General features: G+C 39.5%; 2 protein-coding genes across 3 annotated transcripts; one reads left to right on the plus strand and one right to left on the minus strand.

Moving 5' to 3' along the window:
* Positions 1-56,165: 56,165 nt before the first annotated feature.
* Positions 56,166-191,366, plus strand: Sphkap (SPHK1 interactor, AKAP domain containing). Of its 2 annotated transcripts, XM_052193266.1 has the most exons (12): positions 56,166-56,451; positions 93,498-93,597; positions 118,580-118,687; positions 154,648-154,707; positions 156,694-156,828; positions 165,087-165,342; positions 166,386-170,163; positions 178,241-178,426; positions 180,127-180,213; positions 182,241-182,293; positions 182,381-182,565; positions 189,535-191,366. In XM_052193266.1, the coding sequence occupies exons 1-12, from the start codon at positions 56,420-56,422 to the stop codon at positions 189,676-189,678; spliced, it is 5,124 nt and encodes a 1,707-aa protein (XP_052049226.1). In that variant the 5' UTR covers positions 56,166-56,419; the 3' UTR covers positions 189,679-191,366. The 2 variants fall into 2 exon arrangements, with proteins under 2 accessions (XP_052049226.1, XP_052049227.1); XM_052193267.1 differs by lacking the exon at positions 180,127-180,213.
* Positions 191,367-226,933: 35,567 nt separating this feature from the next.
* Positions 226,934-277,473, minus strand: Daw1 (dynein assembly factor with WD repeats 1). The gene is made up of 13 exons (XM_052192650.1): positions 277,386-277,473; positions 261,350-261,422; positions 260,245-260,389; positions 258,465-258,523; positions 257,339-257,461; positions 253,088-253,187; positions 249,919-250,026; positions 247,481-247,587; positions 244,974-245,076; positions 244,084-244,198; positions 237,820-237,896; positions 228,133-228,295; positions 226,934-227,313 (listed from the first exon to the last, which is right to left on the minus strand). The coding sequence occupies exons 1-13, from the start codon at positions 277,423-277,425 to the stop codon at positions 227,279-227,281; spliced, it is 1,248 nt and encodes a 415-aa protein (XP_052048610.1). The 5' UTR covers positions 277,426-277,473; the 3' UTR covers positions 226,934-227,278.
* Between the last annotated feature and the right edge of the window lie 10,885 nt (positions 277,474-288,358).

A 288,358-nucleotide genomic window follows, 5' to 3' on the forward strand; every position in this document is an offset into this window, starting at 1 on the left:
TTGTCATATAGTGGGGAGAGAGAACTTGTAGAGCCCACCTCCAGCAGAAACACAGGGCATTAAGTGAGGATATGGTGGCTATCTCACAATCAAAACTCTGAGCCATAATTGTTCCTGTTTGAAAGAACTGCAGGGAGGGAAATGGAGAGGAGCCTGAGAAAAAGTAGGTCCAACGGCAGGTCCAAAGTGAGATCCAGCTCAAGGGGAGGTCCCAAGGCCTGACACTATTACTGAGGCTATGGAGCGCACACGAAAAGGGACCTGTCATGATCACACTCCAGAAGACCCAACAAGCAGCTGAAAGAGTCAGATGTAGATATTTGCACCCAACCAATGGACAGAAGCTGCTGACCATTGTGGTTGAATTAGGGAAAGTCTAGAAGAAGCTGCGGAGGAAGAGAGACCCTGTAGCAGGACCAGCTGTTCCAATTAACCTGGACTCTCAAGATCTCTCAGACACTGGACCACCAACCAGGCAGCAGACACCACCTGATATGACACCCCAAACACATGTACAGCAGAGGACTGCTGGGTCTTGGTTCAGTCAGAGAAGATGTACCTAACCCTCAAGAGACAGGAGGCCCCAGGGAGTTTAGAGGTCTAGTTGGGTGAGGGTTAGGTTGCGGGAATGGGGACATCCTAGTGGAGACAGAGTGGTGGGGAGGAGGTATGGGATGTGGAACAGTCAGAGGGTAGACCGGGTTGGGGGGGAATAAAATCTGGAGTGTAAAATAAATAAATAAATAAATAAATAAATAAATAGTAAAAGGAAGGAAGGAAAGGAGGAAGGAAGGAAGGAAGGAAGGAAGGAAGGAAGGAAGGAAGGAAGGAAGGAAGGAAGGAAGGAAGAAAAGAACATAGCAGTCCAGAGAGTACACTTCAGTGGTCAGAGTTGAGAAGAATTGATAGGTTATGTCCAAGAGAATACTGATTACACTCTAAAAATGATTTAGATAACACACATTAAGTTTTTCATGGATAGGCATCTGTTGGTAATATTATTAAAAATGTCTATTTGTATTATATGTTATCAGTATTGTTTGTTGATCATACACTATGCATCTGAATAAAGTTACAAGCCTGTGTGTGTGGATAAAATATTATAGCAACAAAGTTGCATAGACACAACTGTCATTTCAAAGAAGATGAGAGATGGTTCACACTGGGGCAAAATATGACTGTCCATAGTCCATGAACACATACATAAGTCACCTCAAATTTCACGTGGGTAGAGCTTGATGAAGGTTTTTAGTAAAAGAACAAAGAAAGTCATAAATCAAGATACGTTTCATAGACGTTGGTGGAAACACTAAATAGGTAAGATGAAGCAAAGCAGGGAAATTTTGTTGGAAACCTCAGATATAACCTGGCAATATTCTTGGCTTTGTGACTATTTGTTTGTTTGGAAAATGGATGAATTGTTTGTGCATTCTAAATGATATACTCAATGGTCATAAAGGTGACCATAAACATCAGATTACAGAGAAGAGTAGAGAAGGCTAAAGATGGCCAGAGGTAGTTTGGCTCTACACTTGAAACATCCCAAACTCTCCAATCATGGAGGTTCTAATCAGCTTTGCTGAAGGTTCTGTACAAAGGTGCTGCTTCAATCTGGCCTCTTTCATTCAAAAAAATTTTAAACAAAACAAAAAAGCAAGTAGACATTGTAATGGTCTTCAGTAGAAACACTGCAATAAAGTGTTCTTTTATGCTGTGGGCTAGAGGAACTGGTTCATAATGAAAGCTAATCTGCCTCTTTAGTGTAAAGCTACTTAGAATAAAATAGAAGGAAAAAATCTCAAATGAGATAACCAAGAAAACATGCAAAAACATACAAGAAGTAAATTTTCTTGCTGTCATAAGTTTTACACCTCCCTCCAGGAAGGAATCGGTTTGTAGAAAAGAGCTACCTAACACCTCTTCCCTAGCATCTCTTTCTCTGGAGAATCCTATGATATTTGGCTTATTTGATTTGTTTCTTAGAGAAGCAAAATAATACTCTCCTTAAAGAGCTTTATTTAGCTCCAGTGGCGTGGCTGGGGATCTTGACTACACAGAGTGTTCAGCCTACATGATACCCTGGGTTCAATCCTCAGAATCTAAAAGCAAAACATTAAAACATATATCAAAGTTCTAACAGTAAATTAATCTGTTTAAAGTCATGACTTCTCCATCTATTAAAGAGGCTACCTTGGATAAAATATATAACCTTAGTGTATACCATTTTTCACATGTTATTAAGGTACAGATGAGCCCAGCTACATTTCTCTTTATAGATGTTTTGAAAACATTAGCTTTAATGTAATATAAATAGGATTGTCATTGACATACAGAAATCATATTGCAAATGTTAATTTTTACCTTATAATTTGTTATTATGCATTATTATACTGTAATATAATTTAAATAAATCTATACTTACCACATAACACTTTCAAATCTACTATTACAATTCTGAAAATTATTTAGAAATGATTGTAGACTTAAGATGAATAGCCTCAAATGATGCCCAAGAAGAAGGAATGAGAGGCCCCTGGTCCTAGAAAGGCTCAGTGCAACAGTGTAGGGGAATACCAGGACAGGGAAGTGGGAAGGGGTGGATTGGGGAACAGTGGAAGGGAAGAGGGCTTATGGGACTTCCGAGGAGGGGGGATCCTGGAAAGGGGAAATCATTTGAAATGTAACTAAAAAATATATCAAATATAAAAAAATAGAAAGAAAAAAGATGAATACCAAAATGTAATTTTCTAAAAGACAATGAAAATGTTTTTAAAGTCCACCTTTTCTGCTTCTTTTTCTTTCTTCTCCAATGATCCCTGAGCTTTAGGAAGAGAATTTGTGATGGAGATGTCTTATTTGTGGTTGAACATTTTTTAGTCTCAGTCTCTGAACCCTAATCAGTTGTGATTCTCTATATTAATCACAATTTAATAAGAAAAAAGCTTCCCTGAAAAAGCCTGAAAGTTGCACCAATTCATATGTATAAATATGTATAATGATAATTTAGGTATTAAGTGTCCTGTTACTACCATGTCTATTTAGCAGGAAAATAGCATATTCTTTCCTAGGGACAAAGCTTTAGGACCACAGATTTGGGGAACCAAAATGGTACAATATATGAATTTTTTTCTTGTGGAAGGAATGGGCTTTAAATCTAATAAGAGAGTATTTGGTTACTCCTATATTGTCAGTGCTATTTTTTCCCCAGTGGGAATGTCTTGCCAGGATAGTTATTATATATAGCTCACAGAATTTAAAAAAAAATATGAAAGGTAACCAGTAAGAATGAAGCTTCCAAGTGAATATCAGCTTGATTTCTCTATTGCTCAAGTCTGTGGGATATTATCAGATTCAGATGGTAACCAAGAGCATTGGCAATACCCTATAATGTAAATGTATGCTGGTCTATTGTGCATCGTTGTTCAACCCCCACACAGGTATCTTGCTTCTGAGATGGACTTCTATTTGCTACCCTGTGGTAAAAACTGGAGACATTACTGCTCATTGATATAAGGTAACTCCTTTCTAAAATGTTTCTCTCTCTCTCTCTCTCTCTCTCTCTCTCTCTGTGTGTGTGTGTGTGTGTGTGTGTGTATGTGTGTGTGTGTGTGTGTGTGTGTGTGTGTGTGTGTGTAGTTTGGGTATATCTGGTGGTTAAGGATGTAGAACTCTTTAAAAAATATTTCTCAAACTTTTGCTTTGTCTTTTGAGAGCTTCCTGTTCAGTTCTGTGTCCCATGTTTATAAACATGGAAAAATATGTTTTCTTTATGTTTAAGTTATTGAGTTGTTTGTATTTTGTAAATGCTAACCTTCTGTACATGTAAATCAGGTCTTTTTCCTATTCTGTAAGCAGAGTCTTCATTTGAATAATGTGTTATTTATCTAAGAAGATTTTCACATTTCTAGAATCCCATTTATTAAATCCTTGTCTTAATGCCTGAACTTTTACATTTTTTTAATATAACCAAGGATTAATCCTAAGTTTCATGTGGTAATTCCAGACCCTGGATAGCCAAAATCATTCTGAACAATAAAAATAAAAACTGAAAAAGAAAACTGCAGGAGGTATCACTATTCCATGTTTCAAATTATACTATAGAACTTAAGTATTAAAAATAACATATTGTTGGCATAAAAGCAGAAACATTTATTAGTGAAATATAATTGAAGACCTACAAATGAACATATATTCTAAGAGAAACCTGTCTTTTAAGGCCAAGAATACGAATAAAAAAAAAGAACAGTATTTTCAACAAATGATGCTGATCTAGCCAGATAACTATGTAGAAGGGTAAAACTTGGTCCTTATCTTTTACCCTGTATGAAACTCAACTCCAAATGGATCGTTGACCTCAGAATGATACTTGATAGCCTGAATCTGAAAGAAGGCAAATCAGGAAATATGCTTGAATTTCTTGGCATACCAAAGGATTTTCCTGAATAGAAACTGAGAGCATAAATTCTTATGTTTTGTTGCTTGTGGTTCCTAGGTATGGCTAAGAAAGGACTTTGTAAAAGTGAATGTTATATTAAAAAATAGTGGCATTTTATGAAAGTGAAAATCATGAAGACATTTTGCTGAAATCTAGATTGGTGGGATAGGGAAGTACAAGTTGCATAAAGAGAAATTTCAGGGTAGCTAGTATATTCTACATAATACTTTAGTGCAGTATGTCATTTTACGTTTTCCAAGAGCCACAGGGTACATAAAACATTTGTCTCAATTGTGGACTCCGATGATCCTGTTAAGTTCTGTGGGGTTATGCCTTTACCAGGTGAACTAATTGATTAATGCTGGATGGGGGAAATCATGTTATCGTGATGTGCTCACTGACAAACCCTCCTGGATCCACTGGATCGTTTCATGGTCATGCCAGTGGTCTTGGAAAACTCATTGTATCACAAAGTAAAACAAAATGAAACAAAACAAAACAAAAGGAGACAAAACAAAAGGGTATGAACTTGTAAAAAAGGACTTTAGGGAGGAGGTGTTTGCTGATGATGTACAAGGAATGCAAACGTGGCTGAGAGTGATTTGAATGCATCCTATATATGTACAGAGTTGTCAAAGAATAAGTTTAATTAACAAGAGAGATAATTGAAAAAATTATGTAAGAAAATAAAGTTTAAAAGACTTGAAAGACATACATATTTTAATGCATTAACTGATAACTTTAAATTTTCAGTAAACAAAAGTTATGACTAAAACATGAAAGTAAATAAATACCAACAGGTATTAAAGAATTCACATAATTCTTTAATATGCATCATCTGCATAAAGAAAATCATTTGATTTCTAAAACATTTAGAAGATCTTAAAACTTAGAGATTTAGTTTAGTGTAACAAATAAATGGAATATTTTACCCTCCCTGATTTGATGTAAGTATTTTGGATCATTTCAAAACATACTCATATTAATAAAATTATCTATAAAATTTCACAAAATTACTTGAGACTTTATTTCCAAAAGCAAGGAGAAAAGTATTTACAAAATATTCTGAAAGAAATAAAACTCAACATATGCATTCACCAGACATAAAAATCTAATGGCAGCCTTAAAATTTATGCTGTTTATTTTTGTGTAGTATAATAATTCACAAATCCATTACAAAGACCACAAGGAGGCTTTAAGAATAGCACTGAGTATGCTTATGAAAAGGAATAATTATTTAACATATGCAAAAAGGATAATTGATTACACAATATAAAAAGATATTTAATTGTTATTTGTTTGTGTATGTATGTAAAAGAGACTGAATCTATATGTATGAACATGCACATATACATACAAGTAAAATGTAAGTGTCTCTAGAAGAGGGCACCTGATTCCCAAGAGATGAAGTTACAGGCAATTATGAGTAGCCCCACATGAGAGCTGAGAACCCATCCCAGGTCCTCTGCAAGAGTCGCAATTGCTCTTAACCACCAACTCATGTCTCCAGACTCTGAAAATGTAATTTTTAAAAATATCCCCATACAAGAAGTAAAAATCAGCTGGAGAGATGGCTCAGTGATTAAGAGCACCGACTGCTCTTCCAGAGGTCCTGAGTTCAAATCCCAGCAACCACATGGTGGCTCACAATCATCTGTAATGAGATCTGACGCCCTCTTCTGGTGTGTCTGAAGATAGCTACAGTGTACTTAGATATAATAAATAAATAAATTTTTAAAAAAGGGGGGGCTGGTGAGATGGCTCAGTGGTTAAGAGAACTGATTGCCCACCTGAAAGTCCTGAGTTCAAATCCCAGCAACCACATGGTGGCTTACAACCATTCATAATGAGATCTGACACCCTCTTCTGGTGTGTCTAAAGAAGTAAAAATAATAATAATCTACTGATAAAGGAAAACAATATTTAACATTATTAGTAATTTGAGAAAAGCAAATTGAGACGACAATGAGATCCTATTTTATATTGATTAGCTTAGAAAATATACAGAAATGTGACAAGCATAAAATATGAATGTGGATACAAAGACCAAGAACATAGGTTCTGTGGACATTGTGATTGGTGCAACCACCTTGGAAAACAGTAAGCCTTCCATTCATAGGAAACATAAACTATCATTTCAGAGACCTTTGTGTGCTTTGACCATCTGTCACAACAGAAAACCAAGTTATCTTAATTCCAACTCCCATCAGTCACTGGGAAATTCAGCCAGATATTTAGATAAAGGAATGTATCAAATAATGTGGGTATGTCCATATGTGCACAATGGAGATTGTGCACGGCTCCCCCCAATACAGTGGACAATATAAAATCATCTATAAAGTTAGAAGGAGACTTGTCATAAATATTCCATAAAGCAATAATCAGTTCCTGAGTTTCTATTGTGTATCTAAGCAGAGGCTACACGGTTTCAAAGAGAGCAATTAGTCCTATAAGAGTATGCCAGCATAAAACCAGCGCCATGCCTGTTTATGTGAAGAAAAATTCATTGTGTTACTGACTTGGCTCAAAATGCCTGTCACTGAAATGTTGCAGAGTGGTAAGATGTCTGTCCTTCAAAGGTAAAGTCAAAAAAGCTGTATGGTCTTAAAAAGTGAACTGTTGAGAAAGCATTTGAAATGACAGTCTCCTCATAAAAACGTCCCTTGGAACAAATGCAAACACTAACTCAAGAGTAACACTAGTAAATGTAGCATTCAGGAAGAGGCAATGAATAAGGGCCTCAGTTATTACTTTTAGAGGTTGGTTACTGGCTAATACATTTGTTTTTAATCTGAGGTAAATGTGTGTCCTCTTGTCAATGAATATTAAACAATTAGGAAGTATTCTTTGTGAACTAGGCTGGTGCCGTCACTTCTTATCAATGTTTTTAAACAATTCAATTAAGACATAATTCCATTACTTTCCACTTCCTTTTCCTTCCTTCACCCTTGCCATATATAAAAATAATATATAAATAAAAGCCCATTTTTCTTCTGTGTATATAACTTCAGAGATGACCACTTTGTACTTGGTAATCAATTAAACAGCTTATCATTTGGATAAATTAGCTCTCCCTCTCTTGGCTGTCATTAACAGCCTGTAGTTATTTATCTCAGGGTGGGGACTGTGAGAGTTCTCCATGCCACATTAGCTTGTCTATTGTTGTCATTGTTCTTAACGCATTTATTTTCATAATGCTCAAAGAAAAGTAAGAAATGGAATTAACTATGTCATATAGAATAAAAGAGAAAATATTTATTTGTTTCTTAAAAAGCACAAATTTAATGACTAGCCCAACTTGAGACCCATCTCATGGGCAAGAACCAATCTGTGACACTATTAATTATACTCTGTTATGCTTTTAGATAGGAGTCTAACACAGCTGTCCTCTATGAGTTTCGACCCAACAACTGACTGAAGCAAACTGAAAGACCCAAAGCCAAACATTAGACCAAGTTCAGGAAGTCTTGTGGAAGAATTGGGGGAAGGATTGAGAGACCTGGAGGGAACAGTGACTCCATGTGAAAACCAACAGAATCAACTAACTTGGACCCTTGAGGGTCTCCAGAACTGAATCTCCAACCAAAGAGCAAGCATAGGCTGGATCTAGGTCACCTGCACATATGTAGCAGACGTACAGCTAGGTCTTCATGCAGGTCCTCCAACCATTGGAACAAGAGCTGCTCCTGAATCCGTTGCCTGCCTGTGAATCCTATTCCCCTACCTGGGATGCCTTGTCTGGCTTCAGGGGGAGAGGTTGTGCCCAGGCTTGCAGTGACTTGATGTCCCATGGAGCCTAGCATCACTGTCTCCTGTGTGACTTTATTCAGCTGATAGAAACAGATTCCAAGACCCACAACCAAACATCAGGTGGAACTTAGAGTCTTGTGGAAGAATAGGTGATAGAATTGAGTGAAGATCAAGGACACAGCAAGGAGACCTACACAGTCAATTAACATGGGTTCATGGAGCTTACAGAGACAGAACCACCAACCAAAGAGCCTGTAGTGGTTGAACCTACATTTTACATACATTTGTAGCAGATGTGCAACTTGGTCTTCATAGGAGTCTCCAAATAATTGAAGCTGAGGATGTCTCTGACTCAGTTGGACCTCAGTGGGAGAGGATGAACTTAGTCCTGATGTGACTTGATATCCCAGGGCAAGATGATACCCAAGGGGAACTTCTCATTCTAAGGAGAAGAGCAGGGGTATCGGAGAACAGGAATTTATAAGGGTAGTACTGGGAGGAAAGGAAGAAGGGGGCTGCAACCAGGATGCAAAGTGAATAAATAAATAAATTAATGATGAAATCAGACAAACAGACAAATACACACACACACACACACACACACACACACACACAAATAGCCTATTCTGAACAATAATTAAGAGTAATTTGGAGCAATAGTTATTTCGTTTATGACAGTTTTCTTAAATTAAAATCAAATATAGGATGCTGTACAAGATATAAATTTTAAATGTTTCATTAATGAAATGGTTTATTGAATTGAAGTATTATACTAAAATGTCATATTTTGCTAAAAATCTCTCTGGGTAGTACTTATCTTTTCTTGAAAATTTTCCAGTGAATATATAAAAGTGATTAGGATAGAAGACACAAAAACAAAAGTAGACCCACTTCCCAGAAGGCATTTGTGCTAAGCAGTCTAGAAATGCTAACATTTTTAATATTCTAGGTTATCTCTAGTAGTCTCACTTTATATATAACTCAAGTTCAGAAAGGTTAGCAATTTACACTGGTAAGAGTTTATTGGTATAAAATATAGATTTAAGCCAAGGTTGATGTATTTCAAAGTACTTGTTTTCACTCTCCTAGACTACATTCATTCTAACATGGCAAGGCTATCAACATTTTACATTCTCCAACACAAAGTCCCTTTATAAAGGATTGATTTCCGATTGTTATTCTGATCTGTTCCTTGTGTTTATTTGGCTAATAAGCTTACAGTAAGCGTTTTCTCTATGCAAGTTCCGATGTCATGATGTGAGGATGGAGGATGGGAGTTATGGACTAGAGAGTAGTTATTGGCAGGTACAAGAAAATAGGTACAGGAGGAAAGGAACCGTGAATAGAATTGCCCAAAGAGAACTAACTGTGGCTGCCAAAGTGACATCTTAAAACTGGCAGCAGGTACTCAACAGGCCAGGAGAGTAAACTGTGGATAATGGTTACAATTATAAATAAACAATAACCACCTGGAAGGAAAATGTTGAAGTTAGTGAGCTTGAAAAGTTGGAAGCAAAGAGTAACTCTCCTCCTTATGAGCCATGAAGACTTGAACAGCTGTAAACAAGCTTCCCTGTGCAAGAAAATGATAATGCCATTTATTTTTATAAAATCAGGAGATTGTATATTCCCATAAGTGGGGTGTTTGTGTATCTACCCAGAACCCACATGTTGAAAGTGATCATCAGTGTGATGGCTGAGAGCTGATGCTCTGCCCTCTCCCTAAATAGCTTCAAGATACACCTGCCACTCTGATTAAAATTCTATGTCTGACTTATTATAGAAGAGAGATTTAATGAACTGTGTAATAGAGCTGATGGTAGCTGAACATAACACAAAACCTGAGATGGGAAAAATGAATGCAAGATTGAGGGAGGATAAGAGGAGAGCTTCAATATGTCCATATTCAGAATAAGATGGATCTATTCACAGTGTAAGAAGTATGAATATGACCTGGAATAACCTTGGAGAGAGATAACAAATGACCAACAGGTAGAAGATGGCTGCCAGATTAGGAGAGAGACAAACATGTTTCATTCCACTGCCTCTTTCTTAATTCACATTGCCTGGGAGGTCTTATGCAGGCTTCTCCAGGAATACACAATCACCAGGATATATGGAGATTAAAAAAGAGATTTATTATGGGAACTGACTCATGTGGTTAAGAAGGCCAAGAAGTCCCTCTGTATGACGTGTGTACCCTGGAGACTCAGGAAATCTCATGGTCTAATTCATCCTGGGTCTGAGGTTCTGAAAGCCAACAGAGGCTGTGACGCAAGGGCTTCTGTCTAAGAGCATGAGGAGAAGGAAGTTTCAGCTGAATGAAGCAGATAATTCCTCCAAGGATTGTAGGACTTCAACCCACATTAGTAAGGGGACATTTTACTCAGTCTATCAATTCAAATCCAAAATGTTCTCACAGGTATACTTAGAAATTATGTTTTCTGGGCACCTTTTAGCCCAGGGAAATTGCCAAATTAATTATTATGCCAGAGAAGTGGTTTATCCAATTAGTAAATGTTGGAAAGGAGACTAGTAAGGTGAGGTGATTCATTTCTTTCTAGTGTCTCCCAACACTAGAGAGGCAAAGGCAGGTAGGGCTCTGTGAGTTTCAGGCTAGTGTGACCTTAAAGAAAGAAAAGAAAGAAAGAGAGGAAGGGAGGGAGGAGGAAGGAAGGGAGGGAAAGAGAGAGAGAGAGAGAGAGAGAGAGAGAGAGAGAGAGAGAGAGAGAGAGAGAGAGAGAGAGAGAGAGAGAGCTTGGCATAATCAATAATCACTCAAGTAGCCAATTATCTCTCTCATCTTCCAGATTGAAACACTAATCTGTTTACAAAGCTGACCTCTCTGTCCAGTGATGCTTAGAACAGAAAAGTGAGCTTGTCTAACCATGAAGTGAGAATTTGAATAAATGGGAATTCACATCACCTGGAGGGATGAGCAACCAGCACCACTGCATTGGAGAGCAACTCTGCCAATATTAATACGCTCTAGAGGGAATGATGTAAGCTGCTTATCTCTGCACCAGAAGATCTCCTCTAGAGCTAGATAAAATCTCACAGCAGTCTCTCACACATGAATAGAAATATTATAGTAAGAACACTGATCACAACACTTGGGAAAACTCCCACATGTTGGCCAATGGGCATAAGGTATAGCCATATAATAAAATATCATGTGATATTAATATTCATTACCTACAATGATTTTATCAATATTTATAAAATGTTAAAACAACATATTGGATGAAATATACCATTAGCCAAATTTTGGAAAGCTACTATCCATATTTGAAGTTATATTTAGTTTATGAACATGTATAAATGTGAAAAAGGTTAATTTGGACATAAAGAGTGACTAGGGTGATGATTGTTTCTGGAGATGGAGTACCAGTTAAATTGGAAACAGAATCATCTGTCTAAACATACTTCCTATTTCATCCTAAAGAGAAGGCCTTTCAGGTCCCACCCACTCCTATGCTCTACCTGGGATTATACACACTTCTGGAAGCATCCATCCTTGCTCCCATTCTCCTCTTCACCCTCTCATACACATCTCCCCAAGGAGAAGCTATTTAACTCACTCATAAACTAGGGAACGGATGCTTTCCTCCTTGGCCCCAGCCTTCTGCTTCTGAAGGTTCCACCTCTGTGTGACATGCTTCTGAGATGAATACTAGGACTGGTGGGATGAGTCTGTTCATGTGAGTAGAAAGGTCTAGGAAAATCCTTTGTCTTTGATCCAGTTTAGCTCTGTTCTCATGTCTTACAGTTTCATCCCCCACCTTCTTCTCTCTTGAATTGTTCAGTTGGTTTTTCAGGACTGGAAAACAGAAATTGCTAGCAATGAGTCTTCTAAAACACCAATATCCCCTATACTCCTAAATATATATATATATATATATATATATATATATATATATATATATATATATATATATATATATATATATATAAGAGGTGTTAAGAGGGGTTAATAACACTGAGCCACCAACTAGACAGCATATACCAGCTGATATGAGGCCCCCAATACATACACAGCAGAGGACTGCCTTGTCTGGCCTCAGTGAGAGAAGATGCACCTAACTCTTGAGAGACTTGAGGCCCCAGGGACTGGGGAGGCCTGGTGGGGTGGGGTGGGGTGGGGTGGGTAGGGACATCTTATTGGGGTCGGCGGGGGTGAGGAGGAATGGGAAGAGGAACTGTCAGAGGATGGACCATGAGGGGGATAATGACTGGGCTGTTAAAAAAAATAAAGATTTTTTTTAAAAAAAATTTAAAAATTATTAAAAATATGAAAAAAAGATATAGTTAATAAATTGAATAATTTTTATAGCTTAATCATTAATAAACAAGACATTACAAATTCTGTAATATAAATGACAATTGATAGGCCAACTACTACATTGGTTCTTAATATTTCTAGATCTAGAAAAAAATCAGTCGCAAAACATTGTTACCCTCGTTGGACTTCTGGGGTCACTAAGGCTAAACCACTTAAATGAAAGCCACAGGGGTTGAATCTTATGGACTAATCTGGTCCCAAATCTATTGAACTTCTGTAGCAACTATGCCTAAGATTGAATGCCTCTCTGATTCCCAACCTTTGGGAAAATCACTAGTTATGAAATAAAGGGCACTTGGGGTTTATCATGAAGTTGCCAACAGCTCTTTGGGAAGCCAGTGGCAAAGCAAACAGCTGCTCTTCTTTTCATGCATGTTAACCCCTCTTATGATGGCCTGAAAGCTCTTTTCTAGAAGAGCACACATCAGGCCAAATAATTTCACGTTAGAATAAGACTGACTTTCTTAATTTATCCCTCTTGTTTCAGGGAGCATTACATAACACCAGGAGATGTGTTATGGTGGGGGTCGCATTATAAGTCCTGGCAATTTCTCGAGGGTGTTAAAATGCAATACAGTGCTCTCATTTTTAAACATCAATACAAAGTGTGAAACAGAAAATGAAAATCAAAAGTATTCAAAATAATACTGGTTGCTTGGTCATTGGTTTGTGGAGATGTATATAAGAACTATTTTGTTAGTTTGCAGAACATACTGTCTTTCTAGACCCTTCCCATTCCCTAGGTTCTCAAAACTGTTTTGCATGTGATAACATTTTCACAAGTGCTAAAATAAAGTGTATGTGTTAGAATTTCCTGGCAGTTGCAATTGCTAATTATCTGTGCACCCAGAATGTGCTAACAGGTCAACCACAGAGACAATTATTATGGAATTCTTATTCCTTCAATATTCCCGCAGCTATAAAATCTCAACAGTAAATCTCTGCTTCACTTCTTGAGGCCACAATGGCCAGAGTTCTTCATCACTTATCACAGGGCTATTACATCACAAAGTTCACGAGAAGCCATTTACCATCAATGAAGCTCAAAGGAACCATTTGTATAAACAGTATACTGACAGCCCCTTCCTAGAATTGTGCCACCCAGTTATCCTTCCCTAGCCACCTATTTCCCTGCCTACCCTCATCTAGTCCTTTGAATAGTATACACATTGGGTTTTACTGGCTTCTCAAGCATTGCAACTTCAGCCTTTACAGGTTCTGTATTTCTTGCTCATTCATTCATTTATTCATTCATTCAACAAACATTCTAAAAGTGTCTTAGGCCCATTCTTTGCTATATCAGACACTAGTGCAGTTCTTAGCATCTACTTCATCTTGCCTGAATAGTACTATAAAAACAGTTGCAAGTGGGACTGGAAAGATGGTTCAGCAGTGAAGCAATAATCCCCAACTGCAGTTCCAGAGGATCCTGTACCTTCTTCTGGCCTCTGTAGCTACCAGTTATGCAAACAAAATATCAGAATACAAATTAAAGTAAGAATTAAGCATACAATGAAATGCAAGACTGTATTTTGTTGCATTTTTGGCAGTATTCACTAAGAAGAAAGACCAACTGAGGAAATTGTGTGCATGAAAACTAGAACTCAGTAATTTTAGAAGTTTTGTAGTTCTGAGGACAGTGAAAGAATCTTTCACAAAGCTCCTCCTTCTGATGGTCCCTCATCCACCCAGAAGAACCAACCAGGGGCTGACACATAACATATGATGGGCCTTTGGGCCTGGAGATGGAATACTTTGGGAAGAGATTGAAGAGTTCAAGACCTAACTTTTGTTGGATCTTTGTGCTCTCATCCTGATCCATTTCAGAAAGAAGGTTACTATCTTGCTTTTTCCAGGGTGAAGTTTCCCTCCTTGTATTGGTGTTTTCCTCCTATTATCCTTTGTAGGGCTGGGTTTATGGATAGATGTTGGGTAAACCTGGTTTTGTCATGGAATATCTTAGTTTCTCCATCTATGGTGATTGAGAGTTTTGCTGGGTAAAGTAGTTTTGGCTGGCATTTGTGTTCTCTTAGAGTCTGCATGAGATCTGCCCAGAATCTTCTAGCTTTCATAGTCTCAGGTGAGAAGTCTGGTGTGATTCTGATAGGTCTTCCTTTATATGTTACTTGGCCTTTTCCCCTTACTGCCTTTAATATTCTTTCTTTGTTTAGTACGTTTGGGGTTTTGATTATTATGTGATGGGAGGTATTTCTGTTCTGGTCCAGTCTGTTTGGAGTTCTGTAGACTTCTTGTATATTCATGGGCATCTCTCTCTTTAGGTTAGGGAAGTTTTCTTCCATAATTTTATTGAAGATATTTGCTGGCCCTTTAAGTTGTAAATCTTCACTCTCATCTATGCCTATAATCCTTAGGTTTGGCCTTATTGTGTCCTGGATTTCCTGGATGTTTTGGGTTACAAGCTTTTTGCATTTTGCATTTTCTTTTAACTGTTGAGTCCATGGTTTCTATGGTATCTTCAGCATCTGAGATTCGTTCTTCTATCTCTTGTATTCTGTTATTGATATTTGCATCTATGTCCCCTGATTTCTTCCCAAGGTTTTCTATCTCCAAAGTTGTCTCCCTTTGAGTTTTCTTAGTTGTTTCTACTTCTGATTTTAGATCCTGGATGGTTTTGCTTAGCTCCTTCACTTGCTTGTTTGTGCTTTCCTGTAATTCTTTAAGAGATTTTTGTGTTTCCTCTTTCATGACCTCAGCCTGGTGACCAAAGTTCTCCTGTATTTCTTTAAGTGATTTTTTGCATTTCCTCCTTATTGGCTTTTGTATTCTCCTGAATTTCTTTCAATGATTTTTGTATTTCCCTTGTAAGGGCTTCTAACTTTTGATCCATTTTCTCCTGAATTTCTTTAAGTATGTCCTTCATGTGTTCCTGTACCAGCATCATGACCAGTGATTTTAAATCCAAATCTTGTTTTTCTGGTGTGATGGGGTATCCAGGACATGCTGTTAAAGGAGAATTGGGTTCAGATGCTGCCATATTGCCTTGATTTCTGTTAGTGATGTTCCTGCATTTGCCTTTTGCCATCAAGTTCTCACTGGTTTTAGTTGGTCTTGTTGTCAATGCTGGACTCCCCAGTGCAAGCTGCCTCTTCCCAGCTGGCCTCTGGTGCACAGCTGACCTCCTGCACTGCCTGGAGACAGGGTTCTGTAGCCCAGGCTGTTCAGATCAGGAAGCAGAGACCTGAAGGCTCCTGCCCAGGGCCTGCTGAACTCACCAGAGCACACTGACTCCTCCCAGCCAGCCTCCCAGGTGCCCCTCTGGCCTCTTGTAGGGCCTGGAGATGTGGTGTTGTAGCCCAGGCTGTTCTGGATCCCGAATCAGAGATCTGAAGGCTCCCATCAGAGGCCTCAGGACTGAAACCTAAGCTCTGTGGGGCCGGACCCACTGGAGCAAGCTGTGTCCTCCCAGCCTGCCTCTGGGTGCACAGCAGGCCTCTTGCACTCCCTGGAGACTGAGTGCTATGGCCCAGGCTGTTCAGATCCTGAAGAAGGCACCTGAAGGCTCCAGCCCGGGGCCTGCTGGACTCACCAGAGCACACTGACTCCTCCCAGCCGGCCTCCCGGGTGCCCCTCTGGCCTCTTGCAGGGCCTGGAGATGTGGTGTTGTAGCCCAGGCTGTTCTGGATCCCGAAGCGGAGATCTGAAGGTTCCTGCCAGAGGCCTCAGGACTGGAACCTAAGCTCTGTGGGGCAGGACCCACCCACCGAGCAAGCTGTGTCCTCCCAGCTTGCCTCCAGGTGCACTTCCTGGAGACCTAGTGCCGTGGCCCAGGCTGTTCAGATCCCGAAGCAGACACCTACATGCTCTTTCTATGATGATCATACATCCCCATATGTACCAAATCAACATATCTGGCTGAATTTGAACTGGAATGTCCAGAGGAACTGGAAGACAAAGAAGGACTAGAAGAAAAGAACATTTCCCATCTCTGCTCCTCTCTTGATTTTTCAAGACAGGGTTTCTTTATGTGTGCCTGGTTGTCTTGGAACTAGTTCTTTAGACCAAGTCGACCTCAAACTCAGAGAACTGCTAAGAATAAAGATGTGTGCCCCTGGATAAGGAATGCTTTTAAACAAGTAAGTAGTGATGAACAGAAAGACATCAGTAAATTATATTTTGTTTTGGTTCACAAAAAAAAAAATGCCTCAAAGAAAATAAGCATATAAATTGCAAGTTATGTACACAGGTTAAAAATAATTATAAATTTAAAAATCATATAAATAATTATATATATGAACTCGATTTAGCTTAGTTTCTGAGTGATTATTTAACATATTCAAGGTTCTAGTTTGGTTCCCCACAGGAAGAAAACATGGAACACAGACTCTATAAAGTATTCTAAGTTCCAATTTTAAAGCATAGATAATCCAACAGAAAGGAAAGTAAAACACAAAACAAGCAATTCTGGAGGATGGGGTGACTGTGTATGGATCAATCCCACTTGGATAAGAAATGATTAAAACAATGTGCAGTAACATAAATGATGTGGCAGGGAGTCTTTGTTTTCTGAGGTATATCCCCACACCACAAAACTGACAAAATGCACTTTGAGAAGTATCATATTACATTCCCAAGTTGAATATTCTTACATCTGAGGCTCAGTGATTATATTTCAAGTCAGCCAATGAGAAATATGAGTAAAGATAATATAACAAGGAAAATGTAAGTAAAGACAACAAGAATATTCAATATCAGAATGTTAGTAACATTCATTTGTCACCATACCAAGCCTGGAGACAGATTCTATCTCCAGATATATCTAGGTTTGATTAAAGAACAGTGAATGAGCAAATAACTCACAAAGTGGAACATGACACAACTGTCACAATTAACAAATTATGATAACATGCAAAAATCTCAAAATGTTAGAAAATTAAAATAGGACTTAAAGATGAATCTCAAATGATCAAAGGATGATATATTTATTTATTAAATATATGTATATGTAATTATGGTAGACAAATAGAATCAAGGCGATGCATCCTTGCATCATGTAGCTGGAGGCAAACCGGTGAGATAATTAGTAGGGCACATCAACAACTGAAGGGCATGCTTAGGAATGCTTACTGTATTGTTTCAAATAATTAGGTTGATGAAAGTAGTTCAGAAATTTATCAAATGAAGAAACTGTGTCATATCTCTAGAATCTAGATTACACCCATTCTATGCCTCTCAGAAAGAAGAAGACACAAAAGCCATAAGACACTGTTTTCAATGTCAACACTAAGACACTGAAAACAAAGAAGTGGGGGATTCCAAACTGAAAGAGTTGTAGGTAAATTAAGAAGGTTATTGGTCACAGTTCTTGGTATCTGTTCTGGTACATTTGAACTTAGAGGAACATCAAGAAGAAGGGGGAGGAGGAGGAGAAAGGGGGGGAGGAGGAGGAGGAGGAAGAGGAGGAGGAGAAGGAGGAGGAGGAGGAAAAGGAGAACATTGTTTAAAGATTTCAAGGGTAAACCAGATAGCCTTTTATCAGTATGAGGTATATATAAGGATTTCTGATCTGTATATATACCGTGTGTGTGTGTGTGTGTGTGTGTGTGTGTGTGTGTGTGTGTTGTGTGTGTGTGTGAGATGTACATGTATATATGAATCTATATATGTATGTATTTAAGCTTGTGACTTTTTTTTGCCTCAGTCTCTCAAATAGCTGAGATTACAAGCTTGTGCCACAAAGCTTGCAACATTATGTCTTTTAATCCTTGCTACTTGGAATGCTTTCCCATTTAACAGATGAGAAAATTGCTGAGGGCTTACCTGCTGTACTTCTCCAGCACGGGTGAAAAATGGGTCATCTTAGCATCATTAATTCTGAAAAATAAGTGGATGAAATGTTAGAAGAAGCTAGCTGCCTGACAGATATTGTCACAGATAGATACAGCCCAAACACAAAGCAGGTGGTGATTTCTAGACTCCACTGAGTCTCTGATCTCCTGCCATGAGCTGTAAAAGAAGGCAACAGTAGCCAGGGCATCCTAGTCAGGTACTGAGCAGGAAGAGGTGTTGATCTTTAGGAGAAGAGGCAGGGAAAGTAAAGTGTAATTGTTTTTAAAACTTTCCCTGGCTTGACCATGGTTAGAAATATTTTATTTGAAAACCATTGTATATACATCAAAGGTCAACTGGGAAAATAGCTTCTTAAAAGCTCGAGCTGGACAAGCAATAGGAACTGAATTTGCATATTCAGAATCCAAATAAAATTCAGTCAAAGCTAGTCATAGCCTGTCAGTAATTCTCATGCCCCTACAATACAATGGATAGTGGAGACAGAAGAATTCAGACAATTTGTAGGTTACCTGGTTACCTGGGCATCAACAGATGACCCTACTTCAAACAGGTGGAAAGTGGGGACTGGCACTTAACATTGTCTTTTTTAATTGGTGAACATTACATATAAAACACACACACACACACACACACACACACACACACACACACACATTCACTGAAGATGGGGCAGGAGGAAAGACAAAAATTTAAAAATAAATTTGTGCCTACAAATACCATAGCGGATTATTTGTTAAGTACAACTGGATCAGTGACATGTGTGAACTATTACTCTCTCACTTTATTTTGACTCTTGACATTAATGAAATACAAACCTTTAAAATTCTCTACTTATCTTTTTACCAGAAAGCAATAGGATGATTTAGCAGCATGAAATCATGAAATTAAAAGGCTCAGCCTTTGAAGTGTTTTACAGCATTTGCTTTATGATTTGCAAAAGGAGAGCAGTTAATATAGCAGTCATGTCTTCAGCTATTACCTTGAATAGTGGTGAATTAGAGAAAGTCTTACATTATTCCATTCAGTGAGAGCAATCCTGATCTGTGTCTTTTCCACCTAATCCATGCTGACATGTCAGGCAGGTCTATAGCTTTCTCATTCCTTTAATAATCTAATTTTGTGTCAATACCTCTTTCAGGCATAAAAAGGTATATTTATCTACACTAAAGTTTTTTTTCCACTACTGTCTCTAAGCTGTCACCTACCCATAGCTGCAAACTGATCTCATTTGTAGAAAGTCACATTAGCAGAGCCATTGAGGTAGATTCATCAGAGGATAACAGCCGCCCAATCAGGAGCCATGTAATAATAAACTCTATTGGGAGAGAGAGAGAAAGAGAAAAAGAGAGAGAGAGAGAGAGAGAGAGAGAGAGAGAGAGAGAGAGAGAGACAGAGAGACAGAGAGACAGAGAGAGACAGAGAGACAGAGACAGAGACAGAGACAAAGAGGTAGATATAAACAAGTAATTAGTGAAAACTTCTGTTGTTGCCACACCTAAACAATTGTTTACTTTTAATAATGTTCATGTAAGTTTCAACTGAGCATAATTTTCATATCTTCCCTTCAATAAATACAGTTTTCTTTTTCTGAGAGGCCTTAATGGGGGAACTTTGAGTCATAGTGTAACCATTTCAAAAAAAAAAAAAAACTGACCAGAGGAAAAACAGATATGATGTCTTAGCATCCCCAGAGAAAACAAATTCAAAATCCCAATGTCTTGACCATTGTCACCAAGACCAGGACACTTATTCTAAATCAGTGAATCAGACAAAAATCAGTGTTATCTGTCATTTAGCCATGTCCTTTGAGGTGTCTGAGAACTGCAACACAAGCATATGATGGATTTCTTAGTGGGTTTCGTTTAGCAGAAAATGTCAGAGATATTTGATGACCTTCTGAATCAACTCTGGAGAAACAGAGGCCTGAATAATTGTGTACTGATTCTTGAGTTTGTTATGATATTGAACAGGTATGATTTTTTTCTGCGAAGCTCATTATTATATGTAAAACTCCTGTCATCTCTTTTTAGATTTGTCACTATGTGTGAAAGAGACATTTTATAATTAAAATTATTAAAGTATATTCTTCAGTCAGAGAGGAGCATGGGTAAGTGACATACAATTTAATGGCTACCGGCAAATACAGAAAAAGAATCCACAATATTCAAGGTAAGTTATTGTGTGCAATGTAAATCCATTGCTCTGAAAGGCTACCACTCTGGTGTGAAGATTTTTTCTTTAAGAATGCAATAATTTCTTTTTTGTGTGTGCATTATTATTTATTTTAAATTCCCCTAACTTTTTTTAACTAGGTCAATTACATAGAAAACTCAAGAAAAGGAAAATTTTATTTCTTCTCTGCCATAATATATCTAATTATCTTCACTTTTTGGAAATGCAGCAGATAGTATTAAAAGAATGCTCCTGTCCAGTTGTCCAGATATGAGACATATCAGAAGCAGAGTATACCTCCTATGGTGTGAATTATTGCTCCCACCTCTTTCTCCATTCTCTTGCTCCCCTGCTTCTAGATTCAAGTGAGAAAAGGAATTAAAGGAAAAGCTGAAATTGATTTTCCAACTACTTATGTAGCTCCTAGAGTCTACCCTCAGTATTCAGTGTCCTTTGAGTGACATATGCCAAAATATGTGCTTTTTGTGGAATCCATGGCTGAATGGATTTCCTTGTGTTCTTCTCTGCATCATTTTCTGTGCAGCACTATCTTCTCATTTATCCCTGTTCTGCCATCTTGGAATCCAACCCACTGTGTTCTAAGCTGGGTTATTCTCATTGAAGGCAAATTACCTTTTCTTAATCAAATCAGTTGTGTGTTACTGTGACCATTGGGCCTAGGAACATCACCAGGAAGTTCTAGCTACCCTCAACAGCAGCGCAAAGCCTTCCCATATCAAGAACATCTATCTTGGTTTTCATGGACAATGTGCCCATTAGGCTCTTAAAATTCTACATAGGGCACCTTGCCACAGTAGCCCCACTTGGGCACAGCTGACTTTCTTCAGCACACAGTTCTACCCAGAAGGAGAAGATGGGTGTTCTGTCCTCCTCATAGCCCAGTCTTCCACAGTTGTCTGATGAAGAGTTCTGGCCATCAATCAGCATTCCCCATAATGAACTTCCCTGGGGCCAGGGCAATAGGGCACTGAGAATCTGGGAGTTGGTTGGATTAGCTCTGAGTATTCTATCAGGTGAGCTCTCCTGCAGCCACTTTTGGCTGAAGATGCATTTCACAGTGTTTTTGATTTGTTTGTTTACATTCAGTAGACTAGAGGAGAGAAGCCATTCTCTCCCCTTCAAGTGGGAAAAACAGGTTAGGATGATTTATGACAGAATAGCATAATTTCATGATTTCTGTTTTCTTCATGATATGAAAAATGAGATTTCCATGAAGGCTATCAGAGAAGATGGGAAGGGTTACACTTAATAAGAACGGAGGTGATTTGAAAATGATTTTTGTAATATATATACATACATGCATGGAGAAATCACATAAAATGCCAGAACAAGTCAGTTTATTTAAGTTAATGAATGGATTGCCTAAATGCATTGGAATAGAATGTCAAAGACTGTTCACACATGTTATTCTGTGTCATGCCATGTTCAAATTGTAAATATAGAAAGGAACATGATAAGAACCTTATTCGTATTGTATGGCATTCTTATGGTATTTGTTTTCAGCACCATAAACAACTGCATTCTTTCAACAATGGCTTCTTGCCTCTATTCCTCTCTGTCTCACTCTATATAAGTGTGTTTGTATATGCACATATATCGTTTGATACATAATTTGCATATAGTTAAGAATATATATATTCTTAAAGATATGTGTTCATATGTTATTTTTATATACTGTATTAGAAAATTAAAACTATCACAAAAATATCTGAATATTTACCCGGGCATTTTTTTAAAAAGATATTTCCAAATAAACAACAACAAAAATCTTTTGTGAAGCAAATGAAACAATAAATGAAGAAACAACCTAAAGAATGGGAGAAAATATCTGTAAATTATTTGTCTGAGAATGAGTCAATATTCTAGGTGACAGCAAGATGGCTCAGGGGTAAATCTGCAGCATTCTTGCGATCACTCTGGAGCACAGGTACAAAAGGAAAAAGAGGATTGATCCCACAATGCTGTCCTCTGAGCTATGACATGTACACTACCATGAATGTACATATACACATTCATGCACATACACATGCACACTCACATCAATATTTTTAAACACCTAAAAATATTCAAAATATAGAAGAAATTCAACTTAATGGCAAAATAACTGAGTAATATGATTTTTTTAAACAGGCAAAGTGGGTCTGAAGAGATTGCCTAGTGTTTTTGAATACTTACTACCATGGTGGGTGGCCTAAATGCTGTGCCAGCATCCATATATATGAGCCCATAGCTACCTGTAACTCCAACTTCAGTACATCTGATGCTCTCCTCTAAATTCCTTAAGAACCTCTGTTCAATGGCACATACCCACCACAGGCATGTATCCAAGTGTGCCCAAGTTAAAAAAATAATTTAAATTAAATTTGAAAAATAGGCAGGAGATGGATTGGGATGTAGTTCCACAGTAGAGTATTTGCTTAACATGCATGAGTTGTGACACTTAATAGCAATGTTAGAAAAATAAAGTAAAATAAAAACTGAGCAAAGGACCCAAATAGACATTCTCCAAATAAGACAAACAAATGACCCACATATAAATAAAATGTCTACAGAACCACTAATCATTATTTTTGTGCACCTTTAAACTAAAATACAATATTATCTCATATCTGGTGGCATAGATATTATCAAAAAGGCAAAAGATAAGAAGTAATGAAAGTGAACCATACATATAGTACATGGTTTGTGGAAAGGTAAATTAGTACAGACATTATAGAACTAGCATGGAAATTCCTTTAGAAATTTAGCATAGAATTATGAAGTCCAGCAATCCAGCTGCTTGGAAGATATTGAAATAAATGGAAAAAATATTGAAGACACATCAGCCCTCCCAAGTTTATTGCAGGATTAGTAGCTTCAGTGGCCAGGATGGTAATGTTAATTTGAGAGATTGGTCAAAGGCTTCAAATTTTAAGTTAGATAGAAAGAATTAGATAAAGATACTTATTGTATCACATAGTGACTATAGTTAGCAATACGATTTTCTTCTTAAAAAATTTAAAAGTATATATAGTGAGTTCTCATAACAAAACTGCTAACTGGGGCAACTAATGTACTTATCAATTACCTGGATGAGCCAGACTATAATGGATCTATATTTCAAAATAACATTGCACATGACAATTATATATATATATATATATATATATATATATATATAGTACATATATGTATGTATATGATGTTGACCAGCTGAGAAGTAAGTATGTAATGGGCTCTGTATCCTACCATAGAATACTTGTATGCCCATGTTTCCTGCTGATATATATATATATGTGTGTGTGTGTGTGTTTGAAAGAGAGTATTAGTGTGCATATGAGTACGTGTGTGCATGTGTGTCTCTGTGTATATGTGATTATGTGTATATGAGTGTGAGTGTGAATGTGTGTGTGTGTGTCTGTGTTAGTGTATGTGTCAGTTTGTGTGAGTGTATATGTGAACATGTGTATATGTCTGTGTCTCTGTGAGTATGAATCTGTGAGTGTACATGTGAATGTGAGATTGTGTATGCGTGTAAGCATATATATATATATATATATTTCTCAATCACATGTTGGAAGGAGACAAACAGCTCATGCCAATTGACCTTTAACCATCACACATGTGTTGTGGTATTTTTACATGCATATATACACACAAATAAAAATATATAATTTTTAATTAAGGCTATCAATATAGCCTTTAAACATAGGGGACGGAAGAGGGCTTATGGGACTTGCGGGGAGTGGGGATCCAGAAAAGGGGAAATCATTTACAATGTAAATAAAAAAATAAAAAAATAAAAAAATAAAAAAAAGAGGCAGGTTGCCAAAAAAAAAAAAAAACATATTAAATGCATCCTTGGTAGATAATTGAAAGGACAAGTTACACTTTTCAATTGTCCATGAGCTGTTTCCCAATCTAGCCTCAAATACAGCACACTTGTGAAGTTATTTTTAGTATCCTAATTCCTTTTCCAGTTGCTCAGTCCACAGATTGACATATCTTTGTAAACAGTCTTTGGGTGTACTTAGAGGATTCATAAAAGAGAAAGGGGCATTGTATTTTCCTGGTTTGTGTGTGGATGTCTCACACCTACTTTACAGGTCACTGACTACTACTTTAGTGTTGTACTGCAGCTGCTCATGCCGGTCAATGTCTTCTCAAGTTGCATCTTATGAATATTTGGTGATGCATGTTTTCTAAAGCTGAGGCATCATACTAACACACACAGAGAAGCACAGGAGAACTTTCATGTTCTTTCCTTAAATGCTGCATACTGCTTTTGCAGGGATGTCATTTCTTCCCACTTGACTTCCTTTGGACTACAGGAAGACATTTCCTTCATGAGTCCTCTAATTTGGCTCATAAATGGCTTTTGTTTGAGTGCTCATATAAAACAGTGTAATTCCCATTTCCACAGAGGTTGCAACCCAGCACAGTGGTTTCTAATGGTAATCAGCAGTTATACTCAATGCTTGCTCTCTACAGGCACACTTTCTTTACATTTAGCACTCAGATATACTGAGTTTCTCTTCTGAAATTGTCTGTTATTTGTGTCTACAGAGAAAGGTATACAAAAGAGAACTTGCCTTCTTTTAGGCAAAGTGTGACAAGAAAGTCATTCAGGTAAATGAGCCACTTGGCAGGATTAAGAACATGTTGAAGAATTAGGCAGTTGAGGGCAGGGGACAAAGGAAACAAGGGAAAGACTATTCAGCTCAGCACTCTTGCATAAGACTTGACCTGCTCAACAGCATGGAAACAGCTTTGTGGATTACTACAGACATATATTTGTGTCTGTGTTTACTGCTGTCCTATTCACAATAGCAAGGGAATGGAATTGACTAAGCAGTCCATCAACAGAAAATGCACAGTGAGGAAAAAACGTACGTACGTGTGTGTGTGTGTGTGTGTGTGTGTGTTTGAAAGAGAGTATTAGTGTGCATATGAGTACGTGTGTGCATGTGTGTCTCTGTGTATATGTGATTATGTGTATATGAGTGTGAGTGTGAATGTGTGTGTGTGTGTCTGTGTTAGTGTATGTGTCAGTTTGTGTGAGTGTATATGTGAACATGTGTATATGTCTGTGTCTCTGTGAGTATGAATCTGTGAGTGTACATGTGAATGTGAGATTGTGTATGCGTGTAAGCATAGATGTGAGTTTGTATGAATGTGTGTGTGTATGAGTGTGTGTGTGTGTGTATGTGGGTGTGTATATGTGTACATGTGACAGGAATTTACTCAAACATGAATTATGAAACATAAGGAAAAGGAAAAGCACTGAAAACATTATCTTATGTGACAGAACTCAGACTCAGACATTATTTACTCTCCCTCTCATGTAGATAATCGCTTTTAAAATTTATATATGTGGGTTTATGTAGGAGTGAGTGTATGGAGCCAAGAAACTAGAGGATGGAGAGGCTTTCAGGGGAAAGATGTTTGGAGGGTAACAGAAATGAAAGTAGAGGGGAAATACTAGTAGGGAAGAGTCCAGTGCAGATGGGAAGTTCAAAAGAGAATTGAGGGGAAGGAACAAATCCAGCAATACACATGAGGATTTCATGAAGAAACTGGTTTTTATGTATGCAAACTAAAGCACAAAGAAAACTTAAAAATTAATTTTCAGAAGGCATAGTGACTAAACACTTTAAGACAAAATCATTGCTTTTACTATGTGTAGTTATGGGCCTTGAATTCCTGTTCTCTCCAAGACTTTAAGCATGAAAGGATGCTGAATTTTGTCAAATGCTTTTTCAGCATCCAATGAAATGACCATGTGGTTTTTTTCTTTGAGTTTGTTTATGTAGTGGATTGCATTGATGGATTTCCGTATATTGAACCAACCCTGCATTCCCGGGATAAAGCCTACTTGATCATGGTGGATGATCGTTTTGATGTGTTCTTGGATTCGGTTGGCAAGAATTTTATTGAGTATTTTTGCATCGATGTTCATAAGGGAAATTGGTCTGAAGTTCTCTTTCTTTGTTGGATCTTTGTGTGGTTTTGGTATCAGCGTAATTGTGGCTTCATAGAAGGAATTGGGTAGTGTTCCTTCTGTTTCTATTTTGTGGAATAGTTTGAAGAGTATTGGTGTTAACTCTTCTTTGAAGGTCTGGTAGAATTCTGCACTGAAGCCATCTGGTCCTGTGCTTTTTTTGGTTGGAAGACTTTCTATGACTCCTTCTATTTCTTTAGGCATTATGGGACTGTTTAGATGGTCTAGTTGGTCCTGATTTAATTTTGGTATTTGGTATCTGTCAAGGAAATTGTCCATTTCCTCCAGATTCTCCAGTTGTGTTGAGTACAGGCTCTTGTAGTAGGATCTGATGATTTTTTGGATTTCCTCAATTTCCGTTGTTATATCTCCCTTTTCATTTCTAAGTTTGTTAATTTGGATACTTTCTCTGTGCCCTTTGGTCAGTCTGGCTAAGGGTTTATCTATCTTGTAGATTTTCTCAAAGAACCAGCTCCTGGTTTTGTTGATTTTTTGTATGGTTCTCTTTGTTTCTACTTAATTGATTTCAGCCCTGAGTTTGATGATTTCCTGCCTTCTACTCCTCCTGGGTGAAATAGCTTCTTTTTGTTCCAGGGCTTTCAGGTGTGTCATTAAGCTGGTAATGTATGCTCTCTCCATTTTCTTTTTGGAGGCACTCAGGGATATGAGTTTTCCTCTTAGCACTGCTTTCATTGTGTCCCATAGATTTGGGTATGTTGTGTTTTCATTTTCATTATGTTCTAAAAAGTCTTTAATTTCTTTCTTTATTTCTTCCTTGACCAAGGTATCATTGAGTAGAATATTGTTCAGTTTCCACATGTATGTGGTTTTTCTGTTGTTTTTGTTGCTATTGAAGACCACTTTTACTCCATAGTGATCTGATAGGAGGCATGGGATTAGTTTGATCTACTTATATTTGTTGAGGTCTGTCTTGTGACCAATTATATATGGTTGATTTTGGAGAAGGTACCATGAGGTGCTGAGAAAAAGGTATATTCTTTTGTTTTAGGATAGAATGTTCTATATATATCTGTTAAATCTAATTGGTCCAAAGCTTGGGGGGCTAGAAAAGGGGAAATCATTTGAAATGTAAATAAATTATATCGAATAAAAAAATTTTAAAAAAGACAAAATCAAAACTTTAGGTCTAGTTCTAACATTACCACTGGAGCTCACCTTTGATCCTTTATCTATAAAAATGGTCATTGCACATCTTTTCCTGGGATCACAAGGTTGTTGTGAACATTACAAAAGACAATAAATAAGAAATCTTATAAAGCAGATGACAAATGTGCATTTATAACCCATTTAATTACCCACTTAGACTATAAGGCATGTCCTGTCATATGGTAGATTCTGGGCATTATCAAAACATAGTACTCCCTTATATTGTTCATTTACAGGAAAGTTTCTAAATTGTGTACCAGACACAATGGTAGTCTCTTTATCTACATACATATGACATCAAGAGTCTTCTTGAGAGGATAATGTATGTGAATAAACTTAATAAGGTCATTTACTCCTGAAAGAAATGTTACTTGAACAAGTAAAAGGATTAAAATGAAAAACCAATTGGACCTTCCCTTGGCTCATCGGCAAAAACCTGATCGTGGTTCTTAGAGCACTGCCAAGTGAGAGGGCCTGGTGAATAATCAGGCATCCAAATGAAACTGATGCTAAGATGAAAGGGGAATATTCACTCAACACTCAACACTAAAATATAATATTAGAAGTGTGAATGGATGGTGCCAGGCAGTGGTGGCACATGCCTTTAATCCCAGCACTTGGGAGGCAGAGGCAGACAGATTTGTAAGTTTGAGGCCAGCCTGGTCTACAGAGTGAGTTCCAGGACAGCCAGGGCTACGCAAAGAAACCCTGTCTCAAAAAAAAAAGTGTGAATGGCATTTCCTCCTCCCCTGATTTCCCCCTCACTCTCTTTGTACACATTCATGGAGTATGCATATCTATATTTTGACAAGAAAAGAAAAAAATTTTGGTAAAGTAAGTATTCATAATTTATAAATTTAATAACTTTACCCCAGAATGTCTTTGAATTTTAAATTATTATTGCCCCTTGGACCATTTTGAGTTATACCTCTAGAGAAGTTTATATTTCTTAGGAAACATATATAGCCCTCAACCAATCTTAGCAAAGAAGTAAAAAGGGCCTCTTGGAGCAGAACAATCTCTCATGAACATGGAGTCCTCCTGATGGAACACTGGGTACATAGTTCAGGACCACAAGCTGCTCATGTTCATTTATAATCCCAGCATGCAGGAGGCAGATGCAGGAAGATTGTCACTTGGATAAATAAGGGGATGTTCTCTCAAAACTTCAAAAAGAAAGGAAGAAGTATAGAAAGAAAGGAGGGAAGAGGAAGGGAATGGAAAAGAAGGAGGAAAGGAAGGAGAAAAAATTCAAATATCTAACAATAACCACAGACTTTCTTGATTCTTCAGAGAGGACGTGTAATTTGGAGAACTGATTATGGTTCAATAAGTAAAGTAAATGACCTTATTAAGGTCATTTACTCCTGACCTTAGGTTTTTGGCAAAGGGCTTGTACAGATACTGAAACCTCAAAAGATTGCTTCGTTCACAGTAACAGGAGCCCAGGGGTCTACAAGACCCTCTGCTCAGTCATTAGTTTTATCGAAGCTTTGCCCGGCTTTATAAGAGATGCATTATCATGGTATCTGCCTCATGCATTTTGACACTTGCTCTCCCTCAGTCATAGAAACTGACTCCTAGGCTTGGCCATTTATATCCCCTGGAGACTGCAGTGTTGCAATTGCTTTTAAGAACATTTTATGAAATCATTGAATATTTTCTACTTTTAAAAAAACACAGGTCTCTCTTCTTTCCACTGGATATAAATAACATGGTGTGTCATTACCACCAAAGACAATGCAAAAGAGTGTCTTAATTATGCCTGCTTTTATAAAATGTATAGAGTTATATAGAGAATTTGGACCATATCAATCGAAATCTGCTTCTGTTATAAACCAATGGGGGACATTTAGTTATTTCTTCTCCCTTCTATCTGTGTATACAAACAAATGTCCTTGTCATTAGCACAAGATTTTACAGGCATGCCCCTACCTGGATGCAGTGTCTGTGAGGGGCATAAATGAGCACATGTCTCTTAGTGATTGAGGGCAAAGTAAAAAATCTGTCTCTGTTATCCTCACCATCTGTGCTGAAAGTTAGTTCACTGGGATGCTCCTGACAAAACCTAATCATGTCATCAGATGTATTAGGAATATGTGAAGTCACTATTAAGATCTGAAACTACTCAAGACAAAGGCAAATCATTTTAGATACACCTGCCTTTTAGAGGTCAAACTCCTGTATCATCCTCTCGTTCTTTAGGAAAAAGATAACCCAATGCTCTGTGGATCATTTATTTGCCAGAAAACAATATAAAAATGGCCATTTACAGTTGCCCCTGAAGCTGAACTAGGCTGGGTTAGGGAAGGAAAGCAGCTCACAAATAAAATTAAAATGGCCTTTGGAATCCTAATCAGAACACTGGGTCCGTGCTGCCTACTTGACTGGATTTCAGTGGATAGCATATGCTTTCTTCTCTGGCTAGCTGAGAAAAATCCTCTCACAAGTATGTGTGCAATGGTCAGTCCACATTGGAAGAAATTCACCTACCCTAGGCAGACAAAAGCTGGAGAGGTTTGGAAAAAGGAGACAAAGATTCATGGTGACTCCTTGGCTCTTATAGTTCCAGCACCCAATTATGGGAAGAAATCTTCAAATGTTTTGATCTTCCTTTGCCACTTGATCTTTACAAGATGATGGACTCAAAGCATGAATTTCCCAAAGAAGCTGTCAACTCCTAGAACTACATGACTTAGTTAGTAGGGATCCACGCTCATAAGCAACTAAGCAAAAGGACAAGTTCCTGTGGCAAGAATGAGATCAACGATAATAAAAATCTGTCCTCCTAGATGATAACATTTAGTAATAAGAATTGGAGAGTGATCTGTATGACAAGAACTTCAAGACTCTGAAGAAGGAAATGGAAGAAGACCTCAAAAAATGGGAAAACCTCCCATGCTCATGGATTGGTAGAATCAATATAGTTAAAATGGCCATTTTGCCTAAAGCACTATACAGATTCAATGCAATACCCATCAAAATCCCAACTCAATTCTTCACAGAGTTAGAAAGAGCAATTATCAAATTCATCTGGAACAACAAAAAACCCAGGATAGCTAAAACTATTCTCAGCAACAAAAGAAAATCTGGGGGAATCAGTATCCCTGACCTCAAGCAATACTACAGAGCAATAGTGTTAAAAACTGCATGGTATTGGTACAGTGACAGGCAGGAGGATCAATGGAACAGGATTGAAGATCCAGAAATGAACCCACACACCTATGGCCACTTGATCCTCGACAAAGAGGCTGAAAACATCCAATGGAAAGAAGATAGCCTTTTCAACAAATGGTGCTGGTTCAACTGGAGGTCAGCATGCAGAAGAATGAGAATTGATCCATCCTTGTCTCCTTGTACTAAGCTCAAATCCAAATGGATCAGGGACCTCCACATAAAGCCAGACACTCTGAAGCTAATAGAAAAGAAACTGGGGAAGACCCTTGAGGACATCGGTACAGGGAGAAAGTTTCTGAACAGAACACCAATAGCGTATGCTCTAAGAGCAAGAATTGACAAATGGGACCTCATAAGGTTACAGAGTTTCTGTAAGGCAAAGGACACCATCAAGAGGACAGATCGGCAACCAACAAATTGGGAAAAGATCTTCACCAACCCTACATCAGATAGAGGGCTAATATCCAATATATATAAAGAACTCAAGAAGTTAGACTCCAGAAAACCGAACAACCCTATTAAAAAAATGGGGTACAGAGTTAAACAAAGAATTCTCACCTGAAGAACTTCGGATGGCAGAGAAGCATCTTAAAAAATGCTCAAATTCATTAGTCATTAGGGAAATGCAAATCAAAACAACCCTAAGATTTCATCTTACACCAGTCAGAATGGCTAAGGTTAAAAATTCAGAAGACAGCAGGTGTTGGAGAGGGTGTGGAGAAAGAGGAACACTCCTCCACTGCTGGTGGGGTTGCAAATTGGTACAACCACTCTGGAAATCAGTCTGGCGGTTCCTCCGAAAACTGGGCACCTCACTTCCAGAAGATCCTGCTATACCACTCCTGGGCATATATCCAGAGGATTCCCCACCATGTAATAAGGATACATGCTCTACTATGTTCATAGCAGCCCTATTTATAATTGCCAGAAGCTGGAAAGAACCCAGGTATCCCTCAACAGAAGAGTGGATGCAAAAAATGTGGTATATCTACACAATGGAGTACTATTCAGCCATTAGAAACAATGAATTCATGAAATTCTTAGGCAAATGGATGGAGCTAGAGAACATCATACTAAGTGAGGTAACCCAGACTCAAAAGGTGAATCATGGTATGCACTCACTAATAAGTGGTTATTAACCTAGAAAACTGGAATACCCAAAACATAATCCACACATCAAATGAGATACAAGAAGAAAGGAGGAGTGGCCCCTGGTTCTGGAAAGACTCAGTGAAACAGTATTCGGCAAAACCAGAACGGGGAAGTGGGAAGGGGTGGGAGGGAGGACAGGGGAAGAGAAGGGGGCTTACGGGACTATCGGGGAGTGGGGGGGCTAGAAAAGGGGAAATCATTTGAAATGTAAATAAATTATATCGAATTAAAAAAAAAAAGAATTGGAGAGTGGGGTTGTGAGAGTGAGGGTAACCCTACACAACAGTGAGCCTCCATGCAGGGAAATGTGTGGAGCCATGTACTGACGTCAGAGGTGCAGAACCAAATTTGTGGTTGAAAAATGATAATAAAAAAGTGATGTTGGGCTTCAAGTTAAATAACAGATACCATTCTTTTAAGGATGGGACAGGGATACTGGTTCTAATAAGGATAGTATTGCAAAGAAAAAAAAGCAAGACATTCACTAGGAACAGAGAAGGAAGGACTGTGATGCATTTAATGTCCAGGAAAATCATTGAAGAGAAAGAGTAATGAGTTTCAGACCACCCAGATGCCAGAGGAAGATGAGCCCACCTGGCCAGGTTTTGTACAGACTTGGGAAAATGTTTTCATGCAATGGCAAGCATCTGGATCATTTTAAGTTGGAAAGTTATAAAATAAACTTGGATACCCATCAAAGATGATGTAGATATTTGTTGAAGTGTTCTAAAATGTGGGAAAGCAATTCACAAAGCCAAAAGCATTGTTGAAATGTGATGTATAAGTAACTATTATTAAAAAATAGTTTTAGTTAGTCCACAAGGGAAGAGTGATTGAAATACAGTAGTAGAAAGTGCATTTTCAAAAAAAAAATACCCCAAATGATGGAAACCCCTTGCAATCATTTACAAAAGCAAGATATTTGTCTCATAATAGTGAAGATGGTTAAAGTGGGTTACAAGACCTGTCAAGGTAGAGGCAAACAGAAGCCTTGGCTAGCAAGCCTTGTCTGGATCAGTAGGGGAGATCTCTTGGGGGAACTGATGCCTGAAATCATCATTTGCTTTGCTCCTTCTGGTTCTGTTCTGTCAGTAATTTATCATGGGACCTTGAGTGCAGGTTTTAAACTCCAGGGAGCCATTTTAATTAGTAAATAAAAGATAATGCAGCTGGTTGATTCTCAGCTCTTCCACTCACAATGCATTCATTCATTGCCCATAAAATTGCTATATATAAGCATGTGAGGGAAAATCATGTATGTGTATTTGCCCTTTCCATATTTGGTTCTTACCAACTGAAGGTCACAATTACATATTCACGGCCATCTTTGAACTGTGACATTCATTGTGTCATTCATGTGGTGTTTTGTTGTCAAAGACAAACTGTTCTTGGCACAGTCACCAGGTCCTTTGTCCTGTAAGCTGCTCGTTAATTGATGACTTTGTCTTTTTCCAGAAAAAAATCTTTACATGTTCTAGAAAATACTGGCCAACTCCATTGAAACAAACTCATGGTCATTTTCTAGGTTTACCCTCAAAGGTGTCCTTAAAAAATAGTCTACTTAAACACAAGTTCTTCCCTACCTCTTAAGGGGAATTTTCCTGAAGACACATGGGTGTTGGTATCCAACTTCATTACCTTAAGACCTCATGTATTTGTAACATTCTTGGATCAGACTCAGTTAGATGCAACAATTACTGAAATGAGTAGATAGGAATAGAGATATGAATTCAAGTTCCATCTGTCATTTGAACGTCTTTCTAGTATAGCATGTAAATGACACACAGTCTCTGCTATGAGTAGTTATAGATCATATAAAAATAAAACATTTCTGTAAATAAATACATAGCAAATCTAAGACAATTGTCATCACAGGACATAAAGTTACCAGCAACAAAATACAGAGAGGCAGGAATCCTGTCTCCCTTGCTACATACTCTGAATAACACCGGTAGGATAAAACATGCAAGAAGAAATTAAAGATATCTGAGAGATATAGATGTTTATCCAAGTAGAAAACATGGAAGCTTTGGATTCAGGCATAACTGAGTTAGTTCAGTGCCTTGGTAGTTCTAATAATTATAGACAGTTATAGAACTTCTACATGTGTAAAATAAAGATCATAGATACTTTTCAATGAATTGTTATATTTTACCAAAGAGTGGCTATTATAAAGCCAATAGTATGGGGAGTCTTTAATAAATATCATATGCAAAAGATACATATGATCATGATGTCAGAATTTTTAAATGGTGATAAACCAATTTAAACCAGGCCAATTACAGCAGTATACATGAGTACAATACCATACAATACATGCATTTATTAAATATTAAGCAATGCATTCATTATTATAGAAAAACCATAACCTTTCTTGGTTTTATAGAAAAATATTATTTTTAAAGTATGTTTATTAATTAATTTATTTATATATTTTATTTTTTCTTTTATTTGATATATTTTTTATTTACATTTCAAATGGTTTCCCCTTTTCTGGTCCCCCACTCTCTGAAAGTCACATAAGCCCCCTTCCCTCCCTCTGTTCTCCCACCTATCCCTTCCCACTTCCCTGTTCTGGTTTTCTCTTATACTGCTACACCGAGTCTTTCCAGAACTAGGGGCCACTCCTCTGTTCTCCTTGTACCTCATTTGATGTGTGGATTATGTTATGAGTATTCCAGTTTTCCAGGCTAATATCTACTTATTAGTGAGTGCATACCATGATTGATCTTTTGAGACTGGGTTACCTCACTTAGTATGATGTTCTCCAGATCCATCCATTTACCTAAGAATTTCATGAATTCATTGTTTCTAATGGCTGAATAGTACTTCATTGTGTATATATACCACATTTTTGCATCCATTCTTCTGTTGAGGGATACCTGGGTTCTTTCCAGCTTCTGGCTATTATAAATAGGGCTGCTATGAACATAGTGGAGCATATATCCTTATTACATGCTGGAGAAGCCTCTGGGTATATGCCCAGGAGTGGTATAGCAGGATCTTTCAGAAGTGACATGCCCAGTTTTCTGAGGATCAGCCAGACTGATTTCCAGAGTGGTTGTACTAATTTGCAACCCCACCAGCAGTGGAGGAGTGTTCCTCTTTCTCCACATCCTTGCCAACACCTGCTATCTCCTGAGTTTTTAATCTTAGCCATTCTGACTGGTGTAAGGTGAAATCTCAGGGTTGTTTTAATTTGCAGTTCCCTGATGACTAGTGAAGTTGAGCATTTTTTAAGATGTTTCTCCGCCATCCAAAGTTCTTCAGGTGAGAATTCTTTGTTTAACTCTGTACCCCATTTTTTAATAGAGTTATGCTCATGGATCAGCAGTATTAATATAGTTAAAATGGCCATTTTGCCAAAAGCAATACACAGATTTAACGCAATACCCATCAAAATCCCAACTCAATTCTTCATAGATTTAGAAAGAGCAATTCTCAAATTCATCTGGAATAACAAAAAACCTAGGAGAGCTAAAACTATTCTCAACAACAAAAGAAATTCTGGGGGAATCAGTATCCCTGACCTCAAGCAATATTACTGAGCAATAGTGTTAAAAAACTGCATGGTATTGGTACAGTGACAGGCAGGCAGATCAATGGAACAGGATTGAAGATCCAGAAATGAACCCACACACCTATGGCCACTTGATCCTCGACAAAGGGGCTGAAAACATCCAATGGAAAAAAAGATAGCCTGTTCAACAAATGGTGCTGGTTCAACTGGAGGTCAGCATGCAGAAGAATGGGAATTGATTCATCCTTGTCTCCTTGTACTAAGCTCAACTCCAAATGGATCAAGGACCTCCCCATAAAGTCAGACACTCTGAAGCTAATAGAAAAGAAACTGGGGAAGACCCTTGAGGACATCGGTATAGGGGGAAAGTTTCTAAACATAACACCAATAGCTTATGCTCTAAGATCAAGAATTGACAAATGGGACCTCATAAAATTACAAAGTTTCTGTAAAGCAAAGGACACCATCAAAAGGACAAATCGGCAACCAACAAATTGGGAAAAGATTTTCACCAACCCTACAACAGATAGAGGGCTAATATCCAATATATACAAAGAACTCAAGAAGTTAGACCCCAGAAAAACAAATAACCCTATTAATTTATTTATTGTATTCATGTATGTCATATACATGTGGTCAGAAGGTAGTTTGAAGGAATCTCTACTCCATAGGCCCTGGGAACTGGACTCAGGCCATCTTACTCCAGTGAAAGTATCTTAACCCACAGAACCATCTCTCTGACCCAAAGATGGAAAACATCCTTTCAGTACTCCACCAGTAAGTTCTGAAATACTTAGTGTTACTAAGTTGGTAAATGTTTTCTTCTTCCAATTTGAGAAGTAGTCTACTCTTCTTTAATGCCTAGCATCTTTACATTTTCCCTAGTAAACACCTACTCAGATATGGAATGAAAGGGTGAATAAAGAATTGGGACCAGCAAGATAGCTCAGGATGAAACATGAAAATCTGGCTTTAATTCCTGGGACCCACATTGTTCAAGGAGAGAACCAACACAAATTGTCCTATGTACGCTGTGATGTGCACATACAAACACATATATACATATGCGCAATCACACACTCAGACACACAGTAAAAGAATAAATAATACATAATAATCTTTTAAAAGAATTATAACACACTGTAGTGAAATTTTAGTACAAAAAAATTCCATTTTAAAAGTCCTTGGTGCTAAAATACAAAATGTGAGTTATTTACCATAGTCACTAATTTTTGAGTATATGAAATAATTTACAATGTCAAGAGGTAAATAAGCCAGCTATAGTACTACTCAGAAATCAGGAAAAAAATCATAGTTTTGATGTCAGTCTGGAAAATATATACTTCCTACATACCTTTAAAATCACCTGTATTCATCTACAATTGAAGTCAAACTTACTTTGAGACATGTGTTGATAGCAGCAAATAAACTGTCTATATAGTAGAAAAATTAAAACGCACATAAGCTAGTTGATGCATAATCAACATCTAGCTAATAAATATGCATATGTGCATATTTATAACACTTCTGTCTTTGCAAGCTGAGTTCTTAGTTGAAGAAAAACAGTTTTTCAGGCAGTGCAGGTTTCCAAAGGCTGAAACTCAAGCACCATCTGGGACTTCTGGCTTATTGCTCATAGTTAACATAATTACATAGGTGAGACCAAAAAATCTGTACAATATGGTACTGAATTTCTCATAAATGTGTTTTTAAAAATCTTCCTGTTTGTAGAAATGAGAACTCTATCCTCAAATGTCATATAAGAGTATAATGTATGTTCATGCTGAGACTTATTTAAAGAAGGATAAGACTCTCAGTCCATCCATAAGGAGTGCAGAGAAATATTTGTGATTGTACACAAATGGTCCTTATCCTGATAGTTGCAGTAAAAGAAAAAAATAATATCTACCATCTACCATTTCCAAGTCACTGTATTCTCTGCTTTGGGAACAATCCAGATATCCTGATGTCATCTAAAAGGAAAATAATCTAAGGATAGGAAATGAAGCTAATAAGAGTCCCCTAAAGTACATAAGTTAGGGGGAGGGGTCTGATCAGTCTCCTGCATGAGGGCTCTTCCTTCCAGTCATCAAGTTTCCCTACTACAAACTACTTTGCTCATAATAAAATAATCATATATTTTAATTAAAATACATATTTCTCATATGTTCTAATACTGCTTTCTATTTTAATGAAAAAGTCTAAACTTGCTGTACATTTTCGGGAATGAAATGTGATTTCCTGTCAGCTTGAAACTTCCCGCAATGCTTTTCCTGAAAATCCCTGAGGCATTTAGATCATTTGAGGCAAGTGATCAGTCTGAAGACCATTGCACACCTGATGGGAAATAAGTAAAATCAGGCTTTGAACGTGAGGTAGCAGTGCAAGGTCATATGGGAGTCTTGAGGTGACACTGTATTTCATTGAGTCATAATCTTATTAAATAATCAGAAGTCAGATCAAGGGATCCAAATGTACACTGAATTGGCTACTGCTACTTTTGAGATAGGGATAAAAGTAAAGCTTAGTTTCTTAGTCTCTTGGAGATTCTGTAACAAAATGTCATAAACTGGTTGCTTAACGTGACAGAAGTTCAATTATTATACATCCGCGTGCTAGAAAAGGCCAAGGTAATGGCTCAATGAGGATATAATGAAGACTGTCATAATAGGTATGGTACGTGGGCCTATAAGAACACTAACTAGTTTATCATGAATGATTTCATCTTCATGACCTCACCATTACCAAAAGGCTATACCCACTCATTCTGGGTGTATTCTAATCTTAACTTCATAATAGAAGTTAAGATTATAATATATAAGGATATAAGGGCCACAAACATTCAGAACAGAGCAACCAGAACATATATGCTAATCTGAGAGTGGGTTAGCAATAATATCCCTGTGAAGATAGGTCCAAAGCATCATTGATTATAAAGATACTATCATTAAGATATACATGGCCCACAGGAAACTGTTTTCTGTGAATTCTGTCTCTTGCTTGCGTCGTCTCTATTTATGTTTGCTTCAAATGATTGCTCTGAAGTTTTCTTCCTTAGTCCACCATGCCTGTTTCTTGGGATCAAGGAACTCTGTTCTTTATGTTTCAATCCTAGCTGATAAAGTTTTAGGCCATTCACTCCTATTTTATGGCTTACACTTTTTTTTACACCTACATTGTTTCATATCCTTTACAGTTGCTTTCAGGAAAAACAAATACAGGAAGTCATTGCGAAGACACTGCTAACTGACAGCAATGGGAAAAAACTTGATTTTCAATCAAGAATCTATAAATAATTATATTTGTCTGGTATCAATTATTTAAGTTACCTGTTTGCATCATTGAGTCATTTGAATTTTTATCTTAGATTATATTAGTATTAGCTAAGTAACTCAATCATTTCAAGCCAAACAAATTTCTAGATTGGTCTGTTGAAAATTCCAAATATTCTAAATTCCTGATGTAGCAGATTATAGGAAAACAGTAAGAGGTAACTATTTGCCAAAAGAGATAGAAAGACTTAAGAGCAGCTTTGGCACATTGTGTTAATAACTCAAAATTGAATGTCTTGAATAGCACAGCCCAAGTCCACTTGTAGTGACTCATGTATTGAGCTGCACTTGCCAACCTCAGGCTTGCTACAACTACACTTTGGGGAACTCCTGGAAGACCTATGATCTGAGTTCATGCTCAAAGGCAACGGACAGATGGCAATCTGTTTCCTGTGCCTTGCAGTGAGTAATGATTGGTTTTGAATTTTATTTGTTCTTTTTCAAATCTGGATAAAGCATGAAAATGTCCATGAGTCCTAGTGGGATTCTCTGCCACGACATTTGGTACCTGTGGACAAATATGCCCTCTAGTAATATAGCACAAACAGAAACACAAAGGTATGTTTTCCGTGCCAAAGGAAAACTAAAATTGCTAAACCATCAATTTACATTCCCGCATTTCTTAGCAATGTTTGATAAAGTGAGGTCTTATTGGGGAGATTTCAGGAATAAATAAACGACAGCAGTCTTGTACCAAAACTGTGCATCATTGGCAGAAAGTCTCATTCTTTAACTTTGAGATTTAGAACCAGAAAAGCAATGTCTACCATTAGTTTTTATTACAAACCCAGCTTATCTTTTCCTGACATAATAGTTCTCTTTGTATCTATGCATAAAGCAGGGAAGATTTGTGAAACACAGGCTCCATTTGACTGCTCATTTGTTCAGGAGGCTGGCTTATCATTTAGATTCCTGTAAGAAAACTGTCATCTCGAGCTTCCTAAGGCAGCACCTCAGGATTCTCTGAAATCTTTCATTTATTTGTGGATTTCAGAAACAACTTCAGATGCCAATCTAAAGAAAATATTAATACATGGAGTCATCACATTTTCAAAGGCATACTCAGGATTGGGTCATTCAAAAACATTCTAATTCATGGTTAAAGGTACCATTCAAATATTGATGTTTTAGCTCCTAGTTAATGTATTTTGTTGCATGTTCTATGTTTGTATAATTCCTATAGGGAGTCGTATGTCTATGACAATTTTTCTTATCTTAAGGATTTTAAATGTAAAAGTAGAAATTTCCAAGCCTTACAAATTCTAGTTTTGGTAATAAACAGAAATTGCAAATGTTAATTTTTCAGGGCATCATGTGAGGATCCTACAGGTATGAATAGCACAATAAAGTTTGCTGCCATGGACATAAGCATTTAAGCCAGCACATATTGAACGTTGATAAATTTGTATTAAATAATAAAATGACATAGTCTTAGTTATAAAAAAAAACTGTAATGCTTGGGAGATGTTTATTTAAATAGATTGTGTTCTACATTGTTTGACATAATAATTATTATTTTGTTAGATTTAACTCATAAGCTTTAAAATTCTATTCTGCCCAAAAATGTTATTCATTTGTATAGCTCTCTTTATGTGTATGCTAACATATGTGTGCTTGCATACAGATGCAGAAGGAAGGTGCTAAGATGCCTGATTGTTACATGGTCCAATAGTTAGGCTTCATCCATAGGGCTGGAGAGTTCATATAACACAAAGAACAAAAGACAGTGAATGGCAAGTGTTCTGATGGTGGCAGAGTCTTGAGTCTCTCCTTTCCTTTGTATTAACCACCTCCAGCTGACTGAGGCTTTGGACGTTTATACCATCAACAACACAAGGTTCTGTGCCTCTGTGAAGCACCTGTATCAGAAAGCAATAGAATACATCTAATAAGTTGATGGCTTATCTTTGGGACTCTTGCAGACAATGTAGGATCTATTTACAGGGTATTTACAGGATCTATGTTACTCCTTACATAAATTCTAAAAATACCTGAACTATAGGGAAAAGGTGCCTTTAACGCAAATTTAATTACATTTTTAATTACAAGAAATTATATGAAAATACTCTCTTGTTTTAGACTGAAAAATGCTCTCTTAATTTCATCTCCTAATCCCAAGGACCTTTAAATATATGTGTGTATAAATAATACAACAAAGGAATTCCCTGAGTATGATTAACTGAAAGTAGTTGAGATGGAAAATTTATCCTAGATTACATTGCTGGGCTCTAAATATAACTATAGGGTCCATATCAAAGAGAACCTGAAAGGAGAAAAAAATTAATGTGAAAAAGAGACAGCAACTAGAATTACTTGGTCTCAGCTTAGGGATGATGGCAGACACTAATGTATATAGTAGAAATACATGCTCTCTTGAAGCCTCTAGAAAAATCAAGCCCTAGTCACCAATATTAACTTCAGGATGCTCATACCAGATTCTGACCTTCAAAACTGTAAAGAAGTAAATTTGTACCATTTTGACCACCAAGTTTGTAGTACTTTGTTATAGCAGCAGAAGATACCTCATACACTTCTGTGTGTATGTATGTATGTATGTATGTATGTATGTATGTATGTAAATAAGTATGTATACTTAAACTATAAATATTTTAAGAAGCAAGATAACTCATTTTGTACCTTTGCTCCACTAGACCACAGCCTGAAATACTGAACAATTACTTTTACCAAATGAAAACTCTGTAAACCATGAAGCTGCCCTGTACTGAATGGCAAGTGTAGTCAACCAACCGATTTACAACAGAGAAAATGTACTTGTGTCGATGTGATGCCTGTCTGTATGATAGTTACTCTTGTGTGACAAGGCTGGCAGACCTCATAAAAGGAATAATGGTAAAATAGCAGGCATATCTGTTGAGCTAACCCACAAGGTCCACAATGCTATGGGAACATACATAGCTGCACAGTTGGTATTTTTTATTAAATATTAAAAGAGTAGAAAACAAACTATACTTTTAAAACTGAAAAAGGATTATCTTAGAATTAATTCATAGTTATGGAGTAAGCATGAATATTTAATATTTAAACTCAGCTCTAAGAGTGAAAGAATTCTGCCAGAACATTTTTCAACTAATTATAGAAACTCTAATTCTCATTAAAGGAATGAATTATAAAAGTGTAACTGATTCCTTCAATTTCAGCCAATCCTTTTATGTCTGGAATAGTGATTTTAAAAATAAGATCCATGCCATACTTTTAACTCTGAATCTTTTCTGATGTTTTCCCCACTTGTTGTCTGTGCATCTTTGCAAACTGTGCATCTGTCACCATGCTTATTGTCACCATGTCAGTAGTGTCTTCCTGAGGCACCTGGGATGCCACCAGCTGAAAAGGCCCTCGGGCCCAGTCTCATACGAACAAAACTAACAAATCAAATCACAATGTTTCCAGTACATCTGAGTGCTGCCATCTAGTAGATGGGGCGCTCATCTCCTCTCTTGCTTTGGCAGACAGTATTTTCACATCACAAGAATGTTTGGCTGACTGGTATAGTTCTTGGGGACCATAACTTTGCATGGTAGGAATAAATAAAGGAGTACTATGAACATGAATATCTTGCTAGAAGTTGTAAGGACATATTGAAAAGTCTTTTAAAACATAATACATTTTCAGCACATGCATAGCCATTTGTCAAGGAGGACCTATACAGACTCTGCCTTGGGCAAGACTAGACACTCAGTCTAGATTGAGCTCTCCACTATATCTCTTACAAAAGTCCTCTTCTTCCTAGACCCATTTTTTTTTTACTTAAAGACTTTTAGTTTTTTTAAAATTTTTTTATTCAATATATTTTTTATTTACATTTCAAATGATTTCCCCTTTTCTAGCCCCCCACTCCCCGAAAGTCCCGTAAGCCCCCTTCTCTTCCCCTGACCTCCCACCCACCTCTTTCCACTTCTCCGTTCTGGTTATGCTGAATACTGCTTCACTGAGTCTTTCCAGAACAAGGGGCCACTCTTCCTTTCTTCTTGTACCTCATTTGATGTGTAGATTATGTTTTGGGTATTCCAGTTTTCTAGGTTAATATCCACTTATTAGTGAGTGCATACCATGATTCACCTTTTGAGTCTGGGTTACCTCACTTAGTATGATATTCTCTAGCTCCATGCATTTGCCTAAGAATTTCATGAATTCATTGTTTCTAATGGCTGAATAGTACTCCATTGTGTATACATACCACATTTTTTGCATCCACTCTTCTGTTGAGGGATACCTGGATTCTTTCCAGCATCTGGCAATTATAAATAGGGCTGCTATGAACATAGTAGAGCATGTATCCTTATTACATGGTGGGGAATCCTCTGGGTATATGCCCAGGAGTGGTATAGCAGGATCTTCTGAAAGAGAGGTGCCCATTTTTCGGAGGAACCACCAGACTGATTTCCAGAGTGGTTGTACCAATTTGCAACCCCACCAGCAGTGGAAGAGTGTTCCTCTTTCTACACACCCTCTCCAACACCTGCTGTCTCCTGAATTTTTAATCTTAGCCATTCTGACTGGTGTAAGGTGAAATCTCAGGGTTGTTTTGATTTGCATTTCCCTAATGACTAATGAAGTTGAGCATTTTTTAAGATGCTTCTCCGCCATCCGAAGTTCTTCAGGTGAGAATTCTTTATTTAACTCTGTAACCCATTTTTTAATAGGGTTGTTTGGTTTTCTGGAGTCTAACTTCTTGAGTTCTTTATATATATTGGATATTAGCCCTCTATCTGATGTAGGATTGGTGAAGATCTATTTCACCCAGGAGGAGTAGAAGGCAGGAAATCATCAAACTCAGGGCTGAAATCAATCAAGTAGAAACAACGAGAACCATACAAAGAATCAACAAAACCAGGAGCTGGTTCTTTGAGAAAATCAACAAGATAGATAAACCCTTAGCCAGACTGACCAAAGGGCACAGAGAAAGTATCCAAATTAACAAACTTAGAAATGAAAAGGGAGATATAACAACGGAAACTGAGGAAATCCAAAAATCCTCAGATCCTACTACAAGAGCCTGTACTCAACACAACTGGAGAATCTGGAGGAAATGGACAATTTCCTTGACAAATACCAAATACCAAAATTAAATCAGGACCAAATAGACCATCTAAACAGTCCCATAATGCCTAAAGAAATAGAAGAAGTCATAGAAAGTCTTCCAACCAAAAAAAGCACAGGACCAGATGGTTTCAGTGCAGAATTCTATCAGACCTTCAAAGAAGAGTTAACACCAATACTCTTCAAATTATTCCACAAAATAGAAACAGAAGGAACACTACCCAATTCCTTCTATGAAGCCACAATTACGCTGATACCAAAACCACACAAAGATCCAACAAAGAAAGAGAACTTCAGACCAATTTCCCTTATGAACATCGATGCAAAAATACTCAATAAAATTCTTGCCAACCGAATCCAAGAACACATCAAAACGATCATCCATCATGATCAAGTAGGCTTTATCCCGGGAATGCAGGGTTGGTTCAATATACGGAAATCCATCAATGCAATCCACTACATAAACAAACTCAAAGAAAAAAACCACATGGTCATTTCATTGGATGCTGAAAAAGCATTTGACAAAATTCAGCATCCTTGCATGCTTAAAGTCTTGGAAAGAACAGGAATTCAAGGCCCATACATAAACATAGTAAAAGCAATATACAGCAAACCGGTAGCCAGCATCCTAGACCCATTTTATGCTCCTAAAAATGTCCTGGAGAGAAAGACTTTTGAGATCTACTATGGACATTGCAGAAACCCATAGAAATTTTATGCATTAGATTTGCCTCAGAAATGTTTGGAAAAAGTATCCAAATATTATTTCATTCTTTGTGAGATGTAAGCACCTATAGAACTAAGGGGCATGATTTCCTGGGTTTGAGCTCACACTCAAAAGGATATGTGTTCCATTGAGCTGGATCTTTGGAACATATGTAATGAAGCTGATCAGGGGCAGGGTTCACAAAGAACAGTAAAGGCTATGCAGACAAGAGCAACTATACCTGGACTCCACGGTGGTGCTTTGCCAGGGACTCTGTTCATCTTCATACTTCTTAAGCTAGTCAATAAACATCACATCTCACCAGCTCCTCATCAATGCTAACATCCTTAGAGTTAAGGAAGACACTTCCGATGGCTTACGTATACAGAAGGACTTTTATCTCTCATGCATGCTCAGAAACAGTACCAATCCTGTCCAGCAATCCAAGCAATTTATTGGGTCTGTGGTTTTAGAATTCTCACACCATGGCTCCTCAGACGTGTTCCAGAACCTGAACCAAACCTTCTCCTTATGGTTTTAAGGAACAGCACCTGGTACCCAGTAAATCCCCGAGTAGCTGAGATCCTGACAGTTGCCATCTGGAACCAACTACCTAATTGCCCCTTCTCCTCTTGCTCTCATAATTGGTATACACCCACGTTTTGGAGAACAGTGTCACAAGAGGCACAATTGAGGATCATGACAAAGCTGAGAAAACGCAAATCAGACTAATGTTTATGTACATTTCACAATGTCAAATTGTCTGTAACTTGTTTCAAAAATATTTTATAATTGTTTAACAAGATGCACAAAATGTTAAAAAGAAATCTCTAATTATTAGTTTTCTAATGTCATTGTTCCTTTGCAGTAGCGTGCACTGTGATCATTAGGAAATCTCAGAAAGTTCTACTTTGTTCTGTAAATGAATGCCAAGTTGCAACAATCAGGCATTTTTAGGATCTTGAATGTACATAGACATTTTCCTTGTCTCTTAGCAAGTTTTATACCCTACTGGGTGACATGTAAATTACAGACTGGGCCACGTCTTGTGGCTCTGTTTCTTGCCTGATTCTTTAACAAATTTTTTTGTTCATTTCCTCCTTTCTTCACGAGGAAATATATACCACCATTGTCAGATAGTTTGGCAGAAAAGAAACTACTGTTAGTGATCAAAACTTGTTAAGCATTATCACGGTGAAACCAAGTTCCTCACCAAGGGTCCAAGGTGGGGGAGGGCAAGAGACTATTATAGTACTTCTTGTATGTGCATTTAATGAATCATATGAATTATAAAGTGCTAACAACCTGAATCTTCCTGAAAGGAAGAAAGAAATACCAGCATCATGAAGACATTGTCTCTATCTTTTGCACAGCACTCAGAAGTCATTATGACCATGATCACACTGGGGGCGGGGAATCAGTCTTCCACATTTCATCTGCCTGTTGGCCAACCTCTTCCCCTAGACCCTTGAAGTCCTTCTGGTTCATTATGAGTTAAATCTGTCATTGGCAATACTATTTTATGTATTCTTTGAAATGTCCTTACATATACAACATATCTTGATCACATCTGCCTTAACCCAACCCAAAGTCACCTTGTTGTATATACAACAGCCCAAGTCCTTGCTGCCTCTCCCACCATTCAATGTACACATCAGCAACAATGACCCCTGGATGCCATGACGCAATCAGCATGGGTTGAATGCATGTTGTCCTCCTGAAGTCAATGCTGAAATCTAATCACCATTATGATTGTATCAGAGGATAGAGCCGTTTAGACTTGATTGAAGTATTTCTCATGAAGCTTTCTAAAAGAGGACAGAGAGCAAAGCACCTGCAATTTCAATATGTAGGAGGCTGGAGCAGAAATGGTGTTCTAAGTTCAAAGTCACCTCACGTACCATATGGAATAAAAAGTACCAACTAAAAAGTACAAGATGGGCTGACACTAGACACAGAATCCAAGAGTGTCTTTCATATGGAGATAAATGTCTACAGCCATGAGAAATAAATAATATTTGTGGAACTGTGATATTCTGTGATAGCAATCCTCCCCCCAAAATAACTGAGGTAATAGTATTTTTGGAATGATGAAAGGAAAGAAGGCAATTTTAGTATTTTAGACTCTCCAAAATAGAGAGGTGTGGGCCCAGACACAGTCAGGGCATCATCTCCATAAGTGGATCATGTTTCTGAAAAAGATTCTGCCCTGTCACTATACTCATGGGAGATAAGGAGCTTCCCCTCCATATCACCAACTCCAGCTACTAAGATTGACTTGGGCACATACAATTGTAGTTACCTAAAGGGTGTTCATGTTGTGATCCACCTGAGCTGCAAATGTGTCACCTTCCATGGTCAGAGAGATTCTGCAGGTGTGATGAGGTAACAAATTCTGAGATGTGATCACCCTGGGTTTTCCAGGTCTCCTCATCAATCTCATGAGGAGAGGAGGACAGACAGATAGTATAAGAGAAGCATATGGCTCCCCATTGTAATTTATGACAGTGGGAGGAGAAGGCAGTAAGCCAAGAAATATACCAAATCCTAGAAGCAGGGAATGTCCCCAAATCTGAAACAAGGACCTCATCCCTAGAAACACAAGACCTGTATTCTGACAATAATCTGAGTGACCAGAAAATTGCTTCTGTAGAGACTTCACAGAGAAACGTAGCCTGCCAACACCTTGAACTTAATCTGGTAAGAGTCAGATTTGCCCAGCTTCTAGACTGTAATATCTTAAATTCTCTGCTTACTTTAGGCTAATAAGGTTCTGGTAGTGTATGGGTTTGGGAGAGGGCTGTGGTGCATGTATAGGAGACTCACTTTGGTTGTTCTTCTCTGTCATTCTTTACCTCATTTTTAGTTTTCAAACAGGATGTCTCACTAGGACCTCACAGATGCATCAAAACAATGCATCTAGGATGGTATTTTTAGGCTACCAGATAGATAGATAGATAGATAGATAGATAGATAGATAGATAGATAGATAGATAGATAGATAGACAGATGTTTTACATGGGTGTTGGGGATCATAATTCAGTACTAGTGTTTGCATCTGGCTACCTGTGCTATCTCTAATAATCTGTTAAAGGTGGCAATAAGAAACCAACATATGGATTCTCAAAAGTCTAGGTGAGAAAATGCAATAGCATAAAAAGCAAGTAGAAAAAGCAAGTTTAAAAAGCAATTGTCCTTGTGTCCTGGTGCAGTGTGCACACAAACTCACTCTACACTTTTAAAGCCTAGGCGCCTGTAGAAGGAACAAAAACATCATCATATGTGGATCTAGTTACAAGGAAGCTACTCTCTCTAAGAACACATTCTAAATTTGTTTTGTTCAAAATTGAGAATATTTCTTAGCAGCAAGATCATGCTAGCACATCTATTTATTCCATTCTGTCAACAAGGACTCTCTGTCTGTCTGTCTGTCTGTCTGTCTGTCTGTCTGTCTCTCTCTCTCTCTCTCTCTCTCTCTCCCTCTGTCTCTCTCTCTCTCTCTCACACACACACACACACACACATATATATATATGAGGGTATGTATATATGTGCATATACATGTATATACATATCCATATATTATAGACACACATATATATAAATGAAGGAAGCAAAAACAGAGAGAAGTATCTACAGCTCTCTGTAAGTTCTATGCTGTTTACTCCATGCAGTACACCAGTTGACAATATTTCACTTTTCTTTTTAGTGGCTAGAAAGATGGCTCAGTAGTTAAGAATATTTGCTTCTCTTTCAAGGAATCCAGTTTCAGTTCCCAGCACCAATGTTAAATGGTTCACAATTCCTTATCACTCCAGTTACAGCAATCTAATGCCATCTTCTGGCCTCAACAGGTACCTACCTGCATGCATGTGGTATACATAAAGTCATTATTTGCATATGCATATATATCATAAAATTGATAATTTAAGATTTTTATATTGCAATTATTCTGATATAACTCTCACATCTGTGAGAAAGAAAAAAAGATATAAGCCAGGAATCTTTTATCTGGTTTACCCTTATGGTAAAAAACTAAAATTATAGTACAATATGACAACACAACAATGTCATATTGACAGTGGTAAAATGAAAATTATACAGTATTTCCATGCAAATCCAATTCCTTTCTGCTTTATCTTAATGTAGTAATGTTCGTTTCTATGAGTTTGCTGTTAACATACTACATACTACAAGTTACCTAACATGCATAACAGACATGCTACATAAATATAACCATATAGAACATAATACATTGGATATCTTTTTTTCCTCAATTTGATTTCCTATAGGACCATCCAGATCTCTATATAAACTGGGATTTTGTTTTGCTTTGTTTTGTTTTTGCTGAATCATATTTCTGGTTTATCAGTTTGTTTAGTCAACTAGCCCATGAAGGATATCTGTGCTATTTCTAGCTTTGTAATAAAACTGTTACAATATTTACCTAATGAACTGGTGTGAATACAAAGGTTATTTTCTATGAGATACACACAGGAACACAACTGCATGCAGTCCCAGCATATCTAGTGTTTTAAGTTCTTCCAAACTGCTTCAGAGTGATTTACACATTTTACATTCCTAAGTAATGGATGACTGATGGTAGACTTGTTTTCCCGAGGCAGGGTTTCTCTGTGTATCCCTGGCTGTCCTGGAACTCACTCTGTAGACCAGGCTGGCTTGGAACTCAGAAATCTGCCTGCCTCTGCCTCCTGGGGTTAAAGGCTGGGATTAAAGGCATGTGCCACCACTGCCCGGCTGATGGTAGACTCTTAATTTTAACTAGTTATTGGTTTTATTACCCTTCTTCATTCCATCATTCTGACAGGCATACAGTGAAATATGATGACTTCCACTTGAATATTTCTGATAGACAATAATGCTTATCTTTTATCTTGAATTTATTTTCATATAAACCTTTTTTGCTGGAATGACTACTTCTGTCCCTGTTCATTGTCTAGTTAGAAAATAAATTTGTCTGCATTTGAATTTTAACAAGTTTTAAAAACCATATTCCACGTTTTACTCTTTCAACAAATACCTTGTTTGCAAACAGAGTCTCCCAGCTAACAACTCATCTTTAAATCTTTTCAACTGGGTGTTTCTCAAATCTAATGATACAGTGAACTTAACAAATTTCCCTTTTGTAGATTGTACTTTTAGTATGAAAATTAAGTGTTCTTGCTTTGTTTTAGATTTCAAAGATTATTTTCGTATATTGTATGATTATTGTGTTTGAGTTTTGCTTCTGATGTTTAATTAAAGTCTATGATCTACAATAAAACATGTTTTATATAGTGACAGACAATCATCATTTTTAAACACATGAGTATCCAGGTGTTAATGGTATTATCTGTAGAGAATGGGGTAGCGTATCTATTTTTCCATTGAGTTATTCAGCTTTGTAAAAGAAAAAGATCATTGGACATATTTGTGCAATATATGTGTTTTTTTTCTATTTCATTGAAATAGAATTTTTTTTTTGCATCCATCCCTCCTCCATCAAGTACATGCCTGGAATTACTCTAATATTATGTCTTGAAGTGTTATAGACTAATTTCTATTCCTCTTTGATTTTCTAGTCACTTTTTAGTTTTTCTGGTTCTCTTCCACTTTTATGTATGTTTTAGCCTAATCCTGTTGGTATCTATAAAATACTCTTGCAGCATAGGAAATATATCAAACCTAGTATGAGTCTGGAAAAGTCTGATCTCTTTACTGTGGTAAGTTTCCAATTCCTGGCACAGCAGGTGCCTGTAACTCTCCATAGTCTCTCATTTCTTCCATTAGAATCTCATCACTTTCAAACACCAATCCTGTGTATGTTTTATTAGATATTAGGCTGAGTACTCCTTTGTTTTCTTTTGAGTAAATTTCAAATGTAAAATTCAATATTTACATGTATACATATGAGTATAAAAATAGTATTTTACATTTTGATCTTTTATCCTGAGACTTTGAAGGAGATTTGAGTTCTGGGTTTGTTTTTCTTAAAAATCAATAATATATTTTTTAATGAACATGGTGTCACATGCGGGTAATCCTGGCAAGCAGGAGGTTGAGGCAGGTCATAAGCTTTCAGGCTATCAAGAATACCTAAATTGTGTGTGTGTGTGTGTGTGTCTGTCTGTCTGTCTGTCTGTCTGTGTCTGTGTGTGTGTGTGTCTGTCTGTCTGTCTGTCTGTGTGTGTCTGTCTGTCTGTCTGTGTCTGTGTGTCTGTGTGTGTGAGTCTGTCTGCCTGTCTGTCTGTGTCTGTGTCTCTGTGTGTCTGTGTCTGTGTGTCTGTGTGTCTGTGTGTCTGTGTGTCTGTGTGTGTGCAGCAGAGCAGTTTTACTTCTTCCTGGCTAAGCTGCTTGTTTTATCTCTTTCTCTCTTGCCTACTGCATGAGCCAGCACTTTCTGCACAGTATTGATTGAGCGTGGACATGTCTGCTTTCCAGTTCTAGGGATAGACAGGGTTCTGGTAGTTGGTTTTTATCAAATGAATTCCTTTAATATTCCTATTTTTCTGAGCACCTTTGTCAAAAGTGAGCATTGGATTTTGCCATATTTTTTTCTTGCTTTAACTGATAGGATCATAGGGGGTTTGGGGTTTTTTTTGTTCTTTTGTTTTCTTTTTAACCAGTAAATACAGTAAATTATAGCGATCAATATGATTTTCAAATTTAGGACTATCCTCACACCCTTAAAGTAACTCCTGCTTTAGGGCTAAAGAGCAGTAGTTAAGAGCATTCTTGGGGCTGGAGAGATGGCTCAGTGGTTAAGAGCACTGACTGCTCTTCCAGAGGTCCTGAGTTCAATCCCCAGCAAGCACGTGGTAGCTCACAACCATCTGTAATGGGACCAGATTCCCTCTTCTGGTGTGACTGAAGACAGTGACAGTGTACTCAAGTAAATAAATAAATAAATAAATAAATAAATAAATAAATAAATAAACAAGCAAATAAATAAGCATTCTGTTCTTGCAGTGGACCCAAGGGTGGCTCACAACCATCTGTAATGGGACCAGATTCCCTCTTACTCTTCTGTTCTTGCAGTGGACCCAAGTTCAGTTCCCAGCATTCATGCCAGGTGGCTCAAGACTCACAGCTGCCTATACTCTAGTTCCAGGGGACCCAATGCCCTCCTCTGGTCTCCATTAACTCTTACATTCCTGTGCACATGCCACAGATGCAGGCACAGACAAACACACACACACACACACACACACACACACACATAATTAAAAAATAAAAACTATATTTTTTTAAAATAATTCCTACTCAACGTGAATATTTATGTCTGGATTGTTAGCCTGCAGTTTTCTGTTTATCTTCTCTGATTTGGGTTTCTAGATACACTAGCCTCCTAAAATGAATTAGGATCACTCTTCCCGTGATTGTGTCAAGTCACTTTTAATTTATCTTTAAATATTTGAATGAATTATTTTTTATTTTCAATTTTATTTTTTATTTTTTACTTATTCACTTTACATCTCACTCACTGCCCCCCTCCTGGTCACTGCTCACCCCTCCCACGATCCTTTCTCCACTCCTCCTCCCCCTTTCCTCTGAGTGGGTGGGGGGTTCCTCCTTGGGATCCCCCCACCCTGGCACTTCAAGTCTCTGTGAGGCTAGGAGCTTCCTCTCCCACTGAGGCCACCAGACAAGGCAGCCCATCTAGAACACATTCCATATACAGGCAACAGCTTTTGGGACAGCCTCTATTCCAGCTGTTCTAGACCCACATGAAGAGCAAGCTGCACATCTACTACACATGAGCAGGGAGGCCTAGGTCCAGCCTGTGTGTGCTCTTTGGTTGGTGTGAACGAATTCATTAATGAAACCATCTGGGCCTGAAGATTTCTTTTTATGAGAGGACTTTCTCTAATTAAAAATTCTATTTCCTTGGTAGATTTGGAGCTTCCGGTATCAAATGTGTCTGTACTCTACCAGTTCAGTTACATAATATGTCCATTTCCTACAACAACTTTAACTATCACACTGAGGACAATTTAAGAGCAACATAAATGTATCATTCTGCACTTTTGAAGACTGGAAGTTCAGAAGAAAGACGTCATCAGGGCCTTGCTCCCTGTGACACCTCTGGAGACACGGAGAAGGCACCTTCCAGCTGATTACCCAACTCTTCATTTGGGTGACTGTGTGACTTCACCTCCACCTTCTTTGTTACAGGATATTTGTTCTCCTAAGATCACCGCCATTCTACACCTATGCATAAATTCCCCTGTCTGTGTAGACATCAGTCATACTGCATTCAGTATTATTTGAATACCTCAACTTACCTGCAAGGACTGAGACATATTCCTATTTTACTGCTAATTGGTAATTCATGCTTCTGAATGTTCTGTCAGTCTTGCTAAAAGGTTTATCAAATTTATCGAACCTTTCAAAATGGAATTCTTTATTTCACTCGTCATCGTCATCATCATCACCTTTGCTTTCTGATCTTGCTTATTTGTATACTGTCTTGTGCATTTGTGGGCTTGTTCAGGAGCAGAAGTGTGTCTGGTGATCAGACAATGATTTAAGGATTTATGTCTCTTGCTACTACTGAGATTAAAAGCATTCTCATAATTGCCAGATGCTGGAAAGAACCCAGGTATCCCTCAACAGAAGAGTGGATGCAAAAAATGTGGTATATATACACAATGGAGTACTATTCAGCCATTAGAAACAATGAATTCATGAAATTCTTAGGCAAATGGATGGAGCTGGAGAACATCATACTAAGTGAGGTAACTCAGACTCAAAGAGTGAATCATGGTATGCACTCACTAATAAGTGGATATTAACCTAGAAAACTGGAATACCAAAAACATAATCCACACATCAAATGAGGTACAAGAAGAATGGAGGAGTGGCCCCTGGTTCTGGAGAGACTCAGTGAAGCAGTATAGGGCAAAACCAGAACAGGGAAGTGGGAAGGGTTGGGTGGAAAAACAGCGGGTGGGAACGGAGCTGATGGGACTTTTGGGGAGTGGGGGTCTAGAAAAGGGGAAATCATTTGAAATGTAAATAAAAAGTATATCGAATAAAGAAAAAAGTTTTATATAAAAAATAAATAAAACACTTTTGCAATAATTTTCAAGTATTTCAAAAGGAATTAATTTTTTGTACGTTATGAAGTTCTATAACCCTACTAAAAGAGAATTAAAATTGGAAGGAGATGAAAACAAACAAACAAACAAACAAAAAAGCATTCTCACGGTGATTTTTACCTGGCTTCTCAGCATCAATGTCTGCTCAGTACTATTGCTATTACAAGCCAAGAACTTTCGTTCCAGAGCCGCTTCTCTCCAGACCCATGGCCTTCTTGGTTTGACATTATTTTGCACTTCTTTTCTCTTTACATCCTTGAGAAGGAAGCTTACATCACCGACTGGTACTTTTCTTATGTATTCATTTGGTACAAAGTCATTGCTTAATAATCTCTAGAAAATGGAATATACATCGAACTTAAAAAAGCTTTTTAAAGTTTCCTTTAGATGCCCTCCTCTTTGAGCCATATATTTAGAAGTGTATACGGGCTTTTGCTTGGTTTTTGCTGGTTTGCTGGTTTGCTCTGAGATCACTATGTCCTGCTTCTCACTATGAAGCCCACACTGGCCGGCCACTCACACCGGGACCTGAGTGAGCTTACAAATGGGCGCCTGTAGGATGACACGCTGGCTAATAAGTCTTCTGTTCTTGATTTTGCTTCTTTATTTTCTATTGTGTGATTTCAACTATTTTAAATTTGCTTACTGAGTTTGGCTTTGTGCCACAGGATAATTGCCCCAGATCTGAGGATAGTCAGGCAAACCTGACCTGTCTTTTCGAATCATTTTACCAAAAGTAAGTCGTCCCCACAGATATGGAAATCATTGAAATGAGAGACCAACTCTACTTTTATAATACCCATTTATAAAAAGGTGAAGGATTATTTTAACATCTCTATCATCTCAGTTCAGGGCTCCTGCTAATTGCTTTGTGTTACTTTCCCCCTTTGGTTTGAAACCTTCCTGGTTATTAGCCTGATGCATAATGTCCTCACAAGCCTGATGACTAAGAATAATTGAAGACTGAGTCTTACTTGTCTGCTTCAGTTGGCTTCTTGCGGGTCAAAGCAAGGTTTCTCTATTACCGCCAGTGCGTTAGCCTGATAGGCTCCCACATTGCTTCTGGTGATACCTAAAGGGAGAGCAGTCCTCACTTCAGCCTTGCTAGGGAGGAACCACAGGCTCCTTTCTGGCCTAACTGAGAACTCCGTGGCTATGCCTTCAGCAATTGGCACCAAGGCTGTCACATGACCTCATTACTTCTGAGCTATAGGCCCCCTCTAGATTACCATCAAGGTTTTCCTGACATCAAGGCAGGAAGCTGCACATGGGTTGCTATGGGCTATAGGAAGCTAAAAATCTCTCCACCCACTTCACTCTCATAACATCTGTGTGGCATTGTGACTGGTTGGGAGAACCCACCATTGGTGCTGGCTTGTGGAAAGGTGAATTTCACAGGTACTGTGCTGAGAGCAGACAAGAGGAAGGGTATGTTGCTTCTTCCTGGAGAGGATGAAAGTCCCGTTGCAAGCTTCGTCTTCTCTGCTCTGTGGGCCCTGAGAATGACGTGTGTCCTTCCAGCTCAGGACACTGGAACATGGAGTTCCCCCTTAGGTTTGGTGCTATGGTTTTCTCCACTAACATTTGACCATCCCAAAGTGTGTATCTGTACATTTTCTGCCTGCCTAGGCTGCCTCAGTCATTTGGCTAGAGACCCCCACCACATTCCTTGCATTGTCAGGCCCCTACTTGCCCTCCTTGCTTCTGCCAGATTTTTTTTTTCTATTTACAATTCATAATACAGACAGTCCTAGTTAGACTTGCAAGAGGCAAAAGGGGAAATTTTTATTTATTCCATCTTCCCTTTCCTGGTCGTCTCAGGGTATTCATTTTTAGTTTGCTTTTCAATTAGAAAAGAAAAGGCACAATGTTCCAGTGCCCTCTTCTAAACAGAGAGTGGCTACCAACGGTGTCTTGATTTCTTTCTTTGCAAAAAGAATAAATAAATACAGCCTGTTTCTGTTCAAAGAGATGCCGAGCAGACAATAGAAAGCAAAGGTGGTCTTCGGGTTCTGAAAACTGCCTCAGAAAGATGGCCACTGTCGCAAGTTTTGAAACCTTTTTCTGCTCATAGGGTCTAACAGGTGGGAGATGGTGGAGTCCCGTTTAAGGAAAATGAGTTACACAAGACAGGAGCTAGTTAACAAAGGACAGGACGCTTAGAAGAAAGCAAAAGAGCTGGATAGATAGATTGACACAAGTGACCATGCCTGCACCTCCTGTTTTGTTGTAGAGGACAAATAGAGGGTCTTCCAGGGGATGTGTGTGCCGCCAGTAGGGGCAGCGGAGAAGCCAGAACTGCCAGAAGTGAGCCTGTGAACGCAGCCAAGTGGATGAACAACTTCAGGGCTTAGACTTGGTGTTCACCAGAGGAAGCAAGGGGCGGGGCTGGGCTAAGGGGAGGGGAGTGAGCAGGGAGCAACTGTGAAAGGCACGGAAGGCAGTCCCCGGAGACCTGGGAGGGAGGCGGGAATTAGGCTGAAGGGTTAAGTCCAGCCAGCGGTCCTCAAGATCTGAGCAGACCACAGGAGGCGCCACCTGGACATCTCTGCAGCGCTTGGTGGCCAGGAAGGAGCGAGCATCAATCTCTGCCGCGGGTCTCAGCCACCGCTGCTCCAGCCTGCAGGTCTCTGTCCTCGCGCAGGGCGCTCCGGGCTTCTTAGCCTTAGCCAGCGCTTTTCTCTGCCTGCGATCAACCATGGATGTCAACTCCCTGCTTTCTGTGCAAAGGTAAGAATTAGCTTCTCCATATGCCTAATGTGATGTTCCTCAAACTCCGCTGGGCTCTAGAGATCGCAGGCAAAGCTGCTTTTCACCCTTTACTTTCCCTAGAGATTCCCATGGCGAATTCAAGTCCCTGTATGACTGAACCTTGGGATCAGCCCTTGGGAGGTGGGAGGGCTTGGTCTCTGTTAGCGACCCCACCGGGTGCCCGGCTGGGTGGGGCCTGTGTGCTGGAAAGGCACCCGGTGAAGGACAGCCAGGTGCCTGCCTCTGAGTCTGGGGAGTTGAGGTCTCCTCTGCCCAGCGAGATAACTGGTGAACCGGACTTTTAGTGTGTGTTACCTGGAGCAGTTTTGTGCCTTGGCTTGGAATGCTTTCCAAATGCTTTCCAAGACTGAGAACAGAGACCTGGGGGATCAAGCCCATACTGGTTTATCTCCAAGTCTGTTGACCTTAGTGTTTGTGGCTTTGGGGTGAGCTATGATGTGTTGTAGGCTTGGGGAAGGGGGAAATCTCTTAGATCTCTCACTGACACCTAACCTGAGCCCACCTGTAATCCTGGGCAGAGCAGACCTCCTTGGTCCTTTGGCATCTCTGAACCGCTAGTTCCACCTAGTGTCTGAGTCCCCTCCCCAGACAGGTAAGCGCAGCCACCTGAGAGATGTGGTTACATTATTTTGCTGTTTGGTCTTCTGTTTCCTCTCTCCTTGCACTTGTTCTTCTCCCCTCCAGACCTAGCTGGAGAATTCGATACTCTGTGATTTTTGTTCTTCTCCCTAAAAATCCCGGGGTTGAACTGAGGCTATCTCTCAGGTGCCGCCCAGCTGAGCAGGTAGCATTGAGCCCTTTGTGCGCTCTCTGCCCAGCATGGAGCTGAGTGTGCACAGTTCACACCTAGAGATCCTGGCACTGTTGGACGCTGCAGCCTGGGCTGTCATGCTGAGATTCCACACAGCCCACCCCGGCTCAGTGCTAATCTTGTAAACTCTTACTTCTTATCTCTCCACCCCACCTCACCCCTCCCCCAACCAACCCTAAAAAAAACAAAGGTAGTTATCAGCTGACACTGTCAGGCACTGAAATAAACAAGTTGAGCTAGAATTCTTGGATTGCATTAGAACACAGGAAGAACCAATACTCACCAGCTAAGGCTTGCACACAGTAGCCAAGATAGAGGGTGAACTGGGATAAGGCTGAGGGTCCCTGAGGTTACATACTGCCTTTCAAAGGATCAGAGCCTGTCATCTACAGATGCAAGTTTTTATGTTGTGTGATAGAACTAGCTTTCTCGTCTTCCCATCGGTGACCCACCTCTGTGAATCTAGCAAAGGGCTTTGAGGTTTCTGCACAGTGCCTGGATCCTCTCTTAAGTTAGTCTCTAACAGGAACAAATGAACACTGTCTCTCTAGTTCAGCCTCATGTCTGGAAAAGCAAGTGCTATGAGAGGGAGGATTTTAAAAGCTTAAAAAAAATAATCATTGCTGTCGATTTAGGTAAAAATGTAACAACATTTTAAAAATTGAGTACATAAGAGGTTTGCTATTTACTGCCTGGAGAAATAAATGGTCCTTAGAATTGAAGGCTAGGGATACAGCTCATTTAGAAAGCTCCAGTCTTACGTGCACAGGGGCCCTAAGTCCAGTCCTCAGTTTCTACCCCCATGCCTACAAACTGAAATGGCAAACTAAGTAGTCCCTCAATTAAAAAAAAAAAGGTGCTTACTTTAAATGCACATTTTTAGATTGTCATGAGTGTGGCTCAGTCATGATTCAATTTCCTTCTAATCCTGGAACATTTTCTAAAGTATTAGAAATAAACCATTCCGATAACTTATTAAGATCTTTTATGGGGTTCGTGCCAAAAGTGGCTTTGTAAAGAGCAAACAAACTAATTGAAGGCCCATATCTGAATCTCGATAGCATATCTCCAGAAATAAACCTTCTGAATATTACTACTTACTTCTTCCTGAAACATCACCTCTCCCCTAAGTCAGAATAATAGTCTCATCTATTGTAGCATCTTTGTCCATTTCTTTACTTTAGTGCAAGTAAGAATCATAATTTCTTCTCCCACCAGATCTCATGAAAGGCCACTGGAATTAACTTTCCATATGTATTCAAAGGGAAAACTAGAACTGGAACTGTTACCTGTATGCTCTGTGTCAATCCCTAGACCTATTTAGGAAAGATTGAGTTTTGAAGAACTGACAATTGGATATTCTACACAAGTGTTTTTAAGAAAATGGCAAAATTATCAAGTTATAACAAATCATTATTGATCAAGCATGTATTGTACAAATCAGAAACATTCTCAGTATTTAATAAAGTCGGTGATTAAAGTAACAGCATTTCTTTTAAGCAAGATAAAATAATTTAGACATCTATTCAATAATGCACAGAGAAAACAACAAGATTTTGTAAAACAGTTTAATTATAGGATACATTGTACTATTAGAATTTTTTTTTTTTACTTTCTTGGTGGTTTCAGTTAAAACAATGTAAGTGGAACGCTAATCAAGCAATACTCTGGTGCATGATTTCAAAGCAGAATTTGAACAATAATTTGGTAACTTTAAAACATGTTTTGACAGTTCTATGAGATTATAATCTATTAACCTTGTATTTACAAATGTTTTACCTTATTTTACTGTGATGATTTTAATTTTCAAATATGTAATAAGTTGTATGATGCAGATTAAAGACTTTTAAAAATCACTGCAAAGAGAAGCCAGCGAATGTCTCCAGTAAGGAGATCAAGCACTAGAGAAATCAATATCCTTGCAGCAGATGTATTATAAACCCAGAATTTCATGTTTTCTGGCTAGTAGTCTGGTAGAAATAAAATGCTTATAAAAGAAAATGAAGCCTTTTGATTTGGCTTGGCTACTTTTACAGCTAAAAGTTTTGTGAGTATTTCTTCACTCATATGTTTTATGAAGTTTATTTCACTAAATCACATAACTAGGTGTTTAGGAAAAAATAATCAAGGTTCTCTCCTAAACAATTTTTATAGCAGTTATTCCTGCATCACAGTTACCCTTTACAGACACAAGTCAGTGTCGTCTACATGAGCAACTGTGTGCAGAATCACATTTAGAATTTATTAGGTGTCATCTCATATATTAGATTATTTGATCATCACATCCCTGGGAGTTAATTATAACAGATATTACTTTTACTTCCTAGCAAAATCTTTGAAGCCAAAGGAAATTTAATAAAGTAAATATCGGATTTAGAAGTCTACATACATAATACCTAGGACACCTCAAAGTTCTTCTGGTTTCAAGTCTACCTTTTTTTTTTCTTATATTGACTATGAATTTACAGTTGTTTTTAATAGGAGAAAAGAAACGCTGGCTTGACCTTCATGGTAACATCATTCTCAGACACATAGGGGCAGCCTGAGTGCAAGATGGCCTTCAGAGCACAAGCCTTGAAATGCTCTTTAAAAAAGTTACAATAGAGTTTATTTAGGGTGTGGGGAGGGGGAGTTGAGGGGGTAGTAGAATCAATCAGAGAAAGAGAGAGAGGGGGCAGGGGGCGGAAGAGGAAAAGAGGAGGAGGAGGAGGGGCTCTCCATAAGCACAGAGGGAGAAGGGGAATGGGGAGAGTGGGGGAGAGGATAAGGGGCAAGAGAGCAGAAGAGCAGCAAACCATTTTTTTAATCTATTCCATATTTGAGCTAGAATTTGAAATTGAAGAGTTATTCTCTTTCCCAATGTTTGTTTATGTTTTTATACTACATAGGGTTGATCTTTTTGTTTAGTTGGACATCTTGGATTTTATTCTAATCACATACTTTATATATGGGCCTATGAAGAAGAAACCAAAAGTTCATTTTGAAATATGTGTTCATATATATATATATGTATATATATATACATATACATATATACACACACAAACATATATATATACACATACATATGTGTGTGTGCATGTGCGTGTATGTGTGTTTATGTATACATATATGTCTGTATGCTTATATGTGAGTGTGTGTATTCATATATGTTTATATGTTTGTGGGGGTATGTTTGTGTGGTGTGTTATTGATTTCATTGTCCTATAATTTTTATTTTACCCAGCCTGAAGTTTCATTTAGCAATAGACCACCCATATTGTTAGGAACTAGGAGAAAAATTATTTTTAATGTACCAAAATAACTCCAAACTGTACACTAACCTACAATATATCTTTAGTGAACGTTTATAGGTTTTCAAATTTATAGTGAGGCAGAAATTCAGGGTCATAGCTTCATTTCTGTGTCCTCTTTACAAATGAGCCTGAGGAAGTACTGGTCAACTCTTTGAATGTGTGTGTGTGTGTGTGTGTGTGTGTGTGTGTGTGTGTGTGTGTGTGTGTTGGGGATGGGGAATGGTAAGAATAAAAACAAATGAAATGCTTTTTCATTGAATGTAACATTCTTTCCAAAATCCAGCCCTGAGCTGCATTGGTATTTCTCCAGTTCATAAAAACCAGGGAATTACCACTCCAGAAGTAACTTCTTATAGAAAGAAAACCCAAGAATTCAGAGTCTATTCAAACGTACAAGATTTAAAGTATCAACAGTACTTCTGAGTAATGGACACATAGTGAAGAAACAGAAATTCTCAAAGCAGTTTCTAATCAAGACAACTTTATAAATACTCATGAAGTTTATCATTGTTTCACTGTACTGGCTTAAGGGCACATGGCCTCCATCTCAGTGGTTCCTGTAAGACAACTCTTAAAGAGCTTCTTGTCCATAAGGGACTCCCACAGCTAGCATTGTCTGTCTGTGAGAGAGTTCTCTACGTGGAATTTTTGGGAGGAAGGAAGAAATGGTGGTGAATTTGATAATAGAATATTTATGTCCTTTTCATGAAATAACAGTAGTTATTCTCTATCTCAGGTGCTCATTGGCTCCTCCTAGATTTTCTGACACATTCAGGAACTATACTGATCATCTGGGTCCTTTTTGTTTATAACCTTCTACAATGTCACCCCTCCTATTATGCCAATGATGGGTAATTAGTCCCTATAAGAATGAATATGTAACTCCCTTGACAGAAAAAAGATCAAGTCATATGAGACAAGTGAAATAGTTCTGTAAGAGAACTGAACTTGGAAGAAGGGCTGTTTCTCTTTAAGATTCCCCCCAAAGGTAAAGAAAAATGAGTTTACCGTAAGTGCTTCAAAGGATTCTCCTTAGTGAAGAAGGTGACCCAGCACCTAAGAGCACCTGCCACCTAGCAGTTATCTTGGAAAAAAGGATTTTTAGGAGCTCTGTGACTAGTTTTATCACCTGACTAAAGGAATAATAACCAGCACCTGAGAATACTGTGAGGTGAGTATCACAAGTATAGCCTTGTGTATGGGGACTGAGTAACAGTGGATCTCTGTTTATGAATTACCTGGTGATCCCATCTAAAACAAACAAACAACAACAACAAAACCGCTAGGTGCTGAATTTATAAGATACTTTGGATTTTTTTGCTTATCTTTTTCTAATCTATATCTTCATATTTAAAGTTACTGAAGACAGTCTATTAGCACCTTTTAAAACAGCACCTAATAATCTCTTTTAATGTAACTACCTCACCTGGGTATATTAACATTGTAGATGGGGCTAGATTAAAATCGCCATCTAGCTAGCTGTTTTTTTATTTGTACAGTCTGCCCTCTTTTTAAATTTATTCTTCCTCTTGTGTACTTTACTTGAGGTTAATTGGGAAGTGCTTATGACTCCATGCTGGCTCCTTCGCTGACTTACTATTTATAGTTTGCTAAAGCAGAAGTTGATACCACAGAGCTTAGACTACATGTCTTTAAATCATAAGGATGTACTTTCAAATGATAATGTATCCCTTCACATCCAGGTTAATTATACATTCAAATTCTCTCCTTCGGTTGGTGTATATTTTATCTTTACGAATGGCATAAGCAATGTGTGTCGTCATATTTCTATCAAGTCACTTTTAGAATACAAAGTATATTCTTATATACAAAGTATACAAGAAATAAAAAGTGTGATGTGTTTTCCTTCACTTCTGAAATTTTGGATAATTTGTTCTCAGAGAATTGGGCTCTTGTTTGTGTTAGTAGCTTCTGTTAAAAGCAAACAAATAATAATAACAAAAAAAGAAAAACTTTCTTCAGTATTTCCTGTGGAGAAGGCCTGTTAGCAATGAATGTTAAGATTACTTTTCCTGGACTTTGTGAAACATACTCTTTTTAAGTATGTAGTTCAAAATAGAAAGCTATTTTCGAGGAGTTTTTGGGTTAGTGTGCAAAGTAAAGGGTTTTCTGTGGCATTTTCTTACATACTTTGTTTTTCTTGGTCCTTCTCCTCCACTCCCCCAACCACCTCCACATCTCCAGCTGGCCCAGTTACTCCTTTTCCATGTCTAGGGTTTTGTATTGCCTTTTGTTCTGTTGCTCTCCTTTTAAAAACTTGGTCTTTCATGATCACCTTTCTAGTGATCCATCTTCCATACCTACACACACACACACACACACACACACACACACACACACACACGTAAATCTAAGAGCCACATGGGAAGAAAGCATGCACCCTATTGCCTTTCTGAATGTACATTTTAGGAAATGAATTCTAGTTCCACCTATTCCCCTAAAAATCTCATCATTTTACTTTTCTTTAGGATGAAAACTATGCAACTGTTGTTACATTGACCACATGGTCTTTATCCACTCTTCGGTTGGTAAACATTTACTTCTTAGTTATTATGTACAGCAATACATGAGCAAGTATCTCCCCAGAACGCGGTAGTTCTATTTTTTAGGTGTTTGGTTTGGCTTTTTGTTTTCTTGTTTGTTTGTTTGTTTGTTTGTTTGTTTGTTTGTTTTGAAATCCATAAGGCTTTCTAGGGTGGCTACATGTACTGGCTGGTTTTGTGTGTCAACTTGACACAAGCTGGAATTATCACAGAGAAAGGAGCCTCAGTTGAGGAAATGCCTCCATGAGACCCAGCTGTAAGGCATTTTCTCAATTAGTGATCAAGCAGGTAAGGCCCATTGTGGGTGGTGTCATGTCTGGGCTGGTAATCTTGGGTTCTACAAGAAATAGAGCTGAGCAAGTCAGGAGAAGCAAACCAGTAAGTAACATCCCTCCATGGCCTCTGCAACAGCTCCTGCTTCCTGACCTGCTTGAGTTCCAGTACTGACTTCCTTTAGTGATGAACAGCAATGTGGAAGTGTAAGCTCAATAAACCCTTCTCAGTCATGATGCTTTGTGCAGGAATAGAAACCCTGACTAAGACACAAAGAAGTTTAGATCATACCAGCAGTTCACAAGGGTTGATCATTTTCTACGTCATCACCAACATTTGTTATTATTTATTTTCTTGATGTTAGCCACTCTTGTCATGGTGAGATAAAATTTTGAAATAGTTTTCATGTCCATTTTTTGTGACTAGTGACGTTGAACATTTCCCAAATATTTATTAACCATTTGTGGGTTTTTGTTTTGTTTTGTTTTTTGAAAACCCTCTGTTGAGTTTATTAGCCCATTTGTGGGCTACAAGATTTTGTTTTCTGTATTTAAGTTTTGCAGTTTTATATATTCTAAACATTAAAAACATATCTGTTGTATGTGGAAAAAGATAGTTCCAATATTTTATAGGTGCTCTGTTCATTCTGGTGTTTGTTCCCTGGCCTTGGAGGTTTGAAATTTAATCTAATTTGTGCATTATTATAATAAATATTTGTGCTATTAGAGCCCTTTTCAAAGAGTTCTTGTCTATGAGTACATTGATGGCTTTTTGTATTTGGTTTTGGTTTTATATTTAGTTATGGTTTTGGCAGTTTCAACATTTCAGGTCTTATATACAAATACCTTTTTATTAAATTTTTTAATTTATATTATTAAATAATATAAAAAATAAGTAATAAAAATATTTTTTGGTATGATTACCCCTTCCTGGGTTGCCTTTTATAACACCCTCTTCATATGTCTCCATGGGGCTAGGGGCTGCCAGCCTTTTCATTAAATAGGGCTCTGAGGGGAGGCAGAAGACCTACCATGCCTCTTTACCTTTGTCATTGGGTGTTTCTTCACAGCCTTTTCCCCATGGGAGATTGTACCAAACTGAGTAGAGCACTTTTCTCGTGATAGAGACACCTCTCCCTACTGGTATCCAGGGTGCTGCCTTCTCAGACTCTTAACTCTAAATCAGCAACAGGAAGTATCATCTTTAGGTCCTCCTTGTCATGCTCTGTTCTCCTCCACAGCCTGTGGTACTGTGCTTGTCTCTGAACAGTGCATCTGCTCCTCTGTCTCCGTCTGGATCAACTCTCTCCATTTTGCTTTTCTCATCACACCATTATTAATTACCATGTCACCTATCTTTTGTCCTCTCCAGTTTCAAGAATTGTCTTATTTAGAGCAATTTGAATATAATGAGCCAAAGAGTCAGATACCATCTCTATCATATTACCCTGGTGATAGTCTCTAAACTTCTTGGGTCGAAGATTTGCTGACATTAATTTAGAAAAGGTTCAAAATGACTTCTTTAAATTTACTTCCTACTTTGGTCTATTTCTTGCTTTGCCCCCAACTTCAACCTTTCCTTAGCAGAGGTGGCTCAGTTGGTGATTGGCAAAAGCCAATACTTCACTGACTTAGAATTTTCATTAGCTTTCATCATACAGTTCTCTTGTGAGTTTGCACACTGTCCACTTGATTCACCACAGTCATTCAAATGATAATTACTCTTTAATTTTTAACAGTTCCAGCATGTCTATCCTACTTTGTTCTGCTTGTTGTTTTTTATCCCTTGTAAATATATTTTATATTGTTTTAAGAAGCTTGGACTGTTAGTTCTCCACCCAAGTCAGAGGTAGATAGTTGACAAGGAGGAAATAGTTTTAGGTGTCTAGTGCTACTATAATAAAGAGATATTATATATCATACTGAGCAAGGCATAGGAGAAGGAATATGGAAGGCTTGATCATGTTGAATCAACAGCGAGGAAGCAGAGAGTGGAGAGGGATTTTCTAGGCTCTTACATCTCGAGGCCCACCCTCAGCTAGCTCTAAAGCTAGCTAGCTTCTAAAGGTTCCACAGCCTTCCAGAATGGCTCCACCAGCTAAGTATTGACTGCTCAAATACATTTTTCTATGTGGGACATTTCTCATGCAAACTATAACACCTTACTTTTATCCCTTTCATTTTAAATACAACAAATAGCCAATTTATTGAACTATTTCATGCTTATTGTGGATAGGTATAATTATTTAAATTTCATAGAAGAATTATGGTTTCAGATACTCAAATTGGTTAAAAAAATATTAATTGTACTGCTTTTCAAAGCAGTTCGGTTTAAAATAATACTTATCTCTGTTGCCTCACAGTTCATAAGTCTGGTGTGCATCTTGGAATGACAGCAAGTGTCAACAGGACACATCCTTTCCTGGAGATTGTCCTAAAGGAACTGGATCCTTCTCATTTCTATAGGCTGCTATACATCAAGCCATATAGCTACCAGCTCCATCTGAAAATCTAGCAGTTCTTGTGTGTTGGGGTCATATAACATCCCTCTGACTCTTAACCTCTGGTATCTGACCTTCTCTTCTGACTCCCTCTTATACTATTAATAATACGCACCCTGGATAATCCAGTGTAATCCTTATATACTAAGGCCATCTAATTAATTCCATTTTAAACCTTACTCCTCCTTTGCCCCAGAAAATAACATGCTCACGGATTCCAAGGACTAGTCACCAAGTTTCTTAGGGGGTATCACTGCCTGTCATAGACAGTAATTGAACTAAAATTTGACATTTGAAATGCTATAAGGAATTATTTCTTCATTTTTCTCTTCTCTTTCTCCCTGTCTCTTCTTTCCATCATTATTAAGGTGAAGAGACAGCACCATTTGTTCTTCTAATATCAAAAATGAGTCATTAAGTGTAGAAGAGATTAAATCTTTATCCAGTTTTCAAAGACTGCTCGATTACATGAAGGCTGTACATGGAGAGCTGTTGAAGTCCTTCTTTGAAATATGTTCACTGAAATGGTATTGTTGGTATTTAGCTTTTTTTTAGGAAATAGAATTAGTTGTCTTCCTAAGTATAGGGTGAGACCATTCTTGAGTTTCTTTTTGATATATAGCCACATGGTATAATTTGTCCATTTCTGTATTTTAATAAAAATAATGAGATTAAACCCTAAACTTCCTATTTAGTGCATTTACTAGCCTGTGCTGCAGTTAAAAGAACACTGGCTTCAGAATCTTTTCAATAGCATAGTACTTGAGAGCAAAGCTAGGTAGGGCAGACTGCTAAAAATCAGAAGATCCCCAGGTCTATTCAAGAGTAGTGACATTAAGAGGGCATTTAAATTTGTTGCTGCTGTTGTTGTTGTTGTTCAAGATATAAGAAGATATCGGGAAACAATGGAAACAGACACCCAGGAATTTGTAACACTTCACACACACAAAAAAAAAAAAAAATGAGAAAGTAACCAGGAAGAAGCTTCTGCAAAATGCCAGTTGACATATTACTGCATTCTCAATGTGTGTAGCAAGGAAGGTGCTGAGTATGCCTACACCTGCCTGTGTGTTAACCTTTCATGCTTATTGTGGATAGGTACAGTTATTTGTCTTAGCAATAGCTTCATTTCTGTAATATAAGAGAATGACGCAAAAGAGAAAAGGTGGGAGAGATTGGGGAGGAGAGGAAGAAAGAGAGTAGAGAGATGATTTGAAGACTGGAGAATGATTTGAAAATGAACAAATGGAGCATTGTTGTGCATGTTCCACTGAATTGAAACATTTGTTCCTGGATGAAAGAGGAGACTCACAAACTTGAAGCAGTACCAGGAAGTAAACGAAGATCACCATGTCCTGGAGAACATTGCCTTGGAAGATTCTTGAGGTCCCTTCCCAACAACATAAAATGTAGTGAACAGTCCTGGGGGTGGAAACTTTAAGCAGCCAAACTGTGAGAACACATTTGTTTAGACTGTGGCGTTGCCTGTAAGTGGAGGAGGGAACCCTGGGTTTGTAAGGCATCATTTAAGTTATTCCCATTCCTTGTAAAGACACCATCACTCATACACCTTTTGGTAACCCAATGAAAAACTCTCTGGTTGACCAATTTCAACCAATATTGGTGTACCATTATTTTGTCTGTCATAGGCTCTCTCTCTCTCTCTCTCTCTCTCTCTCTCTCTCTCTCTCTCTCTCTGGGGTGATTAGGTAGGTGTGTATGTGTGTTTGTGTTTGTGTTTGTGTGTATGTGTGTGTGTGTGTGTGTGTATTACATCTCTCCAGGAAGACTGTCACAATACATGTGCCTGTAAGGTAGGGAATGGGTCAGTTGACTACCATAAATATATAAGGTACAGGTGCCATCAATCATACATGACAGTATTTCCCTTAATATTTACCAAATATTCAACAGTATTTTCTTTGTGTTCTTAGACCTCTCTGTCTCTTTTAATAACAAAAGGGCTATTGCCCTCTCGAGAGTCATGCGTGAGTCTGAAGCTTACTGTAAAACCTTTCTACTGTCTCTTCCGGTTGTGGCTGCTGATTCCCAGATGCTCACTGGCAGGCAACTGCCTCTCTGCTTACTTTGAAAGTGGGACACTAAGATCTGTTCCATTTGGAGTGCAATCCTTAGTGACTCAGCTTCTTCTGGAACAAAACATCTTTCTTTCCTGGGTTTTCACTACCCCCTCACGACACTTTCTCTAAGTAGGACTGGCTTCCCTACTTAGGAGCACTACCAAGGAGTGCTCTGGCTATCTCCTTGTCTTTTGAGGTCAAGTTACTATAGCAAGATATGTTACATGTGTGCTTTATACTCCTTGCGATTGATATTAACAGTAAAGAATTAACTTCATCAAATTCATTCCACTAAATATTGACTGCTTTGAGTGAATATGCAAATAAAATGTAATAAAAATAGCCAAACCAACAGTCTTGTTCAAGTTGAAATAGAGATAAAACTTTATGATTAAAGAGTCGTACATATGGATCTAATTGATTTAACTGAGTGTAATTCAAATGTAAAAGAGACCTGTCTACAAGTTAGCTCCTGTATCATGAAATCACCAGCATTCTCCAACTTGGTATTTTGAATTGTTAATGTATCTATAACAGAATGGCAAGCACTCAAGGCATTTCTGTTCTGGGTCTACTTGTTTAGAGTCCTTTGCTTAGAGACAGACAATGACAACCTGGTTTGGGGACTGACTCTAGACTATGCAAGGGTTGGCTGATAGAGAAGAGTATGAACAGACCACAAATACCATTGACCAAAGCTGAATGTTCTCAATATATCTAAATATTTTTGACTTCCGTTGGCTTCTTCTACAAGGCCATCATTGCTGTTCATGAAATATATTCTTGAAAGAATATGTGCTAAAACCTTATTGACATTTCTATATTTAGCACCATACCTGTAACCCAGTTAACAAGGCATTTTAACTATAAAATCCTTAACACAAAAGCATGGAACCCACTTTGAAAAACCACCCAGTCAAACATCATAATCAAGAGTACTTTGTAAACATGTTTTAATGCCTTGTGCATCTGCACTTCGTGGAAAATCTCTCAAAGTTTTCATGTTTCACTGATAGTGAAGTCTTCGGTGAAAATTCTTGTTCTAAGATTGAGACAACTCAGTGTCCTCCAATGCTGGTCATTAAAGTGGTTCATATGCATCATAGCTAGATAGGAATGCCTTTCCTCCTTTGGAATCTTGCATGATTCTCTCTGGTCTCATGAAGGCTCATCCTCAGGGAGGAATCAAGCTCACTTCCAACTTAGGGGTTCCTGGATATTGTTTTGGAAGTGCTTGGCATCTTCTGCAATCAGGACATGCTCACTATCTCTGGGAGACAACCAGAGGTAATAGTCTGTAACGCTTTGGAAGTCTCTTGCGCAAACCTTGCCAAAAACTCAAAAGATAAATCTTGTGCATGGTGTTGGGATTTTGGTTAGATGCTCTTTAGCTCATGGACGCTGGATTGTCACACTAGATGAGAAAATGTCATGGAAATTATATATGTCTATTTATTCAGAGACTATTTAAAACAGTGGTTCTCAATATTCCTAATGCTGTAACCCTTTAATATGGTTCTTCATGTTGTGATGATGCCCAAAGCATAACATTATTTTCTTTACTGCTTCATAACTGTAATTTTGCTACTGTTAATTGTTGTAATGTAAATATCTGTTGTTTTCTTATGATCTTAGGCAAAAGGGTTATGGCACACAGGTTGAGAACTACTGATTTAAAGTCTATCGTGTAAGGAAATAGTGGCACTGATGTAGCAAACATAGTACAAGAGCACAGTCTTTAGTTCTCTGTAATCTAAAATAAGAATGGAGATGAAGAGAGGAAGCCCCTGTAAGCTAACTATTGACTAAGAAAGTCTTAGACTCTCAGAACAAATAACTTTAGCATAGGCTTTTTGCTAATGTTAGATTGTCCAAGAACTCTAATTTCCTAGAGTAATGTCTTCAGAATTTTTTTTCTAATTTGTGATTCAGTCTCTGATCCTTTGAGCAAAGAATCATTTTCAAAGTCTCTTGGCAGTTTACAAAATAGAACTATCTTCCTGAAGGACCAAGGAGCCATCTCTTTGAAATGTGAACAAGAGAGAGAAAGGTGGAGAGAGGGGGGGGGGAGAGACAGGAAGAGAGAGAGAGAGAGAGAGAGAGAGAGAGAGAGAGAGAGAGAGAGAGATGCTAACTTACATCTCTGAGTTCTGTGAAAGAGCCAGAAGCTGTTATTTGTGAGTATCTCATACCAAAGTGTAAAACTATGTCAGCTCATGGAAGTATAAGGACATGTGCTCTCCCTTTCACTATGACTTCTGAGCAAGTCCTCTCCTTGGTACTCCTGCTGTTAAGAAACTCTCCTGGCTCTTTCCAGCTTCTGGCTATTATAAATATGGCTGCTATGAACATAGTGGAGCATGTATCCTTATTACATGCTGGGGAATCCTCTGGGTATATGCCCAGAAGTGGAATAGCAGGGTCCTCCGGAAGTGTCATGCTCAGTTTTCTAAGGAACCGCCAGACTGATTTCCAGAGTGGTTGTACCAGCTTGCAACCCCATCAGCAGTGGAGGAGTATTTCTCTTTCTCCACATCCTCCCCAACACCTCCTGTCTCCTGAGTTTTTAATCTTAACCATTCTGACTGGTATGAGGTGAAATCTCAGGGTTGTTTTCATTTGCATTTCCCTAATGACTAATGATGTTGAACATTTCTTAAGGTGCTTCTCAGCCATCTGAAGTTCTTCAGGTGAAAATTCTTTGTTTAGCTCTGTACCCCATTTTTAATAGGGTTATTTGGTTTTCTGGGATCTAACTTCTTGAGTTATTTGTATATATTGAATATTAGCCCTCTGTCAGATGGAGGGTTGGTGAAGATCTTTTCCCAATTTGTTGGTTGACATTTTGTCCTTTTGACAGTGTCCTTTACCTTACAGAAACTTTGTAATTTTATGAGGTCCCATTTGTCAATTCTTGATCTTAGAGCATAAGCTATTGGTGTTCTGTTCAGGAACTTTCCCTCTGTTCCGATGTCCTCAAGGGTCTTCCCCACTTTCTTTTCTATTAGTTTCAGTGTGTCTGGCTTTATGTGGAGGTCCTTTATCCACTTGGAGGAATGGATACAAAAAATGCGGTATATTTACACAATGGAGTACTATTCAGCCATTAGAAACAGTGAATTCATGAAATTCTTAGACAAATGGATGGAGCTGGAGAACATCATCCTAAGTGAGGTAACCCAGTCTCAAAACATCACTCATGGTATGCACTCACTGATAAGTGGATATTAGCCTAGAAACTTGGAATACCCAAGACATAATCCACATAGCAAATGATGTCCAAGAAGAAAGAAGGAGTGGCCCCTGGTCCTGGAAAGACTCAGTGCATCAGTATAGGGCAATACCAGAGCAGGGAAGTGGGAAGGGGTGGATGGGGGAATAGGGGGAGGGAAGAGGGCTTATGGGACTTTCCGGGAGTAGGGAGCCAGGAAAGGGGAAATCATTTGAAATGTAAATAAAGAATATATCGAATAAAAAAAAGAAAGAAACTATCCTGGCCTGTGCAAAGTTAAGTTTAGACTTCCGTTCTGCTCTCCCTCTCCATTTCAATGACCTTAAACAATGTGTGCTTTTTGTTTCATCTCTTCCCTCAGACTTTATTTCATGCTTCAGGCATGTTTTTATAATCTAGAATATAGGAGGATGGAGTGAATGCTAACAGAGATAATGACAGTGCAAAGAAGAGGTTGGAAAGCAAATCATACTTAGCTGAACTGGAAGATTTTCATATTGGAGTAAATATCCAGGATAAAGAGAAAAGGGTTGGAAGATCAATCCAACTTACCTTTGGTTTGGGACATCTGGGATTGCTTTTAATGACCAAAAAAATTGAACTACAATTCCTACATGGAGGAGGGGGAGAAAGCAGATCAGATGAATTTCAATAGATACAAAAAAAGTGCATACAGATGCCCAGCAGCTGTGGATGGATTCTAAAGCTTCATGTAGGAGTAGGGTGATGAGAGGAAATATAATTCTAGACTGAAAGTATCAGAGAGATGAGATCCTTTAGGATAAATAGATGAATAGAATAGTGCCAACACTTGACCACTTTAACCACTATACAATATCTAGTTGTGATTGAATTCTTGGCCTTCTTATATAGAATAAAATCACAGAGGTAGTGTTAAAAGAGGTAAATTCCAATTGCTGGTGTATATGTGTGTGTGTGTGTGTGTGTGTGTGTATCTGTGTGTGTGTATCTGTATGTGTGTGTCTATGTGTCTGTGTATATGTGTGTGTGTGTATATGATATGTATATGTGTATGTGGAGGAGACAGTATGTGTGTCTTTGTGAGTGTGTGTGTGTGTGTGTGTGTGTGTGTGTGTGTGTGTATGGTATGTGTATGTGGTATGTGTCTCTGTGTGTGTGCCTGTATTGTATCTGTCTGTTTGGCATGGTATGTGTGTTGTGGTGTGTGTGTGTATGTGTATGTGTATGTATGTGGTATGTGTACGATATGTGTGGTGTGTGTTTGATGTGTGAGATATAATGTGATGTGTGTGTGTGTGTGTGTATGTCTGTGTGTGTATGCTTTCCCATGTCCCTCTCAGTTCTGAGAAAGAGAAAAGCAGATGAAAACTATTAGCCAGTTTGAACAGTGGGTAGAAATTGTTTAGATATATGGTCAACACTGCTCAGCAATGCTGATTAAATTCTCTAGATAATTGTCTCATAATAAACAAGTCTGTATGCGTTGTTCACCCTGCTGCAGACTTCCTGGCCTTTTGTAAGCTTTTCCATCATAATTATCTACACCATGTCTGGCATGCTGCTGTCCCCTGGCATTTCTACATTGGTCTTAAGCACAGTGCAGCAGGCTATACAACTATGCTTAATGCAAAACCCAACTCTAATGAAAATTTGATCTCTAGTTTTATTGCTGGTGCTCTTTTCCTTTTAAATATCACAATTATTCAACTTAGACAAGATATCCACTGCCCTTCTCTGGTCATCTAAATTATCTATGAAAATAGGCAGTGCCACTTTTGTTGACATTTTTTCCCAATGCTCAGGAGTAATAGTTTTCATAGCAACTGTTAAACAATCAGACTACAGTAGTACCCTTCTGGCTTCAGTGCTTAGTCTAAAATATTATCACCTCTAACCCCAAAGCAACAAAAACACCTGCGTTGGACTGAATGGACTCATAATTCCTCTCAAGACAATCTCTGTTTAGACAACAAAAACAGCCTAGGTGAGCAGCAGATGTTCATTGCTAATGATCCAGGTGTTCCACTCTGCTCTCATCATCTAGACCCTGCCCTCTTCATTTCCATTTTACCAGTATTGCTCTGTCTTGCATTGTTTGAAGCTGTGAGTGAAAAACTTACTTATTCAGATTTACATGAGTTATGTTTCTATAATATTCAATATACAACAGTTTGCACCCATAAAGCTGGATAGTGCTATATAATGGGCTGGGGTGTATGGGGTGGGAGTGGAGAGAGGAAGATACAGGATTGAGTTCCCAAGTCTAAGATGGTATTCTATGGGGCCTTCTGAGATAGTTCAGCAGTTAAGAACACTGGTTGCTTTTCCAGAAGTCCTGAGTTCAATTCCAGCAACCAGATAGTGGCTCATGACCATCTATATAGAAATCTAATACCCTCTTCAGGCATGCAGGTATAGAAGCAGACAGAGCACTAGAAAGAAAGAAAGAAAGAAAGAAAGAAAGAAAGAAAGAAAGAAAGAAAGAAAGAAAGAAAGAAAGAAAGAAAGAAAGAAAGAAAGAAAGAAAGAAAGAAAGGAAGGAAGGAAGGAAGGAAGGAAGGAAGGAAGAAAGAAAGAAAGAAAGAAAGAAAGAAAGAAAGAAAGAGAGAAAGAAAGAGAGAAAGAAAGAGAGAGAGAGAGAAAAGAAAGAAAGAAAGAAAGAAAGAAAGAAAGAAAGAAAGAAAGAAAGAAAGAAAGAAAGAAAGAAAGAAAATGGTCACTTATGACCAGATTGGTTGAATCCACTCTTTGAAATTTTCCTTATATGGCAACAGAAAAACACATTGTTCCTCACAGCTAGGAAATGAAAGAGGAAAAGTGAAAAAGACACTACAGTCTACTTCAAGAAAATATGCCCACAATGCCAACTGCTAAATGTCACATGCCTTTTTCAGAGTATCATTCAAGGGACACAGTCTTTAAATGCTAAAGATCCAGACTATAGCAGCATCTGTGTCTAAATCTTGTCATTGGATCATAGGTACAGTTGGTTATCCCATACACATCAGGCATTTGGGAAATATGGGCCTGCAGATTATAAGCAAGCATGTCAAGAACTACTCTCATCTCAAAGTAGGTGAAGAAGAAAACATCCTGTTCTCTTAGGTGACACATCTTAGCTTAAATAATCCTTCCCAAGGGAAGACATTTCTCGCCATGATGCTCTTCTTTATAGGACACAATCCATTACACTCTGCCTAGAAACAGTAAATAAACCCACAACCTGCTGTTTCCTTCCTGAGCCACAATGAAAGAGGACTTCTACACTCTGAGACTTCACTCCTCCTACATAATCCCCATGGAAGCCCCATTTGTTTACAAATATAATTTGCAAGAAATATTAACTTCGCAGGATTTCTCTTGGAAATCCGTGATGGCTCTCTTGCCATATTTTATGCAAGAAAACAAGTGTGTCTGAAGTTACTTAGCAGCGAGACAGTCTTTACATAACGACTGTGGCTGAGTTTGCTCACTTTCTGCTGTCAGCTCACTCTTCCCAGCAGCATTTAATGAGGCAGCAACATAGACCTGCTGCGCCAATGGCTCTATTGTCCTAATAATTAGGAAACATGCTCATCTCTCAGCCTCAGTAAAATTCCATGCTCTGCTTTCTCTGGAGAAGGCAAAATGCAGTCTCCAAGAAAAGTTTCCCGAATCTTGGTTATTTGGGAGTTTATAAAGTTATAAAAATCTAACATGGGCATTTATATTCTGCACATTTTGAGATCTCCTTAGAGAGCACTTTTTTTGTTGATATGATTCATGTAGACCATTATACTAGTCTTCTATTAATAGATGTATGAAGTTATAGATGTGTAAGAGTCTGTATGTCAGTTACTTTTTTCTCATTATTTATGTTTAAAAAGCAAAGAAGACTAGCCTGATCCATTCTTATCTCAGAAACAAGACAGATATTCAGTTAGCCTTCGATGGAGGTGCTAGACTTGTTGCCTCCTGGCCTCCGACTCATCTTTTGTAAGAGAACATAGTAGTGCTAGACATAATAAGAAAACTATGCCAGGGAGCCCACAGTCATTGACAGTAAGTAGGATGGAAAACTGCAATTGAATACCAGGACAATGACTGGTAGTACTCAGGGAATGGCTTTGTTACTAGGAATAAATGTGCTTAAAAAGAAGGAAGGTCACTAGATACCATTTTAAAGGTCTTCACAGTTGGGCTAAATAGTAAATCTTATAAGAGAGCCTTAAAATGTCCTATCCATGTGTGTCAAAATGTAATTTAGTCAGTTATAACCCAACAAAAGGTTTTATTATTTTATTCAAGAAGATTTTTTCCCTTCAGATACACAATTAGAAAACTAATACGATATTAAAATCCAAACATTCTTTACAACTTGAAAATGCTTTAACTAGTAATTTTGCTCCCACACTTTTTATGAGGGGAGAAATGCAGCTATACTTTCCTCTGTGTCAGCCCTGGGCATTTAAACATTAGACTTTAGGACTCAAATGAAGATTTGTACCTCGTCCATTTATTGACAAATTGGTTTGTTTTGAGATAAGTGAAACTAATGTGAGAATGAAGAAAGGAAATATTTTATCCTTTCCCACATTTTTGTACCTCATGCTAAAGTCTGATGCTTTGAAGTTGTTTCTGAAACCAAGCTTGACAGCAGGGTTGTGGTAAGATCAACCACTCAGCTTCCCTCTACAGCACAGGGTTGTGCTAGTCAGGCTCTAATAGTGTACAACTTCTTTGTGGCGAAAGCTCTTTAGGTCCTACACAAAGTATTATCCACCCCATTCCATGTCTGAGACATATAACAGCACTCTAGTAAAATCAAACCTATGTACTCAATGACAGAGCAATGTTATATTAAATTTTTAACAAATGAATCATGATTTAATAACATTATCAATAAATTTGCATCCTATATTTCTTTATCTGGCTATTTTAAGGACCTGATTTATTTTATTTTATTTTATTTTTATTCTTCTTTCACATATTATATCTAGGCTATAGTTTCTCCTCCATCACCTCTCCTCAGTCTCTCTTCCCACCCTCCCTTCTCCCCTCCCCCCCCCATACATCTACCTTTGCCTCTCTCAGAACAAAGCAAGCCTCCCAAGGACATCAACCCAACAAAGCATAATAAACTATAATAAGACCAGCCACCATACCATCACATCAAGGCTGGACAAAAAACCCAGGAGGAGAAGGGTTTCACTATCGGGCAAAAGAGTCAGAGACAGCCCCTGATCCCACTGTAAAGAATCCTAGCTACTCCGCCACAGCATATACAGAAGACCTAGGTCAGACCCATATAGGCTCTCTGATCTCTTCCAGGTTCCCAGTCAGTTGGAATTACCTGCTTTATTTTAGAAGAAATATGCTATATGCTTATTTACTTAATATTTAAGCTATATAAAACTACTACTTATACTACATAATATCAGCCTTACTATTGATGTTATTGTTTTGGCTATAGCTTATTCTATAGTGTGAAGTTACTTTTTCTTTAGGCTGGATCATGACTACTGCCTTCTTTATTGCACCATTATTATATGCTTCCTATATATGCAAGATATACTTTAAAAGCTAAAACCATGATGTATATATACTCTAACATTTTAAAGGAACAATTCAGAATATTATTTGAAAAAGCTCACATTTAAAAATAAAAAGTAGGGTGGGGACAGTGACTAAGATGTAAAGTGAATGAATGAATGAATGAATGAATAAATAAATACAGAATAAATGGAAAAAATAAAAAATATATATATGAACTGTGGGGCTAGCTCTGCCAACAATCTTCATGTAAAATGGAAATGACCTGACTGACATCTCAAGATTGGCATGCAAGATGAGTGTGCCCAGATTATAAATGTAAATCTAAGATTTCAGTGCCTAAAATTTTCAAGTACTGACAAACTGCCACAAGGGGATAGTTGATGTCTGACCTCATACGGCAGTTGCAGCTGATATCAGGGACACTGAAAATATCGTATAATGCTCCCTTCAGGCTGCATGTACCAGTTCTACATAAAGCCAATAAACCCTGGATTAGGTTTGAGATCTATCTGCAAGAGAAGTAATTAGGTGTATGCAAATATTCCAATCTCCCTCCAAATGCCTAAATTCCAAAACATTTCTGATCCGAATCAATTCTGATAGAGAATCCGTAAGCTACATAAAACTACTACTTATACTACATAACAACCAACCTTACTGTTGATGTTATTGTTTTTGCTATAACTTATTCTATGGTGTGAAGTTACTGTATCTTTAGGCTAGATCATGACTACCGCCTTCTTTATTACACCATTATCATACCTGGAAAACTTTTCAGTCAACAAGCTGGGCCTTTCTTTTTGGTCTCTGTTCACAAATATTCCCCATTCCCTTTCATCATACAATTTTTCCAACCTTACAGCCCACTGGCACTATTATTCTTTCTAGTTATATCATTTCTGACATGATCATGTAACTGTTAAATGCCTGTGAATTTTAGTTCTAGTATTTTTCTTAAAAAAGTCATTAATGAATCATTTTCCCAGACACAACTAAAATTGCTAATACTTCTTTTTAGAATTGTTCATCTTATTTCACATGTATAAATGCTTTGCCTGCTTGTGTGTATGGGCAACATATATATTCTTGTTTCTTGTGCAGTTGATTAGAGGCCATTGATCATCTGGAAGTAGAGTTATAGATGGTTGTGAGGCACCATATGGGTGCTAGGATGCAAACCCAGGTCTTCTGCAAGAGAAACAAGAACTCTGACCTAATGAGCCATTGCTCTAGCATGTTGATAAATATTTGAAACTTACCAATAAATATTTGAAACTTATCAAAAGAACAGAAGAACAGACAGTATAAAAAGGAATTATGAATAAATACCACCAGACTAAAAACATATTTAAAAGATCTTTTTAAATAAAAGTCAGTAAAAAAAAATCTATGGCCTTAAAGCTTCAAAAATCAACAACTTCATCAAAGCAAACAAGTGATATTTTGGATGTGTCAGAAACACTAATTGCTAGTTTAAAATTTTGTGCTCCATGAAAATAGCCTGCAAGAGTAAATGGAGGTATTTTCATCTCACCAAAGATGATCAGTCATCCATACTCATCCCTCTCTGTCCCACATTAGGTCTTACTGCTGTGAGGTGTCTGATACGGCTCTGCTAGCTTCACTCACAAAATAAAATTGCTTTGTATTCTCATGAGTTACCAGTGGCTATGGGGCAATAAGGTAAATATTATTTTACTGACAGCTACATTTCACCTCCAACTAGGCTGGATAGATATTCCTAGCCATAATGTGTTATTCCTGCATAGTTATTGTCATGTCATGGTACTGAGATTTTAAAGTCTTATACTATTAATTTTCATTCCAAAAGTAACTTGAGCTTACACACATACATTACATACTAACCTTAGCTACAAATCTTTCAAAGAACAAATGTCTAAAATGATATATTGCCTTATTATTCTCATAAAATATAGTCAGAAAAAAGTGCATAAAATGAGTTGGGAAGGCTTAAGACTCTTACCTACAAAATGAAAGCTATTTCTGATGAATGAAGGTGTGATGAACAGTCACAAATACAAATCCATTTTGACCCGTCAACCCAAGTCGGACACCATACAAGCAAATGTCTAGAATCCCTAGACCCTTTACTGAGTTTTCAAGTATTTGCTAGAACATGACCATTTAGCCACTGGTATGCAAAAACTGGCATGCTGTGAATCTTTCTCTTCTTTTAAATGATACTAAAACTTCTTTCTTTTTTTCCCCATCCTCTCTTCTCTGGCTTCCTCTCCAAATCTGCTGGTGTTTCTAACCCCTTTATGGTGGGTGTGGTCCTCTCCATCAGCCATGTGGGTAGTTGAACCAAACTCTGCTACCTGCCTTTCTGCTGCCCTGCCGGTCAAGAGACACTGCCAAGAATCCAGGTTGGTTGTGGGGCTTGGGGTCCAGGGGATTATAATGCCAAGTCATGATCAAGGTCTTCTTCATGTAAGGCCCCATGAGATTCCAGGGTACGTGGCTGAATAGTTTGAACCTGACATTCTAGATTTACTGGTTGATGGAACAGTTGTAGAAGTACAAACCATGGTGTGCACCTGGCTTCTTGTTTGCTGTTGCATTTAACCTGTGTTCTATCCCTTCAGTGCCCAGTCCCTTTCCATCCTAAAAGACTCTAATGCATTAGGAAATATTTCAGTACCACAAACCATTATGTTCCTCAGTGCCTTCTTCCAGTTTAAAGCTCTCTAAGATATTAGGAGGCACTCCAATGCCATCATTAGACAGGTGAAGAACTTTACTTAGGCAGAACTCTGTGTCCCAAAACTTAAAATCAAGTTTGCTTTCTGCTGCATCTTCATGCAAGTCCACACCCACTGTTGTGTTTATTGATGACCAACCTCCGAACCTGATCAGAAACCTGAAGGTAGCTTCCCATGCCTATCCTTACTCCCAGTCTTCATTGCTTTTTCTCTATACCCAAAAATTTAATTAAATAAGAAAATCCTATCAGAAAGAGTTCTCCAAGACAGGGCACCATGTGAGGACAGCTGAGAGTCTAGTGAAAACTGCAGACTAGGAGGCAGGTTCTTCCAGACCAGGTTTTTCAGATCAATAACGATCTGAAAAAACACAGACTTTGTGACTCAGTGTCCTTATGAATATAAAAGCCTAGTAGTCCCTACCCTGCCATCACACCAAAACAAGGAAATGACAACTGTAAAAGTCCTGTCGCAATGAGTAGTGTGTCTGTTTTTCATTGAGGTTGCCTTTTTTAAGAATATTGTGAAGTGATTAACATCAACCTCATTTAGCAGAGATTAATTCTCTCGATAAGAATAAATATCATTCCCAGGGTCAGTGCAATGAAAACCAACTAGGAGCTCAACTCAATTATTTTTTTTAAGATATCTTCTTTATTTACATTTCAAATGTTATCCCCTTTCCTGGTTCCCCCTCACCCTGGACTCTCCCTATCCCATCCTCTCTCCCCCTGCTTCTATGAGGGTCTTCCCCCACTCACCCACCCATTCCCATCTCCCTACCCTGGCATTCCCCTGCATTGAGGCATCGAGCCTTCACAGGACCAAGGGCCTCTTCTCCCATTGATGCCTGACAAGGCCATCCTCTGCTACATATGCAGCTGGAGCCATGAGTCCCTCATTGTGTACTCTTTGGTTGGTGGTTTCATCTGTGGGAGTCTGGGTGTCTGGTTGGTTGATATTGTTACTCTTCCTATGGGGGTTGCAAACCCCTTTAGCTCCTTCAGTCCTTTTTCTAACTCCTTCATTGGCAATCCTGTGCTCAGTGCAATGTTTGGCTACAAGTATCTGCCTCTGTATCCACATTTTGGTCTTCCTTCTTCTTGAGCTTCATGTGGTTTGTGAATTGTATCTTGGGTATTCCAAGTTTTGGGGTTAATGTCCACTTATCAGTGAGTGCATACCAGGTGGGATCTTTAGTGATTGGGTTACCTCACTCAAGATTATATTTTCTAGTTCCATCCATTTGCCTAAGAATTTCATGAATTCATTGTTTTTTATAGCTGAGTAGTATTCCATTGTGTAAATGTACCATATTTTCTGTATCCATTCCTCTGTTGAAGGACATCTGGGTTCTTTCCAGCTCTGGCTATTATAAATAAGGCTGCTATGAACATAGTGGAGCATGTGTACTTGTTATATGTTGGAACATCTTTTGGATATATGACCAGGAGTGATAACAGGTCACAAAACAGGCCAATCCAAGTTTTTAAAAACACACTATGCCATAATGCTCTATACCCTCCACAGAGAAAAAAATGATGAAATCTGACTTATAAAAACAGACTGTGAATCTTTTCCTATAGAAGATTTTTAATGTGTGGATACTTTTACACTTTCTTCCCTCACTCCTAAAGGAATCAAATACTGAAATTAGGATATACAGACATTTTGTGTGCGCTAAAATAAATAAATAAGAATTTAAAATGTAAATGTTTCATTTGGACTCCATACAGTCACTGGCACTTGCATGTTGGGGGAATTGGTTTCACATACTTCTCCACCCACTGGAAGAAAAAAAAAAGAAATTGAGATTAAGACTTCGTTGTTGATATTCTACTTACTTGAACACTAATAGAAAAATCCTTGATGTGATGTCATAATTGAACCTATCATATTTATGGAAGGATGACTAGTTAGAGGCACTGTTGTCTTTCACGGGATCTTATGGTGAGTCAAGTGCTCTTTCCATGTTCAGAACTATCATATGTTATACAGATAAAATTTGACAATTCTCACTCATTCCCATTTAAGTTTTAAGTACAAATGGAATGCCCTAAATGGTGGTTGCCATGTGTGGATGTTGATAGGTAAAAATATATTACTGAATCATGATTACTGTTCAGATAGTTTTGCCATAGAGAAGGAAAAAAAAAGATCAATTCTTTTCTAACTATATAAGTAGCCATCCAGATAAGTTACAAAGCCCTCTGTTATGATAACAAAACAAAAACAAAAGAAAACAAAAATAGATACATCTAAACAGTGTTTCAAAATTCTTAATTCCAAAATGTAGTACATGTTAAGAAGCAATCTGAGAACACATCTCTCTATAAATTTAACATCTGTGGATAGATAGTATAGAGTTCAATAGAAATAACACAGGGGAATTTCAGAGTTTGAAAGTGCACCCATACAATAGTAGATGCATATTATTCCTCCAAATCCATAGAATTTACATAAAATGTGAACCTTAACATAGACCGTTGACTTGGGGTGATAATAATATGCCTTTGTAGGTAGATTTGCCAGTTGTAACAAGCAGAGAAGCCTGGAAGCCATGTTGGTGTCTGTGTGGAGGAGGCAAGGAGCCTATTGAAACTCTTTGTGCCTTACTCTCAAATATGCTGGAACTTGAAGCACTCTAGATAAATCAAATTATTTGGGAAAAAAGTAAAACAAAACCTTTTCCAGTTCAAAAAGCATAAACAAAGAAGAGAAGATCTGAGAGAATAAACTATAAGATGAAAGCTATGTCAGGGATCCTTGTTCTATGGAGAACTTTAATTATCAAATACTTTAGACCAATAACTTTTAATAAAATATGAACAGTGGGCTCACTGATTTATCAGGGTCAATCTCACATTCACCAATTACTGTCTGGTAGAGGCTGAATTACCTTCCTCCCCCTGGTATTGTTATTGGAATTTTCTTTCTATTGTCAAGTATTGGCAGGTAATTCAACTGTGGAGAACAATATGACTCCTTATACGTGCACTCTCCTTACACTTGTTTTGCTGCTTTTAATATATCCCTCCTCTATTTTAAGTGTATTTTCCTATTTGTACTCCTTTTGACATTTAACAGACTGCTTTTTAAAGTTTTTAAATGAAAGTACATTTGTAAGGAGGGAGCTGAGTTTCTTGAGCCTTGAGGAAGAAAACCATAACTGTAATAAGAGGTATATTTTATAACAAAAATCATTGATGCTAAAATGCATGCCAAAGTCTGAGACCAGAACAACCCACCCAAGGTTAGTCCCAAGCCTTTTCTTAAGGTCCCTTCTAAATCATTGCAAAGTGCCATTATAATACTTTCTGCTAATCAGTCTACCAATCTTGGCCATGTTAAATAAAACATTCTCCTGTACCCAACAAAGAGTTTAGCTAAAGTCCTGAGCTCATTAGGATAATGGAGGAAAAATGAAGCCATTAGAACTGGCAATTTTACACATTAGGATGCACTCCTTAAAAACTTTGTGACACAGTGTTATTTTACACAGTATCAGCAGTGCCACCAAGCAGTCTCTGAGAACTGCCACTCCTCTTGTCTCATTGTTCAGAGTCAATCAGTCCAGGTAACTCTCTGAGTTTAGCTTCATTCCATTACTCATGGACATAGACGACTGTGATATAATCCAGAAGTCTCAGGAGAGAGATGCAAGAGAGGCGAGATGCAGATTAAAAGGCACTTGCCTGGGATAATGGGATTCTCCCTAGCAACATGGATGCTTTCACTGTGCCAAGCGGCTTCTGGGCTAAGGCAGGAAAGTTTCCTGGCTTTGTTGGCTTTCCTGTTTCTTCCAGTCACATCACTCAGGCCCATCTTCACTGTGGTAAACCTATGAGATCCAATAATAATAATGTGTATGTATATATCAGAAATCTCATTACATTTGAAATGCAAAAGCTATTTACGAATCAGATAACTCATGAGAATTGTGAGCACCAATTGTGCCTTTCTTGTTCTTTCATCTTTAGATGATCTCTTTCCAAATATCCTCTTATCACCCATTTCAAACAGAGAACCTTCTCTAGCCATGAAATAATAGATGGGAAATGCCCAAGGAAATACAGGCAGGAAAAAGAAGGAAAACACACAAGTCTATTTCCATATATAACTACTATTAACTATTTCATGCTTCTGTATAAAACTGTACATATATTTATCCTTCAACTAACTGTTTGATTTGATGCATAGTTACTGAGACCTGCTAAACCTCAGATATCAGTCTTTGACTGGGAATCTCACATGACAAGAACCCAACAAAGATACACATATTTATATAGTTTATAATCTACAAGAGAGGCATATAATGAAAAATGACATGAGAAATAAATACATTGCATAGGGGGTTAGGGACACTAGGAGCAAGTTGAGTAGCCACAGTGGTCAGAGAAGCCTCCATGAGGATGTGGAAAGGACCTGAGGCAGGCAGTAACCTGAGGTGTGCCAACTCTCTACACAAAGCACATCTCCAGTGGCAAAACCTACAGAATGCTCTACCACAGCAGTGGTGTCTAGACTGCTCTAGTAAGATAAGAACTTTTGCATGGACAGAGTGCCAGAAGGGGAGACTCTGAAGGGAACAAAGTCACAGAAATGGCATGTAGTCCAAATGGGTAGAGTTTTGTAATCTTATGACAAGTACATTTACTTCTTCTAGAAGTACAATGTAGAGCTACAATGAGTTTCTAAGCACAGAAATGACCTGACCGGTCTTGTATTTAAAAAGTAATGTCCCTGTGTTAACAGTTACAGTGTTGTACTTTATCTTAAACATTGATTCTTTAAAATGGAGTATTTCCCCATGTCATTATGTAAGGAACAGCAAATCATCTAAATATGTGCATGAAAACACCATCAATAGATACCAAATGTATCTCTTTATGATCAAAGCATTATTTCTCAAGTTTTTCAATTAAAAATTAGTTAAATATCCCCACCATAAAATTTTATATATATATGTCATAATATATATTAGAAGATTGACAAAATTATATGTATATATATATACTTATACATGTATATGTATACACACACATATATATATACATATATATACATATACATGATATTTTGTTTTGTTTTATTTTTGAATCAGGGTCGAATTATGTAGTCTTGGATGGCCTGAAACTCATCTTTGTGGAGTAGGCTGGCCTTGAATACATAAAGATCTACTTGTCTCTGCTACCTGAGTGTTGGCATTAAGGGCATTGCCACCATGTCTGGCTTAAAATATATTTATTTAAACTACCATGCATAACTCACTCATTATCTTTCTAATGCTGTGATTAAAAACTATAACCAGGACAACTTATAGAGGAGAATTTATTTGGGTCTTATAGTTTTAAAGGGTTAAAGACCTTGGCTATCACATTAGGGAGTATGGTATCAAACAGACATGTTCCCAAAGCAAACAGCTGAGAGGTCACATCTCAATCCATAAGCAGGTAACAGAGAAAGAGAGCTAACTACAAATGTCCTTTGAAACTATAAAGGCAAACCCCAGTGACATAGTCCTTCCAGCTAGGCTAAGCCTCCAACCAGCTCAAATAACCACTAACTGGAGACCAAGTATTCAAATGCCCAAGAATTATGGCAGTCATCTTAATCAAATTGTCACACATAGGTCTGAGGCAAGAATATGTTAAATTGGGGGATATTCCAATATCTCCCAATACTTGGATGACTTTCCAGAAAATCCATGAATGTAAACAATATAAACTGTTTTTTATCAATGGCATAATGTAATAGTTTTCCTATTTTGAATTATCAAAAAAAGTGTCCTTTTTCCTAGTTACTAACAATTATTTGTTAAAGTTTATGCCTGATTTAACATCACTGGAAACACTGGAATGGTCCACAGCTGTCTTCTCCCCAAACACACCTATCACTCCTCTTCCACCCCTGCAAGGATCATGGGTAGGGGATTGGGGAGTCGCTAAGAAGTCTCAGATACCTGGGATGTGGGAGGCTCTTAGGACTCAATGGGGATAACCTTAGCCAAAATGTCCAACAATGGGCATATGAAGCCTGAAGAGACCACCTCTGGTAGCCAGACAGAACACCACACCGCACCACACACACCCATGGATGAGTGGAAACACCAACTGGTACAAAATTTTCAACCCAAAATTGCGCTTGTTTAAAAGAAATGCAGGGACAAAAATAGAGCAGAGACTAAAGGAAAGACCATCCGGTGACCAGCCCAACTTGGGATCATCCCATAGGTGGGTACCAATCTCTGGTGCTTTTACAGATGCTATGTCATACTTGCAGACAGGACTCTAGCATGACTGTCCACTGAGAGGCTCTACCAGCAGCTGACTGAAACAGATGCAGATACCCACAGCCAAGCATAAGATGGAGGTCAGGAACCCCTATGGAAGAGTTAAGGGAAGGATTGAAGGAACTGAAGGGGATAACAACCCCACAGGAAGACCAACAGTGTCAACTAACCTGGACTCCTGAAAGTTTCCAGAGACTAAGCCACCAACCAAAGAGCATACACTACACAGGCTGGTTCCAGGCCCCCAGCACATATGTAGGAGAGGGCTGCCTTGTCTGGCCTCACTGGGAAAGGATGCTTCTAATCCTATAGAAACTTGATGCCCCAGGGTGGGAGGACACTCAGGCGAACCACCCTCTCAGAGGTGAAGGGGAGAAGGAGGGGAAAGAACTGGAAGGGGTAATCGGGAGTGGGGGCAGTATTTGGGATGTAAATAAATAAAATTAAATTAAAACAGAAAACTTAGGTTTGAGTAACAGTTGCAGATAGATTTCTTGAACACTGGGACTCTGGGAACTGGCTGTGTTTGAACTGACTTAGATTTGTCATAGAAGCAAAGACTGAGGAGTATTGGTAGCAAGCAGAGAAGAAAAGGGTAGGTACCACACAGTGTCAGGAGCAGCAAAATAAATCTAAGGCCATCATTGACGGCATTATAACGTCAGGCTATATATTAATACTCAACTTCCTGTCTACAAAGTAGGTAAAACTAAGTAAATATACCATGGGCTATAAACACTGAGAATGTGGAAACTTTGGGAGAAGCAAGTGGTGTGACTGAGGTAGTTTGACAGAAGTACGGAGCAGGAGGGAACTAAGGTTGCGCCCATGAAGCACTTTCTAAGTTCATCTGGACTAAGATCTGATGCAGCTGAATGAAGTCACCGACACAATATACTTAATCTTTGAAGCTGAAACTCTATTTTTAAAAATGGTCAACATTTGGTAGTTTTCTAGTTACTATAGTATTCCTACTGTAAGCATCCAGAGTCATCCCTGTATAAATACCTATTCATGAAAATTAACTCGCAACAGTAATGTAAACTGACTTTATGTTACTAGTTCATGTTTCTGAACATATCATTGGTAGCACATATTTAGAAAGTGTTGGGAACAACAAAAAAAGACTTATTCTAAGTATTAGCATTTAACTTTCAGACTCTATTTAACCATAGGGAGAAACTAAATTTAAGGTCCCAGGCCCTAGAACTGAACAGCTTCTATTATAAAAAAACAGTTGTCTAAGTTCAGATATCTCAAGGACAATTTTCTCTATCTTGCTATCAGGGTCAAATTAAGTTAATGTTTCCAGGTCCAGAAACCTACTCCTATCCTGACTGACAGAAACTCCATGTTCTACTCCTTATGAGAAAATATGATTAGACAATGCTACAGTTCACCCTGTTCCTTTCACTTTATAGCCTTATCCTTTAAATATGTTGTGCAACACTCCTTTTGGGTCACAGTTCACCTCCTAACTATATTCTGTGACCCTGATTGATCAGTAGTGGTTTGATTACAATAGATTTTTGTCATCTGCATTGACCTGGTGGGTGTTTGAGTTATGTAGGATTTAAGCAGACCCTACAACAAAAGAATCCCCCACATACACAGCTCTAGTTAACACAAAAAAGTGCCAAGTCTTCAGGTTCTCTGGCTGGACTCCTTCTCTGAGCAAGGTGGTACAGTTTCCAAATTCTGTTTTAGAATCTTGGTGAAGCCAGAGATTCTGAAGCAACATTAAAAAAAAAGAACATAAAATCTAAAAATCTGCACAGTATTGATTAAAGCTGTGTGTGTATTGTCTGTCATCACCTGGTTGGTAGAAATAGCATAAATCTGCAAAGCCCAGGATCTGACACACAGAGCCTGCTCTGCAAATGCTCTTCATCATCATGCATTATCCATAACAGTATGAGAGAGCACAGCCATTTTCATATCTGAACAGTCATTGTTGGTTGTATTTCCTATTGTAACCCAGTCATTTTGCCTAGTACCTAATTAAGATGTATTTTCAGATTATGGATAGACATAGCTGATAGATTTTTGAGATCTCCAAATAAAAAGCTTTAATTATACAATATTCAACACAATTCTCAGTATGAAAGACTTAAGTACAAGGAGTACTGAAAACGGAGAAATTACTAGCTGTTGGCTTTACAAATTATATTTCAAAGGAAGTAGCAAGACTATAATCATGCTTTTGTTCTTTATCTGCTACTTAATCGCTGAGATTGAATTAGAGCATAGTTAATTTGTGGCCATTTTCTCTTCCAAGAAGAACCCACTTGTTTTATGATTATTAATGAACAACCTGTTGTCATCTCTTATTGTCATCACCAAGCACTTCAAAAACATGGTACCCAAGCTTGACTATGCAAGTATATTGTGTGTGATCCAAGGATAAAACAGATAGGAAAAGTCATCAATTTTTTTTTTGGACAAGGAAATACCTTTCATCCTTTAACAATGCATCACAATGTTATATTATTGCTGATAATTTCTAGTGACAAAAGATAGGAAGGTGTTCATTTTTACTTGTGACTATTAGAATTTTTATTATTATTTCACTGGTAAACTATATCAAAGGAGGTCTACACCTCATTCTTCAGTTATTTGAAAACCTTTCAATATTAAAACAGGATACATAAAAGATGATCTCCAAATATGTTAAAGGTTGACTAATTGGATCATCTGATAAATTTATGAAACTCTTAACAGCTCATGAGGATTCAATGGGCCTTTTAACTACAGCTGGATTGGTGAAGATCTCAATTTGCATGGATATCTTCAAAATGGGGTAGCAGAGGAAAGGGGGTATACATGGGCACAACATTAAAATAAAAAAATCACAAAGTCTTGCCTAGTTAATAAAACTAGAAAATACTATGTAAATAAATTTGTTTTTGCACCAGATATCTGTAATTGGCAAAGGCAGATTTTATGTAAGCCATTATAATAGGTACAATTGACATCAGTACAGATTTTGACTTAGCTCTAAATATACTAAGAGGAAATTTATAGACAGGAACTTGGATGAAAGAACCACTGAAAGTGTAAGTATTAGGAAGGGATATCAAGGATGGGGGAGTCTGTAAAACTTAATTGAGTATATTTGCTAAAACAGGCCAAGGACAGCATCAAGGGTGAAGGGATTTGAAAGCTGGTCAGAAACCCAATGTTATATGCTTTTTGGCAAACTCTGGTAGGGAAGTTGATTATTAATATAAAACTCCGTAGGCCAAGATCCAGGCATAGCTGAAAAGGGTGCTCACAGAAGTCAGGCTAAAGCTTAATCAAAACCAAAAACCAAGCTTCAGTTAAGAGATGGCTCAGTAAATAAAAGCAAGAGATACTACATCATGTGACTTGAGGTTCAGATTAGTTTCTGAAAGGTTGACCTAAGTACCTGATCTCACACATTTAGCATGCAAATCCTTTTGAATGAGGATCAAAATAAGAACATTCAGTGGAGCAATCTTTCATTTTTGAGCTGGGCAAATACATATTTTAAATTCCTCTAAATAATTCTGGATCTTAAATTGATATTAATGAGCATATCCCAATTGCTCACACAAGGCCTCTTCAGATGGGTCTGAATTGTTTTCTTCCAGTGTTGAGATGAGAGGATTTAGAGCACAAGGCTTGACAAGGCTGAGACAACCAAACAGCAAATGATAATCACTACATTTTACTGAGAAGTGTCCTTTAAGTGGTGAGAAATCAAGGGCAAATCTTATTTTTCCCAATCTGGCAAAAGCATTTGACTTTAAACTGTGTTTAGCAACAATAAAGGTGGGTCTTTTTTTTTCTCTTTTATTAGAACTATCCTGGGAAATACTTTAATTTGTCTTCTCAGATACGGCTTATCCTACCATCTGTCACTGCTGCCGAAAATTAAACAGTGAATGCAAACACATGTTTGTGTCTAATCCTTTGAGATTAACTGATTTCCCAGAAAGATGGGAGCAAACAACCCCAGCAATTGCTTGCTGCCTTGCTTTGTCTTGGGGTCTCTGCAGTTGCTGTATTTTTAAAGATCGTGTTGTAAAGGGAGAGACAGAGAAATATTATACATAAATTGGCCTTCTTGACAAGTGCTGGAGAAGATGTTACTCAGGATGCTTCTGAGACACAGAGGACAGTGAGTATCTCACTTCGTAGATAGAGGTGGGAATACCAAGGAATGTAAATGTGTCTGTGTGTTCCTAGGGTTTGGAAGGGTGTTGAAGAGGGTTGTGGTCTCCATTGTGGGGAGAAGGCAAGAAGGAGAAACCTGAGTAACTTATCAGCTGGGATACAACTGATAGAGGAGGGATTGTCATGAAAAGGGGAGGAGAATTAGTTAAGAATATTCCTGGGTGAAAACATCCTGATCAAAAAAGATCATGGCAAATTAGGATGCATATCACTTAATATGGTTAATATGGCAGACAAGTACTTTTCAGACTCAGTGGGCACGGAAGTCACTTAGCTTCAATGCAATTTTTTTATAGTCTAATTCCATAATTGTAAGGAAGAACCTGAATTCCCAGGTTTCTAAGGAGTCCAGGAATCATACAGCTAGTGCTGGTACCTGGACCAAGTTCTGAGTAGAAATACATAGAAAAGTCAACATATGAAATACTTGTCTCTGGAGAAATCATGGGACCCTTGATGTTGACCTTTTCTTCCACTGCACCTGAGTCCGTAATGGATGCAATGCAGTGGCCCCTGAACACCTCTTTTGTTCACAAATGCCATTTTATGTTTCTGGAAAGAAAGCTGCTTGATAGAGGGCCAGCTTAAAATCGCTACTTTACATATTTTGCTTTTATATCTTCTTTCTCACTTTATCTTCCTTCTCGTTGAAACTGATTCTGCAGCTTCCACACAAAAGCCAGCCTGAAAGGCTAACCTTAATAAATACTTCCAACACTCGTCAAAAATCAAAGGAAAACCTCCCAGGGAAGATGTACAGGCTTTCCCATTAGAGAAACGTATAAAACTGTAATACACACCTTTGTGCGATTCTTCTCATGTCAACTTAGGCTTGTATTAGTAAATGTGTGAGTTTCATGTCACCACCATCTTCCCTCATTGTGTAGCAGCCCGAGTTTAACCTCTGTGGAGACTAAACACAAAATATTTATAAAAACTTAAATATTCCATCTCTAACCCAAAGGCCATGGAAGAGATGGAGCCAGTGGTAAAGTCACATATTATTGGAAATCTACACCCATATAGCATAATTTTAAAAGGCAGATATTCCTGTATTTTTATGGAGATTAAATGTCCTCAGAGCTCTGTATTTGGTGGTTTGGGATATGAGGACATATATCTGTGTCCAGCGTTGGTGTGGTGAGGTTGCGCAATGCATGCCAAGAAGTAATGCACTCATCAAACTGACTTAAAACCTATGATGTCATTCTATTTCTTCATTTAATTCTCCAACTAGTAATCAAGTATATGTATATGTATATGTATAATGTATATGTATATGTATACATACATTTGCTTCTATAGTCTTTACTGAGCAAATGAGTGAGCCTTATAGACAAGTAACAAAACTCCTTTGTGAATCTTTACATCCAGTAACTGTGTCAAAAAGGAGAGAGATCACCTCTAAGAAATTGTTGGGCAGTTTCTATTTCTTCCTTTTAGTGGATGAGTGAACATTTCTAAAGCTTTTGAGCATCATACCAGGCTTTCTAAAGCTTGTCAGTATATGCCTGGTGGGCAGCTATGTAATTTCAAGGCTTATATTTCACTCCCCATTTTCATATCACCTGCTTGCTGACTTGGGGTCTAATTGACTCATTCAACCAGATGACTTTCCTTCTCAACAGTTACAGCTTGCTGACTTGCTGTCTTTACTGTTTCTTATCAGCAATGAGTAGCCTGGGACCTTTCTCAGTTTTACTTCTCAGGCCTTCTAGGGACTCTAAGCCTGTAAAAACAGATGCAGAATATGCCTAACTCTGCACCCAAGTCCTAGAATGAGTGGTATAAGTGATCTACTAGCTCACCAAAGCAAACTGGGCATACAACAGAAACAGGACACAGAGGTCTCTTCCTGAATTCCTGCCCATGGGGCTTGAGTGACTCCTAAAAGGAAAAATGCATTATTTTCTCTATCCACAGATCAGTAATTGTGGGCCAAAATTAGCTGGGCTGTGGTCTGGTCTATCACATGCTAACAATTTGTAACCTATATTAACTTCCTATTCCTTCTTTGCATTTGTCTTTACTCTGTTCCTCCATATCTCTCGTGTTTCATCCATGACTCTTTCATTTTTCTTTTTTTTCCCATTGCCTTCATTAAGCAAGAAAAATGTGGGTGCTGCACCTTTTCTTTCTACTGAAAGTGTTGTAGTAATCAGATATCAATTATTCAGAAAGTAGCCTATGACAATTTCACACTCTCTAGAAACTTTGCTAGATCTAATAATTTGTCACAGAACACAATCATTTACCATAATGAATGAAAAAATGCCAACAGAGTACACTCATACCCTGATCTATGAGATCTATTCATAACCTCACACTTAAGAGTGGGGTACTATTAGGAACTTGCTGCTGTTGAATTGATTTACTCTTTTTTTTAAAAAAAAAAATGATTTTAAGGGCTAGAGAGATTACTCAGCAGTTAAGAGTTCTGGCTGCTCTTCCAGAGATCCTGAGTTCAATTCCCAGCAGCCACATGGTGGCTCATAATCATCTGTAATGGGAACCAATGTCCTCTTCTGGTGTACCTGAAGACAGCTACAGTGTACTCATATAAATAAAATAAATCTTAAAAAAAAAACTGACTTTAATTCAGAAAATGTTCATATGAAGCCATTTGATAATATTTCAAAAGAAACTCTTTATTAAATTGTGCATATTCTACATGATGACCAACAATCATGGCCAAACACTTGACTTAAGACATGAGAATATCTTCAGATTCCAAACTGTCCTATTTTTCAGAAGTAAAATGATATTTAAAATGTTTATAAACTTTCACAGGACATTTTAGCATTTAAAGGGGGTTTTAATTTTCTACTGTCAATTTTGTAATGAAAAAAAAATTCAAACCTTCAGGTTTTACCCATGGCTTAAAAATATAGCAATAATTCTACATCTTTAAAAAATGTGCATGCCTTGCTGTTCATAGACCCAGCAAGGTTCGGTGCAGATGTAGAGAAACATTTCAAAACTTAGACGCAGACAATTTGAAGGACACTCTGCCACCAGAGAGATGCTGGGGGTAGCTGGCCTTTGCTTGGCTCACATTCTTTCTGGTGTCATGTCACACTACATCTCTGGCTAAAATGTTTTACCTCCATTTTGAAAAAAAAATGAGATGAGTGTTTTATGACATGTTGGCTTGGCAGAGCTGAATTAATGCGACAAGTGAGAAGGCTTTATTTGGTTTTAAAACCTGCTTAAGAAAGGCGGTTACCATTGTCAGGCGTCAGACAGATGGGACTCTGTCCATTTAAGCACTGTGGGAAACAATGGTTCCTGCTTGCAACTTTCTGTTCAAAATACAACTGCCCGTCCTATTTCCAATTCCCAAAGCGATCCCAACAAGAAAATGCCAGTTTGAGCAGGACTAGTTGACTTGAATGCAATCAAGAAAAAAAATGGATTTGATGGCATGCAATATGTGATTCATTCTGCATTTCTAAGGAGAGAGATGAGTCACTGGACTGACTGTATTCTCTTTCTTTTGTGTTTGGGGCACACAGCAACGTGGAGCCACTACTGATGCATGAAGGTTCGGAGCCACAGCAGATCCCCAGCAGTGCAGCAGGCAACCTGGCTGGCTCCATCACAGCCTGTAAAAAGGTAACCCTTCCTCATGACAGGTTCTTCCTGCTAGTGGATCAGTACCTAAGCTTAGCCTTTTAAACTGTTTCCTTATGTAGAAACAACAGAGACAACCAAATGACCTAAGTTCTGCTTTCCCAAGTGTGGCTTGATGATACTTTTTAAAATGCAATTCATAGAAATAATATAATTGAACAATGCCCAAAATCTTAACTTGGAAATTATAAGCCTCACTGCCTCATCAAGCCAATACTGCCTGTTCTTCAGGACCTGGGGGCAATGGTATCCATAGAGAACAAACACTTGCATATGGGCAGTCTTCCCAGGTTTTGAATGGCTTGACCTACTGTTCTGAACTGTATCATATTGAAGAAAACTTTGCTTACCAAGACTAGAGTACGGCTCTCCATGAGTTGGGTATGCCTGGCTTACCTTAGAAGCAGAACTGCATTTTCTAAAATCTTGGCTAGACAACTGCAATCTTCTTTCATACTACTTGCAGAAAATTGTTTGTTAAACAACTATTGTTTCACAACTATTTAACAAATTGTTAAACCCAGTTTAACAACCCTATTTTTTATTTTGTCAATTCAACTAAGGCCCCAAACTTAAAGCAAACTGTCTAAAACCTTGATTCCCCCAATTGATATTTTGTCACTATTTAATGCTAATTTATGGAAGACAGTATATCTTGCATGTGTGTGTGTGTGTATATCAAGTTGTTTAGTACTGTGTCCACTTAATCAGCTAATCAGCTTATTTATTCTTTTATCTATGCTACGTTTTTTACAAATTGATAGTTTTAAAGTATAAAACAATTAGCAAGTATATATACTTGTATATAATATATAATATATATATATAATATAATATACATTAATTATATAATATAATATATGATTATTATATATAATAATACATAATTAATTATATAATATAATATATATATATATATATATATATTAGGAAACAGAATTAATATGGAAAGGAAACAGTAAACACGATTTTCTCAATGTATGTGTAACAGTTTTCCTTAGCTGAGACAGAACAACCAAGATAAATAAGTTTACATAGGAAAGATTTACTTCAGGCCATAGTTTCAAAGGTTCAAGTCTATGGACTCTTGACCCTGTTGTTTTTGTGTTTGTACTGAGTTAAATAATGCTGTAGAAATGCATGAGAGTGAAGCCAAGTGTCCTGTATCCCCTTCGGGGGCATGCCTCTACGATCAAACTCCCCTCCACACTCTACCTAAGTGTTCTGCATCCTCTTTTGGTACTATAATCTTGGGATCAAGTGCCTAAACACAGCCTTTGTGAGCCACTTAAGATGAAATCGAACTCACCTATTCACTAAAAACCAAACAGTGAATAAACCTATCTAATTAAAACCTCTTAATAGGATATATTATGATTTTTTACTGCTATACATCATCTATAGAGGAATTAATACTTTAAGTCCCAATTATTAGTGTAGGATACTGAGATGAGATCCTACCACTCAAAATTATTTTGAGCTTTTTTTTAGAGGAGTAAGAAGCAACCTTCAAACATTAGGTATATTTCTAAGTCTTCAACTTCAAATCATGCAGTACTTGCCAGATACTATGAATTTCACAGAGCCAGTGGATTTTCAATGCATGCTAATTTCTAAGGCATATACATTCCTGTTGGTGGGACTCTGTGTGGTATTTAAAAGGAATGAAGCCACAATGCTTGGATCTGACAGCCAGCTCCTCGTTCATTGTGAATTGTCTGATTTGCAGCAAATGACTAGTTCTGGATGCCTCAATTTCCTCATCTGAAAAAAATGAAGATAATGATGTTACCCACTTCAAAGGATTGAGATAAGACCAGAAAGAGGCAACGGATGTCAGGTGCTGAGGACAATATCTGGCACATTACAAATACCCAAAAAGAAAGATTACCTCCTACTAATATTATTAAACAGGATAATTTTATCAAAGACTGTACAGTCCCAGATAAATAACTTAATAATGAAAGAGTAATTAATGATGTTAGCTTCATTACTATCATTTCTAGGGAGTGGGGAAGTGGCCATGTTCTTTTCTCTTTTAGAAACACATATCTAAAAACTACTGAACTGACACCTAGTAGAAGCTGGGTGTTTACTCAAAATAATTAATAGCAGGTGGGAATGATGAAAAGTGCCTTTGTAAGAGCAATGTTAGGCCAATTGGCTATATAGCCCAATAATGCCTCGATGAAAACAAATTAAACTCCATTCTAAAAGATTTTATCATATACATGTAATATTTCTGTATACCTATATGAATCTATGCATAAAGACATTTATATACATATGTATATTTATGTACAGATAAGATTTAAATGTTTTAAAAAATAACCCCATTTATTCTACAGTTGTTTCTGAACAATTGTTAATAGGTTTAATCCTATGAAACTACCTATTATTACAATCCCAAAGTGATCAAACCTAGGCAGATTTACAAGGTTCAACTTAAATATCTTCTAAATCCATCTAGATCTTGATGGTAGACACAAAGATGGTAGATACAAAGACAGCTCACAAACTGCCCTCAACAGGAAAATGTGTGATCTAGTTAACCGATAACTCTGTTTTCTCACGTGGGAAGTAAAGCAGGAATTCACAAGTTAATTATAGTCTTGTCTCAAGACAGTCTAGCATAGGCGAGAAAGAAGGCTTCTCTGCAATAATGAGAGACGACATGGAAGGAGATGAGAGGCAAGGTGGGCAGGAACCAGGAAGAGTCAGGGGAGGGGGAACCTGTAATCGGGATAAATTCATGTGAGAGAAAATCTATTTTCAATAAAAGGAATAGAAGAAACAAGAGGTAAGATAGAGCCCAGAGGGCAACATTTGCTATGGAGAAGTACATCTGATTCAAACCCAGTACATGATGGTAAAGATCTGAATGGCTACACAAAATATCCATCCAATGGTGTGCTGCTACTTAGCCAAGACCTTTGTGTACTTCTTTTATATATACATATTTTTTTCTATATTCTTTGTTTACAATCCAAAAGCTTTCCCCTTTCCCAGTTCCCCCCTCCCCTTATGTCCCATAAGTCCTCTTCTCTCCATCCATTCTCTTATCTTTCCCCTCCCTTTTCTATGTCCTGGTACTCCTCTACAATGCTGGATCAAGCCTTTCCAGAATTAGGGCCCGCTTCTTCCTTCTTCATGGGAATCATTTGATATGCTAATTGTATCTTCAGTATTCAGAGCTTCAGGGCTAATTAATATCCACTTATCAATGATTGCATTCCATGTGTATTCTTTTGTGATTGTGTTACCTCGCTTAGGATAATATTTTCCAGTTCCATCCATTTGCCTAAAAAATTCATTGTTTTTAATTGCTGAATAGTTCTCCATTGTGTATATATACCACATTTTCTGTATCCATTCCTCCATTGAGGGATATCTGGGTTCTTTCCAGCTTCTGGCTATTATAAATAAGGCTGCTACAAACATAATGGAGCATGTGTCCTTATTGCATGCTGGGGAATCCTCTGGGTATATGCCCAGGAGAGGTATAGCAGGGTCCTCCGGAAGTGTCATGTCCAGTTTTCTTAGGAACCATCAGACTGATTTCCAAAGTGGTTGTACCATCTTACAATCCCACCAGCAGTGAAGGAGTGTTCCTCTTTCTCCACATCCTTGCCAACACCTGCTGTCTCCTGAGTTTTTGACCTTAGCCATTCTGACTGGTGTGAGGTGAAATATCAGGGTTATTTTGATTTGCATTTCCCTAATGGCTAATGATGTTGAGCATTTCTTTAGGGGCTTCTCGGCCATCCGAATTTCTTCAGGTGAAAATTCTTTGTTTAGGTCTGTACCCCATTTTTAATAGGGTTATTTGGTTCCCTGGGGTCTAACTTCTTGAGTTCTTTGTATATATTGGATATTAGCCCTCTATCAGATGTAGGATTGGTGAAGATCTTTTCCCAATTGGTTGGTTGCCATTTTGTCCTTTTGCCGTGTCCTTTGCCTTACAGAAACTTTATAATTTTATGAGATCCCATTTGTCAATTCTTGATCTTAGAGCATAAGCTATTGGTGTTCTGTTCAGGAACTTTTCCCCTGTGCCTATGTCCTCAAGGCTTTTTCCCAGTTTCTTTTCTATTAGTTTCAGTGTGACTGGTTTTATGTGGAGGTTCTTGATCCACTTGGAGTTGAGCTTAATACAAGGAGATAAGAATAGATCAATTCGCATTCTCCTGCATGCTGACCTCCAGTTGAACCAGCACCATTTGTTGAAAAAGCTGTCTCTTTCCACTGGGTATTTTCAGCTCCTTTGTTGAAGATAAGTGACCATAGGTGTGTGGATTCATTTCTGGGTCTTCAATTCTATTCCATTGGACCACTTGCCTGTCCCTGTGCCAATACCATGCAGTTTTGAACACTATTGCTCTGTAGTATTGCTTGAAGTCTGGGATACTAATTCCCCCAGAAGTTCTTTTACTGTAGAGAATAGTTTTAGCTATCCTGGGTTTTTTGTTATTCCAGATAAATTTGAGAATTGCTTTTTCTAACTCTGTGAAGAACTGAGTTGGGATGTTGATGGGGATTGCATTGAATCTGTATATTGCTTTTGGCAAGATGGCCATTTTAACTATATTAATCCTGCCAATCCACGAACATGGAAGATTTTTCCATTTTTTGAGGTATTCTTCAATTTCCTTCTTCAGCGACCTGAAGTTCTTTTCGTATAGATCTTTCACTTGTTTGGTTAGAGTTACACCAAGATACTTCATATTGTTTGTGGCTATTGTGAAGGGTGTCATTTCCCTAACTTCTTTCTCAGCCTGCTTATCATTTGAGTATAGGAAGGCAACTGATTTGCTTCAGTTGATTTTATAACCTGCCACTTTGCTGAAGTTGTTTATCAGCTGTAGGAGTTCTCTGGTGGAGTTTTTTGGGTCACTTAAGTATACTATCATGTCATCTGCAAATAGTGATAATTTGACTTCTTCCTTTCCAATTTGTATCCCTTTGACCTCCTCATGTTGTCTAATTGCTCTAGCTAGAACTTCAAGTACTATATTGAAAAGATATGGAGAGAGAGAGGCCAGCCTTGTCTAGTCCCTGATTTTAGTGAGATTGTTTCAAGTTTCTCTCCATTTAGTTTGATATTGGCTACTGGTTTGTGTCCTTCTATGCTTAAGGATCTTCACAATGTATCTCATTTATTTCAAATATTTCTTATATGTGTATTTAAATAATTGCTTAGTGGTAATTGATTAGTCAGAGACACACACCATTTGGGGTGGAAATGTTTGAGGCTGGGGAAATGGCTCACTGGGTAGAGAGCTTACTGTGAACTCATGAGGACCTGAGTTTGGATCCCCAGAACCCATGTAAAACTCAGAATACAACAGCAAAAACACTTGTGATAGCACGTGCCCCTTCCAAATGGGAAGCAGAAAGAGTAGGATCACCAGAAACTCCAGATGCCAGAAGTTGTTGTGCAATATACACAGCAGTAAAGAACCAGAGAGAACTTGTTGCAAGCCAGACAGAAGGCAAGGACTAACACCTAAGGTTGTCCTACGCTATCCACATTTGTACTGTGCTCTGGCACACCTTCACCCACACCTTTAAACACACAACAAAGTAACTCACAATGCTTAACCCTTCTATAAACCCATTACTAAGCTGCTTAGAAATAAGACATTGAATAATTCCATACCTTTATTCTCTTTACTACCAGTTAATCTCAGTGATCGCTGATCATTTTCAAATCTTCTTAATCACAGACAAAGGGACTGAGGAAGTGAACATCTCATATTCATTATTGTACATTCACAGACTATTAGGTCTCATGCCTGGGGCACTTGAGTACAAATGTAGCTCTGGTACAGTGGAGATTGAAGCAAGTATTCAAGGCCAGCCTTGATTATATACCTGATCATCCTGGGACATATAAAGAGACATTGTCTTAAAGGTATACACACACACACACACACACACACACACACACACACACACTGCATTCCAAAGCAGATCAAAAGAACAGGCTGATTGCATCATTGCATCATAGAGGAAGCAAGGTTTACAATCCAGCTGGATCAACCTTCACAGTCAGAGTTTAGTAAAAGTCACAAGGGCAAGTGGAACTAACAGGACTCCCCAAACTCACTGAATGTTATAGCCTCAACCTTACTACTTATTGAGCCCTCTTATCAGAACTGACATATTGCTAAGGCAGCTAGTAGAAGAAATAAGGTAAGGATCAGAGGATAATGTATTAGATACATAATCACTCACTGAGAAGCACCAATGTGTTGATTTCTTTACTGTGTTTCACAAGGAATCTCTCAGGGCCTCAGAATCTCACCCAGCTCCTCTGATCACTGGAAGCTATGGCTGAAATAAAAAAGCCACAGTGTCAGCAAATACACCTGGATAGAATTATTCAAATGGGGAATTCTTCCATTTGTATATCTGACATTGAGAGACTGCTTTTCCAGAGATTTCATATGACCACATAGTAGTGGTTTCAGACAGTGTCTGGAACTTTGGTAATAGAACTTCCCTGCTCTTGACAGTGCTTTAATGTACAAAATAAGCTACATGATCATGCTAACTCTAGACACAGAAATGCCCCTTCTCATATTTTCATAGTCTGGGTATGTTTCATATATTTGAATGTGCAGGTGTGTTTGTGTGTGCAGACACATTTATGTGTGTGCAAGTGCATGTGGAGGAGGTGCAGTGTGTGGTGTGTGCATGCATGCATTCATGCATGCATGCATGTGTGTGTGTGTATGTGTGTGTGTGTGTGTGTGTGTGTGTGTGTGTGTGTGTGTGTGAGTGTGTGTGTGAGTGTGTGCGCGTAAGGTTTTAGTTGTCTAGCTAAACCCTAGATTCCACCCATCTCTCTCTCTGGGCTAGAACTCACCAAGGAAGCTAGGCTGTCCAGCCAGTGAGCCTCCAGAATTGGTGGCTTATCTTCCCCCTCCCTAGCCCTGGGATTACAAGATAATATTGGATTTCTGACTTGGTTGGTTTTTAATTTAATAAAATGCTTAGGAAACAGATTTTGATTATAATCTTCTGACTCCCTGAAGTCCTCCCAAAATATGATTTCAAATATAAGTTCTGGGCAATGAGTTCATACCTCCATGCTTATGTAGAAGGTCTTTTAATGAGTAAGCTATCACCCATCCCCTTACCTCTCCTTTTAAGAGCTAGGATTACCAGATAAATTTATGCTAAGATGTTCATTATTGAATGTCTTAATATAGTAGAGACAAAATACTGCTGCTGCTGTTCCAACTGCTGCAATCTCCCCTGTCTTAACTGACATTAATAATAAAGCTTGAGGTACCTGGACATGGCCTTAGACACTTGCTGAGCACAGGGCAGTAAGCACAGTTATTGGTCCATCCAAGTAGAAATGTGTGTTAGTCACTTGCCTGCCACAAAGTGAGCATGAAGGTCTAGGATGCATTTTAATGTTTAAAAGGTTATTGTCAAAGCTGTGTAGGTTAAATGTGGGATTCACACAATGCCACAGAAAACCAGGAAGAGTTGGGGTTGGGAAAAGACCTCATCATTCCCTCCCAGTGAAGCTTGATCAGCTTTTCTCATAGCACTAATACTCCACTTATCATAACTCCTTATGTAATAAACAGAGTCGGATAAGCTGATCCACAAGGATGTTCTACTATATAAGTCGTTATAATTCTATACTCATTGAACTTTAAGTGAAAAGTCCCTATTGTATTCTTATATGATCAAAAGTCTATTATCACAAAGCAGTGGACTCAGGCAACTATCTGAATATGAAATCCACCCAAGCACTGGAACTCCATCCCAGGTTCTGGATCTGTGTGTGTGATGTGAGGCTGAGGGGCACATCCCATGCGATTTCTCACAGATTGAATACTCTCATGTTCCCTTTTCCCTTGAATGCACTGTACTCCCACAAAAGTAGAGCATTCTTAGCTCTCACTTTATTTCATGAACCAAAGATTTACTCTTTTAGATAAGAGTGGAACCAAGTTTTTAACTAGGATTGATATGAAGAAAGATTTTGAGAGAAAAACTGACATCCCAAATATCTTTCTCTTTTAATTTTATTTTAATTAACCATCCTTAAGTGTGGAGTTATCCAAGGCAGCTGACAGAGAACCCATTGGGTGCCGAAAGACAGAACATGATTTGCTGATGATATCTGATTGTACTCTTCGAAGTTTTAAGCATTCTTTCCTGTGACTGACCGTTAAAGTGGCTTAATTGTGCTTCATGTATATCCAAGGAGGGACTGACCAGGTGCCTCCTGATGTTTCCTTTCATTCTGTAAAACACCCTTTCATCTAAACTCCAATCTTTTTGGCATGCAATTAACAACAGCAATTCAATTAATATATGAAGGAACACACATTCAAATGATCCAACTCATATCTCTAAGGACAGAACTGTTTGGAGCAAAAACCCAGCATTGCATCCAAGAAGCTAATGATTTTACCGAGCCAGACAGTCATATAGTCACACAGTGGAGAACAGTTATGGTGTTCTGTCTGTGTTAGTAATAGCTTTTCCCATTCAGATTGGAAATACTTAAAGAATGAGAGAATGAACAAAATCAAAAAAAATAATATGCTGCAGTCTAAAAAAGGGACTGTCTCCATCTATTCTGTAAAGTACATGGAAGTCCCTGCATGGTCTCTGTGATCCTGTGCTTTTCATATTCAGCATCTGATACAAAAGAATGGCCTCATCACTTTTTGTTAAAATCACTGGATAGATGCTCTATTTTATATCCATTCTAGAGCAGTAAAGAAATGGAAACTTGGTGAGGGGCAGTGATGGAGCTACAGCTCAGCAGCTAAAAGCACTAGCTGCTTTTCCAGAGGACCTAAGTTCAACTCCCAGCTCCTATATGGCAGCTCACGACCATCTGTAACACCAGTTCTAGGGGAACTGGTACCAACTTTTGGACACATCTGTCATTGAAAGTACATGGTGAACAGACATGCACATGCAAAAACACTTACACATATAAAAACAATAAAATAAAATAATAATGAATGGAAACTTTTTAAAGGATATAGAAAGTTATCATATAAAATGATATTTAAAGACAGCTAAGTTAGAAATTCTAAAGGCATATTTTTTTGAAGCCAAAGATTACTAAACTCTGGGATGTCAACAAGGGCCACTTAATAGGGTGTGGTAAGGGTGATATATAGAGATAGAACCTGTGTAGGAGCAGTAGAAAGGGAGAAAGGGAGACCATGGATGAGACATGTATTTGAAGTCAAAGTTAATAGAACTGCATGGCAATGAAGGTTACATATAAGATAACCTCTGAGTATTTAGGCCAAAACATCTGGAGTGGTGATACAGTCGGGAATATTCAGAGAGGCATGGAGGCCAATGAGGGAAAGGAAAAGATAGCCATGAGTCCAGGATCTCTCTGTAAGTGAAGAGGATACACCAAGATTCCCTCTGAGAGCAATTTCACTGACCGCCTAAAGAAATTTCTGCACGTCTACAGCAAAATCGCATATAGAAGGCTTCAGGGTTGCACTGAGGACAAAATGCAAATAGTGAAGGCTTCCAGCAGGGACTCATTTCCTCTGCTGTCAGTAAAAGCAGGTCACAATGCTAAATGTCTTCTCTTGTCATTGGAGCAGTTAAGTTCACCCCAAACCCAAGAGGAGAGGCTGCTTGTGCCCAGCCAGTAGTTTATTCTTGGGAAAATTTAACACTGTGACCATTTGCGGGATGATCTATCTAACTCTATCCATTGTGACTTAATTTTCAATATGAATATGGTTTACCTCTGTATTCCAAAAGTTAACGTAATGGAGGACTACTTTTGTGGACTCCTCCCATTTTCCTCCAATACTTTTGCTATCTAATGCCTGAGAGTTGACAGGTATATTCTTACGTCTATTGTGCTGTTTGAACAGCCAGCAAAGGATCTTGCCCAACTCTTTCTTTCTTTTAAGTGAAAAAAGTAGGACTCTGAAAATCCAAAATAGCTTAGAATATTTTGTGAAAATTGAACAATACTATGCTTTTCTAATTACATTTTTCCTTCTGAGTACTTGCAATTACCATAAACTTTCTTTAAACTGTAATCTAAATATATCTATCCTGGATTGGAAGGGGTCTTGAGTTTTGAAAACACAAGCTGGCATTTGCCGTTCTCTTTCCCTCTTTGGGTACTTAGGAAAAGACTTCCCACTCTGCTCGCTGTCAGCAGCATCAAAGTCTCTTTTCTCTCCATCCTATATCTAAAAACTCCTTCACTTTAGAAGACTATAGTGTGCTTTCTCTCCTCAGACAACCCTGATAGCATAAATCTTTTCTCATTTCCTAACAGGTTCATCCTTTTGCTACCGGGCCTAGTTTTCCATTCAGAGAGTTTCAAAGAAGAAAGAAGGATATTGTTGAAGTTTTGAGTGTACCTTTGGCTCAGACATCTCTGAGAGAGCCTCATCATTTGCTTGCCTACATTTCCTAGGTCATTGTTTCTCCACCCGTGGGTCATGACCCTTTGGGGGTTGACTAAACCTTTCACAGATGTTGACTGAGATCACTGGAAACCGCAGATACTTACAATTCACAATAGTAGCAAAATTACAGTTATGAAGTAGCAGTGAAAATAAGTTTATGTTTGGGGATCATCACAACATGAGGGACTTATTAAAGGGTCACAGCATTAGGGAGGTTGAAAACCACTGTACTAGGCTCATTTCTTTCTTTCATGAAGGTCACATACCCTGAAAGAACTACCCCAAGGCTCATGCTTTCCTAGACCATCCATGAGCAAATGTATCTCTTAAGTTACATACATGTCTACTGCAAAGTTTCTAATATGCTTTATGTTTCCAATGGCTTCTTCCAGAAAAGAAATGTGATTGAGAAAGAAAATTACCTCTTTCTTTTGGTTGTCAGGTGCCAAAATTTATGTATTTATATTGAAGTGACACATCATTATTAAAGTTATGTTCTTTTGTCCAGTGGTAAATTCTTTACTGCCTATAACTTTCATACCTATACAAAATAATCTAAAGTCAATAGCAGGCTTTGGTGCATCATGAGTGTGTGTGTGTGTGTGAATACATATATCCATCATAACTGATTTTCATATATTTTGCATAGTTTATCATTAAAATTATTTCCCTTCACCAATCTTACAAATGTACCATGATTCACTGATTCCACACAGCAATCAAATAGCAACTAATCAATTTTCTGCTTCTTATAAACCTAACTTATGTTCAGCCATTGATGGTCATTTATAAATTAGGCTATATCTTTCATTTCCTGAGTATGTCTGCATCTGCTATACCCTTGCTTCATACTCTTTCTTGCTTTATACCCAAACCTGGATATACTAATATGGGAAAAGCTCTGATCATATTCGTAAGTGATTTTTTTCCTGGGCAGGTGAGATCTGTAGGATATCAGAAGTAGACAAATCTTACCTGAAACTTCTCCACCAGTCACAAGAATTTCCCAGGTTCTAAACTGTCCATTGTCCTCTTAGCCAGATCTCACAACTACAGTGATATACAGTGTAGCTTTCAGGATATATGTACCTGAGAACTATAGGCATAGTAACAATCTGTCTGGGATATGCTGAAACTGCACTGGTCAGTGCTTGGCATGTGAGGGTGCGTGTTAGCCCAGGTTAGCATACAAAGAGGCTAAGCTATATACATGGAGTCATTAATTTCACCCCCTTTTCCCATGAAGCATTTCCATTTTATACTCCCTTATATATTTATGTGGTATTTGTCAGAGAAGAATGTTTTCAAGTCAGTATATCCATACTTATTCACCAACAACAAACTTAATTAGACCATGTACTGATACTAAAAGCATTTCATAAATAAGTTCTCTCCTGCTATAAAGAGTAACTTAGCTGAGGCCAGTCTTCAGTCAGCCATGTTGCATAATTATCTGGAGGTACTGAAGATCGTCCCATTTCCCCTCTACAGCAAGGGCAGAAGGCATTGGCTTCCCCAGCAATGGGACTTTTCACCTACTTGTTCTCTAGGCTCTGAGTCCTCCTTGATGGAGAACTGTTTTATTCTAAATACTGAAAGAATTCCTTTACCTTGACATACTTTTCTAATTATCAGTTAGAATATATTTGAGTCTTGTCAGGTGCTCATAGCATAATTCAAGAATCTTTTACATCCAATGAAAAAAGAATTAAAAAGTATATCCCGTGAATAATCATTCATACATGAGAATCCAGTTCTCTATTGTAAAAGGACACACAAGAACTCAGTCATCCAGTTAAATTATCATTGAAAGGAAACTGCTACCTTGACATTTGGTTAAACCCAGTGGGAAAGGTTTTTCAATGCCACCTTTCCTTCTACACAATAATTTTGTTTGTGCCATTGTTTCTGCTCAGTAGTTTGGTGTGCTTTAAATAGACTATGTGCAATTTCCCTTTGGAATAATGGATAGGTGTTTTATCCAAGAGTAGAAAACAGAAGGCTCCAAAAGGAAAGTCAGCAAAGGCATAGATTCAACCAACACAGACTTACATGTATGAAATTTAGCAAAATCCTCTGAATTCTAGGCCTGGGTATATGCATATGTGTGCTAGACTTCTAAGTTATTATAATGTAATTCAGTAATTAGGTAATCCGTTGACTAAACAGTCCAAAATTATAGTAAAAAGAAAATTTAAGAAAAAAATAATAGTAGTGTGTTTCCAGACATTGAAAATTCTCTGTCCCAACTTAGCTACAGATGCTTTCTTATCAAAAGATAAAAGGTTCTTTTTCTACTTCTGGGAAATTTTATTTCCATCACGCCTCTTCCTGAGCCATTTTGGGCTCTTTTCTGTCCTTCAAATGCCTGCTTCTGCTTTGAGCCTCTGTTTGTGCTCTTGACCTCTGCCTGGGCCACTGCTCTTTCTTTGGATGGGAATGTGACTGACACCTCAATTCATTCAGATCTCTGTTCAATGTTATCTTTACAGCCTTCAAAATTCTTTTAGCATAGTGTTAGAGAAACCTGCCAAGATACACTTTCCAAAATAGCATCTTTCTTCTTTGAAGTCTTCGTCTGGTATAGATCCTTCCTATAGTGTTTGTTATGTGACATTTATGTTTATCAATTATCCCTTTTTTCCTGCAACAATAGAATGAAGCAAGACTCTACATGTAGCCCTATTCTTATTTTGCCTATTGATTCCCCAGTTAAATAAACAAAGCCTGGTGGGAAGACAGCAAGGTTATGCAATTAGCTGAGTATATGAACGTTCATAAAAAATCTAGCATGCATTGCATATCCTTCTCTTATAATGGCATCAACAGTTAATAGCAAATATAGGGTCCAGTAAATTATTTTAAATGTTTTATTAATGATATACATTATTTCATAATTTCTTATATATTAATATTGCATTTAATTATTCTTCCATTTTTTATTACCTTTTTCCACCCCTATCAAACACCTCCTTCCTACAAGTCCTTTCCACAATTCATGTCCTTTAGTTTTGCCTTACTTGAACAAGGCTATCTGTATAACCATGGGACTAGGGCTTTCTATTGGAGCTCAGTGGTTTCACCAGTGTGTACACAGTGAAGTCAATTCCCCCCCCCCCTTCTTTAATAGTAGCCATCAACATACTGGTGAATGGTAGGGTCCTATGAGTCCCTCACTAACCCATGCCTGAGTGTGGATACACCCACTGTTGTGTAGACCCAGGACAGGCATTAGCAGCTGCTATGAGTTCACAACTGTAATAGGAGATGGCACTCAGCAGCCTATCTCTGTACATTCTGGCTCTTGCATTCTTCCCATCACCTCTTCTTGATGGTTCCCTGAACCTTGATGTAGCTGGGATAATTGCCTTGTATAGAGCTGAACATTCAACCTTCACTTATTCTCAGCCTCTTGAGCATCCTGAGTATCTGCATTCATCACCACTCACTAGAAAGAAGCTATTCTGATGGATGTTGGGAGTGGTATTTATCTATTGGTATAAACATAAATATTGTGAGACCAATGGGTAAAAACATTCCCTTCTAAGCACGATGACCTAAATTTTATCTCTGGAACCCTATGGTAGAAGAAGAAATCTAATTCCATCAAGTTGTCCTCTAGTCATAGGAAACACATACATTCACAGACACATATGCATGGGTGTACATGAATATCCACACATGCACATGCATAAACAAACAATTAATTAATGAATGAGATCAATGTTAAGAATAGCTGCTTAGAAGATAATTTGACATTATTTCAGGAAGGCTCGGCTCCCTCCTAGAGCCTGTGACCTCCTTCATCACAGGTCTTTGACCAGCTTTACATCATAGGTGTAGACAGTACCATGTGGTCTTGAGTTCAGTCATAGAGTAGTTGGTTACTCCTTCAACAGTTATGACACTATTGAACAAGTGTCACATGGCACATCTTACATGGCAGGTTGGTATTGTGCTTCGTAGGTTTCAGAGCTGGCTAAGTAAAAATATTGGTATTTTTTTCTCCCTCAGAAGCTTGCACAGTGATTTCTAACTCTGTAAAAGCCATGGAGAAAGTTTTCAGCTCAGATCTATCTTAACTTCTTTGTGACTTGTGATCATGGTATATGGTAGCTTTAACAATAAGGTCTTATCAGCTAGTTCTGGTGGGCATCCAAGAAGAATGGCAGAAGCCTGTACCATTTAGGAGACCCTCTAGAGCCCCCTAACTGACAACTCATAAAAGAAATTCATAACCCACATCTGGTCCTGAGATTTCTGTTTCATAATCCATAGCTGCTAAGTTAAGAATATAGTTTCACCTCCAATGCTAGATCAATCCTTTCCAGGAGCAGGACCCTCTCCATACTTCTTCATAGGAGTCATTTGTTATGCGATTTGTGCCTTTGGTATTCAGGGCTTCTGGGCTAATTAATATCCACTTATCAGAGATTGCATTCCATGTGTATTCTTTTGTGATTGGGTTACCTCACTTAGGATGATATTTTCCAGATCAAACCATTTGCCTAAAAATTTTGTGAATTCATTGTTTCTAATTGCTGAGTAGTATTCCATTGTGTAAATATACCACATTTTCTGTATCCATTCCTCCTTTGAGGAGCATCTGGGTTCTTTTCAGTTTCTGGCTATTATAAATAAGGCTGCTATGAACATAATGGAGCATGTGTCTTTATTGCATGCCGGGGAATCCTTTGGGTATATGCCCAGGAGAGATATAGCAGGGTCCTCCGGAACTGTCATGTCCAGTTTTCTGAGGAACCGCCAGACTGATTTCCAAAGCAGTTGTACCATCTTACAAGCCCACCAGCAGTGGAGGAGTGTTCCTCTTTCTCCACATCCTCGCCAACACCTGCTGTATCATGAGTTTTTGACCTTAGCTATTCTGACTGGTGTAAGCTGAAATCTCAGGGTTGTTTTGATTTGCATTTCCCTAATGACTAATGATGTTGAGTACTTCTTTAGGTGCTTCTCGGCCATCCGAATTTCTTCAGGTGAAAATTCTTTGTTTAGATCTGTACCCCATTTTTAATAGGGTTATTTGGTTCCCTGGGGTCTAACTTCTTGAGTTCTTTGTATATATTGGATATTAGCCCTCTATCAGATGTAGGGTTGGTGAATATCCTTTCCCAATTTGATGGTTGCTGTTTTGTCCTTTTAACAGTGTCCTTTGCCTTACAGAAACTTTGTAATTTTATGAGGTCCCATTTGTCAATTCTTGATCTTAGAGCATAAGCTATTGGTGATCTGTTCAGGAACTTTTTCCCTGTGCCCATGTCCTCAAGGGTCTTCCCCAGTTTCTTTTCTATTAGTTTCAGTGTGTCTGATTTTACATGGAGGTCCTTGATCTACTTGGAGTGAAGTTTAGTACATGGAGATAAGAATGGATCAACTCGCATTCTTCTGCATGCTGACCTCCAATTGAACCAGCACCATTTGTTGAAAAGGCTATCTTTTTTCCACTGGATGTTTTCAGCTCCTTTGTCGAAGATCAAGTGACCATAGGTGTGTGGATTCATTTCTGGATCTTCAATTCTATTCCATTGGTCCACTTGTCTGTCACTGTGCCAATACCATTCAGTTTTTAACACTATTGCTTGAGGTCAGGAATACTGATTCCTCCAGAATTTCTTTTGTTGTTAAGAATAGTTTTAGCTATCCTGGGGTTTTTGTTATTCCAGATGAACTTGAGAATTGTTTTTTCTAACTCTGTGAAGAACTGAGTTGGGATTTTGATGGGTATTGCATTGAATCTGTAGATACCCAGAAACAAATACTGCTGAACAATAAAAGAAACTGCTAAACACACCCAGCATCACAATGAACTTGAAACTCGTTGTATCAGGTCAGATGAACTTTTCACAGAAAAGTCTACTATGAGGTACACGTGACATTCTGGAAAATTCTAGATTCTAGAGATGAAAATAAGATGAAATCTCAAGGGCAGAGTCTGTGTAGTTATGTGTGATTTCAGCATTTGGAAAATAAGGACACAAATTGGGACTTAAAGCTAGGTATGCCTTCAAAACACATTCGTCCATCTTGGTTTTGGTAAGTTATAAAGAATGAGAGACAAGGAAGGATAAGAGGAGACAAATAATTACAGCATGACTGGTCAGAATTCTACGGGTTCCTGACTCTCCCTCCCACTTAACATTCCTGTCTTGGAATATTCAAGCATCTGTAGTAAAATGCCACGGGCACATTATTATTGTTGTTGTTATTGTTGCTGTTGTTATTTCATCATCATCATCATCATTATTATATGAAGAAGTGATGTTACTCACAGTCCCAGATGTGGGAAAGTCCATGGTATAGATTGGGGCCTATTTTTTAATCACAGACAAAGTGGTGTGTCTATATTCCACAGAGGATAAAAGGGATTATGGAGCCTCTTTAAGAAAGATGCTGATCCTCTTAATAAGGATTGAGTCCAGCTCAGCCATCACCCCAAACAGCACCACCTCTTAATGGAAACATATCAGGGGTTTGAATCCAACTCTAACTTTAGAGGGATGCAAACATTCAGATGATAGAAACACTTAACCCTTACATTCTTCATCACAGCATCATGTGGACTTCTCTATCATATGAACCATTGTAGTGACACATTCTAATGCTCCTTTGTTTCTTGTTTTGCCTCCATAAATATAAAGGTCAGTTCTATACTATGCACAGTATGCTCCCCAGAGAACAATCCAGAACATGCACATTAAAAGCTCTGCTAATGTTCAATGTGTAGAAGAAAAAATAAACTTTGTAGAGCAGACATCGGGAATAGAAATAGGCAAAGAGGTGTTCCAGCTGGCACAGAACTGGCAAACCAACAAAACTGGGAGAGTTAGCATCACTTCTGAGCTAGGAGTCAAATTTCCTTTAGAGTTCCAATTGGAGAAGGAGGGCGTTTGTATATAGACACAAAGACGTGAAGATGACAACAGCAGGCCCAAGTGTCATAACCACTCGTTAGAAATCTGAAAAGAAAAAAGAACTGAATCAGGAGAGAGGGCTGGCTGTGTCATTCTTCCAGGTGATGACTAAACCCCATGATCCCCTGAGCTCTGCACAGAGAATGATTGCAGGAAGTAGAAGGAACAGTATTCCTCTAAGAACTACTTATGAGAGCATGAGGGAAAGAGAGAGAGGCAGTCCTTCCCAACTTTTCAAATATCTCTAAACAACTCAAATCTGCCTTGCAACACACCCACCAAGTGCAAGGACTTTTTCTGCCTCTTGACCCCAAATAAAACAAGCCTCTTCATTCTTGGACTGTTTTGACTGGGTTTGACATTCCTCAAAACACTTTCTTTGCTTCATATTCTTAGGAGCACTTTCCAAAGTTGCATTTGGCTTTTTATGCATATTTTAGTATATTTTGCCATAGCGCCTCACCTTGACCAGGCTACCCTTGCTCTTCATATCCTCCTGCCTCCATCTCCCTCATGCTGAGAAGACAGTGTATGACTTTATGTCAGTCTTCATTTTTCCCAGTGTCTCACTGAGTTCATTTGTGAGCCCAGTGAACGTTCCTAACTGACTGTCGGCAGGAGACAGAAGAGAAGGAAGATTAAAATAAGGATGGCACATCACCAACCAAGGGAGGGAGAGAGCTTGTCAGATGCTGGCAAGATAAAAAAAAAAAAAAACTGCTAAGATGGAACACAGATCCTCTAAATTCCACTGCCTGCCTCTGCTAAGAGAAATCACACATCAATCAGCTGCCTATTCAGTTGGGTGATCTTGGTTTTGTAAACATCTTCCTATTCGGTCCCAGGACAACTTTCTCAAGTGGCATTGTTATCATCAAATGACGCAGGAACTGTCCCTCAGAAGTCCATCAAGTTGTCCAATTATATTCAGTAAGTGCTTGAGATGAGGAGAGACAATTTGTAGTCCTTCCTCCAGATCTTACAAGCTAAAGGTGAGCATCTTCTCCGATCTAAGTTACCAACCAAAGAAGCAGGCATTGCTCAGCCACAGCAGGACTGAGTCTAATTTCTATGAGACACTTCTTCCTTCTCTGTCTCATACCAAAACTGAGGACCTGCATCTTGGCACTGCTTGTTGTAATGAAGGCAGTTGACTATACCATGGAGTGGAAGGCTTTCTTTCTTTCTTTCTTATTCAGGACACTCTTGGAATATTCAGACAAACTGCATCATTATCGTTTTAAACTTGGGGATGCGCGGCACACAGCATGTTCCTTATTAGCCCTTCATCTGAAATAGGCAAGCCTGGAACTAAAAATAGCATAGAACTAAATGAGCCGTGGAGAACCTGGTGAGCGCCTCTCTTTTCCCACTCAAAAAAAAAAAAGACTCCCTCAGCAGGAAGCTATATTCATAAAGCTTCAAAAACATTAAATGTTCAAGCACATACTTTTTTTTCAAGCACTACTTCTAGTCCTTTGTTCAAACCATTAGGCAAAAAACAGGATACAATCGTGTAACCCACTAGGCTAAACGGTTTATTGAAGCTATCATGTCTAATTCTCTTTCCTTCTTCCCTTAGCAGTCTTTTTTTAAAGAAATAGTTCTCATATTGTGTGTATGTGTATGTGCCTGACTGTGTGTGTGTGTGTGTGTGTGTGTGTGTGTACATCATGTATGTGTATGTTCCTGTAAAGGTTGTAAGAAGATCTCCTGGAAATGTAGTCACAGACAGTTGTGAGCCACTCAATATGGGTGTGAGAAAATAAATCCAACTCATCTGCAAGAGCAACGAGTGTGCTTAGCTTCAAAGCCACCTCTCCAGCTCCCTCCTTCTTTCCCTCTCTTCCCCCAGTTTTTCCTTGTTAGTTGGGTTTTTTGTTTGTTTGTTTGGTTGGTTGGTTGGTTGGTTTATTTGTTTGGTGGTGACACGGTTTCTCTGTGAAGCCCCAAATGTCCTGGAACTCACTCTGCAGACCAGGCTGGCCTTAAACTCAGAGATTTCCCTCTGCCTCTGCCTCTGCCTCTGCCTCTGCCTCTGCCTCTGCCTCTGCCTCTGCCTCCTCTGCCTCTGCCTCCTCTGCCTCTGCCTCCTCTGCCTCTGCCTCCTGCCTCTGCCTCTGCCTCTGCCTCTGCCTCTGCCCCTGCCCCTGCCCCTGCCCCTGCCCCTGCCCCTGCCCCTGCCCCTGCCCCTGCCCCTGCCTATCTCTGCCTCTGCCTCCTAGTGGGCAGTGCTGCCTGGCTTTCCCCCACCCTTTTCAGCTCCTTCTTATTGACAGGAAGTGTGAAGTATGAAAGGGAAGATTACATTATGCTTCATACAAGGGTAGTATTTAACTCGGATAGTGTGATGTAATGATTTTACTCAGGGAAACTGAGGCCAGAAGCAAGAAGGGATCAAGAGTTAGGTGACAGAGAATCAGGACTGGCACACAACTTTCAACTAGGGTCCTTAAATTAGAATAGATGACCCCAATGTGAGATGCATGAGATAACACTATCTCACAAAGATTCTGGCTTGAGATGAGGCCCTGATACCTGAGAGGCTGGCTCTAAGACTACTTTTGTGCCAAACAAACCGTGGACCCCTGAGGTCAAGGGCAGAGAAAATAATAAGTTTTAGAGATGGCCACCATTGGTCAGGTACTTTAATATACAGGAACTGTCCCACTGCGTGTACATATGTTAGTTTCACATGGTAACCCACAAGTCTACAGAGTTAATTCAAATAATAAATTAGAGCGTTAGCTCAGAATTCCCAATGAGGTGCCATTTTGTTAATCATTAATGTTAATGTAAGTAATTCCAATTGAGATAGACAAATATTTCAGTGATAATATAGGTGTATATGTAAAAACTTGGCACACAAGCCTGAGGACTGAGGTTCAGATCCTCAGCACCTGTGTAAATGGTAGGCGCGTGGCAAACAAAACAGCAGCAATTCCAACTTCAGAAGCCAGAGGCAGAGCAACCCCCAGAGAAGCAGCCTCCTGAGAGTAGCAATTCTGGTGATCTCTGAAACCTGAGCCTAGTCAGGGTTTCTATTCCTGCACAAAACATCATGACCAAGAAGTTGGGAAGGAAAGGGTTCACTCAGCTTACACTTCCACACTGATGTCCATTGCCAAAGAAAGTCAGGACAAGAACTCACACAGGGCGGGAACCTGGAGGCAGGAGTTGATGCAGAGGCCGTGGAGGGATGTTACTTAGTGGCTTTTCCCCACTGGCTTGCTCAGCTTGCTTTCTTATAGAGCCCAGGGCCACCAGGCCAGGGATGGCACCACCCACAAGGGGCCCTCTCACTCTTGATCACTGATTGAGAAAATGCCTTACAGCTGGATCTCATGGAGGCATTTGCTCAAGGGAGGCTCCTTTCTCTGTGATAACCCCAGCTTGTGTCAAGTTGACACAAAAAGACTAGTCAATACACTGGGTTAGGTTGAGAAAACCTGCCCTGCCTCAAAGAAGAGTGGAAAAGCAACCAGGAATGACCAGTGACATCCATCTTAGGCCTCCATGTGCATCATTTTACACACAAGCATGCCAACACACATGGAAAATATATGCCCGTAAATACACAATCGAAATTGGAAGGAAAGAAGGAAGAAAGAAAGGAAGGTAGGAAGGAAGGAAGGAAGGAAGGAAGGAAGGAAGGAAGGAAGGAAGGAAGGAAGACAGGAAGGAAGACAGGAAGGAAGGAACAAAGGAAGGAAGAAACGATAATTACTAAGCACAAGGAACAGGCTGGATAGCTTCACATCAGACATCCCCTTCCTCGGCTGTAGGAATTTCTACATGGTAGGTGACAAATGGTAGGCTGACATGTGGCACTTCCCATCTACCACTTGGAAAGTGTGGCCACTTTATACACACTGAAGGGGCCAAGTGAACTGCAAACCAACTCCACTCCTCAGGCTGACATAGAAGAAAGATCAGTAAAATACTGATGTTGATTGTTGATACAATTTTGTGTTGTAACCACAATATTAGAAACCCTTTGTCAGTCAGAATGTAGACAAACATGATCTATAGCCAAATTTTTGAAGCATAATCTCTGAAATGATGAAGAGCTGATTCTGGTTCCACTGTTTATTGGGCTGCACTGTAAAGCAGGATTAGCCAGCGTGTTCATCTGGTGTCTGTGGTTTAAGCTCTGATGTTCCTAGGATGCAGAATTAATGAGTTTTTTTTTTGTTTCATTGATGAAGTTCCAAATCCTGAAGATCAAAGAAAGGCCAGGGACAAGCACAAAGTAGCAGTGGTCTAATGATAACATAAATAGGCTTCAAACTATATGCCTATTAGAAATTATAATCTCATATTATCACTGAGTGGATTAATTCAAGTATATCATTTATACCAGAAAAGTTTCTCTTTTTTAAAGGAAAGTGTTATTCAGGAAACTTAACAAGGAATATCTGACCTTAAATGAAAGAACATAAAATACATTTTTTTACTTTAAAAAATTAGACAACAAAAGATGTTTCAGGAACACTCAAGATAAGAATATTTAGGAGGAATTGATGGTAGCAATGTTCAGAGAACTAACAAACAGACCCTTGGTGCCCTCAAACTAAGTCCAAGGTCAAGGTCTGAACCATGTGGAGCAGAAACCCAAGACCCACAAACTGTCTGAGCATCAAGGTCTGCATCATCAAAATTGCAATGTCTGTGAAGACCTTTATCCATGAAATCATAGTATCGTAACAATTCTAACTGAATTTTAATAGCTCAATTCTCAGAACTTCCTAACCCTGCAGACAATACTTGCTGTAACTGTCAATATGACAAAATGCACAGTGAAAATTATACTTTAGACCAGAATACTTCAGAAAGTTTGCCTTCACATATCTGAAGTTATTCCACTTCACTGACTTTTCTGAAAAGTCTCCCAAATGTTTATCATTATTTATAGTTCCTTTCAAGTCATAACCAAACCATGTTCTGAGAAAACCATACCTGCTTTTTGGATGCTTCACACATAGCTCCTCAGTGGACTGCCCCCCACCCCCACTGCAGCTCCTCAGTGAACTTCCTTTATGTTTCCATCATATAATTTTTTGATCCGTTCTCATGGGTGCAGAAGCTGAAAATCATAGCTTACGTCATTTGGTCCAGCTTGTCCTGTGCTCACATTCCAAACAAGATTTGCAAACTCTATTCTATTTGGAAATAAACGTGAATGACAGTTTTATGCAAGGGTCTGGATTTAGAAACTTAGAAGCCTTTCTGCTTTAAGTGAAGTTAATTAAAGTTCTTGACTATTTTAAGTATATATATATATATAATTATATCATCAACTCAAAATTTTTTTAGCATCTACAATAATTTAGATTTCTTTTTATTTTATCTACTTATCTTAGAGGGGTTTTTTGTTGTCATGTGTGCTTGTGTGTGTGTATGTGTAAGAGAATGGGGTAAGCACACATGTGTGCAGGTCGCGGTGTACACTTACACATGAAGGTCAGAAGGTAACTCCAAGTGCTTTTCTAAGGTTCCACTTGCCATTCCTTGAGATAGCCTGGCTTTTATGTGGGTTCTGAGGAAGAAACTCAGGTCCTCCTGATTTTATTGTAAGCACTTTACCAACAGATCTTTTTTTTATCAACATCTGCTTCCTTATGTTTAGCACAACTTTTAAAATGTTAAACACTCGATAACATATTCATTAATGAAATACATATGGTTTTCAAACAATAAAATTTTGGGGTGAGAAGAATTTGAATTTATTTTGAATGTTTGCAAATCTCTTCAACTGCTTTTTTTTTTCATTTTTGTCTTTTTATGTCTTCTGCTTTCTCACAATGCATCCCAAGGAACAGCTTCCACTCTCCCCATGCCTCCTTAAGAGAGGACAGCTTTCCTACGCTCTCATGGGTGCTTCTGTATTCAGTCATCTGGGCTACCACAAGTCACACTGTTTCTAGGAATGTAACTGAATACTCAGAGAAAATGAACGTTAAAGTAGCAATGCTGCATTAGCCTTATTAAGAAGTGTCTCCCTCTAAGAGAAATAAGGAGGATCACTGCCTGGTTTCATCTTCAGAAACATCACTAAGTTCACCATTCAGCTACCTGCTCATGTCCACTCAAATTATTATCTCTTTATGTTATTCCAAAAGAAAGATGGAGAGAGGTTTGCCATCCTTGGGTAACAATAAATATTGACTAGGAAAATACACACAAGTGAAATCACACATCTGGCGGGGGGTGCTATAAAATAGAGTTTCTGACTTATATGTGTTAACTCTACTCTAAAACAAAACTAATATATTTCTGTTTTTATAGGGTAAAACAGACAGTATTTCGTTGTAATTGGGTTAGAATTCTATTTTAGAGGCCATTAGCTGATTGGTTATATCTATTACATTGCTTAAGGGAAGGCTGTAATCACAAATTAACAGACACTCACCTTAAAAGAGAACCATGATTAACATTGGGAATCTTAAATGAGAAGCATGTGTTTACACTGCTTAGATAAGTCATATTTAAAATTGAGTCATCTGGTTACTTAAGAAATTGTACCTTCAAAAAATTTGGCCCTGAAAAACATGTTCCTTATCTTTGCTTTGGAAACCCAAGACCAAAATCTGCATTTATAAACCATATCTAGTTTGGTTGATATGGGTGTTTAATTCTTTTTATTTTGGCATACTATTTCTTTTTTAATATTTTTATTTTCTATATTCTTTGTTCACATTCCAAATGATTTCCCCTTTCCCAGATCCCCCCTCCCCATATGTCCCGTAAACCTTCTTCTCTCCATCCCTTCTCTAATCACCTCCCTCCTTTTTCTCTGTCCTTATATTCCCTTCCAATTCTAGATCAATCCTTTCCAGGATCAGGACCCTCTCCATACTTCTTCATGGGAGACATTTGTTATGCGATTTGTGCCTTGGGTATTCAGGGCTTCTGAGCTAATTAATATCCACTTATCAGAGATTGCATTCCATGTGTATTCTTTTGTGATTGGGTTACCTCACTTAGGATGATATTTTCCAGATCAAACCATTTGCCTAAAAATTTTGTGAATTCATTGTTTCTAATTGTGGCATACTACTTCATCATAGGAAAAATGCCATTTACTAGTGGAACCACATTATTCCTAATATTTTTTAACAGCCTGGTACCTTAGCTGTTCTAGAAGAATTGTGCCCAATTTCATACCTATTTTAGGGCAATCAGAGGAACAAAGAGTAGGCAGTGCAGCAAAAATGAAAACATGAGTATTTTAAATAAAAAGTATTCATACTTGTGAAAGTAACTTCACTAAAAATGAAGCTTCTATGCTCACTGATGACTGGGCATTACATGAAAGCAATTACTAGGTTGAAAGTTATACAAGAGCCAAGCACACACGGGTGTTAGATTTGAAGAACTATAAGGAACATCGATAACATCAGCAAGCCAGGTCCTAACAGAGTGTTTTGTACAATCTAATCCAGCAGGTTTCTCGCTCCACTTTGCCTCACCCAGCTGCTCAGAGGAAAGCCAGGAAGAAAATCACCTGCAGGTTTCCAAGTGGAAAGTGGCTTGTTTCGATATAAACCCTTGCTGGGCAACCCTGAAAGGCTTTTTGTCTGTGTCCCCCAGGTTCTTCGAAGCAATAGCTTGCTGGAGTCCACAGACTACTGGTTGCAGAACCAGAGAACGCCTTGCCAGATTGGATTTGTGGAAGATGAGTCGGAAAACTGTGCTTCCGTAAGTGTGTGGAACTCTGGGGGCGGGGCGGGTACTGTCTGGTAATGCAGAAAACTGAAACATGTACCTAGGACAAAAACTTGACAACATATAATAACTTCTTAAACACAAGGTTAGGAAAGTATCCTTTTTGAAAATATGTTCTCATGCGGACAGATCACACAGTAACAGACAGCTAGTGCTTTTACATTGATGCTTCATTTAAATAGATGAAGTAATGTAACCATCCCCATGAAAAGTGAGAAAAAAATTTATTCTGCAAAAGATGACCCAGACATGTGTTCAGAAATAGAATTGTACTGGAAGAAAAGTCTAAAAACTTAACAGCTCTCTTGGATTCTTTCCAACATGTTTTGTAACTCTTATTAGAAGGTGTTTTCTGATCTGAAAATTGGGTAAGAATTTTCCAGCATTCTTATGACTTGAGCCCCACCCCCCAACCTAAGAAATAAAAAAGGCATGAATTTTAATGCACTGAGATGTAAAACCTCTGAAAGGCAAGAAGTATTTTTATAGATAAGCTATATAATTCTTAGAGCTTAGACTATAACTGTCCATTGTGTGCATTTGCAGTGATGCGCCCCCTATGGGCTGTACTCTGCATTGCGACTGAAATCACCTAGCTCTTATGGGGTCATGAGGACAGAGACTAGGCAGTATTTCCAAAGGGGGCAGAAATGTAATGTATTTTCCTGACTAAATTGAGAGCACCACCTCTGAGATATTCCTGGAGGTAAGTTCTATACCGGCTTATCTGTTTCAAAAGAAAAGGGAAAAAAAGGATGAATGGAAGGATGACTGTTGGTATGCACTGAGCGAAGCAGGCCTGGCAAGCTGGAAGGAGCATTTCACACAGTGGGATCTCACCGCACGAGGGGCAGATGCCACCCAACAGTCTTACACTGCTCTCTGTCTCAGAGAGGGGAGCAGACACAAAGTCCCAGCCCCTATCAAGTAGCTATTTGCAGATATACTCCTGCTAGAAAAGGGAAAACTAATTTTCTTCAATGGGGGGAAATCAACTGCACTCCTAGGTAGGCCCAGGAGTAGTTGGCCTACACAAAATGGACTCCAGTTTTGATTGATGAGAGGGGGTACTTTTTGGTTACTTTTGCCTTATTCATTTTGTGTTTGCTTTGATTTGCATTTTGACTGTGTGTGTAAGAGAGAGACAGAGACAGAGATGGCAGGGATGGGGAGAAGAATATGAAGTTGGGAGGTGGCAAGTTAGGATCTTGGAGGAATTAGGGGAGAAGAAATGATAAAAATGTATTTTATGAAAAAAATTAGTTTAAATGGTTTTAAAAGAGTTACTCTCTTGGGTCGACAACTTCAGCTTTCATCTTTTAGTATCTGTGTGGGGTGTGTGGGTGTGGGTGTAGTGTGTGTGTATGTCTTTGTGTTGTGTGTGTATGGTATCTGTGTTTGTTGTTATATTGTGTGGTATGAGTGTGGTATGTATTGTGCTGTCTCTCTCTCTCTCTCTCTCTCTCTCTCTCTCTCTCTCTGTGTGTGTGTGTGTGTGTGTGTGTGTGTGTGTTATGTGCATGGGATTGTGGTGCTTATCTTTCTCTGTATGTCTGTATGTGTGTTATGTATGTGTACCTACATGTGTATCAAAAGTGTGTGTGAAGAGTGTGTGTGTGTGTGTGTGTGTGTGTGTGTGTGTGTGTTTTACAGATCTATGCATGTGGGGTTAGAAACCAGAGATCAACATCACACGACCCACACCTTCCACTCTTCCTTCTTCCTCATTTATCGTTTTAGGAAGGGTCTCACTGAGCCCAGAGCTCACTGGTTGGCTGGTCTGTCTGGCCAGTGAGCTCCAGAGAGTGCACCTGTCTCATCCTGCTCTCACCTGCCCTTCATCCCCAGTGGTGGGGTACAGACATGCACAACCACCCCCACTTTTATGTTAGTGTCAGGGACCAAAGTTCAGGACTTTATGACTGCAGAGCAGGCACTTTACTGACTGAGCCATTTCCCTTGCCCTAAACATTCAGTATTTTTATCTCTTGTCCAGAATTTTAGTTGCTGGTCTAATTTTTCTTTTATTTTTCTTTTGTTGAAAGATAAGGATTAAGTGACAAGTAATTTATCATCATGTCTTTTTTGTTTTTTACAAATTTAATTCTGGGGGTAGAAAAATCCAGGCATTTGTGATGTGGACATCCAATCACACAACTTCAAATAACAAAGGATAACAGATCAGTAACCATGCTTTCGCCAAATCATCATCCCAGTAATTCCTGTCACTACTGGAATGTGCATGAACGTTGGACCACAAGAGGTATTCTGTACACTCTCTATTTGGGATGGAGTTACAGGTCTACAGTTTGGAACACTAACATTTATAGCCAGAGCATCTTCCTGTGTACAGACTAACACTTCTATCCACCATCAATTTGGACTGAGAAAACAGAACTTCCTTTCTCCTTTGTTCCTTTCTGGTGTTGGAAATTGCAAACACCAGTTGAGGTTTAACTGCGAGTTCCTGCTGTTGTTGCTCTTCCTGATCTTTCTAAATGGGGGCAGGGAGAACCAAACAAGTACAAGACTCATTAGAATATTTGTTCCTGAGACTTCTCAAGCACTTGTAATGTTTGAAGCTAATATAAAACATTAAAAATTATTCATGCCTATGAAACAAAAATAAATTTTAAGAACCCTATAAACAACTAGCCTCTTTGGCTAAATGTATCATTTAGTCACTTTCCAAATTCATTCTTTTAGCGTTTGAGGTTCCAGGGTAGGGAGAAGGTTGTGAGAGATTGTATGGTGATTTGAATAAAATTGGCCCTCATAGGCCCATAAGAAATGGCACTATTGGGAAGTGTGGCTTTATTGGAGAAGGAGTGGCTTTGTTGAAGGAGGTGTATCACTGAGGGTGAGCTTTGAGGTCTCAGAAACTCAAAGCCGAACCTAGTGGCTCACAGTCTTCCCTTTGTGCTGCCTGCCAGTCAGGATGGAGAACTCTCAGCTCCTTCTCCAGCACCATCTCAGTCTCTGTACCACCATGCCTACTGCCATGATGATAATGGACTGAACCTCTGAATCTGCAAGCCAGCACCAATTATATGTTGTCCTTTATGAGAGTTGCCATGATCATGGAATCTCTTCACAGCAATGGATATCCTAAGACACTAGGGTTCCATATTTCTAAGAGACTTCATAGCTACAGGTCAACTAGGGTAAACTATAGGCATATTGGACCAGGAGAAGGAAATCCTGACAAAACAACCATGTGACAGAACCAAGCAGTCAATAGAAAGTATTAAATCACCTTTCAAAGCTTTTTCCTCAGTGTGGCTGGGTGGACGCATCTATACTCTCAGCTACTGGGTGACCTGGGCTAGAAAATAAAAACCTTATCAAATAAACAAAGGGAAAAAATGAATTTTCCCATAACAACATGAAAATGTAATGTAAATGCAAGCGAGCATGGTGTTAGATATTTTTAATCACGGGACTCTCAGAAAGCTAAAACAGGAGGATTATCAGGTAGCCAATTTGAGCTACATAGTAAATTCCCAATGAGCCGGTTAGTAGTATTCTGTTTCAGATGCCTCCCTTTATAAAAAAAAAAAAAGTGTAATTTAAAGGAAGACAAAATAGTATGATTAAAAATAATCTTTTCATTAAAGTTTAATTTAAAAAAATCAGCATTATAAAACTATCTCAGCCTTAAAGTATTTACAGACAGTAACAATAGACCCTGAGGGGATGCTGTTTACTGCTCTGCTGCCTTTTTGTTGTTCTGGAAGACTTAACATTAAGTGAGCTGCTGTTTTGGCTATTGTCCTCACTTCAATGAGTAGCTAATTTTATATGATTGGTTTGGTGTCTTTTGATTTTTTGGTTTTTTTTTTGTTTTGTTTTGTTTTTTTTTTGAGAACCAGCCTCAGGCTTGGAAACTATTGGGGTATTGCTACTGTGTATCAGTACAGATTTTGTTTCCAAACAGCAGACCATGAGGTTCAGTCATTTCTTCAGGGTGGCAGACTCATCTGTCCCACAGCAAACATGAAGACCATTCCTGTTCCTCTCCTGTTGCAGTGACAAACACTGTGGATTGAAAGCAACTAAACAGAGAAGGCACTCATTTCAGCTTACACATCAAGGACGCACAGTCCAACCTTGAGGGAAGTCAGAGCAGGAACTCAGGGGAGGAAATCGGAGACAGGAGCCATGGAGGAATGCAGTCCACTAGCTAATACAGCTCAGGAGTTACCAAAGAATGATACCGTCTACCCTAGGCTGAACCATCCTGCATTAGTCAAGAACCAAAACATTCTCCCTATGGGCAGACATGCCCAGCGACCAGTCTGGTATAGGTAAGTCCTTACTTGAGGCTCCTCTCAGATAACTATAGGTTATGTCGAGTATATGGTTTTATATCTAGATGATTTCAGCTAACCAGAATAGATTCCAAGAACAGTGTGAAGCACTCAGAAACACAATAACTACTCCACTTCCAAGCAGGAGAAACGATGATACCAAATTGCCATGACCCAAATGGCCACTTCTGCTGAAACTCTAAGCCAAAACAATACTCTCTGACCCTTAAAGCTTTTTTTTCAGGTACTTAGACGAAGTGAGGAAAAGCTGCCTTATTTGGCCAAGTGCAGTCCCTCTTCAAAATAGCATTCCTTTGTCACTGAAAAATTTTAAAGAAAACCTAAATACCACCTACAGAAAAGCAAAAGCCATCAAATGCAGGTGAAGGTTGGCAGAACAGAACCAAACCTCTGTGTTGAGGTAGAGATGCTTACTTTAGCAAGAATCTCACTTGGGCTGAAGGGTTGCTTCAGCAGGCAGCCTCTTGGAAGGGAGAGATGTTAATGAAGGGTTTGTTATTTAGTCACATTCTTCTTCCTTCTGTCTGAAATACTTCCAGGGGTTTTAATAGTCACGACCTCCATTATGTCCAAAAGAAAGGAACCTCTTGGAAGGCTTGGTCCTCAACCCAGCTCCCAGAACCATGAGATGGTTCTGATTAACCTTGCCCCACCCTAAACATCTGCCCCCTCAGGAAATTCAAAATTCCCCAGGGAAAGCATTTTGACCCTTAGGAAAATAAAATTTCCACCAAATATGACTAAGCTGCCAGAAACCAATGAGTTGGGAAAACTGCTTTATTATGACACAATTAGGAAGGCTTATATATCTCTATAAATCAGGTCTTGAAAGACTATAGAAGCACTTTGGAATAAGGGCTTCCTGTGTAGTTATATATTAAAAGTAGGTTGTAAACTACATTAGACAAACAAACCAAAATATTCGGTGCACAATAGGAATTACATAGCAATAGTCTGTTTTAATTTAGATTTTCACTAGATGGATAGATTCTGCAGCCATGGAGAAGGTAGGTTGATAACTAGTTGAGGTGAGAGAAATGTTCATTTGTTCTATTATCCTAATGATTTTAACATTGGCATGTTTCCCAAAATATTTTGTATGCCTTAAATAATTGATATGAAAGCAAGAAATTAAACAAGTTAATATAATGCAAACACAAGAGTAAAAGGGAAAAAAAACCCTAAACCTATAAAGTTGTGTGTATGTATTAAATAATTTTATTGAGTAACAGTTAGTCAAGAATAATTGCACTGGTATTTTTTGGCTTGAGCCCCTGGGCTACTGAGAGTGTGTATCATTTACAAGTGAGGAGAAGGAAGAAATGAGGGAGGACTGAAGGAGGGAAGAAGGGGGACTAGACATTGAAAGGTGGGGGTGGTTGAATATAATTTATTCATTCAAGGTATGTATCTGGATATAGAAACTGGAACTCAGAAAAATCAGGGCTAGAGATTTAAATGTCATCAAAGGATCTTGGAGAGCAGAGATCCTTGTATTGAGGGGTTGGGGGAAAATAGAAAGAAAGCAGTTTGCAAGGAGTCTGAGACACTCAGAATATACGCATGGCTGATGCTCTGCACACACAGGGCCTCAGACATAGCAAGGGGTTATCACTTTTGTCTTCAAGCCTAGATTTTAAGTGCAGGAAAATAGTCTACAAATCTCAACATTTTACCATTTAAAAAAAAAAAACGTAGTTGGATGAGTAGATCTGGGTGTGCTTAAAAAGCCTGAGTGTTTACATCATTTATCAACTATTTTTAATTCATTTTGACAGAACACATTATTAAAATAGCTCAGAATAACGACATGTCTCAAATGTTCAACACCTCCTTTCATTATTGCAGTTTTTCTCTGAGGGAACAGCCTATCAATCAAGAATAGGCAGCAACAATAAATAATTATTCTTATTAAAATACCTCTAACACCTGAAGGGCATGACTACATAATTTTCTATTTCTTTTCAGAGTTGTTTGTTTATAGCTACCTGTCTTCCGTATTCAATTATTCTTGATATCCTAGTGGGAAAGGTGAGAATGAATAGTTGTTCTTTTTTTTAAGATCTTATATACTCAAGGCTGAAAAATACAAATATTAATAGGTGATCTGGCTAATGAGCACACTCAAAGGTATCTGTTTTATATTCCCAGAAATACTAGTTACCTCTTTTGTGACAATGACACAGGTTTACTCTAGAGGTTAAAGAGGAAAGGAGAACATTCTAAATATAGAAGCAAAACTTCTGTTCTTCAATATCAGTTGCTATATTTTCTAATAGAACAGGGACAGCTCTCTGCACATTTGTTCATAGTGTGTATAAAGCCACTGGTTTTAATTGGACATTCTAGAAATATTTTATATACTTTCCAGAAGCATCTGCAATAGCTGAACTAGGTGAGAGTTAACACTTGACAGAGGTGAGTGACATTTCACCTACACCCTCACTTCAGCCTTTGAAAAGTATTTGTTCTGTGACTTCAAAACCACCCTTCTCCCACTCAGACTCCTCTCCTGCCTTTATGATCACTATTTGTAAACTTCAAGCAGGACTTTTGCCCCTCCCCTGACCCACAACCCAGAACTTGACTTACTGTTTCCTCAAGATCTGTCTGGATGCTTGGTCCGTTCTCATTTGATGATTTCTTTGAGCCTATTTTATCCACACCTCTTGGCTTCAGCCCTGTCTCATGATGATGACCACCATCTGGTAGACTGCAGAATTATTTCCAAGTACCAATTATCTATACCCACATGAACACCCCGAATTTAATACAACTGGAGAGAAATATCCAGTCAAGCATGCACTGTGGCTTGCATGTGCCTCTTTCTCAGATTACTATCCAAAGTTTTTCCATTTTGGATAGCTTTGTAATCTACTCATTATCCCAAGTCATAATCCAGAGTGACATTAATCTTCTCTTTCTGTTTCTCCTCAACCTAAATTGGTTATGAAAGCCATTTTGACTTTTAAATTCTATTTATGACCTTTCAACCTAATTGTAATATGCAAAAATTAAAAGCAAAGAGACGGGAAAGCAGCAAGATACCAGGCCCAGATAACTTTTCCTCTTGAGATATGCTACAGAAGCTAATTTCTAGATTGAATTTTCCTTGTTACAAATACTGAAATCCTCAGTTCCCCTCTGCCAGCTCCACACCACTTAATTCCTCTGGAGGCTGATGAATTTGTTTAGCACCTAACTCAGGACCAAGGCTCTGGATTTTCACTGAATTGGTTATTAATTCCAAAGGAATTGATTCACCATCTTTATCCTAATCTCTGCCATGCAGAAAGTCAGGGTCATAACAAAACGCTTTGATAGTGGCACATGGGAAAACACACAATGTTCATTTCCCAGAGGCTGAAGCTATATAAGTTCCAACACAAGAATCAATGATAAGAAAGCAGAAAGACTGAAGAGGTAGCAAAGCAATTAAGAGTACCGGCTGCTAATGCTGAGGACCCCAATTCAGTTCCTAGCACCCTCAAGGTGGCTCTCAACCATCTATAATGCCAATACCAAGTATTTGTTGCCCTCTTCTGGCCCTTGTGGACACGAGGCATGCATAGGGTACACATACATGCATGCAAACAAACACTCATACACAAAAAAATAAAAATAAAAAGCACAGGAGTGTCTACCTGCATGCAAACACACATGCTGTGGTTTGCATGAGGAAGTCGGAGGATAACTCACATGAACCGGTTCTCTTCTTCCACTATATGTATTCCAGAGGTTGAGCATGGGTCATCAGCTTAGTGGTATGTACCTTTCCAGGCTGAGCCTTCTACCCAGCCTGATAGCAGATACTTGTAATCCTAGCACTGAGGATGCAGAGAGGTGGTTTGCTAGCCAGCCTAGCCCAGCCTAATGGAGAAACTCTGCACTGTTGAGAAAGCCTATCTTAAAATGGAGGTAAGTCAGCATTGTTAATTCTGAAGTTGTGCTCTTGCCTCTGCATTCATGCACACAAATAATCATATGCCGATGCACTAATACATATTCACACACAAAAGAACACAGCTATGTACAAACATACACACAGACACATACACACAGAGTGAGGAGGAAGGAAGAAGAGAGGAAGGGAGGGAGTGAGGGAGGGAAGGAAAGAAAGGAGGGGGGAAGGGAGAGAAGGAAATGAGAATCAGAAGTTTCTAGCTATTTAGCTTTTGGGTTGTTTTGTATAAATTTAAGAATGTCAACATTTGTACAGAAACTGTTCCCAGATATAGCAGTGACTGTGGCTTACTTGGTAGAATGGTTCCCTAGAGCCTTGGGTTTGGTCAGTAGCGCTACCTCAAGTGAATCAATACTGATGTTATAGAAAAATACATGGACCAAACAAAGACTGGAAAACTCTAGTTAAGAGTTGTGAGTAAAGAGAGATGCCACACCCCTGATGCCTCGACCACATGGCTGCCAAAACAAGACCCAAACCATAGCAACACCAACAGACAGGCTAACATGGATGGGACAAATTTCATGGGCTCCATCCTCAGAGAAAGAGCCACAGGCAACTAAGGAATGTGAAGAAAAGGAGTTTTCCCAGGGTTGAACACCCTAATGTGTCATTCAATTCTGATTGGTCAACCTAATTTATGTATATGCATATGTATGAATATATATATATATATATATATATATAGTGTGTGTGTGTGTGTGTGTGTGTGTGTGTGTGTGTGTGCATGTCTGTGTGTGCAACAATAATCAAAGAAAACAGACATGGATTTGAGGGAGAATAGGGAACACAGCAAGGATTGGGTTGGAGAAAGAAAATAATGTATTTACTTTTGTTTATATATTGTGCTTTCTAGCTTTATGTTTTTACAGTATTTCTCAGTGTGTGAATGTATATGTCTCTGGATATACATGTGTTTCTTGTGCTTTTTCTTTGGCTTGTGGTTTTCCTGTTTCTTTGTTTTGTCTTATTCTGGTTTGGTTTATTTTGTTTTATCTTGTTTTATTTTTCTAGATCCTTGTTTACTTTCTAATGAGACAGAGCAAGAAAGCATGTGGATGTGGGGTGGGGCAGGAGGTGAAAAGGATTTGGGAGGAACTGGGGGAGAGAAAACCATAATCAGAACATACTATATGAAAAAACTATTTGCAATAAAGTAAACTCTTCTAGACTAAGTAACGCTAAAGAAATGAAAAGCAAGTCACAATTTGCATCTAGCTTGATTAATTTTAAAGAATTTGAAGGAAAAAAAATCTTGAAGTGGACTTTAACTTGAGACACCCTTTGCAAAGTATATAGGATTTACAGAAAGAGACATGTAGTGCAGAGACAATACTGATCAGGAAGAATATTTTGAATGAAGTCTAAATCAGGAAATCCAGGAGTGTAGCCAGTATGGTGTGGATAGGAAGGACTGCTGGGAGACACTGCTGGAAGGGAAATCTGAGGTCATATGGTAATGGCATCCTTCTCCACATGACAATGGACACCAATGATTCCTTTTGCTGGTGACCCACCATGTTCTCCATCCTACACGCCTATGCAGCCACGTACAACCAGCTGTGCTGGCTGGATAAAATGAGGGTCTCTGTAGCTATGTCAAACACAACTTGGTCAGCCAATGGAGATATCATTCATTCACTGTCTGGTATACAAAGGTCCCGCCCCAAACAGTGTGCTTCCCCATGTATTCATCAGTATACAGGCAGCTCAGAGAGAAAATGAGCAGGATTACACAGTCTGGCTGCTGCTCTCCAGGAGCCCCAACTGGTCTAGTTTTCATATCTTTGACACTTTTCTTTATGAATCCTCAGAGAAACATGATAGCATTCTTTACTTTACATCAATATCCCCCACACAACATTTCTCAGCTGTCCTTAGTGTGGACTGACAGCTGGATGTCAAAGCTGATCCACTGAGAATGTCTCTGTGCAACATCCAAACCCTGTGCTCCACTGTGAACCCTCTCTGAGCCAGCTAGAGCCAGAAAGAGCCATTGTATCTCAGCTAAGAGTCCTCACTGTGAGGTTCACTTGCCCCTGGAAAAACGTAGAAATATGGAATGGTTGAGTGAGGGGTGGATATACAGGGTAGGAACATGTGCAGAGATGAGCCTTCCATTGACCTTTCCATCTATCCCATGACCTTGACTTTTATCAGTTTCTTTGATTTGTCTAGTAACTTCACCTAAGTATTAAAATTCACTTAACTGGAGAAATGGATAAAAGTTACAATTTATGGTTCTCCGAGTAACTTGTAAACATGGGCTGGTAGGAAACGAAGGTGCTGTCCATTGGTACTCGGCTGGCTTCTCAGGGTGTGGAAGGTCTTCCAGTGAGCTGGGAAAAAAAGACATCTGAGTCTTACTATTGCCCTATCTCACAGCCAGGGTAATACTTCAGCCTTACAGGCACACCAGACATAGAGAAAGGTCACTGTCAGTTCCTAGCCTTCATAAATAATAACTGTAGCATCTTTTATTTAATACTTTAGGGTATGAAGAACTCTGGTGACCTCTGGCTCCCAGTGACACCCAGAAACTGTCACTGGGAACCCTAGAATAAATGAAGCACCCTTTCCTAAACATAGATGGCCATGTGCACTCCCACAGAGTGAATAAGAGGCCGCAGAATCTGGGCTACAAGGGTACAGTCAGTTTTAGACTAGTTTTAGTAGAGTCTCTAAATAAATATTTACCTGTACTCTCTATGACCTTTAGATCACTCCTTAAGAATTAAAATGGTGTTTTCACTATGTTTGCTAACTTTTCTTACATTTCTAGAGATCTGGTTCTCAGAGATCCACATACTCCCCTAGCAGACCTGGAACTGGGTTCTTTCATGAATAAAACAGGTAGTGTGACTGAGAAATAGCATCTCATTGTTGTCTAAAACCAGCCATTGTGAAGAGAATTGCAATTTTTACAGGAAGAAAAAGCAAAAAAGAAAGAAAGAAAAAATAAAAACAAAAAAAAGTTAGGGGTTCTAAAATATGGAATTTAACTTCAGAATTCGCTTGTGTTAATAGTATTCTAAAAACATTTAACAGGTCGCATGCAGTGTACAAAGCATGTGCTAAATGTTACTGTATCCTACTGACTGCTTGATTATAACGGATCTCTTTTCAAAATAAGCCCACAAAATGAACCATAAAGTGTACATTCTTGTACTATGTGAACTGTCTTGTGATGTAGTGTTTAGCTGAAGATGCTTAGAAGTAAAGGCATGATAATTATGACAGGCACTAGGTACCTAAAGCTGGCTTATTCTTTGTCTCACTAATTACACAGGAGGCCATATTATCTATGTTTGCCATTCCTGTATTCCAACATAATCATGCCCTCTACCAACAGAAAAGAAAAAATGAGGCTTGCACTCTTTGAACAACCGGAACTTTTATGTATTTTGACCCAGAAAATAATAGATTGGTATATATTCACTAAGGAAATTTCACTACAGTTTTAATAACATTGATACATAATCAAAGGTAGAGCCCAGCATGCATGCACACATTCACACACACGTGCACTCATGCATACACACACACACACACACACACACACACACACACACACACGCGCGCGCGCGCGCGCGCGCACACACACACACACACACACATACACTACAATTAAGAATTATAATTCTTCTCAAAAATACCAAAGTGGCTGTAAATATATGAGCTCAAAATTTCTCTCAAAAGTTAAGACTCTTTACAAAAGCTTCTTCACTGTTCCTAGAATTGTAGTGTTGAAGGAAAGTGAGACTCTGCTTAAAAGGTGACAAGAGCCTATTTTTGCTGCATACACACACATACATTGGTTCACTCTGGCCCTCAGTGTGGGTTCTGTTAACTCAGCAGATCGCTACTGTCCTGAAACTCTATGAAAACACGTTCTGTTACATGACCTAAGAGGAAAATAGTGTGAGGATATATTTTTGGTTTACCTTGGCAATGTCAAAGAGAATTCATCAATCAATGTCACAGGCTCTTAGCTACTCAACTTTATGCACTGTTTTTCTCTGGCCGCCAGTTTGTCTGGGTAGATGCTCTTTTCCTGTCTAGCCCAAACTTCTTATTCTTTACATAGCAAAAATCACTTTGATTCAAAGCAATTATAAAGAAAAGAATTGAGCCCAATCAGATGCCAGGCCACCAAGGGGGGGGGGGTAGCTTCCTGAACATTCACGGTGTTCTTAGGTTAAAAAAGCACTTTACAAAATTAGTCAATGATGAGCAATTAAGAAATTGCTGAAAGAAAGATCTACAGGATACACAAGACGAGGCAGAAACAATGGATTCCTGCAGGGTAGGAAAACCCGCATCATATTGTTTGAGAACCACAAAGCAGTAAGTGATTTATTACAATAAAAAAATATTTGTATGCAATGCATTAAAAATGTGAAGTGAATTAATTGATCTGGCAGTTTCTGTCAGGTAACCCAAAATATATCTTGGTATATTTTCCTCTTAGGTCATCCTACAGAATTGGTTTTCATGGAATTTCCAGACAGTTTGATAATTATGGAAAATGTATATAGGCAAAAAGCTCACTTGAAAACAACTGTGGAATGATTTCTCCTTGGTTGCTTTTATAGTTGCCATGTTGTTTTAATGATATCAGGTCTCATAATGCCATCCAAGCCGACTTGAAAATCCTCCTGCCTCGACCTCTCTAGTTACAATCAACCCTTTCCACTTGTCTCTTGTGTTTAAGCATAGTGTGTCGTTAATGGCAAGACCACTAAGAGGTGTATTGATCTTCAGAGTTTTTCAATGCAATTAAGCAATTATTATGCACTGCCTACCACAGACATGGGGTTTAGAGGCAGATAGACAGATAGACAAAGGGATGGCTTCCTGGCTGCTGCTGCATCCTCTGTACCCTGTGAACATCATTTATTAGGGTTTCCAGACTGCCCATTGTTTCTTTAAGCCTTGATGATAAATGAGATGATTGACTGGATGCAACAACTGGTATGTTTCTTTTTCAATGAACAAAAAGCTTATCAGAAATAATGACAGGAGGTTCTCAACTGGTTTCCTGGACCAAGAAACTGTGCGGCTATAGGTTTCCCAGTGAACAAGTCGCTGGACTAGGGGTAAGAGGCAGGGCTGCATCACCCAGGGACATGCTCCTCCCTTAGCTAGGTAAGTGACTGTTGAGGGATTTCAGAACTGTATTATTATTTCTTTCAAGTGCTTTTCTGGGAATGTTTCTGTTGTTACTGTCTGCTATGAGCAACTATGACCTTTCGAGTAATGCCTTCCTCTCTGAAGTGTTTTTACTGCTACTTTGGCACCAAATTCTTATGGAAACATCATTGTAGAGGAATGTGCAGTGCTGAAAGCTAATAGTTTGTCTGAGATCACATAGTGATAGAATTGGTACCTTAACTCAGATTTTTCAGTTAACAAAGGACAAGAAATCCCTTCCTTGCTATGTCAGCTTCTATTTCAGTTACTTTTCTATTGATGTGACAAAATACCATTAAGGGAAAATATGTAATTCATCTAGGAGTTCTAGGTTAGAGGATGTCTGAGTCATGTTTCTATTTCTGCACAAACATCATGACCAAGAAACAAGTTGGGGAGGAAAGGGTTTATTGAGCTTACACTTCCACATTGCTTGCTGTTGATCACCAAAGGAAGTCAGGACTGGAACTCAAGCAGGTCAGGAAGCAAGAGCTGATGCAGAGGCCATGGAGGGATTTTCCTTACTGGCTTGCTTCCCCTGGCTTGCTCAGCCTGCTCACTTATAGAACCCAAGATTACCAGCCCAGGGATGGCACCACCCACAAGGGGCCCTCCGCCCGCCCTTGATCACTAATTGAGAAAATGCCCCACAACTGGATCTCATGGAGGCACTTTCCCAAATGAAACTTCTTTCTCTGTGATAGCTCCAGCCTGTGTCAAGTTGACACACAAAACCAGCCAGGACAGAGGCCATGATTGCAGAGCAAAGGCATGGCAGCAAGAAAGGCTGAAAACTCACATTTCAAATGCAAGCCAGAGGCAGGGTGCAGTGAGGATGTCATGAGGCTTTGGAGGCCTCAAAGCTCACACCTGTGACTTACCTCCTCCAACAAGACCACACATCCTAATGCTCCCCAAGCAATTCCACCAACAACAGACTAACTATTCAAATGTATGGGGGGGGGGGGCTGTTCTCATTCAAACCACCACACCTACTGAATAAAACATAGCTGGGCAATTGAAATGCTATGATCTTACATCCATAATTTCCTAGAGATCTTATTACTAAAATATACTACACTACATCTCTAAAAATGGTTCCACTATCTGCTTTTAAAATTAAGTTTTATTGAGACACAATCCCTTCTATCATCTTTCTACACACACACACACACACACACACTCAAAGAGAGAGATGGGGTCAGAGGCAGGTTCTGAGTAAATACAACAGAGAATCTATGGGTTGCAAACCCAAACACTTGGTTATTTTATATACACCATTTATCGTCTGTTCTAAAACAAAGGCAGCAATTAGGAAGTTAAACATCACTTCTCTGGACTGATGGTTTAGTTTGAAGAACACAGAGTTGAATTTGAAGAATCTCTCAGAGATTTTGCACTGTGTTGGGAAAACTTCACTCTCCAGAAAAGTCTTCAGATGGTCTATCTCTCATCTCCACGATGTGGCTACTTTTCAATTAAGGATTTACTTATTGCTTATATTGATACTTCTTTCAGAATGACCTTGTCATAATAAGATCCCACATATGCTGCTATTGTTTCAGGTAAATGTTTGGTTTTCTATTACTATCAGTCTCTAATTATAATGTAGCCAGGTGTCACACCAGGGCCCTATGAAATCACAGACTCCATGGCATCTTCCATTACTTAAGTTTGACAAAACTAGACAGGTGCCCTGCCGTCCCCCTCTCTCTCTTGGAAGAGTAAGGTGGCATCTTTTGCAAGAAAGATAGTGGTTTCTGTGTGCCTCTAGCTCCTTTTCTCAAGGCTGTAATTACTAATGGTATTTTTAGTCATGTAAACTCTAATTTTCCTGCCCACTTTACTACAGCCTGTGAATCATGAACTTTTGGAAATGACAAAGGCTGTGGTGGGAGAGATTTCATATGTGTCTTATGTTGCATGGAGGAACTCAAGCATGTGTTACACTATCAGAAGAGGAAATTGGGACCTCAGTAATTCAAACACTTGTGATAAGGATAAGTTTCTGGGATTTAGGCTTAAAGAAATTCTCCACTAGGGGAAATTACATACTCACTCTTAAGTTGTTGATAATTTTGTAAAAACAGACACACCTACATATAACAAAAGATTGAGTGTTAGAAACATTATCACACTTGTAGCAGAGGAGAAATAATATAAAAATCTCCTCATCTCTGAGATCTATTTTGTGATTCTGCAATAAAATATCTGTTTACTTCCATAGTGGACTTCTATCTACTTTGAGAGACACTGAATTATTGCCTAGGAGCTATGGTTGTGGTTATGATACTAATAGCTTCTACCTTCTGGGAATTAAAAAAAAAAGTCTTGGCTTTGGAATACAATGATCTCATTTTTCCCTGATAACATTGATTATCTAATGCTGAATATAAACTTGATTGGCAAGAATACATAGTCATTAATAGAAAAAGGAAGGGTACAAGAGGGAGGGAAGGAGAGGGGGTATGGAGGGAAAGGAGGATAGTCATGTACAATGACATCAGATTGTATTGAGGGCATTACTTCAAATAATTCTAACTTCTAATCAAATTTTACTACAGATGGTAATATAGAACAGAAACCATAGATCTGAAATCACACTAATTTATATCCATTGCAGGTGTTTTAAACCAACAGATAGTTTATTCATACAGATATTAAAGAAATTTTACTTTGTGCATTTATTTTTAACTCATCAAAAATGCACCTCACTTGAGAAGAATTGTGCTTGACTAACAGGTACAGGGGTTCACTAAAGACATGTTGAGAATAAACTTGCGGGACTTAATACTTGTCTTCTCCCTACCTGACTTTGAACCTTTGACCTTAATGTAGGAGAGCTGTCTCTTTCCTACATGTATGGGTCAATGAGGCTAAGGTTATTGGTTTTTTCATTGTTTGTTTGTTTGCTTGTTTGTCTGTTTTGGTACTGAAAACCTTAAATGATATAAGAGTATCTAGTGGCATGGCATTTACTGAAATCCCTTCCGGAGGCTCCGAAGCATGTAAACTTTCTCCCAATTCAAACTTAATGCTTACATACTCACACATATGCATTCAGTCATCACCTTTTAGGCTGGCCCTTCTCAGTGTATGTGATTTCATGCATGACCCCAAAGTTCTTCAGTCCTGACTGCATCCACCATCAGAATATAGAGTAGTGTGAATTGCCAACTTTGTTCTAGGACAGTAATTTATTCCAGAAAGACAGAAATCTCCCTCACATTACAAGGAGGAAAGGATTCCTTACTCTTCCATCAGTGGACTGTGAGATGGTAGGTCAGACACTTGGGGGAATTTTCTCTTCTTTAAGATACTTAATTTTGACTAGATTCTCTTACATTTCTTTTTCATGACTGAGAGCCTACAGTTCTCTGATCATCTGTTCTAGTCATTGCAAAAGCATATGGAGTTATTTGGTAGCATAAACCTTTCACCCTGTTTCCAAATTTTGTGTATAACACTTTCAGACACAGGACAAAATGAGTGGTTATCCCTGCTCAGACTCGCAGATGGAAAATTCCAAGACTGACTTTAGCAGGCATCAACTTAACTACAAGGAAATCTGATGGATAAGTCATCTGAATGCTCACTCACCCGTGTGTCTGATTTCTGAAACTTCCAACAACTGGGCCTCCTCTGTCTCTATGCGGCCTCTCCAAATGGACACTGGGACATGGGATCTTCAAGTGATCTAGACTTGCTACATGGTAGCATGGGGTTTCCAAAGAATGTGGACCAAGTCCCAAATAGAGGCTATGCTACATTAAGCCTGCCTTCATAAGTTATATAATCTGTAAACACAGCATGTCTAGATAAAGAATAAAATAACATTGACCCGACATCCTGATAAGCATCCCTAATACCCTGCAAATATATGTGTGAGATGGTATACATTGCCGTCTAGCTCTAAAGGAAAATGTAATGTAACTTTCAACAGCAGCTTCTCAATATGCTGTTTAGTTTAGTGTGGACGTAATTAATCTTCCATGGTTCCTACCTTCTTGAACATCTAGTATTAAGAACAATTCATAATGCTTTATAAAAAAAATATCATTAACAACAGTTATAGTAGATAGAAGTTCAGTTATCTTTAAGATGGGGAGGGGACACAAGGGAGCCATAGTATGGTGAGCAAAACTAAATGCCCCAATCTGGTTTCATGGATGGTGGGATTTTTGTATTGTTTGGAAATGGGGAGAAATTAATTAGACAAAAAGAATAGGCTGAAAATTCTAGGCAGATGCAGAAAGAGCCAAAGGCAGGTGCATATAATCCTAAAGTTCCTTTAACGTCTGCATTAAGGAGAAATTCGAAACTATTTTACAAAGAAATAACTGCGTGTTCCATGCTTTTACAGTCAGAATCCAACCAATTTTCCTTCATTTGAGACCCACAAAAATATTAAAATTTAAATGAATAAAACATAAAATATCTGAACTGAGAAATGAGTTGAAATTGAAAATACAAAAAATACTTTCCAAAGATAATTAAGAAAACACTGAATTTAAATTTTTCAAATGGCTACAATATTAATGTTTCTCAACTCTTCACCCACGTAGCTTGTTGGCTAGCATTTAGAGACATAGACTCCCAGCTGCTTGTGTGAGATTAACAGCTCAGTCTTCCAGTCTGGTGGCCGTGGGTGTGAATAATTTGTGAATTCATATATCATTCTAAATACACAGCAGAATCTATTTTCCAAGTGAACCCTGACACTGGCATGCGACTCAGGGAAAACAAACATATCTCTAAGGGCTTAAAAGTGATGGAGACTGATTGCTCACCGTTCTGGACCTGAGGCCCTAGCTTAGATAATATGTAACTAAATAGGGGATTGTCTGTCTGATCCTCGGTCTGATGACTGTCTAGCTCAGACCTCAGGAGACCCTGTCAATTTTCAAGCCAAGGTGACTTTAACAAAGCATATGATATAAAGTGCTGTCCTTTGAATTCCTTGCCTGGCTTATATGGTTTGTTTTATGTTCTGTAAGCATAACTTGTGATTCTTTTTTATTAAATCAGTGTTCTTTCATCTAAAAATATAAAACAAATTTACTTGCTCTGAAACTGAGAGCACCTGTGGATGTTTCTAATAGTGACCAATAATCAAATGGGACTCAGCTAACTGAGACCTCATTACTTGAGCACACAGAAGGTGAGAAGGTTCCCTGCCTTACTGATTAGCTAGGGCTTCTATTGCTATGATAAAATGCCATATTTATAAACAACTTGTGGACAAAAGGGTTTATATCAGCTTATAACTCTCAGGTCAGACTCCAGTGTGTAGGGAAGTCAGGGCAGGAACTCAAGGAAGGAATCTGGGAGCATGCTGAGGCCATGAGGAGTAACTAGCTTGCTCCTCCTAGTTTCTTATAGAGCCCAGGACCACCGGCCCAGAGGCAGCAGTGTCAACAATGAATAGGGCCTTCACACCCAATCATTAATCAGTAAAACCACCACAGGCCTGTCTGATGAGGGCATTTTCTCAATTAAGGTTTCCTCTTTCAAAATGATGCTATCTTGTGTTAAGTTGTCATAAAGTCACTAGCGGCCACAGTTGGTATTTTATTTTATTTTATTTTATTTTATTTTATTTTATTTTATTTTATTTTATTTTATTTTATTTTATTTTTTGGAGGGGCAGGATCTCACTTTGTAGCCCTGCCTTCACCTATGTGGATCAGAATGGCCTCCGAATAGCTGAGCTCCACCTGCCTTTGTCTCTGAGTACTAAGGTGAAAAGTGTGTACCACCACCCCAGGCAAGCCTTAACCTCCCAACAACTTTGATGAAACAGACAACTAGAATGCCTCTTAGGCTGCCTTGTACCAGAAGAGTAGTTGAGGAATCTTAGTACACATTCCTGTGGCTTACACACTCAATGTCATACCCATGGAACTGAGTGCCAGATTACATGAAGGCATGAGAGTGTTTAGCACTCCAGGAACAGGACATTGATAAGGATATCAGAAGTTATTTAGCCACAGAACAGAGCATAAGGAACACTTCCATACTCTCCTAATCATTGTCCACCATTTTAATGCTTAAACGGATGCTTTAAAAAAAAATGGGTAAGTTTTGAAGGGATTAGCTGCTCTGATAAATCTAGACTCTAATGAGAATTTATTATGGATGAATGAATGTTCCTCTTGCTCTAAACAGCCCCACTACCTGAGAAATAAGTCCCTCTTTGCATGGAGACAGAAACGAATGTATTTTGTCACTGTCAAAGCTATGTGTACAGAAGCAATGGCGCAGTAATTATAGCCCTGGTCTCAGGATCTAGTGCCCGGCACACCTGAGCCTGGGGGACTCTGGTCTCTGTTTTCTCTGAGGGGCTGGCAGGGCTTTGCATCTGAGCATCCAAACAGCTTGACAGAGGGTAATTGTGTCACCTATTTAAAAGAGCTAAACCTCAAAGAGGCACAAATTACTATTTTATACAAACTGAATTATTGTGTGCCAAGGTGAGACTCAGAAAGAAAGGTGGGGATAGAACAGAAGGTGCCATTTGTTGTAAAGGGTGTTCTCCGTGGCTGGCGATGGAACCAGATGTCCACAGGCACTGGGGTAGCAGTGCACTGAACATGTCTCAGCGCAGGAGGATTTCAATAGAGTCAGCTACATACTGTTGAAAACCCAGTTCTGGGAAAGAAATGAGGGAGACAGAACTAGAGCCAGAGAGAGAGAGAGAGAGAGAGGGAGGAAGGGAGGGAGGGAGGGAGGGAGGGAGGGAGAGAGAGAGAGAGAAACAGAGAGACAGAGAGACAGAGAGACAGACAGAGAGACAGACAGACAGAGAGACAGAACAGAGACAGAGACAGAGACAGAGAGAGGCTCTTCTTAATTGTCTAGTTACATGGAGTTACCTGTCCCCACAGCTTTCTGGTTACTCAGCAGGGTTCTCCTTTGTTGAGAGATGCTAAGGTGATCTTTCTTTGTCCTTCTCAATCATGCACTTCATGAGCCTCAGGAGCCTCCTGAATACAGGAAGCATTTAAAGCTTTGTCCCACTTTGCCCCCACTTCTGTATTTTGGTGATGAATTTCCTCCTCCTTCCCCATGTTCCAGCTTAGAGAACCATTGTCTTTCTCAGAAAAGCTTCTGGAACACAATGAGTGTGTCCTGGACACTCATTCAGCCTCACTTGATGCTGATCCTAGGGGAGAGCTCACTGTGCTAAGTTTGTGGAGTTCAGGGAAGGGACTGCTCTTCTCAATGGTAGACCCTCAGAGCTTGCTGTGGGAGCCTTGCTTTAAGCCCTTCCCAAAGACCTTCTAAATAGTGCACCCTTGTGTTTCTATGTGCACACATGTGCATGCGTGTACACACACACACACACACACACACACAAACACACACACCATTACCATTAAGATTCATCTCTAGCAATCCAAGGGAGCTGTTCATTGTCAAGTTTACCAAAGATCATCTGTCTTTTCTGACAGTGTCACACTTGACCTTAAGTCAATGCTGGTGTGCTCTCTTTAAATGAAACCTGTTGAGTGCCTGTGGGAGATAAGATCACATTATCCTAGGAAGAGGTGTTAAAAGATGTAAGACTGCTGGGTCAAAGAGAAAGGGATTCATTTCTGTCTTCTAGAGGAGTCCAGCCAGAGAATGGACATGATGGTTTTGGTTTCCTGTTCTTCCCAAGGTCCAGAGGGTACAGTTGGTCCCAATGGCTTTCATGTAGCAAAGTTAACAACATAGCCAAGGAATACTCTGCTTAAAAACATCATTTCACAGAAGACCTGTTCTTTGCAAAGGGGATTGGATGAGAATGAGCTTTATCCTTCAAGGCTATTGGCTAAAGAGAGTACCAGGAGCCGGGCCTGTAACGAGCAGCCAGGGGTTTTCCTCTTTTGTTCTAACGAAGAACACATGGGAAGGCTCACTTCTTTATACCTTATCTGTTTATGTCTACCCTTGTATGTGCCGGTGATTTAGAGTCCCATCCTCTCGTGGTCTTGTGTTTTAAATATTATCTATGCCAGGAAGTTCAAACTCAAATGCTTAACAAGGAAGGTTACAAGGATGCGACAGACACCAGCAGTGAAGAAAGCCAGCATCTGCCACTAATGTGATCCCCTGCCATTCACTGTGCTAAATGAAGAAAATGGTTCATGTAACAAACACAGATGATGCCGAAAATGTCATTTCGAGGCCAAGTATTTAAACTATCCAGAATAAGAAATCAAAGAATCATATATGAGGCTCTCAGTTACTAAAATCTGATTGTCAACTAAAATTGCTGGATTATCTCATCCGCCCCAAATCCTGATGGCAAGCTGAGTTACACTATTTACAGTGTACAGTGCCAGCCTTGGCCATGCTCCCACTGACAGGAAGAGATGTGAGCTTGTCTTTCCTTTCCTGGTGGGAACAACTGCTCCCCAGCCCGGCAGCTGCCAGGCTGGGTACACTCCTGCTGCTTCTGTTTGAGTTAGCAACACCCAAGGAAGTTCTAAAATTCGAATAGCCCAGAGTTCTATATTCCAATTGTCGTGATTCTGTTTTCCAGCAATCTCTTCCTTCCCAGTTAAAGAAGATAAGTAATGTCAATCAACTTCACTTGCACTTTGACATCAATTAAATTATATCCTTAAAACTGTTATGTACAAATGTTTTTGTTTGGAGATTTGTAACTTCTGTTATATTAATACAGTATATTTGTGTGTGGTACATCATGGCTGGTTTTAATGTCAACTTGCCACAAACTAGAATATCCTGAGAAGGGAGCCTCAGCTTCAGACATATCCTAAGTTCTTTGATTTATGTGGGAAGATACAACCAGATTGCAGGCAGCATCTTTTGGTAGGACACATCCAGATTGTGGGCAGTATCTTTTGGTTGGACATACCCAGATTATGGGCAACATTTTTGGTAGCAACCCAGATACAAATGGCATCAGAGAATGTAGATCAGATAAGATCAATCAGATTGGCCTTACCTCTTGCCCTATGTTAATTTATCCTGATGCTACTGATGATTCCTCTTCTGATCTCAGAACCACCATTTCTTTCTAAGCTTTAATCAGCTTTGATTTTAAATCAGAGGGCTGCAACTCCAGAAAACTTCGAGGATTCTGATGCAATATTGAGACTGCTGAGGTACCCAAAATCGAGGTGACTGACCAATTAGTGGTTCTTACCTCCATCCACCTCACCCTAGTAGGAGATAGTCATTTTGGGATTCCTCTGAGTGTGGCAGTATCCACCCTCACATACCAAAGACTACCAGGTTCTCAGCTCTCAGGTGTGATTCTGCTCTAATTTTAAACGTGACTTTGTGTGTGTGTGTGTGTGTGTGTGTGTTATATGTATTTATAAATATGTTATATATGTTGTATATATATATATTAAATATACATACCTAAAGCCAGCTTTATATATATGAATAAATATGTGAACACATAAATATATGAACATGTCATTGTGAATGGATTCTGACTACTACTCAGAAAGTCTCTTTTGGGACACACTGCTTTAATTTCCTGTACCTGCATTGTCTGTCTTCTGTGCATTTTGGAGATAGCAATAAATAGCTCGTCTCTTTTTTTTTCAAGAGATTTTTCAAAAGAACTGAGCATCTGTCCTAGAGAAAGTATTATAAAGAGTCTGTTACCACTAGTATTAGCCCTCAGTTTTCAGCTGGTCATCATTTTAATCAAATTTTCCATCAAATCACTGAGAATCTATCAGAAGGGAAAATAGACAACTGAGATGGAGCAGTTGATTTTATTGAAGCACAGTTATTACAGTGTAAGGGTGGGTCTCACACTGCACAACTGCAGTTATTGATCAGAAACATAACAAAAGCACAGTCTCCTCCATGAAGGAGACATGATAAAAACTCTCCCATTATGATGTCTCCAAAACCTCATTCCACATCCCAGAATTATCAAGAAGAGCATGAAATAAACCCCACAGTGTGCTTGCTGCTGAGAGCAATACTGAGCAACAAGAAGCTTTAGTTCATGACTTGACTATGAATCGACTTTTTGACTCCCAGAGCATTGGGAAATCTGATCTCACCACACCTCTCCCACTGCTCTCTTCTGCTTCAAGCAGTCTCCTTTCCAGTTTCATGACACATACTCTTACTCTCCTCATCCCCCCTTCCATGAGACCTCCTTCTTCCACAGCTATCTGACCCATTAAAATTCATGGTATCTACTGACACTCACCCCAGTATAAATACACGTGTCTAAAGGTTAGACCCTGGCAGAAGAGGTGACTCGTGGCTAAGAATGTTAGCTGCTCTTCTAGAGGATACAAGTTCAGTGACCAGATCATAGGGTAACTCAACACTGCCAAAATCCAGTTCTAGGGGATCTGATACTGTCTTCCAGCCTGTGGGTACCTGCATTTACATGTACATAGCCACACAGAGATATGGCTCATTTTTGTTCTGGTACTGACTCCCACCTGTCAGAATGGACAGGACTGCACATTGCACATTTCCTCAAACGTCCAAATAATGGTTCTTTTATGATTTAATGCAATCATATAGAACAAATCATCTCAGGTTATTTTAATTTATCCTGCAATTTCATTCACTTTTTTTAAAGATTTATTTATTTTATTATATGAGTACACTGTAGCTGTATAGATAGTTGTGAGCCATCATGTGGTTGCTGGGAATTGAACTCAGGACCTCTGCTTGCTCCGGTCCCACTTGTTCCAGCCCAAAGATTTATTTATTATTATATGTAAGTACACTGTACCCCATAAGACGGCATCAGATCTCATTACAGATGGTTGTGAGCTACCATGTGGTCTCAATCGCTGAGCCATCTCTCCAGCCCTCATTCACTTTTTAAAATGTATTTTACTTATTCCTTAAGAATGTCATACACATACATGATGTGCTTTGATTACATCCACACCCAATGTCCTTCCCTCCAAGTCTTCTTGGAACCCATTCCCCAGATGGGTTTTCACCTACTGAGGTCAAACAGTGCTGACAGTAAGTTGAAAATGTGTGTGGGTGCAGGGCCAGCCACTGGAGCAAGGACATTTTACATTAACCTAGAACTTTAGCAAACCAGGTATGAATTAGCTTCTTGTGTGAAGACTAAGGAATGTCAGTGCCTCAGTTTATTCCCAAGGCACGCACGGCCTCCACACTGGAGCCATGAGCTCTGTGTTGAGTAACATGCCAAAGAATTTCATTTAGTCCATTCATTCCAGATAAGAAATGTACTAACATACAATAAAAATTATTTGAACTTTACAGGGATCTAGACATCCTTTCAATCCTGTTTATTGAAATTACTTTTCAGATCCCATTTTTGTTTTTCAATTTCTTTCATCTGTGAGTGTGTAGTATCTGCATGGGTATATATGTATGTGTGCATGTGTGTGTTCAGGTCACACACACATCCCTGGAGAGGGACAAAGACTTAAGTCAGTATGGCTTTCTTCAGCTGCTTTTCCATATTATTAATGAATTAATTCGTTATTTTAAGACAAGGTCTCTCAGTGAAACTAAAACTTGATATTTCAGCTAGACTAGCTGGTCAGAAAGATGGTATCCTCCTATCTCCAACCATAAATTCCTGAGTTATAGGTCATTACCATGTATGCCTGGCTTTTACTTGGGCTCTAAGAATACAGACTCCAGTCTTCACATTTTTGTAGCAAAATTACCCACTGAGCCACTTCCCAGGAGCATCAGCATGGTCTTCGGACTTCTAGTTCAGTTTTTTCTGTCTGTGTGAGCCTGAAAGTTAAAAACTCTGGCCATCAATTTCTTCATCTGTGCATAAGTACAACACCCATGCTGCCCTGGTGTGCTTGTTATGAGGGTGGAGTGGGCTGAGGTGAGGGCCCTCGGTTCAGGCCTTGGAGAGCATCGAAGCTTATCACTATTGTTACTACCTGGTGTTATAGCACAGTGACAAGCCAGACCTATCAAAGAATCCCTTCATTCTGCATCTATGCATCCTGCTTCACACGTGGCAGAGAGATCTATATTTCTGCAAAATATTACTCTGCTAAATATCAATCAGACATAGTTGGCCATTGAGTAGGCCTCTAAATAAATGTCCCTCCTCTATTTTAAATTCCATGACACTGGGGAAAACGAATTGGGGAATGGAGAGATGAGTCAGTAATTAAGAACCTTGGCTGCTCTTCCAGAGAGCTCCTGTTCATCCCAGCACCACCTGGCAGCTTATAGCCATCGCTAACCCCAGTTCCAGGAGATCCAATGTCTCTCCTGAGCTTTTTGGGTACTGCTTGCATGAAGTGCACAAACAGATATACAGGAACCACACTCACACACAAAAATAAAATAAAATAAAATAAAATAATAAAATAAAATAAATCTTTAGCTCAGTGGTTAAGAGCACTGACTGCTCTTCCAGAGGTCCTGAGTTTAAATCCCAACAACCACATGTTGGCTCACAACCATTCGTAATGGGATACAATGCCCTCTTCTGTTGTGTCTAAAGACAGCTACAGTGTACTCATATACATAAAATGAATAAAATCTTTTTAAAAAAAAGAATTTTAAGGTAAGCAAGGAATAGTAAGCCCAATATATATTTAAAAATCTGTATTCAGATCCTATTTTTCATAGAAGAAAGAAACCTCTTTGCAGCTCTTCTCTCTCCCTGCTCCATTACGACAGCCTTTGCCTTCCCTGGCTGGATTAGTTTCAAACACATCCAATTTCCTCTAATTCCTGCTACTTTAGACCATAATTATAGCTCAGCTCTATCACTTGTAGAAATCAATTCAGAAAGTATCTATAAACACACAGTTCCTAATATGGGAGCAAGCAATGAGGCATGGTATGGACACTCTGGGAACAATTGGTGTGTTATTAGAGGTTAAATATGCATGTATCACACAACCTAGCAAGATAATAAACATCTGCAAAGTCAAACAAAAGGCCAAGCTCAAAGAAAAACCTTAAACTATGGCCACATCATCTTTGGATATCCTTTGCTAAGACCATACCTTTCAATAGAAAGAGGTACCAAGAGTCTCACAGCCAAGATGACAATGGCAGAGTACAGTCAAAGGTCATCTTATGTTTCCTGAAGTCTCACTCAGAACGATTTAAAAAATAAGCATTTCCTTGAAAAGAAACAAAATTTAAAAATCGGACATGTAAAATGTGTATTTCCATATAATAAAATATTATTCTCAGTAAAATCTAATGAACTACTAACAAATACGTGGTAGAGTTGAACTTAAAAACATTATGTTGGCCAATCATAATAAAACTACATATTATACATATTGTTACATTTACATTAAATGTCCAGGATAAACAACTTTATAAAAGATATAAAATAGCTGTGTAGTTGTTTGTGGCTGTGGAAGGAATATGTGAAAATGGCATTTGACTGCTATTTGACTATTTCCTCTGAGAATGAATCAAGAGGAAGATATCTTGTGACTTCCTATATTACTGTCTGCCTTAATGCTATAAGACTAGATTCTTCAATGAACTGACCTCACCATTTCAACTAAGTTGGCTGACCAGAAAACTCTTGGGATCTTCCCATCTCCTCTCTCTAATTTTGGGGTTATAGGGACTGGCAGTCTTGCCTGGCATTTTTCTAAGTGGATACAGGGGATTTGAACTTGGGTCTTCATGTTGACATAGCAAGTACTCTTACCCACTAAGCCATGCCCTGACTCTCTTACCCTCTGTTTGTATATGCACACAGAAAATTTTTTCAAGCAGATTGATCCCAAATAATCACCTAGAATCACTTTTAAAATTGTTTTTAAGATACCAGTAAAGTTCATTTTATGTACGGTTGGTTAAAATATCTATTTTTTTACAATTATCTATAGTTTCTACTGTGTGTCTCATCACAAACTGCTCAAAAAGCTCTTCCAAAAACATTTCAAATGTATTTTTAAAATATTGACAGTAAGAAGAAGCAGAGAAGTCTGACAGTTCCGAGTGTAAATAAAACTTGTATTTTGTATGATTGCTGCAATTATTTGGAAGCAGTAACTGCATACCAACGCAATATAGTCAGTCCCAACGAGTCATGATGTGTGCTCTACAAAGGCTGACAGCATGACACCATGCCAACACTGATGGAAGACTTTTCCATTTAGCCAACCCAAACTGCTAATCAGAGAAAATGTGACATTTTGAGAAGATAAATTAAGGCCAGGGTCCTGCATCTAGCAAAACTCTTTTGCCAGCAGGAAGGAGACAGACAGGTTTTTTTTTTGAAAGCACTGTAGGGCTCAGCATTTTGATGCTGTCAAATTAAGGGATCTTCTCATGGCTTCCATGGGCAGATGGCTGCATTGTTTTAAGCAGCTGAAAGGATCTGGTTTTCTTCAAAAATAAACCCTAAGTATATGCTTGGTCATAAGCAGCATCCAAATGTCCAAATTTTAAAGGCAATTTGACATCCTGCTTTTAAGGAATTGTTCACAGGAAACATCTCTATAAGAATAAAAGGTTTTAGCTGACTTCAAGAGACATGGAAGCATTAAAATCAAAGACATGCCCTGGCTAAAATATCTGGTGTCATCTATCCTTCTGCCAGTGACTGCTCATGGTGGGTACACAGCAGGGTGGTATCTCCATACTGTTGCGTTTGCCTCTCTGGATACTCTAAAATGTTGGCTGGAATTAATACGCAGCAACTAAAACCTGTCCACATGCAATACCGATTTAGCACTGACAGCGTTCACCAACTATACTTATGTGCTCTCGATTAAATTCAAAGTTCAAACTTGTTTTTTTTAAAAAAAAGATTTTTTATTCAATGTATTCTTTATTTACATTTCAAATGATTTCCCCCTTTTCTGGGTCCCCACTCCCCGCAAGTCCCATAAGCCCTTTTCCCTCCCCCTGTTCCTCCATCTACTCCTTCCCACTTCCCTGTTCTGGAATTCCCCTCTACTGTTGCACTGAGTCTTTCCAGAACCAGGGGCCACTCCTCCGTTCTTTTTGGACATCATTTAATATGTGGATTATTTCTTGGGCATTCCAGGTTTCTAGGTAAATATCCACTCATCAGTGAGTGGATACCATGATTGATCTTTTGAGACTGGGTTACCTCACTTAGTATGATGTTCTCCAGCTCCATCCATTTGTCTAAGAATTTCATGAATTCATTGTTTCTAATGGCTGAATAGTACTCCATTGTGTAAATATACAACATTTTTTTGTATCCATTCCTCTGCTGAGGGATACCTGGGTTCTTTGCAGCATCTGGCTACTACAAATAGGGCTGCTATGAACATAGTGGAGCTTGTGTCCTTATTGCATGCCAGGGAATCCTCTGGGTATATGCCCAGGAGTATTATAGAATGGTCCTCTGGAAGTGTCATGCCCAGATTTCTGAGGAACTGACAGACTGATTTCCAAAGTGGTTGCACCATCTTGCAATCCCACCAGCAGTGAAGGAGTGTTCTTCTTTCTCCACATCCTCGCCAACACCTGCTGTCTCCTGAGTTTTTGGCCTTAGCCATTCTGACTGGTATGAAGTGAAATCTCAGCGTTGTTTTGATTTGCATTTCCCTAATGATTAATGATGTTGAACATTTCTTAAGGTGTTTCTCAGCCCTCCAAAGTTCTTCATATAAAAATTCTTTGTTTAGTTGAGTACCCCACTTTTTAATGGGGTTATTTGGTTCTCTGGGTTCTACCTTCTTGAGTTCTTTGTATATATTAGATATTAGCCCTCTGTCAGATTTAGGGTTTGTGAAGATCCTTTTTCCAATCTGTTGGTTGACGTTTTGTCCTTTTGACAGTGTCCTTTGCCTTACAGAAACTTTGTAGTTTTATGAGGTCCCATTTGTCAATTCTTGATCTTAGAGCATAAGCTATTGGTGTTCTAATCAGGAACTTTTCCCCTGTGCCCATGTCCTCAAGGGTCTTCCCCAGTTTCTTTTCTATTAGTTTCAGTGTGTCAGGTTTTATGTGGAGGTCCTTGATCCATTTGGAGTTGAGCTTAGTACAAGGAGATAAGAATGGATCGATTCGCATTCTTCTGCATGCTGACCTCCAATTGAACCAGCACCATTTGTTGAAAAGACTATCTTTTTTCCCACTGGATGACAAGAACTTCAGATCTCTGAAGAAGGAAATCAAAGAAGATCTCAGAAAATGGAAAAATCTTCCATGCTTGTGGATTGGCAGCATTAATATAGTTAAAATGGCCATCTTGCCAAAGTCAATCTACAGATTCAATGCAATCCCCATCAAAATCCCAACCCAGTTCTTCATAGAACTAGAAAGAGCAATTCCCAAATTCATCTGGAATAACAAAAAACCCAGGATAGCTAAAACTATTCTCAACAGTAAAAGAACTTCAGGAGAATTCAGTATCCCAGACCTCAAACTTTACTACAGAGCAATAGTGATAAAAACTGCATGGTATTGGTACAATGTCAGGCACGTGGATCAGTGGAATAGGATTGAAGATCCAGAAATGAACCAACACACCTATGGTCACTTGATCTTCATCAAACTTGTTTTTAAATGAGTAAATTATTTCTGGTTTTATCTGACTTCATGTGTTATTTATCTCACACAAGTTGCTGTGATCTGTAGTCCAACTAAATTTATTTTATATTACATTGTTTGAGTGGATCTTAATGCCAAACTTTCATGTCAGATTTTCATTACACAGACAGACAGACAGACACACACACACAAACACACGTTCTAATTGAGATTACCTGACTAAATACTCCACACTATGAAACAGAGAAAACAGCATACTATTTATGAGCATTCATATAAATATGTTTGTGTGTGTATGTGTGTGTGTGTGTGTGTGTTTGAATTATTGAAGAGATCATTTTCTGGCTGACATTTATTCCCACACCAACATGTACATAAGGAGAAGCTAAGAGACGCAGAAGCATCCTGTGAATGCCACATCGAGAGTCCAACCACAGAGGCAGCATTGCTAGGTATGCAGGGTGGGGAGTGTCTGAGCTCCCTTGGGATGATGTGCTTCCATCTGCTTCAGTCAAGTGCTGGAAGCAGATGGAACAACGCGCCTGCACAGAGGCGAACAAATGCATTTTACATGAAGAGAAAGGAGCTTGAGTTCCCAGGCAAACATCACCACCTCTAGTCTCTCCTCATTCCCAATCATTGGTCTCAACATTTTGTTTTTGATTTTCTCATTTATTTTTCCTGTGTCTTGGGCAAATGTTCCTATGTAGAAAGGTGAAGTTCGTCTAAGTACTTTACATCGTTGTCCATTGCTGAGCTGATGCCCTTTGGCTAATTCTCCTGCAGGGTCTCTACAGTTGCCTTTGTCACAAAGCACTTCTGCTGAGGCCCCTTAAATAATCACTTAAACCAGGAGAGATGACCAAGATGCAGTATCTGTCTCCTGGGCATGTATACCATCTGAGACATGGGTTCTACTCCATTCATTCATTCATTCATTCATTCACGTTAGGCTGGAAGAAGACACCACAGTTAAGAACACTCGTTACTCTTTCAGAGTACTGGAGTTCAGTTTCCATTGCTATGCTCCATACAGCTCAGAATGGCCTGAAAAATCTAAGGGCAGGGAGTTCAACATCCTCCTCTGGCCTGTTTCCTATTCCTGTTTCCTTCAGAAACAGAAATTCTGTAAACACATTCCAGCTTCCCTCAGCTCCTTCCTGGGTTCATTTGGCACACTTGGACTTCCTCACACAGGCTGAGAACTCTGTGCCATCTGTTCAGGGACGGAGGCGAGCCAGCACAGAAGTTATGCTTTGATGTCCACTGGCTGCTAGCTCCCGCAGCCCCAGTCCCCCTCCCTATCACCCTATCTCCAGCCTGCAGAACCAGAGAGCAAAGTCCCTCAAGTTTTATGATTTACCCACACGGCACTAGTGTACCAATACCTTCCACAGAGGCTTATTTCACCTTCTCCTTACCAAAAGTTTCCATTGCAAACTTCTAGCCATCAAGTCGGGAAACAGCAAAGGCTAACCCGTAAGTCTTTCTCGACACTTGTGGTGCAACATGTATAGCACAAAATTTTGATTTCCTCTCTCATTCAATCCCTCTAAAGGGTTAAAAGATACTCAGAGTTTTCACTAGATCAGAGGAAAGGACTTCCTCTTGGGAGTCCTATTTCTTTGGGCTTCACAGCTGTGTCTTCTCCTCTTCACATGCAAATCCTCTTGCCAGATCATTGTTCATTGGATGTAGATCATGGAAAGATCACCCATTTATTATGTGAACTTTCCCCTGGGCTCATCTCAAATCTGTCTTCCCTGGGATGGCATTTGTGACTAGCCCAACCATCCCAACATCATTCTCCATGACACACAACTTGTCAACTCTGCCTCAACTCATGATGTTGTTTATCATTTTAGGGATGTGTTCTCCCTCCAGATACCTACCTCCACGAGAACAGGAAGTGTGCCTTGTGTGGTCTGTCTTTTGAGCACATAGCCCAAAGATCATATACCATGAAGAGAGTGAACACTTTGTCTCTTCTCAAAACTTCCTATTCCTCCCTACCATTTCCCAGCGCTTCTATACAGAGAGCTGTGTTGTCAGTTAGAGGTCTGCATGAATGGATAAATGAATCCCAAGAAAACAATCTGAAGTCACAGGGAGTTAGATTTCTAAACAGCAAACTAACCATATGGACTATTTCAACAAGAAACAGATAATTGTGAAACTGTCATAGGTGCACTTACAGAACTCTCCAGATACATGGGGCTTCTACTGTGAAGGCCCTGGACAAGAAACATTCTCAAATGATTATGTTGCAAATTTTTCAAAATGTAAATATTTTAGCTCTGATTTCTACTCAGACTCTCACTGTATCTCGTTTTCCCCCTAGAATCACCCCAGGCTTTTGTGCGCTCTGCCAAAAGAGAAAGTGAATGGGGTTGTGCTTATGAGATATACTCTGTGTGGCTTTGGGCCCTTTCCTATGCACATAAACTATTGCTGCATGAAGGAATGGCTCCCACAGAACGTGACAACTCAACCAATCACTGTGACATGAAGGGGTCAGTTCAGAGATTATAATCATATTAGTACATACTCCAGTTCTCTGTACTCAAAGCACAAAACTGGAGTGAGCAGAGCTAGCCTATGTAGAATTTCCAAGCCATCGGCCATGTAAAATGTAAATACAAAGCTGGCTTTTTAATAATGCTCATTCAACTGAAAGTGCTCTCTGGAAGGGATTTTTACCCACTATTACAGCATCAATATTTATAAAGAAAACATTCATTTTTATTTATTCAGCAGAATCTCACAAAAAATTACCATCCCAAATTTTTAATGTTTACAAAGCACAAAACATAAGAACTCTACAAGAAGTAAGACTGTAATACCTCAAACATAAAAGGAATTGGGTGGCAGCTTCCCACTAAGATGGTAATTAAAAAAAGAAACATTGCAAGGTTTCATAAATTGGAGTTTGAATAGCTGAAAGATATTCACTAGACTATATAAAACTAGGTTAGGTCTTCACTTTCCATGGAGAAGATAATATTCTAAATCTGCTACTGAATAAGAGCTGATTAATGAAAAGGTGTTATGGAGGCATATTGAGTCATTAAAATACCACTTTCTAGATATTTTTAAAGTTTTCAAATGAGGGGTTCTTTCTCTCCTCTTCTCTCCTCCTCCTCTTCCTTCTTCTTCCTCTCTGTATCTTTCTGTCTCTGTGTCTCTCTCTGTCTTGGTATGTAAGAGGATGTGAGGAGTGAGGGAACTGGGGAGGGGGTAGGTCAGAAGACCACCACAGGAATTGGTCCTCATCCTCCACTTTGAGACAAAGTCTGTTTTTATCAACTCTACATGTACCATGATTCTAGAGATTCTCCTGTCCTACTGGCAATTTTGCCCTAAGGGTGCTGGGATTACAGATGTGTACTATTACATCCAGCCATTACTTTGTTTCTGTGAATTTTAATTCAAGCTTGCACCCACTGAGCCATCTTCCCAGTACCTACATTTCAGATTTCAAAAAGGATGTGTGTTTCCATATATATAATAAAACTGTAATTCTTTTTCTTAAAACAAATTATCATGATTGTGAGTGTGTGTGTGTGTGTGTGTATACATCTGTGTATGTATAGGTGTATATTGTATGTATTAGGCTCTAAACATCCTGACTTGATATCCTACCACAACAATACAGAAAGAAAAACATTCTAGCCAAATATAAACAGGTAATTGGCATAAATTAGCAAACTTTTCCTGTCACAGCTCATAGCAAATGAACGAGTTTCTCTCTATATAATTGAACCCTGTATTGGAGGTCAGATAATCGCTATCCTAAATGGCTTTCATTTGTCTCTGTTGTGCTTTTTCCTACTGTGATACTCAATAATGAGAGTTTTGTGATGCACATAATGGCCTTTTTAAGGCGAGTGGAGGATCATTGCAGTGGTTCACTGTCTGCAGTGCTGACTGTGTGGTATAAAAACCCTGAGCACTAATGGAGATTGAGCCAATTTTTCCAAGGTCAAAATTCCAATTACTATGTGAATCCTCAAATCGTTCTAGATTGTGAGCCATTTCTGACTTCCATTTACTCTGCTTGCATTGCATTATCTGCAAAGGGACACAGGCCCCATGACTCCCAATTTTCCTATCAGAGTGTCCTGAGGAAACAGAGCTTAAATCAAAATGAAGGAGCATCTCACAGCCTTCTCTCTCCCTCATACCCATCAAGCTGTCTCAACAAGTACCTACTATGGTACTGTGGTACAAGTACCATAGGATGCAGTCATGTCACCCAGGAGGCTTAGGAAAGTCTAAGAGCAGAGTTCTTAGTCATCCTGTGTGCTCCAGCTTCTAAAGCTTTCACGTATAGACTACTCTTCTTGTCATTTTGCTGCTGTTGTTGCTGCTGCTGTTTTAATCTAAAAATAAAAGGGTTGATTCAGGGAAACCCTGGCCTTGTGCAAACCAATTGAAATCAGAAGACTCCACATATCTTCAGGCATCTAATAAAGTTACACATACTACTAACATCCTGATGATGTGTTGCAAAAATTATTTAATCCTGTCCCTGGGTTTCCACCCTATCTTAGATCACTTAGTTCCTGGATCAAATATATACACATCCTTTATATTTATAAGAAGCCTTAACCAGCACTAGAGCTGAGTAGACATCTACCCTCTATACTATTAGAATCCACTTTGCTGTTGATAACCCTGAACTATTACTCACTGTGTTTCCTCTGGGCTGTTCTTAACTCCAGCCAACCCTCAGGGCCGTGTTTTTATGGCTCACCTAACCCATGGTGGCTTCTTCTTCCTCCTCTGTCTTCTTCTTCTTCTCATATTTCCTTTTGAACCCAAAGCCTGGGAAGCTAATCTCCGCCTATGTCTCTTCTGCCCAGGTATTAGCTGTAGACATCTTTATTTACCAATCCAAAATAACTTAGGGGCAAGGTGATACAATGGCACTTCATTCTACGAGCAGATTCTGTGGTCTCTGGGACAACCAGGACTTGGGGGCCCAATACAAGTATTATAATACAAGCAGCATCATGCCAACCCACTACAATGCTGTTCTGTATTTTATATATTCAAATAAAGTTATTAAGAATAAAATTATTGAAGAATTTTAACAAACAGAGGACCTCATTCATGTCTTCTTATTTAATATAAGCATTCTATGATTTTGTTTCACACACTTCTTCTCCCAGCCTGGGCTACAGTCAGATCTTTCCTCTGTTACCAGATAATGTGTTTTATCTCCAAGCAATGCTCCTTCTGCCTGACTGTGGACATTCACCTCATGCCTGCTGAACAGATTCTTCCCAACTTTTATGAACCTGTTGTACCTCCTTGAAATTGTTTCTTAATCCTCCCTACAAACCCCATCCCATTGTTCATAGTATTCATATATCTGTATGATGTTTAAAGTTTGAAATTCTGGTTGGAACATGTTATTTCATTATTGCTTGAAAATAATAATTAACAATGTACCCATTATTTTAAACTAACTGATTTAGCAATCTAAGATGAACAATATAGGACTGACTTTTATACAACTAGAAAAATTAAAAATAAACTCAAGCACTCAGGCAAACATAAACCATTAAGACATATATTACTAGGTGAAATGGAGAAAAATACTCATGATTATAAGCAGGGTCCCAAGGCATTACAAGTCTCTTTAATTTCTTTCATGTTTCTTTTCTATTTCATGATGATTTGATAATAGTCTAAACCTGAAGATTTTGCTGTGACTTGAGCAAAATCAAGAAATGTTTGACTTTGTTGGCCTGTGAAAGCAGAGAGACATTTGCCATGACAGTTGGGACATGTGTGGAGGAGGTTGGAAATCCTTGCAGAGGCCCAAACTGAAATGATGGTCTCCGTGTCAAGCTATAGAAACTGGCTAAGACTTTCTGTGATTGCTTTTTTAATTTTGTTTTGCTTTTTGTTCCCTAACAGGATGGATAGATTCTTCACACAACTGAGTGTCTTGCTTTCTCTTTCAGGTCTGCTTTGTGAACCTGGATGTCAAGAAGGATGCCTGCATCACAGAGAACCTGCAGCAGGTAACAGCTGGACCTGGAGCTCTCCAGGAGACTGTGATGATGGGGAGACTCCGTCTATAATGGCCTTCTTAGAAGGATAGATTACATCATCACTCCCCCATTTCTCTGACCTTGCCCTGCAGCTTTTTATACTGTTACCCCATGATATGTTTGAAAGTCACATTTCCAGGCATGTAGAACTGTTCAGGGAAGCATCTGCCCTCACCCATCAGCATCCTAACATGACTCTTCCTTCATGTTCACATCATAATCTGGCATGCCTTTTCCAAGGTATCTTATAACCAAGTAAAGGGAGCCAGCCATTTCCTCTGGTCCTTGGGATTACTCTTTCCATTCGGTCTATCAGATCTCATCTCAGCTGTGTCCATTGTCTTACCCTTATCATGGGCTTGAGCTTTCTGCACCTCATAACAGCCAACTTCCACCCATCTCATCTGAGATTGACCCCTGGTGTAAATGCTTGACTACATTAAGCACCTGAATGTTCAGTTATTTAGAAGCTGAGAATGCCTCTGGTACAATGGAAAAGCTATGTCACAGTTTGTCATTGCATACCCAAAGCTGAGAAGTTTGACCCCATTGGCTATAACAACATAATATTTAAGGTTGAATCATCACAGAACAATACACAAAAGCTTCACTTAATTGACACTAGATACTCAGTTATTCAGGAACCACTCACAGCATATGCAGAATTTGAGATTTCTCAGTGATATATTTTTTCTTGGTATAGTTGAATCAAACCTCTCAACCTGATACTCACAGGGATTGCTCTCTATAATCTTTTACCAAGTTCCAAATATTATCCTCTGTGTGGCACTAGAGTTTTCTAAGCAAGTTGTGCATATAACTTTATTCAATGAATTACTATATGGAGTCCATCAGAAACAGGACAGAAAGGATAGAAACAAGTTCCCATTATAGTAACTGTTTAAATAGCTTATGGAGTGATTTAAGAGAGTTTCCAGTTATAGCTTAGCTCATATAGCCTGATATGATTTGTTTAAGTTATCACTGTTTATGCCATAGGTGATTTATATATACATGAAGTAATTATGACATCTCATCCACATACAGTTCTATTACAGATTAAATAGAATAGGATGTCACAAATACAGGTTTTACCAAAGTGCTTAGAACATAGTCAAAGTAGATTTTATTACTATTGAGTTTACTGAAACAGAAGGTTACTAGTAAGTAATTTTGCTAATAAAAATTTAAGAGGAAAAATATTTCCAAACTACTGTTAATTTCTATTGTGTAATAGTAACTGCCAAATATTCACTTTGGAAAATTTAAAACCAGAGTTTTTTTAATCTTAAATTTTCTATGCCAACCTTAACTCTAATTATCTGTTCTGATTTCAAGGTTTCTTAATATTATTGAGATTATAATATAATTACATCATTTCCTATATTTTCTATTATCCTTCCAACTCTGCCTATGCATATTCCTGTGGTCTCATTCAAATTCATGCCCGTCCTCTTTTTGTTTGTGTGTGGGTTGAATGGGGGGAATGTGCTTCAGGGCTGGCCATTTGGTATTGGATAGCTGTGCTTTTCCCTGGGGAAGACATTTCTTCTGCCTTCAGCCTTCCTTAGTTGCCTGTAGTCTTCTATCTAGGGTTGAGACCTCCTGAGCTTTTTTCATTCCATGTTATCATATTTATTGCTGTCATCCTCATTCAGGTCATGTTTAGGCAGCCTTGATGGTGAGACTTCATGGGTATAGTCACTCTAACATTTCTAGAAGATATAACCTCACAGTAAACTTCTTATTCCTCTGCCCCCAACAATCTTTTTGCCTGTCTCTTCTACAACTGTCCTTGAATCTTATGGGTGGGAGTTGTGTTGTAGTGAGATATAGACTAAGCAAATTATATATCTAGATTCTAAAAAGTATTATTTTTACAGATGGAATAGTTTGGGAGTGCTATTTTAGAAGTATAAGGAATCCTCTGAACTAACAAAGAGTCTTACCTCACAGAAACTGGTAAACGTTTCACCAGACCTTCCAAAACTCATCAACTCCATGAATGTCCAACAGCCAAAAGAAAATGAGATTGTCCTCCTAAGTGGGTTAGCCTCTGGAAACCTCCAGGCAGATTTTGATGTTTCACAGGTAAGGAACATGGTTCTTGGTCAACTAGTCATTTAGTGCAGGGTTTCTCAACCTATGGGTCAAAACCCCTTTGGCAAACTTCTATCTCCCAAGGCATTTACATGATGATTCAAAATAGTTTCAAAATAACAGTTATAAAGAAGCAACAAAAATAATTTTATGGGTGGAGGTTACCACAACATGAGGAATTGTATTGAAGGGTCATAGCATTAGGAATGTTGAGAACCAAGTTTTCTGTTGTCAGATAAATATAAGATGATGCACATGAACTTGATCAGAAGAGTATACTCTATGTAATATAAGGCCTATCTCTATTTCTTCCCAGTAGCACCACTCAGAGCTTGATAGACTTATCAGTTCTAAGATTCCTAATGTTGTTTACCTGGGGCTCGAACACATATACTAAGGCTGGGTTATTCCACTCTCTGTTCTACAAAGTCTGGTAAATATTCAAAATCAGGATCTTCTCCCCTTTTAGGAACAAGTTCAGAATTCTAGTATATATCATTTTATTCTCATATCACCTAATAATATAATTCTTCTGGGACTTATTTGCTTCTCAAGAAATAGCAAATTAGCCAAGATTATAATAAGCATGTCAGCTTCAGGATGGAAAGGCAGTAAAATCCCATAAGAAAGTCAGTCATTAAAGCTAAAGCAGAAATAAAAATATTGTAATACTCTGCTATATCCTTCTTCATTGCTATTGTAAAAAAATCACAACACCACTTTGGTAGATGCACTTAAAGCTTTTCCATCAATTCAAAAGTATGCACAAGATATTCTATAATAATATCTAGTACAGGAATTAAAATATGAGCATTTGTTACCCATTAAATTGGTCATTTTTTCAAAATACCAGAAGCCCAGAAAGTCAGTCTTTTTTCCATTTTGACTCCAGAGACTTAGTAATATATCTCTACCTAGTCTATTTTCTTTATTTTTTTCTTTTTCTTTTCTGGTTTTTTTTTTTCTGATGCAAAAGCAAGAGGTTTATTTTCCAGTGCGTTAGGGTCAACCCTCAATTAGTCCCTCAAGGCAAGTGATGAGAAGGTTACCCCAAATGACTATTACAATTTTTCTACTTTTTAGGGGCACAGGTTACATCAGCAAGGTTAAAGTTTAAACTTATTGGCTAAGCATATTTAACTTTAAACCTATTGGCTAGCAAGCAAGAAATGCATTTGAACTCTTCCTGGGACTTTCCAGAGGGTCAGGTGACTATTAGTCAGTATATTCTGCATTTTTACTCAAAAAATGTCCCTGTGGGTGAAGAATGGGACTTGACCTAGTCTTGACAGAAGGCAGGTGGCTGTAGGCTGGTGGAATCCTCTAGGGCCCCTTATTCCCTGCCCATTTTTTTGTACAAGCTCCAATTTTGGAGCTACACTCAGGAGTCTCTGGTAACTAACTCATATTCTTCAGGTCCTGTCCTCAGGGTCTCAAATTGTTGGCACAGGACCATCAGCTGTGCTGCTCCTATTCTCTCTTTTATGAAGGCTATAGGCTTGCTCAATATGCAGGATCCAAAGGTCAACAATAGCAGAATAATTAGGGGTCCTAACAAGGTCCTATCACTTCTCTAATTGATATATCAGTTATAATAATAATTTTCATTAATGATGAATCTAGATTTGGAGGTGGGTATTGAAAAATGTCTCTAAGTTCAAATTCCCTTTATATTCAGCAAAGTAAGAATGACCAGATAAAAACTTTATGCATAAAATTTCTAAGTATTTATATATTGAGCCTGTTTTTCTCTGTCTCTATACCCAGGAATGAGCTTCCATTCAATTAAAGGGCCTTTCTTTATCTATGGAGAAGCTCCTTAATATAGCAAAGGAAACCCCAACTAGTTTGAGAAGCCAAACCCTGAGTAGACAACAAGTACTGTCTACCAACCCTTGGTTTGACCATGTATCTTCATGCTGGTGTAATCCTTCTCATTAATGAAACAAGAATCCCATAGTACATGATAAGTTGTTTCTTGTCAGCCAGAGAAACAATATTCCTGAATAGTCATCAGTTGGGATTTGAAGCTAAATAATTTGGGTCTCCCTGAGCCTGGATTCACCCATCTATGAAACAGAATAAACTCGTTTCTACTTTGAAACACCAACTTGAGAAATGAGATTGGTAAAAAGCACATTATTCAAAATGAGTTTTAGTTTTGCTAGAAATAAAAGAGGACAAAATTATAAAAAAATCCATCATACTACAAAAAACCCAAACTATTTTTCTCTCCAATATCCTCTTTATATTAAAATTGTGATGTTTATAATGATAACTTTTTAAATAATGTGATTAATGAATAGAAAAGCTTTACTGTTTAGTAACCATATATTCTTATTCTTGATTCTGAAGCTAATAAAATGGCTTGTTCACTATAAATTTTACATAAATTCTGCATAAATTTATGCTATATTTTAAACACATAAATACTGAAAACTTTCTTCCTCTCTACTTTGTTATACTCGGTCACTTTTTACTGATGTGCTCAGCTGCAGATAACATTGACAGTTGCAAGTATTATTGCAGGATCCCAGTTTCCTTCTCTTGCCTCCATGATAATTGATACTGACATTAATTGGGCCTGGCCTTGAATTGAACTTTGTAGACTCTGATTGACCTTAGTTAAGATTCTTAATTAAACATGACTGAAGATAGACATAAACACATAGAGAATGTATTGTCTCATGTAACTAAGCAAACACAGGGAGTAGAATACATGAGAGGATTTGAACCATGGTGACAGGACATGGATTTTTCTTATAGTCTCTTCCCTGCTTCCTCTCTGTAGGTCCTATTATGAGACACAAGGACACATTAGCCTTTTGTATTCAGGTTGACTAAAACTAAAAATTCAGGTAGTTCTTAAATGTCTTGAGTTCTCTTGGTTCTCGTGTGTTATGTATTTGTTCTTTCATTAATTTATTTATTTATTCACTTTACATCCTGATCACAGACCCTCTCCTCCCTGTACAAAGCCATTGTCCCATCCCCTTATCCTCTGAGAAGGGGGAGGCCCCGCCCACATCAAGTCATTGAAGGACTAGGTGCATCCTCTTCCACTAAGGCCAGACAAGGAGGCCCAGTTAGGGGAATGGGACCACAGGCAGCCAACACAAGACACTGAACTGCCAACCAAGGAACAAACATGGGTGGGACCTAGGCCCCCTACACATATGTAGCAAATGTGCAGCTTGATCTTCCAGTGGGTTCCCCAGCAACTGGGGCAAGGGATGTCCTTGAATAAATTCAGTTTTTATGAATGGCTTGAGGAATGTACTGTTCTGATTGGCCAGGCAAGATTCTTCCCTGGACTCAGAGATGAAATCTATAGGCCTTTCTCAAACAGTAATGGAAGCAGAAAATTCTCCTTCACAGAGGATGAGGACAAAAGGGGTAAATTATAGTCAACATATGGTACAGTGGTGTTTTGCCTGCAAAAATGTCTGTCTATACACCACATGTATGCCTGATGACCTTGGTTGCCAGAAGAGGGCATTTCTCATCTCCTTATCCTCTGAGAAGGGGGAGGTCCAGCCTGGGTATCACTCCACCCTGGCTCCACCTAGTCGTTGATGGACTAGGTGAGTTCTGTGAGAGTAGAGTTACAAAGAATTTATTAAATATCACATAGTAAGGAATGTTCAAAGTCAATCATAGCCATGTGCCACTATAGTACCAACTATCTGGAGGTTGAGGTGGATCAGAGGACCACTGGAGGCTAACAGTTTGAGACCAGTCTCATGTGAGTTCTATGTCATATAACAAGTAAAATGTTCAGCTTGTGCACCCTTTTCCAAACAAGCTATCAGGGCTTGCGTGTAAGTTCTATCACTTACATATCTTTTAGTAGACTCTCCATCATTTATCCTGAATCACATTACCTGTCTGAATTCTCCCAAGGCTTCCAAAGCTGCTAAGTCATTTTGTAGACACCACAACACATGTTTTAATAGGTCAGCAAAGCTGTGTCAACACTGCACCCTATCTTGGCAATCGTAGCAAGTATCTACTTTTATATAGATACTCTCTAATTGGCTACTTTGTCCCCATTAAAATTGGTAGTCTATTAATTCATAAATAAGATGTAGAGACTGGCAGAAACTGTGTGCTAGATTAGCTAAGGAAGTCTAAATGAGTAATCCTTAGAGATAGCCTAACAATACATTGATGGCTGACTAAGTCCTAAGTACTTGACCATACTGGGGTATGCATCCTGGAGTAGTGAACAAACTCAGCATTTTACTCTTGTGGAACTAACTTACAACTGCTGGCTGGACCCTTACTGTCTGTGTGTATTATTAAATATATAAGTACAAATCCAACAGTCCACATGAACAAGTACAGTGATCATCTAAGAAAATAATAAGAAAAAAATTCAATGGCCAATAGTTAAATAAAATATTAAGTACAATTAGTTACTTTCTGTTCCTGTTTGATTTCTTTTGCTACAATAAACACCATGCCCAAAAGCAACTTATGGAGGATAGGGTTAAGGTTTGGGTATACACATGCAGGAAATCATTGAGGGACATTAGGACAGAAAGTAAAGCAGAAACCACAGAGGAATGCGACTCAGTGTCTCACACTTGGTACTTGGTTAGCTTTTTTTTATAGCCCATGTCCTCCTGACCAGGTGTCGTCAGCCATAATGGGCTAGATCTCCCTCATCAGTCATTAGCCAAGACAATCTCATAAATATGGGCACAGGTCAATCTCACAGGCAGTTCACCTGGGGTTCCCTATCCCCAGGTGACTTAAGTTTATATCAAGTTGAAAAGAAGAGATGGCTAGGTCTCTTGGCAACCAAAGCAGATGTTTTGAGAAGCTTATCCTATATAACAGTCAGGTCTACTCCTGCAGTTGTTCTTCTGTGAGGTGAGGATGTAGTTATCCATGCACACATGAGTTTGCAAAGGCCTGGGTGTGGCCTCTCTGCTTGTCAAACTTGTCATACAAGTCTTCTGTGGATACTGAGCATTTCTTGTTTGGACCAGGAGACCATGAAGAAAAGGAACACATCTAGAGTGCGATAAACCTAAACCACAATGCAGGCTCTTCCAGTATGCCTACCCTTGAAAGGAAGACTTAGTTTTTTATGCCAGTATTTTCTAGTCTCTATCAGCACCACAGAATCACTAGACCATGTACGCACGAACACACACACACAAACACACACAAACACAAATGTATATACATATATATGTGCATTCACACACACACACACACACATATATATATATATATATATATATATATATATATCACATATTATTAGAATTCATAGGATTTGAAAAGTACCCTAGGAAACAGTAGTTCTCAGCCTGTGGATCATGACCCATTTGGAAGTCACATATCTGATTTCCTGCATATCAGATGTTTATATTATGACTCATAACACTAGCAAAATTATAGTTCTGAAGTAGCAATGAAATTATTTTATGGTTGGGGGGTCACCACAACCTGAAGAACTATATTAAGGGGTCACAGCATTAGGAAAGTTGATCACCGCTGTGTAAAGTGTTATAAAATTATGCAATATGTCCTTGTATTTTAAAGACTATAATTTTTTCTTTACTTAGCTACAACTCTTCAATTTTTATTGACATTTTAAAAGACTGTTTTTTTAAAAAGTACACTTTCTTCCTAAAAATCCCAAAGCTCTGTAACTGTGCACAGTTAATAAAATCTTTAAATCTATCTCAAAGTATTACTGGTTCATATGGCTTTGTTAATATCTCTTGGGCTCTTGCTACCATTTATATTGCATACTTAATTTAATAATATTAAGTAGCACACAAGAAATGATCTTGACCCAGAACTATGACAACTCCTTGTGATACCAGTTAATCATTCTTTTTACCTTTGACAGATACGGTAGGCTGCCTTTCTATGGTAACTGGGTGACTGTCCTGTTCGCATCTCACAGTATACATTCTATCTAACAGTCAGAAAGTGGCTGGTAACTTTTAGAATAGCATGCTTTGTCTAAGTTCAGATGAAAGGAAATTAATTCAGAACAAAGAAAGATTTATTGTTTCTCACCTCTTGGGGGAGATCATAGGTTTTGGGGTTCAGTGAAAGCAATACTCCAGTGTATCTCCAAGTCTGGGTGGGACCCTCTGAGTGGTTTCTTCAGAAAGCATGTTGTGATTTACTGGGTCTGGGCTGAAGTCTGAAATTGTGAATTTCAAAGGAGCATCCACAAACCCTAAGACTTTCAGTCCACACCCCATGCTTTGAAATGAACAGCTATGCACCACCATTCTTGAAAAACAGTCCAGATCACAAATGTGCATAGTTCTATCCCCACCCTGCAGTAGTCCCTGATCCCCTATGGGAATCATTGACTTCTTCATAAAATCACTTTCCCCATGACGACTCTAGTTGCAATATCCAATCAAATGTCCATGCACGACATATAGATAAGAAAGTTAAACTACTTTGGGAATTGGTATGTAGGTGTCTATGTGCAAGTATCCTGTCACATGGCCTTGTGCTCCCTATTTATGAACACACGACAGAACTGAGGGTTCTAAATCACAAACTGACTATCATTAGAGATGATTGATGCCAGCCACCCATGAGTGTTTTGAACTGTCATCTTTAAAAGGTGACCACTCTGATAATAAAATATTTATTCCCAAACATTTCTAATTCCACTTACGGATTCAATTGCTCCCATGTCCATTAAGTCTTATATCCGTTTTGAGATATTTCCTATAAAATCTGCTGCAAATTCACACATTATTGCTATTATCTTTTTTAAATGAATCTATGAGGACTGGGGAATTGGCTTAATGGGGAAGAGTGCTTGTTGTGGGAATGTGCAGGCCCGAGTTCAGATGCCCAGAACCCAAGGAAAAGGCAAGTGTTTCCACAGTGCACCCATAACCCCTGCTGGGAAGTATGAGCACAGGAGAGGGCAAGTCCTGGGGTCTTGGCCTGTCCATCTAACCAAAAGGAGAGGGGCCGGGTTTGAGAGAGACCCTGACTCAAAAAAAGGAGGAGTGGTTAAAAAAAATGGAGACACCCAGCAACAATCTCTAGCTTTCACATGTATACACTCTTAACATGAGCACCAGGGCTTACATACATATACCTGTGCGTATACATATACATTTGCACCTTCCGACTCACACACAGGGAACTATGCACACTCTTTGGGGGGGTGGAGCTTACTAGTTATTGCCCTGTAGCAATGAAAGCTTTTGCTGCTCTTTTAATGGACACAATATGAATCATGAAGATGAGGCCTGGGAACAGGCAGGCGGCCCATAGCGCTAAGCCTGAACAGTCTCATCGGGTCCACCTGCTCTTTCATCTGAGTCCCTTTGTCACACTGTCCTTTCTGTATGTCATTGGCCTATCTTCATATTTCATGTTGGCTCCTTCCTCAGGAGGACAGCACCAGTGTGAAGCCCGAATATAGTTGAGAGCTACTTAACTGCTAATATCTGAAACACCGACAGAGGGTTTGCCAACAACTATCAAGATAGCAAAGGATAATGTTCTGAGAAAGGGTCTCCATTTAGCCAAGAGAGTCAGCCCTGAGCCTGAGTACCCCTACTGTAAGCCTTTGGTGAAGCCTTTTTCTGATGCCAGTCCCTAGCCTATCTCCTCCCCCTGAGTATTTAGCCTACAAAACATAATATTATGACTTCTTTCCATTTTGACCCAAAAATCTCCTTTTAAAAGCTTCTATCCAGTGCTGTAACCCACAAGTGTTTTATCCAAGGGCCCAAGAACCATGTCTTAAAAACCAGTTCCCCTCTCCCCAGCCTCTAGGAGAAAATGGCAAGCTAGTATCTGTAGGCCATGGGCCCCAAGATAAAAAACATCTCACTTTTCCCTTCTGTAAAGACAAGCAGCAACCATAAATGGCCTAAAATCCGTGTTGCTTTTTGATTCATTGCAGTGCAGGTCTAAGTTCTGTGTTCACTCCAGTTATTACAATAATCACCAATAAACTCGTCTTTGCCTGCTCAAATTTAAACAGTAGATATTTTTTTGCTTCCATGAGAGAAAACTCAAATATATGATATAGCCAGGTGTTTTCTTTTAAGTAAAGCTTCCTTCTAGATGTGCCATATAATTAAAAAAATAAACCCAGGTGCTCTAAAGATATTTCAAATATTTTTAGGAGCCCCTCTCTTTTTCACAGGAGAGGTTGGAATGACAAAATAGTCACCAACATTGTCTCTTCCTGTCATTTTTGAGAAAGTACCTCCTTTTCTATCTGTTTGTAGTACCCTTGGCTACCAGATATCTGTTTGGTCCAATGTGCAAGAGGGAACAGACCAAACAGTACCAACTGTATCATCTTTGAGATCAACAAGTTCTTAATTGGTCTGGAAGTGGTGCAGGAGCGACAGCTCCACCTGGAGACGAACGTGTTGAAGCTGGAGGATGATACAAACTGCTCCCTGTCTTCAATCGAAGAAGATTTCCTTACAGCCTCCGAGCATTTGGAGGAAGAAATTGAGACAGAGGACTACAGAAGTGGTAAGACACTGCAGATAAACCAAGTGTGTCCTCCGAGAATACTCACCCCACCCCTTGCTACGACACTCTTGAGAAAAGTTTCAAGTCCTGTCAGCTTGACTGACGCCTTAGTCTCTGCTTGCTGAAGTCTGATGAGGCAGTAACAATGAAAGGATACTGACGAGCGTGCTGACTAAGACAGCTTATCGGTTGGGTGGATGCTGGCTCCAAAGGATGCCTTAGGGATGCTGAGGGAAATCTGTGTGCTCTAAGGGGAAACCTTCCAACACGCCAAGGGGATGCCTCTTCCCAAGAGGAAGATTAGTTTCCCTGAAACTGCCAACAACAACAACAACAACAAAAAAAATGTCAGTATTCTCAACTGGAATTAAGTCAGACTGGCTGGAATTCAAATCCTAGCACTTCCTTTGAGGCTGAGAGACCTAAGACTTCTCCCCGTTCTCTTTTAAGCCCTGGTTTCAAAAAGCGCCTGTAGTTAGTGGTGGTTGTGAGATTAGAAGGCACTGACTGACCCTGGAAAGTGCTCAGGAGTCATTTACATCCATTGGCTCAGTAACAGAACTCACTGTTCCTCCTCCCACCTTAAGCACAGGGAAGGAGATTGCACAGTGACGTGCTGTTGCTGAGTCAGGTCCTTTGCAAAGTTCACTACAAGCAAGGCTCCTACTGAAGTTCTTCTAACTCCCAAACCCTCCCTTTCTCCCTCCTTTCCCTAGGATGCGATCTCCTGTATCACTTTCCCAGGAAAATGATTACAAGCCATCATTCTCAAACACTTTTTCCCCACACCGTCCCGCGCCGCCCCGCGCCGCCCCGCGCTGCCCCACGCCATCCCACACCCCATGACTCCAGCATTTGTGTACCACAATAAAGATGTTTTATAGTACAACATTCCATAACAAAATTCAACATCCTTATCAGATTCATTTTACCTGACCCAACAGCCCCACAGCTGGATGCAAATTTAGAAAGTAGTTGTGAGTTTGGCCCATTAGAGTCTGCTACCTGAGAAGTAACAGTGTTTCTCAATTTCCCTTCACTAGGTTTGGAAACTATAAATGTGTCAGCTAATGTTTTAGAAAGTAAAAAGCCAAAGGAAGCTACCCAGGAAGGATGGGATTTCCACAAGGAAAAGTTGCATTGTGCTTTAGGGGAAAAATACATTAGAAAACACCGTATGCCCTCAACAAAAACAGAAGGGTCCAAGGAAAATACAGCAGAGAACACGGCCTTAAAAAGTCTCAATCCTTCAGCCAGGCCATCACGCTTCAAAAGTGAAGTGGTGGGAAACAAGCAGCCGGCCACAAACTACTGCCACCCTGAAAATATCAAAGGAGAAATAGAAACATCTCAGATGCTGTTCATCCCCAGAGATGCTTATCTCTCCATGGTTAAGAAAGAAGTACTTTCTTCATGTGGTGCACTGGCTGAGCAGGGAAGCAACCACAGAGACCATGACGCTACTCCAAACTCTCTTCCTCCTGTTAAAAATGGAGAAGCCACCACGGGAGAGTATGCTACAAACTTAGCAGAATCTGTCATGCAAGATGCCTTCATCCGACTGTCTCAGTCGCAACCCACACTCCCCCAGGAACCTGCAGTCAGTTTCTCTATGGGCAGTGCTCCGCTTCCCAGTGGCTGTTGCACAAAAGATATGGTGGTCCCTCATTCATGGAATGAGCTCCCCAAAATTGTCGTCGTGCAGAGCCCAGAAGGCAGTGACACAGCCCTGGAGCCAAGTGTCTCCTCCTGGCCTGACATGGGAGTGTCTGTTGAAACCTCAGGCACCTTTTCTGCAGACAGTTCCAGCAGACCCGCTCAAAGTGCCCTAGAAGTCGCATTGGCTTGTGCAGCCACTGTCATTGGAACCATTTCCAGTCCACAGGCCACAGAAAGATTCACCACGGAGCAAGAATCCCTGGTATCTACCTACGCCCAGAGAGGCAATGGGGTACAGCAAACTCAAGTGCCCCAAGTATTCATGGGACCTTCTACAACCGAATACTCCTTCCCATCAGCTCTATGTGGCATGACACAAGTGGCAAGTGCTGTCGCTGTCTGTGGCCTGGGTGAAAGAGAAGAGGTGACATGTTCTGTAGCCCCAAGTGACCTCTTGCCTACATCTGGGGCTTCTGAAGAAACATCCTCTGTTGGAAGTCTAGTGACAGAGAGGAGCCCAGAACTGGGGAAGGAAGCCATCGCAGAGGCTCTGCTCAGGGAGGCTACTCTGGTTTTAGCAAAGCCAGATGCATACAGCAGCATTGGAGAGCTCTTGGGATCTGTGAATCAGAGAATCATAGAAACCACATCCAAAACCCAGACGCTGTGCACAGAAAGTGTGCGAAGGAATGAACTGGCACACACCTTGTCCAATGTCATCCTCAAGTATTCCATAGATGAACTTCAGCAGAAAGATATCCTGGCTCAACGCGCTGAGGAAAGACATCCCTGCGGAACTCTGAATGCCTTAATGGAAAGTGCAAACCAACTGCTTCACGATGTGATCTGCTTCACATTCAAAAAGATGAATCACATTGTAACACTCGGGGAGCATCCCGCTGCCCTTTCTAAGGAGACCGTCAGTTGGACGGACTCAGAGCCCTTAAGTTGCCAGCCATTTGATGAGGCTGCTGGTCAAGCCTGGGTAAAAGGCTCGGCATGCTCCAGCAGCCAGCCTCTTAGCAGTGCACACAGCACTGGCCTTGTTATCAGGGATCTTGTAGAGGATGCATCTCCTAAGTCAAACAAGCATGGAGCAAGGCCAGAACTGGCCGACAACCCCAGTCTGCAATCTGAATTCTCATGCAGTCATAGAATGCTCGATGCAACTGCTAAGACATTCCCCAAGGAAATAAATCTGAAAGGGATTGTGGGAGAGGATACCAGGAACCATTATCCTACACTAAGTTATGACATCAATGAACAAAGAGCCGCTACAGAAGTAGGAAAATTGACAACAGCAGGTGGGGGCTGTATTGGTTTCCAGGAAACTGAAGATGGCATTGTTCCAAACACCCGAGAGAAGTATACCTGTACCACACCCCTAAACAACGAAGCTCAAGTAAACCTATCCTTGTTAGGGGATGATCTGGCCATGCCTGCTCAATCTATACTAGAGGCAAAGCAATCCGAGGTCTATGGCATCACAGACTTTGCTGAAGAATTGGCAGAGACTGTTGTCTCCATGGCAACCGAAATTGCAGCAATCTGCCTTGACAACTCCAAAGGAAAACAGCCGTGGTTTTGTGCTTGGAAAAGAGGGAACGAGTTTTTGATGACTCCTAACGGATCCTGCCGATCCTTGAAGAGGAAGAAGGAAAACTCAGGCGCTGGAAGCACTGTGAGGAAACACAAGCCACCTCGCCTCAGTGAAATCAAGAGAAAAGCCGATGAGCACCCAGAGCTGAAAGAGAAGCTGATGAACAGAGTCGTGGATGAGTCCATGAACCTCGAAGACATTCCTGATTCCGTCAGTACTTTTGCAAATGAAGTGGCAGCCAAGATCATGAACCTTACTGAGTTCTCCATGGTGGATGGAGTGTGGCAAGGCCAGAGTTGTTCCCGGAATCGGCTGCTGGGTGGCGATAGGTGGAACCGGCTGAAGGCCTCGAGTTGCGAAAGCATTCCTGAGGAGGACTCTGAAGCCAGGGTCTTTGTAAACAGCCTGGGTTTGATGAGTACCTTAAGCCAACCAGTTAGCAGGGCCAGCTCAGTCTCCAAACAGTCCAGCTGTGAGAGCATCACCGATGAGTTTTCCAGGTTCATGGTGAAACAGATGGAAAACGAAGGGAGAGGGTTTGAGTTGCTGCTGGATTACTACGCCGGCAAAAATGCCAGCAGTATCCTGAGCTCAGCAATGCAGCTGGCATGCCAGAAAAACGACCACCTCAACGTGAGACCGAGCTGCCCCTCTAAGCAGTCCAGCACAGAGAGCATAACAGAGGAATTCTATAGGTACATGTTGAGGGACATTGCCAAAGAAAGCAAAGATGGCGCCTCCAGCAGACGAAGCAGCCATGATTGGACCACGGGCTTGCTGTCTCCTTCTGCACGATTCCCGCTGTGTTACAGACAGTCATCTATGCCTGACAGCAGGTCCCCATGCTCCAGATTAACAGTAAATGCACCTGTCAAAGCCAACTCCTTAGATGGCTTTGCGCAAAACTGCCCTCAAGATTCTGTAAATGTACAGCCAGTCAGTAGGGCTTCCTCATCCGGCCTCTGCAAATCAGATTCCTGCTTGTATCGCAGAAGCGGGACTGACCAGATAACAAACATGCTAATTCATGAGACATGGGCCAGCTCCATTGAGGCTCTCATGAGAAAGAACAAAATCATTGCTGATGATGGTGAGGCAGCTAATGCCAGTCCTGGTCCTATTTCTGGAGGCTCTCCTTTGCAAGCAGAGAAGTGTGGCAGCAGATTCGCCACCAGCACAGGACATAGGGGGCCAACTCTGCTTGTACAGGAGTCTGTTGATTACCAGAGAAAGGATGCTATTACTGAAAGCAATCGTTCCCCAGTGTCATCTCCAAGCAAAACAGCTCCTGTTAAAATCCTAGAAGGATTTGATCCTAGAAGAGAAACCTCTGCATGCCACAATGCTGTTGGTCTCAAAACCCCTAGACGGTCACTTTGCTCAAGGGATGTGCCTTTGATTCAGATAGAGACAGATCAGAAAGAAGAGTATGTTGGAGAACCTGAACCCTTCCTTTCCCAAAGTGGCTCCCTAGAAGAAGCAGAAGGGCACCAGCCTGAAGAAGCCATCCCAGATGTGGCTAGAAGTGAAGACACAGCCCTGGGCACCTGTCAAAGCTCTAGGTAAGTTCACTACCTCGTAAACCATACAGGGCTCATGCTCATCAGTGTTTATATGTCACTTATGGTTAGCCTAAGTCTTAGGGAGGAACACAAGGGGTGTCATCAAGGCACAGAGTGAATCCCCAAGACAGTAAATGACCTCTGTAGGCCCCTGCACATGTGCAAAATAGGAGATATTCCTCTCACCTTGTACACTGACATTTTAGTCCATCTCTCCTATGGTCCTTGTTCTCCTCAGCTGCTGTAATTGTAGACAGAGGCCGCGCCCCCTCATATGCCTGCTGTTTTATTTTATTTAGAATGCCTGATCCTTCCATCCACATCCAATATCAATAATCCCCTGGGTAATCTTGTGGAATTTTATTCATATGCCTATAATAACTCTTGGCTCAAAACCGCTATGTTTTTATTGCATGTCACTCAAATACCAAAAGGTAAAGTGAATTCATCCCCACATCCAAAGGGATCAAGTCACCTCCTGGCCCCTATTGTTGGTGCTTAACTATGTTTCATGACTGATTACTTTAAAACCAGTCAGAACCTGATAAAGTTCTGATATACCTTACTGTTAGCTGGGAAAAAAATCCTTTGGGGTTATTTTGTAATTAACTGAGAATATTCCTTTGAACATTTCCTCAGTATTTTAGATAACAGAGGCAGTACTGAAAATGGGACAGGTAACTATTCGGAATTCAAAACCGATTTTATTCTATAAACAACTTTTTTTCATTTGAAAATAGCTATGTTAAATAAACTTTAGTTTTAGATTTTGAGATTAAATTTTTTTTGGTTTGCTTAATGGAGAACTTTTTTCTTTTCTTTTTTTTTTCTTTTTTCTTTTTGTCCCATAAGTGTCAGCTCTTTCAATGCATAGCATAACTGTCACCTGATCTATAGTGTCTCTGAAATTTTGGCATTTGGACAGTGCTTTTCCAGGAGATTGTACTTCAAGCAGGAGTAAATTCTCAATCGTGGGTAAGGTAATTCTTTCCCTCAGGCTGCCTAAGAACATCAGCTTCTTTGATAACTTCCACTTTCTGCACACTACTCACAAGAGACCACCGTACCATTCATAATTAAAGTTCAGTGAAACAGAAGACAAAAAAACTTAAAACAAAATTAAAGCTTTAGACATATACAATTCAATAAATAACCTGTATAGTCTTTTCAGAGATATATGTCTACCATTCATTATTTACAAAAAGACCACAGATTTTATATATATAGTATCAATAAGGTGAACACAGCTATTACTAAATATACACAGCTCTCTAAAATCTGGGGTATATTTGCCCCTGAGCAGAAGAGATCTATATTGAGGTACTAAAGTGCCCCACTAGAGAGTATACTACATGGTGTCTTAAGTACAGGGTCCAGTCAGACAGGAGAACTTCCTCTTAGACAATGCTAACAACTTTCCTTTCCAATTGGCTAGAACCCCAGAAGCACAGATGGAGAAGAGAAAAAAACCCAAAAGCACAAATAACCTTTGGCTACTTACAGTATTCATCCATGGTTTTGCTAGAGGGACTGTGGAGAACTGTATCAGAGCTAACAACACAAAAAGGCCAATGTATAATTTTTCAGAATTGTTGTAGTTTGAAATGCATACAAAAAAATAGAGAGAGAGATTTCAGCTACCTGACTTAATGTCAGCAAAAGCTGGGTGATGGCTAGTCAGTGAAGGTCACGGAATTAGGAAGCACTATGAACTAATCCTACAAGCTTTATGATTGTTGACACAATCAAATCATGATTATTACCACACAATTTTAAATTAACTATCATTGATGTTATTCTATACAAAGACATATCCTGGAAAAGTTTTAAAAGCTTTAAATCTTGTTTGAAAAAAGCTACAGCTGATTCAGATTCTTGGACCATATAGTCATTCAAGCAGGTGACCTCTCAGGTCATGATATAGATAAATGATTCTGCTTTTCATGCAATAAAGAAGAAAGGAAGTAGACTATCCACCCCAGAAATTCAGGAGTTGGCTCTAATTACAAAGCACAGAGACTAAAAACTGACTATTGTTTTTGTTTTGCAGAGCAATATAAATAATCACCCTATAACAGGAACTACTACACCACTTTAACCAGTATTGGCTTGAACTGGTTTCCTAAACTGTTTCGTTTTGCTTTATGTACTCATGAGTAGAAATGATAATAATTATAATATAAAATAATTCTTAAAGTTTAAATGATTTGTGTACAAAATGATGCTTAATGCAATACTTTATTATAAACAATCAATAAATCCACTTGGCTGCCATTGCTATTTACAGCAATGTCATTTGGGTCAAGATTTGTGGTGGCTTTTATTTCAAGAGAGGCAGATTTCCCCAAGGGGAAACCTGTCATGAGAGATGTAAGAGTCTTATTGAAACAAGACAATACCCAGGATGGCCAAGCAGAAAAATTAGTCACAGTTCAGTTAAATTTTCTGGGGTCAGAGTTGCTGCCACAGGATTTGATTTGTCAAAATAGTTGAAACTAGAATTCCACTTTCCATGGAAAAGTGCAACCAACTTGCATGCAAGAGTAGAGCATGGGGCATGTGCAGTCTGAATGCTGCTTGGTGATGGAGAAAGATTATGTCCTGAAGATACTTTAGGGTCCTCTCTGAGGGACATCTTCTTGGTTCTTTAAAATGTGGTTAGAATTAAACACATTGAAATAGAAGTCACTTTCTTACTTTTTGATTACTTGATTTTAAAAAAAAGTCACTACTGAGGATCCATTGTGAAAATCATTCCTAAATGGAACTCTCTGTTGATTCAATAGTATCATATTTTGAAGATGTATAGACTCAAATCTTTAAAGAAGAAAAATGGTATCCTATTGGTGGCCATCACTTTCTCCTTAGCACAGCGTGACATACAGTGAGGACTAAAGAGCAATTGCTTAACTTTTGACACATCAGTTCTAAAGCAGAAGAGATACGCTGACTCCTGAGCATGTAGAGGAGGTCCCAAGCACTGGAGGAATCTGATGTTTCAGTAGCATGCAACAGACCTGTACAAATATAGTCAACTGGTCTGTGACAAATGAGCAAAGTGATATAATTTAAAAGACAAAGTCTCTGGGCTGGGGACATGGTTCAACAGTTACCAACATTGGTTTTGCAGAGAACCTGGGTATGGATCCCAGCATCTACAATATAGGACTCACAATCATCCATAATTCTACTTCCAAGGAATCTGATGCCTTCTTCTGGCCTCTTCAGCCAATAGGCATGTACATGGTGTCTTGACATACGCGAAGGCAAACATTCATGTACATTAAATAAAAATAATCAAACATGTAAAAGAAGAAATATAGATATATATACAAAAGAAAGAAAAGGAGGCTTCTTCAGGAGTTTCCATGACAGCTAGGCACTGTGATGCCACATCTTCACTGTCAAGTTAGTTGGATTTAAACTCATATAGTACCCTACTAGATATGAAGATGTCTCCTGTTGGTTTAGTTAAGGAGGGAAGAGCCACCTTGAATGTTGATGGTATTATCATTTGGGCTGAGGTACCAGACCAAATAAAAAGAAAGCTTAGAAGAAGCCAGAGGACCACCAGCATTGTCCTCTCTTTGCTTCCTGACTGTGGATGTCATGTGACCCACTGCTTCAAGTTCCTGTTGCTTTATCTTCCCTACTATGCTGAACAATAATAGCCTTGCATCATGACCACAAAGAAGTTCTTTTCGCTTAGTTACTGCCGACAGAATAAGACAAGACACAGACTAAAAACATATTTTTTAAAGATATACCTGATAAAAAGGTTATCTAAAATGTTAAAATTCAAAATGTTCTTATATGTTGACAAATCTGTTATAAACATGAGACTGTCCTAATAAAGCGGAATGATTTCAATGAAAAGAAAAATCTCTCAGAATTCAGCAGTAAGAAATTATCAGAAAATAGACAAAGGTTCAAGGTTCGAAGGCTAGGTTCCCAGCTAGTAGGTATAATCGTTAGGAAGAGATTCTACCATGAAGGTTTCATGTGATCTTTGTAACAATCTATGATTAGATCCATTGTTTGACTACATTATTGGGATGGAAACTTAGAGGTTGGAAGAAGTAAGTTGAGAAGTACCCCTGGGGCTCTATACTATGTTTGTCTGCCACTTTACCTCTTGGCTGTCATGAAGAGAGCTACTTTGCTTTATCATCTGATGCTACAGTGGTGTTCAGCATTGCCCTGTGTGGGCCTAGAAGCATCATATCCAAGTAGCCATGGACAGAAACATCTTAAGTCATGAGCTTAAATGAACCTTTCTTCCTTTAATTATTTCTCCCAGGTATGTGACACAGTGATAAGAAAAAAAAGCTGTACATGCAGTGATTTGGATTTTGTTCATATTAATAGACATTCAACATATTCTGTTGTTTTAATTTGAAATTTCCTAATGGCATATGATAACTGAGCGTTGTGCAACTTTAGTCTAAAATGGATGAACGCTCTGGAAGACAGTTGTCAGTTTCTTTCAAAACTAAGCAAATTGATGTTCATTAAAAAATAATATATTCATACATACTCATATGCACTTGGAGTCTATATAAATATTAATAGAATTTTGTGAATTTATGAAAATTAATATTAAAACTGAGGTCAAGATAGATAAAAAGGCAAAAAGAGTCACATATAGCAACAGGGTGGGCCAGTGTAAAACACAGTCTTTTATGTTGTTTTACATTTCTTTACATGTCACTTCTGGTACAAAGTATAGGGAGAGGAGAAGCAGAAGAATGCTGTGCACAGGTCATTACACAACACATATTTCATTACACGTCAGTTTTATAATGTAATGTGATAGTAATCTATGCAGTGAATATAAATATCAAAAGCCCTGCAACAACCACTAAAAATTGTAAGCCAATAGTAGAAATAAAATTTAAAAAAATCTAAAAATTGATCAGCTAATTAAGTAGAATCTGGAGTGAAACGAAATATGAAACTCAGAACAGATGGGACAAATAGAAAATGAGATTATATATTTAAACCCAGCCTTATTGATAGTCACATTAATCATCAATGATCTAAACACTTCAGTTAAAAGCAGAGATTATCCTATTGCATAAAAATGCATAATCCTAGCATAAGCTGTGTTCAGCCAAAATATAAAGATTCAAATGGGACAAGAGTAAAAGGATGGAAAACAAAAATATTTTAAAAGGTCAAATAGACCTCAGGATAAAGAGTATTTCCAGGGATAATGATGTTTTATAAGCTAAGAAGGTCAATCCATCCAACAGAAAAATCTTCTTATGTACAGAACCACCTAAATGATAAAACATCAAATGATAATGTTTTAAAACTACAAAGAGAAATAGACAGAGAATTGTGCCAGAAACTTAACATTCTTCTCTTAATAATTTATGAAATAATAAAAATATGTGAACAGGTTAGAAATGTGTGTATATATTTATAAGAGAAGCAGCATCAAGAAAATTTCCACCGCCGGGCGGTGATGACACACGCCTTTAATCCCAGCGCTTTGGAGGCAGAGGCAGGTGGATCTCTGAGTTTGAGGCCAGCCTAGTCTACAGAATGAATTCCAGGACAGCCAGGGCTACACAGAAAAACTCTGTCTTGAAAAAACCAAAAGAAAAAAGAAAAAAAAAGAAAACTACACAACAAGGCAGATGCATATAATGAACTGAAGAGACAAGATTCCACCCACAAGTCCTGCTCAAACTCCCCCATGATAAAATCCAAGTAGAGAACAGGCAAAGTAGACATGAAATTCTATCAATGGCTAAAGAGCTGCTGCGAGAGGGAGTGCTGGTTTTCTTTACTGATGAGACCTTTAGTAAGCTGGCCACACCCAGGGCACTCACCACTCGAAAGACCAGCTGGGCTACACACTCAACTCATGGGGAAAGAAAGAAAATATAAAGAGGAAGACATCTCAAATTTGGGAAGGAGGGTGGAAAAGTGTAACGGGAGGAATTCAAGGAGGAGGATGAGTATGTTCAAAATACACTATTTGAAATTCACAAACACCTGATACAATATCATTAAAAAGAAAGGTGAGCATCACTCACAATCAACTCAAGCTATACAACCCCAAACAGTCTACTCCAGCAGAAAAGCATACAGTTTTTTCAGGTGTACTTAAAACATTTGTCAACATGTACCATAGACAAAAATGCAAGTCAATATATTTAAAGAAATCTAATACATATAGAATATGTTCTCAGGTCATTGTGGAGTTAACCCGAAAGTTAATGATGTACACAAAAGCATCCATGATAATTACAAATTGTTAAATCAGGAATTAACAAATTATCTTTTGCTCACAGGGAACATTAGAATAAATTCCAGATGAAAAAAATCATAAACCTGTTTAAAATTCATGACATGTAATGCTACTTACAGAAGAAATCTGCACTTTTAAGGATGTCTATTTTTTAATCAGAGAAATTTATTTATGTTCTAAGTGTCCATCTTTTAAAAAAACTAAAAATGATCATGGCTGGTGTGATATTCTCAGTGGGCAAAGCCTGCAGACCTGGGCTTGATCCCCAGGACCCACATGGTGGAAGGAAACCGAATCTGCAAATGTTGTTCTCTGATCTCCACATCCGTGTTGTGCTGTAGGCTTATCCACACACTTACATTTGCAAAATAAACAAATAAATGCAAGAAAAAATAAAATAAAAAATGAACAAATTAAATTTAAAAACTAGTTGTAAGTAAATAATCAGAATAGGAGTGCTCAGCAATGATAATAAAAATAAAGTGAGACAAAGAGCACAAATCAAATGCTCTTTTTTACCTCCAAGACTGGTGAATGCACACTTTTGTAGGCATTTAGCATTCAAAGAAAATTTGTGAAATGTAACAATGTCTGCTTTCATTTTTCCTTTCAAAGGGCTTTCTATGGTAATAAACAATGCATCTATGGTAATAAACACTGCACAACCCCTGCAGTGAGGGCTCTCACCAACTGTGTGCTTAAGCTGCTGCCGTCTACCTGCGCTGAGTGATATCTGCTTTCCATTTATGGTGATGGCTTCAAATAAACACAGTTGATTGTGTTAAAAGAATCCCTGACGTAGGGAAATCTTACAACTGTGATGCAGATGGTACGTAGGTGTATGAGATAAAATCTAGAGACTGCTGGGCTTGTTTCCAATGTGGCAACTATCAACAACTTCGATAAGGCCCTTGTCCTCCGGAGCACAGTAGGGAACTGAGAGGTCAGAACAGAGGCTGCCAGATGACACACTTCTGTGTCGCTCATTTGTACATTATTCACCAGTAAATAAGGAAAGCGATAAGATAAGCTTCTCCCAAAAGCAAATAAAATCTAGCACTCTGGCTAATCATGAGTGGTTCTGAATTTCCTTTCTATGGCACAGGTGTGAGGTTCATTGTAAATGGAGCATGAAATTGAGATAAAACAAAATGTGCTGACAGGCTCATCTGTTAACCTGGACAGTTTGTGGCAGTCGCTAGGACTCAGCTCCCTTAGCAAGAAATATCCCTGTGTGAATCTTTCTATAGTATAAGGACCTGAATTAAGAAGGAGTTGGGCCCCAAATTGTTTTTTCGCTCGTGAACAAATGGGTCCAAGGCCTTCTCCATTATTCCCAAGTTTATTTCATATAAACATTTTTAACACCATCTCCTTTAACCACACCCATCCTCTCTTCTATAGTATGGAAATCTTGACACTGTAGGAAGAAGATCCAGTCTTATTACGTGGGAAAGAACACTAATGGACAACCACATTGTTGTCTGAAGGTTTGAGGTACCTGGCCTGGCGACCTGAGTTTCCATTACTCGAGTCCACAGCTGGAAGATCCAACCCTCTCAGTTTTCCCTCTGACCCCCACGTGAGTCCCAGGGTATATGAACACCAGTCCCCACCTACACACACACACACACACACACACACACAAATATGATAAACGCCACTATACTCCAATGCTTGTTTTCAACCTACAGAAAGACTCCACCTGTGACCAACATCTTACCTGGTATGTGGAGACACAGGCTTATAGAGACCCAATGGGAACAACTTCATCTTACACCTCCTCTCTTGGTAATGATATCTTGATGTCTACAGTGACAGCCTTGAGACCAAAGGGGAACTTGAAGTGGAGGTCTTGAAAGAAGACATACCCCCAGATGAGTCCCGGAACCCTCTGAGCAGCAGCGAGGAGAGCACAGGCAGCTGGTCCCAGCTGGCCAATGAGGAGGACAACCCAGACGACACAAGTAGCTTTCTGCAGCTCAGCGAGCGGTCCATGAGGTACGTCCTCTTCCCTTGGCTTCCTAAGAAAGGCAGCCTCAATAAGGATTCCAAAACTGCATGTTATGGTCCCATGCCAGTTGCCCTTAATAGAACATGGAGGAAGAAAAAAGCCCACAAACAAAAACAAGGAGGCAAGCTCCCAGTTGAGCACAGTCCCTGCATATCATCATTGAGCTAAAAACTATCTCAATATCAAAGCAGGACTTGAATTACCTTGGCTATATTTTAAAAGTAAGCTGTGCACCCTTCCCTAAAAGTCATACTAGGTACATTCAATGCAAAGTTTGTTTAAATGAAAACTGATGTTACACTTCATGAGTTTGAACTTCCTGTCTGATTCATGTGTATTTCAGATGTAACCAAGGCTGGGTTTTACATGAAGCAAGTGTTTCCACACTATAATATACTGTTTACCCTGACATTTCCCTTCCTTTATCTTCTGTGCCCTCTGTACTGTTTCTGGAAAAGCTAGAGATGAGCATCTAGCTGTAACCACTAAAGTGATATTTTCTGTCCAAGATACTTTTGGCCCCAGGCCATTAAGACCACAGACTGTCCAGAGAGGGTGGCTGGAACGTGGAACCAGATGTAGATAAAAAATCTTTGAAAGTCCAATGATTGGCAGTAGAATCTAAGACACAGGGACATTCTACATTAAATAAGTGGTCTCAAATTTCAAATATTCCCACTAAATATCATAAAACAAAGACAGAGAAACAAAGATAACATTCATCTTTGGACTCTGAGCATCAGGTTTCATACTGTTGCATTTTCCAGAGTCTTGACTAAAACTCCAGACAAGAGCTTTAAGGTTCAAGAGTCTTGGTGACTCACACAAACTTGAGGGAGCAAAGCCCCATTATAAACTACACTAGCAGTCACTGTTGCAAGACCTTGCTTGGGAGAGAGATTGTTGCAAAGTACAGAATGTGTGAGGAGACTCAGTGGGTTTGGTAAGAATCGGATAGGTTCTATTTCACAAGTACAGCCACAGGAGTACTATGTTTCAGAAAGCATGGTCCACACTCATAAGTAGACCATATGTTGATCATACAACTTGCAATAATGATATTATACAATAGTTTTTCTCTATGAGACATGGGGTGCCACATGTTGCTCTTTCTTTGAGGTTGAAGGAACAAAACCTTACCCATCTTTGTATTTGTAAACTCTATTGTCCTCAAGGAAAACAAGAAGTCGAATGTATATTCTCATGGAATATACTTGTATGCTATAGAGACTTACAGAATATTCCTAAGAAAAATCTTCCTTATAACAAAGGGAGGCTATGGGCCTCTGGCTTCCTTCTAGATAAAAGAAGCAGGCAGATAACCTGGCCAAATTTTTCAGAAGTATATTCAACTCTAAGTCCATCCAATAACAAGAAGTCTTCATGATAAATACCCTCTCTTTAACCAGAATAAAAAAGTAAAGAGAAATGTTAATTTTTACCAATTATGTATGACCCACTTCAGACATTATAAATCAGCATCAGTATTACTGTGGTAAACTCAGTTGGCTTCTGCCTTGTGTCTTCCTTTAATTTGGTCAAACGCCAATACCAATGCAGAAGGTCAGGCACAAACCAATCATGTCCGGGGAGCAACAAAGTGCTCTCCCCAATGGAACATGAGAGTCAGCAGTGTGGCCAAGCATGGAGACAGGCATTATTAATATGTAAACTTTTGCTTTGTCAGCAATGGCAACAGTAGTGGCACTAGCAGTTTTGGCATTATGGACCTGGACATTTATCAGGAAAGCATTCCGTCTTCTCTCATGATTAAGTAAGTAGCCACGTGATTCAGTGACTGCCAGCACCGCTCCAATTCCATCCAGCAATCCATCGTAATCATGAAGGTTGTGCCCAGCCACCAACTCATTATGTCTGTGCCACTGTGGTTCCATGTCACAGGAGTGGAGGGCTAAAGCTCCAATCCATTACTGCCTGCTTTCTCGGTTTCAAACCTGTTGCTTACAAAATAGTCATTGCAGATAAAGCTTGCCAATATAATTAGAAATATATGTCAATTTCCTATTTTAATTTACAGAAACAACAAACAAAAAAAAACTATCTAAATTGTACCATGCTTCCTTCAGAAGACTATTCAATAATTAGCCCATGCTATAAAACACTATCATTTCAATAAAATTAAATATGAATGGCTTTTCCTTGGCTTGTGGACACTGGGGTTACCAATAGGAAATGTATCTAATGTCAAGGGTTGTCATGAGAGAGATGTCATTCATCCCCAGGCAGTAACTGTGCTCTCTCAATATGAGGTCTTCTCAGAGACCAAAAGAAAAAAGAAAAGAAAAGCACTTGGAGATGTACTACATAACAGGCCACAAAAGGGGGATCTGAGTCATAGCTACTTCTAGAATTCATGATTATCCTAGAAAATCAACTAAATTAGTATTCTAATTTTCGCCATGATGACTTAGAATATAATTTGGGTATTCTGAACTAATAAAGCCATCGAGGTCTAATGCTGATTCCTACTGTATTTCCCTCTGGCTAACTACAGACTCATTGATTTTATTTCACCACTGGATATGTGTGAAATAACATGTTCAAGTAAACATGATCTCATGCAGATTTGTTTAGGAGGGACCAAAAACAAATTCAACAAAAATTATTTTGTGGTAGATTAATTTTTCTCCTTTGGGATATATTAACTTGGCACTTTCTCCATCTTTCTGTGTGACTTCAAGAAAAACTTGTATTGAGGGAAAGCCAAGATCACCAGCATCCCTACTGAGCCTCCCACCATTACAAAATACCAGAAATTGCACCTACCCATCCTAGGCCATTTATGCTATGTGCAGAGAGATCAAGAAGAGACTCTGAATCCTTAGGAAACTGACATTCCTAAAAATAATTAGGTTTGAGTGGGAAATGGTTAAGTCTTTCTCTTAACTGCAAAGAAACTTACCTAACTAATGATATAGAATTCCCCCATCCAATGGAATGTATCAGCCAGACCTTAGTAGCATCAGAGAAGATAATCTTCTATCACTAAAAGACACACCTTTAAAAGGCCCATTACAAATTTCTAAAGGCTATAAAAATATAAGACATATACAGGCTTCACAAGATAGTAGCTTCTTTTCAGCTATGGAGCTACATGGCCTTATTTCAGAAGTTTTTACCAGCTCTCCCCACGACAGGGCTCTATAATATGTACACATCATACAAAATAACAGCAAGTAAAAGCCTCCAATAATAAACATGGTCATGGCTAATGAGTGGCTCAGTTTGGTTATGAGCAATATACAGCCTGCTCTACCAAATAAAAACAATGGAAAAGAGTAAAGTTCCTATTATTGAGACACAGTTATAATATTTAAGTTTTACAGTTTGTTGATTGTCTTTATTCCAGCTCACACAACAATCAGCATGTAAATGTATCTTCCTACTTTAAAATTCAAATGTATGTTGTTTTCACTGCACAAAGAAACACATTGTGATAAAATGGAAAAATATAGTCCATTAAGAGATAAATAAAAAGATGGAAAGGTAAAAAGATGGAAAGGGAGTTGCTGAAAAGAAAGATGTAATTCTAAGAATCTTCCCCACTGACTTTCCTAAGCAATGCCATTCGAGACCCATGAGAACTCTCTTTGGGGGTGGGGAACACTAATTTTAGACCCAAATGTCTTATGCAATACTCACCTGGATCTAATATGTTCTGTGAAACCATAAGAATGAGTTCCAGATGTTTGTAGCTCAGAAACACCCATCACCTCATCCTCCATTACAGCTTATTCTTCAGAAGCATTACCAACCATATACTGTTGTTTTCTCCCAAAGTGAATTAGTAGAAGAAAAGGAGATTCTTAAAGAACAATCAGAAAGCATAAAGGGTAAGCCATGTTCCCATCCTTTTGACACACAATTGCCTGTGGTGTCCCTTTGGAAAGCAGAGTAAGGTTGTGGTTGTGTCTGTTCAGAACATGCCTCTGGACTGCCAGGGAGAGCAGCCAGCCCCCAGAGGAGCCTACTGGTGATCAACTTTGACCTGGAGCCAGAGTGCCCTGATGCTGAGCTTCGAGCCACTCTGCAGTGGATAGCAGCCTCGGAACTGGGGATCCCGACAATATACTTTAAGAAATCTCAGGAAAGCAGAATCGAAAAGGTACCATGTTCGCTGTCTGGGTAGGATAACACGACACTGCTTTGTGGTTTTTATCTCATCAGGAAACCCAGTGAATGTCTGTGTGATCCACATGAGCTTGAAGTGTCTCATCTAGATTTCTCTCAAACAAACAAACAAAAAAATCTTGGGAATACTTTCAAGACCCAAGCTATGACTGGGTATTCACCAATACTGCTTCATGAACCTACAGCTTCTTACACAGTTTCTGATAAAGACAAAAGGAACTGAAGAGACAGTAGTTTTTTTAATGTTCCTAAAAGAAATTTTATATCATTTTGTATTGTAACCCTGTTTTTGCTGCAAAACATTCCTGAGTGATTCCTTATTTTAAACAGTGTCTCTCTCAGTTAAATAACATTAGGGTTGCAATCTTTAGGGTTTGTTGGTGGTGTTTTTTTTTTTAATGTGTGATTACACTCTAACATTCAGTGCCAAATTCCAGCTTCCTGAGATAAAAACCCTTACCTTCTTGCCCACACACTGGGAAATTTTAACTGTTTTGACATCTCTGTAACCCCAGCCAATTGGATTGGCTGCTGGAGAGATTGTTCCCTCCCCCATCTCTTAATTCCACCTCTCTTCAACCAGCACTTTGTTCTTTTTATGTTCAAGTCCACCCAACCCAGGTGTTCTAATTGTCCTTCCTTTGTTGTCAAAGTAATGCAGGGCTCCTTGCTTGATAAACACTCCTCTCAATTTCTCCATGCCTCACCTGTCTCATGCATGGACTAAAAGGGCAGAATTCAAAATTTACACAAGACCCTTCCCCAGCTATACTTGGTCCCACCAGAGGGAAGCAAGAATGTTCTCAAGAGGACAATGTTCCAAGGTTCACATAAAGCGTGGGTTTTATATCTGTGTGCCTTGCTGAGTAAAAGAATCCTCTGGTGCATTTTCAGGTGATTTTAATTTAATCCACCACTTTAAATGTGTTACTTCCACTCATGTAAGTCTAATAAATTCTCCATTTTGTAAGGGTAGCAGATATTTTATTGATGCTTTCATCTGTAAACCACATCTTAACTAGGTATGTGTTTATATCTACCAGGCTTTCAATTTGAGAGTGAATGTCTATCTTTGTAAATAGCTATGTTTCTGAGAAGACAGGGGATTCACTCCTGCTATCAGGAAAAATCACAGGATAATCTTGCGATATTCACGGGATAATCACGGGATATTCATGTCAATCAGCTTGTAGGACTTAAATATAAATGAGGGAGTCTTAAGGACCAAAATTTCCAGGTTTTTGTTCTGAGTCAGTGAAGGCTCTCTGCATACAAGGGCTTTGATATAAATGGCCATCAACCTTGGTTGTCTGTGACTGGTTTTTAAGAGTATGAATAGGAGCAGTAGAGATAGCATGTCAAATCAGGAACATTTCATTAGCTCCATTTCAACCTCCCATGTGCTGGTGTTAGAGTCATGTGCTAGCTTGTGTTTGTTCTGGGAATTAACCCCCAGGCTTCATGCATGTTGGGTGAGCAGTCTAATAACAGAATTACATCTCATCCCCAAAACCTTAAATCTTCATTTCTAGAAATGCTAATTTAATTTTCTCAGCAATTAATTTAGTCAATATGTATCTAATTATGGTGGTCTCATTTTAGTAACCTTCCCACTTAGTAAAAGCAGAGGTGTGAGGTAAAGGGGCAGAGGATAGTATGAACACCAGCACAGTGCATCTTTCCCAAGACTTCTTGAAAACTTGGCACTTAAATTCATCAAAAATGAGTCCCAGAAAAGGCAAATTAACAGGAACCCACATTCCCAGTACATTGTCAGTTGTCTAACGACCCACTGTGCCTACATTTCCCAATATCCCCTTCACTTGTATTTTATTTAAGCATTAGAAGACTACATGCCCTGGAACATAACACATTCAAAACACCCATCAAACATTCCCAGAGTACCATCTCCATGCTGGTACTGTTCTAAATTCCAAGTTCCAGACAACAAAAGAGACAAAAGTTCCTACCATCTCAGAACTTACACATCAGTTCAAAAAGGAAGCACCAATTGTCTCTGGAACATACCAAGTGGGTATCATTTATAAACAGCTATGGTAAAATAGGGCAGAGTTAATTCTGAATAAAGAAATTTGGATGTATCTAGAAAGTTAGTATCTGAACCACACCTATGAAAACAGAATCACCTGGGAAAGACTTCACAATTAAAGTCTGTAAATTCCTTCCATCTACTCAAAAAAATCCATTACATTAACCCTTTCATCAGAAATCTCAAATTGGGGGATGTTAGAATCACCCCAGAAAGCCTTCTAAACCCAGAGCCTTACCAGTTAGTTCAGACTCTCCACTGAAAATAAGACACAAGCACCAGGTCCTTGTGAAGGTCTAGAACTCTAGAATCCAGGCCAAGTTCAGAATCAGGGTTTTATAGGCCATAACTTCAGGGACAAAGTAGGGCCCCTAACTCTGCTTAGTGAAGTCTAATTTCTGCCTTGGAGCAAAGGATGGTGACAGCTTTCAGAAGTCTGCATTGAATGCTTCAAACTCACAAACACAAACACAAATACACACACACACACACACACACACACACACACACACACACACAGCTTGCTGCAATTCCCATAATAGTACTATAAATGGTAAAGAATCAAATCTATGAAATGCATCTGGGACTACAAAGTTCCAACAGCTAATGAGGCTGTTTTCATCAGATGAATGTGCCTGTGACAAAGTGTCACAGAATACATATTCTTGTGATTTTCCCAAGACACAATTTTCACTTTAAAAAAAAAAAGTCTAAAATCTATTGTTGTCTACAGAAAAGGAACTCAATTACTGTTGATTGTAAAATGTCAATACAGAAATGGGTTTTTGTTGTTTGTTTGTTTGTTTGTTAGTAGAGCGAGCTAAAATCCCAAATCCCTAACATTCCAAAGCTGATTATGACCATGAAATGCACGGGCTTAATGAAAGCTCTAGGGTCAATTGCTAGTAGAAAGTAGCTCTAAAAACAAGACAATAAATAACAACAACAACAAAACAAACTGGTCCTGGTGACCTGGTGGTAGCAGCTTGTAAATCCCAGTTACTAGGGAAGTTGAGGCAAGAGAACTGAAAATTCAAGTTCAGCCTGGGTGGTAGAGTTTATGGTGACCTTGAGCAATTTAGTAATCCCTTGTCTCAAAATAGAAAATTGAAAAAAGGTTCATGGGAGAGCACTTACCTAGCATGCACAGCATTCTAAATTCGATCCTGAGGACCATAAGGAGGAGAGATTGTAATATTGAGCTAGAAATGCCCTTTCTGTCTACTCACAACAGAGTATTTCAATTTCACTGTTGTTCAAGAAGGAAGCCCAAGACTGTCATGATCATCAGCTTCCCACCTGCTTCAAGGCTTCAGGATCCAAGATTAATTAAACTAATGCAACTGCTGCATTTTAGTGGCGTCAGATCCTTTGTTAAAGCTGTCTCAGTGAGGCATGCTGGCACATTCCTGTAATCCCAGTACCTGGACAATGGAAACAATATAATCACCATTAACTTAAGATCACTCTGGTCTGTGTAGCAAATTCTAGGATGGTCGGAGCTCCATAAGAGGACCATATCTCAGAAAGAAAAACAAAACAATAACAACAAGGTAGTCTAATGGGATAGCAGACTGACCTTAGGAATCAGCAGACATATTCTAGCCAATGGCCATCCAACAAACTACTAGTCGAGTAGCCTAACTCCAGGGCACTTTAAGCACTTTGGATCATTCACCAGAATTTTTGGTCCTCACCACTCTGAAATGTCCCTTTCAAAGGCCCAAGTAGATGGAAAGAAGCTGTAACATAGGTTCTGGGAAGAGCATCTCCTTCAGAGTTTTCTCCCCAAGCTTTGCCTCAGAGACAGAAGTGGTAAGGTGGTGGCAGAGTAAGCTAGGGTTTGCGGAATGAAGATACGGCAAATTCAGTGTAGATACACTTGTCCATTGATTTACTATTCATAAGATGTGTGAAGAAAGATGCACCATTAATAGAAGATTTTGGCAAAAGATCATGTGTGACTTGTCAGGGAAATCTTGTATGAGAAGTCTTGGCCTATGAGCATCCCTCAGTGGCTTCATAGAAGCTTAATGTCCAGGCTAGAGATATCTGTCTATTCTTCAGATTTCCAGGAAGAACTAGGAATGGTTGATTAATTGAATTAATCAGATGTCATAGCCTCCTCCAGCGCCTTTATTCACATCGTTGCTAATATTCTGATGCCTCCTGTTTCCACTCTTCTTCCATCCAAAACCTGACCTGGGTTTATATATACACAAACTGCAAGTAAAATTTCACAAAACCATTCTTTTTTTTTAATGTTTTTTTATTTTTTTATTCGATATATTTTTTTATTTACATTTCAAATGATTTCCCCTTTTCTGGTCCCCCACTCCCCGAAAGTCACATAAGCCCTCTTCCCTCCCCCTGTTCTCCCATCCACCCCTTCCCACTTCCCTGTTCTGGTTTTGTAGATACTGCTACACTGAGTCCTTCCAGAACCAGGCCACTCCTCCATTCTTCTTGTACCTCATTTGATGTGTGGATTATGTTTTGGGTATTCTAATTTTCTAGGCTAATATCCAGTGCATACCATGATTAATCTTTTGAGACTGGGTTACCTCACTTAGTATGATGTTCTCCAGCTCCATCCATTTGTCTAAGAATTTCATGAATTCATTGTTTCTAATGGCTGAATAGTACTCCACTGTGTATATATAGCACATTTTTTGCATCCATTCTTCTGTTGAGGGATACCTGGGTTCGTTCCAACTTCTGGATATTATAAATAGGGCTGCTATGGACATAGTGGAGCACATATCCTTATTGCCTGCTGGGGAATCCTCTGGATATATGCCCAGGAGTGGTATAGCACTCCTCCGGAAGTGACATGCCCAGTTTTCTGAGAAACTGCCAGACTGATCAGATAGAGGGCTAATATCCAATATATCTAATATATACAAAGAACTCAAGAAGTTAGACCCCAGAAAGCCAAATAACCCTATTAAAAATGGGGTACAGAGCTAAACAAAGAATTTTCACCTGAAGAACTTTGAATGGCTGAGAAGCATCTTAAAAAATGTTCAACTTCATTAGTCATTAGGGAAATGCAAATCAAAACAACCCTGAGATTTCACCTTACACCAGTCAGAATGGCTAAGATTAAAAATTCAGGAGACAGCAGGTGTAGGCAAGGATGTGGAAAAAGAGGAACACTTCCTCCACTGCTGGTGGGGTTGCAAATTGGCACAAAACCATTCTTAGCTGTCTCCATAAACAATTCATTCTTCGAGGTACTTGCATTATAAGCCAAACTTTTCCATGAAGGATTCACATCTGCCACTGAAGTGTCAGAATTAGACTGAGACAAAACCAGACAAGATAGTCATTCCAGACAACTACTGATTTCTCCAAAAGTACAGCAAAAGACACATGGAGCTAAATAAGATGGACTTCCATTGCTGCTGTCATGAATAGTAGGATGAGGTCATAGATATCCTACTTTACAGATGTATATGTGTGCTGTCAGTCCCCCTGTGATGAGTGACATTCCCTCTAACCATCTTCTATTTAGAAACTTGATGCTGCCATTTCCCACTCCAAGACATGTGGCCTTTAACCATTTTCATGACATTTCATTTCAGTTGAGAATTATTAAGCAATCATTATACATGTATGCATGTTTGTTTTTAAGTATATGTGTGCAAACATGCTATGTAAAACTGAAGAATACTCTTAGTAGTGGGCTTATCTTGAATGACTAGATATCTACCTATATTTCCTGAGAAATTACAATATCTTTGATTCTGTTTGGCTTCCTCTCCCTTCCATCACTCAGCAAATATTTACTGGCTCTTTATTGAAGGCAAAGGATAGAAAACCATGGTGAGATGGTGCCAACTCTGGGGAGATTACTAGCCATAAGAGAATGAACATCTCTTCCTTTACAAGAACCTAAAACTCTTTAAGACAATATTTATATTTCCAGATATTTACAGTTTCATTTTTCAGCCTAGATAATTTTTTATTTAGACTCTACCAATAAAAAATGAGTGGATACTGGAAACCACTCTTAAAAACATAACATATGATCTTAGTTTTAATAAATAACTCTTTCTCATAAAATGGCACCATATTCCTAGGGTGTCCCTTCAACTGAAGTTCCAAATAGAAAATCATTCTCTGCCATCTGAAGGCCAAAACATAATTGTAAAGAGCATTGGCACATATCACAGTACTATTATTCTAGATCTTATTAAATATCACTTTCTAATAAAAAAAAAAAAAGCATCCGAGTAAGGGATTTGACAGGCTGTCACACTGGACTTAAATGTGGTTTCAGAAACAGAAACAGAATATCATATAAGGATTTCCCACTCTTCTAAGGCTATCATCCAGTTATAGCCTAGAATTTTCCATTATGCCCAACTAAAACTGGTACCTACACAATCTGACATATCTAAGACAAGTCCTTGTTTGTCTTTAACTATTGCCATAGAGAAACATCTTGATGCTTAACCTTAGCATAGGGAGAGAGAGAGGTGCCTATCAGTATTAACTTTGAAAGCATTAGGTGAGCCTACCTAACCAGAAATTTAGTACTCAATTTATTTGCCCTAATATACATATCCAATAAGAAATGGGTTTGAAGTCCTGGTATTAAAAAGTCTAACCTAGATTTTAAAACACTAGCTACCTAAAAGAATGTTTCTTAAAGGAATTGTCCTTATCCCAGTCAGTCATGCACTATGAATAGAACTGGAAAATGAAAAGAATTTATTATCTGAAATGTCTAAAAAAGAAAAACAGACTGTCTTTGAAAAGGTCTCCTGGAAGTAAAGATGCTTAAACATAGACTCAAATCCGCACACAGTCTTTGGAAGTGTTGCTTGGTGAGATGCTGGTGAGGAGACTGTGATATGTGAGTCGTAACTCTGTGTCTTATTTTAGTTTCTAGATGTTGTGAAGCTTGTTCATCAGAAGTCCTGGAAGGTGGGAGATATATTTCACGCGGTTGTCCAGTACTGCAAACTGCATGCAGAGCAGAAAGAGGGAACTCCGAGTCTCTTTGACTGGCTTCTGGAACTAGGATAAGTCAGGCATACCCCTCAAAGAATTTCCCTCCTCTATCCCAGCTTAGATCACCGTGGTTTGCGCTAAATGCTCTGAAACTTTCTCAATACACAGCATCCCATTAGCAGAACTATTTAAAAATCTGCTCCAGTACCATGTACAAGGAATGAATCTGAGAGACTGTGGAATATAAAGGTCTGTACTAATCAATATCATCTTGGGCATGCCCAAACGGCTTGTATGAGAATGGTTTCAAAAAGAGATACTTCAGTGTGGACCAAATAGAAAAGTTTATAACAAACCCAGCCTCCCGGAAAGCTACAGTCACATCTATGTCACAATAGAGAGTGAGCTATAATGTCTCCAGCTGGATGAATCAAATAAAATCAAAGTCATAAGGTCACAGTAATTCTATAAATTATGCTAAAACTTTCATTGCACTTTATTTAATGGATTCAGGGGTTGTCCACCTAAGGAAATATTTAGGATATAGCAAGTTTCCATGCCTTTTTGTGATTGCAAAAAGATTTTCACTCTCAGATCAGTAATACATGCAAAAGTGTTATCAAAATCTATGTGAGGTGATTTCATTTATTTGCAGAGGCCAACAAGTATTGCACCCCTTCCCAAATGTCCCTGAGCTCTTCAAAAAACTAATGTCATTCAGTTGAGAAAGGGAAGCTCAAGGTTGGCCTTTTCCATCACTACATTTATCACTTGGGTAAAATTATTATAGGATTCTTGCCTAAAGGCAAGCTTTTAAACATAAACATAAATAGCCTTTTGAGGAAAAAAATACGCTTGTGTATTGAATTATGTGAGAAAAACCATTTGTTTCATTGTAAATTATAAAAAATTATCTAAATAATATATATTGAGTTGTTTTAGAGCTTCATAAACTATGAAGAGGTTGCTGTTTTAACTTTTAGAGTGTCATGATGCCCATTGGTGGTTGATTGTACCTTGAACGTATTAACATCTATATAGTGGACATGTTTCTCCAAAGATATTTATAATGATGGATTCAAGGTACTGGTCTTGTGCTTGAAAAGGCCAGCTAGGGATGCAGACTTTGTGCTGGGTGATATTGACACTAAATTAGAGAAATAGAAGCCTTTAACATATTTTTTTTTTATTGATAGCAGAGATGTACTCTTTTGAAAACTCTGAGTATCTATATGGCACTAAAAGTCTTCTTTCCCTTTCAACCAGCTATGCTCCATTTGCTTTTATTTTCTCAATCAGGAAGGTATTTAGTATGTATCTTCTGAATTACCATGCTTTTACTCTATTTTTAAAGCTTATAGAATAACTTTAAATGTGAACCAGGCCTCACACCATCAATGTCAATCTTACTGAGCTATCAATCACATCCTAAGACTATAAAAAAGCTTCCTGGCAAGCCATAACCTCCTTGCCCCATGACAGAAATCCTTTTCAGACCTCAGTGGGCATTCATCATATAGATGGTCCAGATTTAGGTGTATGTTCAATCTGACGAATCATTCGGGATTTGAAATCTACCCATCATCTCAAAGGGAACTGTGTGTGCTTCTTTGTGCTAATATATGAGAAAAAAAGATTTTTTTTATTGTTTTGACAATTCCAGAATATTGTGTGTAAACTCTTGTTGTGCTAGAATCAATGTTTACTTATCCTCCAAAGCACAAGTACTGGATGTAAACATGTGTTGTACCTAATGTTGCAAACTAATCAATAAATTTCTGTTGCCAAAATGTTATTCCATCTTTTTCTCTTAGACTCTAGAAACTAAGGTTTTAAGAGCTTTATCTAATTAAAAGAAGAAGAAACAAAGACAGAAAGAGTCATACTGTAAGTAGATGAAGATAGGTATGCCAATAAGATTTGCTGTCCTGATTTCAATTTATGATTAAGTAAATGTTCAAGACAATCTGTTAGCAATGGGAATGTTCATTGTAGATCATTGGTTCTTAACCTTGGCACTCTTCACATTTGGAACAAGATAATTTTTGTGGGGTATTGTCTTGGATATTATAGGATATTTAGCTGCATCTTGACCTCTCCTAATTAGATATTGAGAATTGCCTCTTTCTGACTGTAGCAATCAAGAATGCCTCTGGACATTGCCAGATGATTCTCCGGGAATAAATGCAAAGCTTCTTGAGGACCAATAAGGGTAACAAAGTGAAGGCACAGTGCCTGAGCCCCAATAAGGAAGGAGGACGGGCTGAATCCTTCAGTCTAAGGACCAGAAAACCAGGCATCCCCTACCCACAGCCCCTGGAGGCAGCCTTTACACAAAATCTTAGGGACCAAAGAAAGAGACATAAAACCAACATGGAGTCTGTGACATGAGCAAATGAGATGAATTTATCAAAGTCACAGGAAAATATATCCATGCTTTTTGAATTCTAGAAAGAAATTACTAGAGGACATGCAAATTAAGCAGTAAAGTTTGTAGGCAATTAATTCATAAAACAGAGCTGTGAACATGATTAGGGCATGGAAAATTCCCCAGGCAGACAGAGGATGTCATGAAATTAAAACAAAACTCTTGTCACTGCCATGTGGAGACGTTAGCTGAAAGGACTATTAGGGAATGAGTAACTAATTCAACAGTGAAGACTCCTAACTCCCAAGTTTTTCCCAGTCAAGCTAAAGGCGGTTCTCTTTAATAAAGAGGAATAAACAGGCTAGAAAGGAAGACACTCAAACCAAAGCATCAGGACAAGATAGTAAACCAAAGAATGTTTTATTCCATCAGACACTTGTAAGGAGGAAACCAGGTCAAAGTGTAGGGACCAAAGCTTAACAGAAGCTTGAATAAGAACCATGTTATCCCAGTTGATCAGTGGGTACTTTGGCTAATCATTTAGGATAGAAAGAATATAAATCTGTAGGGTCTGTCTCTGGTCTTGTTGGAGGTATACAAGCAGAGGGAGGGGCAGCAAACTTTGTGTCATATGAAGAAGGATGATTTCTGGCCATTACATTCCATGTAAGAACACAAATGTTTAGGAGGATGTCTCTGGTCATGCCTGCTGTCTAACATCACAAGGCTCAGGCAAAGATCATATTGTTGATATCAATGACTAAACAAATATTATTGATGAGACCATTATCTTTGACAATTTCCAACATCTGATGTCTTTCTTCCACAGAGTGGGAGCATATCATCTCATCTAATAAATGACCTCTTAGTGTCTGTGGAGTATCAGATACCATGCTAGAAAGCTAGAACAAAAGTCTAAATCACACCCACAAACTCATAGACCAAGGAGGAAATAGACACATCAATCTCATAAGGCAATGCAATGCTTGCAGTTATGTAATTCACTGTAGATTAAAATTTGAGAGATCAGTAGGCAGGAAGTATTTATTACTGTCTGGTGAGATACTGGACCACTCCAAGGAGAAACCATGTGAGCTTAGATTTTTATGTTTGAGAAAAGCCATTTAATGAAAGAAGGCAGTAAGAACTTTTAAAGATTAAAAAGAGTCCACTCAGAGAAAAGGTAAGATCACAAGTGACCGTCTTAATGTGTAGTTGGAAGCAGAAGGAATTTGATGGAATTGGTAATATTGTGGTGAGCTAAAGATTCACAAGATTTAAAGTCAGGAGTTTAAATTGAAAGCATATTTTAAGAAGATTTCTATCCATATATAGTTCTATCAAATCAAATCAAAAAAATGTGAATGGAAGAGAAATAACGTGAATTTGCATGAGGCCTACTGAGTTAGAGGTTACATAGGATAATACTATTAAAGAATACTTTGGTTGCAAGGAAAGGAATCACCACTGTCCTAATAACTGACATTCCTTATATAACACTACACTGGAGGTCCCACAACCAACCTCAGGCCCACAATGCTGTAATGGCTAAAGAACTCAGAAACTGTATGTTCACAATACAATTTGCTGCAGCAAATGGGCAGAAAATTCAGGCCAGGAAGCAAAAAAAAAAAAGACCAAGTTAAGGATAATGTAGTGTAGACTTCCAGGTGATTCCTTCCAGGACACATGCATAGGATGCTGTTCATTCTTTCGCAATGATATATAAGATATGTAACAGCACATACAAAATATGTCAACCAGGGGAATATGCTCACCTACACCTCAGTATCTAGGTCTTTTGTTGCACTTCAGTCAAATAAGCATGCTGCCCCTGAGTAACTGACAATATCTTTTCTCAAGGAAGCATCCCTCCAGACCAATAAATGGTAATAAATTATGTTGATGCCATATATTATCTGATAATACAGGAACCACATCTCCCCTATATGTTACAGATCTAAAAATAAACAGGAGAAACAGGCAGAGCATCCTAAAGATGTGCTAGTTAGCTTCAGGGGTCAAACAAGAGTCAATTCTATAACTAAGCTTTTGGGGGGGAGGGATGGAGGCATATTGTCAGCAATGCAGACCTCCTGAGTTAAGTCTTCCTGCAGAGACACTTACTGTCATCTGCTATCTAGCATGGCCAGTAAAGTGCATGTGCCTCCCTCTTTGATTGCAAGTTTGTTGAGGTAAGGACTTTATTCCATTCATCTAAGGCACCTACAGTACTCCTTTACACAGTGCCATTCTCCATAGCTGATGTCAAACTGGACTGGAAAAGTTAATAGATACATGGAATAGTACCATACCCATGGAGAATGAGTTAGTCTAATCTAGAAACTCTTTCAAAGACATGACCAGATGTTGGCTTCTGTAGAGATTCTAAAGCCATCAAGTTAATCAAGATTAACCATGACAGCAGCTGATAATATTTGATCATGAATTCTAGTAATACAACTTTGTTTTGAGGTTCTTCTTGGCTGACTAGAGAGACCTGCTAGTTGAGGTAAAATGCCATTCATGTTACCTAATGAAATCATTTTGTTTTTTCAGTAAATGAAGTCTATAGATAGTGGATTTTGATTTAAATGGAATGAGATTGTTTGACCTAAAACACAGAAAACACAGCATAAAGAATATTGCAATGATATTGGAATGGCTTTAAGTGTTACTCATCTGCATTATCATCAGAATTCAGAGGCCAGGTAGATAGATCTGAATGAAATGAATAGAGTGGGAGGAATCACTTAAGTCTAACCTAGTTCTTCACAAATAAACAAAATGTCAGTAGGGCCACCTAAGTGTTCTCTCATCAATACCACAAAAATAAACAAAACCACATCACCCCTTAAAGTCCGCACCTATCTCTCACTCTGTTCAGCTTTCACTGATCCTTAATAGGAAAGGAGGGGTGCTTATTGTTCTTCAAAGACATCCTTCATTCTTCATTGAAAGTTAACTCTTTTTTTTCACTTGAAAGATCCCCAGTCCTTTGGTGAAATCCACCCAATTTATTATTACATACTTTACTCTGCTTGTGACTCAAAATTTGGCATGGATTGTAAATGCTAAATGAACCATGATGCTCTTGGCGCACACACACATCCCAGGGGCAAAGACAGTTTGAGGGTGGCTGATGTTGTCCTTGAGCTGAACACCTGGTGCAAATTCAGCACATATATGACACAGCTCCCTCTTGCCATGTGACAAATGGCAGTCTGTGGCCCTCAAAAGATGGCAATGAGACTCCCTTCCTGCAGAAGAAAACAAAATGAATCACCATTTGTTGATAGAGAGGGAGAGTGAGCAAAAACAGACTGTTCTTTAGTTTCAACTCTTCCGAGCCCTTCCCTGAGCCCATCCCATGTGTGACATTTATGAAGGGTAAGCTTGACATCTATGTCAAATAACAGGCCAATTATTTTTGACCTGGCCATATTTTTAGTAATAAAGGAAGCAGACCACATGCTGACCTTTTGTGAAACCCACAGAAATGTCAAAAAAAAAAATTGGCTAGTTCCTTCTTCCTTCATTTTTATCAGCAAAATCTTATTTTAAATTTGAATGTGAAAGATGATATAAAATAAAAAAAGCACTTGTTTGGGATCACAGCTGTGTAGGAGAGCCAGCTCACTATTAGTTGTTTCTGAAAAATAGTTTTGTTAATAAAAGGAACAGGTACATAGACAATGAGACTTGTGAGGCTAATCCCAAAGTTGCATTTTACATTACAAACCCATGGCTGAGAAAGACTTGGGGAACATCACAGGGTTTGGGTGGTCTGGCGTCTCTGAAACAGGACTGGTTTTCCTATGAAAACTGGAGCACCGAGTTATGGTGCTTCATCTTATAAGTGCCTGAGGCAAGATACTAGAGATCAAATTTTGAACTAACATATGTAATATATGTATATATAACATAAAATATGTAACATATATAATATATGCAATATATGTAACCATAATTTATGAATTTATTTACATATGTAACTAATTTTTTTTTTTACTGTCGGAGCAGAAGTTTACGTAGCAAAGCAATTAAAGATTATTAAGTGAAGAGGCAGAAATGTAGTTAGAAAACTAAGCTAAAGAAGCACCACAGAAGAGGTTGGAGTGTGCTATCCACAGTAGGGAGCTGCATGGTGCCTTCAGCACCGTGGTGGATTTTTAAAAAAACAGGCAAAGTGGGGGCTTTATGACTTTTTATGAATTAAACTGTTCTTTGATGATTTTATACAAGTCTGTAAAGCATTCAAATTACCATCACTTCCATCTTAGAACATGTCCTTATCAAGGAAGGAAGATCAGGAAAGGATGTGGGAAGGAAGAAAAGATGATAGGTAAGTGAGAGATACAGTAAAAGAGAAGAAAAACAGGAAAGAGGGAGAGAGGGAGGGGAGAAGAAAAGAGAGAAGTGACCTGCTCAGCACATATGCTACTTTCCTAAGTGTAACATACATTATTTAACACTTTCAAAGTTTAATTGGTTTTCCTTTCTTTCCAGTGGTCTTGTACATGAATACAATATGTGGAGGTCATACCCATGTGACTTCTCCCTTCCAGCTCCTCCCAGAGCCCTTCTCCACGTCTTCCTACCTACTTCTTGTCCTCTTTACCTACTCCTTCCTCCTCTTCCTCTTCCTTATCGTCTCTGCTTCTATAACACACAGAATTCAATTAGTGCTGCCATATACACATGGGCAAGGGCTGTCTGCTAGCACATGAGCAAGCTACCATGGGTCATGTTGCAAGAAAACTTATACTCCCTCTGTTAGCCATCACCTACCAAAAATACCTAATCACAAAATACTTTTGAAATAGCTACTTTTAAAATGAGAAAATTGTGCACCCAGAAGAAACACGTTATTTAGATCATAAAATATGCCATAGTTGATACATATGAAGCTAATATCCATTTTGAATACTGCAAAGAACAGGTAAAAGCATAGCACCCATCCATGGCACTTAGTGAGTTTCTTGTTTAGCTTCCCATTATGATTCTCCACAGCTGCTCAAGGATGAGCTCCTGACACATTGATACCTCAATCAAGCCATATCGCTTTGCTTTTCCTTCATCCAGAGTCGAGAAAAACAGAATGGTTGGTTGTAACCACTACTAAAACCCACCCCCTCATGACATTTTCCAAACTGGATCATGCTTCTACATGAACACAAGGGTTGTTGACATAAGAACACACCATTGCATGAGTCAAGAGTATCTGTCTTTCAAAATGTTGAGGGCAATGCTGCAGTTATTGTAAATTCCCTGGCTGGCGAGTAGGATAACCTACAAGTGTAAGTGGGTTCATTTGTGGAAAAAAGAAATGCAGTTTCCTGACTTGACGGAGGTTGGAAGCCCTTTCAATGGAAGAGAAATCTGTTCATCTGCTAATGAACAGCTGGCAGGAATCTGGAATGGTCAAGGGCTGGAGACTTTGGGAATGCACACTAGCTTTCCCAAGAAGGACCCTAAGCCTGATTAGCTAACATTTTAATAATAATTTCCTTCTTTACCCTCCTTTTGCAGGTCCACATAGTTCATGGGGAGAGATTAGGGACCTAATTTGGGTAGAGAAATGGAGATTTTGAGGTGCAAGGGAATTCAGCAAGGAGGTAGAAACAACAGCTAGCAAACATTTGAGACCTTGTTCTTGGTAAGGTTCCGTGCAGTGTTTGAAATATTCTTCTTGTACTGGTCGATTTGACTCAAGAGTAGCTCTCTGAAGCAGATACTGTTAGAATCACATTGTTAGTGGAGTAATTGGAAGACGAAAGGTGTCAGCAGTCGCCTTAAAAACACAGGCAGAACCAAGCTGAGCTGGGGTCATCCTCAGGGGTGAACACTGAAGCTTCTACTCTCAACTCCTGCTCTAGGATTTTAATTTGGCATCAATTGAGGCACAAAAAGCCAGAAACTGGGAATATGAATGACAGGAAAAGACAACCGTACCTATAACAGCCATCTACTATTAGGATGGTTTTTTTTTGAGGGGGTCGGGGGCACCCATGTTTCTCTCAACATAAGAAAGTGGGAAAATGGATGAAACTGATTGGTACTTACCAAGAGCAGGTGGGTTGGGAAGCTGGAGCTGGTGACTTTTCCAAATGTGGTTTCCTTGTGGGAAGAGACTACACTCATCTATCGTTTGAATAAGCTGCCTCCAGGTCATCACTGTTTTCAAAGGTAACATGTAATGGTGTCCTTGTTCTGAGAAAGCAATGGGCCACAGCATTTTCCAAAGCTTTGAAACAGCAATAAACTATTACTAAAACAAAGAAAATGTGTTTAGATTCTCTAATAGAATTTTTAGATGTGCTGTTAGTGTGTGATATTTAACTAGAAGTAGCAATGTTAACGATTTCTAAGCATGATGTGTGGAATATCTCTTCAGAATAAAGCTTGAAGGAACAATAAAGAGCCTTCCACAGAGGAAGTTTGCAGCAGCCAAATTTTCAGCCTGAGAATAATGACCAACCAATAAACAAACCAGTAGAAGAATTTAAATCTGATTTTAGAGCTTGACTTTCAGAGGCAGGGAGAACCAAGGGTTGGGGGATTAACAGCAAGTCATTTTCAAAGCACAACTTATCAAGGTTGACTTATGGGATTAGGAAAACCTTCCATATGGCCAGCCAATGAACACAAGGCAGTGCTAAGGAAATGACCTCAGCACACAAATCTGCTGGTCACCAGTGACATGCTAGAAATGAAGCCTGACTGATCCCAATCTGTCCAGGAATAGTAACGGTGAGTAATGAGGAGGACCTTTGGCATGAAGCAACACAAAGGAAATTGGTCCTTGTTATCCAAAGCCGCATGGGTCATTGCCAAGGTAAAAGCGTATGACTAGCACATATGGTGGCCCCCGTACTGAGAATCCCATCTCCTTTGCCTTTCCTGGCTTTATTAATAGAAATCCACCTCCTCTATTTTGCCCCAGCAATCTGAGATGAGCACAGGCTGAACTAAGTCATCATGGCTCCTTACATCCTTAGCAAAATATTTGACTAGGTTGGAGAGATGTCACCATGTTTAAAAGTGCATAGTATTCCGGAACCCATGTTAAATGTCTCATAATCCTCTATAACTCCAGCTCCAGGGATTCTCACACCTCTGGCCTTTCACTCACATGTACCTACGCACACAAGGCACAGGCACATAGACACAACTAAAGATAAAATCAATATTGTTCAAGTGTGAGCTGGAATCTGAAGGGAAGGAACCATATTAAAATGATCATTCTCTCTTTCTCTCTCTCTCTCTCTCTCTCTATATATATATATATATATATATATATATATATATATATATATATATATATATATATATATATATGTCACACACACACACACACACACACACACACACACACACTGGCTTGTAGATGTTCTTTCACTTTCTATATATGTGTTCTCCCTCCTTATGAAAACTAATAAAGAAAGAAAGCATAGAGACAAGTAGTTTGGTGATGTAAATATTTCATTAAATAATATAAATCATAGTTGTTATTTGAACAAAATTATTGAGTTATTTTTTACTGTGTAATTTCTACACAGATGATAGATGATAGATAGATAGATATAGATAGATAGATAGATAGATAGATAGATAGATAGATAGATAGATAGATAAACAAACAGACAGATAGATAATTTATAACCAGACAGTGGTGGTACATACCTTTAATCAACATTCAGGAGACAAGCAGGTGAATCTCTGTGAGTTTGCGACCAATGTAATCTACAGAGTGAATTCCAGAGAGAAACCCTGTCTCACAAATAAATAAATTAAATAAATAAATAAATAAATAAAATGAATTGCATAAGCTATATAATAAGACACTATAAACAAATCTGAAAACTTACTTTTCAGTAAACCAGTATACCAAAGAATATTTACAATGAATAAAATATTTTACAAAAGAACCAGATTGAGTAAAAGCCCCTATAATCAAAAGGAGAAGGGGTTCACCAAAGGAAATAGATAAAGGAAAATGGCAATAATTTGTTTTCATTTGTTTTGTTTGTGAAAGAAACATGTGAAGAACCTCTAAGTACAAACTGAAACATAAATCATAAACTCAAATTAGCAAATATCAACATGATAGACAGACAGACAATATTCAATGTCAGGAAAGATGTGGACAATGGCTACCTTCGCTTCATATAAGAAGGGAAAATATTTAATCTTTGGGGAGAATGGTAGAAGATGATCAGAATAATACTTGAATACCTTTCTAATGTGTCAGTTGCTCTCAACTGGTTAAGGCCCATATTGTCTGCTTGCCAGTGCTGGCCTTAACTTCTACAACCCAAAAGAGGAAAAGCTTAGTTCAAAGATGAAACAACAACATCGGTATGTCATGAAAAACTACAGAAAGCCTTGAAGTTCCCTCAGTGTGCCAACACGTGGAGTCAGCTTGGACCTAGTTAGTACTCCAGCTGAAAGTTCAGTTCAGATTTGAAAAGGAAAAGATGTAAGATCTGTATGTAAGAGCTATAGGCAAAGTAATTCCAGGCAGGGGCGGGGGGGGGGGGGTGCCAGCAGTGGTCTAAGGACTGGAAGAGAGACTGCATGGGCATGGAGCGAGCATGGGAGAATGAGAGGGGCCTAGGGTGTGGAAGTAGCTGAAGCCAAAACATGGAAGGCCTTGAGCACACAATGGAGATTTGAGGTCTTACCAACCAATGTATTCTGTATGCATTTGTATAATTTTTGACCGGTTTGTCTTGTGTATCAATTTTATTGAGAATATTTTAAATTTTATTTTTTCAAAATAATTATATTCGAGTAAAACCACAAAGAATTCTTCTCTATTATCTCAGTATTTTAAGGACGGGTAGACTATGGCCATAGACCCGTTTATGGCCACAGCAACACCATTTGGAAACCAAGCAAACCAACAGATCCGTCAGTGGGATGTGGGGGGCACATTTTACGCTGAACCACATATACCTTGTAAGCAGCAAAGGGCCATCTTGAGAGAGAGAGCCAATGTCATCTCAGAACACTTGATGCTATTTTTGAAATGCCATCCTTAAATGGAGCCTGCTTGAAAATGATATTTAAGTATAAAGTGACAGCATTAAAACTAGCTGAAATATTTATAAACTTGGTTTTCAACTGTGCTGAGAGTATTTTTGACAGGTGATTCTCAAGGGAACTTTTCAAAGGACAAATTCAGAGGCCCATGAAGAAGGCTTATAATTGGGGGGGGGGTGTCTTCGGCTATACCTGAAAGCTGAGCTCTCAAGATTTGGGGGAGAACAGTAAGAATTTTAAGAAGGCAACTTTTGCATAATCCTTCTACCATTGTATTCTCTAACTCCAGTTCTCTATCTCAGCTCCATGAAAATAAAATTCTCAAAGGTTTTAGCATTGAGAATGTAAATGAAGAAGATACTCAATAAAAAAAATGAAAAAAAAAAGAAAAAATTCTCCCTGTTATCCAAGAGGAGTCCTCAGAGTGAAATAATTATTCAACTTTTGGTGTGATAAAGTTATAACCTAGTTCCTGTGGTTTCGTACAGTGTCTGTTCCCGCCACAGTTATTCTTCCCCACATCTTTAAATGGCACTGCAAAGCCCTACCCAAGCAGCTCTCTCTCCCTGTCCTGCAAGTTCTTCTACCATAGACACTTGAATGTCGCACTTCTGGCTCCTATTTGTCCTGTCCCAATGGCTCCTAGTTATGTCTTTTTATCTGCTTGCTTAGCGAAAGAGTAATGCCTTCTCAGCCTCCTTCTCAGGCATGAGACTTGGGTTCTGCAAACCATTGCATTCTGTTTTGATGGCTAAGAGAGCATGGCTGAGCCTAGAGAACTTAAGAAAGATTTAATGGACCACTGTGAACTAATTAAATCCACTGGTCAGAATGAACAAATACTTTTAATTTCCCATTAAGTGTGTGTGGTATTACATACCACTGTGTGGAATTTCAAGAAACTCAGATGTATTTCTTTCTGAACATTGTCAGGTCAGTCTGCTCCTCTTTTTAAACAGCTTAGTTAATATTTGAGTCAAGCCACACAAAGGCTGATTAATTGCCTCTCCTAGAAGATTTGCTGAATTTCTGTGAGATGAAATGTACATAAATCTGACATCTCTTCTTTAAGAACTGTTACCCCATGAAAGTTTATTAAGATAATACCTAAACAAAATTAACATCAGCATCACACTATCAGAGCATGACTGAGCACAAGCATATCACTGCAATAGTTCATATCTCTACGAATAGTACTTTTCTTGAAGAATTCAACTCAACTGAATTAAGAAAGGGCTACAACAGGACATTGTGCTGAGCAGTCCTTATATACAGGTTTTCCTAGCTTTGAAAAGGTGCTGTTTTTATTGGTTACTGATTATTTTTGATACTTTGACCAGTGTCTATGTCCCTGGGATTGTATCTAGGCTAGGTTGACTTCACCCAAAGCATATTGTACATGTGTTGCTGAATTGGCTTCTAAGATTCAGTCATTGACTATCATATAGAATACTCTTGAGAACTGACCATAAGGGAATTCTATACTCAAACCAAGAGAGCCTGAAATAACAATGCTGGAGAGACCATGTGTACATATTTCTGCTGACAATCCCAGTGAGCCTGATACTCAGGTCTTCCACTCTGAGGACCACATCATCAGGCAGAGATAACCATCTGTGATGACCATTCTCGGCTATCAACTTGAATACATACGGAATTAACTAAAGCCCAAATGGCTAGACATACATGTGAGGGAATTTTTTCTTAATTAGGTCATTTGAAATTAGAAGACCAATTTGTAGTTGGAATCTTTGAGGTGGGAAGAGACACCTTTAATCCAGATCTTTTGAGTTAGGAAGATCCACCTTTAATCTGAGCCACCCCTTCTGCTGGCAGCCTATAGAAAGGACATGGAAAAAGGAAGCTTGCTCCCTGACAGCTTACTCTCGCTTTTGCTAGCAAATCCATTCCTCTACTGACATTAGAGTCTACTTCTTTAAGATTATAGAATACATTGAAAAACAGCTGGGATATTCAGCCTCAGGGACTGAACAACTACTGGATTCTTAAACTTTCTCTTTGGGTAGACAGCCATTGTTAGAGTAGTTGAACTACATCCTGTAAGTCATTTTAATAAATCTCATATGTATATAATCTAGGCAGGGTTCTAATAACATATATACACAAACATATACACATATAAACATATATGTATGTTCATATATATTATGTATGTAAATGTATATATGCATATATGTATATATGCATATTGTATATATGTTGTGAGATAGATAGATAGATAAATAGATAGATAGATAGATGATATATAGAATACCATTCTATAGGTTTTATTTCTCTAGAGAGCACTGCCTAATACACCATCTCTTCTAGAAAACACAGAATGTCTAATGTAAAAAATTACTTCATGCCAGCATTTTCAGAGGCTAATTGTGTATCATAATAGCAAGAGTCTTTACTGCTCATCACAGACAGACTTTTAAGATTTCCCTTTTATATTCTTCAGCTACTGGGCACTTAGATACAACTCTCTGGCTCAGTTAGGATTCAGTGGAGTTTTATATTCCTTTCATAGTATTGGAGGTAGTCGGTAGTACTTGCAGAACATGAATGTGACCCTGGATCAGAAAATATTTTTCCCAACAGAAAATATTTTTTTTGCTCTACTATGAGTCATTTTGTTTAGCTTCTTAAACCCACAGAGTTTACAGCACTTAATAATGATAGCCTTAGTCAGACTTGATGGTATACATCAATAATCCCAAAACTCAACAGACTAGGGCTTGACTTCAATTTTGAGTGGCAACCCTATATGGGTGACATAACTGAACATAAGAGTCACCAAAAAGTGGCAATAACAAGATATTTCTGAACTGCAATAAAATTAAAAATGCAAAGCTTGTGCCCGTGGCAATGTGTGAATTCATGTCATTGCAACTGTGGTTCTGAATACATACTATGTACATTTTGCACCAAGCATACATAACACCACACAACACCAACAAATGTCTAGAAACACCCTGTTGCAGATTCAAGACTCTTAAATGTTATGAGTTATAATCATTCTTCCTGTACATACAAACTTCCCAGCTCCTATAGAACCATGATAGTTTAATTATGAAAAAATAGGGCTTTTATTGTTTCCCAACCGTTATTACTTGATGTGCTAAAAATTAGCATACCTCTGAACTGTATTGCCCTAGAATGTTTGATTTTTAAACTGTTGTTTGAGTTGCTATCTTGTATTTCATTAAAAAATATCATTTCGTCCACTGAATTTTGGTTTTGAGGTAGGACTGAATTTCTGTTTTCTGAAATTTTTCCATAAACATAGTTCTGCCTTTCTGTACTATAAGTTTATGGGAAAGAACAACAGAAGAACTGTTGGTTATAGAAGTAAATTATTGATAAATCCCCCAAAACCTTGAAGATATTTTGTATTTTATAGGATCAAATATTCATCTTTATGCAAAAATAAACAAGCATACCCTTTTGTTAGTGTGTGAATTTGCTTTCATCTTTAATAAGTGGCAACATTATATAAAGAGCAAAAGATTATTTTAAATTAATTTCTTCATCATTTATTATCAGTAAAAGTTGATTTTCATACCTAAGTTTTATATACCTGTATACCTTGAAGTCATATAAAAATATCTTAAGTTCCAAGAGTGGGGAAAATATTAAGAAGGCCTAGATAGGACTGGAAACATGGTTCAATAGTTAAGAGCACAGGATGCTGTTACAAAGAACCAGAGTTCTATTCCCTACAATCACAAGGTAACTCACAAGCATCGGTAAGACCTGTGTAAGGGAATCCAACGCACTCTTTCCATCCTCTGAGGACAGCAGGTACACACATGTTCCACAGCCTTACATACGACAACATACCCATATGCATACAATTGATTAATTGTAATGAAGACTTAAACCAAGGCAGGTAGGTTGAGAAAAAGTTCAAGGTTGGCCTAGCTACATGTCAAGATCGTCTCTCAGTAAAATAAAATAAACATATAAATGAATAAATAAACAGTGATACCCTTTATGAATCTGTTAGCATATCTTAAGCACTTTATGATAAAGGTGAGTATTTTTTTATCTTTATTCTTGCTTTCCTCAATAGTAACAACTTAGTTTTTAAACTCAAGTTCGAGTTTTATCCTATTAGGATCAAGTGACTGGAAGCCTGAGCTATTTAGAGAAGAGATACTTTGAAAAACAGCATCACTGTTACATAAGAGTCCTCAGCAACAGAAGTTGCTTCTCCCTCTGTTTTAACAGAAATAACACTCCAAGGAGAGAGCATTGATTTATTGGATCACTCCACCATCCCAAAGTTGAGGCAAATGGACTTGGGATAATTAACTAATAAATTTAGATCTTATCTAATAACCACAGGGGAAGGCATTCCCATAACCTCCAAGTAGCTCATTTTCATAGGATTTTTAATGCAAGTGTGGTAAGCATTATTAATAAAGTTTTACTATTAAGACAAGAAATACCAAAACACAAATAATTCTTCCCCAATATTTCTTTTCTGACCAGCCCATACGTGCTTATTAAACAACCTCTGTGAAAATACATCCGGCAAAGCAGCTCTTCATAGAACAAGAGAGTGTGTCTTTGTCCTAGTGGTACCTGATAGAAGTATCTGACCAGCATCTACCTCAGCACCAACATAATAAGTTTAATTCAGAATCTTCCTTAATAGAAGGTACACTTTCAATTTAACCTCCCCAAATGGCCTCAGTGAACTGAATTCTGAACTCTGAGAACTATTTATTTGAGGACAGAGACTGTTATTGGGTATTTAGGGGAAACATCTCCATGACAGATTCTCAACTGAACATCCAGCACTGCTGACTCCAGAATTTCTGCACCATTTGACAGGCAAACGAGCTTATTGCAATGGTTAACAAACAGACTTTATAAATCGTTTATGCTTTTTAAAGGGAAACTAAGCAAGCATTCTGGAGCAGATTTAGCCTCCTCCATACCCCAAATCCCTCAGCATTGACAATTCACCAGCATTTTCTTATGAAGAATGGAGGTTCCTGTGCTATTTCAACTTTCATCAATTACCCGAGTAAAAGAAAATTCGTGTTATAATTGAAGTCAGCAATTTAACGATCTTCCACTGAAAACAAAACAGAAATCATGATTATTTTGTATGTGCTTTTGTTGATATTAGTATGAGCAAAAGAAAAATCTATAGTTAGGCTCAGGTAAATGAAATATCATTGTGCTGAATTTCCCAATCTGACATAAGATAACCTCTAAGGGCCCTGTAAGGGCAGCCCCATGCTTGCAAGATTAACCTTCTGCTTAACTAAGATTTCACTTGCATGCCACTTTAAATGCTAAGCAAACAGCCATTATGCATTACTGTAGCTAAATATCCTAGGCAAAATAAAGCTATATTAAAATCACTGCTTTCCCCAAGAAGTCATTCTGGCTATCAAATAAAAATAATATTCAAGGACCAGTGACAACAAGTAGTTCAAACACTAAGTGTGTTAAAAGGTGTATTATCTTTTGTCCAGTATCAATTTTAATTATATATATATATACATATATAAAATTAAATTATATATACATATATATATATGAAGAGAGAATAGATGATAGATAATATAGATATAGCTAGAGAATTTCAGAATTTCACATACTGTATTTGCATGTATTTACCTCTTCAATTCCTCCCCTTCCCACACCTCAACCCTCCCACCCTTCCCCCCTCAACTTTGAGATTATGTTTTTGTTTGTTTCCTCTTTCCCCATCATGTCCAGCTCTTGCTGCCCAGCTAGTCTTGGAACTGGGTTTTGTTGTGATGTGTGGTCAGTCTACCAGAGGCAAGATCATCATCAAAGAAAATTGAATTTCTCTCTCTCTCACAACAGCTATCAAATGCCAACAACTGCTCAGCTAGTAACGGGAGTACATGTTCCCTTCCCTGCTCTATGCCGGGATGTGTCTGGCTAGAGCATGTGCAGTTCTTGTGCATACTGTCACAATTTCTGTGAGCTCTTATGTGCCCCACTGCCATGTTGTATCTGGAAAACATGGCTTTCCTGAAGTCATCCACCACCTCTGGCTCTTACAATCATTCTACACCGTCTTCTGCGGGTCCTGGACTAATAAGTAGTATGGCACCTCCGTGACTCCTGCATACTAGAATTAAGACACCCAAGCTAAGTGCACAAAAGGCACTTTTTTATCTTTTAGAAAACAGTATTTTTTTTTGTACAATACATTGTGATTAGTTTCTCTCCCCCAGCTCCTCCCAGTTCTTCCACCACCTCCCCTCCTACCAGAGCCACACCCTTTCTGTCTCTCTTTAGAAAACAAACAGGAACCTAAGGAACAATTCTAAAATAAAATAAGATAAAAAGAAAAACAAAACAAATCAGATCAGGACAAAATAAACAGAGGAAAAGGAGCCAAAGAAAAGGCAAAAGAAACACAAACACAAAGACACACACATACAGGAATCCAATAAAAATACAAAACCTGAAGCTATAATATATAAGCAAAGGACCTGTAAGGATAAAAAATAAAGAGAGAGAGGGAGAGAGGGGGAGGGAGGGAGGAAGAAAGGAAAGAAGAAAGGAAAGAAGGAAGGAAAGAAGGAAGGGAGGGAGGGAGGGAGGGAGGGAGGGAGGGAGGAAGGAAGGAAGGGAGAGAGAGGAGAAAGAAGAAAGGAAAGAGGAAGGGAGGAGAGGGAGAGAGGGAGAGAGGGAGGGAGGGAAGGAGGGAAAAGGAAAGAAAAAAAGGCCTGTCACAATATTATGTGACAGAGAACCTCCAAAGATGGTATTGAATTCATTTACTGCTGAATGTGGCCCTACCCTTAAGAGCATTTTGTTTCCCAGTGAGACTCCCTCAGAGAAAAACCTAAGGGGATTTTTTAAAATTAATTATTAATTGGAGCTAGCTTTTGCATCAGGGATGGGGCATGTTTCCACTTTTCCTTTCAGCTCTGGGGCCCTCCCTGGTGCAGACCTGTGTAGGTGTGTCCATGCTTCTCCATCTCTGAGTTCATATGTGCGTTGATCATATGATCGATACAGCAGGCTGTATTTCGACCTCATTTTCTTGGTGTCCTCCATCGCCTCTGACTATTACACCTTTCCTCCTCCTCTTTCACAGGCTACCTGAATGCTAAGGGGAGGGATTTGATGGAAACTTCCCATTTAGGGCTGAGACAATATCTTCCACACCCAGGATGCTCCACACAGTCCTCACCAGTTGCATTTACTACTGAGAATTTGAAACATGGCTGGATTTACTGGAGATATATTTAGTTAATACTAATACTACAGAGTTGACATCACAGCTAGTCAATGTACTGTGCTTGGCTTTCAAGCAGATGCTTTTATTACAAGGTCATGTTAATTATTCTACAACACATACAAATCAGGCCTGCCAATTGTGAGAATCGCTGATACAGGGAACTGCTCCTTTGGCAGGCAATTGAAGTAGTGGAAAACTTTCAAATGTAATTAGAATAAGATAGGTTCATGCATCTAACTTTTCAACCGGAAGTATAAATACAAATCAAGCATTTTTAAATTTAGCTTCTGAATAAAGATGAATCTGCCCTCCTGGCCATGGTGCTGTAAAAAGTCTTCATTTTTATGTCAGCCTGGGGGGGGGAGGGGTTATGGAGGGGTCACTCTATGGAGTCACCGTCAGGTGAATCTTTCTAGGATGGTGACATCTCATGCCACAGCACACGGAAAAGCAGAAGCTTGGCAGGTCACAGGAAAGATTCTTGAGATGCCCTGACCTTCAGGACAGATGGTCTCCTCTCCTAGCCATTCTTCAGGGCTATGCAGATCCAATATGCAATGAACATTGCTGTCTCATGCTATTTATTTGAGCAAGGAAGTAATTCAGAATGAGTATTGCATAGCCCCTGCAAAACTTAGCTAGGTTCACTCTACAGTGACTTGAGCAATCTATAAAAAAACAGAAAGATTTTTCTCTGTTCTAAAACATACATTTTTGAATGAGTTCTTTTATGCTTTGGGTAATTTTCTGTGTTTATGTGGTGAGGCCGTAGTTTCCTACTATTTACTCAAGCACTACCAAAGTTTATCCTCTTTTCTTGCATAAATGGGAAAATTCAGAAGAGATGAAGGTCAGATAGAGAGCCTTGAGCAGAGAAAGAGTCTCCATCCTGCCACTATCTTTGTGACTGATTGCATCCCCCACTTTTAGGGATTAATATAAATGTCTCAGTTCTGCTCCTGTACTCCAAAGAGTCACACATCAGAGGCATAGACCTGAAGAGCCAATATACTGAGAAGTACCAGTCTAAAGACACCACACACACACACACACACACACACACACACACACATACACACACACATGGGGAGAGAGAGAGAGAGAGAGAGAGAGAGAGAGAGAGAGAGAGAGAGAGAGAGAGAGAGAGAGAGAGAGAGTATCTAGAAGCAAAGGAGACACACTATACAGATTTGCCATCTAGTAAGTCTTTACTGTGTAACCCATATTGAGCTAAGCTAAGAGATAAAATGTCAAACAGTCTAGATGACACTAATGTCCATCAACATCTGTCTCTTTCCTATGCATTCAAGGATATGCTTCATTTTCTTCTGAAGTCTGGCTAAGAGACAACGAAAACTGAATAGCAGTGACATGCATCACTTGTCGCCTATAGCTCTGTAGCCTTTCTTCCTTGCCTCAGTTACCACGCACCACATGTTGAGGCTAAAAAAGTATGTGAACTTTCCACGGGGTCAAGTGCCCTGGAAGCCCAGAAAGAATTCTCATAGGTGGGAAATAGATTCTGTGTGACCCTCCTGAGAATCAAGGGGCATTGTTATCTGTCTGTGCCAACATTACCTTTCTTATCATAAATGAGAAATTAAATTAGGAGTTCTGAACATTCCCCATACTGCAACCCTTTTGTAGAGTTCTCCATGTTGTGGTGACCCCCCAGCCATAAAATGACTTTAATTGGTATGTCACAACTGTAATTTTGCTACTGATATGAATTATAATGTAAAAAATCTGATATGCAGAACATCTGATATTTGACACACACCCCTCTGGGGGGTCATGACCCACAGGTTGAGAACCACTGAACTAAATGATAGAGGGTTCCTGTCCTCTGTGTCCTTATATTATATAGGAAAATAATTTGCTGCATCTCAATGACTATAATAGTGCTCTGTTTCTACTTTATATAAGCATCCACTTCCAACAAAGTTCAAAAGATTATTTTCATATGAAAGCATGTATAAAAACAATTTAAGATATAATCCACTAAAGTATTTATTCTCAATACTCAATAATGATTTGAATTACATGCTCGAATTATCAGTGAGAAGGACTTACACTCATACAGGTTCTAGATGGTGGAGTCAGGCCAAGGCTTCAGCGTTGTTCAGAAACTCTCAGTTTCAGACTTTTAGTTTCAGTTAAATGTGATGGTTTCCTTTACCTCCTGAGACAAGTCTACATGTTACCCTCAAATTAAACACCGAGTCCAATGCTAAGGCTATTTCTAAGAAAAGATAATGAAATTTCTATTTCTGGAAATCTAGGGTATTTTAATCACATCTTTTTTTTTATTCGATAAATTTTTTATTTACATTTGAAATAATTTCCCCTTTTCTAGACCCCCACTCCCCGAAAGTCCCATCCTGTGGTGATCAGTTTCCTTTTTTTTTTTTATATTTTTTTTTATTCGATATATTTTTTATTTACATTTCCAATGGTTTCCCCTTTTCTAGCCCCCCACTCCCCGAAAGTCCCATACGCCCCCTTCTCTCCCCCTGTCCTCTCACCCATCCCTTCCCACTTCCCCATTCTGGTTTTGCCCTATACTGCTTCACTGAGTCTTTCCAGAACAAGGCCCCTTGTTCTGGTGATCAGTTTCTTATGTCACGAAGCTAGGCTACAGTTTAGCTTGCTGACTCCTCCAACAAACACTAATGTAGGTGTTGCTGTGAAGATATTTTGCAGAGAGCTAAACATTCTTTAAATGGTTGACTTGAGAGATTAACCTACACACTCCAAAGGGGCTTATATCAACTGACAGTCCTTTACAATGGAGCTCCCTCAGACAAAACAAGTAATAAGTTCTCCTGCAAACAGCAGCTTTAGCTTCTAAGTTGGGCACCTTCATCCTGATGGCCTGCCCTGAGGATTTATGATTGTTCTGCTCATCCTCAAAAGTACATGGCCCAGCTGCTTACTGCAAAGCCCTTCACCACCCCTTCCCATGCAGTTCCTCTCAGGGAAGCTTGACTAATACATTTCTCACCCTCATTAACATGTAAACTGTGGAACAGAGATATCTGTCTTATTCATTATGAATTCCTGGTACCTAGCAACATGGTGGGCACTTAACAGTCTCCCATTAAATAAATACTGGACAAATAGGGGAGGGAACGAATAAATGAATGAAACATCTGGTTGCTGAGGTAAAAACATGAACCAAAAATGAGAAATAATGGGGAAAAATCGATGCTACTAGAATTCACTTTTTAAAGGAGCAAATATATCTAATCATAGAGACCATGGGAGAACTGCAGTACAGCTGAGATTGCAGGGTGGAGATTATGGGAGCAGTGTATAGAGAATAGACAGTGAGCAGTTCTGCACACTTGAATGCAAACTGTTATTCTTTTAGACAGGAGCAGCTCCGTATCTGTCTTGTCTGTCTCTGTCTGTGTCTCTATCTCTATGGTGTGTGTGTGTGTGTGTGTGTGTGTGTGTGTGTGTGTGTGTGTGCGTGTGTGTGTCCTCTCTCTATGTGTGTATGTACATAAAAATGACAGATACATTACAGACAGACAGACAGACAGACAGACAGTACCCTCCTGAGCCTGCCCAATATCATCTGACTGCTGAAGCTAAGCAGAGTCAGCTTAGATAGCAGATAGTACTTGGATAGGAAACTACATGTACATTTTTATCCTCTCTAATTAATGTAATCTCTAAATGGTCAAGTTCTGTGTGTTCAACCCATCAGTTATTCCCACAGAGGCATAGATCGAACATTGATTCTAAATTAATTGAGTGCATGGTTACTCATTCACTTTCTCAGCCAGTCAGTTCATCAATGTTCACTACTAGGTCCCAAAAGTAAACCACATGCAGTACCAACTCACAACAAAAAGAGAAGCCATGTCTCCCAGTGGTGAGGCCAGGTGGAAAAGTGTTGATTACCCCCATAGTTGCACACATGTCTGGGGGCTCTGCAAGCCTTGGGGTTTATTCCTTATACGAGGACTATCTGATGAAGGACATTGACTTTTGTGAAAACTGCATGTAGGCTTGGCAGATTTTTCTCTGACCTCATCTCTCCTCTATAAGGTTGTGCCAGGGCCCTGGGGAGAGGATGAAAAAAACAAACGTGTTCTATCATAAAAATCTCTGTGAAGTACAAGGGACCGGCTAAGATGCTCCAGAGCCACACGGCAACACAGTGGCAGTGCCAAAAGCCACTTGAGATGAAGCAAATTCTAAAAATAGAATATGAGGGCATGTCCTCTAGAAGAAAATGAAAGGGCCAAGGAAGTCAGAAGAGGGACTGCTTGTCACAGCGCCCGCATCTGTCCAAGAAGCTGTGTGTCTGACAAATAAAAATTGATCCAGGGATAATTCAATTTCTAACTGTGTGGCCCATCTTTTTCTTCTTTTTCTTCTTCTTCTTCTGGTACTTCCATTGAACTCAGGGCTTATTCATGACAATAGGACACTCTACCACTAAGAATATCCCCAGCCCTGGTCTTTGTTTTACTTTTTATTTATTTTGACAGTTTCTCACTAAGTTACCCAGGCTGGCCTTGAACTCATGATTCTACTGCTTCAGCCTGGAAAGTTGCTGAGATTGCAAGCATGTACCTCTAGGCCCACCTGCTTAGTCCCTTTCAGTGTAGACCTTCAATTCTGTTACAGCTGCAATTTAAGCATCATATGTTCAAGTGAATCACATGAACATAATGTCAACATATACAAGAAATCTCTCCAGTTTGGCTTGGCCAAAAAAACCATCGTCACTCTGTGAGATCATCTGTGGCTATCCATATCCAGAAAACTGCCAATATCCATCTCTACCCTCAAGTTCTTCACCCACAGAAAATGGCCCCACAGAAACCGAGGTCACCAGTTTAACTAACTGACCAGGACTTGTTGCCACTGGTCTGAAAAACAGAGCCAGACCATGAAATTTACCTTCTGTACATAAACAATCCCACAGAACATCAACACAAAGAAGGTCACCCTATGACTGTGATGGATAAGACAGAAAAACAGCTCTGCTCTCTAGTCACATCTGAACAGAGCATGAAACATGCCAAGATACAGAAATAACTCAACAACCCCCTCTGCTGGCTCCTTTCCCAGTCCCAACCTTTGTCTTGCTGTCCTGGCCTTCCCTAAGCATGAACTGTAGGAAGATGCCCAATCACAGGATTAGCCTCGCATCCCAACAGCATCCAATCCTTGCAAAAGACAAAGCCTCCAAGCCCTTCTGAAAATAAAGCGGAGCCACAATCTTATAAACTCTTCCTATCAGTCTGTGTCTGAGATGCCCCATGGGTTCCCCAATGGCAGAACATCTCCCTCCAGGAAATAGTGGACTTGATTTGTCTCCAGGTAGTCTTTGGCTTGAAGGCACTGGCAAGAAGAACAATTATTATTGTTGTTGTTGTTGTTGTTACACTTGTTAGGGTTTATCATAGTTACTTTCCTTATTGTTGTGATAAAGGACTGTGAAAAACAGCTTGAGAAAGGGTTTATTCTGGCTCGCAGTTCAAAGGCACACAGCACCATGGCGGAGAAGTCATGATGACGGGGATTTGACATAGTGGCTCATATAGCACTCATGGCCAGGAAGGACAGAGCAATGAATGCATCCTCTGCTTGCTTTATCCATTTTATACAGCCCAGGACTTCAGCCTAGGGAGCTGTACCCCTACAGCTAAGGTGACTCTTCCTACAACAATCAACACAATCAATATTTTATACATCCCAGGACCTCAGCCTAGGGAGCTGTACCCCCTACAGCTCAGGTGACTCTTCCTACAACAATCAACACAATCAGTATTCTCAAGCCAATCCCTCACAGTCAGTCTAGACTCACAAAGAAGAAAATCCTCTGGGCACACCTCTGAAGCTAATGGATATGAAGGAAATCTGTGAGGACTTTGGTTGTTTTTTTTCATTTTGGTTCTTTTTCCATCAAGCAATGTCTGTATAAGTAGGTCAAACTCAAAAAAAAAAGTTAAAGAAAAATTTCTCTTTGGGGTAAGCTATAAAGCACAGTGTGGTTTTAATAAGAATGGTCCCATAAGTTCATATGTTTGAATCCTTGGTCCCCAGTTAGTGGAGCTGTTGTGGAAGGACTTAGAAGTGTAGCCTTATTGGAGAAAGTGTGTCACTGGGATTGGGCTTTGAGGTTTCAAAGCCTAGACCAGGCAGGGCCAATCTCTCTGTCTTTCTGCCTGCAACTTATGGATCAGATGTGAGCTCTCAGCTACTGCTCCATAGTGTCTGCCCGCTGCCATGCCCCTCACCGTGATGATAATCAACTGAAATCTCTGGTTTTCTACTTTGTACAAACTTTGTATAGACTATTAGAACATTGTCATGACAAGTCTTATGTCATTATATTCCTCAAAATTGGTTAAATTTACTCACAAACAAATTTTCTAGGCAAGTTACGGTATATAATTTGTAGCAGCTGAGATTTTATGCTAAAAGATCTTGCTTTCTGGTATATGATATTCATATTTTTCTGTTTCAATTCTTCTTCCATATCAGATCTAACAGCAAGATGGTACAGATATTAAAAGTATTGCTAAACAAATAATCCGAAACTGTAATTCAGTCTGTAATGAAATGCTTTATTTTGTAAGTTGCCTTGGTCATCATGACTCCTCACAGTGACAAAACAGTAATTGAGATACATGGAAAAGGACCTGTATTGCCCAGTTATAGATATGGGGTGGGGGGAAGAGCTTCAGAGACAGACGGTAAACTCAAAGCTACAGAAGTGTGAAGCATCTTAAGACAAGTAAGATCCAATGAGTACTCCTGTGAAATATGAGCTCGTTAAGGATGCTATGACAAAACGTTCACACTGAGCAGCTTAGACAGCTTAAACTTACTTGTAAGAGTTCTAGAGGTTTGAAGTCTGAGATCGACGTACATAAGCAGCTATTTCTTCTGATCTCTCTCTGTCTCTCTGTCACTCTCTGTCTCTGTGTCTGTGTCTGTCTGTGTCTTTTCATATCGCTCTCCCTCCTCCTTCCCTCCCTCCCTTCCTCCCTCTCTCCCTCCCTGGCAGACAAATGGACTCTTCATTTGGTCTCATGTGGTCTTTTCTTTGAGCACAAATAAGTGAGTCTCTTTCTCTGGTTTTCTACTTTGTACAACAGACTATTAAAACATTGGCATGACAAGTCTTATGTCATTATATTTCTCAAAAATGGTTAAATTTACTCACAAACAATTTATCTAGGCAAGTTACAGTATATAATTTGTAGCAGCTGAGACTTTGTGCTAAAAGATCTTGCTTTCTGGTATATGATATTCATATTTTTCTGTTTCAATTCTTCCTCCATATCAGATCTAACAGCAAGATGGTACAGATATTAAAAGTATTGCTAAACAAACAATGCTAAGTCATGTTTGTTTGTCTATGGCCATACCTCTCCAAAATGTGTCTGACCTTATCAAAAAAGGGAGAAGGGTTGATTAGTACTTATAAACATTAGCCCAAATGCTCAGGAAAGCAGCTGATGCTCTTCTAAATATAGGCCACCTGCTGTGCCTGAGGGTGTTAGAGAAGGGCTTTGGAGGAGGGAAGTCTCCATACTGCAGCATCAGCAAGGAGCCTTCTGGGAAACAATGGCACTTCCCTGTGCCCTTGAACAAAAGCTGGCAGTTAGCATAAGCCCCTTTGCTCAGACACAAGTCAGCACTGATACCAACCTCAAAATAGACATTCTCCAGTGAGAGAGGGAAGGTCAAACACACAACAATCGAGACACCAAAGACATTGAGCTAGAGTATCTATATGTAGTACCCTAGTTCACTCCAATGCCATATTTTCATGTTATAGAGAAGCAAACAAACTCAGTAATGGGAATGTTCATGGGATGCCAAAGCTTTTAAGTTCAGAGAACCTGACTGAAGTTTGAACTCAGGTAAACTAACAGGCTGGTACCTAGCATTAATTTCCAAGTTGCCCCCCAACAAAACCAGAAGCCTAGCTCCAGTTTCTAGGCTAATCCCCAACAAGACCAGTGTTTCCAGGTTACAACCTCGACAAGACCAGTGTCTCCAGGTTATTCCCCCAACAAACCTGCACGCCAGGTTACAAGCCTACCCCCTTCCTAATGACCACCAGACCACCAATGCAGAGGGGAGCAGAAGTTAGGTTTGTGATATGACTCCCAGCATCAACCAATTATGTTAAAAGCCACAGTAACTTTCCAGTTAGATGCTTGCACCTGTACTCCCTGCTTGCAGCTTACTATAAAGCCTTGCACAGAGAGACATTTGGTGCTCTCCTACCACCAAAACTGTCCTGCATGACAGAGGTGCATGGGGTGGGGGTAGCTAGCTCCAATAGAATAAAGACCCTGCTGTGAGTTGTATCAGATTGGCTCCTATGTGTGTTTTGGGGATCACTAATATTTCCCTGGCACAACATTCACACTGACTGGAGCAATGAGTGGAGTCTGGCCTTACTCCAAGGCCATAGTAGTGGGTTTTCTCTCCCTAATGAAGTAGGCCATACTATATTCAGCCTTTGGTTTGAGTTCTGTGGTCTGCTGTCTGACCTCTCAACCAGGCTGCAGTATTGGGCAGTGGACCACAATTGAGGATTTGCTTAAGAACAAGTCTGAACTGAAATCAAAAATATCTCACCCTGCACTGAATAAGCAACATATGAAGTCAACTCCTATGCAATTACAGCTCAAAATTTGTCAAAATTGGTGATTGCATATGACTTACACTAATTTCTTATTTGTGGCAATAATCCAAAGCACTCTAACTATTCATCTCCTTCTCCTTGGAGAGTGTCTACTGCACAGTCCTTCTGCCTCAGGCATACCTAGAAAATAAATCTTATACTGCCTGGGGGAAGAAGGCCAAAATTATCTCCCAGAAGCTTCCATCACCTTCCACAGACAAGCTGGAAAGAAGGAAAGGCGCATTTGAATTAAACAGAAACTTGGGCATTCTTCCTGCAATTGTTATTTCCATAATTAAATATGAGCATGTCCTAGAAATACCAGCAGAGTGTGTGGATGAAAAGTAAAATGCTAACCTAGAAGCAATACTAAAAGGGTTCCTTCCCAAATGATCCTTGAACATTGAGGATAAAACAAAGACAGAAATGGTGATAGTCCATACACCAGAAAAGCCCATGTGATCTGCATTTGCAGCCGTTTCTTCTGAAGGACACTGGATTCTTTGCTGACTTGCAGCAAATCCACTTAAAGTTCTGGAGCATTTACCAGTGTCTCCAGAATGTATGAAATAGTACACATCAGAAAACCTTAGGGAATGCTTCCACCTTTAGATAGTTTAAATACTTTATACTTTTTTATTTTTTCCCCAGCATTGGGAAGAAGTGTCTAGAAGGATTATGAAATCATAATTAATGATATTTACATCTCATCTGTCTCCTTGCCCACCACAAATGAAATGTTGCGGTGAAGGTTGGTAGAGGTGCCTTAAATGAGTTAGAAACAGTGTTCTGCAAGGAGCAAAAATAAAGAAGCTGAGGATGACTCCAAGGACCACCAGGTTATCACATTAAAACAAAACAGAGCTCAACATTCCTGAATACATTAGAGCTCATGAGAGCTGTGAACTCAAAACAGTCACTGTATCTCTTTAACCCCCTTTTATTCCCTATGAAAAAGGGACTTGGATAGCAAACAACAGATTAATGATAAAGCTTGCCCCAATGGACAGATTAATTAATGGGTCTTAAAATCCATCAAATTCAAGTTACCAGACCAGTGTCCACAACTATCAGCTAATACTAATTGAGTGTTTATGCTATATCAAGACCTTTATGTGTTTATTAATTGATTTTAATCTAAGCAAAGTTCCCATGTACTGTTATCAATTCTTTTTTAACTGAATTACAGAATGTTTGCTGTCCCCAAGATCTCAGTGCCCAGAAGTAGAAGTGCAGAATATTAAAACAGAGCTCATGTTTTCAATCATCAAAAACTATGAGTTAGCTTAACTAGCTATCAAAGCAGCCAATCTTGCCCCAGATTATTCTAAAGGTTTGATCACTAAAAGAAAACATAGACATATAGACATTCTAGCCTAGAAAGAAACAGAGGGGGGGGAAAGGGAGAGAGAGAGAGAGGGAGAGGGAGGGAGAGGGAGGGAGGGAGAGAGGGAGAGAGGGAGAGAGGGAGAGAGAGAGGGAGAGGGGGGAGGGAAGGAGAAAGGAAGGGAGGGAAAGAGAAAGAGAGGGAGAGGGAGAGGGAAGGAAGGAGGGAGGGAGAGAGAGGGAGAGGGAGAGGGAGGGAGGGAAGGAGGGAGGGAGGGAGAGAGAGGGAGAGAGGGAGAGGGAGAGGGAAAGAGAGAGAGAGAGACTAAAGTGTCTTGGGGTGTCTACGGCTATGATGAAACACCATAACCAAAATGCAAGTTGAGAAGCAAAAAGGTTGGTTTACATTTCCATATCACTGTTCAACACTGAAGGAAGTCAGGACAGGAAATCAAACAGGGCAGGACCTGGAGGCAGGAGCTGATACAAAGATCACAGAAGGGTGCGGCTCACTGGCTTCCTTCCCCTGACTTGCTCAGTTTTTTCTTTCTTTTTTTTTTTTTAATTTTCTACATTCTTTGTTTGCATTTCAAATGATTTTCCCTTTCCCGGTTCTCCCCTCCCCATGAGTCCCATAAGCCCTCCGCAGTTTTCTTATAGAATCCAGGACCACCAGACCAGGAATGGCACCACCCACAGTGGGCCGGACCCTCCCCCATAGATTACTAATTGAGAAAACGCCTTACAGCTGGATCTCATGGTGGAGTGTCCTCAACTGAGGCTCCTTCCTAATGACCTGAGCTTGTGCCAAATTGATACAAAACCAGCCAGTACACTAAGTGATTGTTACTTTTTTGAAAATCCCAAAGTGCTTACTTCCCAAACTGTAGCCACCTAAATATTCCCAGTTATGTCTGAAGATGAGTGAGGAGGTCTCTCTGCTTCCAAAGTTCAGATCTTAAAAGATGTCCATCTACCAATGAGGGTCCAACCAGTGTTTCTTCTTTTTGTTCTGTAAAGCAGACCCTTGATTGCCCCTCATGTCCTGAACAGCTGGACCCCCCCCACACACCAGCTCATGAAAAGCAGATTTCCTCAGTTTGGCCTCATATTTTTTAAAGCAAATTTTACCTTTTTAAGAAAAATTGTATGTGCGATTATTTTCTGCCAGCATGTATATCTACATGAGGATGTCAGATGCTCTGAAACTGGAGTTAAGGCAGTTATGAGCTGTGGGTGGTGGTAATTGAGCCTGCATCTTCTGGAAGAGTAGTCAGTGCTCTTAACCGCTGATCTCTCCAGTCCCTGGTCTCACACTCTTGTCTTTGCCAACCAAACATGAACTGATTTGACCATGAAGTTCACAGTTATGTAATGATAAAACTGAAATGCAATATTTATGCTCTAAATCCACTGTAATTACAGAAAACCTTCATTAGCACATAAAACAAGCCATGTTTGTTCTGGTAAGATAGCATTGTGAAAAGAATTCAGAGTTTCAGGCTTTCATACAAGTCATTACAAAATAAACGTTCCCACATGGTTCCCCACAGGAGACCTTAAAGGAAATACTGGAACTATCTATTATTCAATTTAATGGTCTCTGTCCTTAAGATAGATGGGGAAATGTCCCTGCAGAATGTCAAGATTAATGAGTTATGTCATTTGTCCCAGATCTGCCAGGATGGTCCCAAGCTATAAACTATACCACGCTCACAGTAATTGTATCCCCACATAACCCTTATCTGTAAGGGTCCTGGAATGTAAAACATTACACTGTACAGTCTCTGTTTGTCAAGAAAAGCAAGAACTGCAGAAAGATAAACACTGCCACCTGCTGAGAGGAGAAAAGAAATCAAAGCTTGTAAGCCAATTAACCCTGGAAAAGAGCAGCATCTTCCAGGTTCCATCAAAGGGACCTGATGCATCCTTGCTCTCCCCAACAGACACGTGACCTGTGTGAGCAAATATTTAATTAAGCAGCACGGCATATTTCCAATAAAAGAGCATTAAAGGTGGCTTTGCCCAAAGCAATGAATCCAACATTTCTTTATAGGAAAGTAAATGCCAATCCTGACCATCATTTTATCTTCTGATTCCACGGAATATTTCTGGAATTTACATCACTAAAAGTTCACAAATCATATGAAAACCAATTTAGCACTTCTGGATAAGGGAGGAAAGGGAGGAGGGTAAAGAGGTAAAGATGGGTAATAAATCAAAAATCATTCCAGCTTCTGAGCATGTGTTACCTACCACATCTCTGAGGCTCACCACTCCAATTCCTTCCCTCTTAGTAAACATACTGATTTCTGAAGAAGTCTTGCAAATACAAAAGAGTGCAATTTATAAAAAAAATATTAAAAGGTGAGAGGAAGCTGGAGTCATTCCCAATTTTATTCAGTTTCTGTTCCTGGTGCCTGAGTGGTAATAAAATGGTAGCTTATAGACTGGACAGCAGTAAGACCGGGAACTACAATATATTGAGGTGATGGCTTATTATTCGCTGGCTAGAGGGGAAAAGGAGGAAAGAGAGAAACCCCCTGTTGTCAAGAATGGAGCTTCTGAGGTGGCATCAAATGTAAAGGACAGAGAGGATAAAATTACAGCTCTGTAACTATGGAGTACTTGAACCATAGATTCGACCAAATCTGTATCAAAACTGTCTTTGGAAACTGAAATGGACCATACCTGAATAATCTAAACTGACTATCTCTTCACTTCTTAGTACTTCTGGTTCAATACAGAACCTTAAAAGATAGTAGTTACATGAACAATGCATCCACAAGATCAATCTAGTACTGGAGTAGGAAGGGGTTTACCAGTCCTCACTCCAGGCTGGGTTGATACTCAGTTCACTTAACTAATTTAGCAGATGGTGGCTACTAAAGGAAGGAGAATCCAGTGCAGTTCTGGCACTATGTTCACCAGATTGCCCCATATCCCTAAGTACATGGACAGCAAAAATTAGACAGTGTTTTGTTTGTCTTTTTTTTAAGAAAATAGATGTGAATTCATTGTTTCTAATGGCTGAATAGTACTCCATTGTGTAGATATACCACATTTTTTGCATCCACTCTTCTGTTGAGGGATACCTGGGTTCTTTCCAGCATCTGGCAATTATAAATAGGGCTGCTATGAACATAGTAGAGCATGTATCCTTATTACATGGTGGGGAATCCTCTGGGTATATGCCCAGGAGTGGTATAGCAGGGTCTTCTGGAAGTGAGGTGCCCAGTTTTCTGAGGAACTGCCAAACTGATTTCCAGAGTGGTTGTACCAATTTGCAACCCCACCAGCAGTGGAGGAGTGTTCCTCTTTCTCCACACCCTCTCCAACACCTGCTGTCTCCTGAATTTTTAATCTTAGCCATTCTGACTGGTGTAAGGTGAAATCTCAGGGTTGTTTTGATTTGCATTTCCCTAATGACTAATGAAGTTGAGCATTTTTTAAGATGCTTCTCCGCCATCCAAAGTTCTTCAGGTGAGAATTCTTTGTTTAACTCTGTACCCCATTTTTTAATAGGGTTGTTTGGTTTTCTGGAGTCTAACTTCTTGAGTTCTTTGTATATATTGGATATTAGCCCTCTATCTGATGTGGGATTGGTGAAGATTTTTTCCCAATTTGTTGGTTGCCGATTTGTCCTCTTGATGGTGTCCTTTGCCTTATAGAAACTCTGTAATTTTATGAGGTCCCATTTGTCAATTCTTGCTCTTAGAGCATACGCTATTGGTGTTCTGTTCAGAAACTTTCTCCCTGTACCGATGTCCTCAAGGGTCTTTCCCAGTTTCTTTTCTATTAGCTTCAGAGTGTCTGGCTTTCATGAAATTCTTAAGCAAATGGATGGAGCTAGAGAACATCATACTAAGTGAGGTAACCAAGACTCAAAAGGTGAATCATGGTATGCACTCACTAATAAGTGGATATTAACCTAGAAAACTGGAATACCCAAAACATAATCTACACATCAAATGAGGTACAAGAAGAAAGGAAGAGTGGCCCCTTGTTCTGGAAAGACTCAGTGAAGCAGTATTCAGCAAAACCAGAATGGGGAAGTGGGAAGGGGTGGGTGGGAGGACAGGGGAAGAGAAGGGGGCTTACGGGACTTTCGGGGAGTGGGGGGCTAGAAAAGGGGAAATCATTTGAAATATAAATTAAAAAATATATCGAATAAAAAAATTTAAAAAAAAAAGAAAAAAAGAAAATAGATGTGAAATGTAGAGGGGCAGATCTTGGAGGAATTAATTGGAAAAGAAGATGAATATGATCAAAATACATTAATAAAAAGACGATTTCCCCAAGAATGTTAGATTTTACTTGATAAAAATAATCTAAATATTTCTTCCTAAGATACTATAAAACATCAAAATAGTTCAGATCTTTACTCTGAGTTCTGAAGAAATATTGTGTTTTCTCAAAATAAAGTTTTGTAACTAATATTTATCACACAATTATGTATTTGACATGCATAATCTTCAAAGTAGAGCTTATTATTGTAAATATTGAAAACAGGAGACTGAGAATCAGAGCACTGAGGAAATTTCCAATAACTAAGGGTTGAAGTCAGAGCATATATCTAGGTGTTTATGGCTACACCACTCTGGTCTTACCTGATCTCTTAAACTACTCAGGACTGGGACTGGTTTGTGCCTAGATTGGGGAATGTGTGTCTAGGCAACCTGAATATGTAACTGGCTTCTCTTAGCTTCTGACTACATTACTCTGTTTGGAAAGACTGCCTCTGAATTCCATGAACCGAACTGAAATGCACTAAACTGAACTGCTCCAAAGTGACCTGAGCACAACTGAATTCAACTCTCTGTCCCTCGCTGCCCTTTAGTAGCCTCTCTTCTTGTCCTTTTAGAGTTAGGCACATTCTATCACAAGTTTTATAATAAAACTAACCATGCTTCCTTTAACTCAAATGAAAATAGAGTGGTTTGTGACATCATTTTCCATATCATCTTGATTATTTAGGCACTTATCTGTAAGCCAGTTGTAGTATCTAAAACTCTTAGTAAATATTCTTTCAAGAAAGACTTCCTTCAAGTCCTGGAATTACAGGCTTATAATCCCAACTTCTCAAGAGGCTAAGGTAAGAGGACCACAAATTCAAGGTCAGACTGAGCTACAGAAGAAATTCAAGTGCAGTCTGGAAAACTTGGCAACACATAGTCTCAGGTAGATAGATAGATAGATAGATAGATAGATAGATAGATAGATAGATAGATAGATAGATAGATATAAAAGGGAGGGTTAAAGTAGAGCTCTGTGATAGAATGATTGCCTAGCATATGCTAACCCAAGGTTTGATCCCAACTACTGAGGGGAAGAAAAAGTAGCACTTCATTGGCACATAAAGGCAAGAGGAATAAACCATTACTTGACCAAAGCTTCCTACACCTTAGTTGGTTTATGTGAATGTAAATGTAAATGTCAATCTAATTTCCTCAGATGAAGGGATGAGATGAAAACATATACAAGGTTTGTGAATGCATGACTTGGGCTGGGCCCAGAGCATTTCTATCTAACTATTCCTAGGCCTAATCCTGGAAGCTTCTAGCATCCATACAATCTAACATGCAAGCCCAGACCTTGGAGGCTTTATCTTCCAGCCTGTCTACTAACACAAACCTAGAATGTTTCAGCCTCAGAGACTTACTGCTGAAGAAGTTCACCCTTTCTAGTTCTTTCTCATCTCTGACTGGCTGATTTAACTCAGGAGTTCTGGCTCAAACTTCTCTCCAAGCTGACTAATTCGATTTGGCTTCTCTTAGCTTCTGACTATATTACTCTGTTTGGAAAGACTGCCTCTGAATTCCATGAACTGGACTGAAATGCACTGAACTGAACTGCTCCAAAGTGAACTGAGCACAACTGAATTCAACTCTCTGTCCCTCGCTGCCCTTTAGTAGCCTCTCTTCTTGTCCTTTTAGAGTTAGGCACATTCTATCTCTTGAATCATTCTGTCAAATCTTTCTCTTCACATCTTTGGATATGATCCTTGGCCAGAGCACCCATGTTGCCAGGTTAAAATTCCTCTGCAGGTTTATAAGACATTGGACATCTAACAAAATAATATGATCACATGACTGCCCTAATTTGCTCTTTCTGTTGCTATAATAAAACAATGACCCAACAAATGTCAGGGAGAGAGGGGTCTATTTGTCTGATACTTCCGCATCATAGTCTGTAGTTGTGGGATTGTCAGGGTAGGAACTCAAGGCAGAAACTTGGAACAGAAATCAACAGAGGAGCACTTCCCCCCCCCCCAGCTTGCTCAGCTGCCTTCCTTATACAGAACCAAGGACCAGATGCCCAGTGATGACATGACCACAGTATCCATGACTGGATTCTTCTACAAAAATTAGCAATTCAGATGCCCCACAGACATGCCCATGGACCAATCCAACAGAGGCAGTTCCTCACCTGGGGTTCTCCCTTCCCCAGATATGTCAAGTTGACAGTTAAAGCTAATTATACATATGAACTAAATCCAGGAGAATCACAAGTATGTGTCTACTTCTTTAGATTCTTTTTTTTTATTCGATATATTTTTTATTTACATTTCAAATGATTTCCCCTTTTCTAGCCCCCCCACTACCCGAAAGTCCCATAAGCCCCCTTTTCTTCCCCTGTCCTCCCACCCACCCCTTCCCACTTCCCCGTTCTGGTTTTGCCCTATACTTCTTCACTGAGTCTTTCTAGAACAAGGGGCCACTCCTCCTTTCTTCTTGTACCTCATTTGATGTATGGATTATGTTTGGGGTATTCCAGTTTTCTAGGTTAATATCCACTTATTAGTAGATTCTTAAAAGAAGCGGCCACAGTGGAGGAAAAAGTCTCTTTATTAAAGAATTAGAGAAATGGTATCTGCATGGAATAAACAGAACTATATCTTTATGCCATCATTTGGATCTAGAACATATTCTGAAGTCTCATGGGTTAAAGGCTTGATTTCCAGACTGGTATTACAGGGAGATGGTGGAAACCTTAAGAAATGGGGCTATAAAGGAGATTCCAGGTCAGTGGGAGCATAGCCTCAAGAGGGATTGTGGGACACCCCCCCTCAGTCAGTGAGGCTCCCCTCCCTTCCTCTCTTTGTCTCCTTTCCCACTCTTGTCTTTCCTTCTTCCTCCCCTTTCTTCTCCCTCCCCCTCCTCTGCCTCTCACCTCCTTGCCCTGGTCATGAGGTGAATGACTTTGCTGGGCCAATGATGACTCCCTCATCTCCTGTTATTACAAGACCAGGAGTGACCGGACCAACCAGTCCTGTACTGAAACTTCTGAAAATCATGGATAAAATCAAACCTTTTCATAAGTTAATTTTTATTATCTTAGATATTAGATCATGCTGGTGGAAAGCTAACTAAACCAAATACTGTACATTATCCATAAAAGTCAGCTCAAAGTCCATTGGAAATTTTAACAAGAGTACTTGAAACCATAAAACTCAAAGAGCCATCAGCAAAATGCACCTTGGCACTGGTCTTGATGACGAATATTTGGGAATGATCCCAGAAGCACAGGAAGCAAAAAGGAATGAGACTGTGCTGTCAAAAACACAGCAAAGGAAACCACAAGCAAAAAGGGAGGCGGGGCTGGTGAGATGACCCAGTGGAGAAAGACAGAGGCACTTGCTGCCAAGCCTGAGAACCTGACTTCAATCATCAACTCTGGGGCCCACAGGGTAAAAGAAGAGAACTGACTCTATCAAGTTGTCCTATGACTTACACATGTGAACTATGACATGCACATAATAAACAAATAAATTGAAATAAATAAATGAAAAGAAAGTGCACAGACACAGACACAGAGAATAGTCTTATTTATCCTTAGGAAAGAATGAAATTCTGGCACCCATGAAAATAGAAGCTATGGAGGACAGTTGTGCTAATGAATTGATCCAGGCATTGAAATACAGACAGTGCTTGATCTCACTCATATACTGAACCTAACAGAAGCCAAAGCCAACAGAAACAGAGTAGACAGGTGGTAACCAGGGGCTAGAGAGTGGCTGAAGTGGGGAGATATTGGCCAAAGGGTAAAAACGTATAGCTAGATGATGAATAAATACAAATTCAGGGTACGCTGTGGTGATGCTGTGTTTGTGGATATTTTTTAGTCAATTTAAACATTGTCACTTTGAGAAATAAACAATGAATCTTTAAAGGTGCGTATACATATGTATTATGAATGTATGCATGCGTCTGCCTATGTTTCTGTATGCTACATACATGCAAGTTACTACAGAAGACAGAAGAAGGGATCAGGTTCCCTAGAATTAGAGTCGCAGTGCATTGTGAGCTGCCTGATATGGGGGCTGGGAAATAAACCTGGGTCTTTAAACTGCTCCTAACTGCTGCGGCATCTCACCAGCCCCCCACGATAATTTTAATATTTTAGCAACTATTTGGTTGTTTTCTCTTATACTTCAGGATTTTTTTTAAAATTTACCAGTCTGATTATCTGCTGTTTAACACATCCTTAGAGATAAAAAAAAAAGAAAGCTACCTACATGTATTCTATTCCACTTTCAATGCAGAATATATTTGCTAGTGAGAGTCATTTTATTCTTTGCTCTCTTGCCCTCCAAACATTATGAAACACATAGTCATAAGAAATTTTGTCTAAAAACTTTATTGAAGAGAAACTGTAACATCAGCATTCAGGTACGATCTAGAAGATTCTAGAATCTAGAAGAAGTGCTGTTAAGGCACTCTGACTTCATTTGTCAGTATCCTGGTGCTATTGAAACACAAAACACAACGGAAACAATTAGAGACATTTACCATATATTACGCCTGCTCCTGTCATAACCTTTAGATAATGTCAGGAAATGATGACGGCTCATTGGCTTTCATGGTCATGTCTGTGAGGTGAAGGGCAGGCTGGTCCATGTACCCAGCTGCATGAAAAGAGGAGACAGAGGAAACAGGCTCACTTGTTCTCTGGAGGTTTGAGTTCTTGATCACCGTTGCCAACAGCCCTGCTCCATAGCAGAGCCCTTCAGTCAACGCCATATCCTGCAGGAATTGTCCTTGCTGCCTGAGGAGACAAAATGCATGATCATTTTCCCCTTATCTTGTTCTTCTAACAGGTGGACTTTCTCCCGAGTCACCACTGCTCAGCCAAGTGTGAAATGTGAAGCTTTCCAAATGATGACCCACCAGGAAGTCACATAATTGCTGAGCGTTGGGAAAACAATCAATTCACGTTCTTTCCCCTACATGTTAGCACTTTAGAAAAAAAAAAAATCAAGAAAAAAAATTTCAATTTAACTTTAACTTAACAATATATCTCTTCAGGGCTATAAAATCATCTGTGGAAAATGATGATCCTGGCTTGTTTCAGTAATATTGGCATCCACTACCATCAGCTGGGCAGTAACCATGAGGCCCATGGACGGAGGGGGAACTAGAGTAACTAGCTAGGCAGGTTTCTAAAAGGCTTCCTTACTCAGAGCAACAGAATTAAAGGTCAGAAAAGCTTACCATCCGTGGCAGAGCACACTCTTGTGAATCCTGGTGTGATGGGGGGGAACCTGGTACGGTGGTTAATACCTCCAATCCTACCACTGGGAGGCTACAGCAGGATTGCTGCAAGTCTGGGGTCAATCTGCACTGCATAGCAAGGTAAGGCCACCCAGGGATACATATCAGGGCCCTGCCTCAGAACACATTTTCTTAACAATGCCAAACAAAGAAAAAAGATAAATTCAATAATGGTAGTGAAATGAAATTCCAAGAAAAGCCAAGCACTATGGAAAACTGAGCGGAGGTCAACTGTAAACTCCTTTTGGCACCCTTCTAGTAGCCAGCTTTAAAGGAAAAGTGGGTAGGTGTCTGATGGGTATTTCTCCCATACCTGTAATGACTATATTCCCTTTATAGTTGAAAGCACATGAAAATATTTCATCAGTGTGCCCCTCGAGGACCTGGAGGCACTGGCCTGTCTGAACATCCCAGATTCTGGCTGTCTTGTCAGAGCTGCCCGTCAGGAGCCGGTTTCCTTGGGGGTTGAAAGAGATCTGCAAATCAGCAAAAGAGATGACAATGAGTTGAGCATAGGTTGAATAAATATAAGTTTAGGGTATACTGTGGAGATGCTGTGCTTGTGTGTATTTTTTAGTCAATTTAAAATTGTCTCGAAGAGAAATTAACAATAGATCTTTAAAGGTATATATATATATATATGTATGCACATATGTATTATGAATGTACTTAAACTTCCATCATCAAAAGGCAGGCTGAGCACACACATTTTCTCTCTGGGCTAGATTTTATCTTGAGAACAGTTTCTTCCTGGTAGAAAAATATAGGAACTAGTATGTGAAAATTGAAACATAGATGCTAATATTTTAAATCTCTCTCTCTCTCTCTCTCTCTCTCTCTCTCTCTCTCTCTCTCTCTCACACACACACACACACACACACACACACACACACACACACACACACACACACAATTCTAACCATAAAAGATCAAAGCACCTGTATACTTTGAGTGGTCCTCAACAGTTTCTTCCCAAAGACTCAATGGTTCTCTCCTCACCCTCAACAGGAACAGAACAAGGCTGTAGATGAATCTGTACTGTGCCCTGACTATTGGTTAGCAGGCTAGATCTGTAATGTCCACTGTCAGCTCTGCAACACAACGTTCTGCCACTGTCCTCCATCTGTGCCACAGAAAGAGCAGATGCCCAGGGCAGGGCTGCAAGAGGATTTTCATCCTTTAACACTCAAAATGCATCACTTTCAGATAATATATTTGGATACTTCCCGAGGGCCAGGCATTCTTCTTCAGTATCCATTTTCCTTGTTTTTCTCCTGTAAGTCCTAGTTAGAGCCCCTCTATATTTATCACAAGACAATGTTTGGAGTTCTCTATTGGAAATGAAGGTATGTAGAGGACAAAGCTGTGTCTACAAAATGCCTAGCATGGTAAAAGCTCTCAAAAGGAGATTACTGATACCACACTCCTCAAAGCCATCCTGTTGAAACTCACTGGGCTATACACAAAACCAGGACAGGACCGATTGGAAACAGGAAGATGGTTCACAATAGAGGAAACAGAGCTGGGAATATGACCCAGGTTCCCCTTCCGTGCCCCACTTTCACACACCCTCCTGCCATCCCCTTATCTCTCAGTCCATGAAGTGGTCAGTAGCAGCCATTGCCATAGACACCAGCCCTTACCACAGGGCAATGGCCACCAGCAACAGTGACAACAGATGGAGGGATGGGAAGACAGCTGGGCAATGTTGGAATCTGGCTATAAGCTTTGGAGTTCAGAAGTAGTTAAGTTATTATTTCATAAAGAAGGGGCAGAAAAGATCTCACCTATAAAACCAAGAATCTGGGCTGATCTGGGAAGCAAGAGTCCCAGTCCCAGCATACTGTGCCATGTTCTGGGGACATATACAAACCTCAGTTTCTTACTGAGTAGCTCTATTCTGTGAGGATTCTAAAACCTGTTCGATAAAACCCTAAGATACAGCCCTGGAGTTAGTTTTTCAAGATGGGTTATTTTAGAATTTGTGAAATATTTCAAACATCCCTTCTTCCATTATATTTAATGCACAGATCCCTTGAGGCACCACATGCTCTTTTGCATAATACAAACTTGAGTCTTTACTAGAGCTACAGAAAGGCACTTTACAAACTCCTTACATCGCTGAGTTGGGTATTTTCAGCTAATTAAATATTTGCTGATGTTTGAAAAGAATACTGTTTTATGTTTTTTAAGTGTTTAGACAATCCTTTTTTTTCTGAGTCGACAGGACATACTTAAAACTAAAGGCTTAGGTGGTTGTGTTTTAGAGCAGGATGATATAATTAAAGAGATTTTAGTATCGTGGTCCCAATACATCTGCTTGGGGAGTGGGGAGGTAAGGGGTTTGTTTTAGTTTTTGGTTGCTTGAGACAGGGTACAATTTTTAGCCAAGGATAGTCTTGAACTCCTGATCCTCTATCTCTGCCTCCAAAAGGCTGGGATTATAAGCATATGTCACCAGGCCCAGCTAACATGTCTCATGTAAAGATTCTAGGTGTTATGTCACCACTACTAGGTGTAACTCCATTTTCTACAAAATAAATGAGCTTGTGGTATTGTGAAAGGAACATCAACTCAATCCTTGGATTCCTAGTAAGTCGACTGTGTATAGATGAAGCCTAGCTCAATTCATTCACAGCTCTGCTGTCCAACATGAAGCCCACTGTTGGTAATAGATGGAGGACAGAGTGTGGGCAGCCAGGAATTTATTTAGTGGTAGACATTTAATGGTACTTGAGTTAACTAACAGGCCGGTCCCTAGCACCAGTTTCCAGGTTATCCCAGAACAAGACCTGTGTCTAACACAAGTTTCCAGGTTACCCACAAAGACCTGCATCTAGTACCAGTTTCCATGTTACCCCCACAACAAATCTGTACCCCCAGGTTACAAGTCCAACCCTGGCACTTCACTTCCTAACAACCTCCAATCAGGAGAAAAAGAGAAGTTAAAGTGTATGGTTTGGCTCCCAGCACCAGCCAATTATGGTAAAGTCCATAATGCCGCCCGGAAAATGGGAGACATCCTGTTTCCTCTCTGAAACCTACTGGAGATCTCCTTAGTTCTGGTTAAGAAATTTTGATCTTTTGGGGACATCAAGTTCCCTCTTTGTCTGTTGTCTGTCTTTGGTGCACCAAAACCTGTCCATATGTGTGTCAATTTATGTTGTCTATTGTTTTGATTGGCTGAATGATCATTGTTTTTATGTTTTATGTTAAAAAGAAAAAAATGGTAAAAAAGCATTATCTGCTGGCAATCCTGACAGTCTGCAATTTACATAGAGGAAGCTAATTTAAGGTGCCTCACATTCTTTTTTTTTTTTTTTTTTTGGTTTAACTTTTTTTTATTATACATTTTTTTTATTCAATATATTTTTTATTTACATTTCAAATGATTTCCCCTTTTTTGGCTCCCCACTCCCTGAAATTCCCATAAGCCCTCTTCCCTCCCCCTGCTCCCCCATCCACCCCTTCCCACTTCCCTGTTCTGTTATTCCCCTATACTGCTGCATTGACTCTTTTCAGAAACAGGGGACACTCTTCCATTCCTCTTGGACATCATTTAATATGTGGATTATGTCTTGGATATTCCACTTTTCTAGGCTAATATCCACATATCAGTGAGTGCATACCATGATTGATCTTTTGAAACTGGATTGCTTCACTTAGTATGATGTTCTCCAGCTCCATCCATTTGTCTAAGAATTTCATGAATTCATTGTTTCTGATGGCTGAATAGTACTCCATTGTGTAAATATAAAACATTTTTTGTATCCATTCCTCTGTTGAGGGATACCTGGGTTCTTTCCAGCTTCTGGCTATTACAAACAGGACTGCCATGAACATAGTGGAGCATGTGTCCTTATTGCATGCCGGGGAATCCTCTGGGTATATGCCCAGGAGTGGTATAGCAGGGTCCTCCGGAAGTGACATGCCCAGTTTTCTGAGGAACCACCAGACTGATCAGATAGAGGGCTAATATCCAATATATACAAAGAACTCAAGAAGTTAGACTCCAGAAAGCCAAATAACACTATTAAAAATGGGGTACAGAGCTAAACAAAGAATTTTCACACGAAGAACTTCAGATGGCTGAGAAGCATCTTAAAAAATGCTGAACATCATTAGTCATTAGGGAAATGCAAATCAAAACAACCCTGAGATTTCACCTTACACCAATCAGAATGGCTAAGATTAAAAATTCAGGAGACAGCAGGTGTTGGCGAGGATGTAGAGAAAGAGGAACACTTCTCCACTGCTGGTGGGGCTGCATATTGGAACAACTACTCTGGAAATCAGTCTGGCGGTTCCTCAGAAAACTGAGCACATCACTTCCGGAGGATCCTGCTATACCACTCCTGGGCATATACCCAGAGGATTTCCCAGCATGTAATAAGGATGCGTGCTCCACTATGTTTATAGTAGCCCTATTTATAATAGCCAGAAGCTGGAACAAACCCAGGTATCCCTCAACGGAAAAATGGATGCAAAAAATGTGGTATATATACACAATGGAGTACTATTCAGCCATTAAAAACAATGAATTCATGAAATTCTTAGACAAATGGATGGAGCTGGAGAACATCATACTAAGTGAGGTAACCCAATCTCAAAAGATCAGTCATGGTATGCACTCACTAATAAGTGCATATTAGCCTGGAAAATTGGAATACCCAAAACCTAATCCAAACATCAAATGAGGTACAAGAAGAACAGAAGAGTGGCCCCCTGGTTCTGGAAAGACTCAGTGTACCAGTATAGGGCAAAACCAGAACAGGGAAGTGGGAAGGAGTGGATGGGAGAACAGCAGGAGGGAAGGGGGCTTATGTGACTTTCGGGGAGTGGGGGGCCAGAAAAGGGGAAATCATTTGAAATGTAAATAAAAAATATATTGAATAATAAAAAAAAAGAATTGACAAATGGGACCTCATAAAATTACAAAATTTCTGGAAGGCAAAGGACACTGTCAAAAAGACAAAACGTCAACCAACAGATTGGGAAAGGATCTTCACCAACCCTAAATCTGACAGAAGGCTAATATCTAATATATACAAAGAACTCAAGAAGGTAGACCCCAGAGAACCAAATAACCCTATTAAAAAGTGGGGTACAGAGCTAAACAAAGAATTTTCACATGAAGAACTTCGGATGGCTAAGGTGCCTCACATTCTTAAGTAGGAATCAAACACAGCTGGAGAAAAAGCCACTTTTAAAAGACCACCAGCCTCAAGCTTTGGGAAAACTTTGGTTTAACTTATGGAATTCATGTAATCACTTTATTCTTGTTTTTAATTCGTCTTAATGGTATAAGGTTTTACATATCTTGACTATAGAGTTATAAATAAATTGGTTATAATTTAAAAGGTATAGTGTTATTAAGAAAAGGTTTGTTTAAAACTGGTGATTCAGGGTCAGAGCTTTCTTTAAATAGCTACACGTGGCCTAACACAACTCACGCTTTGTTCTTGTTTATAATTGGTCTTAAAGGTATAAGTATATTTTGCATGTCTTGACTATATAGAGTATTGGCTTATAAATCATTGGATATTATTTAAAAGGTATAATAATGTTATTAACAAAAAGTTAGGTTAATGTAATAAGGATACATGCTCTACTATGTTCATAGCAGCCCTATTTATAATTGCCAGATGCTGGAAAGAACCCAGGTATCCCTCAACAGAAGAGTGGATGCAAAAAATGTGGTATATCTACACAATGGAGTACTATTCAGCCATTAGAAACAATGAATTCATGAAATTCTTAGGCAAATGGATGGAGCTAGAGAACATCATACTAAGTGAGGTAACCCAGACTCAAAAGGTGAATCATGGTATGCACTCACTAATAAGTTGTTATTAACCTAGAAAACTGGAATACCCAAAACATAATCCACACATCAAATGAGATACAAGAAGAAAGGAGGAGTGGTCCCTGGTTCTGGAAAGACTCAGTGAAACAGTATTCGGCAAAACCAGAACGGGGAAGTGGGAAAGGGTGGGTGGGAGGACAGGGGAAGAGAAGGGGGCTTACGGGACTTTCGGGGAGTGGGGGGGGGGGCTAGAAAAGGGGAAATCATTTGAAATGTAAATAAATTATATCGAATAAAAAAATTTAAAAAAAAAGGTAGGTTAAAACTGGTAGTCTAGGGTAGTAGCCATTTTAAACAACACGTGGCATGACACAACCCAGGAAATACAGGCTTCTAAGATGCTTCTAAATTGGCATGGTGTTTTGTGTGAATCTTGGCCTGGAGATTGGACTTATAAGAAATACGATTTAAAATAATGTCTCTTAATAAGTTACACTGCCATACACTTGAACATAAGAACTGGCAGACAAACCTTGTGCTGTAAAAATAATGTGTTTGCCATTGATTTTAAAGAAAATAGATTGTTTAAAATTGGGATTTGCTTCCAAAGTTGTAGTTGTGCTCTAATACTGCAAGAAAAATTTGAGTTACAATAAAAATTGCCAGTGTGTCATTGGCTGCAGTTTTCAGTTTGCAGTCTGGTTAAAGGCTCATATATTTTTAACATATTTTGTAATTAAGATAATTTTAAGTGTGATACAGCTGTGGCCATTATAGGCCTATTGCCACTTTTCCATTAGTTTATTGGCTAAAATGGTAGGAGCAAAATTTAACCCTCCAAGATTAAAAAGGAGATCTCAGTGGAAATTTATTTGATATCAAACAGGCTCCTTTGACTACTATGAAACTATGAGTAGAATTTTTCTGAGAATCCTGAAATTACAGGTTCCTTTTATTATTCAATCCTCAAAATGTCCTTGCAGGACAGGTGGGTTTGGGTCTGGTCTTAGATAAAAGGCTCAGATTAGAAGGTTGTTTCATTTGAGGAACTGTATATAATGCCCTTGCCACTCAAGGTGGGTCCTTGGGCAGATAAAAAAAATTACATTTGAGGTAATGCAAAGCTTAGAGCTGCCTCAGGGGAAGCTAGTGAGGAAGCTTGTGAGAAATTGTTTTTGCCCTGCAGGCCCCACCTAGGGAGTGTTTGGCTAAAAGAACATTTTTGACAGACTTATCCAGGTGTGGTTTAAAATGCAATTCAAATCTATGAAAGGTCAATAAGGCTATGTAGAGCTTATAAAGGCATTGAAATTCGGCCTGTCTACTCCAATACAAAATTATTATGGATTTAAAGGGTTGTTTTTTGCTTTACATTCTGATAATTATAAAAGCATTTGCTTCTAACTTTAAAGAAGCAATAAAGCAATTTCATTAAAAGGTTTTTTTCCTCAAGGAATGTCTAATAGCCTTACCTTATGTGAGAAAGAATGTTTTGTCTCTGTTTCAATACAAGAAGCTAGGATCTTAAATTCTTCAGTGTATAATGTACATGGAATGTTTGTTACAGGCCTTGCTCCTAACTATGGACTTTTAAAATTTTTACATAAATGATTTTTAAAGGTTGTTAGGATATACTAATTGGCTTTATCTTATATTAACCTCATCTTAAGCTTGCCCTGGGAAGACCTAAACCTCTGTTTTCAAGGTAGAAAATGTTTGTTCCTTGTTTCAAACAGCAATCAAATTGGTTATCACAAAACATTGATGGTTGATCTATTACATGGCAAACCTTTTTAGGCAAAATTAATAATTGTTATCTAAAAGATAAATTGTTAAAAATTTGCCTCTATACATGTTTTTATTGTTATAGATTTATACATGCATCCTATAAAAATGCATCTACTATGGGAGTAAAGCTCATATAATTAGATCACATGTTTATTCTTTTGAGTGTCCCCTTGCTTCAGCACAGATAATTGAATTGGGAGCTGTAGCTGTTCTTTTTAAAAATGTTAAAAATCAAATTTCTGATTCATATATTAATAATATATATATATAGCTCATGGCTTACAATTGCTTGAAATTGTTTCTTTTTTAATGCTACTAATTCTTAACTTTTACAATTATTTATACAAATACAATTCAAAAAATTAATCAAAAAATATACATATGACTATTGACAGCTTTTCAAGCTTTCTAGTTATAACTGTTTTTATGTATGTTATTTTTTATACTGAATGTTCCAAATCAGATTAAGACAAATATTATAACTGATTATTATAGTCAGTCATTTGAGATGTTTTATTAACAATTTGATATTAGTCATATTACTGAAATTCCTCATAATTCACAAAGACACGATATTATGGAACAGGCCCATAGAACTTTATAACAATATTTTTTATAATAAAAGAGAGGAGAATCACATCCCTATATACCACAATAATTTTACAATTTTAATGCCAGGGAACTCTCTGAGTGTAGAGAAGAGGGCATGTTTGTGTTTTTTTCTGCCGGATGCCAAAGGAACATGCTAGCTGCCAGAGTATGCTAATGCTGAGACTTCTCCCTGGCTCTCCACCTTGCTCCCCAGCCTTTTGGGGCCCCTCGTGGGTCTTTTGTTGCTTTTGTCATTTGGCCCCTGGGCTTTTAACCAATTAACCAGTTTCATTAAAGCACAGATTGTTTCTGCCTTAAACAAACCAGCTACAGTCCACTACCATCGGCTAGACATCCAAGGCTCAGCCGAAGACCTCTCTTCCGCCGTTGTGGAGAGAGCAGCTGTTGGCCTTCAGTTCTCCACCCTTGCTGAAGGCACAGATCTTTCTTGGTTCCATAGACTGTGGAGATGTCAATGACAGGGAGGGAGACCTCCGGCTCCTAATAGTGGCTGAGGGCCATAAGCTGTGGAGTCGCCAAAGACGGGAATATTGTGGTGCCACGAGCCAGATGCACACGGCCTATTGGCTGCAGGGTGACTCCATGACGGGATTATTGTGAGTCCACTACCTGGGCACTCATCAGGACCACCAAGGGCCTGATTAAGTCATTAGAGTGGGATGTGGTGGCGGGAGTGAGTGCCACTCACATAGCCTAAGACAAAAGCCCTGACCCATTAGGACCTAAAAGGGCCTAGTTATTGCGGGGCTGGAGGTGGGTGCAAGTCACATAGCCTAAAACAGGCTCTCCACGGACCCTCTTTCCATAGCCACCTCCCTACTTTATTAAGGAAAAGAGGGGGACATGTGGGAGACCAAACTGTGGAAAACCAGACTTTCAACAGCTCTCACCTTGGGAATCCACTGACCTTATAGTTTACAGCTGAACCACCCCCTTCTTCACACAAGGCTGATCAACTGGTTCTTATCCTGGCTGAACACCTGGGGTTGTCTAGGCGGAACCAGCATTCCAGAAAAGCTGCTGGATGCCATGGTCAGCATCCGCCCCAATGACCTTTCCTCTTTCTGTGCCTTTAGCATTCCCCTCAGCCCCTCCTTACTTCCTCTTACGGAGTGTTCAAAACCAGGTGTTCAGCTTTTCATTAAAGAGGCCTTGACAAGACACCCCTTTTGCTTGGCTTCGCTCTTCTTTCCCGCCCGTTTCTCTTAACAGGCTCGGTCCTCCTTGGCTCCCCAAATAACTAGGTCCCACAAGACAGGATAGTGTACCAGGCTAGATACCCCATCCTTGCCTCTATATATACCTGCTTAAAATTAGACACCCTCCTGTCCTGCTGTGTCAGTTACAATGGTGTGGCCCAGGTTTCAGCTTGTAAATAAAGAGACCCTAATGTGATTGCATCAGAATCAGCTCCATGGTGATCTTTTGGGGTTCACAAATGCTCCCTGGCACAACACTTAAAGTGGGAATTCATCTTTAAATGATGATAACGAACAGACATGACATAAAAACCATCCAATGGTGTGCCTTCTCGGCCACTCACACTGAATACCAGTTTTGACTCAACAAGGGCTCAGCTGCGCATCATTCAGTCCACTTCACCTGGCTTTATTTGTGTTCTGTCTACCTCCATTTACTGTCAGAAACGTTACTTCATTGCCTGACCCAAATTAGTATGTTGGATATTTGGAAAGTATATTGTGATATGTTAGCTCGGAGGGTTAATTTGTAATCCCTACTATCATAATTTCTTTTTACAGTAAACACACTGCTTCAAATGAGATGGCAACTCACCTTTGAGATTTCTCCTTCGTGGCCTTCCAGTTTGGTGATGCACTTCCTTGTGGTTGCATTGTAAACTCTTGCTGTTCCTTTTGGAGAGAGATGGGAATATACATTAGTCGATCTGAAATGCAGGACTTCACATTACCTAAAAGTCTATCCTCTGACAAATGAGCTCTGGACAGTTTGTCCTTCCTGTGTCAAGAGTCGTATTCAACCCTCTAAATGCAGAAGAGGGTGGACATGACTTGCCCTCTGTCTCTCACACTTCTGGAAGAGATCTTGGGCTCCCAAGTATAAGCAGAGAAATGAAGTAGATAAACTGATTTTAAAGATTATCTTAGAACTGGTATGGTTACAAACATAAAGCATACAGCTAGGATGCTTCATACCCAGTAACACCCCAGATATGTGGGGCAACTGAAGGAGGCTAGGATTTGAAATCAAGTCTGTTATGCCCATGCTTCCCCATGACATAACTATGTACGAGACAAGATGAGAATGAACTCAGAAGCCAGACTGCTAATTCCACATCCCACCTCTATAACTTCCTAACTCTGTATCCTGACCCAAGCTACTGTAGCAACTTCGGGTGTACTATAGCTCTCTCAGCTCTAAAGTGGGGACAGCAATTATACCAGCCTGTGTTAATTACCTTTTGCTCTGCAACAGACTATTTGGAGGTGCATACATGAGATAAATAAATATCATCTCAATGTTTCTTAGAAATCAGAAGTGGTTTGTAGAATACTCCAAAAAAGAAAAAAGAAAAAGAGACTATTCTGAAATAATCTTTTGTAGAACAATGAAAGAAAAGAATCAATGCTGGAATAAACAGCAGAGGTAACAAGGAAATGAAAACTAGAATTGAACTTTAATAATCTCTTCACGCTCCCTCCCCGAGCCTGCTGATCCTCCAGCCCTGTCTCCAGCTGCTGCATGACTTCCAATATTCTATGCAATCTAACACTTTATAGAATAAATATGTATGAAGGATTGTGCCCTGTCTCGCTTCCCATAACATATCTTCATGGGAACTATGTGGAAGATAAACTACAGTAAGATAAACTACAATATAAAACTACAACATAAAATCACAGAGTTTTGCCAGTGTATATTATGTGTGCTTATCAGGAAAGAGGAAAAAATATGTAGCATTTCACATGATTCCAAAAAAAAAAATGTGACAAAGAACAGAGCTTGTCATGATGCATGGTAGACAGAGGCAGCTATACTGAACTGTGAGCTAATGCAGTAGTGAAGTGAAGTATCACACAACATCAAGGACTAGGCCCAGCCTAAAGCCCACTGGTGTTTACTATGGGTATACCACATTGGATATAATCACACATCATTCTCAAGGATATGCTTTGCATTCCCTATTGTGTGTAGGTAGGAATAGGTAAGTGAGGAGCCAGTAAAAATGGAACAGAATGTTGTTTCCAATGGAATTGAGAGTGCAGTAATTTGTGGGCCACCCAACATGATTGCTGGGAACCAAATTTAGGTCCTGGAGAGCAGCAAGCACTCATGCCACTCAGCCATCTCAGCAGCCCATCTGATGCAGAATTTAAAGTGGCAGAGAGCATATGCTACTGAGCCACCTATAACTAATGGAGCTTAGTGAGGTAGCAGGCAAGATGTCAAGCATATTACACATGGAGAGTGTAGCCTCACTGAGGGCTTCAAGGACATGGCACAGTTAGTATAGTGTTACATAGGATCCCTGGGAAAGAAAAAACAGTCATTTTGTTGTGTAATATATGGTACCAGGAGCTGCCGCTGAAATAGCATATCCACAACATATGTGGTTATACACTGTATTGTATGACAGAATGCATGAAGGAAAATGTCACTCATATCCATGGCATCACATGCTTGAAAGAAATGCCATGATTTAATGTAGAGTCAAAGTTGGATGTAGTGCCCAGACATCATCTTCATGGGAAGACAGAGGCATACACAGCATCAGCATACAGAGCCTCAGAATAAGCTCGATAGAAAGCTGTGGGATGTTTCACCCCACTACTGCCATAGCTCAAACTACAGAAACTGGTACAGTCAGTGAGACTGTCTAAATATGGTGTAATGCCAGAAAAGGGCTTTAGAAGAGAAGAAGAAACAGTACGACATAATATGGGATCCCTGTGGATATGGAATTTATATAATATTAAAACTATTTTACAGAAAAGAGAAAGCATGGTACCTAGATAAAGAGATAAAACCCACATAGTATCACATTACATTTATCCAAAAAGGCCAGAAACTCATAGTGCATATTATACATGGTCATATATTATACATAGCATATATATAATAGTACATATAGTGTATATTATACATACATAGTAAGGCTCCACGTATGACACATAACTGCTTAAATATGTTATTCATTAATCAGAAAATGGCATAGATATGATACATTTTGATACACTGTCATAAAAGCTAAATGTATAATACTCTTGTATCATGTGACATATGACATTTCACCAAATGGTTTTTCTTTTTTTTTTAATTTTTTTATTCGATATATTTTTTATTTACATTTCAAATGATTTCCCCTTTTCTAGACCCCCACTCCAGTGAACCAAATGGTTTTTCAAGAAGATGGTAAGATAATATCTCAAGTTGTTTTCAAGGCATTATATCTGATTCCTGGGACATAAGAAGATCAGACAGACAAAAAGAACCACCAGACATAGTAATCTGAGATATGGAGACACAATCCAGCACCACATGTGGCCACCAAAAAGATAACAGAGACAGTATGCCACCATCTGTGGTCTTTCTGAACATTAGGCACATACAGTGAAGATTTCTGTGTGCTGATCAAGGATATAACACAATATAGTATGAAGCCTGGCTATAAAAGGAACGTCACAAACACAGTGCAGAAGCATAAGGAGTGATTTGTTGTACTCTACCACATATCAGGAAGATGGAATTGACCCATTAAATACTAATTTGGTTGGGGGTTTTTTTGGTTGGTTGGTTGGTTGGTTGGTTGGTTAGTTGGTTGGCTTTTTGAGATAGGGTCTCACTATGAAGTCCTGGCTATCCTGGAAGTCACTATGTAAACCAGGCAGACCTGGAACTCACAGCAATCTGCCTGCTTCTAAGCCCTTTCTCTAGGCCCTGATCATAACAACCTTTGTTCAAAGTTACAAACTATAAGAAGTGATATTTCAGGGCTGAAGAGTTGGCTCAGTGCTTAAGAGCCCTGACTGCTCTTCTGAAGGTCCTGAGCTCAAATCCCAGCAACCACATGGTGGCTCACAACCACCCATAATGAGATCTGACACCCTCTTCTGGTGTGTCTGAATACAGCTGCACTGTACTTAGATATAATAATAAATAAATCTTTTTAAAAAAAGAAGTGATATTTCAAGAATTGATTTTATATATTGATTTCATTCATATAAATTTCTAAACTTACACAGTATGGTAGTGTTTATTGAAGATGCATCCTGTGAGACATAAGACTGGTTATTATAAACTAAGGAAGGAGTATGATCACCAACAAAGGAGGACAGGGAAGCAGGTAAAGGACTAACAAGAACTAAAATCATTTTAAAGGACAGCATTTAGTTAACTTTTCTTTCCTGATACCAATATTTTCTCTATGTCATAGTATATAGGACTTTGACGTCCTAGCCAAAAAATAGACATAGATCACAAATAGAGTTCAGGAGAGGCTCACACATGTGGCCCCCCACCCCATTGCCCACTGCAGTCCAATTGGAGAAATAAAACGTTGTATTGGTGTGGGTATGAGAAGCAATGAGCTCACATGGGCACTTACTCTACATACAGAAGTGACTGCAATAAAATGTAAAAGCAAACGCTATAAAATATTTATAAATCATGAAATATATTAATATATATATTATATCTTGCTGTGCATAACAAGTTCGCCAAGACTTGTGGGGTTAAAGATGTTTTTATTACTTAATAGTTACTGTGTGAAGAGCTCAGGAGGGGCTTCTCTAGGTAAGGGTTACATACTGGAATTAAAGTGGTGTGCCACCATGCTAAGCTTAAATATCACTCTTTATGGTTATCTGAAAGGAGAAGCAAGTACACAGTAACATCACTGATGTTTAAGTTCACGATTCATGCATAGGGTAGAATATATGGATAACACAAATCATATAATATTATCATACACCATTATCAAAGACTGTAAAAGAACAGTTTTCAGGCCTGCAAAGCCTTCAGAGATGTAAATGAAAGGCATTATACATTTGTCACAATGGATCACAGTAAGACCATGCCATGACATAAAATTTAAATATGCGGCACAATGTGTTTTGTCATATGTTTTATCATGTAAATGGAGTAGATGTCATTCTGTGACACCAGAGAGTTTTTACCATACATACCAAAACTACACATGGTTATCAAAGAGGAAAGATAGTCAGACTACAGTGCCACATGCAGTATTTTAAAGTGCAGATCTACAGTGTGACATGATGCATAGTTGTCATACACATTACCTACAGAATAGAATCATGCATAATTATAAGTGATTATGAAGATATATAATGTCATATAATTGGCAAGGGGATGACATTAATACAGCATCATGTATTATCTTCAAGGAGACTCTTCAAGCATTGTGAATAGCTAATATATTCAGTATGATAATAAACCATTATTCAATGGATAATGTGACACTGAGTTATCTATACCAAGCATAAAGTAAGATATTGTCAATATAGATAATATATCTATGTAGCAATCCTATATATTTAACAATATAGAGAGTATGATTTTGCTAATAAAGATTATACAGACACACATACACGCACTCTACAGGATCATATAGAATAAAATATTGTCAGTAAACATCATGTAGTTTTATATATATACATATATATGCATCATATAAAGTTATTGTCAGTAGAGATCATGCAGATAATACTGTAGCATCATATAGAGTAAGAAATTGCCAGTAGAGCTCGTGTGTGTGTGTGTGTGTGTGTGTGTGTGTGTGTGTGTATGTGTGTGTGTGTGTGTATTTCAAGCATCAAAAGGTAGATAAATGTGGCAAGTAACCTAACATAAATTTCAGGAATTTGACATTTTTACTATAGTGTAAGAGGTAGTTTTTAACATACGACTCTGACATACTGTGGCATAGACATGCTTACCCAGAAAGTGTGGCTGACATTGTGTATTCTCATGACTGATTATCAGTGAGATGAGAATGTGCTGTCATTTGTGAATAGAGCAGAAGGGGCATGGATTCACATGTAACATTCTTAGATATCTGTCATTCACACAATGTGAGGATCATGGGTGGTATTCAAGAAGACAAAACATAGAGTGATACCACATGTAGGCATTTGTGTGACTGTTCAGTGTAAGGTCATAACTGGTCATCAAAGTGACAACCAAGAGCATGGTGTTGGAAATGGACATGAAAGAAACTTTATGGATATTATACATCATCAAGTACAGGGGTTCTCAATATTATAGCACCATTTGTAGTTAACAAGTGACATGACATGGTGACCAGATCAATGGTACAAAATCAGAATGAGGACTTGGGTATTCAAAAACATGTATGGTCATCATATGATGTTATATTTGCCTATGAATAAGGTAATGGAAGCATGCTATAGAATATGTTTTTCATAAGAATTTGACATACATGGTGGAACAGTATATTATTTATAAGGAGTTAATACAGTTTATTATAATACTATCAATAGTGGCCAAGTTGAGAATTCCAACAGAATGAAGTATTGTATGCAATCATCAAAGAGATAATGTTGAACATGGCACCATATGTATGGAAGACATCAAGGTCTGTACAGACATGTGTGGCTCCATCAAGGAGGTGATGCAGACAATGCAAACATTACATGTGACTCTCAAGAATGCAACATGGATCCAGGATTTGTGACACGGTCAGCAATGCCCACTATGTGGAGACTGAGACAGGAAGATCACAAGGTCAGGCCATCCAGGCTACAGAGTAAGTTCAAGTCCAATCTGGATGAGTTATAGAGATCCTCTCTCAAAATAAAACTCATGGGATATAGCTCTGTAGAAAAGAGCTGCTGAGCTCACACTACACTCTAGATTCAATCTCCCAATAACACACTTGGGAAAACAATGTGTCATGGACATGCTGGTGACATACATGGAGGTAAGGTACACATTTCAGCCACAGCAGGCTCTCAGGGAGACGGAGCATGACAGAGCCGGGCACATTTCCAAGGAGACAGAAATTCCTCCGTAGCTTCAATGTGTCAAATGATGGCTTACCGTCGGCAGAAGCTGTTGCAATAAGTTTCCCAGTGTAATCAAAGCAGCTGTCCAGGATCTCATCATCATGGCCTGTTAAGGTTGCCACACATTTCCCACTGGTAGCATCCCACAACTGAAATTGGGAGAAACAGAAATCATCAGCTAAGCAACTGAATTCCTCCCCAGAATGTTAGAGACGTGCAGTGATCTTACATATGAATGAGTCTAGCAAAAAAAAAAAAAAACTGTGCTGAAAGGGGGCACATATAATTCTCTCTGATCAGTTCATCCTACTTTGATCTATGACCTAAGAACACAGACAACCATCTGGTCCCAGGAAAGTCATAGCAGACATTAAGACTTTTCTACAATATTAAGGAAAGAAAAAAACATGCCAAGTGGTACTGTTTCAGGGACCGCATGAAGGAATCTTTTCTGTAACAAAGATGATGAGGGGCTTAATCCCAAACTATGACGACAGAAAAGGAAAATAATGTCATGAGATTGGAGGTTTTATGTATAAAATAGAGTGGTGAGTGGTTTCAGCCTCTCAGTAATTATTTTTGAAGTGAAGAGGCTAAATGACAGGAAGAAACTTAGTCAAGGCTCCTTGAGGGCCATGCGAGTATGACGTGTGCATACTAAACAAACAGTGGGACTCTGGGTAAAATTAATGTGGCTTTTCAAACAAGACCTTTACTGCGTTTAAAAGCAATCAAAGTCATTTTATCATCTCATGGTTCCTTCAGGCTATGGCAACCAGAAACTTTAAAGAGAAGTTAGCAATTATTATTTCTAAGTCAATGTTTAAATGTATGCCCTCTTTGAAGTCTGTTAGTTATTATGAACATGTGACACTGTATAGAGGATAGAGACACCTTACAAAGGAAGACTGCCCCTGAGCTCACCATGCAGGTCTTGTCCATGGAGCCTGTTAGTATTAGAGAGCAATCCCAATTGAACAGGGCGCTGCTGATCTCGGCACAGTGGCCAATTAAAGTGTGCACCTTCCTGCAAGACAGAAATAGTCGCCACTGGTAAAAGATGTTGCCCTGGTTTCATTTCTGCTGTGACAAACCACCCTGAAGAAAGCACTCTAGGAGAAGAAGGGCGCACTCACTCATTCCAGGTGACAGCCAAGGTACACCTACAGTCAGGTAGGCCAAGGCAAGGACTCAAAGAGCTGGCCACACCTCTGAGCTCACACCCCATGCTGCCCACCGGCCCACTGGATTCTGTTTGTCAGCTCAGACACCTTCCTCATTCATACACCAGGAAAGGATGATGCCCACATCCAGGGTGGATCTTCACCTCCCCCCTCATTACCAAACAACACAAGTCTCCCTGAGGAGTGCCCACAGGCCACCCTTATCTGAATAATTCCTCACTCAGAGTCTCTCTTGCCAGGTGACTCTAGGTCAAGGGTTCTCAAATTGTGGATATTGACCCCTTTGGTAACCCTCTATTGCCAAAAATATTTATGTTACAATTCATAAGAGTAGCAAACTATAGTTATAAAGTAGCAACATAAACAATTTTATGGTTAGGGGTCACCACAAGACAAGGAACTATATTAAAGGGCCATAGTGTTGTGAAGATTGAGACCCACTATGCTAGGTCAATTTAACAATAAAAATCGACCACGGGTGCTTTTACTATAGCATATGCACATATGGTCAGGTCCAGTTGTGTGAACTAAATTTTAATATTTACAAAATTACATTTTTTGGTAATAAAGCAAAGACAACTATGCTATTACTCAAAAGTAGAACACTAATTTCCATAAAACTATACAAAAGTTTTATGTAATCAAAGATATTATGACTGAGGCTAGAGAGATGGTCCAACACTAAGATCACTCACCATACCCAGAAGACCCATGCTGGATTTCCAGCACCCATGTTAGCTAACAACCATCTGCAGCCAGTTCCAGGGGATCCCATGTCCGCCCTGGACTTCCTGGGCCCAGACACCACGGGCTGCGCATGTATAAATGAATGCAAAAGACACCCATGTATATAAAATAAGTCTTTGCTTTAAAAGAAAATATGACTGTGCCTGACTTAATTTAGTCCCAGACAATTTCTGGTTTGATCTGTAACATATCGTATCATGTGTTCATGTGGAATACACACATCGCAGTGTACCCCTTAAAGTTGTACAATTGCCACATATTAGTATAACTTTGAAAAACAGCGTGTAAGGAGATGGACATATGAACTGTTTTCATCATCTAACAGTTTATAATGCTTGGAATTATCACACTGTACTCATAAATATATATTGTTAAAATAAAAAATTTGAAACTATAACTTAAAGTAACATTTTATAAAGGAATGGGTAATAGTTCATAAAGACATTCTAAAACTCTTGAAATGGTCATAAAATCGATAATTACAGCTAGGAAAGCAACTCAAATGGCAGAGTGCTGGCTTCCAAAGCAAGAAATCCCACCAGGCTTGATCCCCAGAATCTGGAATCAGGTGCATCGACATGAGACTAGATTCCTAGTCTCCTAATATTCAGGAGGTGGGAGGAGGAGGAGGACCAGACATTCAAGGTCACCTGCAGCTACAGAGAGTTACTTTGGAGGCCAGCCAGAGCTCTCTGAGACTCTGACTCCAAAAGGAATTAATTAGCTAACTAATTCATGAATGAACGGAACACAGGTGGGTCCTGCTGGCCCATGGGCATTCAGGAGCTGTGCATCAGATGGTTGACAGCTCCATCCTCCCCTCACGCCTTGGTCAATATCTCTTGGTTGACAGCACTGGTAATGATCCCTCTATCAAAATTTGGAGTCCAAGGGTTGAGTTTTCCAATGCAGATATGCTAATTTAGCTAGCTTGTTAACAAGTAAGACCAACAACCATTAGGAAGGAAATTGAAATTCTTGGGCTAAATTAAGTCTGGGAAATTAGCTATGAGTTTTAATTCACGATATTCAGCCTTACCATAATATGATGTCATTGAAACTTGACTTTAGAGTACATGGGACTACTAACAGATATATAACCTGGCTCTTTATAACATTCTCTTCTATATTGCTGCCTTGAATTAATTCCCAGGAATTGTGGGAAATCACTTATTTTATGGATTAGAAATACACTAAAGAATCAATTATGGGAACTGGAGTGATAGTTCGTGGTTAAGACCACTTGCTGCTCTTGCCAAGAACCCAAATTCGATTCCTCAGACCTACCTGCTGGCTTTCAACCATGACAGTACCAGACCCATTGCTGTGCTCACACATACACGCAGGCAAATTACTAAAACCCACTAAAGAAGTAATAGTCAACCATGAGTTATACTTCTTCAGAATTTAAACCACGACCAGCTTAGGCGAGGCTCAGCTGATATGTAACACAAAATCTTCTTAACCACTGACACAGGTCAAAAATATCTAGAAAATTACCTTCCAGTACTAGCATCCCATACTACAACTGTGTGGTCAAAGGACCCTGTGATGATTCTGTCTCCTGAGGTGTCAAATGACAAGGAAATGATTTCTGCCAAATGACCCTGAAAAAAAGAACAGATACAGTCATCTTCATGTATAGATAAGAGCACATAAATTAAGAGTACATATGTAGGATATAAGAGTACAGTATCATCTAAAGATGGTATAGAGGAGAAAGTTGCAGAGAGTGACAGGAAATCAGGCTGGGCTGGGCTGGGCTGGGCATGAGGGACTGCACATGCGCACAGCTCTCTCTGCAAGGTGACAAAAAAGTTGAGAGACCAGAATTTAGCTACATTTGCAGAGTAAATCAGCAAAGCTCATCGCCTTGCACACTTCAATCAGGTTCATTGCAGGACAAGATGTAGGGCAGGACTAGGTTGTTCTGTAAACAAAAGAATACACTGGGGAAACTAGAAGGGGTCTTTTACATTGTCCTGGAAAGAGTTAAAGAGTCATTTTCATATAGACATAGAGGGCAAGAGACAACAGTAGACATGATAATCCAGTGGCTTTAAAAACAAAGAAACTCCTGAGATAGTGTGATGTGGAACTTGTCGATGCTAGGCAGTGACCACGACTGTCTGTGATCTGATTCTCCCTCCTCACAGGCTAAGCCTGAGGATCCCACTGTACGGAGATCATATGAAGAAGTTTCTCCTAGAGCAAATTCGGAGAATCTGGAAAGATCTCATTTAGGGTATGAGCTGCATTTTCCTAATTATTTCAGTAAATACAATAATTTTTATTTCTGTTTTCTTTTGTTTTGCTTTTGTACTATAACCTTAAACATACAATCCTCCTGTCTCAACCTTTGAATGGCAAGGATCTTTCTTTCCCTCTCTCTCACTCCCTCCCTATCTCCTCCGCTTTCCCCTTCACCTTTCTGTTCTCTGTCGATGTCTGTCTGACTCTCTCTCTCTCTCTCTCTCTCTCTCTCTCTCTCTCTCTCTCTCTCTCTCTCTCTCTCTGTGTGTGTGTGTGTGTGTGTGTGTGTGTGTATCTGTGTGGTATTGTGTATGCAAGTGTGCATGCAAGTATGTGTGTGGGTGTGTGGGTATACATACATGTACACATGTATGTGGGTGCACTTACCTATGGAGGCCTCTGTGGAGGCCAGGGGTTAACTTCATATATATTTTTTCATCACTATCCAACTTAGTAGCTTTCAGACAGTCTCTCACTAGATGTAGACTCTTAGATTAGGCTAGCTAACCACCAAGTGCCCAGGACCCATCTGTCTCTACAGATGTCATACTCCGGACATGTACTTGGAAGGAATCTAACGCCACTGTCTAGAGCTTACCCAGAGGGACTTTACCCACCTCGATATCGCCTTAACCTTTGATTTTATTTCTAAATAATAAAATAGTTTAAAAGTTCATTTACAAATTGATTTGCTGCCCTGCTGAAGCATAGCCAAGCACACAGCATGCACACGGGTGCGCATGTGCAGAGCAGACCTCAGTCTGCTTGCACATGAGTGCGCATGTGCAGAGCAGAACTCAGTACGCTCGCACACGGGTGCACATGTGCAGAGCAGACCTCAGTCTGCTCACACACGGGTGCGCATGTGCAGAGCAGAACTCAGTCTGCCAAGCAGGGGAAGCAAAATCAGCAGGAGAAAAAGAGATATTGAAACCACAGACATAATGAAACTCAGTGTTACTGAAAGAAAGGGTAATCAGGCACTTCTGCTCCATACTGACATTAATGATGCTGGGGCCTCCGATTTTAAAAAGAAAGGCTGTTGAAATAACTTTTAAGATAATTTTTATCCTCTCGCTTTAGTCCTCCTTTAGTTTTCTTGGAGAAAGTATCCTGTATGTATTTGTTTGGTTTGAGTTTTGAGGAGGGCGGAGCCCCCATGCAATGGTCCCCATTCCTTACATTAGGGAACTTATTTCAGTTGCCGCCACTTGGGCTGGGTGTGATGAAGAGGAGGGTGACAGGTCCAGGGAAGGTGTCAGACATGTGGTGGTGACCAGCAAGTCAGAAACCCACAGGCATCCTCTCTGTGGGTCATGCCCTTTGGTCTTTTTGTTTCCAGTCTCTTATAAGCCCTGCTTATTCCGTGTAACCCAGAATTCTAAACCGAGCATGAAAGGGAAGGAAGAGAATGAACCAGAATCTGGGAAAGAATCTTCTGGAATGGCTTTGCAATTCTGCACCTTCCAAACACGGCTCCTACCCATACTTTTTCAGACAGATAGAGGAGGGGTACTAAGATTATGCGACATACATAATTTCACCTGATTCTGTCCCAGGATCCAGCAAGCCAGCTGTAACATCTCCCACAGATTAAATGTCAGTGGCTCAAAAACTTCTAACATAGCCTTCATTTTAACTAATAATTAGCACAAATGATAGGCTTATCAACCATATGCACATACGGTTAGAGTGACCACTTCCTCTCCATTCTGAATGTCCCATAATTTCGCAGTCGTATCCATACTTCCAGTAGCAACCACTGTGCTTTGAGGGTTGAATGATAAACACACCTACAAGACAAAAAGTAAAAATAAAAATAAAAAAACCATGAACTTTGGAATCCTGACTCTTCCAACAATTATACACGGAGACTCTTGAGATCCCCTTAGCAGGTTTAGCAGATCTAGGTTTGGTACATTCTGCGTGACCATCAACAGTGAGAAACCTGTTATCTCCAAGTAGAAGCCTGGGCAATCTCCTCCTAGGGACGAGATTATTCTCCTCGTGCTACCTGCTCTGTCACAAGCTTCCATTACAGTTTGCAGAACTCAGAATGAGAGACAAAGCACAGCCCACCTCCTGCAGGTCCCAAGCTAGAGGCTCTGTGGTGACCTTGCAGCTATGATCGTGGTCCTTGTGAGTATGCTTTTTTCTGTGGTTTCTGGCTCACTGTGTCATTTCCAGATCCTGGATGGCCTTCCTGCAGGCAGTCCTTCCAGTACCCGCAGACTCAGGCAGGCCCTTGGTCTTCCCATTAGCAACTGTGCCTATGGCTATATCTTCATCACCAAGTAGTCCAGCTCTGGTTACAATGCCTGAGTCCTTTCATCTGGCTTCCTCATTTGCCATCCCTTCCTTGTCCCAGGATATCATCCATTTCCCTGAGACCTCAGCCCTGTCTCCTGGTCTATCATCATTGATAGCATTCAATTGATCACCCTGGAAGCATCGACACCTTCAGCATACTCAACACTGTGACTCTCCGTCTATCAGGTGCACTCTCCATGCAAACGTTAACTGTCCAACAAGGGCTTGTAGTCATCTGCCCTCCCTGCCTCATCACCCAACCATGGGAGCCGGGAACAATATATTAGAGACTGGTGAAGTTACTCTGAGAGCCTTTCTTTCTTAAATCTGGCGATCCACGTTATTAGTCTACCATCTTCCTGTCCTCAGTTGTGATGTGGTAGAAGAGTGACTGACAAAAGGATGCTTATTACATGACATAGGTACCTTTCCTCAGTCTCTCTAAGGCTCAAAAATCATGTGACCTTCTCTTAGGCACAGAATTAAGGAGGGGCACTGGCAATAAGATAAACTCCGAAACAAGGAATCACCTTGGATTCCCCGTTCCTCATTACTCAAATCTATGTGGTAACCAAGTACCTCTCTCTCTACTGCATTAACGCTTCTCCCTGTCCCATCTGCCTTAAGACAGCCTTCATCATTGGATCACTTGGATAGCTGTAAGATCCCCAACTACCTCAGGTCTTACCTGCCTCCCAATTCTCCTTTATAATTCAATGATAATAACAACAACAACAACAACAACAAAACAACAACAACAATCTTGAAGAACCAAGTCTGGCATAACTCTCCCAACTAAAAAGTCTCAAAGCATTCATTATTCACAAGATAAAGCCCAGAGCCCCTTCTATGTCATGAAAGTCCTCTTAGATCCACAGTGTGACTTTTGCTGCCTCTTCTGCTCACTCACTTCTACTTAATAGGCTGGCTTTGGTTGGGTATAGATGCACAGAGACATGGTGGCATTAACCTGGGAAGCTGTGCATCCCAAGAGACCTTTGACCTGGCCCAGGTACACCAGACAACTCAGCCAGTGCATGGCACATCCATTCTGCGTATCCCATGCATGTCACCTCAAGGGCCAGTGTGTGGCACATCCATATTGCATAGTCCATGCATGTCATCAGGACTCTGGTCACAAAGAGCTACCTGAATACTAAGAAATGAACCCTGGGCGTGCCGCTCCGGGTGCAGAGGAGTGTTGATCCCTTTGTCTGGAAAGCACAAGCCCCTTCTCTGTCATTCTTTCTGGACACCTTCCCTGGCCAAGCTCCCACACACACTTCAGGCACAAAAACCATGCTCTTTGAACATATTGGGTGATGTGTCGTCTCGTTCTGCCAAGCTGAAACATCCTGAATGACAAAACCCTGCATCCAGTTCCATCAGGTATTCCACAACGGCCTTCCAGATAATACTCGATACAGATAGCTTTGTTTTTGTTTCTTTTGAGCCCAAGTTAGCCTAGAACTATGTAGCCAAGAACAACCTTGATCTGATTTTCCTGCCTCCACCTCCAAGGTGCTGGGATTACGGGATGCCCTGCCACCTGTAGCTATGCAGTGCTCAGAAGCAACCCGTTGTGATGCTGCTAAGCAAGTACTTTACCAAATAAGCCGCTTCACTAGCTCTTCACACCTGGTTAACGGTATCTATCTGGTAGATGTTGTTGGCTATAAAATTATATTACTGTCTTAATAGGAACCATATGCAAAAGAAAAATGTTTCCAAATTCTAAGGGACTGTGCTGACACAGCTGCTCTCTTCTCTTCAGCTCTGGCCAACTTGCTGTTAGTGCCTCTGTTTCCCTAATTGTGCCTCAAGATGGTGCTCTGAAGGGCCAAAGGTAAGCTAATAAACATCAAGGGCCCCGAGAGCAACAGGAAGTGTCCCTGAGGAATAACCACAGCATCCCATGTGGTCACAGAACCTTAAACCCGCTGCGGGCTCTTGTTGACTGAATGAGGTGCTGTGAACCTGAAGGTGGGGGACGAGCAAGTTTGCTCCTGATCCAAGCAGCCTGTTTCTTCTCCAGGATCATCGCATGGTCCACGGGTGCCGTTATCTCACTAATTATCATGCCCACACAGATGATGGGGGACAAGGGCATCCCAGTACTGAGAGCTACTTATTTAAAGTCTTAGATGGCATGCACAAGTCTGAAAGCTCTCGAAATGTCTGAAATGATCAGCGTACACATTCCCCATGCTACTGTGATGACCTCATCAAGCCTCGACCTTCATTGAGACAATTCTCTAATGATAAGCAAATGTTAATCAGAGAGTATGGCTGCCTTATCACGCTTACATCCCAATCAGGCCTTGCATGGCTACTTAGTCAATACATGCTACTGTAACCGTATCTGTGAGTGGTTAAATCTTCAGTAGTGAGAATTACATCTATTCTGCTATGGACGATGCATGCAGACTCGAAACAGTTGGTCAAAGCTTGACTGCTCAATATAAAAGTGACCTCCACTCTTGAGATGGAATCCTAAAAGAAAAGGCGTCATGAAGGAGGCTTCGGGACATTAAATGTACTCACGATCTCTGCTGTGTGGCCCCTGAAGGTGTGGTAACACTTTCCTGTCTCGGCACTCCAGAGTTTACAGGTCTTGTCAAAAGACCCCGTGGCAATTTTGTCACTAAAAAATTTCAAAGTTTAGACACAAATTCAGCCACCTTGCATGATACACTGAACTAGGACCAGATGTACCCAGCTACCAACCTATGTAGGCATTCACTGCACTGTTAAAACAGTAAGTAATTTCATGTTTGCTCTGGTAAGTAACAAAATCAAGGTCTAACAATTAATGGTATCAATTCATAAGTATGGATGTTAAAGATGTTGCATTATAGGTATGAATATATTTTGCAGTTACTTCAATTGTTGAATTAATATAATAACAATGTAACTTGAGAAAATTAGCTACATGAACACCAGTAATACCTAGTCTTAGCTGTATGGACATAAACTCTGTTATAGGTGTACAAAAGGGTGACATTAAATTCAAAAGGGGAAATGTCACAGAGATAAACCTAGGTTAGTACGTGATTGATAAGATTTGGAGAAGTTGACCTCAGTGATTCCTTGAGAAAACAATACCAAATTATTCCAGTTATAGAGGGATTTAGAGTAACAGACTCGAAGACTAGAATCCTATGTGCAAAAAGATGACTCAGTTGGTCCAAGTACTTGCTGCACAAGCTTGAAGATCTAAGTTCAAGACCCAGAACCCAAAGGAGAAAACCACATATTTGGGCTGGAGAGATGACCTTATATCAAAAAACATACCTGAAATACACATCTTGCATACACACACACACACACACACACACATGCGCGCACATGCACACAAAAAGACCTGAGTCCCTTTCAAACAAACAGATTGTGCTGACTTTAATATAGGGATATTGTCCTTACTCAAAGGACACAAAGAGGTTTGCCTGATTATCTTAGCACTTAATCTTAGTACAGAAATCTTTCATTTCACCCACAATCCAAATATACCCCTTTCAAAAAGTCTACTATTTGTATTAAGTGTTGTGGTGGTTTGTTTGGTTTGGTTTGGTTTGGTTTGGTTTGGTTTGGTTGTTTGGTTTGGTTTGGTTCAGACAGAATTTCATTACAAACTGTGGAACTTCAGCAAAGCCAGTCCAGGCTGGTTTTAATCTCAGGGTTCCCTGGCCTCAGCCTCCAGAGTGTTGAGATTCTAGGCATGCACCACTGTGCCTGGCATTCTATTATATTTAATTTTATGATCTAAAATACGTGTTTTCTTTTCTTTGTCCAGTGCTTTCATTTTTCTTTTTCACTCAGGTTCTTACCTATGCTGAACCAGTGTTTGACCACTGAACGACATCCTCAGTCCCTACAACACCATCATCATCACCATCATCATCACCATCATCATCACCATCACCATCACCATCACCATCATCATCATCACACATTGTCCAGCTGTAAATTCGTCTAAGTCTAAGGGCCAGGTCATAAGACCAGTCGGGCTCCAGGGCATCAAGACACTTTACCCCCACTTCCACCACTTTTCAACTCCCGCTCAACATGAGCTCAAAGCCTTGAGAGGTGTCTCCATTCATTTTGCCAGCCATCCTGCCCTTCAAATGCACCAATCTCAAGTTGCCATGATCAATTTGTATTCTGTGACAAACTGCTCTATATCTTTATGACATCATATTATAAAAGATAATTATAGTTCACTGATTGAAGAATTGCAGTATTGAGCCAAAAATTACCCTCAGCATTATAAAACACACAAATACTAAGTGAGCACACACATGCACACACACACACACACATACACACACATACACACGCACACTCCACCTTATTCTTTGATACCTCTCTCACATTCATTCTCTGAACCCCAAATACAATGATGTGCTAAGGAAAACTGTACTTTAGCTCATAAATAAATCATCAGGCAGGGACAACTCTTTTCATAATTTGACATGAGAATTTTCATCAGAGGCATAAGTAGAACTTAATAGAACAGTCAGAATATATGTGGGTCTCTAAAAAACTTTCACAAACACAAGAATATCATGCCAGTTAGACAACTAAAGAACTAAAGTTTAGTAAAATTAAAGATTACACCAGTATTAAAGCAGTATCATTTGTGATTTCAATACTTTTTTCGTTTCTATGAATCAGTTTAATTAAGTACTATTAAAAATTTCATTATAATGTAAAAATGTATGCATGCAGGTCAATCTTCTGCAATTTAATTACACTAGTTAATGCGTTCATTGTGCCCATTTACACTGATTGTGCCATCTTACTTAAGGTGTTTGGGGAATGGTTTAAAAGATGAAGACAGGATAAACCACGTGTCAACTGTTTTAACTGTGATGTAAAACTCTAAGCGCAAACAATGTCACAGACTCCACTGCCACCCTCTGCCATTCTGTCAAAGAAGGCGCCGTGCCTTGTGAGGGCTGAGGGTCCCCCGCCTCCCCAGGTGGCCTTCTGCCTCTTTTTCAGTTTGCCAAGGCAAGACAGAGCAAGTTCACTGTCCCACTCTTCATGTTCACGAGTCTCTGTGAGCAGTCAGGTCCTGCGGGAGAGAGTGTGCACCCACAGCAGGACTGACCCCAGCCCTGCACCCCTGCGGGGACAGTCACTTCAGAGACACACTGGCTAAGGGAAGCTGGGAAATCACTGACTTAACAGCCAAAGCCAGTACTGCTCCCTCGCCCTGGTCCAGTCACCTGGCTATTGCAGTCAAGGCTATAGGCATCATGTGAGTCAGGTCCAAAGACACCCAAGCCAGGAGGCGTCTCCCTGGCCCCTCCCTTAGTCCTTCAGCTGCTTACTGCTGTGTTCTAGTCGCCAGGAGGGGAGAGAGTAAATCTCTCAAACTGATGTTTTAATTTCAATTTTTAAAGCACACACAAAGACGCGCGCGCGCGCGCACACACACACACACACACACACACATGAGAGAGAGATTTGAGATTTGAGCCAGATTCCTCAAGCTGTCTTCACTAGTGGAAAAAGTCATTTTTGAAGGATCAGCTGTGAAAACAAAGCAAAACAACAACAGCACAAGCCACAATCTTCAAAGTTTTCTCAAATATTTGCACTAGTCTCTTGTGACAGAGAGCCAAGGGCTCTGACGTCATTTAACTGACCCCGGGGTCGGCAAATTCATCATCTGTGTCGAAAACCCGACTGAATCCTCACACTTTTTAGCTTTGTTTTCTTTGAAATGTGATGAGAAAAATTTGTTTCTTAGGTGAGTAAAGGTATCTGCTGCCCAGGAGGATGACCTGAGATTGACCTCTGGGCCCCCAGTGGTGAGGGAAGAGAAGTGAAGCCTGGGAAATGACCTCTGACCTCCACAGTGCACCCTTCCTCCCTCCCACCCTCCTCCTCTCCCTCCCCCCTCCCTCCATTATCTCCCCTCCCCCCCTTCCTCCTCCCCCTCCCCTTCCCTCTCTCTCTCTCTCTCTCTCTCTCTCTCTCTCTCTCTCTCTCTCTCTCTCATTGTTGGTGTGTGTATGTGTGTGTGCACATATGCTTTAAAACCTGAAATTAAAAAAACTAAATTGAACATACTTTTCAAATTTTTAAATAGTACAAGAAACTTCAAGGATTTAAATCCCCTGGAAGGCCAGAATGCACTGTGTCTCCCCCACAGCCTCACTTGGGAGGGACTTCTCAAACATTTTCCTTATCTGCTTTCCTAGAAGACAGCAACTCTCTTCTCATCTTTGCACCTCGTTCGTGTAGGCAATGCTTTTTTTTTTCATTATTAAGGATGCTTTGTGTAATTGAATCCAATGCTCGTTTCCACAAACACGATTGTTGAAAAGCACAGGCTTGTGGACACACAACTACCCGTTAACAAGCTTAGAATCTCACCACAGAAGAGTCGGGCACCGTGATGGAGTGCCTCGTGGCTACAGACACCCACACAGACACCCACGGTGTCATGAGCAGGTGATGGGTGAGACCAGAGGACACTGTGTGCGGAGTCAGGTGCCCAGAGGTCGGCCGCAAAGGGGCCTCCGCTCTTCTTGGCCCTGTTGTTTAGCATATTAGGATTTGCATATTTTTCCTCTGCCCGGAAAGACTGAATATTCATCTATAAATGAAAGGGCAGATGGGTGCCACACTCCCAGAGCCACTCACGGTATGCTGTACAATAAGATCAGCTACCCATTGCAGAAGCACCATAAATTACAATTCTTTCTTCCCTTCATCAACCGAGGGGTTGGGGGGGGGGGTGAACGACGGAGGGGTGGGGGATGGAGGAATGGACCAACGTACCCGTAAGGATTGTTGAAGGCTATGGCGTAGACCACATTCCTGTGGCCCTCCAGGGTGTGTAGCTCCTCTCCAGATGCTGTGTCCCATACCTTGCAGGTCCGATCGTAGCTTCCTGTAATAAAGCTGACACGGGGGACATAAACGCAGCACGGGGTGAGCACAGCAGGCACTGTGCTCGGAGATACCTTGGTTTTGGCTTTGGTTTTGGTTTTGGTTTTCTGTTTATTATTGTTTTCCTACAAGATAACTCCTTTATTAGCCCCTGGTGTGCCTTTTAATATTGGAAACCATACATTCAGAACAAAAAAAAAAAAAAAACAGTTTCAAATTCTTTGACTTAAAAACTTACTAAATAAAAAAACATGAATCTATTCCTATTATATTCTTATACAATTAAAGTGTCCATTATTACAATGACTTTTGTGAAACAGCAAATTCCGCCATGCATTAGGACGATACTTCCAATTATCGGATCATAACTTCGGTCTCTGTCATCCACCCTCTCTTCCCCTACACTCTACACGTTCTCTGTAATTACACTCTGCAATATAAAGCGCATGTCCGTTTGACAGCCATTTGGTTTGTGCTGTTTTATTGCAGCAGTCCGGGTGAGCCGATGACGCATTCGGGCATGTCCGTATGTGAGAAGCATCCTTTTACCTCAACTTTCCTAACCAGACCTTCAGATCCGAAGCTGAGTAGAACATTCTCTGAACACGACACTGGTGGTTCTAGGCATTGTGCACCAAGACACAAAAATAAAAACACTAGATAGAAAAGACCCTCTTTGAACCAACCCAACCCAGCTAGCCACGGTGCTGCCGCTGATTGGCAGCTCCCGTAGCCAGGCAACAAGCCAGGCATCCAAGTGGTCGGCTCCGAGTCTTCCGGTTCTCGGCTGTAGCACACAATGACAACTCTAGGTGCTTCTCACACAAAAGTAGACAAACAAATAGAAAACTTGGGTTGGAGCAGTGGGAGCGAGTGCTCGCATCTCTCCTCTGCACTTAGCTGAGTCAGGATATCCAAGAGATAGGCACATCAGGTCTGTAACTGAACTATTGGAGAACCCCTCAGAAATGCTCATCCTAATTGATAAAAGTTGAAAAGGACAAAGGAACCTTACCAGGAGCCTGCTTTGTTGAGTGCCACGTTGGTCAACGGCAATATGTGTGCTCTGAGAACCTTCAACAGAAGAAAACACCATTTACTTTGGACTCACACCAAATTAAGTGTATCTATTTTAACTTCAAACAGTGACTCCCCATGTATTCTTAGCCAACTGTAGTAAATGGACAAGGTCCTCAATAGCCAAGCAAACGAGGAATAAAAGATAAACTGTACTCTCTGTAGCCACAGACAATTTCAAGAGGTAGCTGACTCACTTTCTGTCAATACAAATTTACTATTAAGATGAATTATGATTACTGAAGAGGATTCCCCATGGCACATTGTATTCTACATGCTACGTATGGTTTTCTATGGAAATCTGAACAGTGCACATAAGAAAAAAATCTTAAATATGTTTCAAATATATTTTACACTGCATTATTAATTTTAATCCTGAAATGCTTCATTCATCTTTGAACCCCTACTTTATCAGTTAGTGGAGGCTTAATGGATGGTCATTGAATAAATATAGCCATTGAATAGCTGATTGGTTGAGTGGTTAGCTGGGGTGAGTCAGCATCAGACAGATCTACTTCTAAACTACAACTATGAGTAGCTTCGTTCTGCTATCAAAAGTGTTCTCTTACATGAGAAATCAAATAAGTTCTCTTGCAGGGGCACTGCAGCTACACAGCTTGTATTTGTGATAAAACAGTGCCACCTGCTGGAGAACATAGAGAATGACATGCCTCGTGTTAGGGGAACTTGAATGGAGACCAAAGAGAACCAGGATGTTTATATCAGGTAGAACAAATGAATGCTAAACTGCTAAATAAAAAATGTGGTTTTGCTCTTATCTCTCTTGCCCCTTGGCACTCTCACCTCTCTGCCCCTCTTGGGCTCTCCTCCCCTCCCCCCTCTCTCCACGTGGTCATGGCCGGCCGCCACTTCTCTACTCTCTCTCTCTGCCTTCACTACCCCATAACTCCCATCCTCTGTCCTGAATAAACTCTATTCTACACCAAAAAAAGAAAGAAATGTGGTTTTTTAATTATTATGATGATGATGTTACCTAAAACAAAATGATAATTCAGTGTAACATGAAAAAATCTAAGAACATTTTTAATTTAACTTTAAAAGCTGTTCTTAAGTAATTACACGGATGCACTTGTATATTTTTAGTTTTTTCAGAAACATATAGAGAGAAGAAAGCGTACTTCTACCATATTTGGTCAATAATTCACTGGCTTGTAGTTTAGTTCACAATAAAGCAGAAAATGGAAAATGTTGATGTATCATGAAATACAACTTCTTGGAAGTACTCTAATTAGAAAATAATTTTAATAATCTGAAAAAAGGGAGAAGTAAATTTACTTTAACATCTCAAGAGTTAGTATTTTGAGAGTCACTCATTCTTTCAACAAATACCTGTTGAAGGGTTAGTCTTGGCAAAATACACGTGAAATACTAAAACCACAAACAAACATTTTTCTAGGAATAAAATAAAAAGTAAACATAGCTGGAGAGATGGTAGCACACACAATTAATCCCAGGACTTGGGAGGCAGAGGCAGGTGGATTTCAGAGTTCGAGGCCAGCCTGGTCTAGAGTGACAGCCAGGCCTACACAGTGAAACGCTGTTTCAAAAAGAAAAACAAAACCCCTATATTTTTATGAAAAGACGTTACTTTTGAGAGAAATCAGAAAGCACCCAAGTTGTCCTTTCTGGTGTCCCTACACATGCTTTTAGCAGATAAGGTAGCAGCCACAGTCCCGGTGTTCCTAAGCACGCCTTACCTTAAAGAGGTAGAAGTTGTGGTCGCAATACTGTCTGAGTTTCTCCTGAAGCCTCTGCACTAGGAGTCTGACTTGCTTCGTCCGGGACGCTGTGATCAGTGGCTCCGCTTTCTGGATTTCTCCAACTAGGGTGTTGACATCAGTACTGAAATTCACCCCAAACACTTGTATGTCAGATTTGCATCTATGCTTACATCATGGAGAATTGTGTTATTTCGAGCCAGAGAGGTGGCTCCGTGGGTAAAGGAGCGCACTGTACAGACAGGAGGACCTGAGACTGAATCCTAAGAACAGTACTGGCTATGCTCCTGTCGGGAGGCGGGACACAGAACAAGGAGATGTATTTCCGGTACAAGGAAATCCAAGACCAAAGCTTGGCGGTTTTTTCAATTCAGTACGCTACTGGCCCATATGACACGCCGGTTCTGCCTGTGCAAATGGAGGTTTGCATGGGGTTTCCTACACGGTGAATCCGGGGTACCTCAACCTCTGGAGAATTCCTCTAAGCTCACACGGAGCTTCAGTGGAGGGGAGCTCTAGCCTCAAACCTCTGCCCATTCTCTGACAGTCGGTCAGCCTTGTGAAATACTTCTTTTAACAGGTTGGACTGCATCTTTGAAACTCAGTAACCAGCATGCTCAGAAGTGTGTGAAAGCTACCAACAAATAGGAAAGAAAGCCAGAGGAACCCACACAGCCGACAAGAACTATGGAGACATGAAGACTGGGTGGCCTACGGGATCCTGGCTGTGGTCCTGGAACACAGAGGGGGAAATAGGGCAAACCTCCGATAGCCTGAGTACAGCATGGCCCTGCGTTGATAGCAGTGTATCAATACTGGGGTACTGGCTATAACCTACCCAAATGGGGCAAGCCAGCCACTCTGTCTTCAATACTTTCTAAAAGCTATTCTAGACTAACAAGATCATCTTTTAAAATAGTCCTGCTCAGAAAACGAAAGAAGGAAAGAAAGGGCAGAGTGGGGGGGGACCTGTATGGTTTTAATAATAAAGTTGCATCGGCCAAGCCAGCCCTCCTCATCGGGGTGTTCGCCTGAAAGGGTTTGATAGGAAGCACGTACTGCGTGCGGTACGTGGCTCACTTACCTAGGACTGAGCTCAAGTAAATCTATGGATTTGGTCTTTAATTCTCCCCCTTTTTCATATTCCAGCATAATTCCTGTAAAACAAACAAGCACGATAGAAAAAAAGCCAGGAAAGGCTAATGCGCTTAAGACTTCTTTATTTCTCACTTTTACTTCTCAGATTTTTAATTGTGTCATGTCTGTATTTGTGTGTGACGTATGCACAAGTTCTCACGGCTATACACACATGCAAAAGAGGGTGTGCACACACCTGCAAGAGCACATAGGTCAGGGGGCAGGGGGCAGGGGCAGGCCTGTCATTCTCTACCTTATTCTTTTGAGGCAGGGTCACGGAAGCTCATCGGTTTGGCTACAGTGCCTTACCAAAGAGCACCAGAGGGTTGCCAGTGCCTGCCTCCCGGGTGCTCTGTAGAACGTTGATGCTCTAAAATCCGGTCTTCAGTTTTGCGTGGCGCTGTGATCTGAATATGAACTATCTCCCATCAGCTCACAAGTATGAACACATGGTCCCTAGTGGGTGGTGCCGTTTAGGGAGGTCGCATAGAGCCTCCTTGGTGGGAGTGCTTCACTGAAAGGACAGAGGAGGGTATACCTGGGTCCCCAATTCCGGTTCTTGCTCGGGCTTTCTGAGGGTGAATGAAATGTGACCAGTCCACAGCACAGCCGTACAGGAAGCCCCGAGCTATCCTTGTCCTACCACATGTACTTGGCCCCAGTGGACAGAAACAGCCACCACAGAGTTCCAGGCCCCGGCAGTTCCTGCCCTACCACAGGCCCCGAGCTAGAGGAACTGGAATCCAGCGGCAGCCAGGATTCCCAGCACTTTTTTTCCCCCTGGGTGATCATTGGAGTCAACCCACAGCATCCCTCCCAAGACGCAAACAGCAAAGTCCGGCATGTGCCAAACGTGTCCACAACTACACACTGAAGCAGTGCCCAAGAAGCCCGCGTCCTTGTCCTCCAGCCAGCACCACGGTAAGTCTCACGCCGTTACCTAGGGGGTCACTTGGAAACAGCAGACAAGGACTTCCGTGACCCTCGATGAAGTCGCAAAAGCACCAGACACGCTAAGCAGAGTGTCGAGATATTATTGAGGGTCATGAGAGGAAAATGTCTCCGCACTAAAGCCCACAGCAAGGGACCAGACCGGTGTGCTAGATGTGACAAGAGGATGAGCCGGTAAAACAAATGTTACAGATAGAATCTTAATAGCACACAGAGAGGCACCCATGGCTCCATCTGCATGTGTAGCAGAGGGTGGCACTGTCTGACATCATCGACTCCCCAGTGTAGGGGAATGCCAGGTGAGGGGGAGTGCGTGGGTGGGAGGGGCAGCACCTTCATAGAAGCTGGGGAGGGGGGATGTGATTGGGGGGAAAGGTTCCAGAGAGGAAGCCGGGAAAGAGGATAACATTTGAAATGTAAATACATAAAATATTCTATTTAAAAAAAAAAGAATCTTAATAATAACCCCTTAGTGCTAAAACCAGGAAGACACGGTCAACAAATACCAATATCCAGAATACATTAAAAAAAAAAAAAAAGCACCTATCATACTGAGAACTAGCAAAGGCCAATGACAATGGCAATACTGAGTGAGATTAATGTTAGTTTTCAATTATCTGGTGTACATTTTAAAGGAAGCATCGGTGAAGAGTGCCTTAGCAGGGGCTGGGCAGATAGATGGGCTAGCAGTTCAGCGTGCATACAGCTTTTGCAGAGGACTCTTGATTCTGTTCCCAGCTCCCACAACCACCTGCAAACCCAGCTTCGCAGGAATCAGACTTAACAACAGAAATAAAATTTTAAGACTAAAAAAAGTTCAATAGACTCAGAGCAGTTGTATACGCTGGCACAAGACCTAGCGAGGTAGAGAGCATTCCAGCACTGGGGGGCGGGGTGGGGGGGGCACCCTACCTGAGGAGCTATGGACAGTTAATGACTCTTGCAGGAGGAGAGCCATTTTTCTTTAAGGTAGGCAGTCTGTGCTTTGGGGAACGGCCCCACACTCAGGAATACATGAAGAGGCGTGAAGCTGAGGGGTGGGTGAGTGTGAGAGGCGTTGGAGGAGGCATGGAAAATGAATGTGATCAGGTACAGTTAAATCTTCAAAGAATTACTAAAATACTGCAGATTTTAATACTTAGATTACAAATCAACCCACCATGTTTTTTTTAAGAATGGAAAATAATCTGAGCTCCACCCTGTCCTATCTGCACACCATTCCGGAGGCCACAGCTCTGCCTGTATCCTTAGAGGACTGTTGCTCCCCTGGGACAACCAGGTGAGATCCCAATGTCACAATCCCCTGCCTAGACAAGTCTCCAAACAAGCCCAGGAAGCCATGAGGTGTCCACTCCTCTCTGCACTTCATCCTCCAGTTCACACCTCTACCTGCAATCTCAGAAGGTTGCAGCCATCAGGGACCACCAAGTGCGATTCCCACTCCAATTCCCTGCCTACCAGCCCCTCCGGGCAAACCCAGCTGTGGTGAGTTCTGCTCTGTTCCCTCTGTAATCCATTCCCCAGGATACAGCTCTGCCCACATCCTTAGAAGCCTGCTGCCACCTAAGACAACCAGGTGAGATTCCCCACGCCCCAAACCCCAGCCTGCTGGGTCTTCCAGCAAGCCCAGCAGCCAAGAGGTCTGCCCTGTCCCCCTTTTTGCTCCAGTCCACGCCTCTACTTGCAATCCCAGATCTGCACTCCATTTCCTAGACTACAGATATGCCTGCATCCCTGGAGGCCTGCTGCCATCATGGAAAACCAGCTCTACCTGCAATCCCAGAGGCCTTCTACCATCAGGGACTACCAGGCCAGCCAACACCAGAGACAACCAGATGGCTAAAGGACACCATAAGAACACAATCAACAAAGACAGGGGCAATATGGCACCACTAGAGCCCAGCTATCCTGCTACGGCAAGACCTGATTATCCTAACACACCTGAATCGTAAGAAAATGGCCTTAAATCTAATCTTATGAAGATGATAGAGGCCTTTAAAGATAGAACAAATAAATATAACGTAATACAGAAAAACACAATCATACAGTGAAAGAAATGAATAAAACTTTCAAGACTCAAAATGGAAATAGAAGCAATAAAGAAAAAACAAAATGAGACAATCCTGGAGATGAAAATCCTAGGGAAGAGAACTGGAACTACAGATGACCAACAGAACACAAGAGATGGAAGAGAGAATCTCAGGCTTAGAAGATGCAATAGAAGAAGTTGATAGACTGATCAAAGAAAATGCTAAATCTAAAAGGTTCACGACATGAAACATCCAGGAAATTTGTGACACTATGACAATACCAAACCTAAGAATAATAAGAATAGAAGAAAGAATAAATTCCCAGATCAAAGACCCAGAGAATATCTTCAACAAAATCATAGAAAATGTCCCTAACCTAAAGAAAGATATGCCTATAAGTGTACAAGAAGTTTACAGAACACTAAATAGATTGGACCTAAAAGGAAAATCCTCCTCTTACAAAATAATCAAAATTCTAAATATACAGAACAAAGAAAAAATATAAAAGCTGCAAGGTAAAGCAGCCAAATAATATATAAAGGCAGAGAGACTCTAAAAGCCAGAAGAACCTGGACAAATGTCTTGCAGACCCTAAGAGATCATAGATTTCAGCTTAGGGTAGTGTGTGTGTGTGTGTGTGTGTGTGTGTGTGTGTGTGTGTGTGTTCACTCATTGGACTTTAACCAATTAATTATTTCTCAACATCAACAGACTCAACATAAAATCGTATACCAATAAAAAGAGTGGCTACAGAAACAAAATCCATCATTCTGCTGCATACAAGAAACACACCTCAACAACAAAGATAGACTGCCTCAAAGTGAAGGCCTGAAACAAGATTTTCCAAGCAAATGGACTCAAGAAACAAGCTGGAGTCGCCATTCTAATATCTAATAAAATTGACTTTCAACCAAAAGTAATCAAAAAAGAGAAGGACACTCCATGCTGATCAATGGGAAAATCCACCAAGATGATGCCTCAATTCTGAACATCTATTATTCAAATACAAGGGCACCCAACATTTCACCCAAATAAAAAGAATATACCTTCCTCTCAGCACTTCATGAAACCTGTTCCACATGGCTCAAAGCAAGCCGCAGCAGATACAAGATGATTGGACTAAACCCTTGCATCTTATCAGATGACTGTGGATTAAAGCTGGACTGAAAGATCAGAAGGCCTACAAACTCATGGAAAGTGAACAAAGTGACCCCTGGATCAAAGACGAAATAAAGAAAGAAATTACTTTCTGGAATTCAATGAGAATAAAGGCAAAACATACCCAATACAAACAACAAATTATCCGAAAAAGAAATCAGAAAAACAACACCCTTCACAATAGCCACAAATGATATAAAATAATTTGTGTTAACTCTAACCAAGCAAGTGAAAGGCCTGTATGACAAGAACTTCAAGTCTCTGAAGAAAGAAATTGAGAAAGATATCAGAAGATGGTAAGATTTCCAATGGGCATGGATCAGTAGAATTAACATAGTAAAAATGTCCATCTTACCAAAAGCAATCTACAGATTCAATGGAATACCCATGAAAATTCCAACACAATTCTTTACAGACCTTGAGAGAACTCTCAACTTCATATGGAAAACAACAACAACAACCACAAAAACCCAGGATAGCTAAAACAATCCTGTACAATAAAAAAAAAAAAATTGGGAGGAATCGCCACCCTGACCTCAAGCTGTACTACAGAATAATAGAAATAAAGACTGCGATGTAGAAACAAACAGGTTAATCAATGAAATAAAACTGAAGACCCAGAAATAAACCCAGACAACCTATAGATGCTTGATTTTTGACAAAGAAGCCAAAACCATAAAATGGAAAAAAGAAAGCATCTTCAACAAATTGTTCTGGTCTAACTGGATGTCTGCATGTAGAAGAATGCAAATAGATCCATATTTATCTCCCTGCACAAAACTCAAAGTCCAAGTGGATCAAAGACCTCAGTGTAAAACAAGATACACTAAATCTAATAGAGCAGAAAGTGGGTAATAGCCTTAACATCGTTGGGAAAAGGAAATAACTTTCTGAACAGAACACCTATAACTCAAGTATTAAGATCAACAATTAATAAATGGAACCTTATGAATCTGAAACACTTCTGTAAAGCAAAAGATGTCATGGATACGACAACAGCAGCCCAGGAAATAGGAAAAGATCTGCACTAACCTTACATCCTACAGAGAGCTAATATCCAAAATATATAAAGACCTCAAGAAGTTAGACACCAGCAAATAACCCATTTAAAAAATGGCATATAGACCTAAACAGAGAATTCTCAACAGAGAAACCACTAATGGCCAAGAAACACTTAAAGAGATGTTTAACATCCTTACTCATCAGGGAAATGAAAATCAAAAAGATCCTGAGATGCCATCTTACACCATCAGAATGGCTAAGGTCAAAAACTCAAGTGGTAGCAAAAGCTTGTGAGGATGTGAAGCAAGGAGGGAAGCACTCCCCCATTGCTGGTGGGATCGCAAACTGGTACAACCACTCTGGAAATCAAATTGGCAGTTCCTCAGAAATTTGGCAGTAGTTCTACTTCAAGACCCACCTATACAGCTCCTGAGCTATACCCAAAGATATTCCCCCATACCACAAGGCCACTTGCTCTACTATGTTCATAGCAGCTTTATTTGCAATAGCCAGAAACTTGAAACCATCCAGATGTCCCTCAACTAAAGAATGGACACAGAAGATGTGGTTCATTTACCCAATGTAATACTACTCAGCTATTAGACAAGGATATCATGAAATCAGCAGGCAAATGGTGGGAACTGGAAATGATCATCCTGAGTGAGGTAACCCAGACCTAAAAGCATCATGGTAAGTCCTCACTTATAAGTGGATATTAGCCAGAAAGTATAGGATACCCATGCTAAAATCCACAGATCCAAAGAAGCTAAATAACAAGGAAGAACCAAGGGAGGATGCTTCAATCTCATTCAGAAGGGTAAACGAAAGTCATTCGAGGTGGATGGAGGTAGGAAGAGGAGATGGGGAGGGGAACAAGAGAGGGTGGCATCAGGTGTGGTGAGAGCCAAGGAGAGAGGGCCTGTGGGTCCTGTTCCCCTAACTGGGATGCCTTGTCTGGCCTCGGTAGGAGAGGATGTGGCTAGTCCTGCAGTGACTTAATGTGCCAGGCAGGGCAGGTTAATAGCCAAAGGGAACCTCCTGCTTCTCAGAGGAAAAGGAGAGAGATAGAGTGGTGGGGGAAGGACCGTGTGAGGGATGAGTGGTGGGAGGCGGGCTGTGATCAGGATGTAAAATGAATAAATAAATGAATGAGAAAAATGTGACAAGACCTTACTGTGAAGGAACATATCAGACTAAAAAGTGTGGGGAAAATCTCAGGCTTGTTAAACAGAGCTTATTAAAATGAATCAAATGGGAAGTTTAAAAAACAAAATGGGTGATAACTTGAGGAAGATACATATTTGTGGTTTGTCTCAGTGGTAAAGGTGACTAAATGCATGATCTGTCTTTGCGAACGCTTAGAAATCAAATACACTTAACCCACCCAACAAAAAGACAAGAGACTACAGCAAACACCTGATCACATCCGGGTCCCATGCATTGCCTGCCTGGCTGCACTTCCTCCCCGGGAGCTGCCTTGCCTCCAAACTTGAGCGTGAGCCACACGAGCAAGTTACACTTTTCAGATGCCTTGGGACAACAAATATGCTCGTAGTGTATAATAGTTTCCATGTCAGAGTTGAGAATTTTAAAGCATTTAGTGGTTTTTATAGTAGATTCATCACATGCCAACATGACAGAATACTTTTAAAAAAAATAGCCATGTGTTCCCCCACAGAAACCCACCAGAACAGCGACACAGCAGTCTTACACACAGCTTCAACATGCAGCCTAATTAAAGCCAGCTGTAATATCACTCCCAGTTCAGCATTCACGTTCTTAACGCACACATGCTCTTTTGGATGAAATATAAGAAAAAGATGGTCGTATGCAGATAGGTAACTGTTAAAGGCCTGTCCAAATGATGGTGGTTCTTCATTCTTCATCAATATGATATTGAAAGCTAACAGCTAAAAGTTCTTTCAACAATCAAGTGATAGCTGCACTGTGGCGGTACAATGTTTGGTGAGGTCTCTGATGCACAGATATATTAAAATGCGGATTTTCCATAGGTTTTTATGTGTGTGCCTGTAAAAAACTCTTTGGACTGTGCATAGCCTCTAAGCATTCACAGACTCTATCATAGAGCTTCCAGTGATCACATCTGTTAACAGAACTTCCAACCTGTCACCAGAAAACTCTCTCTGCTGACAAACTGTCAGGATCAGTTGTGGGTGTAATTCAGGAGCTTGTGGGTACAAGCTTTCTGAACCTCCTTTTTTTTTCTTTGAAAGCTCAAATTGTGTCATTGGCAAGAAATCCATAGGCTTTCAGTAGAAACTTGAAGGTTCATGTTTGTTATTTTTCAAGAAAATGTCTGCCAAATGCTTCAAATCTAAAAAGTGTCCGTTACTGTCAGTCGTTCAAGTAAAAATGACCTTCAAGGAGTAAGAGTTAGGTGAGGTACCTCATTCCACAGCTCACACAGCCATAAGTATTTTCCTGAGGACCACCGTGGTACGCGCTAAAGACATGAACGTGGTGTGTGGTTGAATGTGAGTCATCAGACTCCTTATTTAGATTGGTGCTGCAGGCCTTTCTGCTCATGACCTCAGAGGTACCCAATCATGAAGCTCATGCCATCTACCTCTAATCCATCTTCCCTGGGCTTTTGCAAATGGTCTCCCTCTTTCTCTACCAATGACTTCGTTCCTTTACTCTTCTTTACTGGTAAACACTAATAGAGTCCCTGTCCAAGGATTGATGATTGATTCTTCTTTTTCACTCTATTATCATCTATTTATCCATCTATCTTTTTCACTCTATTATATATCATCTATCTATCTATCTATGTATCTATCTATCCATGTATTTATGTATGTATGTATATATGTATCTACCTATCTATGTATCTATCTATCTAATTATCATCTGTCTATCATCTATCAGTCTATATTTAATTGGTACTTGGATTTGTCATCAATATGTTAATCATTACTTGTAATTATAAACTTAATTATAGCTCCCCGCAATACCTCTTAAGTTACAGACATGCAGGTGACTTGCCACCATGGTAAACAAGACTCTTCTCCCAGCCCTGCTCCTCCTTTGGGGTCCCTTCTTGGTGTCACAACCTTGGAGGGAATTCATCTCAACACAGTCTTGAGACACTTGGTAAAATCTACACAGGTCACCCAAGTATCTGTTGAGTAATGAAGTTTACTACCTTAGACTAGGAAAAAACAAACAAACAAACAAACAAACAAACAAAGCATTTGGAATACTTTCAGTGACTGGTGGAACTTCCCAGAACCTTCTGGCCCTGGAGAACACTGGACTTAAGGTGTTATTTGCCATCGTTTGTTTTGACATTCCCCCACCACAACTGGAGATAGCTGTTGTAAAGATTAGGAGTCAGACTCTAGTTCTACAGTTGTGAAATAAAAACAGAAAGGGCTCTGAGGAAAGAAAATTCTTGTTTAGAGTGAAAACCGACAGCCTTTGGCATGATGAGCTTTTCAGCAAAATGTGGATATTAACATTTTTCTCACTTTATTAGTCCTTTGAGAGGTCCATACAATGTGTTTTGACAATACTCCCACCCTTCTCCAGCTCCTTCCCAGAAGCACCCATTCTAGTTTGCATCCCTAGTTTTTCATTAAATCCATCACATTTTAAAATCTTTGAAGAACATAGTTAAATGACCTATAATGCAGAAATAAACCAAGAACAATTCAAAGGTCAAGGGTTGAGATTAAATAAGAAATACATATTAACAAATAAAGACTCCATTAATAGAAAGATCCCATTTACTATTGCAAAGGAAATTACTGGGCACCTGACCTTAATAAAATCAATGAAAAACACACAGGATACAACTGAACCACGTATCAACAACCAGAACAAATGTGACAGAAGAAGAGAAGCCACTCTGAAGGCATGTCAACATTGGAAAGATGCCAAGTGAATGTATGAAGCTGCTATCATGAAATGTTTATGTTTGAAATGCGGATATTGTCTTACTATGCAGCACAATAAGCCATGAGAAAAAGTCTGATTCTGACACAAAATTAAATCGTTGTGATAGAAATTATCAATACATTGACATACCAAAGTGAGGTAAAGGGTGCATACAGAATTAACAAGCAAACAATGTGTCATTTAACAAGTAATGATGCAAAAATCCATTGGATTATTTTTTTTAAATAAAAACGTGTATTGGGCTGGAGAGGTGCCTCAGAAGTTAAGAGCACCGACTGCTCTCCCAGAAATCCTGAGTTCAATTGACAGCAACCATATGGTGGCTCACAACCATCTGTAATGGGGCCCAATGCTCTCTTCTGGTGTGTTTGAAGACAGCTACAGTGTACTCCTACACATAAAATAAATAATTCTAAAAAAAAAGACCTTGTCTTAATTTTTAAAAAAAAAAAAATTTATCTGCCACACACATATAAAACATGCTGCACGCTGCTTAGAGATGTTAAATTTGTAATAAAATGAAGTAGTTTGAATAATGGATCACATTTATATTTCAATATCTGTAGCTAGTTTTTATATTTTTTATTTTTATTTTATTAAACTAATACAATTTATTTTAAAATATGCAACTTTGTATTGACATCTTTTAAGTCATCAAAATAATTTATAATAGTTAAATGCCTCTTAAGTATACATGATATCTTCTAAAGCTAAAAGTAATATATACTCAACCAGTTTTTAAAATCTTTTTGGAATATTAAACATGATAGAAGTAGAAAAAAATCTCTTATGAAGTCCTCTAGGACAGGATATTGTGACAAGTTCCTGATTTGACAGAAACCATTACATCTCCAAGAGAGAATACGCAGTGTAACTGTGACTTCATAGAATGAATTGGGCAGTGTTCCTGTTTCTGTTTGTGGAATAGTTTGAATAGTATTGATATTAGGGGTTTTTTTGAAGGTCTGATAGAATTCTGCACTAAACCCATTTGGTCTGGGTTTTTTTTTTTTTTTTCGTTAGGAGACTTTTAATGACTGCTTTTATTTCTTTATGGATTATGGGAATGTTTAGATGGTTTATCTGATCCTGATTTAACTTTGGTATTTGATATGTGTCTAGAAAATTGTCCATTTCGTCCAAATTTTCCAGTTTTGTTGACTATAGGCTTTTGTAGAAGGATCTGAGTACGTTTTTTTTAATTTCCTCAGTTTCTGTTGTTATATCTCCCTTTTCATTTCTGATTTTGTTAATTTGGATACTGTCTCTGTGCCCTCTGTTTAGTCTGCTGTAGCCAGTTTTTTAAGTACATGAAACTCAACAGCCAAAAATGAAAATTTTGAAAGAGACTTTTGCAATTAATTTTAGCTCCCACATAGTAAAGATGATGACATTAAAAAACAAATAATAATCCGTGAAAACATTTCAACTCAGGGTATTCCATACAAAGAACTCTAAGCCTGATATTAAAGACAAAAAGCAAACAAAAGCCATGAGCGGTTAATTTGGAAAAATAAAAATACAACAGACAGTGATGAGTAAATGGCAAACTGAGACTCTCTGCCTCATTAATGAGAATATACAAAATAAGAGTCTCTGCCTTGTTAATGAGAAACTATACAAGAGTCTGTGCCTCATTAATGAGAGAAAATATACAAAATAAGAGTCTCTGCCTCAATGAGAAAAATATACAAAATTAGACTGCCTCATTAATGAGAAAAATATACAAAATTAAGATCTCTGCTTCATTAATGAAAGAAAATATAATTTTCATAGGTTAACAAAGATCATGGGTGACAGTGACACTCAGTGGTAACTGGCCTAAACAGCAGAGCTCAAACAACTGCATGAAGTGACTTTATCAGGGAATCACGCATCCTCCAAAGGATGAGAGGACTCGTAGTTTTTCTTCACTTTTTTTTTTAAAGATTTAGGACTAATTAAACAGGTCCATAAAATTTAAAAAGTATAAAAAGAGAAAAGGTGATAGAAGCTAACATTGTTAGGATATAAACTCTTTTGGGGGCGGATTATTTTTTTATTCAACGAAAGGAGAGGAAGAGAAGTGGCAGTATTTGGCGAGTCGAGGAATGTACAGGAGTTTTGTCAGCTACCTGAGAAGTTCTCTTCCCTAATGCCTAGTGGGATCATCGCTAAAGCATTAAATCCCTAGGAGGTGGTACAGGATGTCTGGGACTAGCCGGTCATCATAGAAAAGAGGAGGCTATGGCTAAGCCAGGTAGCTGACCGTGAAACAGGGAGAATAAAGAGGACGCTGAGGAGGGGGAGGTCTGAGAACCCACGCTGTCTTGAGCTGGCACTTGAGGATCAATGGACATCCCCAGTTGTAAGTGATGTCTCCTTCCTGGATAACCTGGCTGTGGGCGGGCCTGCTGTGGGGATATTCTGTGTTGTTTGAGAGCTCCAGGACAGAAGCTTCAAGGAAGAAGAGAAGAAAGAGAAGAACTCAGTCTCTCAGGAGTGGTGTTCTTACCGGGAGTTGAAATCAGAGTTTGATTCCCTGAGCCTGTAAATTCAAGTCTTGCCTGGGCAACATCAAGCCACTAATTTAGAAGATAAAAGGAGCTTGGTGTGCTAACCCTCATCCATAACCCCAGCACTTGGGAGACCAGAGTGCTGCTCTTCCAGAGGTCCTGAGTTCAATTCCCAGCAACCACATGGTAGCTCACAACCATCTGTAATGAGATATGATGCCCTCTTCTGGTGTGTCTGAAGACAGCTACAGTGTCCTTTATTGTGACCATAGGATTTTACATTATGTACAAATTGACGTGTTGTGCACTGTTACTGAGGAAAGCAAGCATTTGACAAAACATTGACAAATAAGAGCTGCAAGGCACAGGGTCTCCATTTGTGGATCTTGACCCCTTTGGGGGTTGAATGACCCTTTCAGACAAGTTGCCTAAGACCATCTGAAAACACAGATATTTACATTACTGTGTGCAACAGTAGCAAACTGTACAGTTATGAAGTAGCAACAAAAATCATGTTTTGGTTGAGGGTCATATCACCAGCAAAGTTAAGAACCATTGTTATAAGGGACAGATAAGTAATACAATAATCTATGCCTTAAAGATTAGCCGGGGTTGGGGGGGGGGAATAGAAGTTGACGCCTCACATTATACAACCTAGTGTCCTAAGAAAACGGATTTTTAGAATTAGCAAATGAATTTTTCAAAAGGCCTGCTTGGCTTCTATGTCTGTTCACTACTTATCTTCTTTCTAACCAATTGAATACATCTGGCCGTGTCACTGTGACAAAGTGTCATGGCAGGTGTGTTTGTCCTTCTCGAACTGCTACTGTCCTTCTCTCAGAGCTACAGAGAACATGTAAACAGTAAACAAAGCACAAACAACATTGCTGACCCCGTGGTCCTCTCCCCTCAGTGATCCGAATCCACACCTCAGTTTTCTTCACCTCGTGCCAGTTGTCAGTCACTATGCAATAAGCGTCATTCTAACAACACTTCAGAGAGAAGCGTCTCCCCTCATACATCACCAACGCATCAAGAAAGAGTAGTATTCTTTACTCAGACCAGCTGGAGCTTGGGAAGTGATGGAAACCTGGGCAGTTCAACTGCTGGGTATTTAATTCCTAACCAAAGAGCAAGGGACTGGGCAGGAAACAACAAAGGAGACAAAAGCTGTCAGATTTAATTGGAGGCTCAGTCAGCACCTAAATTTCAAAACTCCAACATCCTATTAGTTAGTGAACCAATGCCCGTGACCAGCACCTGGCAGGAAATGGTCTGTGTTGGCTCAACCTGAATCCTGCTATGTGTACTTGGTCATCCGGTATTTAAGTAGGGACGGGTTTGATTTAGTAGATGTTAAGAGAAGGATGCCCCAGACTTGTAAGTGGGAGAACTGAAATGAGAGCCTCAGAAGGCTAAGCAAACTGATTCTCTCTATAGACCTGATAGCGTACAGGAAACATTCCGGGTCGAGCATTTTTATCCCATATGATAATGTTATTAAAACACCCACTTGCTATTCAGTAGTCTGGAAAACTTGCGTGTGAGATGCCACCACGAGGGTTGGAATTTAAAAGTCATAAATATCTAATTGTGCTAAGCGTGTGGCCTCACTAGAAAAATGATCATTAAGTCAAGCGTTGCAGGCCAGATTCTGCAGCCTGTGATAAGTCTGAGACTCCTGCTAGAACACTGGCTGTCAGAGCTGGGTCAAGCAGAGCTCAGATTTCTCTGCTCTAGTCTCCCCTCAGCTCAACTTCCAACAGGGTCCTTGAATGTCACCTCATCAAGCTTGCTTATTCAACACACATATCTGCCGAGCTCTATGTAGCTGCTGAAAATGGATGATAAACAGGGTAGGCAAAGTCCTAATGGAATTCTTATCTTGCGGGGAAGGCTAAGCAGGAAAAAAATAGTAAAATGTAAATATATTGGATTGACATAGCCCTGGGGTGGGGTGGGTGATAGAAATCAGAAAAGAAGGCTGGAAACTACCTTGGGAAAATGGAACTTTTTAGAAAGAGAAGCTCTCTAGGCTTCACTTGAAAAACCTTTGAGGAAAGGGCTAAAAGTTCGGGAATACCTGCTATGCAAATGACTGCAGAAAAACTTTCAGGAAAAAGAGGTAGCAGCCTCAGAGACTCTTGCGTAGGACCACGCCCAACTGGTCCAAGGCACATAGAACAGAGTGTTGTTGCTAGAGGACTCAGAAATTTTCAATGTGAGAGAGGTAGAAGAAAGAGGTCAGTGGGAATACGAAAAAGTATAGACTCCAGGGCAAGGTAACAGCGAAAACAGGAAAGGAGCTAAAGACAGAAAGGAGGAGGTTGGAGGACATGGAGTTCAAAGCAGCCTTGCACTGAAGGGAAGCAACCACCACAGTAGCAACTGCAAAGTCAGCAGAAATGTGAGGCGAGTGTTGTTGATTGACAGTTTGATACATCCAATCAGCTCACCCCAACGAAGCAAATGTCTAAGGTATTGAGAACTGGCTGCTCAAGTTTCTTAGCCTGCATTCCTAACCTGAGCTCCATAGCCAAGGGATGGGCATGAGGTGATCATTTATCGGACTCTATTCTAGAGAAACACCATCACTAGAAGCAAAAATGCTGTACAAAAAGTCAGTGAGATGTTCTTACTAGATGTGGGAAAGCTAGGTTTCTCTGGGTCAGTTACATTGGCTAAAACAAAGTAAAGAGAGGCTAGCCATTTCGAGGTCTAGGGGAAACTCTGTCCAGAAAGGGGACCCCACATGACAGGCCTTCTTGTAAGTTTTAGAATAGGTCAGAGACCTAAACTGTAGAGAGGGCAGAGGGTAAAGTTCTAGAAGTCAACAGAGCAGGCTTGGCCAATTCTCTCAGACCGTGGATCTCATTCTAAGCCTAACAGGAGAATCGCAGGCGATTGTTGGAGGCGTTGGGTTCAGATTCAACCCGCAGATGGTAGATGAGACCAAGAACCAAGAAAGCACTTGAGCAGACCCTGAAGTTTCCCAACCAGAGGCGGGGCTGGAGTATGCCAGCAAATGGAAGGGAGGGTCAAACTGTGAGGGGGACGAGGGCTGATCTGAGAGTTAGCCAAATGTGAGGGAAGCAGAGCTGATAGAATTTGTCGATAGACGGAAAAGACTGGGCAGAGAGCAGCAATGAAAGTGGTTGGGGGGAAGTATGGGAAGTCTGTGTAGCTGCTGAAGAAAACAATAAAAGAAGGATAAGAAAAAAAGACAGGTTATCCTATTACCTGCTGACAGGGGTGTGTGGGGGGAGGGGAGAAGGGGAGGGACAAAGTGTAAAAACAATGAAATCAGGATGGCCTCCAAGAAAGGAATGATAACAGCCTCGAATATTAGACATTTTGGCTAAAATGATGTGCTGAAATGTTGGCTGCTTTGCTGAGGAAAGTAAGACACATGCCCTGAGATTCAAGTCCATGCCCTTAAAACTGTCTTGGTTAAACAATTACAAAGTGAATTAATTTACTCTACTCTGAAATCTCTGCAGTTTCTTTACCCAAATGTGTCTTTGAGCCGGTGCAGTTAGCTGTTATCCTGAGCCAAGTTTTAAGGATTTAGTTTTACATATTTCATTGGATTTGAGCTTTCAGTTACATTTATTCACTTATGTTATGTGTCTGTGGCCATGCACACATGGGAACCACACAATGTGTGCAGAGGCCAGAGAATAACTTGACTCCCTGAGGCCCTCCTCACCCCCCCCACCCCCAACCCTCTTATTTTTAATTTGAATTCCTAGAAGCTGAGAGTTCTCCTCTTTTTTCAACAAGTTATATTTCAATAACTTTCTCATGCCTCCCTTCCCAACCCATAGCACCTGATCACCAGGAACGCATACCCTACTCTAAAACAGCAGCATTTCCTGTACAGATTTCACAATCACTACGGTGAAATCAAGGAGTCTGGCCTTTCTTAAAGTCGTATGGTAAAACGCACAAAGCAGGCTACGTTGTAGGTTGATATCATAAACTGATTTCTTACTGCAGCAGACTGGAGATTGGGACAAAAGTAGTACACTCAGTTGAGTGTGCATCTTTCTTTTCACGTGTCCTTCACTTTAACTTGATCATTAAAACTTTAAAATAACAGGAAGTTCATCTCAGTCCCTCCAGAAAAACACTGTCCCGGGCAGTCTCTATTCGCTACCTCTCAGCCCCTCCCTCCTCAGATTCATGGCTTACAAGAAAGCTTTAAAAAGTTTAAAGACTTTCTCAAAGAGTCACTTAAAGGATTTTGAGGAACAGTGGTTGGCCTGTGAAAGGTGGGCGACCCGGACTGGGGAGCTCTGGCTTCTCGTCCCACTTGGTCACTGAGACCAGGCTACTCAGAGCCCTTCCCCGCGTCCCCGCCCCCTCCTTCGTCCCAGATCATCCCAGAATGGGAATCCAGGGCCCACTCGTGGGAACCCCGTACCTGGTGGGTAATAACGAAGCAAGAGGCTCTTAAGCTTCATTTTCTTACTCTCCTACCCTGAGGGGCTTCGTAGCCATGGAAACGGATAAACAACAGTAGGACGCTAAGGCGCATGCGCAAGTGTTTCTGGGCGGGTATTGGAGAGCCCAGCGCAAGCCAGAGCTGAGAAAACTGAGCTAGCTGCTCAGGTTGCAGAAGGCAGGCAGTAGAGGAGCAGCCAGTGTTCCCGGGTGTGACATTGGTCCACCACATAGAAAAGAGTTAATTCTGTAACTGTTTAAAATTTCCCTGAATCGACTCTATTTTAGCTTCTTTTAGAGTGTAGTAAAAAGAATTGTGGAAAATAAAATGTTTATACGGTTTTCTAAAAAGAGCAAACACACTTGTGCTATTTTAATAACTTCAGATTAGTATTCTATTTGCTGCCAAAGCCTCTAAACCAACGCTTTCTCTTTCCTTTCGCTATTAAAGAGAAATATGACAACGCTTGGAAGATTTTTAAAAGACAAGCCAATCAATACTACCTGCTTGGAAGATTGGAAAGTTGAAGGAGACACGCCTTTGCTGATAAATACAATTTAGCCTAGTAGAAGCGGGCAACACATCTCGAGCCAGAAGTGTCCCACACTTGGCAAACAGACACACATGTGACCCACTGTCTTCCTGCTCAGCCATTCTATTAGTCGTTACAAGGCTCAAACCGGTGAAAGAGGTGAGAAGAAAGACGAAAATTTCACTTTCTAGAAATGAGGAAGTCTTTGGTAAACTGTGTTCACCTGTGTTGAGAACACAGCCATTGGAAAAACAACTTCTCTGTGGAGAAATCTGATGGGCAGACCTAAATCACATCGTCGAAGTTACTGTCACCAATACTGAGACACACTGGCATTCCTTACCCGCTATTATAGTCCACAAGAGAAGACACAATTCTGAAAGTCCTGCCCAGAATGCATTACTTGACCCAATCTAAAAGGCAGCATCCCCATCCCTAAGGGTCAGCTTTACATTACCATAATAAAATACCTGAAAGGAATCTTATCTTGGATTATGGATTTTGAGTTTTGAGTCTATGGTTGGCTCTGTCACTTTGGGATGACATTGAAACATTATGGTATGTTCTAGATGAGGCTACCCACCTCACCATGGCCAGGAAGCAGAGGAAGGGGAAGGGACAAATTAAGGGGACCCCTAAATGTTCTCCTTCTTCCAGGTAGACCCCAATTCCTTTAGCTGCTACTAATTCCCAATAGACAATTAAGCTGTAACTCCCTCAGTGCTTAATCATGATGAAGTTAGAGTCACCCAGTCACCTCCAAAAGACCCTGTCCCTGAACACCACGACATTTGGAGCCCAAGCTCTTTAAACCCAAATTATAACACACCCTTCAAGTTGAATCCCAGTTTCTTAAGGGACAAGACCTCCCAGGAAGGCAACAGGCCTTGCCTTGGTCTTTATAGGAGAACAATTCTTCAGAAGTGGTACACTGAATTCCATTCCCCTTCCAAAGCCATAGTAGTTCCTTCAAGGACCTCTTATATTAGGGTCCTAATTTAACAAACCAGAACCCTTCTCAAACACCCAATTTAAGTTCTCCTATGCCATTTTCCTAGAAGACTATTGTCTTCTAGCTGTATGTACAAACAGGTAATCCAAAAAAAAAAAAAAAAAAGGAGTGTTAAATGGCCTCTGACCTCTCTTGGCAGTGGTTCCAATTGGGGTGAAAGCTGGCTTACTGCTTACTCATTACCAGAAGCCACAGGACCAGTCTCTCAGCCAGTGTGTGGAGTTCTTTCACCTCCAGTGCACTGAGCTATGAGTCACAAAAAAAGTGCACACACCGCCCAGATGATGGTCCCCATCGTAGTGTGTGGTTTAGTGTGGCTTTCTCACAGGGTGACATTACTGCCCTTCACGAATGGAATCTTCAGTGGTTTTGCGCAATTCCTCATTAGATGAGCAATCGACATTGGCAAAGACTTCTACAGAATGTAGCGCTTTACTCTGGGTCTGTCCCCTACAGTGGGCTGACTATCTGTTCCACTCCCCCTCCCCCAACATGCACCAATTTCATGTGTTCAAATTCTTACCCAAAAAAGGATGGTATAGGAAATGAAGTTTGTGGAACTACTTAGTTTCTGAGGGGTAAGGCTGGTATAAAGGGTGGCCCCAGAAGGCTCTGCAATCCTCTTTCTTTTTTTTTATTCAATATATTCTTTATTTACATTTCAAATGATTCACCTGGATCCCCCCCTCCCCGAAAGTCCCATAAGCCCTCTTCCTTCCCCCTGTTCCCCAATCCACCCCTTCCCGCTTTCCTGTCCTGGTATTCCCCTAGACTGCTGCACTGAGCCTTTCCAGGACGAGGGGCCTCTCCTTCCTCCTTCTTGGGCTTTATTTGATATGTGAATTGTGTCTTGGGTATTCCAAGCTTCTAGGCTAACATCCACTTATCAGTGAGTGCATACCATGAATGTTCTTTTGTGATTGGGTTACCTCACTTAAGATGATAGTCTCCAGTTCCATCCATTTGTCTAAGAATTTCGCTAATTCATTGTTTTTAATGGTGCATTCCTCTTTCTATATGAGGATATAGTGGGCTGTTAACAACCTAAAACTCATTAAGATAGACTTACCAGAACTGACTAAAGGGTTGCCCTGCCCTCAGTCTTTCTGCCTCCTGAATCATCCGTTTCCTCCTGAGCAATCTGTTTCTATGATTCCATGATACTTTGTTGCAGCAGTTTGAACTGAAAAGTTCTTAGGGGATTGGCCTTGAGCAGCCAGAAGCTCCACACATAGTAGCCTTAAATTTCACTCCTCTAAACCAATCAAGTTGGTCACGTGAAGCCACTGTGGCCTTCAGTTCTCACTATGTGGTCCAAGAATGGAAGCAACAAAATTACATGGGAATCCTTCAGAAACTTTTGTTCAGTGCTCATTTCCTATCTCCCTACACTTGAGCAGGAAAAAAATAAACCGTCAAGGAGGCCCTACATGATGATCACAGAGGATGAAGTTTGACATTCACACCATTGGTTTAATACGGTTCCCTAAAGTGGCCCAAACTGAGTGGATCAAGTTGGGACTGACTTCCCTCTGTCAGATCTTTTCTGTGCTATATTCACAACAGGTCAGGGTATAGTGACTTTTCTGTTGCTGTGGCCAGGGCAACTTTCAAAAGGAAGGGTTCACTTGGCTTATGATTCCAGAGGGAGTCCTTCACCATCATGGTGAGGAAGGGTGGCAGCAGGCAGGCACTGTGACTGAAGCAGCAAGCTAGGAGTTCACATCTTAAATCCCATGCATATGAGAGAGAGAGAGAGAGAGAGAGAGAGAGAGAGAGAGAGAGAGAGAGAGAGAGAACTAGAAACTGCAGGATTCTTTTAAAAATCTCAAATCCCACCCACACACACCCAGTGCCAGCAAGGCCACACCTGGTAGGCTTCCCTAAACAGCTGCACCAACTGGGAAGCAAGTATGCAAATGCTGTAGATGATGGAGTATCTCTTCTTCAAACTACCACAGACAGAGACCTTATCTTCATATCCACAAATCTGAATGAGACCCAAAACATACGTAGGAAGAAACTGGAATTCTTTACATAGCTGTGCTCCAGATATCCCAGTAACCGACAAATGCCAGTGGACACAAGCTGAGAGAGTGATGAGGTCACCAGGATGGTAAAAGTAGGGGGGAAGGTCATCCCTAAAAGTGATAGAGGCAGAGAACGACACGGAGACAAAGGCGAGAGGTCAAGCTAGACAGTAAGGGTCTGGCTCAGCACTGAGGGAGGACAGACAAAGCCAGGTAGGAGTAGAGCTTCCATCTACAGTTGGGCTTTATGGAATCCATTTGGACCCTTCTTGAGAGAGACCTGCATCTGCAACCAGTCTGCAGCACTGGGCCTTCACTGGGAGCAGTAGATAAACTACAGCCTCCATCTTCTATTGAAGAGGAAAAGAATACTGAACATTAAACGGCACGCAGGGAAGGTGAGCTACGCACCAGAAACTAGAGGTGGCCTTGCTCAATGGGCCTCAGAGTAGAGGGACTGCTTAGTGCCAGAATACGTGATATATCTTGTTACATTTTACCAATTCCCCAATTGTCCTTGCACTCCTGAAGCAGGACTCAGAAACATCTGATCTTACCTGGAGCTTGAAAACTGGCAGTAAGGATCCACTGAGTCACTCAGTAAATACGCATGAAGGATCAGGTAGAGCTAGATGTGTAACTATTGCTGGTACCTAATTCTGAACAATACTTCAAAGGAATCAGTGTTCAGGTAGATTTGAAATGAGTCACACTTGGGTCGGGGTATGTTCTGAACATAGATAGAAGGGTCTAATCCTTTCCTTTCTCTCTTCTGAGTCTCAGCCATGAAATGAACAGTTTGGCTCTACCATACATTCCCCACTGTGATATACTATCACAACAACAGAAACAATTTTTCTGCGACTTAAGTTTACAAAATCACTATCCAAACTAGCTTCATCTATTAAAATTGGCATTGTCTGCACATACACACATAGATGGAAAGAGTTAAATGCAGTTAATGGAGTTGCCACCACAATGGGACAATGATGCCCCTAGTAGACACTATGAAAGGAAGGAAGAAAGGAAGAAAGGGAGGAAGGAAGGAAGGAAGGAAGGAAGGAAGGAAGGAAGGAAGGAAGGAGGGAGGGAGGGGGGAAGGAGGGAGGAAGAGAGAGAGAGAGAGAGAGAGAGAGAGAGAGAGGAGAGAGAGAGGGAGAGAGAGAGAGAAAGAAAGAAAGAGAGAAAGAGAGAAAGAAAGAAAGAAAGAAAGAAAGAAAGAAAGAAAGAAAGAAAGAAAGAAAGAAAGAAAGAAAGGAAGGAAGGAAGGAAGGAAGGAAGGAAGGAAGGAAGGAAGGAAGGAAGGAAGAAAGAAAGAAAGAAAGAAAGAAAGAAAGAAAGAAAGAAAGAAAGAAAGAAAGAAAGAAAGAAAGAAAGAAAGAAAGAAAGAAAGAAAGTTCGTTTAGTGCCAGGAATGGATAAGTTGCCGGCCACTGAGGTCCCACAGACCCTTGAACATTACAGGCTACTGCAAATCTTATTGGTTACCATCCAGAACTTGATAGCAATCAAATTCCCTATTGCTGAAGACAGACACCACACATTTGGGACTCAGATTATGAATATATCAAGCTGCTTCTGACCTAGAGGCCTCCTCTCTACTGGCTAGCTTTTATGTTGCAGAAAGATGTGATGCACTCCGCACTACAGGAAAAGGAAAGTGATCATCAGTCCTACCCACCCCTGAACCCTGTGAGCTTCAGTAACATCTGTCCTGGCCAGACATTGTCACTGGTGCAATAGTGGTATGAATGGCATGTGAGTAACCAACCACTTTCTGATCTGACTTACAGCCTTCTCCTTGAGCTGAAGCCCAGGCCTGCCTGGCACCATCACTGGACTGAGAACCTGTGGCTACACAGGTCGTAGACCCTATGGAAGAACCTACTCGTATTACTCTGATAAGTAGATAGAGATTTAAATGGACTTCTAAGGAGTTACAATCATACCCATACATAAATTCATCTCTTAGCCTTCATCAGGGAAGCCTCCATTTGCAGTGCATGGCTATTAACACAAAACCCCACAACTTTCTAAGGTGAAGAGAGTAAGAGGCCACAGAGTGATTTTCCCTAAATGGGATATCCATTTCATACCCCTTCCTCCCATGGTTTGTGGAGTCATTGCAGAGGAAGGGGCAGAGACATTTCAAGAACCAGAAGCCATGGGTCTGAATACAAGAAAACAGTGTCCTCTGAACACACTGTAGAAATATACACAGAGATTGTGACAGCATGCTCGAGCTCCATACAAGCTCAAGGCAGGTCAAAGCCCATGCAGAAGGAAAGGAGAAATGAAATCCCACTCTCATGAAGGAACTATTTGCAATAGACAGCTGCTGGGAAAGAAAGAACAAGTTTTCTTTAAGAGTGTTATCCTTGGTAAGCCTTGGTAAGTCAAACATGTTCCAGTGGAAGTCTGCATGTTCAAGAATATACCCGAGCACAAACTAGAAATGATAGATGAAGAAGAGAGAGAGAGAGAGAGAGAGAGAGAGAGAGAGAGAGAGAGAGAGAGAGAGAGAGAGAGAGAGAGAGAATGCAAAGTTGGGTGGTTATGGTGGGGTGGATCTGGGAAGAGTTGTTGGGAGAAGGGACTATGATCAACTTTCTCAAGGAACTAATAAAATGTTAATTGCTTTATCTCGGATATTGTTACAGTAATGAAAAGCTGACTAACACAGGCTGTCTCTAAAGCTCAGAGAATTTCCCAGCACCCGAAATGTTCTAGCTGCTGCCGTGGTGTGACCAGCAGCCAAGTTACAGAACTTGCTTCCAAATTGGCTCAGCGACAGAGCCAGATGAAATTTCCCTCACAGTTCTATGATTCTGGTTCTGTGCTCTTAATGTAGCTGTGCATTTCATAAGAGATTAGGGAAGGGTTTTTTTTTTAAAAAAAATGCAGGTTGCTAGCTAGAAAACTGTAATTCCCAAGTCTCACCGTGACCTTGATGAAGCAAATCCTTTACCCTGTTTGCCTTTGGTTACTCAACTCTACATGACTGTCTTCCATTCCATTCACAGCTCACAAGCCACAGGCTGATCATTTCTACACTGGACTTTATGCCTCTCATTTCTGACCCTGATAAGCCTCCTACTCCAGCTGCTGTAAGCGTTACCAGGGTAGGCTCATCTTTTCAACACACTCAATTCAACTTCCACAGAGTGTGGTGCACGTGAACTGCATATCACATATCCCAGGGCACCCCTGCTCTGCCATGCGCTCCTCAAGCCTTCAAATAGAAAATCACATCGGTCAGGTAAAGTCACATGACCCAGGATTCCTCAGTCACTTCATGTTGAAAGTTGCATTACTTTTAAATTTCTCTTTTTCCATCTTCCAATCAGATTTTATTCTGTTTGTCCCCACCTCCATCCCCACCCTGTGAGAGTGTGTGTGTGTTTATGTATATGTGTGTGTATGTTTGTGTGTGTATGTGTGTGTTTATGTGTATGTGTATGTGTATGTATGTGTGTGTTTGTGTGTGTATGTGTTTATGTGTGCATTTATATGTATATGTGTGTTTATGTGTATATATGTCTGTTTATATGTATATGTGTGCATATGTGTTTGGGTGTGTGTGTGTGTGTACTTATATGTATACATCATGCTTTCTCTATCTTCTGCTGATGGGACTGGATCGTGTCATCTAGCTCATTAATGAAGACTTACCACATCCTCAACCACAACAGTGTCTTTCTTTTTTCACTTTTAGTTGCTCCACTACCTTGGATTCAAGTTTCCTGGGCACTAGAAGATCCAAAAGGTCTATAAAAATATATCTCAAATTCCAACTTTAGCATCAAAATCCAGCCCCAAAAGGTAGCTAAGAGTTTTCTTACCAGGGTGCCAGGAGACACTAACTAGGAGCTGAATGACTGGTACTAAATCTGTTCTGGCAGGTCCTGTACGGAAGGGGTGGGTATGAAGCTGTCGCACTGGGGGCTACTCATGGCGCTTTCTGGCATCCCTACACTTTCTTACGCTCTACCCTGAGAAGTGACGACGACCTGTGGCCGATCTTACCACATCCACACAATTGGTGCCAAATGATTTCCAAGAACTCCTGGTTTCAAGGGGTGTGCTTCCCGTCTGGCCGGATAAAACTGATTGCCTCTGTCCCTCAAACATTTCTCGTGTCTACAGCATCACCCAAATATTCACACTGTAGACTGGAACCTCACCATGTGACCCTTTAAGGAACTCTCCAACTATTAGTAAGCCTCACAATCCATTCCAGGGCCCCAGTGGTCTTCCAAATGCCTCATTTCTGGCTCAATAGGAAAAAAAAAAACCATAAGGATCCACTGGAGCCCACAGCAGGCTGTCACTTCTGCTCAGTCTCCACCCATTTGGCAGGACATAAAAGTTTCTTTCTGGTGCTTTTGAAAGTCCATCATCACCTCAGGGAAGTTACATGTTATTCTTTTGGTTTGGTTCTGTTTTATTTTTTCCCCCTCCAGCTTGGTTCCCAAAATTTCAATGAAGTTCTGCAACTTTGCCCTTCTGCATCCAACTGTGACAAAGTGTCTCCCTCCCTTCTTCCACCACACCTAGATAATCTGTCATCGTCTAGACATGTTACTGGTGGTGGTGCGGTTAGAAGGGGGTGGGCTAGACCTGGTTCTTGGATGCCCTTCGTCTTGCTTGGGGAAAGAGCCTTTGCTATGGTTGTAAATGATGCACCTTCTGTGGGAAAGGGTGAGAAGTCACACTTCCAGGACCTCCAGGGTGAAGCCAAAAGGGATATTCACACAGCTGGGAGATAGTACGCCATCAAAATCAGCCTTTATCCTGTCCGTCCTCTATGGTAAGGTTCTCTAAGCTGATGAGACTTCCCAGCCGCAGGAACTCCAGTCCTTAGGAGTTCTCCCTGAGTTAACCCCACTGGTAATGAGGGCCCTGCACATTGCCTTATTTGAGCCATATACCACACTATCCTAGCCTGTGACCAGTCTCTCACTTAGGACAATTTGACTTACAACTTTTCAATTTTTTGACTTTGCTATGATGCAGAGGCAATACGTACTCAGTAGAAAACACATACTTGCATTTTTAAATTATTATTATTTGTTTATTTATTTATTTATTTATTTATTTATTTATTTATTTATTAGTTTTTTGAGACAGGGTTTCTCTGTGTAGCCCTGGCTGTCCTGGATCTCACTCTGTAGACCAGGCTGGCCTTGAACTCAGAAATCTGCCTGCCTCTGCACTCCCAAGTGCTGACATTAAAGGCATGTGCCACCACTGCCCGGCACATACTTGAATTTTTAAGTTTTAATATTTATTCAGGTCCTCTATGCTGGAGAGAATCAATGAACCATATAGAGTAACCGCCAACACCCAACAGGATATTGCTAAGCTGTGGTGTTCAGTGAGATGCATTCTCAATGTGGAAGGGTTCATTAAGATATAAGCTCACTGCAAGTCAAGACGGCATCTGTGTTTCCTTTCAAGTTGCTTTTCAACAAAGGGCAAATGTGGGAAACCATGTGTCATGTGACTAGGCTAGAGCTGCTGGAAGTCAGACCTCTGTCTTCCTCTTTGGGAAGGCAACATGCACATCAGAGGACACAACCATCAATCCGAGGAATCCGATATTTGAGTTTCAATTCTGCCATGTATTACCGAGGTCACTTTTAAAAGATCAGTTGCTTCCAAGTTCTAGATAACTAGGACATTTTTCTAGAAAGTCTTCCCAGCCGCAGCCATCCCCATTTATAACAGAATCCTTTAACTCTCCAGTATGTCTTGTCATGCCGAGTATGTCAAAATATCTATTGAAAATAAATTATCACGGAGGGAATTTTGCCACTGGTAAAGGTTCTGCATGTGATAAATAGCTCCAGGACAGCAGGGGGCAGCAGCTCACATAGGTCTAATCTGAAAGATGTTACTTGCCTTTGGAGAACCTTGGCTGTGCAGAGCAAAGGGCTTTAGGTTCTGAGTGGAATAAACCAATTCCTTTTAATTTCATGAAACCTATCTTTAATACCATGTATACAACAAAACAGTATAAAGACAGATGCTATTTTGTTCCTCTTCCGCATATGTTATGGCTGTTAGCTTGGTGTTTATGGCACTCCTAACAGTGGGAATTGGGGTGTCTCTGACTCTTTTGCCTGCTCTTGGGACCCTTTTCCTCCTACTAGGTTGCCTGATCCAGCCTTGATATGAGAGTCTGTGCCTAGTCTTGTTGTATCTTGTTGTGCAGTATTCTGTTGCTATCCCTGGAATCTCTGCTCTTTCCTGAAGGGAAACAGAGGAGTGGATCTGGGAGAAAGGGGAAGTGGGAAGGAGACTGGGAGAATTAGAGGAAGGGGTAATTGAAGTCAGGAGGTATTTTAAGAGAGAAAAATGGGTTTTTAAAAATATGTTTGTTTATTAAAATTAATACAATCTGAAAGTATCTCCATCTTATTTCAGAAAAAAAAGATTTCAACTTATTAAGACATACTGCGAATGTCACATATTCCACAAGAATCAATAATAATTGAGTGTCAATTAAAATGAAAAATATCTTAAAAGTTTTTAAATTGGTGAATTACTCTTAGTTATCATTTTATGCTACATTTAGCTTTCCTTAATCATTAATACTGGGCTCTTAGCCATATTTTAGTATATTTGGACAAGATAAAAATGTATAGCTAATCTTGAAAATATGATTAATGAATGATAGTTGTATCCACACAAAACTTTCTTGCTTGCCTTTTAGTCTATATTTTTCAATTAAAAAAATGGAATTTTTTTTTACTTATATCTTTGCTTCTGAGAATGTAACCCTCTCACCATGAATGTAAACCTACATGTATTCCTTTTCTGTGTCTATGTAGAACTCAGTACCACTAGGTCTTTACAGCCCACACTCTAATTCATGACAAAATCAAAGATAATCAAGATCTCAGACAGAATATTGATGATGTATAGTAACTGAAACAAATGCATGGCTGCTAAAAAGTAATATTTTAAATCAAAAAATGGAAAACCAGCCTCCCTTGTTTCACATGGGAATATTTACAAAAAATTAGAACATTTGGAGGCCTAGATCTGTGTTCATTGCTGCTGAAGCTATCATGTTTGGGGGCCAAGTCTTAAGTCTGGCAGCGTATGCAACCATGTTGAATAGTAACATTCCTAAATAGCTGTGGGAGATTAGCTCAGCACACCCTGGACATTTGTCAATACCAGGATTCTAAATGTTTTCCATCTCATCTCTCTATCTCTGCTTCTCAGTAGATTTCTGTCTCTAATTCCACGTTCATAACAACCCTGTGCTCCACCATCTCTTCTTCAGCCTCTTCCCGAACTCCTTTTCTCTGCTCTCTCATATTCAGTGACCCTGCAGGACCTTCATTTTTACAACACTTACATGGTC

Source organism: Apodemus sylvaticus, chromosome 9, assembly GCF_947179515.1.
Source record: "Apodemus sylvaticus chromosome 9, mApoSyl1.1, whole genome shotgun sequence".
Taxonomy (NCBI): domain Eukaryota; kingdom Metazoa; phylum Chordata; class Mammalia; order Rodentia; family Muridae; genus Apodemus; species Apodemus sylvaticus.

Bases quoted from the DNA above. Each gene is read 5' to 3' on its own strand.
- Daw1 (XM_052192650.1), bottom strand. From the start codon at position 277,425: ATGAAGCTTAAGAGCCTCTTGCTTCGTTATTACCCACCAG. The intron at 247,588-249,918 runs GTATGTGCATAT...TCTTTTTTTCAG, and splicing joins AGGAAGTGGTCACTCTAACC to GGTCATTTGGCAGAAATCAT. The intron at 245,077-247,480 runs GTAATTTTCTAG...TCTGTCTTGCAG, and splicing joins TGGGATGCTAGTACTGGAAG to GAAGGTGCACACTTTAATTG.
- Sphkap (XM_052193266.1), top strand. From the start codon at position 56,420: ATGGATGTCAACTCCCTGCTTTCTGTGCAAAG. The intron at 93,598-118,579 runs GTAACCCTTCCT...TGTGTCCCCCAG, and splicing joins CCATCACAGCCTGTAAAAAG to GTTCTTCGAAGCAATAGCTT. The intron at 170,164-178,240 runs GTAAGTTCACTA...TGATGTCTACAG, and splicing joins GGCACCTGTCAAAGCTCTAG to TGACAGCCTTGAGACCAAAG.